This window comes from Stomoxys calcitrans, chromosome 2, assembly GCF_963082655.1.
Source record: "Stomoxys calcitrans chromosome 2, idStoCalc2.1, whole genome shotgun sequence".
Classification (NCBI taxonomy): domain Eukaryota; kingdom Metazoa; phylum Arthropoda; class Insecta; order Diptera; family Muscidae; genus Stomoxys; species Stomoxys calcitrans.
Genome location: NC_081553.1, coordinates 10,183,323 through 10,471,680, shown reverse-complemented (window position 1 = coordinate 10,471,680; position 288,358 = coordinate 10,183,323). Strand labels below are relative to the sequence as shown.

The 288,358-nt window shown below is 38.3% G+C and overlaps 9 protein-coding genes across 14 annotated transcripts in view; 4 read left to right on the top strand and 5 right to left on the bottom strand.

Annotated features, from left to right (window-relative positions):
- Window positions 1-74,891: 74,891 nt before the first annotated feature.
- LOC106084222 (uncharacterized) lies at window positions 74,892-146,184 on the bottom strand. The gene is made up of 23 exons (XM_059363790.1): window positions 146,038-146,184; window positions 141,448-141,812; window positions 137,304-137,451; window positions 136,983-137,244; window positions 136,698-136,868; window positions 136,509-136,606; window positions 136,156-136,445; window positions 135,941-136,087; window positions 132,479-132,973; window positions 132,019-132,300; window positions 131,590-131,945; window positions 127,805-127,981; window positions 124,074-124,492; window positions 116,512-116,882; window positions 81,278-81,425; window positions 80,774-81,215; window positions 80,607-80,704; window positions 80,257-80,546; window positions 80,060-80,203; window positions 79,900-79,985; window positions 75,859-76,264; window positions 75,518-75,796; window positions 74,892-75,453 (listed from the first exon to the last, which is right to left on the bottom strand). The coding sequence occupies exons 1-23, from the start codon at window positions 146,167-146,169 to the stop codon at window positions 75,036-75,038; spliced, it is 6,024 nt and encodes a 2,007-aa protein (XP_059219773.1). The 5' UTR covers window positions 146,170-146,184; the 3' UTR covers window positions 74,892-75,035.
- Window positions 108,217-231,866, top strand: LOC106084195 (protein apnoia). 3 transcript variants are annotated; one of them, XM_013247752.2, is made up of 3 exons: window positions 108,217-108,621; window positions 230,951-231,183; window positions 231,249-231,866. In XM_013247752.2, the coding sequence occupies exons 2-3, from the start codon at window positions 231,066-231,068 to the stop codon at window positions 231,530-231,532; spliced, it is 402 nt and encodes a 133-aa protein (XP_013103206.1). In that variant the 5' UTR covers window positions 108,217-108,621; window positions 230,951-231,065; the 3' UTR covers window positions 231,533-231,866. The 3 variants fall into 3 exon arrangements, with proteins under 3 accessions (XP_013103206.1, XP_013103198.1, XP_013103190.1); XM_013247744.2 differs by having other exon boundaries at window positions 230,937-231,183; XM_013247736.2 differs by lacking the exon at window positions 108,217-108,621 and adding an exon at window positions 226,700-226,754 and having other exon boundaries at window positions 230,592-231,183.
- Window positions 151,135-152,124, bottom strand: LOC131995294 (aminopeptidase A-like; the record flags this gene model as incomplete). The annotated part of the gene is made up of 2 exons (XM_059363789.1): window positions 151,135-151,776; window positions 151,838-152,124. Coding segments are annotated over 2 exons (660 nt in total), but the record flags the coding sequence as incomplete, so codon positions are not given.
- LOC106083937 (glutamyl aminopeptidase) lies at window positions 152,158-186,351 on the bottom strand. The gene is made up of 21 exons (XM_059363788.1): window positions 186,284-186,351; window positions 185,981-186,216; window positions 182,407-182,777; window positions 182,187-182,334; window positions 181,860-182,124; window positions 178,389-178,657; window positions 177,890-178,326; window positions 177,738-177,823; window positions 177,542-177,669; window positions 173,014-173,291; window positions 172,664-172,942; window positions 169,031-169,413; window positions 160,518-160,792; window positions 158,946-159,316; window positions 157,701-157,848; window positions 157,374-157,635; window positions 157,084-157,254; window positions 156,831-156,928; window positions 156,476-156,765; window positions 156,270-156,416; window positions 152,158-152,671 (listed from the first exon to the last, which is right to left on the bottom strand). Exons 2-21 carry the CDS (start codon window positions 186,197-186,199, stop codon window positions 152,173-152,175), a joined length of 5,124 nt encoding a protein of 1,707 aa, XP_059219771.1. The 5' UTR covers window positions 186,200-186,216; window positions 186,284-186,351; the 3' UTR covers window positions 152,158-152,172.
- LOC106083930 (wnt inhibitor of Dorsal protein-like) lies at window positions 195,927-196,925 on the top strand. Its single transcript, XM_013247256.1, has one exon. It carries the CDS (start codon window positions 195,927-195,929, stop codon window positions 196,923-196,925), a length of 999 nt encoding a protein of 332 aa, XP_013102710.1.
- On the top strand, window positions 205,323-206,330 carry LOC106083920 (wnt inhibitor of Dorsal protein-like). The gene has a single exon (XM_013247245.2). It carries the CDS (start codon window positions 205,323-205,325, stop codon window positions 206,328-206,330), a length of 1,008 nt encoding a protein of 335 aa, XP_013102699.2.
- On the bottom strand, window positions 210,951-212,364 carry LOC106084189 (uncharacterized). The gene is made up of 2 exons (XM_013247724.2): window positions 211,352-212,364; window positions 210,951-211,273 (listed from the first exon to the last, which is right to left on the bottom strand). Exons 1-2 carry the CDS (start codon window positions 212,133-212,135, stop codon window positions 210,951-210,953), a joined length of 1,107 nt encoding a protein of 368 aa, XP_013103178.2. The 5' UTR covers window positions 212,136-212,364.
- Window positions 231,867-245,111: 13,245 nt separating the features above from the next.
- Window positions 245,112-246,243, top strand: LOC106084252 (uncharacterized). The gene is made up of 3 exons (XM_013247823.2): window positions 245,112-245,676; window positions 245,732-245,964; window positions 246,046-246,243. The coding sequence occupies exons 1-3, from the start codon at window positions 245,112-245,114 to the stop codon at window positions 246,241-246,243; spliced, it is 996 nt and encodes a 331-aa protein (XP_013103277.1).
- A 17,128-nt stretch (window positions 246,244-263,371) lies between these two features.
- The window catches only part of LOC106084229 (SLIT-ROBO Rho GTPase-activating protein 1), a 27,670-nt gene continuing 2,683 nt past the window's right edge, over window positions 263,372-288,358 (bottom strand). For 2 of the 4 annotated variants that reach the window (XM_013247797.2, XM_013247811.2), the window contains one exon: window positions 269,466-273,690. In XM_013247797.2, coding sequence (XP_013103251.2) covers window positions 270,340-273,369 — 3,030 coding nt within the window. In that variant the 5' untranslated portion in view covers window positions 273,370-273,690 and the 3' untranslated portion in view covers window positions 269,466-270,339. Of the gene's footprint in view, window positions 264,572-269,465; window positions 273,691-279,577; window positions 279,727-288,358 lie in introns of those variants that run through there. The other 2 variants (XR_001220773.2, XM_013247805.2) reach the window with 2 other exon arrangements.

The following is a 288,358-nucleotide window of genomic DNA, read 5'->3' as shown; positions in this document are numbered from 1 at the left end:
CATATTCACCCACACAGATGTTTGAAACGTATCTCCCGGAATGAGAAATTACGCTTGAATATGATAAACATAGGCTTTAGTCCATTAGAAGCATAAGCCTTAGTACATTGTGCTGAAGCTGAAATGGTTTCCAACTATTTGAGATCTGCTAAGGTCACGGCATCCAAAATACTAAAATAACTTGTTATACCCACTACCTCGGATGGGGCGCATACTTATCTAGTCATTCCGTGCGTAATACCTCGAAATATTGATGTGGCGTATGTATTCTTGACGGTCTTGACATTTTAAATCTATCTATTCATTTCCATCCCTCCGTCCATCACTTGGGTCACAAATGGGCCATATTGGTTCGATTTCGATATAGCCTCTATTTAAATTAGTCTTTCGACTTGACTTCTAAACCTATAGAAACTGCAATTTTTATTCGATTGAGCTGAATAGCTCGTAGTGTTCTGTTGCAATTTCTAACAATCATGCCGAATATGGGCAAATCGGTTTATAACCTGATATAATAGCTCCCATATAAACCGAATAAAACTATCTCCCGATTTGACATCGTGAGCCCCAATAAACCAAAATTGCTATCGGCTAAAATATTGCACGTGGTGCTTTTTATACCCTCCACCATAGGATGGGGGTATACTAATTTCGTCGTTCTGTTTGTAACTACTCGAAATATTCGTCTGAGACCCAATAAAGTATAGCCATGTCCGTCCGTCCGATCTAGCCATGTCCGTTCGTCTGTCTGTCGAAGCACGCTAACTTTCGAAGGAGTAAAGCTAGCCGTTTGAAATTTTGCACAAATACTTCTTATTAGTGTAGGTCGGTTGGGATTGTAAATGAACCATATCGGTCCATGTTTTGATATAGCTGCCATATAAACCGATCTTGTGTTTTGACTTCTTATGTCTCTAGAGGGCGCAATTCTTATCCGATTGGAATGAAATTTTGCACGACGTATTTCATTATGACCTTCAACAACTGTACAAAGTATGGTTCAAATCGGTCCATAACCTGATATAGCCGTCATATAAACCGATCTCGGGTCTTGACTTCTTGAGCCACTAGAGGGCACAATTTTTATCCGATTTGGCTGAAATTTTGCATTATGTGTTTTATTATGACTTCCAACAACTGTGCTGAGTATGGTTGAAATTGGTAAATAACCTGATATAGCTGCCATATAAACCGATCTGGGATCTTGACATCTTGAGCCTCCAGAGGGCGTAATTATTATCCGATTAGGCCGAAAATTAGTACAACAGCTATTCCCATGATTTTCAACATACGCGTCAAATATGGTCAGAATCGGTCCATAGCCTGATAAAGCTCATATAAAAACCGATCTCTCAATATTACTTCTTGAGACCCTAAAGGGCACAATTCTTACTCGAATTGGCTGAAATTTTACACAATGACTTCTATTATGGTCTCCAACATTCAGTTCAGACCGGACAAAAACTTGACATACCTCCAATATTATGGCAATTATTTTCTTTTATCCTTTATTTCCCTAAAAAGAGATATCGGGAAAAGAACTCGACAAAGTTCGGCCGAACTTAGCACGCTTTTACTTGTTTCTATTCCTATTTCTTGGGAAGTGCTGTAGAATAACAAGTTTAGACGCTTCCATGGAATACAAACTGGAAGGAGTTATGAATGAATTCCACTTTTTATACGCACCACCAAAGGATGGGGGAATATTCATTATGTCATTCTTGATCAGCGTAATAATCTTAGACGATCTAGCCATGGCCGTCCTTTTGTCTGTTGAAATCACGCTACAGTCTTTAAAAATAGAGATATTGAGCTGAAACTTTGCACAGATTCTTCTTTTTTCCATAAGCAGGTCAAGTCCTACGATGGGCTATATCGGACTATATCTTGATATAGCCCCCATATAGACCGATCCGCTGATTTAGGGTCTTGGGCCCATAAAAGCCACATTTATTATCCGGTTTTGCTAAAATTTGGGACAGTGAGTTGTATTAGGCCCTTCGGTATCTTTCCTCAATTTGGCTCAGATCGGTCCAGATTTGGATATACCTGCCATATAGACCGATCCGCCGATTTAGGGTCTTAGGACCATAAAAGCCACATTTATTATCCGATTTTGCTGAAATTTGCGTTAGGCCCTTCAATATCCTTCGTAAATTTGGTCAAGATCGGTTCAGATTTGGATATAGCTGCCATATAGACCAATCCTCCGATTTAGGGTATTAGGCCCATAAAAGCTTTAATTTGGACCTGATTGGATCAGATTTGGATATAGCTGTCATATAGACCGATCTCCCAAGGGGTGTCTCACTGCGGCACGCCGTTCGGACTCGGCTATAAAAAGGAGGTCCCTTATCGTTGAGCTTAAACTTGAATCGGACTGCACTCATTGATAGGTGGGAAGTTTGCCCCTATTCCTTAATGGAAATGTTAAATTACATTTTGTAAACCGATTTCAAAAGATTGGGGTTATTAAACCAACACAACAATAAAAAATCGTTTAATATTTACTGAAGAATTACACCATTTGGTGAGGTTTTGGAGTACTTCCAAATCCCCATAAACCTAACTTTTTCTACATATTTGAAATTCAATAGAAATTTTTTTACTTCTTTTCAAAATATGGTATCGAAAATTTAAAAATTACTCGTTAATATTTCATATGATAATAAATTGCATCGTTTTAATTATTTTGAATTTTTGTTTTTTTTTTGCGTAGAAGTCTCTTAAGTCCCATAAAATTTACACAATGGCATTCAAATGAATATAATTTTAAAATTAAGAGATTAATGGACATTTGTTTTAATGTCATCTCATTGCCGTTTTTCAACGTTTCGCCCTGCCAGCATTTTATTATGCATAGACAGACACATTTAGTGCTACAAGCTGAAATAAATTTGATGCATTCCTTGAAAATCCCAAAACGGAGGATAATGAATTGTGCAAATCTCTTTGGTCTGTAAGTAAATGACCTTGTCTATGCGACCCTCAATTTATCTTCCTACCGTTACACTCCAACCCCTCCTATACATAAAATTCTCTAAAAAAAATTCCTAGCCTGTGGTTGTTTTTAGCAATTATCTTAACAAAATACTATTCTAGGGATAGATAGATGTAAATACTTTGTATACTACAACACTCATGCATACACAGTTAATGTTAACGTTTAATGTTTATGGTAATTTAAATCCTACTGATGATGGTCCATTTTATTAACAACAACTCGACTCGACTCGACTAAACCTGGTCTGGGCCATTTGGTCAAACCATCATTTCAAATCGATTGTACACAAATGTAGATATAAATGTGAAAAGAAAAAATCGTTGCTTTTTTTCTTTTTGTTGAAGGTTCATATGATGAGCGTCTGTAAGATAGAAAATTGAGATTAAGAAAAATATTGTAAAAATAATTATACAAAACTTCTATAAATTTAAGGTATACAAAAACATCAACTACATATATATATATATGTATGTATATGTCAATAATATACAAAACGATTACATAATATATGCTTTTAAATTTTAATCTAAATTAGCATAGCAACTTGTTAAGGTTTTAAAATATTATCCCCCCTTCCCCCCACCTTTTGTTAAGTGAGCAGTTAGTTGTTTCTAATTTAATTTTCCATTCATAGCATTTAAGAAAAACCCAAAATTGGAATACAATTATTTTCTAATTTCCAACATATGCTGTTTAGCATTGTTTCTCATTGTTTTATTGTGGATTTATTTTAAGAATTATAATTTCCCCCAAAGAAAACAAACGAATGCAATAATGTGAAAATAATTGAAGGAAATTTCCTTTAAAAACAAATATATACATATTTAAAGAACAATTCAAAAATAAATTTGTTTTCATTTATCTATGCAAATTTGGTTGATTATTTTAAGCATATTTAAGAAAATTCAATTTGAGGTAAGTAATTAAATGTGTAAACAATATAAACTGGTAAAATGGAAAGACCAAAAAAAACTAGGCCAATGAATAATGTAAAAACTATTATACAGCTATGGAAATGAAATTTCATGAAATTTTTCCTAAAGATAATATTTCATACATAAACTAGTAAAAAATCGTTAAGTTCGGCCGGGCCGAACTTTGGATACCCACCACCTCGGGTATATATGTAAACCACCTTTCATCAAAAACCGGTGAAAAATGCATACCTTATGCCCCATAGCAGCTATATAGGCACATGATCCGATTTGGACCAAATACTAAAAAGTACAAGTCATTGTTTAATTGTGTATAACAAAATATTGGTCTTTTTAGTAGCCATATCTAAAAATAAACCGATCTTAACCATAAACGACACGGATGTCGAAAAGCCGAATATAAGTCTCTGTCCCAAATTTCGATGAAATCGGACATTAAATGCGCATTTTATGGCCCCAAAACCTTATAGCAGCTATATCCAAATCTGGACCGATTTGAGCCAAATTCAAGAAGAATGTCGACGGACCTAACACAACTCACTGTCCCAAATTTCGGCGACATAAATGCATCTTTTATGGGCCCAAAGCCTTAAATCGAGAGATCGGTCTATATGGCAGCTATATCCAAATCTGGACCTATCGGAGCCAAATTGAAGAAGAATATCGAAGGTCCCAACACAACTTACTGTCGCAAATTATAGCAAAATCGGATGATAAATGTGGCTTTTATGGGTCTAAGACCCTGAATCGGAGGATCGGTCCATATGGCAGCTATATCCAAATCTGGACCGATCGGAGTCAAATTGAAGTAGAATGTCGAAGGTCCCAACACAACTAACTGTCCCAAATTACAGAAAAATCGGATAATAAATGAGGTTTTTATGGGCCTAACACCCTAAATCGTAGGATCGGTCTATATGGCAGCTATATCCAAATCTGTACCGATCTGGGCCAAATTGACGAAGTATGTCGAAGGGCCTATCACAACCCACTGTCCAATACTTCAGCAAAATCGGTTAATAAATGTGGCTTTTACTCACTGTCCCACATTTTGGCAAAATCGGACAACAAATGCGCCTTTTATGGGCGCAAGACCCTAATTCGAGAGATCGGTCTATATGGTAGCTATATCCAAATCTGGACCGATCTAAGCCAAACTAAACTGGGATGTCGACTGATTTAACTCAACTCACTGTCCCAAATTTCAGCAAAATCAAATAATAAATGTGTCTTTTATGGGCATAGGACCCTAAATCGGTCTAGTTCTTGAACGGGACAAATCGGACCATATTTAGATATAGTGCTATTTTGACCGATTTTTCCATAAAGGGACTAATGCCCATAGAAACTTTAGTTTTCATCCGATTTTGCTGAAATTTGAAACAGTGAGAAGTTTAAGGTTTCCCGACAACTGACCCAAATATGGTTCAGATCGGACTATATTTAAATATAGGTACTTTATAGACCGATCTCCCGATAAAGGGTCTGAAGACCATAAAACCTTTATTTATTACCCGATTGCGCTGAAATTTGCAACAGTGTGTTATTTTATGCCTACCGATATCTGACCTAAATATGGATTAGATCGGTCTATATTTAGATATAGCTACCATATAGACCGATCTCCCGATAAAGGGTCTGAAGACCATAAAAGCTTTATTATGTTAACCGGTCTATCCTATTTCGCTGAAATTTGGAACAGTGAGTAGGTTAAGGCCTCGCAACATTCGACATAAATATGGTTTTGATCGGACTATATTTAGATATAGCTGCCATATAGACCGATCTACCGATAAGCGAACTGAAACCCATAAAAGCTTTATTTATTACCCGATTTAGATGCAATTTGAATCAGTCAGTTTTTCTGAGCCTCACGATATCCGACCTTAATATGGCTTAGATCGGTTTATAATCGAATATATCTGACAAAAAGACCAATACTTTGTTCTACAAAATTGAATAGTGTCATATATATTAGACCACTCAATGGTCACCACTTTTGGCGATCGCTAGGAGAAGATTTTATCATAGTTTCATTAAAATAAATTGCTATTTTTATAGTAAAACTTCAATTTTGAGGATAGGTGACATAACGGGCGGAGAAACTTGGTCCAAATGAATGGAAGAGCGGATTAAGATAAAATTTTGATACATTTTTTTAACGAAATTTGGATATTTAAAACAGGCAGACTGAAAAACGAACCAATATAGCATGATCATCGGCGACTAACCGAATTCCGAAACAACTGTATCCCCAAACTACGCTTGAAGGTATTTTATACCCTCCACCATAGGATGGGGGTATTCTAATTTCGTCATTCTATTTGTAATACCTCGAAATATGCGTCTGAGACCCCATTAAGTATTGTATATATATTCTTGATTGTCATGTCATTTTAAGTCGATCTAGCCATGTCCATGTCCGTAAATGGGCCATATCGCTCCTTGTTTTGATATAGCTGTCATATAAACCGATCTTGGGTATTGACTTCTTGAGCCTCTAGGGGGCTCAATTCTCATCCGATTTGGCAGACATTTTTTTCAGCGGCTTCCCTTATGACCTTCAACATACCAGTCTTATATGGTCTGAATCGATCAATAGCTTGATGCAGCTCCCATATAAATCGATCTCCCGATTTTGTTTCTTGAGCCCCTAAAAGGCGAAAGTCTTATCCGAATGAACTTGCATATTACACAATGACTTCTACAATACAATGCTCAGCATTCATGTATGGTCCGAATCGGACTATAACTTGATATAGCTCCAATTTTGGGGTAATAATCCTATAAAAAGTAGATTTTTCCCGATTTCGCTGAAACTGTGACCTGAATGAAATATGATCCACACCAGCCTCCATTTTCATGTTACTGTGGATATGGTAGTGGAGTTTTTATAAAAGAGAATGGTTAATTTATCGATGGTGGTGGGTATACAAAGGTCGGCACGGCCAAACTTAACACATTATTACTTGCTTTTTTTACCCTCCACCATAGGATGGGCTTTATACCAATTTCGTGACACATCAAAATATGCGTCTAAGACCCCATCAAGTTTATACTTTCTTGATCGTCATGACATTTTAAGTCGATCTAGCCATGTTCGTCCGTCAGTCGAAAGCACACTAACTTTAGAAGGAGTAAAGCTAGTCACTTGAAATTTTGCTCAAATACTTCTTATTGGTGTAGGTCAGTTGGGATTGTAAATGGGTCATATCGGTCCATGTTTTAATATAGCTACCATATAAATCGACCTTGGGTCTTGACTTCTAGAGAGCAGTTCTTATCCGATTTGGTTGAAATTTTGCATGAAGTGTTCTGGTATGACTCTCAATAACTGTACCACGTATAGTCTCAATCAGTTTATAATCTGATATAGCCACCATATAATCCGATCTCCCAATAAGACTTCTTGAGCCTCTAGAGGGCGCACTTCCTATCGCATTTGATTGAAATTTCGCATGGAGTGTTTCGTAATGACTTTCAATGACTGTGCTAAGTACGGTTCAAATCGGTCCATAACCTGACATAGCTGCCATATAAACCTACCTTGGGTCTTGACTTCTTGAGCTTCTACTCTTATCCGATGTGGCTGAAATTTTGCACGTGGTATTTTGGTATCACTTTCAATAACTGTGCCAAGTATAGTCTAAATCGGTTAATATCCTGATATAGCTGCCATATAAACCGACCTTGGGTCTTGACTTCTTGGGCTTCTAAAGGGAGCAATTCTTATCCAATATTGTTGAAATTTTGCATATGTCGTTTTGATATGACTTCCAACAAATGTTCCAAATATGGTCTAAATCTCTATATATAACCTGATATAGCTGCCATATAAACCGACCTCCCAGTTTGACTTTTTGAGCCTCTGGGGGGCGCAACTACAATATTACTCGATTTGCCTTAAATTTTGGAGGTGGTGTTTTTTTATTTGAAAAAGTCATTCAAAGAACTTGACAAATGCGATACATGGTGGTGACAAATGCGATCCAAGTTCGACACGGCCAAACTTAACACGTTTTTACTTGTTTTTTTTTTTCTTAATTAGTAGTTGATTTACAAAAAATGGTACATCAAATAACAATAACTCTTTGTTGTATTCTTTTCTATTCTTACTATCATCATTGGTCAGCAAATATTTATCTGTCGTTAAGTACAATATAATCTGACTACAAACCATTAATAAAGAATTATAATCTTTTTGGGGTGCCATTGTCCATTCTAGCCATAATTATAATGAGATGCCGTATCATCCTTGCTGTGCTTGACTGGGCGGGGATGGGATGGGCTCTACAAACATCTGGCGGTCATAATAACCATCTACTTAAATTTAATGACTTGAAACCACGTTAATGTTCTTGTGAGATTGTGGGCAAGTGTAATGATTGAAATAAGCCCTAATGCCACCATTTCAGTCATAGAGAAATTTAACAAAGGCTTAGAAGAATATGAGAATGTGAAAGCTTTGTCAGCTTTCAATCAGCAGACATAGTGACTTGTTATTGTTAAACCACAAGAGAGAAACCAAAGTTTTAAAAATAGAAATTAAATAAGGGTATCGCTTTCAAATACCACAAAGCACAAAGATTAACTTCATAATTTAAAAATTATAAACTTAGGCTAACAAACACATAAATGCATTAGGGTGGGTTTGTAGTACGAATAGCTGACACGAAGCATTACCAAGTTCACGCTATCAAATTAGTAACGACCATCGCAGCTACATGATATTTGTTTTACAAGTCACCTAAAGCATTGGCAAAGCATCTGAGTATATCCAAAACGAAAGATATTCTTGATAAAATTAATGTGTGATTGTGTTATATTTGGCTGGAAACCCGTAAGCGTCTAAAGTTGGCGAACTCAAACACCTTAAAGTGAACAAAATGTAGGTAGCGTTGCCAAATGCCATTATGGTGGACTACAACATCACCATAAATGATTATGTTTGCTTGACCAAAAGCACGTACGTGAATTTCAGCATATGAACGGTCATCCCAAGTAATTTTCCATCTGAAGTTATGGTATGGTATGGGCCGATGACCGCTCTTGAGTCATTCTCATCGAGCCTGGAGTCAAAGCAAATGCGGGTTATTATAAGGCAAACATGGACCTACCATCATGACACGACACTGTCACATAAAACATGTGTAAACCAAGAATGTCTAAAAATTATATTCCGCACATCATTTCGTACACATCGGGGCTATTTAACTCTCCAGAAACTAAGCCAATGGATTTTTTCTATTGGGTTGCCCAAATAGTAATTGCAGATTTTTCGGTCGGTCAAATAAAGTTGATGATGACCAAATCAAGGCATTAATCGAATTGGATCGTCATCTAACTGAGCGTGAGATAGGAGAGAAGTTAAATATACCAAAATCAACCGTTCATTATCACATAAAAAGTCTTGGACTGGTGAAAAAGCTTGATATTTGGATACCACATGTATTGAAAGAAATTCATTTAACAAACCGAATCAACGCTTGTGATATGCACCTTAAACGCAATGAATTCGATCCGTTTTTAAAACGAATCATAACTGGAGATGAAAAATGGATTGTTTACAACAACGTTAGTCGAAAACGATCATGGTCCAAGCATGGTGAACCAGCTCAAACCACTTCAAAGGCTGATATCCACCAAAAGAAGGTTATGCTGTCTGTTTGGTGGGATTGGAAGGGTGTGGTATATTTTGAGCTACTTCCAAGGAACCAAACGATAAATTCGGATGTTTACTGTGAGATACAGCCATCAAGGAGAAGCGACCAGAATTGGTCAATCATAAAGGTGTCATATTCCACCAGGACAACGCTAGACCGCACACATCTTTGGTCACTCGCCAAAAACTGAGTGAGCTTGGCTGGGAACTTTTGATGCATCCACCATATAGCCCTGACCATGCACCATCAGACTACCATTTATTTCGATCTTTGCAGAACTCCTTAAATGGTAAAACATTCGGCACTAGGGCACTGGAGACTATTCTAGATATCCGACTCATTGACATACAGATTAAGTGTGAGGCAACGATAGGAAACCTAGAAGGAAGGGTAGAGGTTTCCGTTCGGATACCTGAGATGAACCTTGAAGTCGATTACGAGGCACTGCTGCCATCAGCACAGTCTTGGATTGACGAAACCCTAGTATTTCCATCTGGAAGATCGTGTTACACGGATGGTTCAAGGCTAGATGACAGAGTGGGCCTGGGGGTTTTCTTTGAGAACCCAGGGACTGAGATTTGTTTTAGACTGCCTTACCGTATAACGGTCCAGCGAGCGGAGATCCGGCCGATCACGGAATGCGAGAAGTCGTGTAGAGCTAACGCAAGGACGTCGATTGTGAACATCTTTACTGACAGTAAAATTGCCATAAGGCCAAAAACAACCAGGACGGCAAGGTCACGAACAGTCTTGCAGTGTAAGAAGGAGATTAACACCTTCTCTGAGGATGGGAAAATCCCCATGGTTTTTGTGCCGGACCATAACGAAGTAAGGGGAAATGAAAGGGCAGATGATTTGGCGGTGAAAGCCAGAGGACTGCCGTCAATAAACTTGGTTATCCCGAAGCCTTTCGGGTCGACGCAGTCCGAGTTATGGGAGTGGGCGACGAATGCGCATGCAACATTGTGGATCAGCGACGAAACGGTCGGTAGGACAGCGAATATCCTATGGGGGGATCCAGATCGTGTGAAGACGAGGCTATTACTGAAAGGAAGCAAGAAGGAGGTCAGTAAAGCTTTTGGTATCATAACGGGACACATAGGACTTCGAGCTCACTTATGTAAAATCGGTGCGGAAAGTGACAGCATGTGTAGGGCATGCGGGGAAGATGATTAGACGTTGGAGCATTTCCTTTGCCATTGCCTGGCCTTAGCGTACAACAGATACCGGTACTTAGGTAGAGACACAATATCAGACATGAACCAACTTAGGGGAGTGGTATTGAAAACAATTAAGGATTTTGTAAGTAGCACGGAATTCCTAACTTAAAATTTCCTTTTTAGAGGTTACTTTATAGTTTTTAGAGCGCACATCAAGCCGATTACTGGCTTAGATGCCCATAGTGGCATGGGGCGGATTAATATATGAACCCTCTTTTCAGCCTAACCTAACCTATCATTGAGCTTAAACTATAATCCGACATATGAATGAGTTATAAGAGACGTATCCTTTTGTGGTGGTATATCCATGGAAAATTTTGTAGTAATAAAGTTGAATATGAATCTGGCGACAAACATTTGGCAAAGGCGTCTGGTGCCACCCTCCATCCTCAAATTGTAGACCCATCATGACAATATGCGACCAACATGAAAATGCAAATGTATTATTCCCAAAATTTTAACAAAAAACCCTTAGAGTTTCCCTGTAAAGCGCCAATAGACATTCACATGTTAAAATGCTGTTGGAGTTATTCCAAGTAAAAATAATGGGACATTCAAGCTAAAATTTCAAAAAAAAATGATTACGCTATAGAATTGTTTCCTTTTAATACATTTCAGTTAAAAGTCCTTTACTTTAATGAAGATTGATATCCTTAATTAAATTTTGGCAAATTAAAAACCAACCCTCTTCTCTTTGGCCTACACAATAATCCGGGGTTTTTTTTTGCAGAAATTCGCTGTGTCATTTTAACAGCAAACCTACCCAAGTGATAGACAAACAATTTGCCATAAATAATAGCTTTTTTGGTAGTTGCTCCTACATAGGAGTGTGTCAGCGTCTAAATGTGCCCATCTTAATGGCAAGGCAAATTGAAATTGTAAAATTAAAATTCCCTGCGTATGATGAATGATGGCTGTGTATTCAGACAGCAGTGCTTCTGAGAAATGCCAGTCTATTAACGGCAGCCATTAAGGCTGTTAAGGTGAATTTGGCATTCATGCTGCTTCACAGAGGAGCGTTTGCCGCAAAAGGAAATGCGAAAAGAGGACTCAAAAAAGGACATGTTTCGCATGAGTTATTTTACATTTAAATTAAAACGATTCTCTTTTTTTTTTGCTTTTTCGAGACATTGAAAAAATATGCAGTAAGTAAACAGAGTTTCGAAAAAATGAAATTGTGATTTTTACACAAAATGAATGCATATTTCAGGAAACGTTTATTTAAAGTTAATCCAGTTTATTCCTTTGTATGCCGTTTATCAATGAAATTTTCCCGTGCATCCTTTCAAAACGTTTTCAATTAAAGAGAAAAAAACTACATTTGCAAAGTGCTTTTTAAAGAGTTTAAGCCCCATTATGCAAAATTATAAGCGACAAGGTCAATTCGCCACTTAACGACCTGAAAAACATGCATTCACATTTCTCCGCATCCATTCAGACCAAGTGGCGCCATTGTGCCAGACCATGCAATAGATACCATAATAGCACTTGGCTTTCCAAAAACAAGAATAGCCACCAAGAGAAAACAGGTGTATTCAATTCAAGTCAAGCCATCATGACTAGCCATTTCCCAGGCTGAGGTATCAAATTTCATTACCATACTAAGCGATTAGCAGTAGCAGGAAGAAAGGACACACATAAAGTCAACCGACACAAACACAACGCTCAAGGCCATTGCAGATGCAGATATGGCATAAAAAACTTGGCACTTTCATTGTTGGTGTTGTTCGACGTTTCTCATGGTGGCACTTGATACTCCCTGTCTAGCTGAGCATAGAATACAAAAATTGCTCTAAGCATAACACTTTTAAAAGCACTTGCTGCACTTTGGAAACTTTTCGTGTGTAGTTCTACTACAAGCACAAGGAAACTCATGAGAAAAAACCGTTGTAAAAATTCGATTTGGTTACACCCAAAATGGGAGACCATGGAAAAAGTTGGAAGGAAGAGTAAAAGAAAATGTTAACAGATAGCAAATGTAGGAGAAGCAGTTAAAAAGTTTTCATAATTTAAATGACAAAATTTGATTTGGAATACAAAACCAAAACTGTAGCAATCTAAATCCACAATAATTATATGATTATGTATATTCCACCGTAAGTTGATGCTAACTCTCACATTCCCTTTAATCGAAAATGCAAATTTTGTCCATGACAATTCCACTAAGGAACAGAGGCAAACTTCTAACATATCAATGAGTGCAGTCCGATTCAAGTTTAAGCTCAATGATAAGGGGGCTCCTTTTTATAGCCGAGTCCGAACGGCGTGCAATAGTGCGACACCTTACAAATGTTGTCAGCAATAGGAGGGAAAAACCACCGCTGAAATTTTTTTCTGATGGGCTCGCCAGGATTCGAACCCAATCGTTCAGCGCCATAGGCGGACATGGTAACCTCTGTGTTACGGTGGCCTCCTTTCATCGAAATACTTGTCTGAAATCCTACGAAGTAGGAGCCACTCAGAAACCCAAAGCTGAGGAACTAGAAGTTTATTGCATCAGTTGGCAGAAGGATTCGTAAAGCTCCGGCTGAGATTTTTGGTGTAGAAGACATTGGGCGTAGAATAAAATGCCATGGACAATGAGATAACATCTTATCCGGCCAGGAGGCAAGAAAAGAGGAAGGATAAAAGATGGTGGAATAAGGATCTCAGGAAACTTAGGATTGCACTTGTAAGGTAATTTGCACAGTTCAGATAGAGTTTGAATTGAGTCACCCGGCGATACATGAGCTCGTTTGTTGGAGACAGACTTATTTGATAGTGGTCTTGAGAGTCACTGAGGAAGGGTATTGAAGTCTGTACTTGGTATCCCGTGAGAGCTTTCATTGGGCATTACACACCTTTGAGCCTTATTAGCAATATTTCTAGCCTTAACAATATTTGTAGCCTATACAGCCAACTTACTAAAAAAATTCGGATTTGTAAATCATCTTTAGGCAAAATCGATGTTTTTAGTATTTTTGGGTGAAAAATGTTGGGACAAAATTTATTTTTATCTGCAAAATTCAAAAGATTTTTTCTATTTTTTTTTTTTTCGATTCTATCCCACTGTGCGTTTGGAAGAACGGTGAACTGCCACTTAAGAGGCAAGCTAAGAGGAGATTACTTCTCCAGGTGTCAGCATGCATATATCAGGGGCAAGCAGGGTGACACTGCAATGCACATCAATTATCCACTAAAGCCAGTGTTAGGAAATGCGGGTGTGGAGAGCAACATTACTGTGAGTATGATTTTACATAGGGAGATTACGGTCAGTATTGGAACCATCTCGGCGGTGAATGGAATCAGTAGTATACCACAGATAGGAGGTTATTTCGTTATATTGTTGACTTTCGTGGTCGATGGTATTCTTGAGACTCTATAGGCCAGGGTCTGCTCTAATTCTGACTACTGGGAAGTTCTTCTGGATACTGCTCTCGGGGTTTAGCTTTCTTGGGATACTGAATGTATTCAAGGGTTTGATGTTACGACTTGGTGTTGTTCACGAGGAAGAGGAAGGTGCCTGAATTCAAACTACTTAGAATGCAATCTATAGCCTTGAAGCTGTCTAACTCGCCAACAATCTTAGAGTATATTTTGAATAAGAAGTTGAATTGGGGCTTGAATAGGGGATTTGGGGCAAGAAAGGCTTTTGTGGCTCTCTATTCGTTACAGAAGCTCTTTGGTAACAGATTGGGTTTACGACCTAGATTGAAGCAGTGCCTGCACTAGACTGTGGAACAACCAGTTCTAAACTATGATGACTCAGTATGCATAGCATGCGCGGGATTTGTATAGGTTGAATAGTGAGCCCTTTAAATTTATAAGAAGGGCTATGGGTACTCTTAAGGCCAACACCTTGGAGCTAAAGCTGGCGATTCAGCCGATTGACCTATACCACTTAATTTCCCATGAACATTCCATTAAGGAACAGGGGACACTTCTCTCAATGAGTGCAGTCCGATTAAAGTTAAAGCTCAATGATAAAGGACCTCATTTTTTTGCCGAGTCCGAACGGCGTGCCGCATAGCAACACCTCTTGGTAGAGACGTTTTAACATGGCAGCATACCTTACAAATTTAGCCAGCATTAGTAAGGGGATAACCACCGCTGAAAATTTTTCTTATGTTCACGCCGGGATTTGAACCTCTAACCTCTACGCCGAAGAATTGGCCCCAATTACGTCCTATAAGTGCATGTCAGTTAGTGTTAGCAATGGGCCAAATTGGAATGACGAAGTTAGATTAACCTTATAGCATCGTGGAGGATATAATAAACCAGTTTTGATGCGAAATACATGTTTTTCCTTTTCCCAGCTTTAAGGAAAAGTCTCTTTGCATCCTCACCATCACTCTTTTCGTCCGACGAAATGGTCTCACTCTATAAAGAAAAGTTTAATCGTTTTTTGTGGTACGTGCCTTTTAACAGTTTGCAAATGACCAAACATTCAACCTCTGACGTCATTGTAAATATGTGATAAAATATCTATGCGAACTGTCGGGCAAACAAATATGTTATTGAAATGTTATGACCGCTGGCGCGTATACGTGATGCCATTCAGTAATGTTACGTATACGTTAGGTAGCACAAATGGCATGCACTGTAAATTTCATTGGGTTCAATCATTTTTAGCGTAACAACAGGGAAATGTGAATAGAATGTGAATAGGGGTGAAGAAAATGTCACATCAGTTTATCAAATTTAACTAGAATACAAATCTAACTGAAATGACAGGCATTTACTTAAAACATTAAATATTTAAAACTGCACTAAATTGGCGTCAAATATACTTAAATTTAATTCCTTCCAGATACACATTTTAAATACTACTATCAATTCAACGCAATTTCCTAAAAGCAAAACTTTGAGACAGGGTATTTTAAATATTAAAAATAAATAGAACCGCTCACTAAAACTCAAATTTTTCTTATGTGACCGAATGGCGAGGATGAGTTAAAATACGTGCCCAGGCATTCAATTGTCATAATTCATATTTACTGCGTACATATCCAACGTTAGCCTTTTCATGTAACAACATGCAAAAAAAAGGGAGATATTCAATCATTGATGGATTCTCGACGTGCTCTTTAACATTTTTGCAAAGGTTCGAAATGAACTGAATGACGTCACAAAAATTGAAACATAAAATATTCACACAAAAATATATGAGGAAATTTAATATTAAATTGGTGAAAGTTCAAAAGTGCGTTTATACCAAAAGGGCAACATATTTTATACAAATTACTTTTTCATAAATAACATAATATAAAGAGGATAGCGAAGATATTTTATAGAAATGAATGGTTGGAATTCTGAAGATAAGAAGACTGCCATAAATCGATTTTTTTTAATTTCCTCTAGAGCCACCTGTTGGCCTAAACATATCCTTCGTTAACTTCCGCCAACGTTAACTAAATTGCTTATAAAGGTTGAACCTACTAAAACTGCAATAAGACCAATCACCAAGAATATCAGTTTTAATCCGATTAATATTCTTTTGAGTCATAAACAAGTAACAAGGCATTAAGTTCGGCCGGGCCGAACTTTGGATACGCACCGCCTCGGATACATATATAAAGCCCCTTTCTTCAAAATCCGGTGAAAATTGGATAACATAAGCACCCAAATTTGGAATGGGCATTGAGTGCTCTAATATAGATGACACTATTAAATTTTGTAGTACAAAATATAGCTCTTCTTGGCAGATATATCCAATTATAAACCGATCTGAACCATATTAAGGTTGGTTATCGGGAGGCTCAAAAAAACTCACTGTTTCAAATTCAATACCCTTATCGGCAGATCGGTCTATATGGCAGCTATATCTTAATATAGTCCGATCAGAACCATATGAAGGTCGGATATTGGGAGGTCTTAACCTTCTCACTGTTCCAAATTTCAGCGAAATGGGATAATAAATATAGCTTCTATTGCTTTCAGACCCTATATCGGCAGATCGGTCTATATGACAGCTATATCTAAATATAGTTCGATCAGAACCATGTTTAGATCAGATGACGGGAGGCTTAAAATATTCCACTGTTATAAATTTCAGCGAATTCGGATAATAAATAAAGCTTTTATGGCCTTCAGACCCTTTATCGGCTAATCGGTCTCTATGACATCTATAGTTAAATATAGTCCGATCTGTACCGTATTTAAGTCTTAACCATCCCACTGTTCCAATTTTCAGCGAAATCGGATAAAAAATAAAGCTTCTATGACCTTCAGACCCTTTATCGCGAGATAGGTCTATATGGCAGTTATATCTAAATATAGTCTGAACCATATTTAGGTCTGATGTTAGGAGGCATAAAATAACCCACTGTTTTAAATTTCAGCGAAATCGTATAAAAAATAAAGCTTTTATGGGCTTCAGACCCCTTATCGGGAGATCGGTCTATATGGCAGCTATATCTAAATATAGTCCGATCTGAACCATATTTGGGTTAGTTATCGGAAAGCCTTAAACTACTCACGTTTAAAATTTCAGTCAAAAATTCGCCCCCTAGAGGCTCAAGAAGTCAAACAAGGCAGTCTATTTATATGAGGACTATAACAGATTTTAAGCCTATTTGGATTATATTTGACACGGCTATTGGGATACATAACAAAACTTAACTTAAAAACTTCAGCCAAGTCGGATACGACTAGAGGCTCAAGAAGTCAAGATCCAAGATCTATTTATATGGCAACTATATCAGATTACGAACTGATTAAGACCATACATGTCCGATATCAAAACAGAACACCTTGTGCAACATCGAATAACAATTGCGCCCTCTAGAGACTAAAGAAGTTAAGATCCTCACTGTCCCAAATTTCAGCAAAATCGGATAATAAATGTGGCTTTTATGGACCTAAGACCCTAAATCGGAGGATCGGTCTATATGTCAGCTATATCCAAATCTGAACCGATCTGAGCCAAATTGACGAAGGATTTCAAAGGGCCTAACGCAACTCACTGTACCAAATTTCATCAAAATCGACTAATAAATGTGGCTTTTATTGGCTTAAGACCCTAAATCGGAGGATCGGTCTATATGGCAGCTATATCCAAATCTGGACCGATCTGAGCCAAATTGACGAAGGATGTCGAAGGGTCTAAGACAACTCACTGTTCCAAGTTTCGGCAAAATCGGATAATAAAGACCCTAAATCGGCGGATCGGTCTATATGGGGGCTATATCAAGATATAGTCCGATGTAGCCCATCTTCGAACTTAACCTGCTTATGGACAAAAAAAGAATCTGTGCAAAGTTTCAGCTTAATATCTCAATTTTGAAGACTGTAGCGTGATTTCAATAGACAGACGGACGGACATATTTAGATTTTTACGCTGATCAAAAATATATGTACTTTATAGGGTCGGAAATGGATATATCGATGTGTTGCAAACGGAATGACAAAATGAATATACCCCCATCCTTCGGTGGTGGGTATAAAAACTCCTTTTTATTACCGCCATTATGCGATGGGAAGCGTAGCACCCAATCAAGTCATTCCGTTTGTAAAACCTCGAAATATCGATTTGCATCGCAATTAAGTATATATATTTATGATCTTCTTGACATTCTATTTAAGTCAATCTAGCCATAAGGGACCGTCCGTCAGTCTGTAGAAATCACGATGGCTATCGAACGAATAAACGCAAACGGGCTATATCGGTTCAGAATTCAGAAAAAAGGAGGTCTCATATCATTGAGCTTAAACTTGAATCGAACTGCACTCATTGATATATTAGAAGTTAGCCCCTGTTCCTTAGTGGAATACTCATGGCCAAAATTTGCATTTTAGATTTTAGCAGAATCCATGGTGGTGGATTACTAAGATTCGGCCTGGCCGAACTTTGCACGTTTTTACTTGTTCATCATTAGGCAATTAAACATATGTGTCAAATCATCCAAAATCTATAATTCAAATTAAAATGTAAGCTGTTTAATGATGTGTAAATAAATGTAATAAAATAGATAAAATCGTATTAAATAAATAATTAAGTGTTAATGAAACTACATGTGGCTTGTGGTTTGTGGCTTATTCTCGCACTCACATTACTAACAAAAAATTTTAAATATTTTCGCCTAAAGCTTTCAGACATGATATCTACGAAACTTTAGTTAAGTAAAAACTAATGAGGTGATAAAAGTATTTTTTATACTTTGTTTGTGATGAATGATTAACAGCAAAAAGAAATAGGAATGGCAAGAATATGAAATGAATTTCAAAATAATGCATAATTCGGGGTTTCAACCTTTAAATACAACGGCGGTATTCTCAAACAAAAGAAGACAAACCTTCAAATATATTAACCGATGAAACACTTAATCGGCAGGCGATTCGGAATAACGTTTATTTTTATTCCCACCACCATAAGGTGGCGAATACTAATCTAGTCTCTCCGTTTGTAACACCTCAAAATATTCGCCTAAGACCCCATAAAGTATAATTATTCTTGACCGTATGGACGTTCTAAGCCGATCCTAGCCATAACAGTTCGTTCCTCTTTCGGTTCAGATCCGATCCCAGATTTGACTTCTTGAGCCCCTGAAAACCGCAATTTTTGTCCGATTTGGCAGAAATTTTGCATGCGGTGTTCTGTTGCGATTTCCAACAAAATTGCCAAATCGGTCCATTAACTTATATAGAACCCATACAAACCGATCTCCAGATTTGATACCTTAAACCCTTACAAGCTGCAATTTTTGTCCGATTTGGCTGAAATTTTGCATGTGGTGTTCAGTTATGACTTTCAATAACTGTGCCAAGTACAGTTTAAATCGGTCTATAAACTAATATAGCTCCTATATAAACCGATCTCCCGATTTGAATTCATGTGGAGTTCCGTTACGACTTCCAGCAACTGTGCCAAGTACGGTCCGAATCGGTCTATAACCTGATTAATCTCCCATGTAAGCCGATCTCCCGATTTGACTTCTTGAGCCTTTCCAAGCCGCAATTATTTTCCGGTTTGGCTGAAATTTTGCATGTAATGTTTTATAATGACTTCCAACAACCCTGCCTACCACGGTCCAAATCAGTCTATAACCTTATATAGCTCCCATGTAAACCGATCTCTCGATCATCGATTCCCAGAAGCTGAAATTTTTACTGGTTTGACAGAAGTATGATATATAGAATAAAGTTATGTGCTTCAACTAATTTTTTTTTGTATAAATTTTTGGCAGAATCCATGGGGGTGTGTTCCCAAGATTCGGCCCGGCCCAACTTAGCGCTCTTTTACTTGTTTATAATAAGTTTTCAGGAAAATTATGTCAGCTTAGCTGCAAACTATATCGAACAAAATTAACAAGTAACCAGTAAGGAAAGGCAAAACCCGATTTTTATGAACAGCCTTAAAAGGCCAAATCGGATGAAAGATATGTATGGGAGCTATATCTAAATCCGAACCGATTTTTATGAAATTTTGCATACATATTAGGACGTCAAATAGAACACCTCGCGCAAAATATTTAGTCCATATCGGATGAAAGATATGTATGGGAGCTATATCTAAATCTGATCCGATTTTTTTCAAAATCAATACCGTTCGTCCTTGGGCCAAAAAAAATTCAATAGCGTTTGTTCTTGGGCCAACGTGACAATCGGACAACAAATACGACCTGCACTGTGATTACAAGAATACATGGACTCACAGACGGACAGACGAATATGGCTAAATCGAATACTTCTCAATGGGTCTAGCTCTTCTCCTTCTTAGCGTTGCAAACAAATGCACAAATCTATAATACCGTGTACCACAGTGGTGGTGTAGGGTATAAAAAGTTTACCGGCATTTCATGTTTGGAATAAATTCATTTAAAAGTGTTTATATTTTCTATCACCGTGAAAATCTAAGATGATCTAGCCATGTCCGCCAGTCTGTCCGTCTGTCTGTTGAAATTACGCTACAGTCTTTAAAAATAGAGATATTAAGCTTAAACTTTGCACAGAATATCTTTTTATCCATAAGCTTAAGTTCAAAGATGGGCTATATCGGACTATATCTTGATATAGCCCCCATATACACCGATCCGCCGATTTGTGGTTTGGCCCCGTTCGGTCCAGATTAGGATATAACTGCCATATGGACCGATCCGCCGATTTAGGGTCTTAGGCCAATAGAAGCCACATTTATTACTCGATTTTGCTAAAATTTGGGACAGTGGGTTGTGTTAGGGCCTTCGACATCTTTCTTCAATTTGGCCCAGATAGGTCCAGATTTTGTTATAGCTGCCATATGGACCGATCTCTCGAGTTAAAGTCTTAAGCCCACAAAAGGCGCATTTATTATCCGATTTGGCCAAAATTTGGGACAATCAGTTGTGTTAGGCTTTTCGACATTTTTCTTCAACTTGGCAAAAATGGGTCCTGATTTGGATATAGCTCCCATATGGACCGATCTCTCGAGTTAAGGTCTTGGGCCCCCAAAAGGCGCATTTGGCCAAATCGGTCCAGATTTGGATATAGCTGTCATATAGACCGATCTCTCGATTTGATATTTTGGGCCCATAAAAGGCGCATTTATTGTCCGATCTCGCCGAAATTTGGGACATTAAGTTGTGTTAGGCCGTTCGACATCCTTCTTCAATTTAGTCTAGATCTTTCCAGATTTGAATATAGCTGCCATATAGACCGATCTCGCGATTTAAGGTTTTGGGGCTATTAAAAGCGCATTTATTGTCCGATTTAGCCGAAGTTTCGATATAACTGGTATGGGGCATAAGGTAAGCATTTTTACCGGATTTTGACGAAAGGTGGTTTACATATATACCTGAGGTAGTGGGTATCCAAAGTTCGGTCCAGTTGAACTTAACGCCTTTATGGCAAAGATCATTAAATTTCACAATTTTTTATTTGTTTCTCTTTCGAGACGAGTTCAATGATCGGAGATTTTCTATGCAAATGGAAAAGGAAAGCGAGAGATTTTCTTTAAAAAAAAATAGGGTGACGAGTCTCGAACCCTATAGCATCACTCCCTCCCCCCTAGCTACATCGCTGTCCCCATCCGATGGTGGTGGTCATAAAAATAGTACGAAACCACCAGAATTGAGACAGTGCCAGAAATTTGTTACATATTGCTGCAGTTTTAAGTGATATTGTACCTGAAGTGAAAACACATACATTTAGTGCGACATTTAAACAACTCATATCATGGATACCCAAGATTACGCCCGGCCCAACTTTTGCACTCTTTATATAATTTTGTTCTCTTTTTTATTAATCCCACCTTGCATCAGGAATATCACCTGCAATTTCTTTTGTTAGCAATATTAAATACATAGAAAGCTGTTACCTTTGCCAAAAATATTTTTTGTTCATTAGATTTGAAATCTGAACTGCGTTTGTGGAAGAATTCTGAACAATGATTTTTTCTTAGGAAAACTTTTAAATAGACTTTTTCCTTTTAAAAAATTATTTCAAATTGTTAAGTAATTTGTGTGAAACCATTCGCTGGCTTATACCCACGTATTTTTGTTTACAAAGCAGGCAGTTTTGTTAAAATTTTCTTGAAAATTTTCACTGAAGCCCAAAGATGTAGGCTTTTAAATTAAATGAAATTGTCATCTGGTTTTTACTAACACTGCAATATTATGCGCATTTCTAATTCGAAAATCCATACAATCAAGGTCGATGAACACAAATTATTTCTACTTTTTATACCCACCACAGTAGGATAGGGGGTATATTCATTTTGTCATTCCGTTTGCAACACACCGAAATATCAATTTCCGACTCTACGAGGTATATATATTTCGGATCGTCGTAAAATTCTAAGACGATTTAACGATGTCCGTGTGTCTGTCCGTCCGTATGTTGTAATCACTCTAGAACCTTCAAAAATTGAGATATTGAGCTGAAAGTTGGCACAGAAACGTGTTTTTGATGCACGCTGGTTAAGTTTTTGAATGGGCTAAATGGGACAATATTTGGATATAGCTGCTATATAGACCGATCTGCCGATAAAGGGTCTAATGCCCATAAAAACTTTATTTTTCATCCGATTTTGCTGAAATTTGAAATAGTGAGCAGTTTAAGGCTTTCCTACAACTGATTCAAATATGGTTCAGAACCGACTATATTTAGATATAACTACCGTATAGACCGATCTCCCGATAAAGGGTCTGAACACCATAAAAGCTTTATTTATAACCAGATATGGATTAGATCGGTCCATTTTTAGATATAGCTGCCATATAGACCGATCTCCCGATAAAGGCTTTATTAATAACCCGATTTCGCCGAAACTTGCAACAGTGGGTTATTTGAAGCCTCCCGACAACTGATCTAAATATGGGTTAGATCGGTCCATATTTAGATATAGCTGCCATATAGACCGATCTCCCGATAATGGGTCTGAAATCCATAAAAGCTTTATTTATTACCCGATGTCGCTGAAATTCAAAATAGTGGGTTATCTTAAGCCTCCCGACATCTGACCTAAATATGGTAAAGATCGGACCATATTTAGATATAGCGGTCATATAGACCGATCTCCTCATAAAGGGTCTGAAGCCCATAAAAGCTTTATTTTTTTACCGATTTCGCTGAAATTTGGAATAGTGTGCAGTTTTAAGCCTCCCAACATCCGATCCAAATATGGCACAGATTGGACTATATTTAGATATAGCTGCCGATAAAGGGTCTGAAGCCCATAAAAGCTTTATTTATTGCCCAATTTCGCTGAAATTCTAAACATTGGGTTATTTTAAGCTTCCCAACATCTGACTTAAGTATGGTTCAGATCGGACTACATTTAGATATAGCTGCCACATAGACCCATCTGGGGGTTTACATATATACCCGAGGTGGTGGGTATTCAAAGTTCGGCCCGGCCGAACTTAATGCCTTTTTATTTGTTTTCGACTCTAACCGTTATTTCAAAAATTATTGTACTGTCATTTTATGTACTGAAATTGTATAATACCCCTATCAAGTACAAAGCAATAGCATCAGCATCTCTCGTAAAATATACAAAACTAGCCGCATTAAAATCATTGGGCTTAATGTATTGTCCACAATTAAATCGTTGGTTGCAGTTCTTAAAAATTGGAATTAAGTTTTTCAACACCACAGTTGAACATTGTCATGGATGCAATAACCTTTCCACCACCTCTCACCCTTCTACTGTACACATTGTTCAGCTTTTCACTAACCTTTAAATCCCTTTAAAACAATTTCAATAGGATTTGTGCTATAAAAATACATCTTTGTGTAAAAAAATGTCTCCCAAAAACAAACATTCAATAGAAACTTAAATGAAAAAAAGGGGAAAACGAACTAAAAAAAGAAACTACTTGACCAGTCATGCTTTTGTGTCTGCAACATCCCATGGATGAGTCTGTCTACTCATTTTACAAATCCTTAAAATATAAATTCAGTTCCATTATCATTGGAGCGATCAACATGTTCCAGTGTGTATTGCAAGTTAATTTGTCCGCTAGAGCAGCAATAGCATCATCAGCAGCAGCAGTTTGTATCTACCATTTGGCATTTTATCCTTTCAATTAATCTGAACACAAAACAAATTTGCCCACCATTGGCCAATGGCAGTGTGCGTACGCCCGGTCCACTCCCTCCACAATGGCCCGCATTCGTCTGTGTGGCATGGTGGTGTCACACAAAGACTTTGCGGTTTTATCGTTGTCAGAACAAAGGTTTCTGTTTCTCTAGTTAGTGTCGTATGATAGAATTTAAAATAATTGGATTTACAATGGCAAACAAATGAACGAAAATTGAAATTGAAAGAAGAACAATAGGGAGATCTAATAAATTCAATAGTAACTCTGACTCAAATTACTCGACGAAATCAGTTAGGAGACTTAGCATTGGATGAAAATAAATCGCTCATGAAAGTATGTCAAAGTATTTATTGTTGTTCACCAGCAACACCCTTTGCCGCTGCCAGACTGTGCTTGTGGTCTTGCCCAAACCTTTTGTTACATGGCACATCGCACCAAATTCCTGGTGGTTGCTTTAATCTGGTGTTTAACCACAACCCAGACTTTTGCTGCTGCTATCCGTGCTATTACTGCTGCTGGTATGCGACCCTCAATTGTTGTCCTTAATTGTTATGTCCTTTTAATTATTTTATTCCAAATGTGGATATGTGGCTTTTAACATTCAGCACAAAAGTTTAAACATTTTAAAACTGTACACATAACCATAGGGGTGGTGCCAGTATAGTAGAGAGACCAAATATTATAGAGAGAGTTTTAAAAGAGACAAATTAAGACAGAAGTATAAAGTTAACTATATTTTGGTATAAAGACAGTAACAATATTTAGGAGAAGGGCACCGTAGCACATAGGTTAGCATGTCCGCCTATGACGCTGAACGTCTGTTTCGAATCCTGGCGAGACCATAATGAAATTTTCGACGATTAAGCCATCCATTATTCTGTTGGAATAAATTGGGCCAGAACTACGCTGCTTTGCCGATAAGGGTAAAATTCAATAAGGATGGTCTCCAAAAACGGCATGCACTCAGTAGCAGTGCACTACACGCCTTTAACCCATCCATTCATTAAATATCCATATCCATTAAAGGATTGACTGAAACGCCTTCTATGACAACTGCACAGTAAATACTGCTTAAACCACATATTCTTGAGTCTTCGCACAGGATGGATCTTTGTCTCCTGTTTCAGTTGATTCATAGTCCGTTAGACACGATTGTGCCAACTTTGAATTTTATTCCACTGCGTATGGCTCATCTGAAGAGTCAACTTCGGTGGTGCATTTTTAACCATTGAATCGCAAATTTTTATACCCACCACCCAAGGATGGGGGTATATTCATTTTGTCATTCCGTTTGCAACACATCGAAATATTATTGTCCGATGTCGCAGAAATTTGAGACAGTGAGTTGTGTTAGGCCCCGCGACATCCTTCGTTAATTGCCATATAGACCGATCCGCCGATTTAGGGCCTTAGGCCAATAAAAGCCACATTTATTATCCGATTTTGCTAAAATTTGGGACAGTGGGTTGTGTTAGGCCTTTCGACATCCTTCGTCAATTTGGCCCAGATCGGTCCAGATTTGGATATAGGTGCCACATAGACTGATCCTCCAATTTAGGTTCTTAGGCCCATAAAAGCCACATTTATTATCCGATTTTGTCGAAATTTGGGACAGTGCTTTCTGTGAGGCTCTTCGACATTTTTCTTCAATTTGGCCCTGATCGGTTCAGATTTGGGTATAGCTGCTATATAGACCGATTTCTCGATTTAAGGTTTTGGATCATTAAAAGTCGAAATTTGGGACAGTGAGTTAAGATAAGCCCCTTGACATACTTCAGCAATATCGCACAGATCGGTCTAGATTTGGATATAGCTGCCATATAGACCGATATCTCGGTTTTAGGTTTTGGGTCCATAAAAGGAGCATTTATTGTCCGATGTCGCTGAAATTTGAGACAGTCAGTTTAGTTAGGTTACACTTCTGCAATATCGCACAGATCGGTCTAGGTTTGAATATAGCTGCCATATAGACCGATCCGCCGATTTAGAGTCTTAGGCCCATAAAAGCCATATTTATTATCCGAGTTTGCCGAAATTTGGGACAGTGCTTTCTGTTAGGCTTTTCAACATTTTTATGCAACTTGGCCCAAATTGGTCCATATTTGGATATAGCTGCCATATAGACCGATATCTCGATTTAAAGGCTTGGTCCCATAAAAGACGCATTTATAATCCGATTTCACTGAAATTTGACTTAGTGACTTATGTTAAGCTTTTCGACATCCGTGTTGTATATGGTTCAAATCGGTTTATTTTTAGATATAGCTACTAAACAAAATCACTATTTTATTATGCACACTTGAACAATGACCTGTACTTATTAGTATTTGGCCCAAATCGGAGCATATTTCGATATAACAGCTATGGGACATAAGGTATGAAATTTTCACCGAATTTTGATGAAAGGTGGTTTACATATTGGGTTGCCCAAAAAGTAATTGCCGATTTTTTAAAAGAAAGTAAATGCATTATTAATAAAACTTAGAATGAACTTTAATCAAATATACTTTTTTACACTTTTTTCTAAAGCAAGCTAAAAGTAACAGCTGATAACTGACAGAAGAAAGAATGCAATTACAGAGTCACAAGCTGTGAAAAAATTTGTCAACGCCGACTATATGAAAAATCCTTTGGGCAACCTAATATATACCCGAGGTGGTGGGTATCCAAAGTTCGGCCCGGCCGAACTTAACGCCTTTTTACTTGTTTGGTTTTGAATAACAAATTTGGTTAAGTGTTCCAATATCCATAGAAAATATTGTTCCAATTTGTCTAATTGATGGGATCCCAGGATTCGGCCCGTCCGATCCTAGAACGCTTTCACTTGTCTAAACTAGTTGTATTCCTCCAATTTATGCCAACCAAAACTGCATTGGAATACTTATTTTTGTATCCACCACCATAGGTAGAGAGTAGATCTAGTCATTCCGTTTATAAAACCTCGAAATATTAATCTGCGACCCATAAGGATATATATAAATATAGTCCTGATCTTCTTGTAATTCTTGTTCATCCGTCCGTCAGTCTCGGTTTCGGTTTCTCGGCTCAGTTTTGATTGAGATCTTGAGCCGCAATTATTATCTAATTTGGCTTACATTTTGCCCGTAAAAGTCTGTTGAGACTTCCAACAACCATGCCAAGTTCGATCCAAAACGATTTATAACCTGATATAGCTCCTTTATAAACCGATCTTCCGTTTTGAGATCTTGAACCCCTAGAAGTCACTACTGTTGTCCGATTTGGCTGGAATTTTGCAACGAGTGCTCTAATGACTTCCAACATCCGCACTGCTTTGGTCGAAATTGGTCTATAACATATTACAGCACCTTTATGTACTGATCTCTAGATAAGTCTTCTACGGCCCTAAGAAGCTTCAATTTTTGGCTGAATTGGCAGAAATTTTGTACGTAAAGTACACATGTGATCTTCAACTAAGTTCATTGGTGTAGATTTTTAGTAGAAATTGTGGTGGTGGGTTCCCAAGATTCGGACCGGCCGCACTTAGCTCTTCTTCTAGGGTAGATCTATGATAGGGTATTTTTGTACCCATTCGGCGTTAATAGGTTAATTTGAGTACAAAGTAAATTTTCATTGAACATTTCTATACGTCTCTCGGCATTACTAATGAATTTCATAGAAATCGTTACAGATTTAGATATAGCATCCATATTAATATTTGTTTTCCCTGATTTTCACTCTAAAGCCTTTGCATGCACATTTATCAACCGATGTTTTCAAAATGTTGCACAAATATTTTCCCTACGACTACCCCAATTGACCTTTGAATATATCCCGCATATCTAAAAAGCTCTCACTATAAATTATCCTAATGCTGTACAAGTTTCCCATGGCTCTTAAAACCCTGACTGCATGCGGGTTTTCTATTAGAACGACTACATAGTGCATACAGAAAGCACTATGTAGTCCTTCTGAGTAAATGGACCTTATGTTACGACCATTCATAGTCGTAGTTTCAAAAATTTGTCTTTGTTAAGTTCAAATAATGTCATGGTGCTGGATTTTCCATACATGAGAATATCTTTGAAAGCATGTATTCTTCGTGTGTATGTGTGTGTGTGTGTACATTAGTATATCATTAAAAATTAGTCTTGGTTTCAGGGATACTGCTGTTGAAAATTTCCTACTGCGGCACATTGTCATTATTTCAACTTAATTAACTTTTTAACTTTTATTCTGGTTTTTGAATAGAATTTCTTATACTTGGCCATTACAAGGTCCTTTTGAACTTGTCACATTTGTAAAATGTTTATAGTTGGTTCATCTCATTAAGGATAGTGATTTCTTCTTTCCAAAAACACTTTGAAATAAGTATAAAACACTTTGAAATAATAAGTCAAGATTGGAATATTAAATTAAGAATCTCATTTTGAAGCCTTTGTCAACTATTTAAGAAAGTTTAAAAAATTCGGTAGAAAATGCACATTTCCGTTTCCTTAATAGCGTATACATGGATAATAGTTTTATTACATTTCTATTTTAAAATATATTTATATATATTTGACAGTGTTAAAATATTAAGCTAACCTACTCCGCTTGCCGTCGTAGCGCAAAAGTTAGCATGCCCGCCTATGACGCTGAACGCCTGGGTTCAAATCCGGGCGAGACCATCATAAACATTTCCCCTCCTAATGCTGGCGACATTTTGTGAGGTTCTATGCCTTGTAAAATCTCCTCCCCAAAGAGGCGGCACGCCTTTCGGACTCGGCTCTAAAAAGGAGGTCCCTTATCATTGAGCTTAAACTTGAATCGGACTGCACTCATTGATATGTGAGAAGTTCGCCCCTGTTCCTTCATGGGCAAATTTGCAAATACTCCTCTTGCCAGGATATTCAACATTTTATTTTTTACAGCATCTCTATTTACATTTAATTTTAAATGTACTCCACATTACTTCTCAAAGTAAATAAGCTTTAGCTCCTTAAATTGTTTGCTTTTGCCCAATTATACTCAACATTTTTATGGCTTTTCTCTAAGATGTTACAAGTAGTCTTTTAGTTTATTTGGCACAAGACCAAAAAATGACGTCCCAATAGCCAAGACGAAGGCGAGATTCATGACAGTCATGGTGAATGAGATGAATCTCAATGTTTTTGTATTAATGAAGATATCGTATGTTTTTATGAACGCATTGATGTCTTTTGCGGTAGATAAAACAAAAAATCTTGAAGACAGTGTGAAATTTATGACATGTCTCACCAAAGTCTATAGTTTTTCAACAGACGGCACACACACTTTAACAACAACACTTTAACAGTCATTGAAGTTGTCTGATGACTTTCATTCTTTCAATTCTCTTTTCATTAATTTCGAAACTTAATTCGCTTTAAAGTCAAGTAAAAATTTGTACAAAGTTCTTTCTTCTATCAGTTTCAGAGTGAAAGAGACTGGAAAAAAATATTTTCTTAGGATGTTTAAGGGAAAATATTGGGAAATGAAAATATTAGTCAAAGTCTAAGGTTACAACAACTAACATTTGCTTCAACTTTGGGTCAGTGTATTGATTGGAGTTCAGCAATTTATTCACTCTGGGTAGAAGCAATAATAGTCAGAACGTTCAAATAGATATGGAAATGTAAAAAGAAGTAAAAGCGTGCTAAGTTCGGCCGGGCCGAATCTTACATACCCTCCACCATAGATCGCATTTGACGAGTCATCTCTTCTTAGGCAAAAAAAAAGGATAAAAGAAAAGATTTGCTCTGCTTTTAGACCGATATTAAGATATGGTCCGGTTCGGACCACAATTAAATTATATGTTGGAGACCTGTATAAAATGGCAGCCAATTCGAATAAGCATTGCGCCCTTTGGGGGCTCAAGAAATAAAACAGAGAGATCGATTTATATGGGAGCTGTAACAGGCTATAGACCGATTCAGACCATAATAAACACGAATGTTGATGGTCGTGAGAGGATTCATCGTACAAAATTTCAGACAAATCGGATAATAACTGCGACCTCTAGAGGCTCAAGAAGTCAAGATCCCAGATCGGTTTATATGGCAGCTATATCAGGTTATAAACTGATTTGAACCTAATTTGGCACAGTTGTTGAGAGTCACAATAAATTACGTCATGCAAAATTTCATTCAAATCGAATAAGAATTGCGCTTTCTAGAGGCTCATGAAGTCTAGACCCAAGATGGGTTTATATGACAGCTATATCAGGTTATAGGCCGATTTATTCTATACTTGACACAGTTGTTGAATATCATAACAAAACACGTAGTGCAAGATTTCATTCCAATCGGATAAGAATTGCGCACGCTAGAGGCTCAAGAAGTCAAGACCCAAGATCGGTTTATATGGCAGCTATATCAGGTTATGGACCGATTTGAACCATGCGTGGCTCAGATATTGGATATCATAACAAAACTCGTCATGCAAAATTTCATTCCAATCGGATAAAAATTGCGCACTCTATAGGCTGAAGAAGTCAAGACCCAAGATCGGTTTATATGGCAGCTATATCAAAACATGGACCGATATGGCCCATTTACAATCCCAACTGAACTACACTAATAAGAAGTATTTGTGCAAAATTTCAAGCGGCTTGCTTTACTCCTTCGAAAATTAGCGTGCTTTCGACAGACAGACAGATGGACGGACGGACAATGGCTCAATGGCTACGTAAATAAGCAGTATTGTCGTTTTTGGAGTGAAGATCTGTCAGAAGCATTGCAAGAGCTACCAATGCATCCAGAAAAAGTTACAGTTTGGCGGGGTTTATGGGCTTGTAGCATCATTGGACAGTACTTCTTCAAAGATGATGTGAATCGTAACGTAAGATATCCAACTTTTTTTACACCAAGTGCAAGAGCTTAACTTGCATGTCATGGGGTTTCAACAAAACGGTGCCAAATGCCACACCGCACGCGTAACAATGGACTTATTGAGAGGCGAGTTAGGTGAACATTTTTTTATGTTCGAGACCGATCAATTGGCGCCTCGATCGTTCGATTTAACGCCTTTAGACTATTTTTTGTGGGGCTATGTTAAAGCTCATGTCTATATAGACAAGCCCGCTTCAATTGATGCATTGGAAGACAACATGAAGCATTTATACGTGAGATACCAGTCGAAATGTTAGAAAAAGCATGCCAAAATTTAACTAAGCAGATGGACCAGTGAGGGGCAGTCACGATCAACATTCTCATGAAATAATCTTCAAACATTATATTATACTAGCTGACCCGGGCCCGCTCCGCTGCGCCTTCTTTTACTTTATATGGAACAAAAGTTTCCTTAGAATATTTATTTTCGAAGATCTTTTAGTGAAATACCATGCTATCTTGACTAAGAGTTTAACAATGTAAGTGCCTTTATCTGAATCCCATATGATCTTTATTGATCTACAAATATGTCTGATTTAGGTGTGTTTTGGGGCTTGGGGTGGTCCCCCTAACACTTGGTCCACACAAAATTTCGCACCACCCATCTCCGAGATCTGGCGTTTCTGAAAATTAGGGTAAAAGGGAGGGTCCGCCCCCCCTTCAGATATCAAAAAATGTAGTACCCTATTTTCACCACGGGGTTATTATGCACCATCTGTGAAAATTTCAAGAAAATCGGTTCAGCCGTTTCTGAGTCTATAAGGAACACACAAACATACAAACAAACAAACAAAAATTATATAAGATGGTCCGTACTATCGATTCAAATAAATATGTTATGAATTTTTCTGAATTTGATGTGTTTTTTTTTTTTTTTTTTGGAAAAACTTTTTATAAGGCTTGAACTCCATCATTAATAACATTCCCTTGGTGGCTTGAAAACAATATAATAAGCTTTCAATAAAACAAATATCAAATAAGGACTTGAAAACACTTCATGTAAGCTGCCCTGTTTTTATTGCTCACTCCCTTTATAATCTGTCTGCCTATCACTCACTTTGCCCAAAATGTCCCGGTATGGCATAAAGACATCTTGATAATGACTTTATTCGCTGTCAAACACAAGCAAACATTTACAAACACATTTTTCTGTCATATAAAGACGAACACTATTAAGATTTATATAGACACTGTCATACATATACTAATCACGCACACACACACACATACTTTTACATTTACGTATATTAACATTTTATTTCAATGAAGCGGTCATTGTTACCCAACTTGTGGGCCACAGCTAATCAAAAAACAACAACAAAAAAGTGGATATATAAGAGTATACTCTAGCCTCATTCATTCTGCCATCATCAACTGACATCTAATTCATCCTTTTTCGCAGGAATCACGACATTCATCTGCGATCTCTGTGACTTGTTTGTTGTCTTAACTTGCAACACTTATGCCTTTGAATTAATGTGCTGTCTTCGCCCATAGTGCATGAGACAATCCACGGCATGAGACAATCCACGGAGAAAATGTGTTAGTTGCCGTGTCCGTATTTGGGACGATAGGTATCTTCAAACTAAAATAGAGGAGAATTCCATCTATTTTCACCTTGGCCTTGAGTCTATAGTCCTTAGTTTTTTCTAAGTTTACTTTATACAAAAATGACCCATACAATTGGTACCATGTCTGTAACATGGAATGCCAAGAATAATTGTAGTGTCTTTTGTTATTTTTCTTGCCGAGATTGTTTATTTTTGCTAAGATGACCGTGATTGCTGTTATCCTATCTATCCAACTTAAACAGCGTCAATTACAAGACATTGCTGAACTGTTGCCACCATTACAACCAAACCATCAAGGACAAATATGACTTGACTCGTAGTACAAGTTTGACTCTGGACTTGTCAGGGTTTGTTGTGTTAAGGCCAACAATGAATGCGAATGGTTATTAGGGCTCAATGAACCATGTGTCATGAAGGATACTGTGTTGCAGTTTCTTTTTAGGGTGCTGGGCTTTCATCCCACCCTACTTCCCTAATTGTTTTTAAGATGTTCATATATAGTAAAAAAGAAAACACTACGGGGGTTCGAGGTGCAGGACTTGGTTAGTTTTATGGCCACCAGGACTTAAGTGGTTTTTGTTTTATTGATGTTATGACTCCAATGGCTGAACTTTATGAAAAGTTGACATTTCCCTTATGGTGTGTTAGGGCGACATTAAGAAGCCTTGCACGCCCCGTATTTGTTGTGAACAATGCCAAAGTGACGAATAGCCCTTTCAGAATTTTCTATTTGTTTGATGTAGATGATGACAATGCAGCATGTCACAGCAATTCCTTTTGTGGGTCATTGTGCCCCTTGGGTAGACAAATCAAACAAAGTATTGTGGAACTGGCTTTTAATGATAAAATTGCGAAAAAGACAGTGTTGGTCATAAAACTTGTAAATGTTATTTCCATGCAAAAAAAGGATAAATACTAAATATCTAGAAAATCCTTGATTTTATGAAAATCATTTCTAACATTTAGAGCAAGTTTAAGAAACTTGTTTAAAAAACATTAAAAAGGAAAGAATTATGAAACTCTACGGCTGGCAATGTTCCAGCAATAAGGATTTTCGGTGATATACGAGTAAATTCATGGGGAATTCTAACATATTAGAACTTTAAGAGAGTGACCCTCGAAAATTTGCTCAAACGCTTATGGATCACAATATAAAATAATCCGACACGGGATAGCTATGAGCACCACACGGGCTGGAACATTGAGGTTCGATCTGTGTGGTGTTCATTGCTGTCGCGAGAAGCTTAGCTGTGAGCTACCGTTCGCGTCCACTGGTTGCGGATAGTGGAATGCTCCATAGAGCTACTCCTCAACGACAGTCGTGGACAATCAGCGGTTCGAGCGGAGAATCTCAGTGAAAGGCCGAGCGGCACCGGCTCTTGCACAAATACTGAGTGCCTATGATGCTCGATATGACCACCCATCCTGTTCTCGCGGCGATCGGTCCTTTGGACCGTAACGAGCCTGCTCGCCTACAGGAGCTTGACGAGGATCGCCACCTCCACATGAAAATGTGGCTACAACAACATCTACAACTAGGCGCAGCATACGTTTCTTACAACTTCTACAGGGTAACTGACACGAAATGTTACTAAATTCACACTGGAATATCTGTCAAACTTGCAATGACAACTACAGGTTATTTGTTTTATTGACAGCTCATTATGTAGTAAACAAGCCACCAAAAGCATTTTGCTTTCGCAAAATTGCCCATGAACATTCCATTCTGATCGTCGTAATTCTAACAGGATGTTGGACCAAGAGCCCCGATATTCAAACCGAATAAGGCCCATATCAAACCTTATTTACATATAGCTGCCATATAGACCGATATTCCAGTTTAGTCTCTTAAGCCCGTAACAAGCGCATTTATTATGCTTTTTCGTCTTAATTGTTTTAAGCCTCCCGTGATCCTGCCAGAACATCCCACATCCGACTCAAATATGGTCCATATAGGACTATATTTCGATATAGCTACCATATAGACCGATCTGCCGATTTACGGTCTTAAGCTCATAAATGCCACAATTATTACCCGATTTTTCCGGAATAGGAAACTTTGAGTTGTTTTACATTTCCCGGCATCCGAACCAAATATGGTTCAGAATGGACTATATTTAGATATAGCTGCCAAATAGACCGATTTTCCGATTAAGGTTCTTAAGTCCATAAAAGCCGCAATTATCACCCGATTTCGCTGAAATTTTAAATAGTGAGTTGCTCTAAGCCTCCCGTCATCCGACCACCACATGGTCCAGATCTGACAAATTTAGATATAGCAGCCATATATTGGGTTGCCTAAAAAGTAATTGCGGATTTTTTAAAAGAAAGTAAATGCATTTTTAATAAAACTTAGAATGAACTTTAATCAAATATATAATTGCCATTTTGTTCGATAACCTTTTGCCATCTTCCTGGCAAATTTAGTATTCCACGCTCATAGAACTTCTGGCCTTTATCTGCAAAAAACTGAACCAAGTGCGATTTTATAGCCTCATCATTGCCGAAAGTTATACTATTTAACGAGTTCTGCAAAGATCGAAATAAATGGTAGTCTGATGGTGCAAGGTCAGAGCTATATGGTGGATGCATCAAAAGTTCCCAGCCAAGCTCACTCAGTTTTTGGCGAGTGACCAAAGATGTGTGCGGTCTAGCGTTGTCCTGGTGGAATATGACACCTTTACGATTGATCAATTCTGGTCGCTTCTCCATGATGGCTGTATTCAATTTGTCCAATTGTTGACAGTAAACATCCGAATTAATCGTTTGGTTCCTTGGAAGCAGCTCAAAATATACCACACCCTTCCAATCCCACCAAACAGACAGCATAACCTGCTTTTGGTGGATATCAGCCTTTGAAGTGGTTTGAGCTGGTTCACCATGCTTGGACCATGATCGTTTTCGACTAACGTTGCACAGTGGGCCAAATGGCAAAAAAATTGGAAATAAGTCTACAACTTTTTATCTGTTGATTTTAGCCATACAAAATGTTCTAGACATTTGTAGAGGAGGACATAGGCTTTCAGAAAAGTGCTGTTGTTGGTCCATATCTTTAATACAGGGTGAGCTACAGGGTGTCAAAGTTGACCACTTTTGACTTCTCCAAGCTTCTGGGGGCCATAACTTTTGATCTACTCAACCGATTTACATGATTTAGGACTCTAGAGAAAGAGCTTGACAAGATCTAAAAAACTTATGCATAAAGTACCATGCCATCGTGTACTGTTAAGGAGTTATGAATTGTTTAATTTTAAAATATGAAAATTTGGCCTTGGTTTTTTTCAGTGTTTTTTAAATAACTCCGTCAATTTTAAAGCTATAAACTTCATACTTCACACAAATTATGCCAGCATATGTGTGCATAAAATACAAAAGGAATCACGTGAATATCTTTGGCGGTTTAAAAATGGCATCGTTTTCAATATGAAAAATATTTTTTTTGTCAAAAAATTGCAAAATTTTTCAAAAAAGATACTCCCATTTCCATTAAGTTTTCGCAAACTTTGGCCGTCAAAGCATTATCATTTCTTTCCATTTTCACAAAGTCGAGGTATTAAGAAAAGTTTTAAGTGCTAATTTGGCTAATTTCGATATCAAACAACACCGTTATCTTAAGACCAAAATGGCCAATTTTTTTACTAAACTTCAAAAGTTTCTCACTGGAAAAAAAGTTCCACGGGGATTTTTTCGCTTTTTTTGAACTTAAATGAAAGCTTAAAATGTTCCCAACATTTTAAGGTATGTCTCGCCATATCCTAGCCATAAATGAGATCGTAGCGATCAAAATACTGAAAAAAGTCAATTTTCAAGTAGTGCTATATTCATTGCTAAAAAACAAGTATTACGTCACATTTTATTGCAAAGATGTTAAATAAACTTTTATTTGGTAACACTTCTTCTACAAAACACAAAAAGAATCATGGAAATATCTCTATTCTATTCCATTTTATGGAACCGGCAATAAAAAAGTCAATTTTTCAAAAAAGTCGAATTTCCCAAATTTTGTTTTTGTTGTCCTAATTGCACATGACACACTATAGCCATATTTACGCAACATACCTTATCGTAAAGGAAATTTTCATACCTTTCCAACAATGTATAAAACATTTCTCTACTCGGATTCTATCTACTCTAAAATTCATTTACACTTCATTAAACTCTATATAAAAATGTCTATTTGTGAAATGGAACCTTATATGGGGCCTACACTAAAACATTGATAGATTTGCCCAGGGTTTACAATACAAATGTGTTAGAATAAAAAAAGGTCTCCTGCCAAAGTTTAAAAAAATTGGAATAAAAATATGTGTTTTAGAGCGAAAACACTTCGCATCGGCGTGCGTTTATATGTATATTAGCTACTCCCAAAATAAAAAAGCATTTTAGTTTTGTATTATTTGATTTTATTCTCTACCAAATAATCTAAGGTATCAAAATTTAAAAGCTCTTTAATTTGAATGGCATCGGGATCGTCCTTATCTATATCGTCACATATTTTTGGTAGCCATTTAGTTCTGATGCTGTATAGTACCGGATCAGACGATAACAATAAATATTGAAGTAAATCATAATTTTGGTTAAATTTGGTGCTCTTTCGGGTATTGAAAAGCCGGAACTGTTTAACATCTCTATTACGGGATTCCTGAGCTTCTTCTGTAAGTTCTCCTAATGGAAGTATGTTGTATTCCACAATTTCCTTGCCATGATGTAAGACTTTATGTACTGTCGGTGTTAAAGCTTTCCACGAATATAAATCAGATAAAATGTTTTTTGTGTCATTACTATAAGCTTCAAATTTGGTTGAATTTATCATCTTTTTGCTATTGATTACAGCCAAAATCACTTTGAATCGTCTTAGCAAGTGTTCATCAAGACCGGTTATTTTAGATGTCGATACGGGGTCCTCAAAAAACCGCCTTGCCGAGTTGCCATCATTTGTGCTTCCGTATCCGTAAAGAGGTTTATCTATTATAAGTCCCTTTTGTTTAAACTCCAACTGGATTCGATTCTTCTCTTCCTGCCTCATTTTGTGAAGATCTTGGTTGTTTCTAGCAGAGACATCGCGGTTTCCAGGGCTAGTCCGATATTTAAGGTCATACGATAAATGCAAACAATACTCCATGAATCGAATTCTACAGTGCAGGGGCGAAATACCGAAATTGAGCGCATTTTCGTTTACTAAATTTTCATCAGACTTGTCCTCGAATTGCCCATTCTTCTTGCCACAAATATTGCATCTCCAATTGGACATAACGCCAGTTAATGCGTTTGCCACCTTTCCATCGATCATAGTGAGTTGTAGTTGAAACGAAACTTTTATATTTCTTCCCAATTGGTTTATAACAATCATGGGTAATGCAGCAATTTCTTCCTTTATTTCGTTCACCAAAGATCGTGTTGTGTTCCGGTCTTCCTTTGTATACTCAAACCGAATTGGGCGACATAAATATTTTGACCCAGGTGTTCTATTTATCCATATATCTTGAAATGCATTTTCTTTCGATGATGAAGATTGGTCCTTGTACAATCTCATTCTCAATGGTACTAATGATGCCATGAAAATTGATGCGAAGTTGGTATCTATTTCTGTTTGTTGCTTATATTCGGAAAATCCAGATGATCCATCACAACCCCATTTGCTGATCAAAACCACTTCGGAATTATTACATGTGTTCAACTGTTCTTCAGTAAAATTAGAAATAATTCTAACAGCTGTATTTTCAACAAGATCAGCAAGTTTCACTCTTGCTTTTAATTCGTCCACGTATATATTTGATGGCACCATTTTCGTCCTGGTGTTGTACAATTTATGTTTTGAGGGTAAACAACCCCATCCTTTTTCACGAAGAGCCTTCCTCATTGTTGAGTATTTGTTTCTTGAGAGGCCTAGGTTCAAAATCAGGGCCAGTGCATCTTCCTCCGTGAATTCTGTAGTCGATTTTGGAGTTGGAATACTTTCTACCATTCTCTTTACCCTTTTCGGAGATGCTAATGGTAAAACATCGACAATTCGTCCAACATTTTTTGGTTGTGTTTTTAACAATGCTGTTTTGAACGTATCTTTTATTAAATTTGGCGGATGTGCCGCCAATAGTTCCTCTTGTTTTTTCTTTTTGGTTTTCTCCGTAACTTCGTCGTATGCTTTGCTAGGCCGGCCGGGAATCAGCGGTTTAATTTCAATAAGTAGATCCGATTTCAGCCACTTCTCATACATTTTGAAAAACTTGATTTTTGCGAATGAACATTCTGGCAACCTTCTCTCAAATGATTTGTAGAATTTTTCAAGTTTGTCTAAAGCGTCTTTATTTAGCCTTATTCCATATATGTGGTCCAAAGTGTAAACAAGTTCCTTAAATGACTCCGTGTATGATTTGGAATCATTTTTGATGTCCCATACAATTTTCGAAAGAGTGGAATACTTCAGTATGACTTCCATAACTTATAAATGTCCTTTACGCCTCTACAAAATATAATGAAGAAAATTTGGATTTTGTTCAAATATTTATGCAATATATTCACAATTAATGACCCATTTCAGGTATCAGACGCAATCGTAAAAAGGGGTCCAAAGTGCCTCTTTTTACTTACTCTTCTATAATTATTTACCTGGACTCGAATTTGGTTAAAAAAAATGACAATGAATTTTTTATGGGTAGGTTTTTTCACATTCATTGATACGGTGGATTTCCTGGGAATTCGACATAGCGAAACAGGTAACATTTGTCTGCATCAAATCTTAACACAAATATATATATATATGCAGGTATATTTCTAGGTTACTTTTTATTCAAAAATCATCAGCTTACATTAAAAATAGATGTAGGTACTATATAAACGCACGCCGATGCGAAGTGTTTTCGCTCTAAAACACATATTTTTATTCCAATTTTTTTAAACTTTGGCAGGAGACCTTTTTTTATTCTAACACATTTGTATTGTAAACCCTGGGCAAATCTATCAATGTTTTAGTGTAGGCCCCATATAAGGTTCCATTTCACAAATAGACATTTTTATATAGAGTTTAATGAAGTGTAAATGAATTTTAGAGTAGATAGAATCCGAGTAGAGAAATGTTTTATACATTGTTGGAAAGGTATGAAAATTTCCTTTACGATAAGGTATGTTGCGTAAATATGGCTATAGTGTGTCATGTGCAATTAGGACAACAAAAACAAAATTTGGGAAATTCGACTTTTTTGAAAAATTGACTTTTTTATTGCCGGTTCCATAAAATGGAATAGAATAGAGATATTTCCATGATTCTTTTTGTGTTTTGTAGAAGAAGTGTTACCAAATAAAAGTTTATTTAACATCTTTGCAATAAAATGTGACGTAATACTTGTTTTTTAGCAATGAATATAGCACTACTTGAAAATTGACTTTTTTCAGTATTTTGATCGCTACGATCTCATTTATGGCTAGGATATGGCGAGACATACCTTAAAATGTTGGGAACATTTTAAGCTTTCATTTAAGTTCAAAAAAGCGAAAAAATCCCCGTGGAACTTTTTTTCCAGTGAGAAACTTTTGAAGTTTAGTAAAAAAATTGGCCATTTTGGTCTTAAGATAACGGTGTTGTTTGATATCGAAATTAGCCAAATTAGCACTTAAAACTTTTCTTAATACCTCGACTTTGTGAAAATGGAAAGAAATGATAATGCTTTGACGGCCAAAGTTTGCGAAAACTTAAAGGAAATGGGAGTATCTTTTTTGAAAAATTTTGCAATTTTTTGACAAAAAAAATATTTTTCATATTGAAAACGATGCCATTTTTAAACCGCCAAAGATATTCACGTGATTCCTTTTGTATTTTATGCACACATATGCTGGCATAATTTGTGTGAAGTATGAAGTTTATAGCTTTAAAATTGACGGAGTTATTTAAAAAACACTGAAAAAAACCAAGGCCAAATTTTCATATTTTAAAATTAAACAATTCATAACTCCTTAACAGTACACGATGGCATGGTACTTTATGCATAAGTTTTTTAGATCTTGTCAAGCTCTTTCTCTAGAGTCCTAAATCATGTAAATCGGTTGAGTAGATCAAAAGTTATGGCCCCCAGAAGCTTGGAGAAGTCAAAAGTGGTCAACTTTGACACCCTGTAGCTCACCCTGTATTAAAGATATGGACCAACAACAGCACTTTTCTGAAAGCCTATGTCCTCCTCTACAAATGTCTAGAACATTTTGTATGGCTAAAATCAACAGATAAAAAGTTGTAGACTTATTTCCAATTTTTTTGCCATTTGGCCCACTGTGCGTTGCTGTAAACAATCCATTTTTCATCTCCAGTTATGATTCGTTTTAAAAACGGATCGAATTCATTGCGTTTAAGGTGCATATCACAAGCTTTGATTCGGTTTGTTAAATGAATTTCTTTCAATACATGTGGTACCCATATTAAAATTGACGCCAAACAAACAAATGTAAACAAAATTTCGCGCACTTTTTTTCTAAAGCAAGCTAATAGTAACAGCTGATAACTGACAGAAGAAAGAATGCAATTACAGAGACACAAGCCGTTGAAAAAATTTGTCAACGCCGACTATATTACTACTATATTACCGACAATTACTTTTTGGGCAACCCAATAGATTAATCTTTTAATTTAGGGTCTAAATCCCATAAACAGCGGATTTTTTGCCCGATTTCGATGAAACTGTGACTTGTACGTTATAAGAGTTCTCGGGATCTCAATCAAATACGATCCCGACCAGCCCTGATTTGCATATCATATGGTATGGATATGGTAGTGGAGTTGTTATTAAAGAGGATGATTAATTTATGCATGGTTAATTTATCCACTTCATATCAGCTACCCTGTAGTTATAAAAATAATTTTTTTTGAAACGATGCCTTTGTCCACTATCAGTCGTTGCTCCCGTTACTAGTGCCTATCCTAAAGAAACTTTCCGACTTCAATTCATTTCCATAATATTAATGCACCTGCTAACTGCTTCGCCCCTAGTTCTTGAATATCATTAAATCACTTATCGTCGTTCACATTAAAATCAATAAAATGAACACCTCACAAAATATATTGCTGCAATAAAATAACAGCAGCCATTAATGCCTGGCAATATCGTAGAGGAGAAAAAAACGAACGAACAAAACAAATACCAAAACCACTTTACACAAGACTAACCATCTACCAGAGACACACAAAAACCCCCAGTCCAGTGTGATTTAATTGACTTTAAGTGCCCATAAAAAGGACAAACATCTTTGGAGCCGAACGACACTATGTCTCCCCTGGTGATGGCAATAAAATGAACTGATATCATAATTAATGTGAAACTAATAAGGTAAGTGTGTGTGTGCATGTGCATGTGGATGTGTTGGCTTCATGATTGGCCATGATTGAGACCACGAGGTGAATGTTAGGGAAACCCATGACATGTGGAGGTGGTCAGTATTCAATTTTGCTGTCAGGTTTCACCTGTTTAGGCAAGGCATGTTTAGGGTTTCAAGCAAGGAAATTGAAACTAAAAAGGAAAGCAAAAGAGGAATTTTAGACAAGAAATGATATTTTTCATACCCACTACCGAAGGATGGGGTATATTCACTATGTCATTCCATTTGCAACACATCGAAATATTCATTTCCAACCCTATAAAGTATATATATTTTTGATCATAGTCAAAATCTAAGACGATCTAGCCATGTCGTCGTCCCTCTGTTTGTTGTAATCATGCGACACAATCTTAAAAATGAGGATCTTGAGCTGAAACTTTGCATAGGTTCTTTCTTTTTCCACAGGCAGGTTATATATCTTGATATAGCCCCCATATAGACCGATCTGCCAATCTAAGGTCTTGGTCCCACAAAAGCCTCATTTATTGTCCGATTTCACTGAAATTTGGAACGGTGAGTTGTGTTAGGCCTCTCGTTATACTTCTCCAATTCGCACCAGATCAGTGCGTTGGATTATTCCATTCTACATCTTTTTATACCCTCCAACATAGTATGGGGGTATACTAATTTAGTCATTCTGTTTGTAACTCCTCGAAATATGCGTCTAGGACCCCATAAAGTGTATATATTCTTGATCGTCGTGACATTTTAAGTCGAACTAGCCATGTCCGTCCGTCCGTCCGTCTGTCGAAAGCACGCTAACTTTTGAAGGAGTAGAGCTAGCCGCTTGAAATTTTGCACATATACTACTTATTAGTGTGGGTCGGTTGAGATTGTAAATGGGCCAAAATTGGTTCATGTTTTGATATAGCTGCCATATAAACCGATCTTGGGTCTTGACTTCTTAAGCCTCTAGAGGGCGCAATTCTCGTCGAATTTGACTTATATTTTCCTCATAGTGTTTTAATATCACTTCCAACAACTGTGTTAGATATGGTCCAAATCGGTTAATAACCTGATATAGCTGCCATATAAACCGATCTTGGGTCTTGACTTCTTGTACATAGTGTTCTGATATCACTTCCAACAACTGTGAGTAGTACGGTTCTAATCGCCTCATAACCTGATATAGCTGCCTTATAAACCAATCTTGGGTCTTGATTTCTTGAGCATCTAGAGGGCGCAATTCTCGTCCGATTTGACTTAAATTTTCCTCGTAGTGTTTTAATATCACTTCCAACAACTGTGTTAGGTATGGTCCAAATCGGTCCATAACCTGATATAGCTGCCATATAAACCGATCTTGGGTCTTGACTTCTTGAGCCTCTAAAGAGCGCAATTCTCATCCGATTTGGCACAAATTTTATGCAACGGCTCCTCCCTTGGCCTTCAATATACGTGTGCAATATGGTCAGAATCGATCTATAGCTTGATACAGCTCCCACATAAACCGATCTCCCGATTTTGCTTCTTCGTATTCATTATTCTTTGTTTGCCTAAAAACAGATAGTGCGCAAAGAACTCGACAGATGCGTCCATGGTGGAGGGTATATAAAATTCGGCCCGGGCGAACATAGCACGCTCTTACTTGTTTCAATTTGGGTCAGATCGGTCCAGATTAGGATATAGCTGTCATATAGTCCGATCTCTCGATTTATGGTCTTGGGGCCATAAAAGGCTCATTTATTGTCCGATTTCACTGAAAATTGGAACAGTGAGTAGTGTTAGGCCCCTCGATATACTTCTTCAAGACGGCCCAGATTTGGATAAAGCTGCCATATAGACCGTTTTCTCGATTTAAGGTATTGGCCCCACAAAAGATGTATTTATTATCCGATTTCGCTGAAATTTGACACAGTGACTTATGTTAGGCTTTTAACATCCGATTCGAACGTTAGCGAACTTTTGACAGATAGACGAACGGACGAACGTGGCTAGATCAACTTAAAATGTCACGTCAATCAAGAATATATAAACTTTATAGAGTTTTAGACGAACATTTCAAAGTGTTACAAACAGAATGACGAAATATTGTAGTATACCCTCATCGTATGGTGAAGGGTATAGTTACTGAGGGTGGCCTTTCGTATTATTTCGATCATTTTCTCGTACGTGCTTTCGGTTATTTTTTAATTGGGGAATGTTTGAAGTTAGGAAACACGTTTTTTGGAAATTCAGCAGTGGGCAAGCGCAGTTACTAATTTGCTCTTCGAGTCTAACTTGTTTGCTTTGATGTGAGATTGTGTACCTTTTAGATTTTTTTAAGGCTTCACTTTGAGCTCTAGCTTTGTCAATCTAGTCATGACATTCTCTCCAAAGTAACGGCCAGATGACATTGGCAAAACTGTTTACCAATCAGAAAGACTTCGTAGAGCATACCAGTTGTCGCAGCTCGAATAACTCTACTCAATTCCCCGTAATAACACAGAACTGGCAGACGACCGTTATTGTATTCCTCGCTCTAATTCAACTGGCTTAAGAATCAGAAAACAGATTCAAGTTAACTATAGAACACTTAAAGCACTGTAACTTTGGTGTAGGTACTGATAAGCTGTGGTCTACTGTCTCCAACCGCTGCAGAAGAAAAGATCTCAGCCACTTTAGGCGACTTAGCAGTGATTGTTTCGAAGAGATTTCAGGTTATTCAACCGTTAATTTGTTGATCATTCCGAGAGTAATACAACAAGAAGGTCACTCATTCGTCGCTAGGGTGCTCGCCGAGCCGATGAATATCCATTACAATTTTTTGTGGACAGAGTTACCAATGTCATTCACTGCGCCAAGTCGTTGAAGGCACAGGCCTCAATAGAACACTGATGCTAAGATCCTGGATGTATCCCTCGAGTCGCGTAGGTGATCTAGGCCCTCAACCTGTTTCTGAACACTCATAGTTCCCAACGTCTGGAAAATGGACAGAGTGATCTCGCTGCTGAAATCTTTTCTCCCGGCAGTAACTAAGACACTTGAGGCGCTACTCCTATCAAGACTAATTGAGGCGCTACTCTTATCAAGACTTATTGGTTAATTTTCATGAGCTGAGCCACGGCATGGACTTCGTAACGTGCACAAATGCAAATTGCAAATGCAAATTGCAAATTTGCCCATGAACATTGCAATAAGGAACAGGGTAAACTTTTCAAATATCAATGAGTGCTGCCCGATACAAGTTTAAGCTCAGTGATAAGAGGCCACCTTTTTATAAACGAATCCGAACGGCGTAGCTCAGGTCGACACCTCTTTGTGGAGAATACTTTACATGGCTGCCATATCAAATGGTGCAGTTCCTAACAAATGCCAGCATTAGGAGGAACCAACGCAGAATATTTTTCTGATGTTCTTGAACGCAGGCGTTCAGCATCTGCTGCGTTCAGCGGTCATGCTAACCTCTGCGCTATAGTGGAGTCCACCCTTACATAGCACAACGAATACTTTGAACGCATTCACTGCACATATTAGACGAAGTCTCAACCAGGTCAAGCAGTGAATCTTCACTTATCGAAGGCTTTCCATACATACAGCCATGGCATGTTTTTTATGGGCATTACAAACTTCTCGCATATCAATGAGTTCTTTCAGTTTCGACTTTAAGCTTGATAACAATGGACCTTCTTTTTTTAGCGTAGTGCGGACGGCGGTGCACAGGTTGACAACACTTTGTTGAGAAGTTTTACTACTAAATTTCCCATTACACTCCATTTAGGAACAGGGGATACTTCTCTCATACCAATGAGTGCAGTCCGATTAAAGTTTAAGCTCATTGATAAGGGGCTTTCACTTTTATGTCGAATCCGAACGGCGTGCGTATAGCAACACCATTTGGTAGAGGAATTTTAACATGGCAGGATACCTAACAAATGAAGCCATCATTAGTGAGGGAATAACTACCGCTGTTGTTGTCGCCGAATCCAGACGTTCGGCGTCATAGTCGATTTCTCGATCGATCGATTCTCTGCGCCACAATGGGAGAGATAACCTCAGCTTCACAAATTATAGCATTATAGGCGGACATGATAATCGCTGCTCGACGGCGACTTCCAACTCTTTAACCTCTTTACTTTAACAGCTTATGACAGAACATTTGTCCCATTAGCCAAACTTAGAATAGCCTTTCAAGCGCCTCGATTTTCTGTGCTCCTTTCGATGATTAAATGTTTATATATGACACAATGTCCTTCGTTGATGAAATAGTGGTTGAATAGGGTACAAAAAAACTGACTAAGGATTCGTTTTTCGGTTGTGTCATTGGTTTAATCCATTAAATCGACTGTTTGTAAAAGGGGTCTCATTCTCAACTTTCTAGATTTAAAGCCTAATAGATTTTGAGAATATTTTGTTCACTACTTCTCTCAAACCGCATCTTCTCAACCCTCTCATTTAACTTGACCTTTGTAAATGGTAAATTCTGCTCCATGCACATACTTATACACAGACATGTGAACATAATCGGAAAAACCCCCAAGCCATATTTCCAAAAGGTTCTTTCATCGATTTCAAGGACTACTCGGGCTCATTTTAAACACTCACACACACTCGTAGAAATTTTCTTAAAGCCTAGATATGCGTGGAGGAAAGTTTCTATGTTTTCATGTTTTTTATGGCATCTGAAACATACTTAAAAAGCAATGCCTTCTCACAACATGGGGCTGGAGAAAGTTTGTTGTGGCTGCCAGAGTGTGATAGGCGTTTACTCCTTTTTTTTGGTATTTCCCTCTGCCTTCAACAGCGAGCCAGAGGGAGAGAAAGTTTTGTTTTAATAAAGAAAGAATGTTGTTGTTGTTGTTGTTTATGGTTGCTGTGGTTTTTGTGTTGTTGAGAAGCACCCTTGAAGTATTATGTCCGGTATCCGGTTTTTTGTATGGCAAATCCGTGCATGTGTTTATGATGAGCTTTCTCATATGGTGTGTAAGTGCCAACAATGAGTTAAATTTTCGGGGTGTTCCCTTCCAAAGAGGGTTCTGCATAAACACTTGATCCCAACAATCATTTTTCATTTTATAAATTTTAGTTTAGACAAAATTTAAATTTCTTACAATATTTCCGGTCATCCATGGCAAATTATTTTTATTATGTTCTAAGAACATGTTTTGATAGGTTACACAGAAAAAAAAATAAAAAACGGGTTCAATCATGAAATTAATTGATCCAATTAAATTTTTAATTAAATCTGTTTTAATCACGAAAATGATAACATCAAGAACAGTTTTTAAAAAAGGTTATTGAAAAAAAAAATCAGTTAAAAAATTCCATACTCAATTTAAAAAAAATATATTGAAAATATTTGGAATATAAAGAACCATGATCCATTTGACGAATTTCTGCTGATGAAGATGGCTAAGTTGAATTTGAATAAGGGAAGCAAGATTTTACTTATTTTCTATTGCTCTTGTGAATCAAGTCACCTAAAAAGCCCTGTTCAATCTCAGATGTGTGTTTTGCAACCTACTCCATTTGGGTTGGTATGTAAAGCACCATTATTCATTTGACAAATTTCTGCAAATGAAAATTCTAGAGAATCAGAAATCGCGATACAGAAAGCCGGTCGAATTTTTTTAAGCAGCATCACACATATTGCCTTACTTTTGAAAATTGTTTGCTGTGCTATTCTTTGAATAGAAAGCATTGAACGAAATGGTCTATAGCCGGAAAATATCCTGCAATGGAATCTAAAACAAATAAAAAGGCGTTAAGTTCGGCCGGGCCGAACTTTGGATACCCACCACCTCGGGTATATATGTAAACCACCTTTCGTCAAAATCCGGTGAAAAATGCATACCTTATGCCCCATAGCAGCTTTAAAGCCATATTATCCGATTTAGACCAAATACCTATAAGCACAAGTCATTGTTCAATTGCGCCTTTCATGGGGCCAAGACTTTAAATCTAGATATCGGTCTATATGACAACTATATCCAAATCTGGACCGATTTGGGCAAGTTTCAGAAAAATGTCGAAGGGCCCAATACAACTCCCTGTCCCAAATGACATCGGACAACAAATACGCCTTTTATGGACCTAAAACCTTAGATCGAGATATCGGGCTATATGGCAGCTATATTCAAATCTGGACCGATCTGAACCATATTGAAGAAGGATGTCGAAGGGCCCAACACAACTCACTGTCCCAAATATCAGCAAAGTCGGATAATAAATGTGGCTTTTATGGGCCTAAGACCCTAAATTGGAAGATCGGTCTATATGGCAGCTATATCCAAATCTGGACCGATGATGGGTGCTACAATATAACTATTTTGAAAAAATTTTGCACACATATTTGGACGTCAAAGAAACACGTCACTCAATTTTTCAGATCGGACCAAAATTATGGCTTCTATGACCCTTAAAGGCCACTTCGCGTTTGTGCTCGGGCCAAAAAAGGGACTTTTGCTAAATTTTATGGCAATCGGACAACAAATGACCCATACCCAAGAATACAATGATAGACAGACGGACGGACGGACAGACTGTCATATCTAAATCGAATCAGGAAGTATTTCTAAGCCGATCGGTATACTTATCAATCGGTCTACCTTTTCTCCTTCTTAGCGTTGCAAACAAATGAAAAAATGCAAATTTTGCCCACGGTTCCACTAAGAAACCGATTCAAGTTTAAGCTCAATAATAAAGGGCTTCCTTTTTATAGCAGAGTACGAACGGCGTGCCACAGTGCGGCACCTATGTAGAGAGAAGTATAACATGGCATAGTAACTCACAAATGTTGCCAGCATTAGGAGGGTTAAACCACCGCGAAAATTTTTTTTAACCATTCTTCGACATCGGCGGAAATGCTTACCTCGGCACAATAGTGGCCAAATGCACAAAATTATAATACCCTATACTACAGTGGTGGTGTAGGGTATAAAATTTATTGAATCAATTAATTTTCTAATTGAAAACGATTTTATTTTCAATTAGATTTGTAATTGAAAATTTTTTAAATTTTTTTTTTGTTTAGGCTTGGTTGGGTTGGAAAGTAGATAAATTTTCAACGAATTTTAGCAATGAATTGAAGACTATATGGAAGGTTTGTAGAGACTTGACAGAATAACTGAAATTTTTTGGATTTTCAACATATATACCCATACTACCATGTAGCACACAAGACTCTCATGCCATTGAGTACTTGCAAACACAGGTTCGAATCCCTCGGCCGGTCAAAAGAAAATCATTTTATTTTTTTCTTTTAAAACTTATTTTAGAAAATTCGGCAAAAAAATACGTATTTTGTAATCAAAAAAAATTTTTAAATTTGGTTTTTTAATTTTTTTGAAATCAAATTTTAAAGAGACATTTATTACTGTGCCATAATTTTTGAGTTATTTCAATGTGAATACGGTGAAGTCGGTAGGCTAGAGGATGTGTGCGAGACTACCGAACATGAAATCGTGATTTCAAATCACACGTAGAGAGAGTAAAAGAAAAAAACGCCGAGAGCAAAAGAGCAGACGTACGAGACAAAAGCGCTAGAGGAACAACATAAAATACAAAACACCACCACACCAAAGTTTGTGCAGCAAAGCCACATATGGTGGCTGGTTGACTGAATGGTTTTTTGTTTGGTGCCTTTCAACAACAAATTTCTACTTTGGGTAGATAAAATTCTTAATAAAGTGTTGCAGGAAAGTTAACAAATTTCGTCGTTCGACAAAAGTTGATGTTTTACAAAATTATTGTTTTTCTTTTGTGTGTGAATGTGTTAACAGTGCAGAATAAAACCAAGAATGTGAGAGCCACTGCTTTAAATTTTATAAAAAAATTCTTTTCGATTATTTATTGCTCGAAACAAACCCTTAAACAAACCCTTTCTCCTAATTTTTGATAGAAAACATTGTAAACCACCCAATTGCATACCTTATGACCCATAGCAGTTATATCGAAAAATTATCACTGTGTCAAATTTCAGTTAAATCGAGTCGAGATATCGGCCTATATGGCAGCTATATGCAAATCTTGATGGATCAAGACCAAATTGCAGAAATAAGTGTAGGGGCTTAACTTAACTCTCTGTCCCAAATTTCGGCAACATCGGGCAATAAATGCGCCTTTTATGGGCCCAAAACATTAGATCGAGAGATCGGTCTATATGGCAGCTACATCCAAATCCGATCCGATCAGGGCCAAATTGAATAAGGAGGTTGAAGGGCCTAGGACAACTCACTGTACCAAATATCAGCAAAATCGGATAATAAATGTGGCGTTTATAGGCCTAAGACCCCTAATCGGAGGGTCGGTCTATATCGCAGCTATATTTCAATCTGGACCGATCTGAGCCGAATTGATGAAGGATGTCGAGGGGCCTAACACAACTCACTGTCCCAAATTTCAGCAAAATCGGATAATAAATGTGGATTTTATGGGCCTAAGAACCTTAATGGGAGCATCGGTCTATATGGCAGCTATAACCAAATCTGGACCGATCCGAGCCAAATTGACGAAGCATGTCGAAAGCCCTAACACAACTCACCGACCCAAATTTCCGAGACTTCGGACAATAAATGCGCCTTTTATGGCCCCAAAACCTTAAATCGATAGATCGGTTTGCATGGCAGCTATATCCAAATCTTGACCAATCTGGGTCAAATTGCAGAAATATGTCGAAGGGCGTAACACAACACACTGTCCCAATTTTTGGCAAAAACGGACAATAAATGCGCCTTTTTATGGGCCCAAAACTTCAAATCAAGAGATCGGTTTATATGGCAGCAATATCCAAATCTGGACCGATCTGGGCCAAATTCAAGAAGGACTTCGAAGGGCCTTACACAACTCACTGTCCCAAATTTCAACAAATTTGGATAATAAATGTGGCTTTTATGGTCCTAAGGCCCTAAATCGGTGGATCGGTCTATATGGCAGCTATATCCAAATCTGGACCGATCTGGGCCAAATTGAAGAAGGATGTAAAAGGGCGGATCGGTCTATATGGAGGCTATATCAAGATATAGTCCGATATAGCCCATCTTCGAACATAACCTGCTTATGAACAAAAAAAGAATCTGTGCAAAATTTCAGCGCAATATCTCCATTTTCAAAGACTGTAGCGTGATTTCAACAGACAGACGGACGGACATGTCTAGATGGTCTTAGATTTTTACGCTGATTACTATATATACTTTATAGGGTCGGAAATGGATATTTCGATGCGTTGTAAACGGAATGACAAAATGAATATACCCCCATCCTTCGGTGGTGGGTATAAAAACCCATCAAGTTCGACAGTGCCAAACTTGGATGCATAACCATGTTATCCAAATTTCTTTAAAATATGTGAACCCAAAAAATTGGCTTTCTGCGGGATCAAAGCTGTAAATAAGGAAATCGGTGTATATGTCAACTACACCCAAGAAATGATCCAATATCGACCATACTCGGCACGGTTATCAAGGGCTCATATACGACTCATTGTTTGCCCGTTGGGGCGAGGATACATTTTTCATGATGTGTTTGTTTTTCTTTCAAGTGAAGCTCGAAAATTGTTAAAAATAATCTATGCAGCGGAAAATAATGGCCGTACATTGGTAGGCAATACATACTATATCGACTGCGTAATGAATGAAATGATGTGACTGTTATTTAGCAAATTCCTAGTTATAAACACGTATATTGAACACTTAATTGTGTGCCTATAACTGTCACTATTATTGAAATGTGGCTACATGAAGTATACGTCCCATAGTACACAGACACACATTCAATTACTGATAAATCATACGCAACATGGTCAAAGTAGTTGAGAACATTCTTGGTATTATCATTTTTTTTTTTTACCCACTTGATCCATATCACATACCAATTGTGCGTGCGTGTGAAAACCTTTCTTCTGTTCGTATCACTTGTTGTTTTGTAATTTTGCATGTGGCATGTCCGACAACAGACTTCTTCACACTGGCCATAACAAATTAAGTTCTATCACGTTTATCCATATCCACAAACATTTGGTCAGAGGCTCAGAGAACTGTTTTCGCCCCAGATGTCTGAGTTGGAAGACGTGATGTCTCCACTCCCTAGATTATTGTAATAAGAGGGGAAACCCAAAAACATGTTTGAACAATAGGCTTGGGACAAAAGAACAGAAATAAATATCCACAATTAGGTTGTTCCACAAGGGACTTAGCCCATATGGTGTGTCGGCCTAATTTTTGGCAGATATTTTTGTTGTTTTGAAAAGTTTTGCCTTTGCTACGAAGGAGAAACAAGAAGTGGGTCAGTTGAAAAATATGTGAAATTAAGTAGGAATGAATTGTTATAAAGGCAATTTGAAATGAATTAGCTCGATTGCAACTCACAGCATTTTTGTTAACACCACCAAGACCTGAACACGAACGTAGTCACAGACTTTATGATAGAAATGTGGGTCGAACAATCCTTGTTGTCAGACAAGAATGTGTTACTCTTATGGTTATTTCCAACATTAGTCAATGTCCTTGAATCCTTAGCTTTGTTTTTTTTAAATATCCGTATCTACGAGCTATGCCACTAGGATGGGGTGCATGTGATGAGAGTGACCTAGGTGAGGTTGAGTAGGGCTGGCCGGAAAGATTAACGTATGACGAGTGTCATATGATCGCTGATAAGGTAGTGTTATAGTGGCCATCTGCGTTACACTTTTTTAAACATTTTAGTTCATTGTTCTAGCACATGATCAAGAGATTGAAAATGCACTCTAGCTTCTGTAATTTTATTAATCAGATTACTTTAGAAAGCTACGTAATATGCGAAAGCTTTTCACTTTTCTTTAGTTGAACATTCTTGTAGCCGATCTTAGAATAAATTTCCAAGCATCTCGGTCTTCTGCTCTCCTTCTCCAATCTCTGACACCCAGTTCTAAGATATTTTTCTCCACTTAGTCACTCAATCGGAGTTTTGGTCTTCCCCTTTGTGTGTTCTATTATGGCCGCCTCAAAAGACTTCTACTCTGCAGTTTCTTCATTCATTCTGATAACATGACGCAAACGGTGTACTTAGATGCGTCTAACTATGATATAATCTTCATACAGCTCATACTGCTCGTGGTTCATACGACACCTATATTATCCACCAACGCAGACTGGTCCATATATTCTACGAAGAATATTTCTGTCAAACTCTGCCTCATCTGCTTTCTCAAATACCCATGCTCTGGTGTACAGGACTTTGTGGGAGTTAATACCAATCACTTAGTCTAATCTACAGTTACTGCCAGACCCACATACGTTGATTCTCTTTCGATACTTTTAAAGGCTGCATGTCGTATGTAATCTTCTGTATGGAAGCCACCGTAGCGCAGAGTTTATCATATCGAGCACATCAGAATCAATATTTCAGCGGTGGTTATCCCCTCCTAATACTGGCGACATTTGAGACGTACTAAGCCATGTAAAAACTTCTCCCCAAAGAGGTGTCGCATTGCGGCACGCCGTTCGTACTCGGCTATAAAAAGGAGGTCTCTTATCAATCTCCCCAAAGAGGTGACGCACTGCGCCACGTCGTTCGGACTTGGCTATAAAAAGGAGGTCTCTTATCATTGGGCTTAAACTTGAATCGGACGGCACTCATTGATGTGTAGGAAATTTGCCCCTGTTCCACAATGGAATGTTCGTGGGCAAATTTTCAATTTGCAATGTAATCTTCTCCAACAAGGGATACAGCCCCCTGTCTGAATCCTCGTTTGCTATTGAATGGCTCGGAGAGGCTCTTTCCTATTATAACTGTGGAGCGTGTATCAGCAAGTGGACTGAGGAGACGTATCAGTTTTGCAGGAAGACCAAATTTAGACATGGCTTAGAACAAATTTGAACGTATAGGGCTGTTGTAGGTGACTTTGTAGACATTGAAAATATGATTGGTGTTGATTTGTCCTTTTCGGGTATTTTCCAGGATTTGGCGAAAATATCTGGTCTATGGTGGATTTTCCAGGTTTAAAGTCACACGGTAGGAGACTTATCCCTCTGTAGTTGACACATGCTTTTTTGTCGCATTTCTTGTGTAGGGGACATAAAATGCAGAGGTTCCAATCATCGGGTATGCGTTCCTCTAGCCAAATTGCGCAGACAAACTGATGCATGCGCCTAATCAGTGTGCCGCCTTCGGTTCAACCGGCAACCCATCGGCTCCGGCTGCCTTATTGTTTTTTTTAGCCGTGTAACTGCTACGCGGACTTCTTTCTGACTAGATGGTACACATTCTATAACATCATCATGGATTAGTTCACTGGTATACTCATGGTCACCATCACCGTATATCAGCAACTGGGAAAAGAGTTATTTCTATACTACACTACATGTATCCATTGCCACATTTTCTTCTTTGTCTCTGGAGGAGGTGGGACCTGTAGCAATGTCATCGGTTTGATGTGTAATTCTTAGGTAGCATTTTCGGACTTCATTCTGGCTTCCGAACATCTCGATTCGCTCACACTCATGTTTTTCCATTTCTTTCTTCTTTTTGCGAAGGAGACGTTTCTCATTCGTCCTTTTCTTCCGATACATCTCCTTCGCCTGGCGCGATGCTACTGACTGTAAAGTTGCACTGTATGCCGCAGTTTTCACCTTGGTAGCTTTTTAACACTGCTGATCGTACCATGGGTTTCTTGTGTGAGACTTTTGGTAACCAAGTTCGGATGTTACAGCTCTTTCCTTGGAGTGTCCTCACATGGTTTGCCATTGCTCTGCTTTGTTATCTCGATAGGGAGTGCTTTTGGTCATGCCGTTGCCAACTGTTGTGTTTGCATTTTTCCGGCGTACAGTTTCCGGGTAGTGTCGGTAGTACGTTTCTCGCCAAACCAAGACGAGTGCGAACCTTTGCTGCAAAAAGGTAATGATTCGAATCGATACATTTTACACGCTAGTTTGAATTCCATCCATCTATAACAACATGATCATGATCATGACAACCATGTGTGTGAAACCTTCGATGTTGGAATCTGGTGCTGCTTACTACAATTTTTTTTTTGAAGCTGATATTGTTGAATTTGCTGTGTATGCGGATTGCGGATAGCCTCCAATCCCATCCACCGGAGTAAACCTGGAGACAAGGTGTTTTAGCCTCCGACTAACCACAAATCCACAGCCAAATTCATGCCTCGTTTCATGATAGCTATTATGTGTTGTGGAGCCTTTCCCGAGCCATCACACTTTCAGTATGGCGGTAATATCTGACCAATACTTCTCAATACATCCACCTGTGCTAACCCTCTCTATAAAGAGTTTAGATATTCCAGCTGCAGATTCGCAGGTGATGGTTCTTAAAACGTTTGGTTCATAGTTTTCAAACTTCTTCGTTTTATTTAATAAATACTTCAAGTTTTTCCGGTGAAGGGCTACTTACAAGAAGCACCAACACGCCTTTTTATACCCACCATCGTAGGATAGGGGGTATACTCATTTAGTCATTTCGTTTGCAACACATCGAAATATCAATTTCCGACCCTATAAAGTATATAGACCGATCTCTCGATTTAAGGTATTGAGCCCACAAAAGGCGCATTTATTGTCCGATATTGCTGAAATTTGGGACACTGGCATTCAACATCCTTCTTCAATTTGGCCCAGATCGGTCCAGATTTTGAAATAGCTGCCATATAGACCGATCTCTCGACATTATTGGGCCCATGAAAGGCGCCTAAATAGTCCGATTTTGCAATAAAATTTTACAGTGAATTGCGTAAGGCCCTTCGACATCCTTCTTCAATTTGGCCCAGATCGGTTCAGATTTGAATATAGCTGCCATATAGACTGATCTCTCGATATAAGGTTTTGGGTCCATAAAGGCGCATTTATAAGTTGTGTTAGGCTCTTCGACATCATTCGTCAATTTGGCTCAGATCGGTTCAGATTTGGATATAGCTGCCATATAGACCGAACCTCCGAGTTTGGGTCTCAGGCCAATAAAAGCCACATTTATTATCCGATTTTGCTGAATTTTGGTACAATGAGTTATGTTAGGCCCTTCGACATTCTTCGTCAATTTGGCCCAGATCGGTCCAGATTTGGATATAGCTGCCATATAGACCGATCCTCCGATTTAGGGTCTTAGGTCCATAAAAGCCACATTTATTATCCGATTTTGCTGATATTTGGGACAGTGAGTTGTGTTAGGCCCTTCGACATCATTCGTCAATTTGGCCAAGATCGGTCGAGATTTGGATATAGCTGCCATATAGACCGATCTTCCGATTTAATGTTTTGGGTCCATAAAATTCGCATTTATTATCCGATGTTTGGGACAGAGAGTTAAGTTAAGCCCCTCCACATATTTCTGCAATTTGGTCTAGATCGATCAAGATTTGCATATAGCTGCCATATAGACCGATATCTTAAAGTCTTAGCCCCAAAACAGAAGAAATTATAATCCGATTTGACTGAAATTTGACACATTGACTTATGTTAGGCTTTTCGACATACATGTTGTATATGGTTCAGATCGGTTTATTTTTAGATATAGCTACTAAAAAGACCAATATTTTGTTATTCACAATTGAACAATGACTTGTACTTATTAGTATTTGGTCCTAATCGGATCATATTTCCATATAACTGCTATGGGACATAAGATATGCAATTTTCACCGGATTTTGATGAAAGCTGGTTAACTAAATACCCGAAGTGGTGGGTATTCAAAGTTCGGCCCGGCCGAACTTAACGCCTTTTTCCTAAATATATCCTTACTAAATTCAAGAGCTCATCGGTATTTATGTTATGAAGACAACATAGTTGTCCTCCTCCTGTAACACTTACAACTGTACTGATTTGGATACTCGCATGGCATATGAGTGTGTTCGCATACCTCTAAATCCTCTGAGTGAGGATGCTTTTGGGCTACTTTACATGTGTGAGATTCGATACGCTATTGTGAACAGATACCAAAAACATTACCAGCACTTTTCAAATTCCATACAAGTTGTTGGCAGAAAAAAAAAGAAAAGCAGAAATACTTATGGTTGCTGGTATTGTTGCCAATCTAGCTGTCAGATAATGATGTGTTAAAGATTTTTCTTTCGCACATGACAAAATTTCTTGATTATTTCACGTAGCACATGTGTGATGATGTATGTATGTGTGTGTGTGTGTGTATGTCCCAAACGGTTGCAAGGAATACCCTTCAGAATTCATACTTCACTTGGAGATTTACATTTGTTGCTTTAGCTGATGGCTTGTCATTGCTGTTCATCTTTCTGAAAACATTTCAATGAAGATCTTCATCATGGCTTTTGGATTTCAGTTTATCTACCATCTGCCACCTACGCTCTGTGGCTGTTGTTATTTCTGCTGCTGATAATGACACTCCCCACACATGGAATCTGAGCATGTGCAAGTGTGTGTATGCAATAAAATGTATTTCCATTTATTTCTAAGATTCACATTCATCTGGTCTTCTGGCAAGGGCATGCAGAATCACTTAGCCATTCATTTCCTTTTGTATGCCATAATGACATCCATTTATTGAAGATGGGTATTGTGGTATCATTTGCTGTTGATGGCCCTTCTGGCAATTGCTACTTTACAACTTTATCATAAATTTCCCGAGAAAAAGTGCTTAATGGTAATTTTCGAATGACCTCAACAGGTAATTGCTCTCAATATAATCGAAGGATTTCGTTAACTTAGGCTATACATTAATGATTAGAAGATAAGTAGGAAATCAAATTCATATTAAATCTAAGTATTAAATGGTATTAATGTCAAATTGATTAATGAAGAATGTCTGAATGACGTACTTGTCTAGGAGGACCATTTCCAATCACAATTTCAAGGGATTACTTTAAGCATAAATAACTATGTGTGGGCATTAAAATGTAAAATTTTTTATAATTCTGATAACCTACTTTGAGTGGAGTTGTGCTTTAACCCAAGGTATTCATTATGCCTTACGAAAGGCCGGAGATGTAGTAGTAAAATATCCAAAACAAGATTACAAAGAACCAAAGGAAAATGAATAATGCGTTCCTAAGATGAAACGTGTCTGAAAATGTTACATCCGTCTGTCTAAGACACTTTATCGTCCAAAAAATAGCAAAATTTTTTTTTTATATTTTGGAACACAAGCCCTTTACTTTTGTACCCACCACTCTTCCTCAGAACACTGTACACTTGTGAGGTGGACGATGATTCCTCCTTAGATGCTTCACTAGCTGCTGCTGTCAAAGTACTTTTTGAATTCCATCCTTCCCCGCTGGCGCACACCTTGAGCCCAGCTCAACCGGATAATCCAACCACAAAGTGCTTGTCGAGCCCCATTTCGATGCCTTTCCCTCATATCTCGATTGTGGCAGGGGGATTTTCAGTCGCCTGCAATCCGCCAGACCTTAGCGTTGTAGTCGATAGTTCTTCAGGCAAGTATTCAGCAACAACTACTGAGTCGTCTCCTGATTTCCCAACCCCACCGCTTCTTTAGACCTTCAGTTTCAAATTGTTGAATCCGTACGATACAACTCCTTCAGACTAGTTGACAGCCAGAGTTTAGTACGAATACTGCATGTCTCCGGTCGCCATCAGCCTCATTCAATTTACAAATATTTCCATTTACAACACATCGAAATACCCATTTTCCACTATATTAAATATAGTTATATATTCTGAGTCGTTTAGCCATGTTTATTCCATTCATATAGACCGATCTCTCGATTTAAGGTCTTGGGCCATAATAGGGCATTTACTGTCCGATTTTGCAGAAATTTGGCATAGCGAGTGGTGTAAGGCTCCTAAACATCCCTGTTCAATACGACCCAGATCGGTCCAAAAATTTGGATATAACCGCCATATTAACCGATTTCCCGATTTAAGGTTTTAGACTCAAAAAATGTGAATTTATTAACCGATTTTTCTGAAATTAGACACCACAATGAGCTGCGTTAGGGCCCTTGACATTCGTACCAAGTATGGTCAAGATCGGGTTATATTTGGACAAAGCCGCCATATACACCGATCTTTCTTTTTTTAACTATAAGCAAGTTAAGTTCGAAGATGGGCTACATCGGACTATATCTTGATATAGCCCCCATATAGACCGATCCGCCGATATAGGGTCTTAGGCCCATAAAAGCCACACTCCTTAACCGATTTTGCTGAAATTTGGGACAGTGAGTTGTTTTAGGCTCTTCGACATCCCTTTTCAATTTGGCCCAGATCGGTTCAGATTTGGATATAGCTGCCATATAGACAGATCCTCCGATTTAAGGTCTTAGGCTCATAAAAGCCACATTTATTATACGATTTTACTGAAATTTGGGACAGTGAGTTGTTTAAGGCTTTTCGATCCATCGATTTATGGTCTTAGACTCATAAAAGCCACATTTATTAACCGATTTTGCTGAAATTTGGGACAGATTGGATATATCTGCCATATAGACCGATATCTCGGTTTTAGGTTTTGTGGCCTAAAAAGCGCATTTATTGTCCGATGTCGCAAAAATTTGAGACAGTGAGTTTAGTTAGGCTCTTCGACGTTCTTGTTCAATTTGGCTTACCATAAAAGGATCATTTATTGCCCGATGTCGCCGAAATTTGGAACAATGAGTTAAGTTAAGCCCCTTGACATACTTCTGCAATATCGCACAGATCGGTCCGGATTTGAATATAGCTGCCATATATACCGATCTCTCGATTTAAGGTTTTGGGCCCATAAAAAACACATTTATTGTCCGATTTCGCCGAAATTTGGGACAGTGCTTTGTTAGGCTCTTCGATATTTTTCTGCAACTTGGCCTAGATGGTGGGTATCCAAATTTCGGCCCGGCCGAACTTAACGCCTTTTTACTTGTTCGGATATTAAACAAGCTGAAATTCAGTTTTCAGGCGCTAGATTGATCACGATCGCGTTCGAAAAATACGGATATGCTTTTGAAATTTTGCACAGATTCTTCTTATTGATCTAGGTCATTGGGGATTGCATATGGCTTACATCAGTTCAGCTTTGGATATAGCTCCTGTAAGCCGGGGCTCAAATGCTGTCCGATGTAAACACATGCCAAATTTCAGGCAGATCGGATAGCATTTGTACTGTAAGTACGAATACTTTACATAACCGTAAAATGTACGGTTCCAATCGGTCTATAATACCATATATAGATCCTGTATAATTCAATCTTCTGATTTTACAATTTGAGCCCCTGGAAGCCGCAGTTGTGCGATTTGGCTGAAATATTACACGTGGTGTTTTGTTACAATTTCCAACGACCGTGTGAAAAACGGTTCAAATCGGTATATAATCTGATGTAGATCCCATTTATACCAATCTCCCAATTTTAAATCTTGAGCTTCTGAAACTCGTAATTGTTGTCCGATTCGGCTGATATTTTGCACTTAGTGGTTTATTATGACATCAAACATCTATTGTAAGTATGGTTCAAATCGGTTCATAACATGATATAGCTCGTGGATTCTTTTCAGCATAATCCATGTTGGTAGGCTCTTAAGTTTCGGTCCCGCAGATCATATCCCATTGGTACTTCTTTTAATATAGAAGCTATGACGCAATAAGATAGAAACTATAAAATTCAATAAGACGGTTCCTTGCCACATAAACATGACATACCACACAATGACAAATGACAGTAGCACACAAACGTGGCCAGCATGAGGAGGGGATAACCACCGACAAAATATTTTTTTTTACATACCGTGAACATCCTAATCTCTTCACCACGGTGGCCACGACCTTAAGAATTTACCACGTATTTTTTTTTGCCTTTCTTCAGCCGTTTTGGAGATTTGAATTTGAATAAAATTTTTAGGAACACCTTTTCTTAGTAAAAGCCATCACATCATCCGTTGTGTTTTATTTTATAATTTAAACCAAAGAAATTAAATAATTTACCTGGGTAGCCTCATGTGTTACTTCACATTGAATTATTCCTTCCTATTGCTGGCCTTTGCCATTATAGGCTTTCCCTTACTGAATGCCTTATTATATTTTAAATATGCAAATATTTTCAATATACCATGGAAGAGGTATATACCATGCCAAATGAGATTTTCTTGGCAATTCTTTCATTACAAAGCAGGTGTCAGCTTGCTTTACTTCCTTTCAAGTTTGTGTTGTGTTATTATTTATTTGCAACATGTGTGGCACAGCACTTGCAGAAGAATTGCAGATTTCAAAGCATCCGTAGGTGGTAGCTGAAGAGAATTTGAACATTCCTCTATAGGCGTCATCAGGTGTGCATGTTTTGGATGTGTTCAATTGCTTTAACTCCGCATTGCTTTCTTTTTGGAATGCATTTTACAATATATTGTACCATACCACATATTTAAAGTTTATCAATTTTATAAATACTAAAAACAAGTAAAAAGGCGTTAAGTTCCCGGGCCGAACTTTGGATACCCACCACCTCGGGTATATGTGTAAACCACCTTACATCAAAATCGGGTGAAAATTGCATACCTTATGTCCCATAGCAGTTATATCGAAATATGTTCCGATTTGGACCAAATACTAAGTACAAGTCATAGTTCAATTGTGTATAACAAAATATTTGTCTTTTTAATACCTAAATCTAAAAATAAACCGACCTGAACCATATAGGACATGGATGTCGAAAAGCCTAACATAAATCACTGTCCAAAACTTCAGCAAAATCGGATAATAAATGTGGATTATATGGGCATTAGACCCTAAATCGATGGATCGGTCTATTTTGCAGCTATATGCAAATCTTGATCGATCTGGACCCAATTGCAAAAATATGTGGAGGGGTTTAACTTAACTCTCTGTCCCAAATTTCGGCGACATCGGACAATAAATGCGCTTATTATAGCCCCAAAACCTAAAACCTAGAGATCGGTCTATATGGCAGCTATATCCGAATCTGGACCGATCTGAGCCAAACTGAAGTGGGATGTCGACTGACTTAACACAACTCACTGTCCCAAATTTCAGCAAAATCGGACGCATGTGTCTTTTATGGGCACAAGACCCTAAATCGGCGGATCGGTCTATATGGGGGCTATATGAAGACATAGTCCGTATAGTCCATCTTCGAACTTATCCTACTTATGGACAAAAAAAGAATCTGTCCAAATGTTCAGCTCAATATCTCTATTTTTAAAGATTGTTGCGTGATTTCAACAGACAGACGGACGGACATGTCTAGATCGTCTTAGATTTTTACGCTGATCAAGAATATATATACTTTATAGGGTCGAAAATGGATATTTCGATGTGTTGCAAGCGGAATAACAAAATGAATATACCCCCATCCTTCGCTAGTGGGTATAAAAATGCGATCGCGGTGCTTCGAATTACGTCTATGACATCGTGACAGATGATGAATCGTGGATTTACGCGTATGAGCCCGAAAACAGCAGTCGACTGTATGGGTGTTTCAAGATGACCCAAATCCAAAAAAAGTTGCTTGCGCACCAATTACTTCCAAGCAAATGATCACTTGTTTATCCGGAAAAACTGGACATGTCGCAATGGTACCACTAGAACAGCCAATTATGAGTGGTACACAACCATTTTTTTGCCAGTTGTCTTCTAAGAAATCAGGAAAACCAAATGCCGAAGACGGATCACTCTTCACCACGACAATAATAGCTCTCACACATAGGCTCGACAACTGCATTTTTGAGCACTCAAAACATCGATTTGATGAGTCATCCGCCGTATAGTCCTGACTTGACACTGAATGACTTCTTTTTATTCCCGTACGTAAAAAATAAAATGAGAGGTCAACGGTTTTTGACACCTGAAGAAGCGGTTGATGCGTTCAGTATGCATGTTTTGGAGATACCTCAAGCAATTGGTTCAAACGCATGCAAAAGTGTATAGATCTTGATGGGAAATATTTTGAAAAACCATAAAGCGATTTTCGATGATTAATAAATTTTTGTTTTTGTTTTACAATCCCAAAATATAAAAGGCGACCCTCGTATACCAATTACTAATACTCCATTTTATTAATATCTATAGATAACAATGTTTCCCCATTTAGGCTTCCAATAAATTTTCCTCACTAACCATGACAAATGTGTACCATGTATCGATGACTGAAAAGCAATCAATCATAGATTAAATAAAAATATTTAAAATAAATTTCATTCGATACATGGCATATCAAATGACCCAATACCAGAGAGACTCACAATGACAAATTGTTAGTGAATTTTGGCAAAATTTGGCAAGAACTGCAGAAGAGCGGTGGGGTACCTAGTGTCATTTTCAAATATAAATATTTTGTTATTGAACTCCTTCATTTTACAAGTGTGAGCTCCGTAGATCCTTCTGTGCTGCCTCAACAGTTTCATGAAGGCCTGACGACAAGCCTCAATGTAAATAAGGAGGATAAAGTTACTTCTCTGCATATATTTGTCAAAAATGTAGTTGCATTAGGTTGTCGTATACAGACAAACAAACTCCGTTACAAAAGAACGTCTATACAATAGACTGTCACACGCTATAAAGGAGAAAATAGAGAAAGGCCTACCATCCTTTTGATTCCAATAAGCAAAATATGAAATATTATGGCGATTGGTTGAAAATAACCCCTGCCGACATGGCTACCGAAGTGAGTATTGTACTTTATAATGGATCCAAATGGGGATATTATGTCCTAGAATGAAATTTGATTTGTCCGTAATGTTGCTATAAAGTATATATATACTAGCCGAGTCAGGCCCGCTTCGCTGGGCCTTCATTTATAAAAGTAACAAGTAAAAAGGCGTTAAGCTCGGCCGAGCCGATCTTTGGATACCCACCACCTCGGGTATATATGTAAAACCACCTTTCATCAAAATTTGGTGAAAATTTCATGCTTTATGTCTAATATCAGTTATATCAGAATATGTTCCGATTTGGAGTAAATACTAATAAGTACAGTAGCTATATCTAAAAATAAACCGATCTGAACCATATACCATATACCATATGTCCCATATCAGTTATATCAAAATATGCTCCGATTTGGACCAAATACTAATAAGTACAGTAGCTTTATCTAAAAATAAACCGATCTGAACCATATACGACACGGATTTCGAAAAGCCTAACATTAGTCACTGTGTCAAATTTCAGTGAAATCGGATTTTAAATGCGCTTTTTATGGGGCAAAGACTTTAAATCGAGATATCGGTCTGCATGGAAGCTATATCCAAATCTGGACCGATTTGGGCCAAGTTGCATAAAAATGTCGAACAAAGCACTGTCCCAAATTTCGGCGAAATCGGGCAATAAATGCCTCTTTATGGGCCCAAAACCTTAAATCGAGAGATCGGTCTATACGGCAGCTATATTCACATCTGAACTGATCTGGGTCCAGAAGAAGAAGGACGTCGAAGAGCCTAACTAAACTCACTGTCTCAAATTTCAGCGACATCGGACAAAAAATGCGTTTTTTATGGCCCCAAAACCAAAAACCTAGATATCGGTCTATATGGCAGCTATATCTAAATCTGTACCGATCTGTGCGATATTGCACAAGTATGTCAAAGGGCTTAACTTAACTTACTGTCCCAAATTTCGGCGACATCGGACAATAAACGAGCATTTTATGGGCCCAAAACCTTAAATCAAGAAATCAATCTATATGGCAGCTATATCCAAATCTGAAAAGATCTGGGCCAAATTGAAGAAATATGTCGAAGGGCCTAATGCAACTCACTGTCCCAAATTTCAGAAAAATCGGATAATAAATGTGGCTTTTATGAGCCTAACACCATAAATCGGAGGATCGGTCTATATGGCAGCTATATCCAAATCTGGACCGATCTGGGCCAAATTGACGAAGGATGTCGATGGGCCTAACACAACTCACTGTCCCGAATTTAATTAAAATCGGATAATAAATGTGGCTTTTATGGACCTAAGACCCTAAATCGGAGGATCGGTCTACATGACAGTTATATCCAAATCTGGATTGATCTGAGCCAAATTGCCGAAGGATGTCAAAGGGCCTAACACAACTCACTGTCTCAAATTTAAGCAAAATCGGATAATAAATCGGCCGATCGGTCTATATTGGGGCTATATCAAGATATAGTCCGATATATAGCCCATCTTCGAACTTAAGCTGCTTATAGACAAAAAAAGAATCTGTGCTAAATTTCAGCTCAATATCTCTATTTTTAAAGACTGTAGCGTGATTTCAACAGACAGACGGATGGACATGTCTAGATCGTCTTAGATTTTTACGCTGCTCAAGAATATATATACTTTATAGGGTCGGAAATGGATATTTCGATGTGTTGCAAACGGAATGACAAAATGAATATACCCCCATCCTTTGGTGGTGGGTACAAAAAGGCATTAAGTTCGGCCGAGCCGAACTTTGGATACCCACCACCTCGGGTATATATGTAAACCCCATTTCCTCTCAATCCTGTGAAAATTGGATAACTTAAGCACCCAAATTCGGCACGGACATTAAGTGGTCTATTATATATATCACTATTCAATTTTGTAGAACAAAATATGGGTCTTTTTGGTAGATATATCCAAGTATAAACCGATCTTAACCATATTAAGGTCGGAAATCGTGAGGCTCAGAAAAACTCGCTGTTTAAAATTTCAGCGAAATCGGGTAATAAATAAAGCTTTTATGGGCTTCAGTCCCCTTATCGGCAGATCTGTGGCAGCTATATCTAAATATAGTCAGAACCATATTGAGATCAGATGTTGGGAGTTCTTAACCTACCCACTGTTTAAAATTTCAATCCAAATCGCATCGTATCTGTGTATCTGTGCCGAATCTTTGGAACCCACCACCATTTAGTTGAGGGGCATAATTTTATTCTACATACCAAACGTCTGCCAAACCTGCAAAAATTAAAGCTTCTAAAAACCAAACCAGTATAATCGAGAGAACTGTTTATATGGGAGCTATATCAAGTTATAGACTGATTTGGACCGTACATGGCACAGTTGTTGGAAGTCGTCACAGAACACCGCATGCAAAATTTAAGCCAAATCGGACAAAAATTGCGGCTAGTAAGGGCTCAAGAAGTAAAAGCGGGAGATCTGTTTATATGGGAGCTATATCAGGTTATCGACCGATTTGTACCGTACTTGACACAGTTGTTGGTAGCCATAAGAGAAGATCGGAAATTTGTGGCTTCCAGAGGCTCAAGAAGACAAATCGGGAGATCGGTTAATATGGGATCTATGTCAGGTCATAGACCGATTTAGACCATATTTGACACAGTCGTTGGAAGTCATAAAAGAACACTTCATTCTAAATTTCAGCCAAATCGGACGAAATTTGTGGCTTCCAGGAATTAAAGAAGTCAAATTGGGAGATCGGTTTATATGGGAGCTATATCAGGTTATAGACCGATTTTAACCTATTTGACACAGTTGTTGGTAGCCATAAGAGAAGATCGGAAATTTTTGAGTTTTAGGGGCTCAAGAAGACAAATCGGGAGATCGGTTTATATGGGATCTATGTCAGGTCATAGACCGATTTGGACCATATATGACACAGTTGTTGGAAGTCATAAAAGAACACTACATGCTAAATTTCAGCCAAATATGACGACATTTGTGGCTTTCAGGGGCTCATTTGACACAGTTGTTGGTAGCCATAAGAGAAGATCCGAAACTTGTGGCTTCTAGGGGCTCAAGAAGATAAGTCGGGAGATCGGTTTATATGGGAGCTATAAAAGGTTATAGATCGATATGGACCATATTAGACACAGTTGTTGTTCATAAAAGAACACTACATGCAAAATTTCAACCAAATCGGAATAAATTTGAGGCTTCCAGGGGCTCAAGTAGTCAAATCGGGGGATCGGTTTATATGGGAGCTATAACAGGTTATAGACCGATCTGAACCTTACTTGGTACAGTTGTTGAAAGTCATAACAAAACACTACATGCCCAATTTCAGGCAAATCCAACATAAATTAATCCTTCCAGGGGCTCAAAAAGTCAAATCGGGAGATCGGTTTATATAGGAGATATATCTAAATCTGAGCCGATATGGCCCATTCGCAATATCCAATGACCTACATCAATGTTAAATATCTGTGTAAAATTTCAAGCGGCTAGGTTTACGCGTTCAACCGCTATCGTGATTACGACAGAAGGACGGACATGGCTAGATCGAATCAGAATGTCGAGGAGATCCAAAATATATATACTTTATGGGGTCGCAGAGCAATATTTCGAGGTGTTACAAACGGAATGACTAGTTTAGTATACCCCCATCCTAAGGTGGTGGGTATAAAAATACCGCAAACAACCGCAATTAAAGTCCTATATTTTATTGTACACACCACCGAAGGATATATCCATATCCGAGCCTATAAAGTATATATATTCTTGATCAGCGTCAAAATGTAAATAAATCACGCTACAGTCTTTAAAAATAGAGATATTGAGCTGAAAAGATTATTTTTTGTCCATAAGCAGGTTAAGTACGAAGATGGGCAATATCGGACTGAATCTTGATATAGCCCCCATATAGACCGATCCGCCGATTTAGGGTCTGAGGTCCATAAAAGCCACATTTATTATTCGTTTTTGCTGAAATTTGGAACAGTGAGTTGTGTTAGACCCTTTGATATCCTTCTTCAATTTGGCCCATATAGACCGATCTCTTTAAGGTTTTGGGCGCATTTATTGTGCGATTTCGCCGAAATTTTGGACAGTGAGTTGTGTTAGGCTTTTCGACAACTTTCTGCAATTTGGTCCAGATCAGTCCAGATTCGGATATAGCTGCCATATAGACCGATTCGCCGATTTAGGGTCTTAGGCCGATAAAAGCCACATTTATTATCCGACTTTGCTGAAATTTGGGAAAGTGATTTAAGTTAAGCCCCTCGACATACTTCTGCAATATGGCACAGATCGGTCCAGATCTAGATATAGCTGCCATATGGACCGATCTCTCGATTTAAGGTTTTGGCCCCATTGAAGGCGCATTTATTTGCCGATGTCGCCGAAATTTGGGACTGTGGGTTAATTAAAGCCCCTCGACATACTTCTGCAATAAGGCACAGATCGGTCCAGATTTCGATATGGCTGTCATATAGACCGATCTATCGATTTAAGGTTTTTGGGCCATAAAAGGCGCATTTATTGTCCGATGTCACCGAAATTTGAGGCAGTGGGTTGATGTTCCTGGACATCTTTCTTCAATTTGGCTCGGATCGGTTCATATTTAGATATAGCTACCATATAGACCGATCTCTCGTTCTAAGGTTTTGGGGCCATAAAAGGCGCATTTTTTATCCGATGTCACTGAAATGTGACACAGTGACTTATGTTAGACATTTCGACATCCGTGTCGCACATGGTTCAGATCGGTTAATTTTTAGATATAGATACTAAAAACACCAATATTTTGTTATATACAATTGAACAATGATTTTTACTTATAAGTTTTTGGTCCAAATCGGAACATATTTCGATATAGCTGCTATGGGGCATAAGGTATGTATTTTTCAACGCATTTTGACGAAGGCTGCATACCCGAGATGGTGGGTAACCGAAGTTCGGCCCGGCCGAACTTAATGCCTTTAAGGCTTGTCAATGAAATTTAACATTGAACAAGATTTTGTTTTAAGAATTTTGGGTTGAACTAATGGAAGTGCATCCAAAAAACAGACAATGCCAAATAATTGCGATACAGTTTTTGGATAAGAAATAATATTGAACAATTGATTCCATGCATTGCATGCAAATAATATGAATATAAACTACAAAATAAAGGCTTTAGACCAAATTTTCCATATAAGTGTCGAGTAATTTGAGGGGTCCTTGCAAACTGTGTATACTCTCTGTACGTGTATATGCAGCATGAAGCAAATCAACCGCAACCCTGATTCTGTTTCGAATTTGCTTTGCTTCATTTTGTCAAAGTAGTTTTATTCAAATTGCAAATTGTGAGACACACCAACAGACCAGAAGAATCAAAATTCTGATATGTTAGTGCGAAGAAGAGAAATGATTGGTGTTGTGTTTAAGAGCATTGAGGCAAGTTGAAAGTAAACAATGTCAGTAAATTATTTCGTATTCCTTCCGAAAAAAAAACAACAAAAATGAAAATAAATAACAAAACATTATACTTGCTAATGGGAAACGGAAACACGACACACTCTCAGACTGTTATATTTATATAATTGGTTAGGTTTGAGGGATTTAGGGATACAAAATAAAAATTTTCCCCAGAGTGATGGAATTTTCCGGTTTCTGGCTTTGTGGTAGGGGGGAAGTTTGTTTACGTATTGACTTTCATTGCTATCGATGGAATGGCATATACCACACATGCAAAACTTTTTTTCATTTATGTAAATTTTCTTAATATTTGCTTTTGATTAAACTAATCCATTGTCCTGTATGTATATGGCTATAAGAGTAAACAAACAGGAAAACATGCACAGAATTGTGTTAAAAAAAAAAGCTCTGAGCCTTAATTGATGATTTTAATGTGGTCAAGATATTTATGTCCCTACTTCTTTGCATAAATAGAGAATAGGGACACACCACCATCACAAACATGCAGACCGTTCATGAAAACACTGGGATCAAATGAAAGGTTTTAAGGAGAGACTACTGTTATCACAATTTATTTGAGAACCAAAGTCTATGGCGACATCAATATGAAATTCAAATGTAAAGTGTTACGAAAAATGGCCAAGTGTTTGGAAGACCGCAGCAATCCACATAAAGGCCAGCCAAGCAATCTCAGCTCGAATGAAATACGAATTAAACGCTTGATGAGGATGTCCCCACCGTCCTCAGGTGTTTGTGAATATAAAGGAATTTGAAATCAAAATTCGATCAAAAATGCATACCTTGTGCCCCATAACAACTATATCGAAATATGTTCCGATTTGGACCAAATACTAATTAGTACCAGTCATTGTTCAATTGTGTATAACAAAATATTGGTCTTTTCAGTAGCTATATCTGAAAATAAACCGATCTGAACCAAATACGACACGGATGTCGAAAAGCCTAACATAAGTCACTGTGTCAAATTTCAGTGAAATCGTATTATAAATGTGCCTTTTATGGGGCCAAGACTTTAAATCGGTCTATATGGCAGCTATATCCAAATCTGGACCGATTTGGACCAAGTTGCAGAAAAATATCGAAGAGCCTAACACAACTCACTGTCCCAAAATTTCGGCGACATCGGATAATAAATGCGCTTTTTATGGGCCCAAACCCTTAAATCGAGAGATCGATCTATATGGCAGCTATATCCAAATCTGGACCCGTCTGGGCCAAATTAAAGAAAGATGACGAAGGCCCTAACACAACTCACTGTCCGAAATTTTGTCAAAATCGGACTATAAATACACTTTTATGAGCCCAAGACCTTAAATTGAGAGATCGGTCTATAGACAGATATATCAAGATCCGGACCGATTTGGGCCAAGTTTCAGAATATTGCCAAAGAGCCTAATACAACTCACTGTCCCACATTTCGGCGAAATCGGACAAGAAATAATCCTCTTAAGGCCCCAAAACCTTAAATCAAGATATCGGTCTATATGGCAGCTATGTCCAAATCTGGACCGGTCTGGGACAAATTAAAGAAGGATGACGAAGGCCCTAACACAACTCAGTGTCCCAAATTTTGTCAAAATCGGACTATAAATGCACCTTTCATGAGCCCAAAACCTTAAATCGAGAGATCGGTCTATATGACAGCTATATCCAGATGCGAACCGATTTGGCCCAAGTTGTAGAATAATGTCAAAGAGCCTAACACAACTCACTGTCCCAAATTTCGGCGAAATCGGACAATAAATAATCCTCTTAAGGCCCCAAAACCTTAAATCGAGAGATCGGTCAATATAGCAGCTCTATCCAAATCGGAACCGATCCGAGTCAAATTAAAGAAGAATGTCGAAGGGCTTAACACAACTCACTGTCCCAAATTTCGGCGACATCGGACAATAAATGCGCCTTTTATGGGCCCAAAACCTTAAAACGAGAGATCGGTCTATATGACAGCTATATCCAGATCCGGACCTATTTGAGCCAAGTTGCAGAAACATGTCAAAGAGCCTAACCCAACTCACTGTCCCAAATTTCGGCGAAATCGGACAATAAATAATCATCTTAAGGCCCCAAAACCTTAAATCGAGAGATCGGTCTATATGGAAGCTATATCAAAATCTTGACCGATCCGAGTCAAAGTGAAGAAGAATGTCAAAGGGCTTAACACAACTCACTGTCCCAAATTTCGGCGACATCGGACAATAAATGCGCCTTTTATGACCCCAACTTAAATCCAGAAATCGATATATATGAAAGCTATATCCAAATCTGGACCGGTCTGGGCCAAATTAAAAAAGGCTGACGAAGGCCCTAACACAACTCACTGTCCCAAATTTTGTCAAATTTTTTGTCAAATCAAAATTTCATAAAAATATACATATATATTTAGTATGGTTCGAATCGGTCCATAACCTGATATAGCTGGCATATAAATCGACCTTGACTTCTTGAGCCACTAGAGAGCGCAATTCTTATCCGATTTGGCTCAAATTTTGCATGACTTGTTTTGTCTTAGTTTCCAACAACTGTGCCGAATATGGTCTATAACCTGCTACAGCTGCCATATAAACCGATCTGAGATCTTGACTTCTTAAGCCTCTAGAGGTCGCAATTATTAACCGATGTGTCTGAAATTTTTGTACGACGGATCCTCTCATGGCCATCAACATACGTATTTCTTATGGTCTGAAACGGTCTATAGCCTGATTCAGCTCCCATATAAACCTATCTCTCTATTTTACTTCTTGAGCCCCCAAAGAGCGCAATTCTTATTCGAATTGGCTGAAATTTTACACAGGTCCCCAACATACAATATAATTTAATTATGGTCCGAATCGGATCATAACTTGATATCGCTCTAATAGCAGAGCAAATCTTTTCTTTTATACTTTTTATACCCTCCACCATAGGATGGGGGTATACTAATTTCGTCATTCTGTTTGTAACACCTCGAAATATACGCCTAAGACCCTATAAAGTATATATATTCCTGATCGTCATGTCATTTTAAGTCGATCTAGCCATGCCCGTCCGTCCGTCTGTCTGCCGAAAGCACGCTAACTCTCGAAGGTGTAAACATAGCCGCATGAAATTTTGCACAAATACTTTCTATTAGTGTAGGTCGGTTGAAATTGTAAATGGGCCAAATCGGTCCATGACATATAAACCGATCTTGGGTCTTGATTTCTTGAGCCTCTAGAGGGCCAATTCTCGTCTGATTTTACTGAAATTTTGCACGTGGTGTTTCATTATAACTTTCAACTACTGTGCTAAGTATGGTTCAAATCGGTTCATAATCTGACATAGCTGCCATTTAAACCGATCTTGGATCTTGACTTCTTGAGCCTCTAGAGGGCGCAATTCTCGTCCAATTTTACTGAAATGTTGCACGTGGTGTTTTATTATAACTTCCAACTACTGTACTAAGTATGGTTCAAATCGGTTCATAATCTGATATAGCTGCCATTTAAATCTTGGATCTTGACTTCTTGAGCCTCTAGAGGGCGCAATTCTCGTCCGATTTTACTGAAATGTTGCACGTGGTGTTTTATTATAACTTCCAACTGCTGTACTAAGTATGGTTCAAATCGGTTCAAATCGATTCATAATCTGATATAGCTGCCATTTAAACCGATCTTGGATCTTGATTTCTTGAGCCTCTAGAGGGCGCAATTCTCATCCGATTTTACTGAAATTTTGCACGTGGTGTTTTATTATAACTTCCAACTACTGTGCTAAGTATGGTTGCAATCGGTTCATAATCTGATATAGCTGCCATTTAAACCGATCTTGGATATTGACTTCTTGAGCCTCTATATTTTGATATAGCTGCCATATAAACCGATCTTGGATCTTGACTTCTAAAGCCAATAGAGCGCGCAATTCTCATTCGATATGACTGAAATTTTGAATGAGGTGTTTTGTTATGACTTCCAATAACTGTGCTAAGTATGGCGGAAATCGGTACATAACCTGATATAACTGCCATATAAACCGATCTGGGATCTTGACTTCTTAAGCCTCTAGAGGGCGCAATTCACATCCGATTTGGCAGAATTTTGTACAATGGCTTCTCTCTTAACCTTTAACGTACGTATCTGATATGGTCTGAATCGATCAATAACTTGATGCAGCTCCCATATAAACCTATCTCCCGATTTGCTTCTTGAGTTCCTACAAGGCGCAATTGAACTGAAATATTACACAATGACTTCTACAAATGTTCAGCTTTCACTTATGGCCTGAATCGGATTATAACTTCATATAGCTCCAATAGCATAACAGTTCTTATTCAATATTCTTTGTTTGCCTAAGAAGAGATACCGCGCATAGAACTCGACAAATGCGATCCATGGTGGAGGGTATATAAGATTCGGCCCGACCGAACTTCGCACGCTCTTACTTGTTTTTAGATATTATCTTTTTGGCAACACTGGCTTAAACAGCTCACGATGTTTTTCCACGTTTTGTTTCGCTGTCAAACATCTTCACTTTGGTCTACAATTTAATCATCGTCTTACAAACGAATGCAAATTATTGAATTTTATTATCAAAATGCGTGCTTTGTTATGAAAGTTCATCGCGAGTTTCTTCCATTTTACGACGAAGCTCATTTTTGACTCAATGGGTACGTAAATAAGCAGAATTGTAGATTTTGGAGTGAAGATCAGCCAGAAGCATTGCAAGAACTCATGCATTGGGAGCTAAAGCCATAAAAAGCCACTTCTTGGTGCGGTTTATGGGCTGGTGGCATCATAGGACCGTACTTCTTCAAAGATGATGCTAATTGTTATGTTCTTACGAGATGGTCGATCAATAGAAAGTCGATGTTTAAAACATAACAATCAATTTATTTATTTAAACAATACTTTAAATGATATTAATGAAAAATAAAAGGTAATTAAGCAAGTATGATGAAATTGTCTTTAAGAGATGTGTATTGGTTGACGGTTACAACTTGACTCAGCGTGTGTGCAGAAATACAAAAACTGTTGAGCCAGCTGCGCTGCCATGAAGTTGCCAGATTATTACAATAAAACAGAAGATTGTTAGGATTACCGTAACACTAATCGTAACGTAACTGTGATTGGTGAGCACTACTATGAGATGATATCCAACTTTTTTTTGCCCAAAATGCAAGAGCTTGGCATGTGGTTTCAACAAGACGATGCCACATGCAACACAGCACGCGTAACAATGAACTTCTTGAGAAGCAAGTTCGGGACAATTGGGCGCCTAGATCGTGCGATTTATTGCCTTTATACTAAGTTTTGCGGGGCTATGCTAAAACTCATGTCTATACAGACAAGTCCGCTTCAATTGGTGCATTGGAAGACAACATTGAAGCATTTATTCGTGAGATAATGGCTGAAATGTTGGAAAGAATATGCCAAAATTGGACTAAGCGGATGGACCATTTGAGGTGCAGTCACGGTCAACATTTGCATGTAATGATCTTCAAACATTATATAATATGGACCGTACTATCGATTCAATAAAGATTTCATGCATTTTTATGCATTTTGTGAGTTTTTGAAAAATTTTGAATTTATAGCTCCTCAAAAATCACCCTCTATAATGAAGTTTGACCCCAATTAAAAAAAAAATGCCTCTGTTTTTCTTTAATGTTCCATTACATATTGCTTTATTTTTCTACTTAACATGTTTTGAAATCGTATAATCCAATTTTTAATGCACTATTGGTAAACTTCACATTTATAAAATTCATTTAAATATTCTTTTGTATAAACTCTAGATGAAATTAAAACGCTACAATCATTAAAACTATTAAACGTTAGACAGCAAACATCAATAGCTTGTAGCTATGAATGACTGCCAAAGTTAAAAAAAAAAACAACTAGGACAAAAATAAGTGTCGGAAAGAGGAAAGGAGGAAAGATTTATATTACAAAAAGAAGGTGCGGAGTGGCTGACTTAACGATGTTTTCTAAAATACATTTACAAAATGTCATAACAATATCTTTGAATGCGGCTGGTTTAACTACTGGGTAAATTAGTTAATGCTGTTGGCGGCGGCGGTGGTGACTCGGTTTTCCGTGGAACTTTCCTTTTGTTCGGCCAACCATTTGCCAACAGCTGCCTGATTTTGTTCCAACCATTTCTTATTGTTTTTGACATTTTCCAAGGCTTCTTTGCGAGCGGCTGTGCCAGCGCCAGCTTCAGGATATTTGGCAAAGAAAGCTTCCATTTCCTCCAATTTAGTTTGTGAGCCAAAGCGAGAGGTAATCGAGGGGATCATGCGACCCAAATAGCGTTCGTTAATGCCAAAACGTTCAACCAGGCGAGGCCAGTTTTCACGCACATAGTCCCAGACCAAAGGTTGGCCCACACGATTTTGAGCAATGTATTGCAAGCAGGTGAAGTAGTCTTGTCCACGAACATTGTTTTCATACCAGGCCAAATTGATGTAACTAAAAAAGACAGAATGGAAACATTAATGAGAAAAAAAACCTTTACACTAAATGCGTAACAAACCGTTGCAAAATCCATGGTTCTTTGATGGCAGCCAAAGCTTCCATCAACTTCAATTTCTCTTGGGCATCGGTTTCGGCCAAAAATAGCTCCCACACTTGATTCCAGATCTCTTCATTGCCAACACTTTGCATGCCATAATAGTAGACAGTCGATCTAATATCTGGCTTGGGTCTTTCCGCAGGATTAGCCAACCAGGCGGTGAAACGCTGGCCAGCTTCCTCCAAAGCCTCAGGCTCGCCATAACCACAGGCAGCATTTAAAATTGTAACTCGCAAAAGACTAGTAAGAAAAGACAATTAGTAACAAAACCTTTATCTGATTTCTTGGGTTTTTCATCATACTTCTGTAAATGATCGGCATCAACATTCCAAGTAACCGTCTTATAGATATCCTTCAACAGCTGACGGGCAAAATCCACAAAATCACGATAATAATCGGTGAAATACAGCAAATTCTTAATGGCACCCAAACGCGAAGCAGCCACATTCCATGGTACGTAATCTTTTTCTGATTCCAAGTATTGAGTCAAATCAAGCGCTATGCTATAGTTCACTTGGTCGGCATCGGCCAAAGCAAAGACATCGTTAAGCAGATGAGCACGATCGGAACTGCTTAGGTCTCCACGAGTTGTTTTTAGAGCAGCAATCAGTGACTTCCACATATCCTCGGGGTAATTGACACGATAGTATCCCACTTGATTTTTGTTGAATTTAATCCAGTCGACAGCAGCTGGAGTGGTAACAGTTACTGAAAGAATACAAAAAGAAAAATTCAGAAAATTAGAAAATTGTCAAGAACTATGAGATATAGCAAGACCTAAGAGTGAGGAAGTCGAGGTGATTAGAAGTAGAATGAACATTTTACGAAAGAGTGAAACACCATGGCAGCCGGATGTACGCACCGGATTGAACCGATCCTCATCGGCAAGGTCTGCCGCCTTAGTGTACTAGGATTACGAGGAGGTGCAGCAGCTCGCCAGACATCTCCATTGCATCCCCTGATCTCCTGAGTGACGTATCCTGGCAAGCCGTCATCTCTTTGGGGTCAGACCACCTCCCCATAATTCTCACCATCGACCGACCACCCGTCTTCATAACCTGAGCGCCGGACGTTTATCAATCATAAGAAGGCCCAATCGGCTGGCTTCAGAGAGTATACCAATCGCCGCTTCAGGGAACTGCCACCCCCCTCTGATGTGCTAGTGGCCGAGAGGAAAATCCATGATTAACATGACATGATTAACGCAGCAGCCGCTCGTTTTTTACCAGCCTCACGAATTCCCCAAGTGCGGCCCAATATCCCGGCGCAAGCAGTGGTACTCGCAGAGGAGCATGATGGAATTCGTGGTATGGACCCCACTAAACCCAGAATCAGCGAGCTGAGTCTGGAAATAAACAGGGTAGTCAACGAAGATAAGCGGAATTTGTGGCTGGCACACTTGGAGCAATGTAACTTAGGCAAACTGTGGTCTACTGTTAAGTCACTCTCGAACCCCGGTAGACGGGATGACAGGACCTCAGTCACTTTTGTAGAAATAACCGTGACTGATCCGAAGAAATGCGCCAGGTTGTACAACCGTCAATATATTGTGCACCCCGAGAGAGACAGGGCAAGGAGGAGAGCCATTCGCCGTATTCGTGGTCTCCGAGCCGATGAACAGCCATCACAATTTACCGTGGGCGAAGTTACGAAAGTCATCCGTGGCGCCAAATCATCTAAGGCGTCGGGCCCCGACGGAATCTCTATATTGATGTTGAAGAATCTGAATTCACCTGGAGTTGAGAACCTTACCACTGTCCTCAACCTGTCTTTGAGCACTCTTATAGTTCCCGATGTCTGGAAAATAGGCAGAATGTTCCCGCTACTGAAGCCTGAAGAGACCCGAGTTTGGGGGAGTCGTACAGACCGATCTCCCTTCTCTCACCAGTGGCAAAGACGCTTGAGGCATTACTCCTCCCGAGCCTTGTAGGAGAATTTCCATTCGCCGAGCATCAACATGGATTTCGGAGACTGCACAGCACAACAACAGCTTTGCATGCCATCACCACACACATTTGCCGTGGCTTCAATCAACCCAGGCCATGTGATAGGACGGTCCTCGTGGCACTGGACCTATCGAAGGCATTCGACACGGTCAGCCATGCCAAACTATTTGAGGACATCGCCAACACATCGCTCCAGCCAGGCCTGAAACGCTGTGTCGCGAATTATCTGTGTGGTCTCCAGTCATTTGTGGAATTTAGGGATAGGAAGTCGAGTGAAACAGGGAGTTCCCCAAGGTGGGATGATATCTCCGGCACTGTTTAACCTCTCCATTTCACCCCTCTCCAGACGGCATAGAGATCGTATCATATGCGGACGATTGTACGGTCACGGCATCAGGTCCCCCCCACCCAATGTTGACATCTGCGATAGGTTGAACGTCTACCTCAACGAACTTGCCTCATATTTTGCTGCAAGAACTCTGAAGATATCTGCCACCAAATCTTCAGCCACATTGTTCACCACATATACGCGTGCGGTGAATGGTGATGTTCGATGGAGAAATGATTCTGACCATCAAGTGTCCCAAAATACTTGGCGTCACATTTGGCAGCTCATACACTTTCTCCCCACATGCCACAGCAATTTGCGATAAAGTCAAAAATAGAAACAAGGTCCTCAAGTCACTTGCTGGCAGCACTTGTGGTGCAGACAGAGAAACCTTGTTGACCACGTACAAAGCAATTGGCCGGTCTGTGGTAAGTTATGCAGTGCCAGTGTGGTCTCGTCAACTTTGTGACACGCAGTGGAATAATTTTCAGATCTGTCAGAATGCTGCCCTCCGAACTGCGACGGGCTATCTCCTCAGTTCTCATGTGGACCACCTCAATCAGGAGACAAAGATCCTACCAGTGCGAAGACATAACTACATGCTGTCTAAGCAATACCTTTTGGAATGTTATCGCAGAGAACATCCAAATTATCATCTTGTGGATAGATATCCACTGTCCAGAAGCCTAAAGGTAGATCTACATGATCTGGAGCGTGAGGTTCAGCGCCTCAAGATAGAACCTCTAGATCAAGCGGTATATCAAGCAGGTCTAGACAACATTCATGCAGATACGGTAGCAGATGCGGTAAATGGCACCGGGTGAATGTAGTCCTTGAAGAACGACCTCCTCCCATTGCACCTGAAATTGACTTCCCCCGGCAAACCAGAACCAGCTCTGGCTCAATTACAATGTACATCCCGATTGTAACCAGGGACCGCACGATACATGTCACCTGTTTAACTGCCCAGCCAGACCCACTCGACTCAGACCCAGATCCCTGTCGACACACCCCATCTTAGTCGCAGAGTTCCTCGGTCTTGACACTCAACAGAATCAAGCAGACGAAAGATATGAAATCTTATTGAGACTGCCAGACAAATGGGGGAATCTTCTGACCACCAATATCAGCATTTATGCGCCCATTATGGCTGCATTCTTTAAAGTGAGACATCAGTGGGTACGGATTACTGTAGAAGCTGTCGTGTTGAGGTTGAGGACGCAGATGAAACGGTAGAGCACTTGCCCGGTTCTACTTCTTAGGAGTCTTTTCAATTACATCGGCAGGACGGGATGATTCCAAGAGTTCCCAAAATAAGATTACCCGAACCTATAGGACATGGACAAACCAGTGGAGAGCAGCCAATGCTCATTTGGGAAATTTACATTCTTGCAGAAGTATCTGGACATGCGTGTACTTTTTCGGGACTCAAATCTATCGATTATCTTAAATCCATCAATCCCAAGGCCGCCGATGGAGTCCTTCATAGGCAAGGGATGCCGCCTCAGTACAATATACTGCTACAAAAACAACAACCCCGGCACGAGATAACTATGAGCATCACACAGGTTGGAACTTTCAACTCCATTCTGTGTGGTGTTCTTCTGAATCACGAGGAGCTTAGGTGGAAGCCACCGGGCGCATCCACAGGTTGCGATTAGTGCAGTAATGTGTTGTACACTGAGGCGGCAGCCCTTGCCAATGAAAGAAGGACTTCATCGGATTAATCCGGCACGTACAACCGGCTGCCATGGGATTGCTGACTTGTTCGTTGTTGTTACTGTGTGTTGTACACTGAGGCGGCAGCCCTTGCCGATGAAAGGACTTCTTCGGATCAATCCGGCACGTACAACCGGCTGACATGGGATTGCTGACTTGCTCGTTGTTGTAACAGAGTGTTATACACTGAGGCGGCAGCCTTTGGCGATGAAGAACTCGGCATGGTCAAATTTAAAAACAGACCATCTATAACACACGCCAGCAGATATGCCAGCGGAGACAAAACTCAAATTGTCTTAAAAAAGTCTTTGAAGACAATGTCGTGATAGACGTTCGGAGTCATTACTTACGTTCATTGTCATTATAGTTGAAAATAGCACCTTTAACTTCAGGATTAGAACTGGTGAAGTAAGTAATTGGAATAGACCAATGATAACTGCAATAAAATAACCAATTTTACAGTAAACTTTCATGCAAGCATCACAATAAGGACATTAATTGTTAACATACTTGAATGGGGAATCATTATAGGTTCCATCATAGTCTTCGGGATTGGCAAAGAATCTCTTTTGGGTTAAGGTATATGAATTGCCATTGCGTTTAACTTCTACCACAGGTAAGCCCATTTGCTCAGTCCATGTTTGCATGATTAACCTTAGAGTAAATGGTTTAAACATTTCCTAGGACATTTGTTAAAGCGAACATACTTAACATCAAACTCAAAGTCCTGGGCCTCCACTTCTGTAAGGAAATCATTTGTCTCGGCATTCGACATATAAAAGCGGTTCAAATAGTTGGTGGTGGCATTGCGGAACTTCTCAGGTCCAACCAAATCCTCCAACATGCGAATAATTGAGGCTCCTTTGGAGTAGGTTATGCTGTCAAACAACTCAGTGATTTGGCTGGGACTTTCGACGGTCTGTACTATGGGATGTGAAGCCAAGGTGGCATCTAATCTCATGACGCCATGCAAATCCGCAATAAGGAATTGAGAAAGCTATAAAATTACCAACAATTAATTTTTATACACGGGGTCAGTTTTATGTTAACTACTTACCATATCCCAATCTGGATGAATATGATGGACACCCTTATATTCTATGTAGCTAGCAAAGCCTTCGTTTAGCCATAAGTCATTCCACCACTTCATGGTAACTAAAAAACAAAAGGTAACATTTATTAAGATATTCTCCTCGTTTCAGATCTACAATAAATGTGTCTTACCTAAATTTCCAAACCACATGTGAGCCAATTCGTGGGCAATCACCGTGGCCACCCTTTGTTGATTTGAACTTGCACTTATGTCTTTATCATACAACAAGGCAGTCTCGCGATAGGTAACCAAACCCCAATGTTCCATGGCCCCGGAGACAAAGTCCGGAATAGCAGCCATATCCAATTTTGGTAGGGGATAGGAAATATTGAAGTAATCAATATAGAATTCTGTAATCCCCACACCCACATTCAGGGCATATTCAACCTTATCGACTTGGGCGGCAGTAGAGAATACACGCATTTGGAAATCAGGTGCCCCTTCAAGGACCCCACGTACTGTTTTCTCTTTGTAAGCAAAGTCCGAGACAATAAAACAAGCCAAATATGTGCTCATGGGTTCACTTTCGGCGAACTGAACTTCAGTAAGACCATTGCCAATATCTTGTTCACTCTGTTGAAATGAAAAAATTAGAGGTTATTATGTACCAGAAGAATTTTTCTACAGCTACCCACCTCAATATTCATATTGGAAAGTGCATGATAACCATCTCCAGTTGGCCTGACCAGAGTTATGGTGAACATAGACTTCATGGCGGGTTCATCGAAACAGGGGAAGGCTTGGCGGGCATAAGTGGGTTCGAATTTTGAAGTGGCTATCGATCTAAAGAAACCAAAAAACAAAAATTACATCATAATTAGAACAAATTTTAATTTTTTTTAGAGCTTGTGATTATTCTTAAACTAAAATGCATGCATGGCAAAAATAATTTATTTTTCTTCCTTTTTAATAAATACCTTTTTTCATTGCGTTCCTTATTAAAATAGGAACTCTGATATAGACCCACTATGCGATCTATGAGTGAGCCATTAAATGCCAATTGCAGGGAATAGTTGCCCACCTCTAAAGGTTCTGCAAACTCCGTTACCCAATACTCCAGCTGGGGATGTTCGAAGGTCACCGAAGGCGTTATCGAACGCAGCGGCTTCAATTCTTCATCCAATTGTTGAACTTCTTTGGTCTCTACACTGAGAAGTTTCGAGTGCAGTGGAATAAATGAAATGGGTTTCAACACCTCCAGTCTTATGGTTATATTTCCCGAAAATGTTTTATTCGTCAAATCCGGTTGCAGTCTCAATAGATATTTATGAGGTCGTAGCTCTTGCGGCAAGCGGAACGACAGTTGCTGCCATATCTTCGAGGTATTCATGACGCTGGGAGCCAATGTGGTCTTATTGAAGCGATAAATATTTGTCGGTGGTTTGGTTGGCTCAGCTACGGGACGAAAGCGTAGTATGGGTTTTGTGGACAGTGGTACACCGCCGTATGTGTTGGCAAACTCCTGTTGTTCGCCTGCTCGCAGTATTGTTTCGTTGAAGGGAAAATCTGTGTTTTCGATATAAATTAGGGCTTATATTCTCTTTAATGTTTCCTTTAGCGAGACATGATACAAAGGCATATCAAATATATTCGCACCCTCATAATTATCTTAATTTAGCTAGGGCTAAATATAAACTCCAACCCTGTGTTGGGCTTTAAGGCTTCATAATTCTGTGATTCTACCCCATTCTAATTCTGTGATTCTACCCCTAGCCTTTTTTCATACCAAATTTTTATGAGATTTTCTTTTGGGTCAATATCTGCTGTTGTGGTCTGGTGGACAGATTTGCAGAAATACAACTACAGTTTAGGCACAATGGACGACTGCCCCACTTGGGACGACAGCTTAACAGTTACCAATTGACTTACTCTGGAAAGACATTTGAATGACCACCATACCTATTCATAAAATCTTAGCCTTTAAAATAGTGTCCAGGGTCAATGGATGATTTTTTTTTTTTTAGATATACACAGCCATCATAAAACCGATGTCTTATTATTGGGTTGTAGAACGGTGTTGGGCTGTTGATAGAAAGATTTCGTAAGTTCCAAAAATTTACGCCGAAATTTACGCCATAGGAGGGATTAGAACAGTGTGCTCATTTGACCCTTACGTATACCAATTGAAAAGTTAAAAAAGAAGCAATTTTTGTCGAATATAACATGGGATTTTTCCCTTAGGAGCAAGTAAAATGGCTTCGAGGAGCAATGAAGAATGTGCTAATTGATCTAAGCGTATTGCTGAGTCTGCCGGATGAGCACTAACGTGGCATAACGTTAACCGCATTACAAATCCTGGCGAGAATATTCTATATGCGCACATTTTTCAAGCTGTGTTCTTTGCTCGTTATTGGCACAATCGAAATCCTAGTAAAAAACTGTCCACCCTCAACTCAACTCAGTTTTTAGCGACTGCAGTTGAAGCTACTCCATATGGAGCATTCCACTATCTGCAGACTATGGACTCGCCCGGTAGCTATCAGCTAAGCTTCTCGTGATAACAGAGAACGGACAATCCCACGGAGCCGATTGTATATACCGGATTGACCCGATGAATTCCTTCATCGGCAAGGGCTGCCGCCTCAGTGTACCCCACACTGCTACTACAACAACAACAACAAAGAACGCCACACAGATGGGAGCTCAATGTTCCCGACTGTGTGGTGCTCATAGTTATCCCGTGTTGCCTTACCTAGGCCCTTACTGGACCAATCCTTTAGCTTAGACCACTTACTATAGCGCTGGCAAGAAAACTATTATATCCACAGAATTATCTGCCCACAAAATGGCCTTCTTGTTTCTTCTAATTAAACAATTTACAATTGCAGCGGGCAGCGGGCAGCTGATATAACGCCGGCAAAAAACCCCGCTATGAGGGAACACGCATTGCAACAATGTTGCTGCAACATGTTGAGATATTACTCATGATACCGTTGCCAATTTAAGCCAATCATAACAGGTGGTACCTTGGTACGTTGCCAATTGTGTGTTTGAAATATTTTGTTAAAACCGTTAGATTTAAACATGGAACTGGATATTTTGATAGAATACGAAAAGCAATATTCTCAACAAGAATGTAAATATTTTATATTTTAGTAATTTTAAATTATGAACTAAGAATAAGGTATTAAATGTAATTTTAATTAAATTAAAATGTCTTAATAGGCAATGCAACTTGATTTATTGATTTAACTTGATTTTGCAAGTTCATTTATTGAGAAAATTAAGTTTTTAATCAAATTAAATTTAAGGAAAAGTATGGAATAAAGCAGTCATTAAAATATTTATAAAAGAAGAAACAGAATCTCGTTTTATCATCTGGCAATGGCTTTCTTTTAAAAGAGAAATAAACAAATCATAAGCAAAATGATTCTAACAAACAAAAAACTCAAAATCAAAATCCTTTTATTATTATAAGTATTAGTTAGAAAAAATTCTTTAAGCCCTTGTATCATTTCTCAAGCTAGCAATGTATACAACAAAAAAAAAAACAAAATAGTATAACCTTCACTGCCACAAAAGACAAACCAACCTGTTTTATGTCGTTCATTTACAATATTTCTACCCACATAGACGAGGGCGCCCAATAGAAATATACACAAGACCAACAGGAATATGCAAAATCCTGCTAGCGTCAATACTGCATTGCTGGGCTTACGATGTAGATAATGTGAATCCTTCATGCGATGATGATGTTCGTCCGTGGATAATGATGAACGCGGTCTTATTGGTATGGGAATTTTTGGTTGATGTTGTTGTTGTGGCGGGTACATTTTTTTTTCTCGTGATGTGTTAGTTGTATCAATTCGTTATATACGCAAAAGCTCTCGGCAATGTTGAAGAGTTTTAATATAAAAAATATATTGCATTTGTCGTTGACATTTGTAACAACATGTGTAGTCAATTGTTATTCATTCATTAAGACCTGTTTATGATGATCATAATTATAAGTTTATAGAAACATTCGTAAATGACTTTATTGCTATTAAGCCTTTTTATAACAAGACCATGGAGAAATTTGTAAAGCAAAGAAGAAGGTACAACCATTAATTTTCATATGCTATCAAAAAGTTTGTTGGAGTTCCAACTTTATGCATAACTAGCTGACCTCGGCCCTCTCCGCTGTGCCTTCTATTACTTTATATGGAACAAAATTTTCCTTGGAATATTTATTTTCGACAATTAAAAAGCTTTTAGTGAAATACCATGCTACGAAAATTGTATATCGCTTGACAAACAGCTTAACAATATAAGTGCCTTTATCTGAATCCCATATGATCTTTATTGGATGAGAGGTGTACTCCATTCTTAAAATACTTAATTTCAACCCGATATGCTCATGATGTCTGGTTTGCGGGTGTGTTCGGGTGTGAGGTGGTCCCCCAGACACTTGGTCCGGAAAAAATATCAGCATCGCGCTCTTCTCTCAAATACCATTTATTTAAACCCCATATTGCCATTGGTTTTGAGGGGAGTTTAAAGGATGAGGCGTCTCCCAAACACATGGTCCCAAAACTGGTTATCAAATTCGTTTTCTTATCTCAAATACCTTTCATTTAAGCCACATATTGGTATGGTCGAAAAATTTTTACCCTTTGGTGGATGTTTTGGGGAAGGGATGATTCTACTCCCATATACCTTTATTTGAGCCCCATATTGCGATGATCAGTAAAAAATTGCTGTTTGTGGGGTATTTTGGGAAAGGGGTAGACCCCCAGAAAATTGATCCCGAAATTGGGTATCAATTCTTGCTCTACCCCCCAATTCCTTTCATTTAAGCCCTACACTGACATGATCGGTAAATATGCCCGATTTAGGGAGTGGGGTGGTCCCCCAATCACTAAGCCCTGAAAATATATTAGCAACGTGCTCTATTCTCATATATTTGAACCCCATTTTGCCATTGGCCTCAAAATTGTATGTTAAATTCGTTTTCTAATCTCAAATACCATTCACTTGAAAAAGCCAGAAAATATGTCTGGTTTGGGGTATGGGCCCTAAAAACTATGAATATCCAGCTCCACTGCCTTGAAGACCCAAATTGTCTTGGTGAGCAAATACGTTCTACTTGGGGGTTGTGGTGGGACGTTCCCTGAATCCGAGGATATTCTGCTGGCTCTGCAGGAGCGTCTAATCACGCTTACGCCTCAATACTTACATACGCCTCTGTAGTTTGGTTAACTGTGATAGAGAAAAAGTGCAACTGAAGACTATTCTAGACATCGGGCTCATAGCCATACAGATTAAGTGTGAGGCAGCCACTGTCGCTATGCGACTTAAGCCGGTGGGTGAATAGGGGTAGGAGCAGGTTACATCATCGCGGTATAGTCGAGGCGACGATAGGATGTCGATTGGGAGGCATTGCTGCCAGCGGCACAGTCTTGGATTGATAATTGATCATTGATATAGCCATCTGAAAGTTCATGCTACTTGGATGGATCAAAGCTAGAGGACAAAGTGGGTCTAGGGGTCTACATTGAGAACCCAGGAACTGAGATCTGTTTTCGACAATTACACGGTCCTGCAGACGGTAATGCGAGCCATCACAGAATGAATGAGGTGGTGTTAATGTGAGGACGTCGGTGTTAACATCTTTACAGATAGTAAACTGGCCATCTGGACAATAAAAACCAGGACGTACAGTCTTGGAGTGTAAGAAGGAAATTAAATCCTTCTCTGAGGATGGCATGGTCCGCATTGTTATGGGTGGAGGGCAATAGTGTAGTTAAGGGGAATGAAAAATCACACGATTTGGCACTCAATGTCAAAGGACGCCGACAAAAAACCAGATTAACTCGAAGCGTTTCGGGTCAACGCAGTCCGAGTTAAGGGCAACCAACTATGGAACAGCTCAATGGCCGATAGGATCCGATACGCCGATTTAGGGTCTTAGGCTCATAAAAGGCACATTTATTATCCGATTTTGATGAAATTTGGAACAGTGAGTCGTGTTTGGCTCTTCGACATCCGTCGTCAATTTGGCTCAGATCGGTCCAGATTTGGATGTAGCTCTCATATAGACCGATCCTCCGATTTAGGGTCTTAGGCATATAAAAACCACATTTATTATCCGATTTTGCTGGAATTTGAGATAAAGCGTTGTGTTAGGCCCTTCAATATTCTTCTTCAATTTGGCCCAGATCGGTCCAGATTTGGATATAGCTGTCATATAGACCGAATCTCTCGATTGAAGGTTTTGCGCCAATAAAAGGCGCATTTATTTTCGATTTCGCCGAAATTTGGGACAGTGAGTTTAGTTAAGCCCCTTGACATATTTCAGAAATATCGCACAGATCGCTATAGATTTGAATATAGCTACCGTATAGATCGATCTCTCGATTTAAGGTTTTGAGCCCAAAAAAGGCGCATTTATTGTCCGATTTCGTCGAAATTTGGGAAAGTGCGTTGCGTTAGATTCTTCGACAACTTTTTTGAATTTAGCCTAGATCGGTACAGATTTGAATATAGCTACCATATAGACGGATCTCTCCATTTAAGGTTTTGAGTCCATAAAAGGCATATTTATTGTCCGATGTCGCCAAAATTTGGGACATTAAGTTATGTTAGGCCCTTCGACATCTTTCTACAATGTGGCACAGATAGGTCCAGATTTGGATATAGCTGCCATATAGACCGAACTTTAGATTTAATGTCTTGGCCCCATAAAAGCGCATTTATTGTCCGATTTTGCTGAAATTGGAGGCAGTGTGTTGTGTTAGGCCCTTCGACATTTTTCTGCAACTTGGCTCAGATCGGTTCAGATTTGGATATAGCTACCATATAGACCGATCTCTCGGTATAACGTTTTGGACCCATAAAAGGCGCATCTATTGTCCGATTTCGCCGAAATTTGGGAAAGTAAGTTGCGTTAGGTTCTTCGACAACTTTTTTGAATTTGGCCCAGATCATATAGACCGATCTCTCGATTTAAGGTTTTGAGCCCATAAAAGGCACAATTATTGTCCGATGTCGCCGAAATTCGGGACAGTAAGTTGTGTTAGACCATTTATTGTCCGATGTCGCCGAAATTTGGGACAGTAAATTGTGTTAGGCCCCTCGACATCTTTCTGCAATATGGTACAGATCGGTCCAGATTTCGATATAGCTGCCATATACACCGATCTTTCGATTAAAGGTCTTGGCCCCATAAAAGCCGCATTTATTGTCCGATTTTGCTGAAATTGGATGTAGTGCGTTGTGTTTGGCCCTTTAACATGTTTCTTCAATTTGGCTCAGATCGGTCCAGATTTAGATATTGCTGCCATATAGACCGATCTCTCGATATAAATTTTTGGGCCCATATATAAAGTTTTGGGTTCGATATAAAGTTTTGGGGGCATAAATTATGAATTTTTCACCGGATTATGACGAAAGGTGGTATACATATATACCTGAGGTGGTGGGTATCCAAAGGTCGGCCCGGCCGAAGTGAACGCCTTTTTTCTTTTTTAAAATGCGTTTTGGCAGTTGTTCGTGTGAAAAGTCAAAGTCAGTACTAGGCTTTAGGTATACGTCTATAGTGACATGAGACGGATTAATGTCCGCATCCTCTTTTCAGTAATTTCTAATATGCATATATGCAACGAGATGCCTCAGTATAAATAAGGAAATCTTAAAATTGACATGGATTAATGTCATTGGATCAGAAAGTTAACAGAAATTATCTTTGGCCATAAGTTGACTTTTAACTGGCAATAGGAAGACATCGAATAAAGAGGTATTACCATCTGTAAAATGTATTTCATTGTAGATACATATGTCATTTCAAATTATGGTTGCTATAACTTGTATTAAAAATTTTCTCACTGTCAACAACAAATCTGTAGCTCAATAAACATAAAAGAAAAACATCATCAACAACAAGAAAGTACAACAGAAACACACGCTTCCCATTTTCGAATATGAACTGAGTGTTGAGACGAATGTGCGCAGAAGCAGCGCAAGACGTAGGCAAATGCATCGCACATTGCGGTTAAGGTGATGTTGTGTTTGAAACTTGTTTGAATTATGACCAAGTTAAGCTGATTTGTAACACGTCTTTGCGATGACGATGTCATCTTGATTTGTTACCGGGCCCGTTCGACAACTTTGCTGTTGGCTGCTTGCTGCCGTTTGTCGAATTCACTTTCTATGGATAATGCGAACGAACTACTTCAGCGACACACAATCAGGCATGGCAGTGCATAATTGTAACAAATAACAAGTACGAGTTTTTTTTAGTAGTACATATGTATTTACATGTTGTAATCACACTTATCTATATACACAAATATACAAATTTGCTTGTACTTGTATTATGTTAACCACCACCACCACCACCACCCAACGACATTTGACTTCATTTTTAAGGCGGTTTAGGTGGTTTGTTTTTTTTCCCCATCATTGGGCATCGATGTAAACATGGAGGTGAAGTTGTTCAAGTCAATCAAGGTTGTTGCCTTCTGACGTAGTCTTTAACCCCTGTTTGGGAAATACGATGTGTATACACCTATCACAGCAATATTTCATAAATTAGCCAAAGTAGGATTGCTTAGCAATTACGCTGAAAAAATTTGATATTTTCTCTGAGGCACAAAACACGTTTGGCGAATTACAAATCATTGAAATTATTTGAGTTTTTTGTTGAGTTGAAATTGCTGAAATCCGTTTATTGACCTTTTATAAAATTTTTTGATATATTTATTTGTTTGTTTTCATAAATCTCAATGTGTAAAGTCTGCAAAGTTGTATGGAAGTTTTTCTTTATAAAGTCAGAACTTTTTTTCTTTATAATGAACTCCTATAGTTTTTAATAACCCCCTCCTTCGCAAGGACTGGGTATCAAAAGATCAAATTTACTATAGGTAAGGTTAGGTTGAAAAGAGGAAGCAGAAATTAAGCCGACCCATGTCACTATGGACATACACCTAAGTCAGTCAATCTCATGGCAGCCGGTTGTACGCACCGGATTGACCCGATGGAGTTCTTCATCGGCAAGGGCTGCGTGCTAAGTTCGACCGGGCCGAATCTTTGGAACCCACCACCATGGATTCTGCTGGAATATGGGAGCTATATCTAGTTATAGACCGAATTCGACCGTACTTGCCGAAGTTTTTGAGAGTCACAACTCTATATGCAAAATTTCAGCCAAATCGGATAAAAATCGCGGCTTGTAAGGGCTCAAGAAGTCAAATCGGCAGATCGGTTTATATGGGAGCTATATCATGTTCTTGACCGATTTGAACCGTACTTGGCACAGTTGTTGGGAATCATAGCAGAGCACCATGTACAAAATTTCAACCAAAAAAGGATGAAAATTGCGGCTTCCAGGGGCTCAAGAAGTCAAATCGGTAGATCGGTTTATATGGGAGCTATATCATGTTCTTGACCGATTTGAACCGTACTTGGCACAGTTGTTGGGAATCATAGCAGAGCACCATGTACAAAATTTCAACCAAAAAAGGATGAAAATTGCGGCTTCCAGGGGCTCAAGAAGTCAAACAGGCAGATCGGTTTATGTGGGATCCATATCAGGTTATACACCGATTTCGACCGTACTTGGCTCTGTTGTTGGGAGTCGTAACAGAATAATCTGTGAAAATTTTCGGCCAAACCGGATGAAAATTGTGGCTTCCAGGGGTTCCAGAAGTCAAATCGGGAGATCGGTTTATGTGGGATCCATATCGGGTTATACACAGATTTAAGCCGTACTTGACACAGTTGTTGGAAGTCTAAATAGAACACTATGTGCAAAATTTCAGCCAAATCGGACAAAAAATCTGTGCAAAATTTCAAGCTGTTAGCTCTACGCGTTCGACCGCTATCGTGATTTCGACAAACGGACGGACGGACATGGCTAGTTCGAATCAAAATTTCGAGACGATTAAGAATATATATACTTTAGGGGTCCTTGATTAATATTTCGAGGTGTTTCAAACGGAATGACCAGATTAGAAGACGCAAATGTAAGCATGTTCGCCTATGACGCTGAACGCCTGGGTTCGAATCCTGGCTAGATCTTCAGAAAAAAATTTTCAGCGGTGGTTTTCCCCTCCTAATGCTGGCAACATTTGTGAGGTACTATGCCATGTAAAACTTCTCTCCAAAGAGGTGTCGCACTGCGGCACGCCATTCAGGCTCCGCTATAAAAAGGAGGCCCTTATCATTGACCTTAAAACTTGAATCGGACTGCACTCATTGATATGTGTGACGTTTGCCCCTGTTCCTTAGTGGAATGTTCATGGAAAAATTTGCAATTTGTAGTGAGACCATGTGCAAAATTTCAAAGCCCTAGGTTGTCCAGGCACCTTTTGGCAGGCCCCTTAAATTGGTCACCTCGGTATTCCGAAAATTTGTTGGCACTACCAAACCTTCGTTTGTGGTCCGATTTCCAAAATACACTTTTTCATATTCTTTGACTTCCAAACTGTACAACTTTTAACTGAATAATCAGATGTACACACTTTTTGCGGCAAAGTCATTGTAAATTTAGTCACAAGGCAGGTCTCGGTCAAAATTCCAAAAGAAAAAAGTAAGGAAAGGCAAAATTCGCACAAAGCCGACTAAATAATACCCTTCACCTGCCCTAAAAGTGGAAATTGGGAGTTATATCATATTCTGAACCTAATTTTGAAGTTCACTTCGGTGGAGGTTTTCTGATGGGTTGCAAATTTTCCAGCAAATGTGTTCAAAATTGAAATGAATACGGCTTTATTTGTTATATGCAAATATTCATATGGAAGGTTAAAAGAAATTTGAAACGATTTTGCTAAAAATTACAAACATGTGTAGTGGCATAAGAAATTTACATAAACCACCCGGCACGGGATAGCTGTGAGCACCACACAGGCTGGAACTTTGAGGTCCGATCAGCGCGATGTTCATGGCTATCACGAGAAGCTTAGATGTGAGCTACCTGGCGCGTCCACAGATTGCGAATAGTGGAATGCTCCATATGGAGTAGCTGCAATCAGCAGTATCGAGCGGAGAGTCTCAGTGAGAGGCCGAGTGGCACCACCCGGCAAGCTTTTATTCGTGAGATACCGGCCGAAATGTTAGAAAGAGTATGCCAAAATTGGACTAAGGGTCAACATTTGCATGAAATAATGTTTAAACATTAAATTATATGGACCGTACTATCGATTCAAATTCAAAGATTTCATGAATTTTTCAGAATTTTAGATTTGTGCCAGTCGTCGAGAAAAGCGTTGCTCAACATTTTGGGAAGATTGGTAAACAACATGCCTCGACGGAGGTCACCGTAGCGCAGAGGGTCAACATGTCCACCTCTGAAAGCCTGTCCCGCTGAAAGCCTGGCGAGAACTTCAGAAAAAAATGTATGGGGGGTATACTAATTTCGCCATTCTGTTTGTAACATCTCGAAATATGCGTCTAAGACCCCGTCTGTCCGTCGAAAGCACGCTAACTTTCGAAAGAGTAAAGCTAGACACTTAAAATTTTGCACAAATACTTTTTGTTAGTGTAGGTCAGTTGCGATTGTAAATGGGCCAAATCGGTCTATAACCTGATATAGCTGCCATATAAACCGATCTGGGGTCTTGACTTCTTGAGCATCTAGAGGGCGCAATACTCGTCCGATTTTATTGAAATTTGGCACGTGGTGTTTTGTTTTCATTTCCAACAACTGCACTAAGTATGGTTAAAATCGGTCTGAAACCTGATATGGCTGCCATATAAATCGATCTTGAGTCTTGACTTCTTTAGCTTTTAGAGGGCGCAATTCTCATCCGATTTGACTGAAATTTGGACGTGGTGTTTTATTTTGACTTCCAACAACTGTGTCAAGTATGGTGCAAATCGGTGCATAACCTGATATAGCTGCCATATAAACGGATCTGGGATCTTGAATTCTTGAGCCTCTAGAGCGCGCATTTCTCATGCGATTTGATGGAGGTTTTATACAACGGTTTCTCCCATGACCTTCAACATACGTGCCCAATATGGTCTGCATCCATCTATAGCTTGATTCAGATCCCATATAAACTGATTTCACGATTTTGCTTCTTGAACCCCTACAAGGCACAATTCTTATCCAAATAGACTGAAATATAACACAATAACTTCTACAATGTTCATCATTCAATTGCTTGCCTTAAAAGAAATACCGCGCATAGAACTCGACAAATGCGATCCATGGTGGAGGCTATTTTATTCTATGACAAACATGTATGAGGAACCTATATCTAAAACAGAATCGGTTTTTTTCCATAATCAAAGAAATTTTAATAAAAATTCTCCTAAGATAAGTTGGTGATAAAATTGTTTTTTTTTTTTAATTTTTCAAAAAAAAAAAAAATTTCATCTTCTGAATCGACAGAAATTTGATGAAAAAAATGTTTAAGACAAAATAGCGAAAAAAAAAACTTTCCAAAGAAAAAATTTCTTGGTAGACAACATCTTGATGGAATTTTCGTTTGACTTGAAAATTCCATCAAGATTCATCAAGAAATTATATGAATATCAGTGTAAATAAAATTATAGTGCTTTCAATTTCTCTTTATATTTGCAACAATAATTAATGGACAATTTTATTCTATGACAAATTGTTGGAAATTAACACCATGATTGAAAGCTTTTTTCTATATTAAAAACCTAATTATTATTAAACATTGTCTTTGCAGTAATATTTATTACATAGTAATAAACAAATGCATTAAGGCATAAAAATATGGCAATTGTTTTGTTTGCATTTTTTTGAACATATAAAAACAAAGCCCAGTTGTTCCTCATGGCGTATGAACAATGGCGAATTATAAGTACGTTCCGTGTGAATCGGATGCGCTCGATCGCTCTGACTACAATAACACCAACAATAGCAAAAATCTCTCATGAGAATACAAAGCAAAAACATAGCCTCTGCAAAAGCTATAACAATAATAAAAAAACACCTCTCAATTAATGTGTCAAGTCTTTGGCTCAATTTCGTATAAGAGCCTCTCTCCACCCCCACATGACATATTGAGCCCAACCCCTCTCTGCTAATAGTCAATATATGTGGTCCGTTGACAGTGTAGACATGCTCTTCTAAAAAGATAATTTACTATACACTCACACCTGCATCTAGATGTCAGCCGATGCTCAAATCTTCTATGCGCAACAATGACAGTCAAATCTCAGTGTAAAAAAAAAATCAGACCGCAAGAACAACAAACAATACAAAGTTTGCAAAGTGCCAGATCCGATTGAAATCGATGCAACAAGAGTGAGTGAGTGAATGAAGGCATTCATGTCAACATGTATGGTCATTAAAGTTGCACTTTAACGTTTTCCCATATGAATAAACAATACAAACACAAGGCACAGACATACATACATACGCACGTAAGTACATATGAGTGTGCTACATCAATCGTGCAGCAGACAATGATTGGTATCGCTACGTCACTATGGTACGATACGTAATACGAAATGTAGGTATTACACTATCGCCAGGCAGGCGTTTTGAAAAATGATACATGTCTAAGTAATATATGCAGATCTTACAAAGTTCGAAGAAACATGTGCTAGAGGGGAAACGATTAAAAATTTAAAGCTGCGAAGTTGTGGGAATTTATCTTTAGTTCAATTTGTAGTTGAGTAAAAGTGACTGTTATTGTAATCAATATTTGGTGTAACTGTACTGTACAAAATGCAAGTAGATCTGACAGAGTAAAAAAAGGTCCGATAGTCGCCAATCAACACCATATTTCTCTTCCGAACTTGTTCCAGAAGATCCAGGTCCAGAAATTGACAATTGCAATTTAATTTTGACTATATCCTCTCGTGTGAGTCATTATTTTTGTTGCATTTAAGTCATCTGACCATTTCTGTTCGAGAATATGTTTTTTTATACCCACCACGTGGGTATATAGATTTTGTCATTCCGTTTGCAACACATCGAAATACCCATCCGACCCTATAAAGTATATATATCCTTGATCAGCGTAAAAATCTAAGACGATCTAGACATGTCCGTCCGTCTGTCTGTTGAAATCACGGCACAGTCTCTAAAAATAGAGATATTAAGCTGAAACTTTGCACAGACTCTCTTTTATACCCACCACCGAAGGATGGGGGTATATTCATTTTGTCATTCCGCTTGCAACACATCGAAATATCAATTTCCGACACTAAAGAGTATATATATTCTTGATCAGCGTAAATATCTAAGACGATCTAGACATGTCCGTCCGTCTGTCTGTTGAAATCACGCTACAGTCTTTGAAAATAGAAATATTGAGCTGAAACTTTGCACAGACTCTTTTTTGGCTATAAGCAGGTTAAGTTCGAAGATGGGCTATATCGGACTATATCTTGATATAGCCCCCATATAGACCGATCCGCCGATTTAGGGTCTTAGGCCCATGAAAGCCACATTTATTATCCGATTTTGCTGAAATTTGGGCAGTGAGTTGTGTTAAGCCACTCGACATCTTCTTCCATTTGGCCCAGATCGAACCAGATTTGGATATAGCTGCCATATAGAACGATCTCTCGATTCAAGGTTTTGGACCCATAAAAGGCGCATTTATTGTCCGATGTGGCCAAAATTTGGGACAGTGAGTTGTGTTAGAACCTTCGACACCCTTCTTTAATTTGGCTTAGATCGGTCCATATTTGGATATAGCTGCCATATAGACTGATCTCACGATTTAAGGTCTTATATTTGGATATAGCTGCCATATAGACTGATCTCACGATTTAAGGTCTTACGCCCATAAAAGGCGCATTCATCATATAGAACGATCTCTCGATATTAGGTTTTGGGCCCATAAAAGGCGCATTTATTATCCGATGACACCGAAATTTGGTACAGTGAGTTGTGTTAGGCCCTTCGACATACTTCTGCAATTTGGCTCAGATCGGTTCAGATTTAGATATAGCTTCCATATAGACCGATTTCTCGATTTAAGGTTTTAAGCTCATAAAATGCGCATTTATTGTCCAATGTGGCCGAAATTTGGGACAGTAAATTAAATTTAGCCCCTCGACGTATTTCTGCAATTTGGCCCAGATCGATCAAGATTTGCATATAGCTGCTATATAGACCGATCTCTCGATTTAAGGTTTTGGGCATATAAAAGACGCATTTATTGTCCGATGTCGCCGAAATTTGGTACAGTAAGTTGCGTTGGACCCTTCGACATTTTTCTTCAATTTGGCCCAGATCGGTCTAGATTTGGATATAGCTGCCATATAGACCGATCTCTCGATTTAAGGTTTTGGGACCATAAAAGGCGCATTTATTGTACGATTTCACCGAAATTTGGGACAGTGAGTTATATTAGGCTCTTCGACATTTTTGTGAAACGTGCCCCAAATCGGTTCAGATTTGGATATAGCTGCCATATAGACCGATATCTCGATTTAAAATCTTGGCCCCAAAACAGAAGCATTTATAATCCGATTTGACTGAAATTTGACACATTGACTTATGTTAGGCTTTTCGACGTCCGTGTCGTATATGGTTCAGATAGGTTTATTTTTGGATATAGCTACTGAAAAGACCCATATTTTGTCATACAAAATTTAGCAATTTACTTGTACTTATTAGACCTCTCAATATCCGTATCGAATTTGGTCCAAATCGGACCATATTTCGATAAAACTGCTATGGGGGCATAAACAATGCATTTTTCGCCGGATTATGACAAAAGGTGGTTTACATATATACGCGAGGAGGTGGGTATCCAAAGCTCGGCCCCGCCGAATATAACGACTTTTTTAATATTTTTTTTTTTTGCCAATTTTTCTTTCCAAATTTGTACTTATTTCTACAATGTCCGACGGTTTCGATATGGCTTGACATCATTGATTTTTGCAGCAGGGGTTGCGTCACATCATGTCACTTACTCAGCGGTGGAACACAGCAAGTCCATCGCAGGCAATCAGCCAGGGAGCTCTTCGTTTGTGAATGCATTTGCCCCAATGTGGCGCATGTGTGCGTTGTTTGGTGGTCAGTACGAGTGTCTATTGCCCTGTTGGAGCTTGGATCAGCATCACTCATTATCACAGCATCCATACGGAGGGTATCGTCACACTCAATTATGGAAATTGTTGAAGCCATCAAACAATAAACACCAAAACACAATAAAAAATATTCACAAAAACGCCTCTACTAATACGGTGTTCTTTTTTTCTTTTTGTTATTGCGAGATGAGTAATAATATGAAAAAAATGCATTGCATTATACAGCAATAAAGTTTATTGTTATGTCAGCTCGATTATATGGTACACTACTCGCCCATCACCCATGCCGCAGAATCTAAGGTGATTGTATTATAATTTCGTATATAGAGTTTTTTTTCATGGCATGTCAAAGCTAGCGCTGTTCCCATTGTTTGTAAGGTGAATGATTTTTAAATTGGGTCTTAGATACAATAGAGACAAATTACGGTTGAATGGATCAAAAGCAAATATTGTTGAAGGAAATTCTTCACAAATTTCTGATCAGTCACACAATGGCTTTGAATTTTGGGGTTTGCGGAGCTAAGCGAACTATTTATAACTTAATTTTATTGCTTTCTATAGCGTGCTTTAGATATTTGCATATCATTTTTAAAGGCTCTTTTCATTCAAGGCATATGTAGTGCAAATTCATAGAAGACAATGAATGTATGTCAACTATCAACTTAACGCGCCACAACTACGTAAACCACAAATTAAACTTAAGAACTGGACCTAGTTTATGTTTTTTCTTTGCATTTGTCTTGCCGCCATCCGCATTTAAAGATTATTTTAATTATCTTCAATCTACCATAGTAACTTGCCAATGATCCCTATACCAGTCTGTCCGGTTTAGTGTCAGTCTTCAACAGATGTTTTCACGAGTTCAAACATCTTTCGTTGACTGTTGAAAGTGAACTTCAACGGTGTCGGAGCATGTGGTCAGTGATCTTTATTTAAAGGCGATTAGTTTTTATGAACTGTGCTGGAAAATGAGGTTTAACATAATTTCCATTGGGATAGTATTTATTTACACGGAAAGAAAGCATTCCTTAAATCGTCTGTTATGTACGGTTTTTGGTTTTTTATGAAAGATTTTTTTTCAATGGTTTTATTGCACCAACAACCAAATTTTCAACTAAATCCAAATGAATTTTTTGGTTAACGCAATGTTAGAGTCAAGATTCACTAAAAAAGTTTAGGTCCCATAGTAATATTCAAAACAAGTAAAAAGGCGTTAAGTTCGGCAGGGCCGAACTTTGGATACCCACCACCTCGGGTGCATATGTAAACCACCTTCCGTCAAATCCGGCGAAAAATATAAAATGTATGCCCCCATAGCAGCTATATCGATATATGTTCCGATTTGGACCAAATATTAATAAGTACAAGTCATTGTTCAATTGTGTATAACAAAATATTGGTCTTTCTGGTAGCTATATCCAAAAATAATAAACCGATCTGAACCATATACGACACGGATGTCAAAAAGCCTAACATCAGTCACTGTATAAATTTTCAGTGAAATCGGATCATAAATGCGCCTTCTATGAGGCCAAGACTTTAAATCGAGATATTGGTCTATATGGCAGCTATATCCAAATCTGGACCGATTTGAGCCAAGTTGCAGAAAAATGTCGAAGAGCCTAACACAACTCACTGTCCCAAATTTCGGCGAAATCGGACAATAAATGAGCCTTTTATGGCACCAAAACCTTAAATCAAGAGATCGGTCTATATGACAGCTGTATTCAAATCTAGACCAAATTGAAGAAGGGCCTAACACAACTCACTGTCCCAAATTTCGGCGTCATCGGACAATAAATGCGCCTTTAATGGGCCCAAAATCTTAATTCGAGAGATCGTTTTATATGACAGCTATACCCAAATCTGGACCGATCTTTGCCATATTGCAGAAGTATGTCGAGGGGCTTAATTTAACTCATTGTCCCAAATTTCGGCGACACCGGACAATAAATGCGCCATTTATGGGCCCAAAACTTTAAATCGAGAGATCACTCCTTATGGGAGCTGTATCCAAATCTGCACCGATCTGGGGCAAATTGAAGAAAGATGTCGAAGGGCCTAAATCGGGGGTTATATCAAGATATAGTCCGATATAGCCCATCTTCGAACAGAGGTAAGCATGTCCGCCTATGACGCTGAATGCCTGGATTCGAATCCTGGCGAGACCATCAGAAAAAATTGTCAGCGGTGGTTTTCCCCTTGTAATGCTGGCAACATTTGTGAGGTACTATGCCATGGAAAACTTCCCACCAATGAGGTGTCGCACTGTGGCACGCCGTTCGGACTCGGCTATAAAAAATGAGGCCTCTTATCATTGAGCTTAAACTTGAATCAGACTGCACTCATTGATATGTGAGACGTTTGCCCCTGTTCCTTAGTGGAATTTTGCATTTCACATCTTGGGAGATACCTTTCGACAGTAAACACCAGTGTATTTGAATATGCTTTCTATTAAATCAGGCCTAATCCAATGATATTGACCAGCACTAAACATAAAGAAATTCGTAGGTATACTAAACAAGTAAGAGCGTGCTAAGTTCGCGGCCCAATCTTATATACGCTCCACCATGGATCGCATTTCTAGAGTTCTTTGCGCGGAATCTCTCTTTCGGCAAACAAAGAATAATGTATGAAAACTGTTATGCTATTGGGGCTATATCAAGTTATAGGCCAATTTGGACCATAAATTAGTTGAATGCTGAACATTGTGTAATATATCAGTCCTTTCGGATAAGAATTACTCCTTGTAGGGGCTCAAGAAGCAAAATCGGGAGATCGGTTTATCAAGCTATAGATCGATTCAAACCATATTGGGCATGATACTGAAGGTCGTGGGAGAAGCCACTGTGCAAAATTTCTGCCAAATCGGATGAGAATTGCGCCCTCTAGAGGCTCAAGAAGTCAAGATCCCAAATCGGTTTATATGCAGGTATACCAAGATATGGACCGATTTAAATCATATTTAGCAGAGTTGTTGGAAGTGATACTAAAACACCACGTGCAAAATCACAGCCAAATCGGATAAGAATTGCGCCCTCCAAAAGCTCAAGAAGTCGAGACCCAAAATCGGTTTATATGGCAGCTATATCATGTTATGAACCACACCAAGCATAGTTGTTGGAAGTGTTATCAAATTACCACGTGCAAAATTTCAGTCAAATTGAACGAGAGTTGCGCCCTCTAGAGGCTGAAGAAGTCAAGACCCAAGATAGGTTTATATGGTAGCTAATACAAAACATGGACCGATTTGGCCCATTTACAATTCAAACCGATCTACACTCACAAAAAATTTTTGTGCTAAATTTCAAGCGGTTAGCTTTACTCCTTCGAAAGTTTGCGTGCTTTCGACAGACAGACGGACGGACATGGCTAAATCGAAAATGTCATGACGATCAACAATATAAATACTTTATGTGGTATTAGACGCATATTTCGAGGTGTTACAAACAGAATGACAAAATTACTATACTCCCATCCTATGGTGGAGGGTATAAAAATATAATTTTACATCTATGCCGATGAAATTTCCCCCAGAAAATCCCCAATTTTTACTTTTCCCCATTAAAATCGCCGTACCCCAAATAAGAAAAAATTTTCCCCTGATTTTGGGAAATTTCCCCTAATATGACAACACTGCATAGAGCTCGAACTGTTTTAGTTTTTTCCAAGTGTTACCTTTCAAGTAAAGGTCAGATTCGACAAAGATCTTTTGACATTTATGAGTGGAATTAATTAACTCGACTCATAGCGCAGACAATTAATATTATATTTTATAAAATGCGGTAATTGTTCTTAATTGAGTATAAGAATAGTGATAAAGAGCTTTAAGTTATGATTGAAAGGTAAGATTAAAGATAAGATTGAGTAATTGTGACAATTATTTCCTCAACTACGTAGTGTTTTGCCTACATCAACTATCCCAAAGGGGTTTGATAGACTTAATGGAAAGGAGGGATTATTTCCTATAAGTTTTTGACATATACAGACATACATGGCGCAGACATACACATGTAGAAATATTTTTATTTGTGGTGGCACCTGTATCAGTATCAAACTAACCGATATCCATTCTTCTGATCAGCCAATAATTATTTACATTTTGTGTATAATCAGTCGGTTGGGTTATTGTTTCCTATACCTTTTTTGTAAACACAAACAACTAAGCCACTTCTATCTATAGATCTCATTATCTTCACCGTTAATACAAAAGTCGAATACTTGGAAGTTGCCAAAAATTAATTCTCCCAACGGTTTTTACCAATTCGAATAGCACTCATGAGCCCATACATAAATCACCCGCTGCAGTTTTTTGTACCTTCCACCATAGGATGGGGGTATACTAATTTCGTCATTCCTCTTGTAACACCTCGAAATATTCGTCTGAGATCCCATGAAGTACATATATTCTTTTTCGTCATGACATGTTAAGTCAATCTAGCCGGGTCCGTGCATCTGTCCGTCCGTCTGTCTGTCCAAAGCACGCTAACTTTCGAAGGAGTAATTCTAAGAGCTTGAAATTTTGTAAAAATACTTATTAATGTAGGTCGGTTTGGATTGTAAATGGGACAAATCGGTCCATCTTTTGATATAGCTGTCATAAACCAAACTTGGATCTTGACTTCTTAAACTTCTAGAGAGCGCAATTCTTATGCGATGATAAAGCTGTCATATAAACCGATCTACCGATTTAACTTCTTGAGCTTCTAGAGGACGCAATTCTTATCCGATTTGGCTGAAATTTTGCACATATCGTTCCGGTATGACTTCCAAAAACTGTGGCAAGTATGGTTTAAATCAGTCCATATCTTGATATAGCTGCCATAAAAACCGTTCTCCCAATTAGACTTCTTGAGCCTATAGAGGGCGCACTTGTTGCCCTATTTGGTTGAAACTTTGCATTTGTCGTTGTGGTATGACTTCCAACAACTGTGCTAAGGATGATCTAAATCTGGCTATGGCCTAATATAGCCGGCATGTAAACCGATCTCCCGAATAAACTTCTTGAGCTTCTAGAGGGTGCAATTATTATCCGATTTGACTGAAATTTTACACATGTCATATTAACCTATCCCCGATTCGATTTCTTGAGCCTCTAGAGGGCGCAACTTTTATCCGATTTGGCTGTAATTTTGAACATATCGTTTTGGTATGACTTCCAACAAATGTGCCAAGTATGGTCTAAGTCGGTTCATAACCTGATATAGCTGGCATATAAATTATCCGATTGGAATGAAATTCTGCACGACGTGTTTTATTATGATATCCAACAACTCTGCCAAGTAGGGTTCAAATCGGTCAATAACCTGATACAGCTGCCATATAAACCGATCTTGGGTCTTAATTTCTTGAGCCTCTAGAGAACGCAATTCTTATCCGATTGAAATGAAATTTTGCACGACGTGTTTTGTTATGACTTCCAACAACTGTACTAAGTTAGGTACAAATCGGTCAATAACCTGAAACAGCTACCATATAAACCGATTTTGAATCTTGACTTCTTGAGCCACTAGAGGCGCAATTTTTATCCGAGTGGGCTGAAATTTTGCACGATGTATTTTGTTATGGTATGCAACAACTGTATCAAGTATGGTTTAAATCGGTCCATAATCTGATATAGCTGTCATATAAACCGATCTGGGGCATGACTTCTTGAGCATCCAGAGGACGCAATTCCTATCCGATTTGGCTGAAATTTTGCATGACGTATTTTATTATGACTTCCCAATAATTGGCGCAAATCAGTACATAACCTGATATAGCTGCCATACAAACCGATCTGTGATCTTGACTTCTTGAGCCTCTAGAGGGCGCAAATCTCATTCGATTTTGCAGAATTTTGTACAACGGCTTCTCTCATGACTTTCAACATACGTGTCTAATATGATCTGAATTGATCAATAGCTTGATACAACTTCCATATAAACCGAGCTCCCGATTTTGCTTTCTGAGCCCCTACAAGACGCAATTCTTATCCGAATGAAATGAAATATTAAACAATAACTTGTACAATGTTCAGTATTCATTTATGGTCCGAATCGGACAATAACTTGATATACAATAGCTCCAATAGCACAACAGTTCTCATTCAATATTTTTTGTTTGCCTAAGAAGAGATACTGCGCATAGAACTCGGCAAATGCGATCCATTGTGGAGGGTATATAAGATTCGGCCCAGCCGAATTTAGCACACTTTTACTTGTTTTAAATCTACATTAAGTTTTGTGAATACCAGTGTAAGTTTCCAATAAACTAACAAGTTTAGATATTTTCAAGCATAACCGCTTTTTTGCATTTGATTAAATAAAAAAAATGCTTATCGCAGCATAAAACAAATAACTGCAAATTTTAATTCCACAATGAAATGTTCAAAGACAAGACCTCCAGATAAAAAAAAAAGTAAACGTCTGCAATCTAGCCATAGCCAAAGCCAATAGCAACCTGTCTCACCACTTGTCAACAAAAACATACAACGCCCTGACATGGTAACATACGAATGTAAAACAAAAACAATTTCTTTGGTGATAATTTCAATGGGGGCGTATAAATAAAATATTTAAAAACAATGCAAACATTCATAACGAATTAACGGCAATTGCAAGGGTACATTCAAAGTTATTGCACCAAATAATATTGAAGACTCCCCATGAATTCTAACTAGAGCGAGAATTAATACCACCAGCCAAATACCATTGAATTTTGCCACCTTGTGTGTTGGTTATAACCAAAAAGCCCACGAAAATACACCATTTTTAAAGCCAGCTATCGTAAATCCCCACATGACGCATTCGGTAACTCACAGTTGGCTGGCATAAAAGCGGAGATAAACGATTGCATAGTCAAGTCAATCACTGACACTGAGTGCCTTTGAATTGAAGTGAAATAAACGAAACCGCGATTAAAACATTCATGTTGCGCATGCGCACGTGCAGAGAATATGCAAATTGCAAACATCCTCGTCAAAAACATCAGTGGCAGCTCACCTACTATCACACTTATGCCCTTATTGGCAATTATCGCTATATGCCTACATTCACTCTTCATCGGTCATAATTCAAAATCTTTTGGGTGCAGTAAAAATATTAAAATCCAATAAACCAAGAGACAACCAAAACTATCAAGTGTGTGAGTAATTGTGAGTCACTCAAAACATTTGGTAAGAAAGAGACCTCGCCTCTAAGCTTTTAATTTGTGGCAATGCCACTTTTTCATTAGTTTAAGTAAGCTTAGCTTTATAAGCAATCCAAAAGTGAAAATAAGTAATAGAAGACAACTGCAATATGTAAATATGTACTACGAAAAAACAATTTTGAAACTTTCTTTGACATATTTTTTAAAATATTCAAAAAATCACCTACTAGTGACCTAAAAAGATATTAAATCCTGTTAGACTAGGTAATTTTGCTTATGGCTTTGCTCAGTAGGTGAGGAATAAGTATACTCAACCAAATTTGTTATTCAAAACAGCAGTTTTTGTCTGCTGAAAATGGGAAAGCCGGCATTACTGCTGTTTCTGCAAGCAGAGCTGCTGTATTAGCAAACATTTCGGTCAGCTAAATAAGCAAACAAAATCTGCTATTTTAAGTACAAAAATCTGCTGAAAAAAAGGTATGCTATTTTTTATGCTTGTCTGTTACTTGTTTTGATTACTTTAAGCATTATTTTAAAATTTTTGTTGGAAGAGTTGATTTTAATTTGTGGAATATTACTGTAAAGAAGCTAACAGATTCCTTGTACATATGACATCGCATCCATTGGTATACATTTCGAAATGTGACTGGGCTCGCTCGCATTTTTGGTTCTTGCTTTACTAGTGTCTGGCATGGCCTTTTATTTCTAAATTTAAAGAAACAAGTAAAAATTCGGCCGGACCGAATCTTATATACCCTCCACCATGGATCAAATTTGTCGAGTTCTTTTCTCTGTTGTGCTATTTCAGACTATAGACCGAAGCTGTTTCAGGCTATAGACCTATTCAAACCATATTTGACACGTATGTTAAAGGTCATGGGAGAAACCGTTGTACAATATTTCAATCCGATAATAATAACACCTTCTTGAGGCTCAAGAAGTCAAGACCCCTGATCGGTTTATATGATAGCTATATCAGGCTATGGACCGATTTGAACCATACTTAGTACAGTTGTTGGAAGTCATAACAAAACACGAAATGCCAAATTTCAGCCAAATCGGATTAGAATTGCGCCCTCTAGAGGCTTAAGAAGAAAAATAGGGAGATCGGTTTATATGGGAGCTGTATCAGGCTTTAGACCGACTTGGACCGCATTTGACACGTATGTTGGATGTTATTGGAGAAACCGTTGTTAAAAATGTCAGCCAAATTGGATAATAATTACACCTTCTAGAGGCTCAAGAAATTCAAGACCCCTGATCGGTTTATATGACAGCTATATCACGTTATGAACCGATTTAAACCATACTTAGCACAGTTGTTGGAATTCATAACGAAATACGTCGTGCTAAATTTTATTCCAATCGGATAAGAATTGCGCACTCCTTATATAGCATCTATATCAAAACATGGACCGATTTGGCCCATTTACAATCCCAACCGACCTATATTAAAAAGAAGTATTTGTGCAAAATTTCAAGCCGCTAGCTTTACTCCTTCGAAAGTTAGCGTACTTTCGACAGACAGACGGGCGGACGAATGGACATGGCATGACATCGACTTGTGGCATTTCGATTTATGGGGTCTTAGACGAATATTTCGAGAAGTTACAAACAGAATGACGAAATAAGTATACCCCCATCCTATGGTGGAGAGTATAAAAAGATTATGGAAAGTATACATTCAGTGGTGATTATGAACACCCACTGAGACACTACATTTGTATTTTTTTTCCTTCTAACATCCCCTTCATAATTAAGCAGCAGTCATTTTCAGCAAACAACAAAATTTTCAGTAGTAAGCCTGCTGTTCTGAAATTGCAGAACTACCGCTGCAATAGCATAACTACTACTGTAATAGTAGCAAAATTAACTAACAACCACAGACAGTGTTTGCTATTTTCAACACTTTTTTATGAGTGTAGGTTTTTCAAATAAAATCAAGTAAGGCAAGGCAAAAGTCGGGCGAAGCCTACAATATCCACCTATAAGTGGCAATTGGGCAATACCACTATATGAACTCTATATCTGAACCGACTTTGGCAGAGGTTTTCATATTGTTGATAAATAACTCCATGTCATCTGTTTAACATTGATGCAACTATGTCTCTATAAGTGAACAAGTAAAAGTGTGCTAAGTTTGGCCGGGCCGAATCTTGGGAACCAACCACCATGGATTCTAGTAAAATATGTTACCTACATCTGGTTATAGACCGATTTCGACTGTAATTGACACAGTTGTTAAAATCCATAACACACCACTATATGCAAAATTTCAGCCATATTGGATAAAACCCGCGGCTTGTAAGGGCTCAAATAGCTAAATCGGGGGATCGGTTTATATGGGAGCAATATCAGGTAATGGACCAATTCGGACCTTAATTAGCACAGTTGTTGAAAGTCATAAATAAACACCACATGCAAAATTGACAAAAATTGCGGCTTCCAAGGGCTCAGGAAGTCCATTTGCAACCCCCAACGATCTAAATCAATATTAAGTAACTATGCAAAATTTCAAGCGGTTTGACGGCTATCGTGATTTCAACAAACGGACGGACATGGCTAGATCGTCTCAGAATGTCGAGACGATGTACTTTATGGATTCTTAGACGAATATTTCTAGGTGTTACAAACGGAATAAAATCAAAAATCTAAATCTGAACAGATTTTGAAAAAATCGGTACATATTGTGGCAGTGGTAGAAAAAATAGTGCAAAATTTGGAGAAATTATCAGATCAACCCCAAGTGTTCATAAACCAATAACGATTTTTGTGAATTAAACGTCCCCTTCACATTCCGACAACATCTAGTTCAAGTTTTTTAAAAGAGTGCAAACTTTGTTGTGCGCTTCTGGGTATAAAAAATTTTAAGGAAAATTTTGGCTAAAGCAAATTTGGCAAAATTTGCACAAAATGTATATAACGAAAGAAAAAAATCCATTACATGGTGAAAACAATGATAAAATCATTGGTTTTCATTCATATATGCTTACAATGTCACCCTGCAACACAAAACAAACCAAAATGTTGGGTTTGTATATGGCTATGCATTTCTTACGAAAACGAAAATTTCCCAAAGCTGGATATACACCTCCTCCGAAATTTTCGGTTGCAGCCAAGACATATTCATTTACAGGTAGTGGCAGTTGCTCAACAAAATATTGAGTGCACTATCTGTCAAAATCAGTGATTAGTGCAACTCTGATTTTGTGTATGTTACTAGTTCGCGCCATTTTTCGTTGTTTGTGTGTTATGGTTCTTAACTACAATAAACACACACAATCAAAACTCGTTGACAGATAGTGCACTTCGCGAGAAACAAAATTTACTCAGCTGTTTGCGGTACACTACCTGGTAATTATGTCATTGTTGCAGCCAAGACATTTATGTCGCCACTGAAAAATAATTGTGTATAATTCAAGATGGCGACATACATTGATTTACAATTTTGGCCGAATTTTAATAATTTTTAGCTAATAAAGTACATATGTGCTGTAATTGATTTTTTTTTTTGCAAATAACTTTATTTAATGTTGCATGGAGCTATTAAAATATAAATTTTCGTTCGTGATTGCAAAAAAAAGATCACCAGTGCCTGTTACGCAAAGAAAATTTCATTTGAGCTGCGTAACAGCAAACGAAATTTTCGATAACGGTATCGGTAACGAAAATTTCGCCAGAGGTGCATACTGCGCTTAAGAGCTAGTGCAAGTCTAGAAGACAAAATTTAAACTTTCCAAAAAAGACATATTTTTTAATGGCCAGTGTGCAGCTCTTGTTGTTTTTTCGTGAACGTTTTTCTTCCTTCATTTAATGAAAATTTATGATTAAGTCATTTGTTCCATAACTATATGCATCTATTTGGACATAACAACGTCTAAATGTATAGCTACTTTATAAATGTATAGTTATGTTATCGGCAAAAAAGTGTGACAGTTTTGGCCAATCGATTGTATGCTTGATTGTCACCATGTGCTAGCATCGAAAATTTCGCTAAAGCTGCGTACCGGAGTTAAAATATAAACTGTAATTAAAGTTTAGTAAAGGCCTGTACGCAGCTGTAGCAAAATTTCCGTTAGATACTCTCGTTTGACAAATCTGCCACATGTTTTTTGCTGACAAACTAAAATTTTTTAAATCGAAGCGTTGTTAAGTACGAATTAATCAAATGCACAGTGAAAAATATGATCATCAAATGATTGGGTTTGATTCATTTCTGTGGAAAAAAATCTCACTCTGTAAGACAAAGCAAACCCAAAATATCGGTTAGGGCATGTCAAGGCATTTCTTATGGAAACAAAAATTCCGTAAGAGCTGCGTACCGACCTTTACAACAAAATAGAACAGCAACTAACTCTCTGATATAGGAGTTTACCTTTACCTTATTCGCTAATGGGACGATTTCAATATCTCTATGCTTATTTCTATATCTTACTGAAGTGTGCCCTATTCAAAAGTTGGGCTTTTTTGTGAAAAAAAAAATCATGTCTTAAATTTAAAATGTCATCACAAATGAAAAGATTAAAAAAATTAACAAAAAACAAATAAAGAAAGAATACTCCACAATCGACGGAATGACATTCAACAAAAGAGAGAAACACACTAAACGAAAACAATTTTTCGACAAAACGAAATGAAGAAGCATCAGCCTCACAATGGGGCCCGCTTAGAAAAAATTCATGAATTGCAACAAAAGAAGAGGCCACACAAAACAGAAGAAGGCAACAAGAATAATGGCACGAAAACCGGTAATACTAATAAATACAAAGCCAATTACCTGGACAGCTTTACAATGCCCGATGATGATAATGACGGTGGCGGTGTTGATAATGAAGACTTCTTTCTCTACTATGAAGTTCAGTGAACAATGCTTTGGAAAGAAAGTAAGGCAATCGAGTGGGTAAGTAAATAACCTGTCTTTAAGCGAAATGATGATATGACAAAGGGGCGGGAGAAAAAAGAAAAACATTTGCTGCTCCATGCCATTTCATACACTCTATTGGGAAAGTCATGTAAGAATGCGTTTTCATTTGTCCACAATGGCTTAGCAGCATTTCACAGTAGGATAGAAATTGCAGCACTAACAATGCAACCTGAATCCCCAACAATCCAGAAAAAATGTGCCACAGCCAAATACGGTCTAACGCATTGGCTTTAGAAAATAGACCGCGCGCCAGTGAGTATTTAATGCGGTTTTAATCATGCCAATACAAAGCCGATTCCAAGTCAGGTGATGAAGAAGGAGAAAATAGAGTAAAAAAAAGTGACAACCAAAAACATAGGTGATGGTGTTTAAAATTGCCATTACTGCTGTCCTATGTATTAGGAGGAAGATGAAATACAGAGGAGACTAATATTTAGAAAAATTGTGCCAAAGTTTGTTAAAATATTCCCATGACCAATTGAGGTTGAGTAACTTTATATTTCCACCCAATTTTTTTCCTCTTAAAAGAATTTCCTTGAACTTTTTTTTTTTGAAAACCAGCTTAAATCAGCTTAAAGGATGGGGCTATAGTAATTTCGTAATTCCGTAATTCGAAGGAGTAAAGCTAAGCGCTTAAAATTTTGAACTAATACTTCTTTTTAGTGCAGGCCGAATGAAAATTGATATTGTAAATGGGCCAAATCGGTCCATGTTTTGGTATAGTTAACATATAAACCGATCTCGGATCTTGACTTCTTGAGCTTCTAGAGGGCGTAATTCTTATCCAATTTGCACGTAGCGTTTTGTTATGACTTCCAACAACTGTGCTTAGTATGGTTCAAATCGGTTTATAACCTGATGTAGCTAAAATTTAAACCGATCTCGGGTTTTCACTTCTTGGCCCAGGAGGGGCCATGCTTGCTGAAATTACATATACTTGAAGTCATTCAAGGAACTTGTCACATGCAATCTATGGAGAAGAACAGAAACGTAGCCAGAGGACTGTTGTTTCACTGTCAAAAATTTTCAGTTTGGTCTATAATTTAACCATAAATTATCTTACAAACGAACAACGCTTACAAATTACTCAATTTTGTTACCAAAATGCGTGCTCTGTTAAGAAAATTCATCGCACGCTTCTTCCATTTTACGGCGAAGCTCATTTTTGGCTTAATAGGTACGTAAATAAGCAGAATTGTCGATTAGCCAAAAGCATTGCAAGAGCTACCAAAGCATCCAGAAAAGTCACAGTTTAGTGTGGTTTATGGACTGGTGGCATCATTGGCCCGTACTTCTTCGGTGAGATGATATCCAACTTTTTTTGTCCAAAATGCACCGGTCACCGGTCAATTGACCGCCTAAATCGTGCGATTTAACGCTTTTAGACTACTTTTTGTGGGGCTATGTTAAAACTCATGTCTATACAAGATATATTGATCTAGAGGTAGAGGCAGTTGCCCAAAAACAAATTATTGCGTGCACTATCTGTCAAAATCAGCGATTAGTGCAACTCTGATTTTGTCTATGTAACTAGTTCGCGCCATTGCTTGTTGTTTGTGTGTGTATGGTTCTTATCTATAATACACGCACATAACCAAAACTCGTTGGCAGATAATTCACTTCGCGATAAAAAAATTTACTCAGATGCTTACGGTACACTACCTGTTAATTATGCCATGTGTCTATATAGACAAGTCAGCTTCAATAGAAGCATTGGCAGGCTTAATCATGCCTGTCTATCCCTTCTGTGCCTTTTGTCGGAGTGTCGTTTTTTCACGAAATATTCCACTCATAATTAAATCCTGGTTTATATATCCATGATATTTTGTATGTCAACAGCCACACATTAACACTTACCCCTAATAAATATATATAAAACATATTATTGACATTCTTTCTCAAATGCTCTTGGTAATTAAACTTTCATTGGTGTGCTATTGGACAACACTGAAATGGATGGACGGATGGCTGAGTGGTATGCGAGTTATGGTTGAATGAATAAATAAATAATTTAACAACCTTTCATACCTGTTACAATCAAGAACAATGAGTAATAACAACACAAACTGAAGTGGTAGAAAACTCCAAAGCCAACAAATCTGCAAACAACAATAATCATGACAAAACGACCAACACACCGCCCGCACGATCGATCACCATTGTAAACAAAACAATACGGTTTGGTGTGAAAAGGTTTTATTGAAGTGTTAATAAACACTGATGGACAAACATATGTATCTTCGTTATCAACGCAAATCGAGACAAGTGAATGAGAATTTTTCATGCTTGCTCGGTAGCAATTATTTTGATTTATTCAAAACCTGTTCACCACAATTTAGGCCAAAATGTTTCGATGATGTTGTTTATGATGTTTGCGGTCTTTCGCCCAAGTGATGTTATTATAGGCATTGTTGTATTGTGGCGACCGCAGCAGTGGTTGCAGCAGCAACGCTGCTTCAATGCTTGCTGCAACCAGCAAGAACAGGAACAATTGGCAAAAATAGCATAAAAGTCGAATTTTAGGTGTGCTAATGTGCGATTTCAAGACAAATTACTCCAAGAGTGTAGGTTGCACATTGTTAAAACTCTGAAACCTTTTAAGGAGTGGTCAACGTGCTTGGATTTTCTCAAAGAAGACTTGTTAGGAATGTTACTCATAATAACCTTCTCCGCATAATGCATCAAAACAAAAATTCTTTTAAGACTGTTTTGATGCATCTCTCTTCTCAAGAACAACCATAATCATAAAATTAATGAACCAAGGTAAGATAGGTGGGATGCTTAAACGATGCTGATGTTGTGGGCGTTGTTTAGCCCAAGTATTCACCGGTTAACTAGAGATGGGAACTTCTCTGCATTAAAAATACCGTTGGAACTGTGTGTACATAAACTGCCTAGACAACTAGCTTTTTCCTTTTGTCGCTTGATTCGTTCGCCAATTCACTAAAAAAACAGCTTTTGTCCCTTTATAAAATAAGCTGTTTTCAATGAATTAGTGACTAAAAGAAAGAACATTTTAGAGGTCTTTAGAAGTCACATATAATTAATAAAGAGATGTGTCTTGCGACACTTTAAAAACGCGCTAGGTACAAAGATAAGAAATAAACGAAGAAAATTGAGGGCAGAGAGAATTTCACCGGTTAACTAGAGTACTATGAATGAACAATGGAAGTGGTTTAGTCTGTAGTTGAAGTATACCAACTTCAACTGCTAAAGCCAATCATTGGAAGGCGATGGGAAAATGGAAAGAGGAAAATACCAGGTTATACCATCGCGGTATAACCGAAGTCTTAATCTTCGAATGTTAGAGCTTATACTTTCTAATATGACAACTCCCCTCCCACCTAAAAAATAAATACTGGATGCGTCCCTGTGGAAGACGTTTTAGTCCGGATACCTGAGAAAACACTTGAGGTCAAGAGCCAAGTGTCTTCCAGCAGTACAGTCTTGGATTGGTGGAACTTTCGTATTGCCTAGAAGACTAGAGAATAAAAAGGTTTGGGCTGTTGAAGTCACAGATATTTAATAAAGAGATGTGTCATGCAACACTTTAAAAATGAGCTAGGTACAAAGTAAGAAATAAACGAAGAAAATCAAGAGAAGAGAGAATTTCACCTGTTACCTAGTGTACTGTGAATGAATAAACATTTCTGGGTGGTGGTCTTAAACATTTCTAGTGGTCACAGATAATTAAGATATTTATATAAGAAATAAACGAAGAAAATTAAGAGAAGATAGAATGAATAACAATTAAATAAGAATTTTTGTGGAAAATAATGTAATTTTTAAAATTATGTGGGAGGGGGCGGTTTTGAACATTTCTGGGTGGTGCTTACACCATCCCTTTCTATAGTTATGGTCCTGTCTTAAATTTCAACATCCAAAGAATGGTCGAACTGTAAAGTATATATATTCACTAATAAGAATGGTATATCAAGTGGATTTAGAGATGCCTGTCCATTCGCCTCTTTGTCGAAAGCGTGTTAACTTTAGCCGTAAAGCTACGCACTTGAAATTTTGCACGAATACCTCTACCAAATTTGAAACAGCTCCCAAAAAAAAAATAATAACCCTAGCAGACTTCTTTAACGCCATGAGGACGCTATTATTGGGTTGCCCAAAAAGTAATTGCGGATTTTTCATATAGAAAAAAGTGTAAAAAAGTATATTTGATTAAAGTTCATTCTAAGTTTTATTAAAAATGCATTTACTTTCTTTTAAAAAATCCGCAATTACTTTTTGGGCAACCCAATATAATCCGATTTGGTTGAAATTTTAGACATGGTGCTTTGCTATGACTTTCAACATCAAGGAAGCGATCAACCACGAGAAGCATGCCCTAAATCGGTTTATAACAGGATATGTAGACTATGTGTAATCGCCTGATTGGCCGTCGACAATTTGTTCAAAGACTTCGATCCGTGGAGGAAGAAATATAAGAATCGACCAGGCCGAATTTCACGAGCTCTTTCTTTTTATGTTAATAAAAACCGAATTTTGACTTTGGTTATGCTTTTTTTAGAATCCCGACTAATCCCGATTCATAAGAAGTTTCCCGACATCCTGGTCTGCGGACCAGGCAAGCCTAACCAGGACGGTAAGTTCGTGAACAGTCTTGGAATGAAAGAACGAGGTTAACTAACGCCTTCTCTGGGGATGACACAATCCCTAGGGTTTGGGTGCTTGGCTATAGCGGAGTAGGAGGGAATGCAAGGGCAGTCTATTTGGCTTAAAAGTCGAAAATCCTCAAGACAAGAAGACATATTTTTAGACCTCATGCAGACCTGTTTAACGGATTTTCAAGTACTAGTCAGCAAAATATTTTTTGAAAATGTAATGGCAGCTTGGACTTCCTAGGGTCAGTTCTAACCATTCAAATAATTATCTCTACTCGTTCGCAAACAGCGGTTTGTCCGAATTTTTTCAATTCTATCCAACAGTTCTTTGCAGCATTTCCTATGTCGTTGCCCGAAGTTACTTTTAGTACAAAACAAGCCGATCACTGGCTTCAGTGGCATGGGGCGGATTAATATACGCACCCTCAACATAACCTAAGTTTATCCTGCTCACATATAACCAAAATATGTATTTATAAATTTACTGTGTCCCGATTAATTTTCTTTGTTTTCTAATTCTTCTCAATTTTGATTAAATAATTTCAAAAGATTGAACAAATTCCATCTGCAATCAACCATGCCTTAACTTAACATAGTAGGGCATTAAAAGAAGTCATTGGAAAAAACAAAAACAGAGACAATTTCTTCTTTTTTCCATCAAGAGATTTTGCTATTTTGTTTTTATTTGATGGTATTTAAAATGAATGTCGGCAAAGTTTTTTGTTAGGGTTTCTTTTGAAGATTTTTTTGAATGGAACTTCCGATTGATTTCACTTTTCATAGCACAAAAGAGCAACAATCGCACATTTTAGTTTAGAAAAAAATGAACTCTCTTTGCTTGTTGTACCACCATAAAATCGTTGATGATTTCCTAGCACTGAGACGAGTCATAGTGGTTTTGGGGGGCTTGAGTGAAGTATGATGGATGGCAGCGGTTACTTGACCTCTAATTAATAATGTTTTGGTTTTGCCTTTCTTTGCTTCGTTTTTAACATCTGTTTTTCTCCATGGCTGTGTAGCTTAACTTTCATTTTTGTAATGTGCGATTTTTTTCTCATCAAACCTTTGGGCTAAATAAACTATGCCTTCCTACTTCGGCTTGATGACCACAAATAATCACTGTGAAATTTGTAATTTTTACAATTTTTTTTTTTAAATTTGCAATACTCGTTAATAAAATTTTCACATTCAAAGCTAAGACTATTATTTAGGGTTTTACAATTTTTTTTTATAATTTGCCGAGTGCCTGTGAACCCGTTAGTTTTTTTTATTAATTAAAAAAGCACTTTTGCAGTTTAGATAATATTTTTAGTCAACAACAACGCAACGTCTTTTGCTTTGCGATCGGTTTCAGTTTTATTCGCGTCGTCAATTCTCGTCCAACGTTCACTCTCAACTGATTTTTAGTTTTGGCTTCAATTTAACTGTGAAGACTTGCCGTAAACTCAACAACGACAACAAAAACAGCAACGACATAAACCGCCCAATTCGGTTTGTGCCAATACAACAACAAATGTGGGCTATTGTAGGGGAAAGTGGGTTTGGGGGTGGGGGGACTATGTCGCACGAAGGCTTTCTTTGCCGATACATACTTGCTGCGCCCGTCATTCAGCCACTCAGTCTGTGTGTGCAGTAAATTTGTGCGTTTGTCCAGAGCTGAGCTTTGTTTTGATGTATTGGTTGGGTGATGGTTTGAATGCTTGAATGTTTATTTTATTTTTTTTTCTCATTTTCATTCCTTGTTGTTGTATTGGCTTTGCCATTTTTGCATATCATTGAGACCGGCTTTTTGATTCGATTTAAGAGTAAACAAGAGATGCATTTTTAAAGAGAAGCCACATTTCAAAACAAAATCAAATGTGGTGCATAGGAGTACTGTTTTGACACTAGACTACAATGAGAAAAATTTCCAAAACTTTCTTGGCAAACATTTTCAACATAAATAAAGTGTGAGTTATTTTTTTAACTAAAGTCAAAGATGTACGAAGTTCAAAAGGTTCGATTAGTGATTATATTGATTGCTTCCTACACAAAAAAAGAATGAAAATCGGTTTTAACCCCAAAATTAAATTCATACAGTTAATTTTTCAATTGAAACTGCGTTAACCACAAATAATCTTATATCGATCACAGATTTTGAAAAATGTGATTAAAAATTTTAAATAAAAAATTCGGCAGAGCCCGGCTGGGTTTCGAACCTGGGCACACGGAGCAACAGCGAGAGCTGTTGCCGCTGTCTTGCGTTTGAAGCAATCAATACAACTTCCAACAGATGCACAAAATCATATGTTCTACGGAAGAAGTGTAATTGCCACAGAAAAAAAACACTGTCATTACGCAAAAATACATCCATTGGGCAAAGTACAGCTAAGTATAGGGTTGTCGAGCGTGGCTAGTGTGGTAATTGTATCATAGAGGTGTTTTCGCAATTAATACGATTCAAATACAACATACGAATGCACGGCCCTTGAAGCCATCACACCTAATATGGTTGAAAAGTCTTCTAACTAAAGACGAAACGCGACCCTTAGTGGTCGGTGTGTGTTGCTATCTTTGGCTTTCCTTTTCCATTTGCAATCTCTAATCATTGAGCTCGTTTCAAAAGAGAAACAAACGGAAATTTTAAAAAACTTATTATTAATTAAAACAAGTAAGAGCGTACTATGTTCGACCGGGCCGAACCTTATATACCCTCCACCATGGCTCGCGTGCCAAATCGTATGAGAATTTCGCCCTCTAGAGGCTCAAGAAGTCAAGACCCAAGATCGGTTTATATGGCAGCTATATCAAAACATGAACCGATTTGGCCTATTTACAATCCCAACCGACCTACACTAATAAAAAGTATTTGTGCAAAATTTCAAGCAAGCTAGCTTTACTCCTTCGAAAGTTAGCGTGCATTCGACAGACAGACGGACGGACGGACGTGGCTAGATCGACTTAAAATGACATGACGATCAAGAATATATGTACTTTATGGGGTCTCAGACACATATTTCGAAGTGTTACAAACAGAATGACGAAATTAGTATACCCCCATCCTATGGTGGAGGATATAATTACGATTATTCTTTAATCAGACCTCATTACCTGAAAACCCCCTTAAATTTTTTTTTGGAAAAATTTAAAATTAATTTTAAAATATGTATAGTTCTGAAAAGGTTTAAACATTAATACATTTTTTTTTGCCATACATACACCGTTTTGAAATATTTTGATTGTATTTGCTTAATTTTAGTTTTTCACTTACTTTGATTCACCATTAGCTCCCAAATATGAACTGGAATATATGCCAACTAAACCATCCAATTGGCATTCGTATGAGATGGAAACTACATATGGTGTTGCCGTATACAGAAGTTCGTCCAGTTCAATGAAGAGCATTTCACGTTCTGGGGCCAAATAGAAGTTCTTGATGCGAATGCGCATGCGTCCCATCATATTGTGAATACTGATGGAATCAATTTTCAAATGTTTGGCATGCATGACTATCAAGTTGGTTGGCACATCGACTTCGATTTGTACGGAAACTGTACCCTCGCAGGTGTTCTTCTTCAAATCAGGATGAATATAGAGTCTATATTTTATAGGGCGTATTTCTCTTGGTAGGCGATGAATAACCTGAATAATTAAAATAAAATATTAAAATTACATTTGGTAATAGTTTACTGTTTAGACTAATAACTGAGGTAACAACCATGGCTGCAGAGTCTAGCAATTTTGAATCGACTCCGACTCCAGGCAGATTACTTGACTCCAATTCAGACTCCGGAGTCGACTCCAGGCACTTGAAAATGCTATATTACCAGTACGCTATCAATGGTGGCAATAGTATCTCAAACGATCTCAGTGAATTTGGAAGTATGGAGAAAAAATTGGTCACCGATACGTAATAAAATGATTTCATTTGAAAGGTCTCAGTCCAACCAATATAAAAACCGAACAAATTCTAGTTTGGGTTTTCGTTCCAAATCATATAAAAAGAGAACATATGTACGTCAAGTCTCAAATCGATGATATCACCGCACATTCTATAGGAATGAGTCAAACGGCACCCACCGCTTATTCAGTGGTCTAAGAAATCACAAGGAACAACGTAGCTGTTTTTAATTTTGTAACCGACAGCACCAAGAACAACATATATGTACTTATTAAAAAGCTAATAAGAGCGTGCTAAGTTCGGACGTGTCGAATCTTTTATACCCTCCACCATGGATCGCATCTGTAGAGTTCCTTGCGCGGTATCCCTTTTTAGACAAACAAAGAATAAGGGATAAGTGAATTGAATGTTGAAGACCATAGTAGAAGTCATTGGGTAATATTTCAGTCCATACGGATAAGAATTGCGCCTTGTAGGGGCTCAAGAAGCATAATCGAAAGATTGGATTAAATGGGAGCTGCATCAGGCTATATATCGATTAAGACCATATTGGACATGTATGTTACAGATCGTGAGAAAAGCCATTGTACAAAATTTCAGCAAAATGCCAATAATGCCGCTCAAGAAGTCAAGATCCCATTTCGGTTTCTCAGGCAGCTATATCTGGTTATGTACGGATTTGAACCATACTTAGCACAGTTTTTTGTAGTCATTACACAACACTTCATACAAAATTTTAGCCATATCGGATAAGAAATGCGCCCTCTAGTGGCTCAAGAAGTCAAGATCCAAGATCGGTTTATATGACAGCTAAACCAGATTATGAACCGATTTCAATCATACTTAGCACAGGTGTTGCAAGTGATACCAAAACACTACGTGCAAAATTTCAGTTAAATCGGATAAGAATTGCGCACTCTAGATGATCAAGAAATCAAGATCCAAGATGGGTATATATGAAAGCTATATCAGCTTAAGAAACGATTTGAACCATACTTAGCGCAGTTCTTGTAAATGGTACCAAAACCTCACGTGCACATTTTCAGCCAAATCTGATCTGAAGAATTGCGCCCTCTAGAAGTTCAAGTAGTCAAGATCCAAGATCGGTTTTTATGACAGCTATATATGGACTGATTTAGACCATACTTGACACAATTGTTGGCACAAAACGATATGTTTTGGTATGACATAGGCCAAATCGGATAAGAATTGCGCCCTCTAGAAAATCTAGAAGTCAAGACCTGGCATATTTCGAGGTGTTCCAACAGAATGTAACACCTCGAAATATGCGTCTGAGACCCCATAAAGTACATATATTCTTGATCGTCATGACATTTTAAGTCGATCTAGCCATGTCCGTCCGTCCGTCTGTCTGTCGAAAGCACGCTAACTTTCGAAGGAGTAAAGCTCGCCACTTGAAAATTTTCACAAATGCTTTTTATTAGTGTAGGTCGGTTGGGATTGTAAATGGGCCAAATCGGTCCATGTTTTGATATAGCTGCCATATAAACCGATCTTGGGTCTTGACTTCTTGAACCGCTAAAAGGGCACAATTCTTATCCGATTTGGCTGAAATTTTGCATGAGGTGTTTTATTACAACTTCCAACAACTGTTCTGAGTATGGTTGCAATCCGATCTGTAGTCTTGACTTCTCGAGGCTCTAGAGAACGCAATTCTTATCCGATTTGGCTGAAATATTCCATGACGTGTTTTGTTATGACTTCCAACAACTGTATTAAGAATGGTTCAAATCAGTCCATAACCTGATATAGCTGCCATATAAACCGATCTGGGGTCTTGACTTCTTGAGCCTCTAGAGGACGCAATTATTATCCGATTTGGCTGAAATTTTGCATGAGATGTTTTGTTATGACTTTCAACAACTGTGCTAAGAACAGTTCAAATCGGTCCATAACCTGATATAGCTGCCATATAAACCGATCTGGGGTCTTGACTTCTTGAGCCACTAGAGATACCGTGGCAAGAGCTCGACAAATGCGATCCATGGTGGAGGGTATATAAGATTCGGCCTGGCCGAACTTGGCACGCTTTTACTTGTTTGTGGTAATATGAGTGAATTGAACGCTAACATCCGGAAGGGCTTTTTCTTGATTGAATTTCTTGACCTTGACTTCTGTTTTATCCGATTTCAATGAACTTCATGTTTATCCATATGAATACTTTATACCTTTTGCCCTTTAGACATTGCCGCGACAAAATCCAAGGAGTTGGGTATACAAAATGTTAAACCTGTCAGACGATTTTTACTTTTTTTTCAAATGAATTTAATGGGTTATATAATCAAATACCGCTTCATATGAAACACAAAATATAGCTACCATTTGATATCGTTATGACTCCTTATGATGTTATAAACTTTATTTTAACGATAAATAAAAATTTGTTTTTAATTATTGGAGACTAAGGTCGTATAGCTAAGGTTGGTGAAGTTGGGCTGGAAAAGAGCATTTACTGATGGCTGTGTAGTATAACACAAAAGCTATGTTCCCTCTGTGGCTGGAGTTGTCGCTGTCATGTTCTGGATGTACAGCTCAAAAATCTCCAATTTCACATATGCCTCCTTAAGATCATAGACATTATCCGAATTTTCGACTGCCAACACTACCACAACCACTAATAAGATGGTAGAAAGTAGGCCAAAGAATATGGCCATAGTGCGAGCGTTGCATTTTTCTAAACAAATGAAGGAATAAAGGTGAGCAGGGTCTTTTACTAGCAAGACATTGTTACCACTGAATATTCTTACCCTTAAGTGTGCTGATCCAGTTAAACATTTTGGCCTTTGTTCCTATTTGGCCTTAGTTCCACGTTTTCTTGCCAATTTCCAACTAAAACTAAATTCAAATGTTTGATTGCTGTGGCCACAATTTGATATGGTGGTCAATGTGGTATTTCTTTCGGTTTATTATCACCAACTAATTGCCGGCCAATAAAACTTGACGAATGTTTTCGATATCATAACTGATATCCCGAGATAATTATTTTGGCCACAAATATCGCAATCGTTCGATATTTATTTCTCTTAGTGTGTGATAAGCAAAAGTTGCAAAGTTGGAAAGGGTAAAAGTGGGAGGAGGCACAATACCTAAACCTTCAATTGCCCGTTTGAGGTCGATATTAAACGATATTTTATGTTATTTATTTAGAAATCTTAAATGCCTTGTTTTACTGCATCGTTTATAAGTTGTAGTCACAATTCTAATTTTGATAACATCACAATTGCTTAAATAAACAGTTCGTTTAGATTTGTCTTCAAAGTTCAGATTGTTTGGTGCAATCAGTTATTAATTGGATATTTTTATGGGCAATCTGAATGTTGTTTTAATGGGGAATTTTTGTTACGAACGATATCGGAATCCAATCAATAATTATGCTACTAAAAATAACGAAATCTGTTAATAATTTTTTAGATATCGTCTCGTTGACTACTTTTGTGGAAGTTGAGAATAAATCTTACAACATTTGAATGACATCATTTTCACGATTTGAAAAAGTATTTTTGCAGCATGGTTTATACATAGGTTATAAAGGTCAATCCGTTTTAAGACACGATGTATGGTGTTGGTACACGCACATTGTCCTGTAGAGAAAGCAATGGTTAACTGGCAGGTTAGGTAGCTTATACTAATGCCATATTTGAAAAACACCAAAGTTTCCGTTGGGAATCGAACCCCTGCTGTTAACAGACTACCGAGGCGCTTATGGTAATTTGGCAGGCCATACAAAGAAAGTGCTTTAGAAGAGAATATATTTCGAAACTTTTCATATGGGATTGCAGCAGTGAAAAGGATACATCCTAAAACAGTTTTTAACGACGGTATTGGGTAAATACTGACCAGGCAGAAAGAGGAAAGAATGTCTTTAACCGCCTAAGGAATACGACTGCAGGGAGCGATGGGTTACCAAAATATCCTTTAAAGACCGGAGGCAATCAGAATCTAGAAAAAGCCACACTCGATTATTGGTACCTAAAATCACTATGGCCACTAAAAACGTGGTTGCGTTATATTTTGCTGAAAATCACAATTTAGTGTTGACGGACTCAAATTGTTATAATGGTATAGGTAGCCGATGACTTCTCTCCAATCGTTTTCATCTAGCCTGGCGACTTATGGCGAAATTTTATGATAGCTGATTTGGGGCCGTGGCCGAGCAAATATTTCGGTCGTAAACAGGAATTTAGAACGAACCGGAGCGGGGACCGGAGCTGAAGCAGAGCGGCGCGGTTTTCGTCGGAATGGGACCGAAATTATCATAATTCGAGGCGGAACCGTTTCAAATCTCAATGCCGCTCCGGCTGCTCGGCTTCCGTTTACGCTCCCGCGTAGCTCCGCCGGATCGCTCCGAATAGCTGTAACAACAAAACTCGTCACCGTCACGAAAAGAGGCACCTAAACCTTCATTTTGTCCACATATTGGCTGTACAATTTGCCAGCAGCCAATCCGATGAACTCTTCTATTTGAGACATTTTAGAGAGCAAGGTAAGGTCTAAACAAGTAAAAAGGCATTAAGTTCGGCCGGGCCGATACCCACCACCTCGGGTATATATGTAAACCCCCTTTTGTCACAATCCAGTGAAAATTTGATAACTTATGCACCCAAATTCGATTTTGTAGAACAAACTATTGGTCTTTTTGGTAGATATATCCAATTATAAACTGATCTGAACCATATTAAGGTCTGATATCGTGAGGCTCAGAAAAACTCACTGTTTCAAATTTCAGCGAAATCAGGTAATAAATAAATCTTTTATGGGCTTCAGTCCCCTTATCGGTCTATATGGGAGCTATATCTAAATATTGCCCGATCAAAACCATATGTAGGTCGGATGTTGGGAGGTCTAAACCTACTCGCTTTTCCAAATTTCAGGGAAATCGGGTAATAAATAAAGCTTTTATTGGCTTCAGACCCCTTATCGGGAGATTGGTCTATATGGCAGCTATATCTAAATATTGTCAGATCTAAACCATATTTGGGTCGGAAATTGGGAGGCTTAAAACTGCGCACTATTCCAAATTACAGCGAAATCGGATAAAAAATAAGGCTTTTATGGCTTTCAGACCCTTTATCGGCAGATCGGTCTATATGGCAGCTATATCTAAATATAGCCCGATCTGAACCATATTTAGATCAGATATCGGGAGGCTTCAAATAACCCACTGTTAAATTTCAGCGAAATCGGATAAAAATAATGCTTTTATGGCCTTCAGATCCTTTATCGGGAGATCTGTCTATATGGCAGCTATATCTAAATATAGTCCGATCTGAACAATATTTTGGTCAGATGTTGGGGGGCTTAAAATAACCCATTGTTTTAAATTTCAGCGAAATCGGGTAATAAATAAAGCTTTTATGGACTTCAGACCTTTTATCAGGAGATCGGTCTATATGATGGCTATATCTAAATATGGACAGACCTAATCCATATTTGGGTCGGACGTCGAAAGGCTTAATATAACCTACGTTGTAAATTTCAGCGAAATCGGGTAATAAATAAAGCTTTTCTGGTCTTCAGACCCTTTATCGGGAGATCGGTCTATATGGTAGCTGTATCTATATATCTACTCCGATCTCAACGATATTTGGGTCAGTTGTCGGGAAGCCTTAAACTACTCACTGTTTCATATTTCAACATGAAATATAAAGTTTTTATGGACATTAGATCCTTTATCGAAAAATCGGTCTATATAGCAGCTATATCCAAATATGGTCCGATTTGGCCCATTCAAAAAATTAACCAGCGTGCATCAACAAAACGTATCTGTGCCAAATTTCAGCTCAATATCTCAATTTTGAAGGCTCTAGAGTGATTACAACAGACAGACGGACAAACACACGGACATCGTTAAATCGTCTTAGTATTCATATACTTTGTAGGGTCGGAAATTGATATTTCGATGTGTTGCAAACGGAATGACAAAATGACTATCCTACGGTGGTGGGTAAAAAAATTAGTGAATCAATGAATTTTTTAATATAAAATGGAAATAATATATTGTAATTTGAAAAAAGTTCAGATTCAATAAAAAAATTATTGAATCAATTATTAAATTGAAAATTGGTTAAATTTCAATCACTGTCGTAATTGGAAAAGTCCGGACAAGTTTGTTTTCATTAGAATGTTTAATTGGAAAAAATTTTGTGATTTTTTTTTCTTTATGCCACACAAATCCTGGGCCATTTTTGACTTTCGTTATGGCACATAATTTTACCTGGGAGTTGGTAAACTCCGGCAGTCTCAGAAACTCGCCGATATCGAGTGTATTTTTTTCAGCATGACAGAGATGTAATTAAGTAATATTGTTCGAAATCTCTCTCTGTCTCTATCAAAAATTCTCGCCCAATAAGGAAATAAAAATTTTGCCCATGATCATTCCACTAAGGAACATGGGCAAACTTCTCACATATCAATGAGTGCAGTTCGATTCAGGTTTAAGCTCAATGATAAGGGGACTCCTTTTTATAGCCGAGTCCGAACGGCGTGCCGTAGTGGACACCTCTTTTGAGAGACGTTTTACATGGCTTAGTACCTCACAAATGTTGCCAGCATTAGGAGGGGAAAACCACCGCTGAATTTTGTTTCTGATGGTCCCGCCAGGATTCGAATCCTGCTAACTTCTACGCTACGGTGGTGAAATTTAACAACGTGAATTTTTAAATCGATCATGATTCATTAAAAATGTCACATGTATAAAAGTGGCATAACATCACGTATGCGGTATTTCGGCCGCTGTATTTTATCAGCACAAAATTTGACACCTTGGAAAATGGATGAATGTTTGTCGTCTTGTGTTAGTTAACCAAAAAATTTCGCTAAAGCCTTGTAATTGTCCTTTTATCCTTGGTTTGGTTGATCGTTCGTTCACTTTTTTCAACTAATCATTACAAACATAATTAATTACCACTAACCTCTTCGGGATTTGGAAGACCGGGTGGAAGTGTTGGGAATGTTGGATCACTTCCAGGTACTGTAGGCCATGGCGGAAGTGTGGCAGTGGGTGAAGATGATGCGGTAGATCCAGTAGATGAACTTCCACCCGGAGTAGTTTCACCATCGGGAGTAGTGGATTCACCTCCTGGTGTACTATCGGAAGGGCCTGGACTTGTAGGTGATGAGGTTGGTGTTGATGGTGAGGGTGAGGGTGTTGGAGTAGATGCAGTGCTTGTAGATGTGGATGTTGGTATAGTGGAGATTGTATCCAATTTATCTAAGGCATCTTGTAACTCATCTTCCAAATCAGCTTTCTCTACAGCCAAAACAATAGTGGAGATGCAAAATGCGGTGGTGGCCAAGGCAAAGAAAATTGCCAAATTTTTGGCCGTTAACACTAAAGCCGGGAGAAAAATATAAATTTTAAGAAATGCTCATCACTTTCCTTATATACAAAAAAAAAAAAACCTATCCTCTTAACTTACATAGCATGGTTGAAATAGGGTCTTAATATGTTGAAAGTTAATCCTTGACATCCGCGGCAGCATTCAATGTTTTACTCTTGTTGGTGTTGCCTATCGAATGGAAAACCGTTGACTGACACTATCCAACAATCTCACTTAGCACCTGAACTTGATTTCCTCATCGTGACACACACTATTACCCAGTCCGCTCCAATCATTTATGGCGGGGATATTATCGCAGATTTTATCGTGTTGGACTGGGGACTATTACTTTATTGTCTCATATTTATGACATTTTAGATGACTTTCCAATGAACATTGCCAAAGAAGCATGATTGCTGTTAACTCTTCGTGCATCGTAAAACAGCCGAGAGCTTATTTCTGACCCATGACGCCAATGAAGACATCGCAAAAGTGTATATATTGGCTCGTATTGTAGGCCAATTGCAATAGTTCTTTGGGCCGGCTATGCAATGTTCACAAAAGATATTCTTTCCTATAAATTTGAATTTATAACTTTGCCCACTTTATATTGTTAAATGCATAGATATAATGACCTTGACACCACAACTGTTCCTAAATAATATTTAAACCCTGCAGGTAAACAGTGGCGTTTATACGATATATTGTCTGCAAATCTTCTTATATATAAGAAGTAAAAAAGCATTAAGTTCGGCCGGGCCGAACATTGAACACCCACCACCTCGGGTACATTTGAAAACCCCCTTTCGTCACAATCCGGCGAAAATTGGATAACTTAGGGACATTGAGGGCTCTAACAAATATAAGTCACTGTTGAATTTTGCATTTCAAATTTCATCAGAATCAGGTAATAAATAAAGCTTTTATAGCTTCAGATCCTTAATCGGCTATCGGTCTATATGACAGCTATATCTAAATACAGTCCGATCAAAACCATATTTGGGACGGATGTCTGTTTAAAATTTCAGCGAAATCGGATAATAAATAAAGCTTTTATGGGCTTCAGACCCTTTATCGGGAGATCAGTCTATATGGCAGCATATCTAAATATAGTCCGAACTCAACCATATTAAGCTCGGATATCGGGAGGCTTAAAACAACTCACTGTTTCAAATTTCAGCGAAATCGGTTAATAAATAATGCTTTTATGGGCTTCAGACCCTTTATCGGCAGATCGGTCTATATGGCACCTATATCTAAATATAGTCCGATCTAAACCATATTTGGGTTCTATATTGGGTGGCTCAAAACAACTCACTGTTTCAAATTTCAGCGAAATCGGTTAATAAATAATGCTTTTATGGGCTTCAGACCCTTTATCGGCAGATCGGTCTATATGGTGGCAGCTATATCTAAATTTATTCCGATCTAAACCATATTTGGGTCAGATATAGGAGGCCTTAAACTACTCACTGCTTAAAATTTTAGCGAAATCGGATAAAAAATAAAGCACTTATGGGCATTAGACCCTTTATCGTCAGATCGGTCTATATAGCAGCTATATCCGATTTCGCCCGTTCAAGAACTTAACCAGCGTGCATCAAAAAGACGTATCTGTACCAAATTTCAGCTCAATATCTCAATTTTTCAAGGCTGTAGAATGATTACTACAGACGGACGGACAGATGGATAGACGGGCAGACACACGGACATCCTTTAATCGTCTTAGAGTTTTACGACGATCCGAAATGTATAAACTTTGTAGGGTCGGAAATTGACATATTTCGATGTGTTTCAAACGAAATGACTAAATGAATATACTCCCAATCCTACGGTGGTGCGTAAAAAAATCATTTTGTGTTTGTTTGTTTTTTCGGTTTGTTACGGCTGTACTGATTTCCTTGAAATTTTCCCAGATTGTGTAGGTTTATTTGGAAGGAAACATAGGCTATATAACTTTTTGATATCGGAAGGGAGGTGGACCTTTGCCTTACCCAAAAATAAAAGTGTACCGATGGGGACAATATGGGACTCAAATGAAAGGTATTGAGGAGTAGAGTACGAACTTCATATAAAAAATTGGGTCCAATCAACCCCCTAAAATAGGTTTATTGGACCATCATGGCATATTGGAACTCAAATGAAAGGTATTTGGGCGTAGATTGCGGAAATGGACAGAAAGGAGGAACACGTTTTATAGTTTGTTGATATCGAAAGGAGATGCACCCTCCCCCGTTACCCCAAAAACACCACCCAAAATCAAAAGTGGACCGATAATAACAATATGAGTATTAAATGAAAGGTAAGGAGGAATTGAGTACGAATTTCAAATAAAATCTTGGGTCCAACCAACCCCATCCCAAAACCCCCTAAAATAGGTTTATTGGACGATCATGACAATATGGGACTCAAATGAAAGGTATCTGGGAGTAGATTGCGGAAATGGGCTGGATGGAAAACATGTTTTATAGTTTGTTGATATCGGAAAGGGGTGGACCCTCCCCCTTATGCCGAAAACAAAACCCAAAATCAAAAGTGGACCGATAATGACAATATGGGTATCAAATGAAAGGTATTGAAGAGTAGAATAAGAATTTGGTATTAAAAATTGGGTTCAATTACCCATGAAGTCGACCTTACCCCAAAACTCCTCCAAGCAGACAAACTGAACATTCATATCAATATGGGGCTCAAGTGATAGGTATTCGGGAGCAGATTACGAATCTGGCATACAAAATCAGATTGAAGCCCCAAATGGACATATTGACCAATTATTACTATATAGGACTCGGTTTGTTCCGTAGACTCAAAATTGGCTGAACCGATTTTCTTAACATTTTCCCAGATTGTGTAGGTTGGAAACATAGGCTATATGATTTTTTGATATCATACCCCAACAACTCCACCCAAGATAAACATTTGGCGGATAGGCACAATATGGGTATCAAATGATAGGTATTAGAGACTAGAAACAAATGTCGTATTCAAATTTTGGGTCCAAATAACCAGCGAGCGGCGCTAATACAAACTGTAATTGAAGGTGGAACACGAAGCTTATATTTACTTTAAGGGCCAAGGATTTTTGCTTATCCTAGTCTTCCCATTATTTAGAGAGTCTGTAATGCTTTCTTCGTTGGCCTCCAGTTCACGGCCTGATGTCTCAAAATGAGGACCCTTCCTTATCTAAGTCTTCCCAATATTAAAAAATACAGCCTTGCCCTCGTATGTCGCCATGCCTTTTATCCTTACCAGCTTGTCAATAATACTTGATCAATGCCCACCACAAGGAATATTTCTTCTTCCTTCTCCTCCCTGTAAAATACCTCCCATTTCACAGCGATCAAACTTTGGTTTTTTTGCCTTAGAATCCAACATGCGTTCCGTCTCGAATATGCTGTCCCATCCCTTGATGAAGGCGTCTTTGTGAGCTGGAGGATGTCCATTTTTCTCACCAGGTCGAGCTTTGCGCCGTCCCGGAGAGTGTGGATACTGCCGACAAGCTTTTTGACGGTATCAACACATTCTGCTTACGCAAAGCGCAATGTAAAGATGTCCCCTCCATACTAGCAGCTTATCATTGGTATGGTTGGACCTTCTTCAGAGTTCCACACATGTTCGTAAATACACTCGTTAACCAGATCCCCCGCTTGGGGCCGATGATCTTGTTGAATACTACCGGATTCACTTCCGATATCGATAACTGCAGAAGTCAGCTCATCTTTGTTGTGCTTCCTTATCACTCTGACGAAAGAGGATAGCTCCTTACCCTACCCTTACCGTGGGCGCTTCATACGTTCCTGTTGCGACTTTGTCTCCCTCCGCAGCACACTGTCTGTGCTCTCTTGGAGAGATCTAATTACTTTTCCAACTTCCAAGAAGTGCTTGGAATGTCATAGTTATCAGTCGTGTAAAATTCTCTACTAAATAAGAGTTGTCGCTCTGCGGCAAGCCATTCAAACTTGGCAATGAAAAGAAGGTCCCTTATCACTGAGCTTAAAATTGTATGGGACACCACTCATTGATATAAGAGAAGTATCGCCCTGTTCTTTAATGAAATGTTCATGGCAAATTTACGTTAATTCATTTATTTGTTCGTTGCAATTGTCCAAGGACCAATCCTGTCAAAAATTAAAAGAGGAACAAATTTTTGTTTAATCGAGGTGACCAACTTTTACAGCTCTCTGGCTTCGGGGAAATTTAACACATTATCTGGTTACCGCTTTAGCTATAACCATTCGAAAATTCGTACCAACATTTTTATTCAAAATTAGCATAATTTTCCACTCCATTTCCATCACGCTGTGCGATGTCTACTTTAAAATTCTTGTAGCCATGATTTTCGGCCATTTTTTTTAAATAAAACATAAACCAATAAATCATTGGTTCGGTGGAACATGAAGAACCAGCGAATGCAACCGATCTCAGATATGTAGCGTTTTAATCAATTATGTCCAAAAAAATTTAAGCATACTTTTAGGTGTTACCATTGTAAACTATCAAAATTGCTAAACACAGGGTGTGTAATGATGAATATTACTCGTGTATAATGTGTCAGAGTTTTCAGCATTAGCTGAATATTCTGTTCAGCTTTTCAAGCGGGATGCTGTCACACTCCATATAAAAAAAACCTCGGTGAAACGTTGTCTAAAAATAGGCGGAAAAGTAGTACTCTGTTTATAGTGAGGAAAATGGCAAAAAGAAATTTTAGTGGTAACGCTTGAAACCATTGTCGGCTTCATTTCTACTTGTTTAATGGTTCGTTTTTTTTTTGTTTCAATTTTGGTTTTTTCTTTCTGTTATTTTATTTATTTGCGAAAAAAATATAAAACCATAAATTTGTACTTATGGTATTTTCCTATGAAAATTAAAACTAATGATTAATGTCAAATATCGCTCGCGAAACAATAAAACATTTCAGCGACAATGCCGAAAGCAGAATAGAATACGAAGCCTTTGGCGGATAATTTTGTGATAGCCTTCAGGACAACAAATTGATTTAACATTTTGTACGGTTATTTCAGGTTTGGGGTGTACACTAATTTAAGGGTAATATAATAATTATACATTCCATTTGTAAAACCTCAGAATATGGATCCGTGGCCCTAAAGCACCCGTTTCTCGAAACAAACGAATAAAGCTACCCTTTTAAGATTTAAAATAGAGACATTTTATTGATGAAGATCCGCGTGGATTGATATGGACGTCTCGATCCTATGGGCTAAATATATAGTTTAACTTCCTTGTATACCAGAGTTCCATGACAAGCTATACATCAAAATATCGCTAACGCTCTCAAAAAGCACCTTAATATATGTAAGCTACAGAAGTTTGAGGATGAGATGCCACACGGCATCACTTAAACGTGAGTTTACTGACGAAGTATTCAACAAAATGTCAGTTAGGGTCTGGAAAAAGCAGAAGCCTGCAGGTAAATGTGTGGCATCATACAGTTGAACCTCGATGATCCGGTATAACAAGCAAACTTTACCATTATATTTTAATAAGCAAACAAAATGAAAATAAGTCGAAGATGGGAATTCGCTCGTTCTCATTTTTTTGTGCAAAATGTGACTCTATTTGTGGGTATTAAAACCTAAAAGCCTTGGAACATGGGGAAGAACAAAAAGTGGACTTAGAGCGCACTGAGAAGGCTCGCCGATGTTTGGCACTATGTAGACGGGCCGTAGTCTCGAAATGGGGCCTGAATCCGAGGCTAGTCCACCGAGGATGGTCCACTGTATAGGTCCAAATCGGGCGATACACATATATGGGAGCTATATCTAAATCTTAACTGATTTTTATGAAAATATGCAGATATGTTAAGATCAGTAACAAAACAACCCGTTCCAAATTTTGTGCAGACCAGTACGGCCACTTAAGTGCAAATCGGCGATACATATATATGGGAGCTATATCTAAATCTGAACCGATTTTTTTGAAATTTAGCAGATATGTTGCTTTATCTAAATCTGAACGCATTTTTAACAAAATCAAAAGCGTTCGTCCTTGGGCCAAAAATGTGATATGTGCAAATTTTCGTGATGATTGTACAACAAGTACGGCGCAGGTCGTTTGATTAAAGAATACATGGACTCACAGACGGACGGGCATGGACATAAATCTAATTAGAAAGTGATTCTGAGTCGATCGGTATATTTATCGATGGATCTAGATCTTCTCTTTCTTACCACAGTGGTGGTGTAGGGTATACATATATGTAAAAACTCTAAATCATATTTCTCTGTTATCCGGCAAAATCGATTATCCCGAGCATGCCGGATAACGAGGTCCGACTGTATATAGTTAGTACTTTAAGATGGAAATAAGAAGAACATTTATGACTTCCACTACCAGCACACAAAAAAAAATTCACATAGGTTCACTTAAAGATATAGCCCCCATACAAACCTTTTCTCTGGCAACACTTTGGGAGCGCCTTGAAGCCTGTAGGGAGCTGCATGGACCTCAGATTCTTAGATTTAGGTTTTAATACCATATTCGTATTCCACTGGCACAAATAATTCAGATTGGAGTTTTTCAGAAAGAAGACGGCCCCAACACACTTAGTCCACGTTTGTATGTCAGATTCGTATTAAGCTCTCAAATAATTTCAAATATAAATTTCTGGAGCTGCATATACACTAGAAAGGCGGCTCCCAGATTCTTGGACACAAATTTCTATGTCATATCGTTAATCTACTCCAGTGATGGGCACACTCACTCCTTTGCTCTACCCTTAAGTACTTATAATTTGAATTCCATATATCGAGATTGCTCTACATATTCCCTAAGAAATTTTGAGGATAGGTCATTCCCCAACTACATTTTGTTTTCACTTGTTTTTGAATCATTCCCGAGATATCTAATTTTTAAAAATTGGAAAACCGAATACCCCTCTTCGATAATATGGAATAAAGGAAGTATGACTAAAATAAGCGCTGGGGATTTCTTTTATTTGTACAAAATGTTGTACCGCAAGCAGAGAGTTTTAGTTTGTTTAATAGCTTTTGAATTTGCTATACCATTAAGGTATCACATAAACATTTACATGTCTGTTAATTGATTAAATTATATATTTTAACTGCAATCATAGCTATTTACATATTACTTTGCAACCACATTGCAACATCCCCCAAATTATTTTTAAGCCAATTGATATTGTTTTTCACACTTTCCAAAGCCTGTTTGCGGGAAGTAGTACCAGCTCCGGCTTCGGGATATTTGTCAAAGAACGCATTCACCTCCTCCAACATTGAGGCAGTAGTGAAGGTTTTCGTAATCGCACGAACCATGTTGCCGAAGTAACGATTACTCAAACCAAAACGATCCACTAAAGCCACCCAGTTTTCACGAACATATTCCCATACCAGAGAATGACCAGCAGGATTGGCGGCTATGTACTGAATGCAGGTGAAGTAGTCTTGGCTACGGACAAAGTTTTCATTTGCGGCCAAACCAATGAATCTTGAAAAGAAAAAAAAAATACTTTATTTTTAAAAATCCTATCCTTTTTCCTTAGAATAGTTGTAGGGCATACCTTTTCAATATCCAAGGCTCCTTGATGCCTGATAATCCATACATCAGTTTGAGTTTCTCACTTGCATCAACTTCAGTGAGGAAGATCTCCCAGAGTTGGTCCCATTGTTTCTCCTGGCCTACTCTCTGCATGCCATAATAGTATATAACTTCACGTAAATCTGGATCAGGTTTGTTGGTGGTGGGATTTTCCAAGAAGGCATTGAAACGACTGGCGGCTTGGTTCAAACAATCTGGTAAGCCCAATGAACAAGCAGCTGTTATGACACTAACACGCAAGCGACTGCAAAAGACCATAAATATAGTTTTTATATTTATTCTTAGTATCGATTCATACTAGGCAACTTTCGTAAACACAATTTTAAATTTGTAAGTGCAAGAGACCCCGCATTCTCTTTTGGCATAGCCTCCGCTATCTTCTACAAATTTAGAACTTAGTAAAGTTGCCTCTGCTTACTTACTTCTTAAGATGATCATTTTCATCCACATTCCAGGTAACCTCTTGGTAAACTTTGCTGATCAACTTGCGGGCATAATTCAAATAATCCATGTAGATATCCGTCTTCACGAGGTTTACTTGAAGAGCTTGAAGTTTTGTGGCTGCCACATACCAGGGTACAAAGTCCGTTTCCTTTTCTAAATATTTGGTCATATCCAAAGCAATTCCATAGGCCACCTGGTTAGCGTCGGCTAATGCAAACACATCATTTAATAAGTGAGCACGATCAGCGATATCGAATTTTGTTGGAGTAGCTACTAAATCTCCAATAATTTCCTGCCAAATTTCGTCTTCATAATTGACACGATAATAACCCACTTGATGAGTATTGATCTTCAACCATTTACTGGTAATGGGCACGGCTACAGTCACAGCCTGCTGCTCTGGAAGGAACCATGCACGTCTTACAGTGTCATCTTGGTCATTAAAATAGGTGAGTGGAATAAACCATTTGTAGCTAGAGAGAGAGAGAGAGAGAGAGAAAGAAAAACAAATAAGTAAGACTTATTTAAGCTGAAAGATCTCTGAGATTGATTGCTCGACTTAGGCGTATTTTTGTTCGCTACCTTCTAGTTACAGTCTTGGAGTCTAAGCAGAGTAATAGGGAATGAAAGAGCCCACGATTTGACCGTGAAGGTCAGAGGACTAACGTCAGTAAACTTGGCTAATCCGAAGGTTTTCGGGGCAAAGGAGCCAGATCTTACGGCGGCCAACGCGCATTGTGGAACAGTCAAACTGTCACTAAGATGATGAAAATCTTATGGGGTGTTACAGATTGTTAGAAGACGCGGCTATTGCCGAAAAGAAGTACGAATGAGATCAGTATAGCTTTCAGTATCATGACGGGACACATAGGATTACGAAGCATGTGCAGTGCTTTTAGGGAGGATGATTAGATGTTGAAGCATTTCGTATGTCATCGCCCGGCTTACGCCTCTAACAGACACCTGCACTAAGGAGGGGGCATAAAACCTTGAACAGACTTAGGAGCGTGGGATGGAGCACAATTGGGGATTGTTTGAGAAGCACAGAATTCCTGATTCTAATTTTTTCGAAGTAACTTTTTAGTATTTTGATCACCAGGTGACTCAGGTGATGTCCGTAGTGTCATGAGGCCACACCCTCTAACCCAAATGCTCACATCTTTAGCTTTTGGGTAAATATTTCAATCATGACAATATGGAACTCAAATAAGAGATATTTGGGAGTAGAGTACGAATCTGACATTGACAGGTAGTCCCATAACCAGGAAAGGTAGTCGACTTTTTTTACACAAAAAAATTCGACTTATACATTAGTCGAAAGTCTTCACCAAAGGAATAATTTCCTTAAAAAATTTAAAAATTATGCATTTTTAAGTTAAGTTAGTCATCTTTGGGGAGAATCTTTTTAGTTTATATGACAATTGAAACATGTGATTTAACTGAAAAGTATTTTGAAATAGAGTAGAAATATGACATCAACATTAATGAGGATCGTCCAACCGCCATAACTCCATTGAGCCAATACATAGAAAAATCGATTCGAAGTCTAATTAAAATGTGCTACTTCCAACTAACTTTGAAGTAGCGTCACCAGAGTACTCCGCATCAATGACGAACAATTCAATCAAGACAATTGCAAAACAATAACCAAAATATTAAAAACCAATAGTTTTCCACCCAAATTAATTAATAAACTTCTCGACGAAATAAAACGCAAACTAAACAGCACTTATGGCAACCCTACGGCGAATGGAGACACCAAACGATATTGTAGCATCAAATACATCCCTGGATTAACAGATAACAAAAGCTTTGATGAACAAAACAAACTAGATAAAATATGCATACAGAGCGAATCAAACAAACAACAAAATATTCTCCAACGTCAAAACTCCACTCGACAAACAACAACAAAGCAATGTCGTTTACGAAATAGAATGTAAGGGAACTAACGCACAAAGCTGTGACTTGGTATATGCAGGAACAACAAAACAAACGCTGCAAACAAGAATGGGAAAACACAGAGTTGATATTGAAAAAGGAACATAGAAACAGCTTTGGCGCAACATATTTTGAAAAGTGGACATAGGGCAGACTTGGAAAATGTCAAAATACTAGATAAAGAAAACAAAGAGAGAAAGAGACACCCTTTAGAAAGCTTGAGAATAAAACTAAAAATAGATAGGGCGATGAACTTGAAAGAGGACACAAACAATATTAGTATATGTTACCGTGTTGCAATATAAAGATCTATGATATTAAAATTTAAATTTTCTCTAATATAATTAATAATAATAATTAAAGACAAAATTCATGTGAATCATATCCTAATTTATTATAAATTAACTACATTTTCATGAAAATTTCAAATTAATGCTATGTTTTAATTAAATAGACGTATCTATCCCTTGAAGATGTCAACAAAAATTGACGAAACGTTGGGACAAATGAAATAAAAAGGAATTTTTATTTACTGAACTGTTGTCTAAAGAACTTAAGATAAAATTGGGAGGAGGGGAAGGCCACCGTAGCGCAGAGGATAGCAAGTCCACCTATGACGCTGAACACCTGGCTTCGAATCCTGGCGAGACCATCAGAAAAATGTTCAGCGGTGGTTTTCCCCTCCTAATGCTGTCAACATTTGTGAGGTACTATGCCATTTAAAACTTCTCTCCAAATAGGTGTCGCACTGCGGTACGCCGTTCGGACTCGGCTATAAAAAGGTGGCCCCTTATCATTGAGCTTAAACTTGCACTCATTGATATATGAGAAGTTTGCCCCTGTTCCTAAGTGACAGGTTCATGGGCAAAATTTTGCATTTGCAATTGGACTAAGAAAATCTGAATACATTAATGAGGATCGCCCCACCGCCATTGAGACAATACATAGAACAATCGATTCAAAGTGTAATTTAAATATGTATGTTAGTTTGAAGTACTGTCAAAAGGGCTGCCCAAGCCACTAACTAACGTGGTCATGTAGTTATTTTTCGATTTGACTAAAATTTTGTTGCAACTTTAACAACCATACAAAATTGGTTCGTAAATCAATATAGCCTCTATATAAGCCGATAAGACCTCTGAATCCCCTTCAAATTACAAATTTTCATACGATCAATCGATTAGGGAACAGCAGGGATACTGGAGCCCTACGTGACGCAAAGTTTAAAAACTAGAATTGGACAGCAATCAGTTATATGAGAAAAGTATCCCCGCTGTTCATAAATCTCAGCCCTTATTAATTCCAGCGGCCGTATTCACAAAATTTAATGCAACTTTAAAGTATATTTCTTTGACATTTCTGTTAATGCATTGAGTTTTATGGTTGACCGGTGTGAAAATATAACAACATTAATAGTAGTGGATATCCAAGGTTTGGAGCAGTAGAACTATGCGTTTGTTTAATTGCCACATGTTTTCGTTGTTAAATCTTCTACTTACTTAAATTCCGAATCATCAAAGATCTTATCATAATCCTCAGCGTTGGAGAAGAAACGTTGCTGGGTTACTTCAAAAGTTGTGGCTGATATTCGTTTGACATTGACTACTGGGAAACCCATTTGCTCGGTCCAAGTACGCATCATAAGTCTAAAATTACAGAGGCATAAAAACATGACTTATAATCTCCAAATTCTTTTTCCTTTATCTTGCCATACTTGACATCAAAACTTGTATCAGTATTTGCCACTTCAGTTAAGAAATCGTCTGTGACTGCATTTTTATATTGAAATTTGTTGAGATAATTTGTTACGGCTTCTTCGAATTTCTCTACTCCTACGACATCCTCTAACATGCGTATTACAGAGGCACCCTTTTCATAGCTAATAGTATCGAAGATTTCACTGATTTGTTCAGGTGTTTCAACAGTTTGAATGATGGGATGTGAAGCTGGGGTCGAATCAAAATTCATCACTGAGTGTAGGGCAGTTACCAAAAATTGATCCAGCTAAAAATATGGAGTTGTATGTTAGAGGCTAGGCTAATGTTCAAATTCAAAAATTTTACTTACCAAGCCCCAATCATTGTAAATGGCATGAATTCCTTTGTATTGCATAAAACGTGCAAAACCTTCATTTAGCCACAAATCATTCCACCAATTCATGGTAACTAAAATTTTAGAAACATTAAGATCGATTGTTATATTGAATGCTCTTACAAGATGGCCTTAATAAAATTTTCTTTATATGCTTGGACTTACCCAAATTTCCAAACCACATATGAGCCAATTCGTGGGCAATAACGGCGGCAATTCGTTGTTTATTCCACGTCGAACTATAGCTAGGATCGTACAGCAAAGCAGTTTCACGGTATGTAACTAACCCCCAGTTCTCCATAGCATTTGAAGAAAAATCAGGAATAGCAGCCATATCTGTAGAGAAGAAAAAGAAAAACCTTTAGGTTCAAAAAACTTCTATGAACATTTAATACATAAAACAATCATTTATCAAATATAAACACAAAGATTGATTATAGTTTTATATACCTAATTTTGGCAGAGGATATGCCACTTTGTAATTTTTGATGAAATATTCTGTGACTGCGGCCGCAGTGTCTGCTGCAAATTCTGTCTTGTCCAATTGATGAGCGGTTGCATATATCCGAATTTCAAAATCATCTCCATATTCAGCGCTAACTGCTCTAGAGGTGCTGGCGAAATCCGAAATAATAAAACAAGCCAAATATGTGCTCATTGGAACAGTTTGGTGAAAATTGACCTCTTTGTAATCGCCCAAGTCAACGGTACTCTGAAATGAAATGAAATAAAACTTAGTACAAACACAAAATATTGTTTAAACCATTTTACCTCTATATCCATATTGGATAAGGCATGGTAATTATCACCAGCAGGTGTTACCAAAGTTATATTAAATGTAGCCTTCATGTTTGGCTCATCGAAACAAGGAAAGGCCTGTCGAGCATAGGTGGGTTCGAATTGAGAGGTTGCGATATTTCTGGGGAAAAAGATTTGAAAAATATTCAGATATTCATTAGACAATGTTTTCATTTGAACTATGCATGTTTGGCAAGGATGTCAAGAGCACTTTTACAACTCACTGTTCCGAAATGGGAGCAAAAATATGGTGATTATGTAAAGAAATAGCAAATTCGCCTTTGGATTAAATAATGATAAGTGCCATGGTAAAATTTCAAAAACTTCGTTGAAGACTGAAGCTTGATTACCACAGACTTACCAACAGAGATCGTAGGTTAGATTGTTTTAGAGTTCTACGACGATCAAAAGAAACATACACCATCCTGCAATGGTGGTTATAAAAATTGAAAATCATTTGCCATGAAGGTATATATAGAAGATGTCATCTTAGTACTATCATTACAAGGCAGCAGTTATCACTTTTTTGAGACCACATACTTGTAATAAGCTTTGAGCCACACACAGAAAGAAAATTCAGCAAAAACTTTCAATTAAAAATTTAATTGAAAATAAAAATTTGTTTAATTAAAAAATTAATTGTTTCAATAATTATTCAATTGAATATGAAATTGTTTTCAATAAAAAATGTGAAATTACATCCTTTGCGAACATATGTACAAGTGAATCTAAATATTTAAATTAAAATTATTTATTTACAACAGGTAAGGGTAGCTGCAAAACCCATACAAAAATAAATGGCATTACATTTTTCATAATCAAAGATTCATTAAACACATTAAAATCAGATCAACTTAAACAAAGCACGCCCATAGGACTATGAAGAAGTCGATTAAATATACCCTGAACCCACAGTAATGGATTCAGATCGAGTATGTTTGTATTCCGAAGACGATTAAGATATAATCTGTCACGGGTTCTGCATACATTCGTTTGCGCACAGTCATCGCACATGAACCCACAGAAACGAATTAGATTGCAATCAGTAACGTCATCGAATCCGCAGTAACGAGTTCCATTTCTAACTCGCTGATGTCACAAATTGCTGGAGTCAACAGAAACGACTAGGCATCAGTACATTTATGAAATAGGAACAACGCGTATGAAGAAACATAAGGAGTGTAGCAGGATACAGCAGTACTCCTACTCAGTAAAAATTGAAACGACTGGCAACGATTAAGATTAATTGAAGATGTTGCTAAAGTGAAGTTGGAATTCCGAAGATTAGGTGCTTTCGGCATATAAGCCACAGGAACAAACCTTATGTTAGACTCGATTTTAAAGTTTTGTAGAATAGTACCAACATTTTTTTTTAAAGATTATTAAATGGATTGTTTACTTTAAATTATCATTAAATTTTTTTTAACAATATTTAACAGAATCTTTTATACCCTGCACCATGGATCGCATTTGTCGAGTTCTATGCGCGGTATCTCTTTTTAGGCAAACAAAGAATAATTAATATATCAAGTTATAGTCTGATTCGGACCATAAATGAATTGAAAGCGGAAAATTGTAGAAGTCATTGTGTAATATTTTAGTTCGTTCGGATAAGAATTGCGCCTTGTAGGGGTCAAGAAGCAACATCGGGAGATCGGTTTATTGGGAGCTGTGTCAAGCTATAGATCGATTCAGACCATATTAGAAACGTATGTTGAAGGACATGTGAGAAGCCGTTGTACAAAATTTCTATCAAATCAGATGAGAATTGCGCCCTCTAGAGGCTAAAGAAGTCAAGATCCCAGATCGGTTTATATGACAGCTATATCAGGTTATATACCAATTTGCGCCATTCTAAGCACAGTTTTTGGAAGTCATAACTGAACACCTATGCAAAATTTCAGAAAAGTCAGATGAGAATTGTGCCCTCCAGCAGCTTAAGAAGTCAAGATCCAAGACCGGTTTATATGGCAGCTATACCAGGTTATGAACCGATTTGAATCATACTTAGCACACTTGTTGATGTTGATAGTGATACCAAAACACCACGTGCAAAATTGCAGCCAAATCGGATACGAATTGGGCCCTCTAAAAGCTGAAGAAGTCAAGACCCCAGATCGGTTAATATGGCAGCTAATCAGGTTATGCACCGATTTAAACTATACCTAGCACAGTTGTTGGAAGTGATACTGAAACACCAGGTGCTAAATTTCAGTAAAATTGGACGAGAATTGCACCCTCTAGAGGCTCAAGAAGTCAAGACCCAAGATCGGTTTATATGGCAGCTATATCAAAACATGGACCGATTTACAATCCCAACCGACCTACAAAATTTTTGTGCAAAATTTGCTCCTTCGAAATCTAGCGTGCTTTCGACAGACAGACGGACGGACACGGCTAGATCGACTTAAAACGACATGTCGATCAAGAGTATATATACTTTATGGGGTCCTAGACGCATATTTCGAGGTGTTACAAACAGAATGACGAAATTAGTATACCTCCATCCTATGATGGAGGGTATAAAAAGGGCCGTGAAGGGCCATTTAAGGTAATTATGTTTACTAAGAATTGAGAGTTGATTTTCTTATTGTAAACTTTTGCATGAAAACACTACCTAGCATGATACGCTTATGTTCAAGTGGTGGCAATCTATTTGCTTTATCACCCTAGTCTTTTAAGAGCAAAAATCAGGATTTGTTTCTGAACTAATTCGATGTTGTCTATATAGCAGCGGTAACTAGAAGACCATCCAGCGGAGTCATATTTAAGTGCTGACCTGAACAGAGATGTATATAGATGTTTAGACAAGTAATGAAACCTAATGTAGACTTTGATGTACACACACAAGACTAAAAATGAGAGCGGCAGATACTATCAATTATATCCCCTAAGTCGTTTAATTGAAATATGCAGCGCTTTATTTTGAATTCAAATCGGGGATATTCTGATAAGAAGTAAAGATAGAGCCACATGCTCCAAGCATGTTCCAAAAAAACTAACATCAATAGGTCGTCTTTGTTTCACGCGGTGAACATACTTCTTCGCTAATACTTCAAGATGAGAAATGATTCATTCATTCATTAAGATCTCAAAAATCTTGAATGGAAGAATAATATTAAATGACACTATGTTTAGAAAAAATTTTTTCTGATGGTCTCACCAGGATTCGAACCTAGGCTTTCAGCGTCATAGGCGGACATGCTAACTTCTGCGCTATGGTGGCAGATGAGTAACGTAATTAACGTAAGCAGATGAAACTTGGCACAGTTATTAGTTATTATTATATAATATATATATATATATTATATGCATATTTTGCCCATGAACATTCCACTAAGGAACAGGGGCAAACTTCTCACATATCAATGAGTGCAGTCCAATTCAAGTTTAAGCTCAATGATAAGGGGCCTCCTATTTATAGCCGAGTCCGAACGGCTTGCCGCAGTGCGACACCTCTTTGGAGATAAGTTTTACATGGCATAGTACCTCACAAATGTTGCCAGCATTAGGAGGGGAAAATCACCGCTGAAAATTTTGTTGTGATGGTCTCGCCAGGATTCGAACCCTGGCGTTCAGCGTCATAGGCGGACGTGCAAACCTCTGCGCTACGGTGTATTATATAATACATAGTTTTGGAATATATCCTTTATGCACCGAACTTCGGGTCTTACTTCCCTAGACCAAAAAATGCTCATTTTCTATCCGATTTCCCTCAAATTTAAAACAAAGACTTGTTTTGTGCCACTCCGCGCCCATGCCATATATGGACAAAATCGGATAGCTTTTCAATATAGCTGCCATATAGAAGGATCTCCCGATTAATGGCCTATAAAAGATCTATTTTTTATGATAAATTTTGGATCAGTGAGTTATATTTAACCTCTCAAAGCCTGTAGCGAATATGATCTATATCGGACCATATTTGGACGTAGAATGTTTTTTTGGATTCGTGATTTAATATTGTAGGCCAATACAGGGCAATGATCTGTATTTGAAAACTAAAGAAGGAAAAACGCTTTTCACACTCTTTTCTATAAATGGAACTTAACCCTCATTGACTTGCTGTTGTTGTTTTTTAATTCCCAACATTTAGTTTCACCTTATTCGAACTCACCTCTTTTCCCCATTGGGATTGGTATATGAGCTCCCATACAAGCCAACAATCTTACCCAGCATGTCGCCTTCGAAAATAAAGCCCATACGAAAACGAGCGCCGGGCGCCAACTTTTCAGTCATGTTGATAACAAGAAAATCCAGCGCCAAATCATAATAATAATGAGACACTTTTGCCTGCGTTCCTCCAGCCACAAAGACACTGCTGACCGACAATCGATTTGAATGCAACACAATTTGATCAGTTTCTTCTAAAATGTCGATTGTGATTACTTCTTGGCCAGAGAATTTTCCGGCATTGATATCGGGATGCAAATACAGCTCATAGTGGCTGGGTTTTGCAGTACCGGGCAAGCGATAGTTTATCTAAAATAAAAAAAAAGAGCAATGTCATTTATTGTGAAACCATGTTATTAGAAATTTTTATATTTGCCATGAACTATGAGGACTCATAAATGTTCCATAAAGTACGAAAATACGAAATCATATATCGTTGATCTCATATAAAAATGCCAAGTTTATGGAAGTTGGATATTGTTTGTGATAAGTGTTAGGTTGAATTGGCCTATATCTTATCAGCAACTATAACACAAATGTGATTATTTATGGTAGCTCAATGGCAGGTTTTTAATGATATTTACACATTTCGATATTAATTGCTGGCTTATAAAAGTGTAAAAATTGTCTATGGCCCCGTTTGGCTATTAAATTTGTAAAAGCTTTTTTTTTTGGCATATAAAATGTACCTTTGACCTCAAATCTTTTGATTACACAGGAGGCAAACGACGAATGCAACAAATGAAGTTGACTAAGTAGAGTTTCAATAAAAAGTCGAAAAAGACCACTATGTCTTGATTTGAGTGTCTTAATCGTTAATTTCCCCATCACCTATATGTCAAACAAAAATGAGCAGTAAAAATTAGGAGATCGATTTGTATTACTGCTTCTATACTTCGTTGAAATCATTGTACACAAGTTTAGCCAACTCGGATGAAACAGCGCCCTCTATAGGCGCAATGTATCTTACAGGATATATTCAGTGTCGGATCTTTTATTTTGGTTCAATATTGCAAAACATTGAACTTTACCGGTAGTATCGATGGGTTTTCCTATCAATCGATATTCAGACAAAAAAAAAATATTGATAGTATTGCTATTGACATACTATCTGCGATATCTCTAACAATAGATCTATGTCGAATACCTCGCGAATGTGAAAACCTTATTCGTCAATGAAAATAAGAACAAGTAAAAGCGTGCTATGTTCGGCCGGGCCGAATCTTATATACCTTTCACCATGGTTCGCATTTATCGAGTTCTTTTTCCGGCATCTCTGCTTAGGCAAAAAAAGGATAAAATAAATGATTTGCTCTGCTATTAGAGTGATATCAAGTTATGGTCCCATTCGGACAATAATAAAATTATATTGGGTTGCCCAAAAAGTAATTGCGGATTTTTCATTAGTCGGCGTTGACAAATTTTTTCACAGCTTGTAACTCTGTAATTGCATTTTTTCTTCTGTCAGTTATCAGCTGCTACTTTTAGCTTCCTTTAGAAAAAAGTGCAAAAAAAGTATATTTGATTAAAGTTCATTCTAAGTTTTATTAAAAATGCATTTACTTTCTTTTAAAAAATCCGCAATTACTTTTTGGGCAACCCAATATATTGGAGACCTGTGTGAAATTCCAGCCGATTCGAATAAGAATTGCGCCCTTTGGGGTCTCAAGAAGTAAAATAGAGAGATCGATTTATATTGGAGCTGTATCAGGCTATAGGCCGATTCCGACCATAATAAACACGTATGTTGATGGTCATGTAAGGATCCGTCGTACAAACTGTTAGACAAATCGGATTACAATTGCGACCTCTAGAGGCGCAAACCAATCTGGGATCGGTTTATATGGCAGCTATATCAAGTTATAGACTAATTTGAAACATAAAGGGTGATTTTTTTGAGGTTAGGATTTTCATGCATTAGTATTTGACAGATCACGTGGGATTTCAGACATGGTGTCAAAGAGAAAGATGCTCAGTATGCTTTGAAATTTCATCATGAATAGACTTACTAACGAGCAACGCTTGCAAATCATTGAATTTTATTACCAAAATCAGTGTTCGGTTCGAAATGTGTTCAAATTTTGACAAATTTTGTTCAGCGATGAGGCTCATTTCTGGTTGAATGGCTACGTAAATAAGCAAAATTGCCGCATTTGGAGTGAAGAGCAACCAGAAGCCGTTCAAGAACTGCCCATGCATCCCGAAAAATGCACTGTTTGGTGTGGTTTGTACGCTGGTGGAATCATTGGACCGTATTTTTTCAAAGATGCTGTTGGACGCAACGTTACGGTGAATGAACACATTTCGAACCGAACACTGATTTTGGTAATAAAATTCAATGATTTGCAAGCGTTGCTCGTTAGTAAGTCTATTCATGATGAAATCTCAAAGCATACTGAGCATCTTTCTCTTTGACACCATGTCTGAAATCCCACGTGATCTGTCAAATACTAATGCATGAAAATCCTAACCTCAAAAAAATCACCCTTTATTTGACACACTTGTTGAAAGTCATGACAAAACACGTCATGCTAAATTTCAGCCAAATCGGTTAAGAATTTCGCGCTCTAGTGGCTCAAGTTGTCAGGATTCAAGATTGGTTTATATGACAGCTATACCAGGTTATGAACCGATTTGAACCATACTTCGCACAGTTGTGGGAAATCATAACAAAACACGTTATGCTAAATTTCTGGCAAATCGGATGGGAATTGCGCCCTCTAGAAGCTGAAGAAGTCAATAACCCTGATCGGTTTATATGACAGCTATGTCAGATTATTTACCGATTTAACCCATACTTAGCACAGCTGTTGGAAATCATAAAATCAGATAAGAATTGCGCCCTCTAGTGGCTCAAGAAGTCAAGATCCAAGATAGATTATCAAAACATGGACCGATATGGCCCATTTACAATCCCAACCGAACTACACAAATAATAAGTATTTGTACAAAATATTAAGCGGCTAGCTAAATTGCAAATTTTGCCCATGAACATTCCACTAAGGAACAGGGGCAAACTTCTCACATATCAATGAGTGCAGTCCGATTCAAGTTTAAGCTCAATGATAAGGGACCTCCTTTTTATAGCCGAGTCCGAACGGCGTGCCGCAGTGCGACACCTCTTCGGAGAGAAGTTCTACATAGCATATTACCTCACAAATGTTGCCAGCATTAGGAGGGGAAAGCCACCGCTAAAAATGTTTTCTGATGGTCTCGCCAGGATTCGAACGCAGGCGTTCAGCGTCATAGACGGACATGCTAACCTCTGCGCTACGGTGGCCTCCAAGCGGCTAGCTCTATTCGAAAGTCGAAAGTGCTTTCGACAGACAGACGGACGGACATGGCTAGATCGACGTGAAATGTCATAACGATCAAGAATATATATACTTTATGGGGTCCAGGACGAATATTTCGAGTAGTTACAAACAGAATGACGAAATTAGTATACCCTATCCTAAAGTGGAGGGTATAAAAAAGAACTGATTACCGAATTAAGGGTCCAAATGGAATTTGTCTTGATTAAGGAATCAACAAAAAGAGTGAGTTTTGGTGTATTCAGAGACTTTTAGTAGAATTTTATAGGGGATTTTTTTAAATATAATTTGACTAGCCACAAACACATTTTAAACAAATTTTTAAACCTTTCTTAAAAAAAGGGATTTATAAGACCTCTTTTGTGAGTCGCTTGAGGGTTAAAATGTTTCACAAAAATATTGCTCGTCTTGTCAGTATTATTGCCAATACACTGAGTAATCGTAAGCCGAAATATTGGAAAACTGTCCAGAAGCGGGAACTTCCCCTCTCGTTTGGTTATTTTTCCATGTAATCTTTCAAGACGACATACATTGGGGCCAAAACCAAAAGTGTTAGGATTAATTAGAAAAATTGATGATGCCGAACATAGTAGTAGTTTGAAGAAACGAATCTTGATAAAACTGTTTTAAAGATTGCGCGGCTCACTAGTTGATTTTTTAACATACCAAAATGTATTCGTCTTCTAGAGGTAACAATCGAAATGTACATATAATGTTTTTTGCATTCGTTTCAAGAATTTTATGCTAAAATTAGTTTAATAATGGCTTAAAATAACATTACACTAAGGAACCGGGGCAAATTGTTTAATTAATTTTGCAATTTTGTTTGAAGGCTCCATAACAAATTGAGATTTTATTTGTAATTTCCTTCTTAATTAAGAATTTTTTAACTCAGCATCCACGAAAAAAAAACAAAATTTTCTGTCTGTTATGCTTTCTAGTACACAATCTATAATAAGGTATAGTAGGTTTATCAATCAAAGCTTCCCCCGAATTGAACCTGAGTTTTCCTAGTTTTGCCACAATGTGCACCGATACACCTGCCTTCCCGTTTTGCCTCTTCTTTCATACTCGCAATACATGCTGTTGTAACTGTTATTTTTTATTCTGTTCCACAGTGTTATTTTTAAAACTTTTCCTCCTACGAAACCTCCCCAAATCTTTAACTTAATTTGGTTTTTTTGTACTTTTAATGTCGTACCAAACTCATAATGACTCACCTCATTATCATCTGACACTGATTTCGATTTCACATTTAAACCGTCCTGTGAAATGGCCTCCGCGTTCGAAAGTGCAAATGCCAAAATTGCAAAACACAAAATAAATTTCACAATTTTCAAATCTCCAACCATCTTCCAAATCCTTTTCTATCTATAATGGAAGTTTTTAATATATATCGGGTCTGATCAACAGACCAAAACCTACTGATTCGATTGCTGAAATTTGTTCAACATTTCTCATCATCATCAAATCGCAAGCATTCGAAAAAAATTATGAGCGTATTTTATGATTTCTATTGTGATATGATATCGAACGATTTTATTGATAATTTCGGTTCCCATGTTCAAGTGTTTAAAATAAATCGCCAAAAATGGTGACACCTGAGATTAGTTTATTGAAGGTACTTGTGGTGCAATTAAATCGTTTTATGAACAGTTTTTGATTCCTGAAGAGAACAGTGGTGTTGGTACTCACTAGGATGGTTTTAAAAAAACGATGCCGATCATTTTTTTTTGGGACTAGGGGGTGTTTCATTTCGCTAGATTTTAAGATTGTCAAAGTTTGAGCTCAACTTTAAAATGTTAACCAGTGACACTGGGGCCTCAAAGTTTTTAAAAGTTCGATTTTTGGAAGTTTGGTGACTTGGGCGATCCATATCTCTGGAAGGGCTAAAGCTATTAACCTGTTTCATAAATGAAATTAAAGGCGAAACTGTTTTAATAGTTTACTTGTCACAAAAATACGTAGGTAGTAATAAATTCAATATGATGAAACCAATGGCCCTAAAAATATGACTAGATACCCCTGATGTGAAAAAACCCATTTGTATACCCTCCACCATAGGATTGTGGTATTGAAATCTCATCATTCAGTTTGTAACACATCGAAATATTGATCTAGTACCCAACAAAGTATATATTCTTGATTGTTGATCGTCGATTAGCCATGTCCGTTCGTCTCTCTGTCTATCGAAAACATGCCAACTTTCGAAGGAATAAAGCTGGGCACTTGAAATTTTGCCAAAAGCTTCCTATTATTGTAAGTCGGTTGAAATTGTTAATGGGCCATATCGGTCTATGTTTTGATACAGCTGCCATATTAAATAATCTCGCATCATGACTTCTTGAGCCTCAACTATGGTCTCCAACATCCAAAACATGAATGGTCTGAATCAGTCCATAATTTGTAGAGTAATGGGTAAATACCCAAAAGATATTTACCCAATTATACCCAAAAGCTAATATTGCAGATATCTTGGCTATAAAACATTTTCCAAAAAATGTTTGATGATTTTGTATTCTTGGTATATAAACCTGACCTTCTGGTCTCATAAAATCGTATATATATATATATATATAGCCGCTATATAGACCGATTTCCAGACTTAAAGTCTTGAGGCAATAAATTGGTAATTTTTCATCCGATTTCGATGAAATTTGGCAAAGTGAGTTCTGGTAGACTCCTACCCATTTCTGTGAAGTGTGGTTTAGATCAGACTATATTTTGATATAGTTGCCCTATAGACCGACCGCCCGATCTCCCGATATAGGGTATTGAGGCCATAAAATATCCATTTATGATGAAATTTGGCACAATGTGTTCTGGTAGACCCCTACCCAATCCTGTCAAATGTGGTCCAGATCGGACAAAGTGAGTTCTGGTAGACTCCTTCCCATTTCTGTGAAGTGTGGTTTAGTTCGGACTATATTTGGATATAGTTGCCCTATAGACCGACCGCCCGATCTCCCGATATAGGGTATTGAGGCCATAAAATATCCATTTATTACCCGAATTCGATGAAATTTGGCACAGTGTGTTCTGGTAGACCCCTACCCAATCCTGACAAATGTGGTCCAAATCGGATCATATTTGGATATAGCTGCCATATAGACCGATCTCCCGATATAGTGTAATGAGCCTATAATTGGAGCATTTTTCACCATATTTCGATGAAATTCGGCACAGCGAGTTCTGGTTAGTTAAAGCTGCCATATAGACCGATTTCCAGATATGAAGTATTAAGTTCATAAAAGGAGCATTTTTCATCCGATTTTGATGAAATTGGAAACAATGAGCTTTGGTACCCCTCTAAACCTTTTTGTTGAACATCATCCAGATCGGACCATATTTGGATATAGCTGTCATATAGACCGATCTCCCGATTATCATCGATTTTTCACCAGATTTGGACGAAACATAATTCAGAATTACCATGTCGATTTTACAATTGCAATTCTTGAGCTTATAAAATATTTCCTGTGTGGATATGGTTGATTAATTTATAAAATATGCCATTAGTTTCTTTGTTATTTAACTTTAACGGCAGATCCTGGGGTGTGGATATACTAGCCCAACCGGGCCCGCTCCGCTGCGCCTTCTATAACTCTCTAATATATTTTTAGGATGGGAACACTTTGCCCTGAATGCGGATATCGAATTCGAGCCTATGACGCTGAACGCGTTCGAATCCTGGCGAGAACATCGGACAAAGCGGTGTTTATCCCCTCTTAATGTTGACGATATTTTCAAGGTACAACGCAGTGCGCCACCCGAAAGATTCGGATTCGGTTATAAAAAAGGTCCCTTATCATTGAGTTTAGACTTGAATCAGAAAGCACTCATTGATGTGTAACAATTTGCCACTTCTCGGAGCCTGGTGGTAATGTTCTTCCTTAGGGTAATGTTCTCATTTGGGGAGGGATGGCACCTCAGACAATTCGTGCTACACTTCCAAATCCCTTTAATTTGAGCCCCATATTGCTGGGTACTTGGACCCAAATTTTAATACCACATTCGTTTTCTGGTCTCCATCACTCTTCATTTGATACCCTTATTGGTATCGGTCCACTTTAGGATATGGGTGGCGTTTTTGGTGTAAGGGGGAGGGTTCGCCTCCACCCGGTATCTAAAAATTATACAACCTATGTTTCCTTCCAGACAAACGTGCACAATCTATGGACATTTTTAAGAAAATTAGTGCAGCCAAGTATCATATAGTTATAATGGGTCTATTGGCTTTTTTGAGGGGCGCGTCTGTTTGGGGGAGTTTCGGGATTGGCGTGGCCCGATGGGTACTTAGACTTAATTTTTATACCATATTCGTATTCTACTCTCCAATACCTTTTATTTGATACCTATGTTGTCCCGATAGGTCCACTTTTGCTTTTGGATTGTGTTTTTGGCATAAGGGTCCCTCGCCCGAAAAATTATACAGCCTATATTTCCTTCCAGACCAACCTGCACAATATGCGAAAATTTTGAGAAAATCGGTTCTGCCGTTTTTCAGTCTATACGGAACAAACAAACCGAGTTCCATATATCCGTGATTGGCTAATGTGCCGCGCTATACATGAATTTGTATGCCAGATTCGTAATCTACTCCCGCATACTTTTCATTTAATACCCATATTGTCCTTATCGGTCCACTTTAGATTTTGGGTGGTGTTTATGGGGTATCGGTGGAGGGTCCGCCCTCTTCCGTTATCAATAAATTATAAAGCCTATTCATACTTCCTGACCATATTCGTATTCTACTCCCGAATACCTTTAATTTGTCATGGTCCTCAAATAAACATATATTAAGGGGTTTTGGGGCTGGGGCGCACCCCCAGGTACTTGGACCCAACTTTTATTATGAAATGCATACTCTACTCTTAAATACCTTTCATTTATATCCCATATTGTCCCGATAGGTCCACTTTTATTTTCTGGTAGTACTTTAAGGGTAAGGGGGAGGGTCCGCCCTCCTCCCGATATCAAATAATTATATAGCCTATGTTTCGTTCCAGACCAACCTACACAATCTGTGAAAATTTGAAGGTAATCGGTCCAGCCGTTTTTGAGTCTATACGGAACAAACAAACAAACCGACAAACAAACAAGTAAAGCGTGCTAAGTTCGGCCGGGCCGATTCTTATATACCCTCTACCATTGATCGCATTTGTCGAGTTCTATGCGCGGTATCTCTTTTAAGGCAAACAAAGAATATTGAATAAGAACTGTTATGCTATTGGAGCTACATCAAGTAATAGTCCGATTCGGGCCAAAAATGAATGCTAAACATTGTAGAAGTCAATGTGTTATATTTCAGTTCATTCGCATAAGAATTGCGCCATGTAGGGCCTCAAGAAGCACAATCGGGAGATAGGTTTATATGGGAGCTGTATAAAGCTATTGTTCGATTATAGACTATATTAGACACGTATGTTGAAGGTCATGAGAGAAGCCGTTGTACAAAATTTCAGCCAAATCGGATGAGAATAGCGCCCTCTAGAGGTTCAAGAAGTCAAGATCCCAAGATCGGTTTATATGCCAGCTATATCAGGTTCTATACCGATTTACGCCATACTTAGCACAGTTTTGGAAGTCATAACAAAACACCTGATGCAAAATTTCAGTCAAATCGGACGAGAATTGCGCCCTCTAGAGACTCAAGAAGTCAAGACCCAAGATTGGTTTATATGGCAGCTATATAAAAACATGGACCGATGTAAACCATACTTAGCGTAGTTGTTGGAAAAAACTACGTGCAAAATTTCAATAAAATCGGACAAGAATTGCGCCCTCTAAAGTCTCAAGAAGTCAAAACCCAAGATCGGTTTATATGGCAGCTATACCAAAACATGGACCGATTTGGCCCATTTACAATTCTAACCGACCTACACTTATAAAAAGTATTTGTGCAAAATTTTAAGCGGCTAGCTTTACTCCTTCGAAAGTTTGCGTGCTTCGACGGACGGATGGACGGACGGATCGACTAAAGGTGACATGACGATCAAGAATATATATACTTTTTGGGGGCGTTATGCGTTCAATATTTCGTTGTGTTACAAACAGAATGACGAAATTTGTTTACCCCCATCCTATGGCGGAGGGTATAAAAACACAAATTTAATTTTATATATAAGATTTATGCCTGATTTGGTAGAAATTTGGTAAGTAGAGATTTTCTTGGTGGTGGGTTCCCAAGATTCGGGCCGGCCGAACTTAGCACGTTTTTCACTTGTTAACTTTGAAACATTTGAACGTATTTTATTATATGAATGTTATTATCCTTTATGGAGAACATGACATGATCCACTGGTACTAATCTATAAGAATAATAATACTATTCTCATTGTGCTAGGCTTACAACGTATCAAATAAATGAAATGACATGAAAAATTTAGCTATTCTTATGACATTTTCTCTAAGGCACAATTTCTATAAGACGGGTTTTAAAATCAATATACCCGTCATCCAACGGTGTAAGAAATACAAACAACATAAAATACAAACCATACAATGACTTTAAAATTATTGTAGCTTTGTTACAATATTCACAATACGCTGTTGAAATATCTCTTTATTTAATTTTATTGGCTCACTACACATCATTATGTTGGTGCAACCAACTGGTGACCTCATCCAAATTAGTCTTCAGCCAGTTGATGTTATATTTAACAGTCTCCAAAGCCTGTTTGCGCGAGGCAGTGCCCGCACCGGCTTCAGGATATTTACCAAAGAATTCAGTCATTTCTTCGTACTTGGTTTCGGTGGTGAAGCGTTCCGTGATTGCTGGTATCATGCGACCCATATAGCGATCGTTCAAACCAAAGCGTCCCACCAAATTGGGCCATTCTTCACGAACAAATTCCCAAACGATGGGTTCGCCCACAGGATTGGCAGCAATGTATTGAATGCAATTGAAGTAATCCTGACTACGAACATATTCTTCGTTGGCAGCCAAATCAATGTATCTGAAAAGGAAATTTATGACAAATGGACTTGGCAAGTTGCACATTGCAAGGGTTTTTATACCTCTTTAGCAGCCAAGGAACTCGTACGGCTGATAGACCATACATCAGTTTGGTCTTCTCACTGGCATCCTGTTCGGCCACAAACAGATCCCACATTTGTTCCCATTGTTGTTGTTTACCCACAGTTTGCATGCCATAGAAGTAGACAATTTCACGAAGATCAGGCTCTGGTATATTTTCAATGGGATCAGCCAAAAAGGCAGTGAAACGACTGGAAGCTTGCACCAAACAATCGGGCAGACCAACAGAACAAGCGGCTGTAAGGACACTGACTCGCAAGCGACTAAAAGAAAACTTGGCTTTGTAAAAAATAATATTCCAAAGTATTTTTTCTGCTTACTTTTTCAAGTGATTATTTTCATCCACATTCCAGGTAACCTGCTCATAAACTTTAGCCATTAGCCCACGGGCATAATGCAAGTATTTCATATAGGACTCTGTTTGCATGAGATTTCCTTGAAGTGCCTGTAGCTTGGTGGCTGCCACATACCAAGGAACAAAGTCGGTTTCCTTTTCCAAATATGTGGTCATATCCAAAGCAACGCCATAGGGGACTTGACTGCCATCTGCCAATGCAAATACATCATTCAGCAAATGGGCACGATCGGCGACATCGAACTTTTCAGGATTGGCCACTAAATCGCTAGTGATTTCATGCCACATGGTCTCTTCGTAGTTGATGCGATAATAGCCCACTTGATGGCTATTGAATTTTAACCATTTAGTTTGAATTGGCACGGATACGGTGACAGCAGACTCGTCATAATTGAACCAAGCACGACGTACAGTTGCATCATGATCGTAGAAATAGGTAAGGGGAATAGTCCATTTGTAGCTAGAAAACAAAAGAAGGAAATTAGTTGCACCATGGAGGCATAGGCTAAGAGCTTAAATCTTATACAGAAAATTCCATTTGTGTTTGTTTGTTTGTCGGTTTGTTCCGTATAAACTCAAAAAGGGCTGAACCGGTAAACTTGAAATTTTCACAAATTGTGTCGGTTGGCCTGGAAGGAAACATGGGCTATATAATACAAAATAAAAGTGGGTCGATCGGGACAATAAGGGGTTCCAATGAAAGGTACTCAAGAGTAGAGTACGAATTTCATAATAAAAGATGAGTCCAGGTTTTTTTTGACGATCATGACAATATGGGACTCAAATGAAAGGTATTCGGGAGTAGATTACGAATATGGTCAGGAAGTAGGAATAGACTTTACAATTTTGATAACGGAAGGGGACGGACCCTCCACCTTTATCCCAAAAACACCACCCAAAATCAAAAGTGGACCGATAAGGACAATCTGGCATACAAATTTATTTTGAAGTATTGGGGGTCACCCCACCTCCACAAACGACATAAATAAGCACATTAGCCAATCACGGATATATGGGACTCGGTTTGTTTGTTCCGTATAGACTGAAAAACGGCAGAACCGATTTTCTCGAAATTTTCGCATATTGTGCAGGTTGATCTGGAAGGAAACATAGGCTATATCATTTTTCGGTATCGGAAGGGCGAGGGACTCTCCCCCTTATGGCAAAAACACAATCCAAAATCAAAAGTGGACCAATAAAATTTGAGTCTAAATACGAATCGGGCCACCCCAACCCCGAAACTCCCCCAAACAGACGTATTAAAACGTATTAGACATTCATTTCAATATGGGGCTCAAATGAAAGGTATTTGGAAGTAGATTTCGAATCTGGCATACAACAACGCCATTAGACCCATTAGACTTATTATGACTATATATATGATACTTGGCTGCGCCGATTTTCTTAAAATATTCATAGATTGTGTACGTTTGTCTGGAAGGAAACATAGACCATATAATTACCCCTTACCCCAAAAACGCCATCCATATCCGAATGTGGTCCGATGGGCACAATAAGGGTATCAAATTAATTAAAAGTATTGTAGACCAGAAAACGAATTTGGAATTAAAATTTGGGTCCAAGTACTCAGCGGACCCCCCCGCCTCCCAACCCCAAAACTCCCCTAAACAGATATATTCGAAATTCATGTCAATATGGGACTCAAACGAAATGTATTCGACAGTAGATTACAAATATGGCATAAAACATTAGGTTCAAGTAATGGGAGGTCGCCCTCCCCCAAATACCCCCAAATGGGCATATTAGCCGACCATGGCTATATGACACTCAAATGAAAGGTATTAGGGAGTAGATTACGAATATAACATTGAAATTTGCCTTCAAGTCTCGGTGGCGCTTTTCCTCCTAAAGATACGTCAAATGGGTTATTTGACACATTATGACAATATGGGATTCAAATGAAAGGTATTTGAGAGTATAAAACGAATTTTATATCCAATTTTGGAGCAAAGTGTTTTGGGGTACGCCCTAAAGATGGTTATGCTGTCTGTTTGGTGGGATTGGAAGGGTGTGGTATATTTTGAGCTGCTTCCAAGGAACCAAACGATTAATTCGGATGTTTACTGTCAACAATTGGAAAAATTGAATACAGCCATCAAGGAGAAGCGACCAGAATTGGTCAATCGTAGAGGTGTCATATTCCACCAGGACAACGCTAGACCGCACACATCTTTGGTCACTCACCAAAAACTGAGTGAGCTTGGCTGGGAACTTTTGATGCATCCACCATATAGCCCTGACCTTGCACCATCAGACAACCATTTATTTCGATCTTTGCGGAACTCCTTAAATGGTAAAACTTTCGGCAATGATGAGGCTATAAAATCGCACTTGGTGCAGTTTTTTGCAGATAAAGGCCAGAAGTTCTATGAGCGTGGAATACTAAATTTGCCAGGAAGATGGCAAAATGTTATCGAACAAAATGGCAATTATATATTCGATTAAAGTTCATTCTAAGTTTTTATTAAAAACGCATTTACTTGCTCTTAAAAAATCCGCAATTATTTTTTGGGCAACCCAATATATACCTAATGGGGTCTTAGACGAATATTTCGAGGAGTTACAAATAGAATGACGAAATTAGTATGCCCCCATCCAATGGTGCAGGGTATAAAAAGACTTGAAGGTGAGGTAGGGTCTGACGTCGGAAACTTCAGGCATGCCTCTAGGGCAGGTCGGAGGAGACGGCGGTACGCGATGGCGGCTTTCCTGAATATTGAGAGGCCATTTAATAACGAAGAGATGGGCCGACTGCCACCGCCCTGAAGCGCACGGGGGTCCAACTGAGTTTCTCCCAGTGTGACTGAACGCTATGTGACAGGGTTTTCTTGGAAAACTTCGGAGATAATATAGACAGAAGGCATCAAGGGTGGGGTGTTCTCGGGATTCACTTTCCCGGTAGGGAGGAGAACACCGTAGCGCAGAGGTAAGCATGTCCGCCTATGACGCTGAATGCCTGGGTTCAAATCCTGGCGAAATTATCAGAAAAAAATGTTCAGCGGTAGTTTTTCCCCTCCTAATGCTGGCAACATTTGTGAGGTACTATGCCATGTAAAACATCTCTCCAAAGTGGTGTCGCACTGCGGCGCGCCGTTCGGACTCGGCTATATAAAGGAGGCCCCTTATCATTGAGCTTAAACTTCAATCGAAATGCACTCATTGATAAGTGAGAAGTTTGCCCCTGTTCCTTAGTGGAATGTTCATGGGCAAAATTTGCAAATTTGGTAGGAAGGAATGGGAAGCGAATCCTGTGTTTCAGGAGAATGATACCTCGGTCTCTATAGAAAGCTCCAAGATGGAGACAGAGAATGAATGGGGGCCATATTTCGACACATAAAATATCGGTACGTTGGTGAGACTGCCGGACGAGGGTACGTTCTTTCGGGCAGAGCCATAACGATGGCCGCAAAGGAAATTCTGGGAAAGGATTTACAGTTTTTGAAATCAATACATATATATGGCGGCCCTCAAGGCAGTGGGAATGTGTGAAATCTCTGATTAGTCTCCAGTTTCACGACATAGTGCTAACATGGATTAGCACATGCGATGACACCGTATTGGCGCTTACCCCCTACATTCTTCTATAAAATAGATGAAAAGCAAATTTTATCAGCTGACATGAAAACGGAACGTAAAATTTTGTTTTAACTGAATTCCACTTTGTGGTTACGGTCGACAGACGTTCGGTAATCATTTGCATGTGTTTTCATAAGTCAAAACAAAACAGCTGACACGTTTTCCTACATTTACGTTAAGTTTACGAGATCATAATCAGGCCTTAAATTCATTTTACTTTCCGGTTATGGTTGACAGACGTTCGGTAATCGTTTGCATGTGTTTTTATAAGACTAAACAACACTGCTGACACGCTCCTCTACATTAACGGTACATTTACGAGATGTATATTTGATAGTTCTATAAAGAAGATCTGTCAAATAAGTTTTGTGAATACCGGTGTTAGTTAATTTAATTTTTCTTATTTTATCGTTAATTACATTTTCAATTGGAATTGACGATTGTCAAAATGTGTTACTTACTTAAATTCGGAATCATCAAAGACTTTGTCATAGTCCTCAATATTCGAAAAGAAACGCTTCTGTGTCAGTTCGAATGTTGTTGCTGAAGTGCGTTTAACATCAATCACTGGCAAGCCCATTTGTTCGGTCCAAGTACGCATCATAAGCCTAAAGACAGAAAATATAAATACCCACATTGAGAAGTTATAGAAACATTTTCAGCTCACTTGACATCGAAACCTGGCTCAGTGTTGGCCACCTCTGTTAGAAAATCATCCGTTACAGCATTTTGATATTTGAATTTGTTCAAATAGTTTGTGACAGCCAATTCAAATTTTTCAACTCCCACAATATCCTCCAGCATACGAATGACGGAGGCACCCTTTTCATAGCTGATGGTATCGAAGATTTCTGTAATTTGATCGGGATTCTCTACAGTTTGTACAATGGGATGTGAGGCAACAGAGGAGTCGTATTTCATGACACCATGCAATGCATGGATCAAAAATTGGTCGGGCTGTAACAATTTTTTTTTATAAAAACTGCAGAATTTATAGTTTTTGTTATTCTAAACTTGCTTACCAATCCCCAATCAGTATAAATTTCATTGATACCCTTATATTCCATGAAACGAGCAAAGCCTTCATTTAGCCACAAATCATTCCACCAGTTCATGGTAACTGAAAAATTATGAAAAATACACGAAATTATGGCCAAAGCCGCTTATTAAATAAATAAAATGGGAAATCTCTGTGATATATTGAATGCCAACGAAGTAACTGACATTGAGACAGATTATATATCTTTAAACATATGCACTTTGTTCGAAACTTACCCAAATTTCCAAACCACATGTGCGCCAGCTCATGAGCAATTACAGCAGCTATGCGTTGTTTATTCCAAGTGGAACTGAAGCTGCGATCATATAACAGAGCTGTCTCCCGATAAGTAACTAAACCCCAATGTTCCATGGCATTGGAAGCGAAATCAGGAATAGCGGCCATATCTGTCAAATGAGATAGAAACTAATGTTAAAAGTAATTCATAACATTTAAGGTGAAGTGCTTTAAAGATCTGGCTTCCTCTACTGCTTTTTGTAGGTTGTTCAATGCAAATTCTACTTACCCAGTTTCGGCAATGGATATTCTACTTTATAATTTCTGATATAAAACTCTGTAACTGCTGCTGCCGTATCAGCAGCAAATTCTGTCTTAGCCAATTGATGTGCAGTAGCGAAAATTTGAATTTCGAAATCATCTCCATACTCAGCATGGACGGGTCTCTTGCTACTGGCAAAATCAGAAATAAGGAAGCAGACCAAATAGGTGCTCATATCAACACTTTCGGCAAAATGCACTTCAGTACGTTCATCCAAAGGTGTGGTGCTCTACAAATATAGACAAAATGCATTAACATTTGTATACGATCTTTTTTTTTAAAGGTTTCCCTTACCTCTTGATTCATATTAGATAGAGCGTGGTAATTATCACCTGTGGGTATGACCAAGGTGACACGGAACTTTGCCTTCATATTTGGCTCATCAAAGCAAGGGAAGGCCTGACGAGCATAGGTGGGTTCAAATTTCGAAGTGGCAATTGTTCTGCAAATAAAAAAACAATACTTCGCTGTATTATACTGGGAAACACAAAACATAATTGCAAGGAAAGGCAAAAGTCGGGCGGAGCCGACTATATAATACCCTAAACCAACCCTACAATTATAAATTCGGGCAATATAAAAGAGCTATATCTAAATTTGAACCGACTTTTAAACGGATCGTTTGAAAATTGTTGTTACAACGGCCATATAAGTGCAAATCCGGCGATAAATATGTATGGGTGCTACATCCAAATTTGAACCGATTTTGATGAAATCTCGCAGATATGTTGAGATTAATGCTATATCCAAAACTGAATTGATTTTAGTGAAATCTTGCAGATATGTTAAGATCAGTAGCAAAACAATCCGTGACAAACTTCCAAATTTCAGCAAAATCGGATAATAAGTGTGGCTTTTATGGGCCTAAGACCCTTAATCGGTGGATCGGTCTATATGGCAGCTATATCCAAATCTGAACCGATCTGGGCCAAATTGAAGAAGAATGTCGACTGGTCTAACCCAACTCGACTCGCTGTCCCAAATTTCATCAAAATCGGATAATAAATGTGGCTTTTATGGGCCTAAGACCTTTAATCGCCGGATCGGTCTACATGGGGGCTATATGAAGATATAGTCCGATATAGTCCATCTTCGGACTTAACCTGCTTATGGACAAAAAAAAAAAAGAATCTGTGCAAAGTTTCAGCTCAATATTTCTGTTATCATTAAAGACTGTAGCGTGATTTCTATAGACAGACGGATTTCTATAGACAGATTAGATTTTTACGCTGATCAAGAATATATATACTTTATAGGGTCGGAAATGGATTCGATGAGTTGCCAAAGGAATGACAAAATGAATATACCCCCATTCTTCGGTGGTGAGTATAATTAGGGAACTAAAGAATCTTTCACTGCCCTATACAATGCCCTGCAAATATTTCGCTCCTGTTCCTTAATGCAATTTTCATGGGCAAATTTGCATTTGCATACAATGCCCCACTTGTGCAGACCAAAACGTTTAGAAGCCACGCTCTTCGCTACCATCTCTTCCAACGGGGTCACCACCTAAGTAGATTACAGCTATTTCAGGCTCACCTCTTTTGATTTTCAGGTGTGTTATAGGTACTGCTATACAATCCAACAATTTTTCCAAACATCACTCCTTCGAACTCAATGCCCAAGGTTATGGCCGCTCCAACAATTAACTTTTCCTTCATATCGATAACCAAAAATTCACGCACTGTATCCAAAGTGTATTGCACCACCTCCAAACTAAGGGCATTTTGGCTTTGCACATAGACTCGTTTAATATCCAATTTATGCGAATGCAAAATGATTTGTTGGCTCTCCTCAACAACGTCAATGGTAATGACAACTTTACCACCAAAGTTTCCAGTTTGTAGATTGGGATCCAAATACAAATCATACAGCGTAGGTTTTAAGGCACTGGGTAAGCGATAGTTGATCTATGGAATAGAATAACACAAAGTGATAAGATAAGTGAAATGGGGAAAAACAAAAAAACAAAAAAAAAGGTGGAAAAATCAAGTCATAGTTATGGGTCTAAAATCACTCTCAGTGATTTGGCGTTTTACTTATTAAAGTACATAATACTATATAAAGGATGTGTTAATACAATGTTTGTCCTTGTTATTAGTGTTCTCTAAATGGGCCTCTCAATAACCAAGTTTGTGTCAACTAGTGCGAAACATCGGAAACATACAAGTGATCAGGATCAGGAAACCTTGGCACCACTTGTATTGGCTGTGAAAAGTAGTTCAACTTTTGGATGGGCCATCATTGTGCTAATCATCTTTAACATACAAATGATCACTTCCGGTGACCTTACTAAATGAAAACCTTGTCACCATTTGTGTTGGCAGAGAAAAAATGCTCAACTGCATTTTGGGGAAGATGGCCCACTCTGTATGTATTGTACTTCTCTGTATATCATATCTTTGTATAGGATTAATCACCTTTTTTGTCATAAAACTTTTTATACCCTCCACCATAGGATGGGGGTATACTAATTTCGTCATTCTGTTTGTAACACCTCGAAATATGCGTCTGAGACCCCATAAAGTATATATATTCTTGATCGTCATGTCATTTTAAGTCAATCTAGCCCTGTCCGTCCGTCCGTCTGTCTGTCTGTCGAAAGCACGCTAACTTTCGAAGGAGTAAAGCTAGCCGCTTGAAATTTTGCACAAATACTTTTCATTAGTGTTGGTATAAATGGACCAAATCGGTCCATGTTTTCATATAGCTGCCATATAAACCGATCTTGGGACTTGACTTCTTGAGTCTCTAAAGGGCGCAATTCTCGTCCAATTTAACTACAATTTTGCACGTAGTGTTTTGGTATCACTGTGTTAAGTATGAATCAAATGGGTTCATAATCTGGTGTAGCTGCCATATAAACCGATCTTGGATCTTGACTTCTTGAGCCTCCCAATTTTGCTTCGTGAGCCCCTACAAGACGCAATTCTTATCCGAATGAACTGAAATATTACACAATGACTTCTACAATATTCAGCATTCAATTATGGATAACAGTTCTTATTCAATATTCTTTGTTTGCCTAAAAAAATATACCGCGCATAGAACTCGACAAATGCGATCCATGGTGGAGGGACGCTCTTACTTGTTGTTTTCTCACTTGCTTACCTCCTCATCAGCCAGGGAACGACGACTACGCGGTTTTATCTCTCCCTCCAATAGCGATTCCATATAATCCAATTTTTCTTTGGCATCGCTGATGTCAGCATTTAAGCGAGTATGTTGAAAAGCCAAAACGACTGTAGACACTGTAAATGCCAGGACAGCCCAGCACATAATTAATCGTATAATTTTATTATTTCCCAACATTTTGTTATCCTTTTGTATAGTCTCATATGAAGCGACTGTAACCACTACCGGTCTGTCCAACAGACCTTTTAAAACTGAAGCATTGTCGAAGAAATTATTATCGCACCTATTTAAAAAATCCTATCGGTACTAATCAATTGATTAGCAGCTGTCCCCGTGCAGTCGATGAAATCACACAGTTAACGCAATGACTTGCTTGTGATTATTTATGATGAAGTTATACACTTAGAAAAAATCTATAAAAATTATTTTATAATAGATGCCGTTGTTAACCATAGACACAAAGTATTTTCTTACTTGGGATGCTTTAAAGACAGGATGTCACAAAAGACTTAATCAACAGAAGAACGCCAAATAATCCCAAGCAGATGGTCTGAAGGTCATTTTGCTACTTGATAACAATGCTTTGGGATATGCCAGAAATTAAGGACCTAGGGAAGACAAATCAAATTAACAAAGACACCACAAATTCTTGTTACTGTTTTGAAAACTTGTATGCCTAATAGAATAGATATTAGTCATTGAAGTCATGAACTACCTATTGGGTTGCCCAAAAAGTAATTGCGGATTTTTTAAAAGAAAGTGAATGCATTTTTAATAAAACTTAGAATGAACTTTAATCAAATATACTTTTTTTACACTTTTTTTCTAAAGCAAGCTAAAAGTAACAGCTGATATCTGACAGAAGAAAGAATGCAATTACAGAGTCACAAGCTGTGAAAAAATTTGTCAACGCCGACTATATGGAAAATCCGCAATTACTTTTTGGGTAACCCAATATATCTTATTTTAGTTCAAACAACAATTTTTAAATTTGTATGCCGCCACACTCAAAAAAAGGAAACAAACCTTAGCTTAATGGTACTTCACATTAATTATTTTACAATATCGCAATTACTGAACCATATGTTTTTTGTCTTTCAATTGGGAAAAAACGACCTTAAATCTCTTAAAAAAGGTTTGTCAGCTTGTTAATCTTATCGGATATGCAATTGGGCCAATCGGAAACCCCAAAAATCCCTCTATCAGTTGTTGCCAATACTCAAAAGTTAACCAACAAATGAATGTCTAATAGTGTCATATAAATGTTGAACTTTTGCCATGATGTCGTAGTGATTGTGATTAATAATGAAATGTAAAAAATTGATTGTGACAAAAATACGATTGAGTATCTTATCGAAATTACACTTATAAATATAATGTATATAAAAATCTACATTGAAACAAGTAAAAAGGCGTTAAGTTCGTCCGGGCCGAACTTTGGATACCCACCACTTCGGGTATGTAAGTAAACAACCTCTCGACAAAATCCGGGGAAAAATGCATACCTTGTGCCTCCTAGCAGCTTTATCAAAATATGTTCCGATTTGGACCATTATTCAATGGTGTATAGCAAAATATTGATCACTTTAGTAGCTATAGCAAAAAATAAACCGATCTGAAACATATACGACACGGATGTCGAAAAGTCTAACATAAGCCACTGCGTCAAATGTCATCGAAATCGGATTATAAATGCGCCTTTTATGGCCCCAAAACCTTAAATAGGCAGATGGGTTTATATGGCAACTATATCCAAATCTGGACCGATTTGGGCCAAGTTGCAGAAAAATTTCGAATAGCCTAACACAACTCACTGTCCCAAATTTCGGCGACATCAGACAATAAATCGCCATTTATGGCCCCAAAACCTTAAATCGAGATATCGGTCTATATGGCAGCTATATCCAAATCTGGACCGATTTGAGCCACATTGAAGAAGGATGGCGAAGTTTATAATACAACTCACTGTCCCAAATTTCGGCGACATCGGACAATAAATGCACTATTTTTGGGCACAAAACCTTAAATCGAGAGATCGGTCAATATGGCAACTTTATCCAAATCTGAACCGATTTGGGCCAAGTTGTCGAAGGTCCTAACACAACTCACTGCCCCGAATTTCAGGAAAATCGGATTATAAATGTGGCTTTAATGGGCCTAAGATCCTAAATCGGCAGATCGGTCTATATGACAGCTATATCCAAATCTGGACCGATCTGGGTAAAATTGAAGAAGAATGTCGAGGGCCCTAACACAACTCACTGTCCCAAATTTCAGCAAAATCAGACAATAAATACGCCTTTTAAGGGCCCAAAGCCTTAAATTGAGAGATCGGTCTATATGGCAGCTATATTTAAATCTGGACCGATCTGGGCCAAATTGTCGAAGGATGTCGAAGGTCCTAACACAACTCACTGCCCCTAATTTCAGCAAAATCGGATTATAAATATGGCTTTTATGGGCCTAAGACCCTAAATCGGCAGATCGGTCTATAAAACAGCTATATCCAATTCTGTACCGATCTAGCTCAAAATGAAGAAGGATGTCGATTGGCCTAACACAACTCACTGTCCCAAATTTCAGCAAAAGCGGATGATAAATGTGACTTTTATGGACCTGAGACCGTAAATCGGCTGATCTGTCTACATGGGGGCTATATCAAGATATAGTCCGATATAGCCCATCTTCGAACTTAACCTGCTTATGGACAAAAAAGAAGCGGCGCAAAGTTTCAGCTCAATATATCTACTTTTAAAGACTGTAGCGTGATTTTAACAGATAGACGGACGGCCATGGCTAGATCGTCTTAGATTTTTACGCTGATCAAGAATATATATAATTTATAGGGTCGGAAATGGATATTTCGATGTGTTGCAAACGGAATGACAAAATGAATATACCCCCATCCTTCGGTGGTGGGTATAAACATTGATGGGCAATATTCTGTTACTATACGCCCAGAATAAAAGTTTTCTGTTATCAACAAACACTGTCTGCTGATAAAGGGAGATTTTTTAGCTATTATCTTTTTGGCAACACTGGTTTAAACAGCTCACGCAGGTTTCGTGGTTTGTTTCACTATCAAACATCCTTAGTTTGATCTATAATTTAACCATGAATCGTCTTACAAACGAACAACGCTTGCAAGTTATTGAATTTTATTATCAAAATGCGTGCTCTGTTAAAAAAGTTCATCGCGCGCTTCTTCCATTTTACGACGATGCTCACTGGATCCGTAAATGAGCAGAAAATAATAGCTATATTATTGGAGCTATGTCAAGTTATGGTCCCGTCTGAACTGAATGTTGGAGACAATAGTAGAAGTCATTGTGTAAAATTTCAGCCAATTCGGTTAAGAATTGTGCCCTTTGGGGTCTCAGGAAGTAATATAGAGAGATTGGTTTATATGGTAGCTATATCAGGCTATGGACTGATTTGGACCATATTTGACCCGTATGTCGAAGGTCATGGGAGAAGCCGTTGTACTACATTTCGGCCAAATCGGATAATAACCACAGATCGGTTTAAATGGCAGCTATATCAGGTTATGGACCGATTTGAAACATATTTGGCACAGTCATTGGAAGTTATAATAAAAAACCTCGTGCAAAATTTCAGCCGAATCGGATAAGAATTGTGCCCTCTAGTGGCTCAAGAAGACAAGACCCGCGATCGGTTTATATGGCAGCTATACCAGATCATGAACCGATTTGAATCATACTTTGCACAGTGATACCAAAACACTATGTACAAAATTTCAGTTAAATCGGACGAGAATTGCGCCCTCTAGAGGCTCAAGAAGTCAAGACCCAAGATCGGTTTATATGACAGTTATTGGAAGTCATCACAAAACACCTCTTGCAAAATTTCAGCCAAGTCGGAAGAAAATTGCGGGCTCTATTGGCTCAATAAGTCAAGATCCAAGATCGGTTTATCTGACAGCTATATCAGATTATGAACCGATTTGAATCATACTTAACACAGTGATACCAACGGACGGATGGACGGACAGAAATTGTGCGATGTTTGTTCAAAAAGTATCGCAAATTTTTTTATTGCTTAAGTAAGTGTTTATCATGAACATCTGTGTTACCCCATTCAAATCAAGCAAATCCCAGCTATAATGTATGTATGTCAGCGCGTTTTATCCAATCCACAGCAGTCAAAAGAAAACATTTTAAATGGCCAACCTTGGCAGCATATATAGGAGATAGGGCTACCAACAAAACGCAACAAAACAATGGAAGACACCTAATAGACCACGAAAATTCAAAATTCCATATACTTTATCAGCAAATTTCGTAATGAACGGAAAAAGTTTTCATTCAAACACTGGCATAGGTTTCTCTTGATTTTCCATTTTGGCAGCTATAATATTTGTGTTTTCCTAATAATAAAGGGTGATTTTTTTGAGGTTAGGATTTTCATGCATTAGTATTTGACAGATCACGTGGGATTTCAGACATGGTGTCAAAGAGAAAGATGCTCAGTATGCTTTGACATTTCATCATGAATAGACTTACTAACGAGCAACGCTTGCAAATCATTGAATTTTATTACCAAAATCGGTGTTCGGTTCGAAATGTGTTCAAATTTTGACAAATTTTGTTCAGCGATGAGGCTCATTTCTGGTTGAATGGCTACGTAAATAAGCAAAATTGCCGCATTTGGAGTGAAGAGCAACCAGAAGCCGTTCAAGAACTGCCCATGCATCCCGAAAAATGCACTGTTTGGTGTGGTTTGTACGCTGGTGGAATCATTGGACCGTATTTTTTCAAAGATGCTGTTGGACGCAACGTTACGGTGAATGAACACATTTCGAACCGAACACTGATTTTGGTAATAAAATTCAATGATTTGCAAGCGTTGCTCGTTAGTAAGTCTATTCATGATGAAATGTCAAAGCATACTGAGCATCTTTCTCTTTGACACCATGTCTGAAATCCCACGTGATCTGTCAAATACTAATGCATGAAAATCCTAACCTCAAAAAAATCACCCTTTACAAGCAGCCAATATTGTCAGGCCATTTTATCATAACACAATGACATACCATAGGCTTTGATTAACAATGTCCAAAACCGACATTCAAATCATAAAGACACTTAAAGTAAGTAGGAAACAAGTAAGAGCGTGCTAAGTTCGGCCGGGCCGAATCTTATATACCCTCCACCATGGATCGCATTTGTCGAGTTCTATGCGCGGTATATATACTTTTAGGCAAACAAAGAATATTGTATAAGAACTGTTATGCTATTGGCGCTATATCAATTTATAGTCCGATTCGGATCATAAATGAATGCTGAATATTGTAGAAGTCATTGTGTAATATTTCAGTTCATTCGGATAAGAATTGCGCCTTGTAGGGGCTCAAGAAGCAAAATCGGGAGATAGGTTTATATGGGAGCTGCATCAAGCTATTGACCGATTCAGACCATATTAGACACGTGTGTAGAAGGCCATGAAAGAAGCCATCGTACAAAATGTCTTCCAAATCGGATGAGAATTGGGCCCTCTAGAGGCTCAAGAAGTCAAGATCCCAGATCGGTTTATATGGCAGCTATATCAGGTTCAATACCGATTTGCGCCATACTTAGTATAGTTGTTGGAAGTCATAACAGAACACCTCATGAAGAATTTCGGCAAAATCGGATAAGAATTGCGCCCTCTATTGGCTCAAGAAGTCAAGATCCAAGAGTTTATATGACAGTTATACCAGATTATTAACCGATTTGAATATAACTTAACACATTTGTTGGAAGTGATAAAAAAAAGCACTATGTGCAAAATTTCATTCAAATCGAACGAGAATTGCGCCCTCTAGAGGCTCAAGAAGTCAAGACCCAAGATCGGTTTATATGGCAGCCATATCAAAACATGGACCGATTTGGCCCATTTACAAATTGTGCAAAATTTCAAGCGGCTAGATTTCCTTCGAATGTTAGCATGCTTTCGACAGACGGACGGACTGACAGACGGACGGACTGACGAACGGACTGACGGACGGACTAACGGACGGACGTACATGGTTAGATAGAGTTGAAATGACATGACGATCAAGAATATATATATAATTTATGGGGTCTCAGACACATATTTCGAGGTGATACAGAATGACGAAATTAGTAGAACCCCATCCTATGGTGGAGGGTATAAAAAACGTACAAAAGCAAAAAATAAGAAGACAAAATGTGTGGACAGAGTGGGCCTGGCGGTCTACATTGAACCATCAGGGCAAAAACAACGCCTTCTCTGAGGATGGCACGGTCCGCATCGATTGGGTGAAGGGCCATAGCGGAGTATGGAGTTTAAAGAAAAAGCAGACGAATTGGTAGTGAAGGCTAGAGGACTGCTGTCAAAAAATTTGTTGAACGCGACGCCTTTCGTATCGACGGAGTCCGAGAACAGCGAAACGGTCGGTAAGACGATATCGTCAGTATAGCTTTCGATATCGTGCCAGAATACATAGGACTATGAGCTCACTTATGCCAAATCGGAGCGGCAAGTGATGACACGTGTAGGGCAAGTGGGGAAGATGATGAGGCATTGGAGCACATCGGTACTTAGGTGGTGACACAATATCAAACATGAACCAACTTAGAGGTGTGATATGGAAAACAATTTTGTAATTAGCACCGAACTCCTGACATAGATTTTCTTTTTCGAAGTTACATTTCAGTATTTAGAGCACACAACAAGCCGATTACTGGCTTAGGTGTATGTCCATAGTGGCGTGGGGCAGATTGATATCCGCACCCTCTTTTCCACCTAGCGCAATGTAACCTTAAACAAGTAAAAGCCTTTCAAATTTATCCGGACCGTAACTTGGTAACCCACCACCATGGATTCTGCTAAAAATTTATACAAACTAAATTTAGTTGTATGGCATAATTTTATTCTATATACCAAACTTCTGTCAAACCATCAAAATTAAAGCTTCTAGGAAACGAACAAGGATAACCAAGCGACCGGTTTATATGGGGGCTATACCAGGTTATTGACCGATTTGAACCGTGCTTGGCACTGTTGTTGGAAGTCATAACAACTGTGCCAAATTGTCGCTGAATCGTACAAAAATTGCGGCTTGTAAGGGCTCAAGACGTCAAATCGGGATTCCGGTTTATATGAGACCTATACCAGGTTATAGACCGAACGTATAAAAATTGCGGCTTGTAAGGGCTCAAGACGTCAAATCGGGAGACCGGTTTATATGGGAGCTATGTCAGGATAAAGACCGATTTGGACCATACATGGCACAGATGTTGGAAGTCATAACAGAGCACTATGTGCAAACTTGTAGCCAAATCGGACAAAAATTGTGGCTTCCAGGGGCTCAAGAAGTCAAATCAGGAGATCGGTTTATATGGGAGCTATATCAGGTTATAGATCGAATAGAACCGTACTTAGCACAGTTGTTGGAAGTCATAAGAGAACACTATGTGCAGAATTTAAGCCAAATCGGATGAAAATTGTGGCCCAAGAAGTCAAATCGAGCGGATGCTTTACTCCTTCAAAAGTTTGCGTGCTTTCGACAGACAGACGGACGGACGGACAGACGGATGGACAAGGCTAGATCGACTTATAATGTCATGACGATCAAGAATATATATACATTGTGTGGTCTTAGACGAATATTTCAAGGAGTCAGAAACAGAATGACGAAATAAGTGGTGGAGGGTATAAAAATGTATCCTTATTATTCCTACCACCATAGGATAGGGGGTATATTCATTTAGTCATTTTGTTTGTAATACATCGAAATATCCATTTCTGACCCTACAAAGTATACATAGTTCAGATCGTTGTTAAATTATAAGACAATTTAACGATGACCGTGTGTCTGTCCGTCCAATTCACCAATTGTAATCACGCTACAGTCATTTAAAATTAAGATATTGAGTTGAAATTTTGCACAGATTTGTGTTTCCTCTATACGCAGGTTAAGTTCTTGAATGGATCACATCGGACTATATTTGGAAGAAAACGTATTCTCTTCTTCTTGAAAGAAAACTTATTCTCCTGTATATGGCACATACTGCCTTGCCTTCTTCTTGTGTATGGAACATTGTGTGTGTATTATACAATACATCAGGGACCAATAGTTCAGGCCTTTAAAGGCTCATACTCAACTCCCAAAGTATACCCTGTTACTTAGTGGAATTTTCATGGGAAATTTAGTTCATAATTTAGTACTCAAAAGCCTTACATTTAAGTTCCATATTGTACCAATTGGTCTATAGGCCCATTTTGAAGAGGTTTTTCGTTAATGTCGTCCTCCGACTTTTTTTGGGTTACAAACAAAAATTATCTTAATCGGGATCTTAGGTTAAAGATATGTGTAAAGGCCATGACACTAAAATTATTTTACAGTGTAAATTAAAAAAAAAAATAGTAATAATTTTAAAATTAGTTATCGATGTTTTATTTGACTATATTCACTTTTATTTCTACTATATAGATTTAAATTTATTCATAAAAAATCATTTAGTTGACTTCTTTCAATAGAGTGTTTCTGTGCGACAGCCAGTAACGTACCACAGCCAAATTATTCTCCAACCAGGCGATGTTATTCTTCACATTCTCCAAGGCACGGACTCGAGCAGCTGTACCAGCACCTGCTTCAGGATATTTTTCAAAGAAATAGACCATTTCTTCATATTTAGTTTCGGTGTCAAAGCGACCAGTGATGGTAGGAATCATGCTACCCAAATAGCGTTCATTCAAACCGAAACGTTCGACCAAATCCTCCCAGTGTTCGCGAACATATTCCCAGACCAGAGATTCGCCCACTGGATTGGCGGCAATGTATTGCAGACATGTGAAATAATCCTGACCACGTACGTTGTCGGGATTCCAGGCCAATTGGATGTATCTACAAATAATATATATATGTCATTGTAAATTAAATAAAATTAAGTAAATTTAAGTTAAACCTTAATTTTAACAATAAAGAAAAACCAAACAAAAAAAAATAATTTTGTTACAATACATTCCAATCAAATTTTTCCACGAGCATTCCATTAAGGAACAGGGACAAACTTCTCATATATCAATGAGTGCTGTACAATTCAAGTTTAAGTTCAATGATAAGTAACCGAGCACAAACGGCGTGCCGCTGCACAGGGGGATAGAAACAAAAAGAAAACAAATAAAAGCGTGCTAAGTTCGGCCGGGCCGAATTTTATATACCCTCCACCATGGATCGCATTTGTAGAGTTCGTTTCCCGGCATCTCTTCTTAGGCAAAAAAAGATTAAAAGAAAAGATTTGCTCTGCTATTAGAGCGATATCAAGATATGGTTCGGTTCGGACCACAATTAAATTATATGTTGGAGACCTATGTAAAATGTTGGGGGCTCAAGAAGTAAAATAGAGAGATCGATATATACGGGAGCTGCATCAGGCTATAGACCGATTCAGACCATAATAAACACGTATGTTGATGTTCATGTGAGGATCCGTCGTACAAAATTTCAGGCAAATCGGATAATAATTGCGACCTCTAGAGGCTGAAGAAGTCAAGATCTCAGATCGGTTTATGTGGCAGCTATATCAGGTTATGAACCGATTTGAACCTCATTTGGCACAGTTGTTGAAAGTCATAATAAAATACGTTTTGCAAATTTCATCCAAATCGGAAAGGAAATGCTTCCTGTAGAGGCTCAAGAAGTCAAGACCCCAGATCGATTTATATTGCAGCTTTATCAAGTTATAGACCGATTTGAACTATTCTTAGCACAGTTGTTGAAAGTCGTAACAAAACACCTCATGCAAAATTTCAGCCAAATCGGATAGGAAATGCTCCCTGTAGAGGCTCAAGAAGACAAGACCCCAGATCGGTTTATATTGCAGCTTTATCAAGTTATGGACCGATTTGAAATATTCTTAACACAGTTGTTGAAAGTCATAATAAAACACCTCATGCAAAATTTCAGCCAAATCGGATGAGAAATGCGACCTCTATTGGCTCAAGAAGTCAAGACCCCAGATCGGTTTATATGGCAGCTATAGCAAAACGTGGACCGACATAGCCCATTTACAATCCCAACCGACCTGCACTAATAAGAAGTATTTGTGCAAAATTTCAAGCGGCTAGCTTTACTCTTTCGAAAATTAGCGTGCTTTCGACAGACAGACGGACGGACAGACGGACGGACAGACAGACGGACAGACGGACGAACGGACGGACAGACAGATGGACGGACGAACATGGCTAGTTCGACTTAAAATATCATGACGATCAAGAATATATATACTTTATGGGGTCTTAGACGTATATTTCCGGGAGTTACAAACAGAATGACGAAATTAGTATACCCCCATCCTATGGTGGAGGGCATAACTAGTAAAAAATCTAGCGTTTGAGAACGGGTAGACATCGCTTTGAAGAATCAAATGGTTAGAGCTGGGCGTCCCTAGGGTCCATAAGTTTGTCAACTTGGCATTTCGAAGAGTTGTTCTGGTTGCCAAGTTGTCTTTTGTGATCCTAATTCCAAATTTCAGGCAAATCGAATAAAAATTGTGCCCTCTAGAGGCTCAATAAGACTAATTGTGAGATCGGTTTATATGGCAGGTATATCAGGTTATGAATCTATTTGAACCATACTTAGCACAATTGTGATGATAATTACGCCCTCTAGAGTCTCAAGAAATCAAGACCCAAGGTCCGTTTATATGGAAGCTATATCAAAACATATACCTATTTGACCTATTTCCAATCCCAACCGACCTACACTCATAAGAAGTATTATGCAAAATTCCAACCGGCTAGCTTTACTTCTTCAAAAGTTTGCGTGCTTTCGACAGACGGACGGATATGGCTAGATCCACTTAAAATGTCATAACCTTTCAAGATTAAGAATATATATACAGGTGTTAGAAATGGAATGACAAAATTAGTATACCCCCTCTCGACATCCGCCCCAAAATTTGGTTTAGATCGGACTATATTTAGATATAGCTGCCATATAGTCCGATTTCCCGATTAAGGGTCTGAAGCGATTTCGCTGAAATTTGAAACAGTCTGTTATTTTAAGCATCCCAACATCCGACCTAAATATGGTTCTAATCAGACTATATTCAGATATAGCTGCTATATAGACCGATCTACCAATTAGAGGATTGAAGCCCATAAAAGCTTTATTTATTACCTAATTTCGCTGAATTTTGAAACAGTGAGTTGTTCCCTCCCAATATCCGACCTTAATATGGTTCATATCGGTTTATATTTGGATATAGCTGCCAAAAAGACCAAAATTTTGTTCTACAAAATTGAATAGTGACTTATAAATATTACAGCACTCAATGTCCGTGCCGAATTTGGGTGCTTAAGTTATCCAATATTCACTGGATTGTGACAACAGGGGGTTTACATTTAAACCCGAGGTGGTGGGTATCCAATGACTTTTTATACCCTGCACCACCACCAAGTATACCGATCGACTCAGAATCACTTTCTGATTCGATTTATCCATGTCCGTCTTTCCGTCTGTGTGTCCATGTATCTTGTAATCAAAGTGCAGGTCTTATTTGTTGTCCGATTGTCACGAAATTTTGTACATGTCACTTTTTTGGCCCAAGGACAAACGCTATTGATTTTGAGTGATTTCAAGGCTTTATAATCCACAATTTTCGCCCGATTTTACATGAGACGTTTAAATTGACGTTCCAATACGTGAGCAAAATTTTATTAAAATCAGTCCTATTTTAGATATAGCTCCAATGTGGATATTTCATGCGATATGAACTTTTGCAAATTACAAACTGCAAATTTTGTCCATGAACATTCCTCTAAGGAACAGGGGCAAACTTCTCACATATCAATGGGTGTAGTTCGATTCAAGTTTAAGCTCAATGATAAGGGGCCTCCCGTTTATAGCCGAGTCCGAACGGCGTGCCGCAGTGCGACACCTCTTTGGAGAGAAGTGGCATAGTACCTCACAAATGTTGCCAGCAATAGGAGGGCAAAACCACCGCTGACTTTTTTTTTCTGATGTTCGCGCCAGAAATCGAACCCAGGCATTCAGCGTCATGGGCGGACATGCTGACATCTGCGATACGGTGGCCTCCATTTAAATCGTCCATTTTAATTTGCAATTAAAATTATTTTCCTAATCGACTTACCGGCTTAAAATCCATGGCACCTGAACAGCAGACAAGCCATACATTAGCTTGGCTTTTTCACTAGCATCTTCCTCATTCACAAATAGATCCCACATTTTATTCCACTTCTCTTCATCACCAGAATCGAACATGCCATAATAATAAATGGTCTCACGCACATCGGGATGAGGACGTTCATTGGGATTTTCCAGCCATTTGTTGAATTCTTGTGAAGCTTGACTCAAACAGGTGGGCAAACCCAAAGAACAAGCGGCACTCAAAATAGTGACACGTAGACGACTAGAATATAAAAAATTATATTTTAATTAAACTTAACATTTTTCGAAGTAAGTTTAAAGAAATTTTAGTACTTTTGCAAATGATCAGTGCCCACTTCCCAACCAACAGTTTCATAGATGGGCGCTATCAAGTCCCGAGAATAGCTGTTATAGTCTACAAAGGCATCGGTAAACATTAGGGAACGTTTCAGAGAAGTCAATTTGGATGCAGCCACACTCCAGGGCACATATTGATCTTCTTTGCTGAGATATTGGGTCATATCCAAAGCCAAATCATATTCTAGTTGGGTGGCATCAGCCAAGGAGAAGGCATCGTTCAGCAGACAGGCGCGATCGCCAACGGAAAATACCTAAAATTAATAAGAAGAGCAATGCGATATGTTTAAACCAATTGTTATGCATAACATTTTTGATAACTCCCACCAAAAATAATAACAGTGTCTACTAGAAATTGTTATACGTTTCTATGGTAAGTTGCTGTCATAGTTGTTTCAAAAACTGTATTTGATGTAACTTCGAACTGGTTTTATACCCACCACATAGGATGGGGGAATGACTGCATTAGTCATTCCTTTTGTAACACCTCGAAATATTTATCTGTGATTCCAAAAAGCTTACACATTCTTGATCATTTAATCTGAGCTAGCCATGTCCGTCTGTTCATCCGTCTGTAGAAGTCCTGATAGCTTTCGAACGAAAAAAGATATCTGCTTAAAATTTTGCACAGATACTTAATGTATGTTGGCCTTTAGAGATTACAAATGGGCCATATCGGTTCATATTAGGATAGAGCAACAATATAAAATGGTTCTTTGACTTGACTTCGTGGTACCTAGACGAGGCAATTATTATGCGATTTGTCCGAAATTTTGTAGGTTCTGTTACGACTTCCAAAAACGGTGCCAAGTATGATCCAAGCCGGTCTATAATCTGACATAGCTCTCATACAAACCGCACAGTGTTTCGTTATGACTTTCAACATCCATAGAAAGTATTGACCAAATCGGTCAATAACCCGATATAGCTTATAATATTATATATAAAAATCAATTTGTGTTTGTTTGTCCGTTTGTGTGTTTTTTATAGATTCAGAAACGGCTGAACCGATTTTCTTGAAAATTTCACAAAAAGGGCAATATTGATCCCGTGGTGAAAATAGGGTACTACATTTTTTGATATCGGACCCTTCCCCTTACCCTAATATTCAGAAACGCCAGATCTCGGAGATGGGTGGTGAGAAATTTCAAGCGAAATTTTGAGTTCTCTCATATAGTACCCTAAAAATAAAAATTTGGTATCCAAATTTCGAATGGGATACGTAGGGGGCCGCCCCACTCTAAAATTTACCAAACATTTATTTAGACCAATCACGACAATATGGGACTCAAATGAAAGGTATTTAGTATAAGAAACCGTATCTGCTTTCCAATTGTCGGACCAAGTGCTAAGGGGACCACCCCAACCCCCAAAACACCCCTAAATCGGACATATTTACCGACCATGGCAATATGGGACTCAAATGAAAGGTATTTGAGAGTAGAATACGAATCTAATATCCAAATGTGGGACCACGTGTCTGGGGGTCCATCCCTTCCCAAAAACACCTCCCAAACAGTACTTATTTACTGACCATGGGAATATGGGGCTTAAATAAAGGTATTTGAGTGTAGAATACGAATCTGATATCCAAATATGGGTACAAGTGTTTGGGGGCCACCTTTCCAAAAAAGTATCCACCAAAGGGGACAAATTACGAACATAGCAATATGGGGCTCAAATGAAAGGCCTTTGGGAGTAAAACACGAATCTGATATCAATATTCGGGAAGTGTCTATGGGACCACCCCACCCCCATAACAACACCCAAATAGGAAGTATTTGTTGACTATTGCAATATTAAGCTAAAATAAGAAGGTTTTTAGAGTAGAACACGAAGCCGATATATATTTTCAAGGCCTACTCACTCCTAAGTCGGTCATTTTTACCGACCATGTCAATGTGGGGGGTAGGGCAAGAATTGATACCAAAATCACGAGAGCAGTCGAACGCGTAAAGCTAGTCGTTTGAACAGATACTTCTTATTGGTGTAGGTCATTGGAGATTGCAAATGGGCCATATCGGCTCAGATTTGGGTATAGCCCCGATATAAACCGATCTCCCAATTTGATTTTTTGAACCCCTAGAATCCTCAATTTTCATCCGATTCGGCTAAAAATTGAAACAAAGACTTGTATTATAATTTTCAACATCCATGCGAAGTACGGTCCGAATCGTTCGGTAAACAGATATAAACCCCATATAAACCGATCCCCGGATTAGACTTCTTGAGCCCTTAGAAGCCTCAATTTTCATTCGATTTGGCTAAAATTTGGAACAAAGACTTGCCAAGTGTGATCCGAATCGGTCTATAAACAGATATAACCCCCTATAAACCGATCCCCCAACTTGACTTCTTAAGCCCTTAAAAGCCTCAATTTTCCTCCGATTCAGCTAAAATTTGAAACAAAGACTTAAGTTATCATTTCCAATGTCAATGCTTAGTATGATCCCAATCGTTCTATAAACAGATATAGCTCCCATATAACCGATCCCCGGATTAGACTTCTTGAGCCTTTAAAAGCCTCAACTTTCATCCGATTTGGCTAAAATTTGGAAAAAAAGACTTGTGTTATGACTTCCAACACTATTGCCAAGTGTGATCCGAATCGGTCTAGAAACAGATATAGCTCCCATATAAATCGATCCCCGGATTTGACTTCTTGAGCCCTCAGAAACCTCAATTTTCATCCGATTTGGCTGAAATTCGGATTAAAAACCTATCTTATGATTTAAAAAATGAGTACCAAGTTTTATCCGAATCGGTCAATATGGTGATAAAGATCCCCATAGGTACCGATATCCCTTTATGACTTCTTGAGACCAAAATAATTAAAATACAAACTCAATTAAAAAGGGTAAATTTTTAGAGGAATCCATGGTGGTGGGTATCTAAAATTCGTCACTGGTATACAAATTTTGAGAGCTTTAGCTCACTCCGTTAAGGAAGTACCATCTAATACGTTTGAGTACCTATATATACGAATAAAAAATATCTTCTAGTTGCCGAATATATTCTTTCAAGGCACCAATTACACCAAAATTAGAATGTTTTCTTCCACATGTCGTATTTTTGTCAAGACTGCGATAATGTTTGTCAAATTGCTAAAGCAGTCCCCGTTCGCTTAAGGCAAAGATATTACGCTATTTCGTACTATTTTGCCCGTTTTGGTACCAAAAAACGTACAAATTTTGAAAGAATCACTTAGTCATCCATTATTTAGTTCTTTAGTTGTACCTACATGTCAAATTCCGGACCTCTAGTTCTATCTATAAAAAAAGTGCCAATTAGTACCAATTTTGGTACCTAAATGTTCGAATTGTGAAAAAAATTATTTTCTCGTCCATCATATATTTCTAAGTTTTACCTACATGCCAAATTTCAGACCTCTAGCCCATCTGCACAGAAAGTGCCATATGATGAGAATATTGGTACCAAAATGTACAAATTGTACAAAAAAGATCAAATTCACCCATCATATTTTTCCTAGTTGTACCTCCATGCCAAATTTCAGACCTTTAGCTCCTTCTGTAAAGAAAGTATAACATTATACCAATTTTGGTATAATTTAGTCACCCATCACATATTTCCTAGTTGTATCTACATACCAAATTTCTGACATCTAGCTCCATCTGTGAAGAAAGTAACAAAAGGTACCAATTGCGGCACTAAACGTACGTTTTCTCTCGTTACCAGTACTATTTATCCATTTTTTCTTTTCACCCTCATCCTTTTGCACTAGACGTCTTTTAAGTCAAATTTCAACCTCTATCCATCCAGTTCACCCATTTCGTAACTTTTTGGTACTGTTTTAAGTACCTAAATGTACAAATTTCCAAAAACTCTTATAGTCATCCAATTAAGGTTGCCATAGTGCACCTAAATTCCAGAATTAAGAGCTCTAATTCAATTTACAAAGAAAGTACCAAATAGTACCAATTTCGGTACTAAACGTACTATTTCTCCTTACTTTTACGAAACGCTATTTAATTTACTTTTTAGTACCAAAATGTACGAATATCAGCAAATCCATCCTTATCCCGTGCATATGGCCCAAGACCAACATTCATGCAAAATTTGATGATTCTAGATTTAGCCGTTTTGCGCAGATTAGTCAGTCGGTCAGTCAGCAATCGGACAGCCACGTAACTCTTTTATATATATAGATATTCAGTTTCTATCGCCATATAATATGTGAAATGTGCTGGTAAATGAAAAACACCGATCGATGCGAACTAGTTCATTTCAGATCACCAGTTGCCCGGTCAATTGCACCTCTTTTTCATTAACTATACTCGGATGGATGTGTTCAGTAAAGGTGCTTTTAGTTAAGATTTGTATTTGCAATCTCTTTAACAATCAAATTATATCACACAACTCTGAATTTGATAGTAGCTTCCATATAAGTAAATTAGCCTTACTCACTTATCTCTCTGTACTTTTAAACAAATCTTCAACTTTCACTAATCTGCCCAAGAAGTTTACCATGTCAACATTTACTTACATTTGGAGTTTCAATTAGTTTGTCAGCCAAATTTTTCCACATATTAATGGGATAGTGAACACGATAATAGCCAATTTGATCAAAGTTAAATTTAATCCAGTCCACAGCATTTGGCAACGTAATGGTGACTGCAAATTAAAACAAAGCGCAAAGATAAGAATTTACGATGAAAACGAAAACATCAAACAAAACCTACTGTCACTCTGGTCATAGTAAAACCATTCAAGTTTGACAACATCACTGGCACTGGTCTTATAGGTAATTGGTATGGACCATTTGTAGCTGTGCAATTATGGGGAATAATAAAAAAATAAAGAGTTTATGACTTCAACCAACTAACCAACTTACTCGAAAGGTGAATCATCATAGGTGCCATCATAATCCTTGGGATTGGAGAAGAACCGTTTCTGTGTCAATTTGTATTCGGTGGCAGACAACTGTTGTACAACTACCACTGGCAAGCCCATTTGTTCTGTCCAAGTGCGCATAATGGCCTTGACATCAAAGCCCAGATTCAGCTTTTCGATTTCTGTGAGAAAGTCATCGGTGACGGCATTCTTGTATTTGAATTCATTCAGATAGTTGGTGACAGCATGTTCGAAATTATCATCACCCAAGAAATCATCCAACATTCGAATAATCGATGAGCCTTTGGAGTAGGTAATGGTATCGAAAATTTCCGTAATTTGATCGGGATTGGCAACAGTTTGAATAATGGGATGAGAACCCAAAGTGGCATCCAAGGCCAATACACCATGCAAGGTGTTGGTGATGAATTGATCTCTCTATTGAATATACAGTTAAAATATTTCGTTTTTTTTTTTTTGTTTGAATTCTATCTTCTTACCATTTTCCATTCTGGATAAATAGCCTCAACACCTTTGTTTTCAATGTAACTGGCGAAGCCTTCATTTAGCCACAAATCATTCCACCACATCATGGTTACCAAATTGCCGAACCACATGTGAGCAAATTCATGGGCAATGACACTGGCAATGCGTTGCTTATTGGCTGTGGAACTAACAGCTTCATCATAGAGCAGCGAGGTCTCACGATATGTAACCAAACCCCAATGTTCCATGGCACCCGAGACAAAGTCAGGAATGGCAGCCATATCTGAAATTTTTTTATATTAAAAAGTAAAAAAAAATGGCTATTAAATCAACAATGAAAATCATATAAATAGAAAGGGCCATCTGCGAAGTGGCTACAAGTAAATGCGACACAAAATAGAAGTCAAACCTCTAAGGCCCAGATAGGTGGAAATTTAGAACTTCTAGGACCTGAATATATGTTTAGTGCACCTGACATGCTGAAATCAGTTGCGCCCCATATGGCCGCCATATTTATAGCGTGCCTAAGATTGGCTTGTGCGCCAAAGGAATGCCAGGAGAGTATATCTTGCTGCTAAAGCATGTTATGTGACGCCTACTAAATTATGGAGACTGCCTTACACGATTTTGAATTTACTTTTTATACCCACCACCGATGGATGGATTTTGCCCTTCCGTTTGTTACACATCGAAATATTCATTTCCGACCCTATAAAGTATATATATTCTTGATCAGCATAAAAATCTAAGACGATATAGCCATGTCCGTCCGTCTGTCTGTTGAAATCACGCTACAATCTTTTAAAAAAGAAATATTGAGCTGAAACTTTGCACAGATATCTTCATATAGCCCCCATATAGACCGATCCGCCGATTTAGGATTTTAGGCCCACAAAAACCACATCTTGTGTACGATTTTGCTGAAATTTGGGACAGTGAGTTGGGTTAGACAAGTCGACATCGTTCTTCAATTTGGCTCAGATCGGTTCAGATTTGGATATAGCTGCCATATAGACCGAACCACCGATTTAGGGTCTTACGCCAATAAAAGCCACATTTATTATCCGATTTTGCTGAAATTTGGGACAGTGAGTTGTGTTAAGCCCTTCAAAATATTTCAACAATTTGGAATGGATAGATAAAGATCTGCATATAGCTGCCATATAGACCGATCTCCCGATTTAAGGTTTTGGGCCCATAAAAGGCGCATTTAATATCCGATGTCGCCGAAATTTGGGACGGTGAGTCGAGTTAAGCCCTTCGACATACTTCTGCAATTTGGCTTAGATCGATCAAGATTTGCATATAGCTGTCATATAGACCGATCTCTCGATTTAAGGTTTTGGGCCCATAAAAGGCGCATTTATTGTCCGATTTCGCCGAAATTTTGAACAGTGAGCTAAGCTCACCTCCTCGACATATTTCTGCAATATGGCACAGATCGGTCCAGATTTGGATATAGCTGCCATATAGACCGATCTCTCGATTTAAGGTTTTGGACCAATAAAATGCGCATTTATTGTCCGATGTCGCTAAAATTCGGGACAGTGAGTTAAGTTAAGCCCCTCGACATTTTGCTGCAATTTGGCACAGATCGGTCCAGATTTGTATATAACTGCCATACAGACCGATTTCTCGATTTAAGGTTTTGGACCCATAAAATGCGAATTTATAATCCGATGTCGCCGAAATTTAGGACAGTGAGTTAAGTTAAGCCCCCCGACATATTTCTGCAATATGGCACAGATCGGTCCAGATTTGGATATAGCTGCTATATAGACCGATCTCTCGATTTAAGTTATTGGACTCATAAATGGCGCATTTATTGTCTGATGTCGCCGAAATTTGGGACGGTGAGTTAAGTTAAGCCCTTAGACATCTTTCTTCAATTTGGCCTATATCGATCAAGATTTGCATGTAGCTGCCATATAGACAGATCTCTCGATTTAAGGTTTTGGTTCCATAAAAGGCGCATTTTTTTTGTCCGATTTTCACCAGATTGTGACGAAATGGGGTTTACATGTATACCCGAGGTGGTGGGTATCCAAAGTTAAGCCCGACCGAACTTAATGCCTTTTTACTTTTTTACTATTCTTTTTTTTTAGAATTCCCGTCGAGAAAGGCTTCGAGTTTTTCGATTTACGAAGACTTTCGATTTTCATTATAATTAATGATATGGGTTGTTGGAAAAATGTAAAACGACTTCGCCTTAAAGAGTGCCCGAATCCGATTGCAAATTTTGCCCATGAACATTCCACTCAGGAACAGGGGCAAACTTCTCACATATTAATGAGTGCTGTCTGATTCAAGTTTAAGCTCATTGATAAGTGGCCTCCTTTTTATAACCGATTCCGAACGGCGTGCCGCTGTGCGAAACCTCTTTGGAGAGAAGTTTTACATGGCATAATACCTCACAAATGTTGCCAGCATTAGGAAGGAAAAACCACCGCTGACATTTTTTACTGATGGTCTCGCCAGGATAGGAACCCATCGTGGCCTCCGTAATCCGCTACGGTGGCCTCCATAATCCAAGTATTCGGATAAAAATTATGCAGTTTGGAATTCAAAACATTTTTAATAAAATGAGTTTTTTTAATTTTTTACTTAAAAAAAGTATTGGGTTGTCTAAAATATAATTGCGGATTTTTTAAAAGAAAGTAAATGCATTTTTAATAAAACTTAGAATGAACTTTAAGCAAATATACTTTTTTACACTTTTTTTATAAAGCAAGCTAAAAGTAACAGCTAATAACTGATAGAAGAAAGAATGCAATTACAGAGTCACAAGCTGTGAAAAAATTTGTCAACGCCCACTATATGAAAAATCCGCAATTACTTTTTGGGCAAGCCAATATTTTCATTACTTTGTCTCTTTTAAAAAAACTTGTCTTAATTAATTTTTTTGTTAAGAGGTAAAATTTAAGCAACATACAAATGTCGACTTAAACCTGTGTTATATGTACTATGAAATAAGCAATTTTTTATAAAATATTTTTTGCACCAAGCAATATTTGTAGTCTCGACAGCAAATTTACTAGAAAGTGCCGGAAGGGAAATAAAAGAGCGAACAACCAGTAAGGGCCAATGTTAAAGTTGGAATACATTAAATTCTTCGCTATACTTATTTATAGGTACCTATATTCCCTCTAGAGTGTACAGTATAAATAATACTGCAGTCCATGAAGGTCAAAACCCTTTTTAATAAACCCGATATTTACAATCGTCAGAATGATGCTCAAAAGATTTACATAAAAATGACAACTAATCTATGAATATGGAGGCCACCGTGGCGCAGAGGTTAGCATGTCCACCAGTAACGCCGAACGCCTAGGTTCAAATATCGGCGAGAATATCAGAAATATTTTCAGCGGTGGTTATCCCCTTACTACAGCTGGCTACATGAATGGCACGAATGTTCATGGGAATTTTAGTTATGAATCTATGAACAAAAGAAAGTATTTCACAAAACTTTATTTTAAACTCACCCAATTTCGGCAATGGATATGGAATTTGGAAATAGTCGATGTAATACTCAATAACTCCTTTGCCCACATTCAGAGCAAAATCTACCTTATCCAATTGCTCGGGTGTGGCAAAGACACGCATATCGAATTCTTCACCAATGCCCTTTGTGTCGATTTTAACATCTTTGCTCTTGAAATCGGAAACAATGAAACAAGCCAAATAAGTGCTCATGGGGACACTTTTGTTGAAATGCACCTCGGTATAGGCACCTTGGAATTGTTCTTGCTGTAAAACAAACACAAATTTAATGTTTCAAAAGCGTCTTCAAAAATAATGCCCAAACTTACCGCAATATCCATGTTCGATAAAGCATGATAATCTCCCTCATTAGGATAAACCAAAGTGATCTCAAACACAGCCTTCAAAGCGGGCTCATCGAAACAAGGGAAAGCCTGACGGGCATAGGTGGGTTCAAACTTCGAGGTAGCTATCCGTCTAAAATTTTAGGAAAAGAACAAACCCTTTAATATGAAACAAAAAAAGGTTGTAGAAGTTTGAAGCACTTACTTTTTAGAATTATCCGGCTTTGTGTATGACGATGAGTATAGACCAACAATCTTATCTGCCATACTGCCTTCGAACAATATGCCCAATTGGAATTTTCTTGGCGCCACAATATCCTCTGCCATGTGTATCACTAAAAATTCACGAACTCCATCTAATTCGTAACCCGTGACGAAATTAGTTGAGCTTCCCACATTGGTGACATAGACATTCTTAATGGTCATGTTTAATGAATGGAGTATAATTTCGTCAGTAGTCTCCACACAGTCAATATCGATTATAACTTGACCAGAAAACATGCCAGTTGCAATGTCTGGATGCAGGTACAGGTTATAGTAGGTTGGCACTAAATTACCGGGCAAACGATAATTTATCTGTGAAAAACAGATAAGAAGAAATCATTTGAATAAAATGCTAGAGTAAATTGTATAGTGTGCAGTTGCCTAGAGACGAAGCCTATTGCAATTGGAAAAAATCGGTTCAGACCTGGATATAGCTCCCATATATATATTCGACCGATTTTCATTAATATTGGGTTGCCTAAAAAGTAATTGCGGATTTTTTAAAAGAAAGTAAATGCGTTTTTAATAAAACTTAGAATGAACTTTAATCAAATATATAATTGCCATTTTGTTCGATAACCTTTTGCCATCTTCCTGGCAAATTTAGTATTCCACGCTCATAGAACTTCTGGCCTTTATCTGCAAAAAACTGAACCAAGTGCGATTTTATAGCCTCATCATTGCCGAAAGTTTTACCATTTAAGGAGTTCTGCGAAGCTCGAAATAAATGGTAGTCTGATGGTGCAAGGTCAGGGCTGTATGGTGGATGCATCAAAAGTTCCCAGCCAAGCTCACTCAGTTTTTGGCGAGTGACCAAAGATGTGTGCGGTCTAGCGTTGTCCTGGTGGAATATGACACCTTTACGATTGACCAATTCTGGTCGCTTCTCCTTGATAGCTGTATTCAATTTGTCCAATTGTTGACAGTAAACATCCGAATTAATCGTTTGGTTCCTTGGAAGCAGCTCAAAATATACCACACCCTTCCAATCCCACCAAACAGACAGCATAACCTTCTTTTGGTGGATATCAGCCTTTGAAGTGGTTTGAGATGGTTCACCATGCTTGGACCATGATCGTTTTCGACTAACGTTGTTGTAAACAATCCATTTTTCATCTCCAGTTATGATTCGTTTTAAAAACGGATCGAATTCATTGCGTTTAAGGTGCATATCACAAGCGTTGATTCGGTTTGTTAAATGAATTTCTTTCAATACATGTGGTACCCATATTAAAATTGACGCCAAACAAACAAATGTAAACATAATTTCGCGCACTTTTTTTCTAAGCAAGCTAAAAGTAACAGCTGATAACTGACAGAAGAAAGAATGCAATTACAGAGTCACAAGCCGTTAAAAAAATTTGTCAACGCCGACTATATTACTACTATATTACCGACAATTACTTTTTGGGCAACCCAATGGATCTCCATGCACTGGAGATCTGGTCCAGTACCAATATCGAAGACTAACGGTTACACACGTAACGTTCAGAATCCGGTGAAAATTGGATAACTTATGCACCCAAATTCGGCCTCGGACTATAAGACAGATATATCTAGATACATTCCGATCTGAACCATATTTGGGTCCTATGAGGGGAGGCGTTAAATTACTCCCTGTTTCAAATTTCAGCGAAATCGGTTAAAAAATAAAGCTTTTATGCGCTTCAGACACTTTATCGGCAGATCGGTATGTATGGCAGCTTTATATATAAATATAGTCCAATATTAAGGTCATATGTCGGGAGGTTTGAAACACCTCACTGTTTCAAATTTCATCTCAATCGGGTAATAAATGAAGCTTTTATGGGCTATATATGGCAGTTATACATTAATATAGTCCGATCTGAACCATATTCGTCGGGAGGCCCAAAACTACCCACTGTTTACAATTTCAGCGAAATCGGACAAAAAATAAAGCTTTTATGGGCATTAAACCCTTTATCGGCAAATCGATCTATATAGCAGCTATATTCAAATATGGTCCGATTTGGCCCGTTCAAGAATTTAACCAGCGTACATCAAAGAGACGTATCTGTGCCAAATTTCAGCTCAATATCTCAATTTTTGAAGGCTGAAGAGGGATTACCGCAGACGGACGGGCAGACACACGGACATCGCTCAATTGTCTTAGAAATTTACGACGATCCGAAATATATATATATATTGTAGGGTCGGAAATTGATATTTCGATGTGTTGCAAACGGAATGACTAAATGAATATACCCCCTATCCTACGGAGGTGGGTATATAAACGCTCTTGCCTAGCAATATCTAACATTCTGGATTAAGATATTCTTTGAATATTGTCATTATTAAGAAAATTTCATTGATTTTTTGCCTTTAGCAAATTAAGCCGTCTTTTTATTTTTATATAGGTAACTTTAACTAACTAGTTTAAAAATCGGGATAAGAAAACATTCACGTTGCCGCTTTTGGTTGAAAAAACATGCCCGTTTTTCAAAGAATCCTTAAAAAACTTTTCCTTGACGTCACATACTTGTCGCACATATTGGGGCCCATAAATTATTTGCCATAAAAACAATTTAACCATCGCACTATTGAAATCGTAAACAATACTTCTTTCAATAGTTACGCAGATGTTCTTCAAAGTTAATTGATTTTTACCGATAACGAAGCCAGTCATAATCATAAGCGATAATAAAGTTGTAGCAAACCATTTATGCACTAATTTTGTCGATTTGTTACTGAAAGTCCAATGGTGACAAATCAGTTGTTATCACTAAGCAACCGCATAAGCAATAAATTGCTAATATTTCTTTTGTGGGGATATTCCAAAAACCGAATTGAGTTGAATCCATTAAAGCAATAAATTATAATGAGAACTGCCTGAGTCTGAAATCTATCTGGCAAGAATATCAAAAATATTCCCTTGTAGTTATCCTTAAATGTGTTATTCTGTAACTAGCTGCTCGGTTAGAACTACTCAAACTGATTGACCAACGGCTAAATGGGAGGTATCATTTGATATATACATATATTCCTTAAGGGTGATCCATGTAGAACTATTTTAACAGTAGAAACAAAAAGGGGCGTTTAGTTCCGTCGTAGCGCACAGATTAGCACGTCTGGGTTCCAATCCTGGCGAGAACATCAGAAAAAATTGTCAACGGTGGTTATCCCCTCCTTATACTGGCGACATTTGTGAGGCACTATGACATGTAAAAACTTCTCCCCAAAGAGGTGTTGCACAGCGGTACGCCGTTCGGTCTCGGCTATAAATGGGAGGCCCCTTATCATTGACCTTAAACTTCAATCGGACAGTACTCATTGATATGTGAGAAGTTTCTCCTGTTCCTTAGTGGAATGTTCATGCGCACATTTGCATTTCATTTAGTTTCACTTGTCCACCTAGCACGCTGAATACCCGGAATCAAATTTTGGCAAAACCATTTTGTCAAAATCATTTTTTCTCCCAAATATTTCTCCCTGCGTTTCTTAACAGGTTGCTCAAGGGGGCAATTATTTGTAGTTTGCTTTAAAAAATAGCCTACCTGTTCTGAAGGATCTTCCGTTGTTGGCGGTGAGGCGGTCGTTGTTGTGGTCGTTGTCGTAGTCTTTAGAGCCTCTTCCAGTTTATCTAATTTGTCCCTAGTTTCCTCCAATTCGGATTTTAAATTTGATTTTTGTACAGCCAAGACAATTGTGGATACGGTAAAGGCCGTTAGGGCCATACCCAGAATAATAGTCACGAATTTCCCAGCTACTAGCATTTTGTGTGTGTGATTGGCTACAATGAAATAAAGGGGGGAACCTCTCAGAAACTTGATTATCTTAAAATGTCCTTTTACACTTACCGTTCCACTATAGAAGATTCCTACCGTCTTGTACGGCCTGCCAAACACAACTGATGCCTAGGAAATATTTGTCAACTTTTGTGCTGCAATCAATACATGGGGCGTATGGCAGTAGTGAGTTTATCATAATTGAGTTTGATTCTAATAAAAATTATCATCATTGAAGATTACTAATCTTATCGGCTGCGGCCACAATACCAAGACCACCACCAACCACGACGCTACTAACACGCTTTATGTGTAGACGCTCTCGTAAAAATTAGCAACATGGGATTATTTTTTAGGCTGGCTTTTGTGCCAATATCAACCAGATAAGCGAAATAAATTACAATTGCTAATCAAATGTCAGGTAGTTTGGCATTTCGGTAACACTTGCAATGGCCCATAAACGTGGCTGAATGGCGTTATGGATTAATTTTAAAATACGTTTAAACATATTCACATACTTCGTTTTGTTTGTTTTAATTTAAGTAAATTAGAGCATAAAAATGCTCAAAATGCCCCTCTACAATATCCCAAATTTTGTTATAAATTGCCACATTATTTGAAAATGTGTATTTTGTGAAGCATTTGCGCTCAGTTTGAACATAAATTTTCCAAGTGCTTTAGACTTTTCCCATTTGCATAAATCATCAATTTCCCTTTCTGGTTATTTTTCCCTAAACATACCCATAAGCAACGAAATTTTCTCTCAAAATTCTAAAATCCCAAAAACTGCACAGCAGAACTCCCTCCTGACATACCCTTCATATGACTGCAATGTTTTGAATTTTCAATAAGATTTTTGCCAATACTTATCCTTATCCCTATATACCCAATATTGAACCTTATTCTACCTGCTTAAGAGTGGATGGAAAATGCGGCACGAAAATCTTTGGTAAAAACCAGGTAAAAATTCCTAAGGGTGATTGACCGAAAATGCAAAAAGTTAAACTTCTTTTCCGGTTTTACTCCTTCGCGCCCTAATTAAGGATTAGGTATTTTCCTTGATGATGTTAATACCCAACACCAAGATTTTCCATGGTCTTGAGCAAAAACTTCCCCAATTAATGTAAAATTCCAATATGATTTACTTCATAGACGGGAAAATGAAAAATTGTGAAGCAAATATAAATGGAAACGAAACATATAATCGACAGGAATTTGGGTTTTTCAAATGGAACATTGGCTATTCGAAAGATTTTTTAGGGTATACAAGCATTTTAAGTTAGCATTTAGCAATCTGGAAAAAGGGAGTTATACCGATATCTTAACTATATGCAAATGAAAAATTGACCATGAACATTCTATTAAGGAACAGGAGCAAACTTCTATATCACAGGAGAAAGTTAGATCTTCAAAATTCCGTAAACATGTTTATAATGGGCCTAGAACTAAATCCACCACATTTGGTTCATATCGGTTCAGATAAAGATATAACTCCCATATATATCATTCATGCAATATGAACTTTTAAAGTTGTAGGAGCCACAATTTTGGTCCGATCTTTACAACTCTTTAAATTTGACATGAGATGTTTTATTTGACGTCCCAATATGTGGGCAAAATTTTATCAAAATCGATTCAGATTTAGATATAGCTGCAATATATACCTTTCATCCGCTTTGGCCTTTTAGGGCTCCTAAGTATATCTATATATATTGGACGTAACAGAAGCAGCATGAATCAAAAACTAGGTATTGTGTCCGTGTTCCGACGACACTTTCGAAGTAATCTCCTACTTTTGTCGCTCACTTCCCTCTCTGTAACTAACATATGGGTGACCTCTTGGCCTAACTATATTGCTATCTATTAGTTTAATAACGGTCTCAGTAGATAACCACACTCTTTCGTTTTTTTGGGAAACGACTTTTTTTCCTGCCATTTTTAAGCCACTTTTCTTTAAGGTTTGCCCACAAATTATTAAATAGATTTTTTATACCCACCACCGAAGAATGGGCGTATATTTATTTTGTCATTCCGTTTGCAACCCACCGAAATATCCATTTCCGACCCTATAAAGTATAAATATTCTTCATCAGCTTAAAAATCTAGAACGATCTAGACATGTCCGTCCGTCTGTCTGTTGAAATCACGCTACAGTCTTTAAAAATAGAGATATTGAGCTGAAACTTTGCACAGATTCTTTTTTTCTATATCTTCATATAGCCCCCATGAAGACCGATCCGCCGATTTAGAGTCTTAGGCTCATAAACACCACATTTTGTATCCGATTTTGCTGGAAATTGGGACAGTGAGTTGTGTTAGGCCCTTCTATACTTTCCTTAACCCTGATCGGTTCGCCCATAAAAGCCGAATTTTATGTCCGATGTCGCCTAAATTTGGGACAGTGAGATAAGTTTAGCCCCTTGACATACTTCTTTAATATGGCACAGATCGGTCCAGATTTGGATATAGCTGCCATATATGGTTTGAGGTTTTAGGCCCATAAAAGTGCTGAAATTTGAGACAGTGAGTTGAGTTAAGCTCTTCGACATCCTTCTTCAATTTGGCCTAGATCGGTCCAGATTGGAATATTGACCACTCTCGATTCAAGGTTTTGGGCCCATAAAAGTCACTTTTATTGTCTGATTTCGCCGAAGTTTGGCACAGTGCGTTGTGTTAGGCTCTCCGACATTTTTTCGCAATTGGCCCAGATCGGTCTAGATTTGCATATAGCTGCCATGTAGACCGATATCTCGATTTAAACTCTTGGCCCCATAAAAGACGATTTCACTGAAATTTGACACAGTGACTCATGTTAGGCTTTTCGACATCCGTGCCGTATATGGTTCAGATCGGTTTATTTTTAGCTAAGCTACTGTACTTATTAGTATTTGGTCCAAATCGGAACTTATTTCGATATAACTGCTATGGGACATAAGGTATGGTTTACATATATACCCAAGGTGGTGGGTATCCAAAGTTCGGCCCGTCCGAACTTAACGCCTTTTTACTTGTTATACCCTCCACCATAAAGTAAACATATTCCTGAACGTCATGTCATTTTAAGTCGATCAAGTCATGTCCGTCCGTCTGTCCGTCCGTCCGTCTGTCTCTCGAAAACACGCTAACTTTCGAAGGCGTAAAGCTAGGCGCTTGAAATTTTGCACAAATACTTTTTATTAGTGTAGGGTGGTTGAGATTCTAAATGGGCCAAATCGGACCATGTTTTGATATAGCTGCCATATAAACCCATATTGGGTCTTGACTTCTTGAGCCTCTAGAGATCGCAATTCTCGTCCGGTTTGACTGAAATTTTGCACGAAGTGTTTTGGTATCACTTCCAATAATTGTGTTAAGTATGATTTAAATCGGTTCATAATCTGGTGTAGATGTCATATAAACCGAACTTGGGTCTTGACTTCTTGAGCCTCTAGAGGGCGCAATTCTCGTCCGATTTAACTGGAATTTTACACGTAGTGTTTTGTTATCACTGTGTTAAGTATGATTTCAATCGGTTCATAATCTGGTATAGCTGTCATATAAACCGATCTTGGATCTTGACTTCTTGAGCCAATAGAGCGCACAATTCTCATCCGATTTGGCTGAAATTTTGCATGAGGTGTTTTGTTATGACTTCCAATAACTGTGCCAGGTATGGCGCAAATCGGTACCTAACCTGATATAGCTGCCAAATAACCTGATATAGCTGCCGATCTGGGATCTTAACTTCTTGAGCCTCTAGATGGCGCAATTCTCTTCCGATTTGGCTGAAATTTGGTGAATCGATCAATAGCTTGATACAGCTCCCATATAAACCGATCTCCCGATGTTGCTTCTTAAGCCCCTACAAGGCTCAATTCTTATCCGAATGAACTGAAATACTACACAATGACTTCTATAATGTTCAGCATTCATTTATGGTCCGAATCGGTCTATAACTTGAAAAAGCTCCAATAGCACAACAATTCTTATTCAATATTATTTGTTTGCCTAAAAAGAGATACCGCGCATAGAACTCGACAAATGCGATCCATGGTGGAGGGTATATAAGATTCGGACCGGCCGAACTTAGTACGATCTTACTTGTTAGTCTTGTCATTTGAATGTCGCCGTTACTTATATTAAATTTCGTGGAAATCCAGTTGATGACATTAATGGATTTTGGATTAATCTTCAACCAAAACATAAAAATATCTTAATTTTTAAGTTGTACGCCATCTGAAATCAAATTTTTATGAAAGGCGCGGATGGGCAATGGTAATTTTTGTTCATAGTATGGAAGGACAGACTAACCTCTGCGCTACGGTGGCCTCCAATTTGACCAAGATACATGGCGTATCAGAAATCGAGATCCACCATGCTAGTCTAAGTGCTTTGAATAAGTTTTATAAGTTCTTTGATATGCTATTCTTTGAGCAGAAAGCATTGAATATGATCGCGAGCTAGACGTTGTTCGAAAAATCCCAGAAAGATTTTAAAGATCAAAATAAAAGAGCACAAACCAAACGAACCAGCCCGTCGCTGTGCTATAGGTCAACTCGGCTCAAAATGTTTGCAAAATCTCAACTTCTTTAGGAGAAAATCGGGCAACCTTTAGCTCATTTTAAATATCAGAATCCATATGACCAACTATTGCTTTGCTTCAATATAATCGCCAAAAATGTTGGGCCCAGTACAATGGCTTGTTTCAGCGCTTCCATACAAGCATATGTTTTAGTCTTTACCTTGCTTTCTACAATCGCTCAAATAGAAAAGTCCATAGGATTGGCATGTAGCAATTTGAACAGGAGAATGAAATAATGTGCTGAATATTATTTTTTGTCATTCTTGGTTTACACGTTCCAAAGCAGCTTCAGAATGTTTTCCTGATAACAAGTCGCATTTGCATTGTCGCCAGGTCGATGAAAACGATCGGCGATCACAGCTGCTCATACCATCCGTAGAGATGAAAAATTGCTTCGAGCGGCCATTCGTAGGCTCAAATTCTTGTACTTGCGCTAGGTTAAGTAGACACGATGATTTTGGAGTTTACAAATTTCTGTTGGGAAATTTGTCTAGTCAGAAAACAAAATGTTCAGAAATTTACCACGTTCACGCAAGCGCAGCAACTCCTTTGCTCCCTCGAGCCAAACTTTTTTTGTTAATTTCGTTGAATTCGAGCCTTTGCTAACCGAACCATTTCATGTATTGTCGCATTTTTTTGTTGGGCCATCTTCATTGCGTTTGGGAGCGCTCTATATCGTTATCACGATTTATGGTGCAATACACAAGCATTTTGTTCACTTTGAAGAGTCTGAGTTCGCCAACAAAAGCCGGTTGGGATTTTCCTGCCAAATATAACGCAATCACACTATTACGCTTGATATACGTCACGAATAACTTTCTGTTTAAATAAACACAGAAGCAAATGCTTTTTATCATTCATTCAGTTTGCAACACATCGAAATATCCATTTCCGGCCCTATAAAGTATATATATTCTTGATCAGCGTAAAAATCTAAGAAGACCTAGCAATGTCCGTCCGTCTGTCTGTTGAAATCACTCTGCAGTCTTTAAAAATAGATATATTGAGCTGAAACTTTGCACAGATTCTTTTTTTTTTTTGTCCATAAACAGGTTAAATTTGAAGATGGGCTATATCGGACTATATCTTCATATAGCCCCCATATAGACCGATCCGCCGATTTAGGATTTTAGGCCCATAAAAGCCACATTTATTATCCGATTTTGCTGAAATTTGGAACAGTGAGTTGTGTTTGTCCCTTTGGCATCCTTCCTCAATTTGGCCTAGATCGGCTCAGATTTGGGTATAGTTGCCGTATAGACCAATCCGCCGATTTGGGGTCTTAGGCCAATAAAAGCCACATTTATTATCCGATTTTTCTGAAATTTGGGACATTGAGTTGTGATAGACCAGTCAATATCCTCCTTCAATTTGGCCCAGATCGGTGCAGATTTGAATACAGCTGCCATATAGACCGATCGCTCGATTTAAGGTTTTGGCCCCATAAAAGGCACATTTATAATCCGATTTCGCGGAAATTGACACAGTATGTTAGGCTTTTCGACATCCGTGTCGTATATGGTTCAGATCGTTCTATATTTGGATATGGCTACCAAAAAGACCAACATTTTACAAAATTGAACAATGACTTGTACTTATTAGACCACTCAATATCCGTGTCGAATTTGTTCCGATTCGGACCATATTTCTATAAAACTTCGGCCCGGTCGAACTTAACGCCTTTTTACTTGTTGAAGTATCAGGTAGCCGTCATTTCTAGTTTTACAGATAAAGCGGCGTAAATTTAGGCTACGACGCATTTATTTGACAGATTTTGTTTGTCCAAAAACAAATGAAATAGCGTTAACCATTAGATCAAAAAAGGTATTTATTTTCCCTACTATCGATAGCATGAAAAATTTGTGTTTCCCTTTTTGATCATACAATTTTTTAGTGAAAATTAGGTCCTCGAGGGGCTTAAGAAGAATCGGTTAACAAACGACCATTTTATTGCAATATTACTGCAAATCGGACGAACATATATATGGGAACTATATCTTAATCTGACCCGATTTCGAGCAAACTTTATGGATATTGTGGGAGTCGTCGGGGAAATCGTTGTACGAAGTTTTGGGAAGATTGGTTAAACAAGTTAAAGTTAAACGCTTGCAGTGGCTCTAGGAGTGAAAATCAGGCGATATATATATATATGAGAACTATTTCTAAATCTGAACCGATTTCCAAGAAATTTAATGTCTAGAGTCATAAGAAAATCCTTCCTGCCGAATTTCGAGAGAATCGGTTAACAAATGACCATTTTATTGCAGTATTACTGAAAATCGGACGAACATATATATGGGAGCTATATCCAAATCTGAACCGATTTTTTCCAATTTCTATAGGCTTCGTTTCTTGGCCGAATAACATGCCTGTACCAGAAAGACAGACGGACATAGCTAAATCAAATCGGAAAGTGATTCTGAGTCGATTGGTATACTTATCTTCCTTCTGGGTGTTACAAACAAATGTACTAAGTTATAATACCCTATAGGTGTAAGGTATAAATATTACCTAAATGGGGGATCTGGGCTTTGAAGTTTTAGAACTCGAGGGGTTGTATTTTAAAGTACATATAGCATCCGTTTAAGTTGACATATCTTGTTCAAATTTCACTTAAAACGTATATGCAATATGTCCTCTTGAAAGAAAATATTTGTTAAGCATGTTTTTTCAGTTAAAACTAATCAATAAAAACACTTTTTTTTTTTCAAAAATACAGAAAATACACTTTTTCATATTTTTTTACTTCCAAACTGCATAACTACAATTACCATATTTTTGCACATCTAAAAATAGTTTATGTATAGAACATTTTTGGTATAATGTTGTATGATTACCTATAAACGAATAAAGGATTTGTAAATAAAGAAGAAGTTATATTAGATCCATTCGACGTCCGTGTTGAGTATGATCCTTTTACTTACTTACTTTAATTGGCTATGACAGATTAATTGTCCCACTAGCCAAACGTAGAATAGCGTTCCAAGCGCCTCGATCTTGTGCGCTCTGTCCAACTCACTTAGTCCAACTAGCATCTGTTTGCCAGTATTATTCTTCGCTTTATTTCAAAACTGGTGTCATTCGTTTCGGTTACAGCGGTGCCGAGGTAGACAAAGTTACTGACTGTCTCAAAGTTGTGGTTCCCAACTTTCTCCATTTTCTTTATCTGCTCGGTTGTGCAAGGCTTTTTGGGAGTTGAAACCATCCACTTCGTCTTATCTCCATTTACTGCCATACCCATTTTCACTGACTCTCTTTCTATTCTTTCAAAGGCTGCAGTTACCACTTTCGGTGACCGACCTATGATATCGATGTCGTCGGCATAGGCGATCAGCATGTGTTCTCTTGTGATTAGTGTGCCATATCTATTCACATATGCATCTCGTATAATCCTCACCTCGTTTGGTATTAAATGGGAGGAGGAACGCGTATCAGCAAGTGTCATCCTGCAGAGTCTTATAAATTTTGCAGGGATACCAAACTCAGACATGGCTTGAAATACCTTTGAACGTAAAGGAGTATCGAAGGCGGCTTTGTAGTCAACAAAGATGTGGTAGGTGTTGATTTGTCCTTCTCGGGTCTTTTCCTGGTTTTGGCGCAGTGTGAATATCTGGAGCAGGGTTTATTTACCGCATTGATAGGGCCCAATTATCTCATTGACATTAGGTTTTAATCTTTCACACAGTACGCTTGAGAGTATCTTGTATGTGATGGGAAGGAGAATTATTCCTGTGTAGTTGTCACATTCCTTTTTGTGTACGGGACATTGTATGCTGAGGATCCAATCTTCGGATATGCGTTCTTCTAGCCAGATTGCGCAGATAAGCTGATGCATACGCCTTATCAGCATGTCGCCTCCGGTCTTAAATAGTTCAGCGGGCAACCCGTCGCCTCCTGCTGCCTTGTTGTTTTTTAGTCGGGACACTGCTACTTGGATTTTATTCTGTCTAAGAGGTAAACCTTTGATGCCATCATCATCAAGGCTAGGTGTAGCGGAATGAAGGTAAGCGGGTCAAGATCTTCTTCAAGAGTGCACAATGGCCTTAAAATTATAGTTGTGCGTTATTCAAGTAAGAATCGCAAAATGTAAGTACTAAATCATGGTTGATACATTTCGACTTGCTAGTTTAGACAATCATTTTGATCGGACTAAAATTGTATAAAGCTGTTCATAAAATATTCCCTGTTCATGAAGTATTCCCTAAAAATTTGCCGAATTTCGGTTCAACTGTTTTTAAACAGCTAATGGCTACAACATTCAAGAAATATCTGAAACAAAGTTTTTACCAATTTTGTGGATGAATACCCCAGTATTTACCCATTCTACCTGGTAATTACCATTTGGGTATTTACCCTTCACACATCTCTTCCCATTTGAAAAAAAGAAAAAACCATAACATTATGACAAATTTCTAGCATATAGACTGATCTGGTGGAACGCAATCAACATTTTGATTGACAGAAGGAGTTGTGTGGATCCAAAAAGATTTTCCTAACTAATTCATCATTCCCCAGCACTATTCTCCAACACCAGGGTGACCAGCTGTCGCCAAAATATTTTAAAAATCGAAGGAATTTTTTTTGCTTAGCAAATATTAACGAAATTCCATCAACAAAAACCCCATCCACGCTCATATTGGGAAATTAATTTATTTAATCCGTTACCCAGACTAACTTTCAACTGATCACCAATTACTACAATCGAAGCACGAAAATCGGCAACAAATAATTGTAAACACATGGTGATCGATGTCTACCTGGAATGTGGTGGCGCCACTGAATGACAACTCTTAAGGAATAACCATTTATCAATGAATTCCAAGGGATTTATTCAGTATTTCCAGGGGTACAATTTTCCCGTTAGTGGGAAATTCTTCCAAATCTACCTGGCCTTTATAAATCTGGCCTAGTAATTTTATTGGTCGTGTGCGATAATATTGGGATTCTCGACGAAAACAAAATTTCCGGTGTTCATTTCAAGACTTCCCCACATGGGAAAATATTCTACGTGAAATTGGAACAAATAGGAATCAGCAACCAGCATTCGCTACCTGGGCAATATAAATAGATAGGGACTCTTATTGGCAGCCATCATTCGACTTTCACAACCCTCAGCGTTAAGATCAATTGAAGCAACAAGACATTTTAAGGAAAATGTATCACAAAATCATCACTGCCATCGTCATGGTCGCCCTAGCTTGGAGCACTGAGGCCCGTGTTTCTTTGCTGGACAAATTCAATTACATTGCCGGTCAGAGTCAATATGCCAACCAAATCTATGCACAACTGCAGTTACCCTTCTCCCTGGATACAGTAATGGCTTCAAGTATGGAAATTGCCATGGAGAATTGTCAATCAGCTTTCAAATGGGATCGTTGGAATTGTCCCTCATCGGATTTCATACTCAGACGCACTTCGAAATCACCTCTAATGGATCGGGAAGATGCCTATGTCAATGCCATTTCAACTGCAGCTTTGTTATACACCATCACCAAGAACTGTTCCAGTGGCATTATAGCAGGATGTGGTTCTTGCTCCGATAGTGCCTATACCACCCAGTGTTCGGACAATCCCCAAGCGGCAGAAAAACTTTTCAAAAAGCATTTAAAATCCGACTTTTCAAATGAATTCTATGGCAAGCTATTTCAGCAGAATTACAAAGCCATTACCAACCTACTGCAGAAATCTCTTACCAAAAAATGTGTTTGTGCTGTAATGGGTCCCGGTGGAGTCTGCGCCAATGAAATTTGCCTGGATACTCTTAAACCTTTTGAGGAAATCGCCAAGGACATTCGACAGATGTACGACGAAGGCCTGGAGCTAAGCAATACCCCCGAAAATTCCCGTATTATGTGGGAGAATATTCCTCTAGACGTTTTGGTCTATATGAACGATTCTCCAAACTATTGTGAGCCCGATGCTGTACCTCTCTGGAATGGCATGCGTGGTCGCCAATGTTCAATGGCTAACAATGGTGAGGCGCTTTCGGAAGAGGACAGTCTAAGGTGCCGTCACCTTTGCAGCGAATGCGGCTACAGTGTGGAAACTCAAAGTGTAATGACCGAAACTCGTTGCAATTGCAAATTCACCTGGGGCTTCCAAGTCCAATGCGAAATGTGTGTAACAGTCCAAAAGCTCCACTATTGTTATTAATGATAATGGATGTTTCAATAACCACTGAATTACACTCGCAGGACGAGGCTTTCGATAATTTCCATAACGATGTTATATATATAAAACAAATATTTATTTACATAATTTATAAATAATTTATATAAACTTAAGAAAAATATATTTCAAAATATTTAATTTTTACAATTTAAATATTTCTATACTAAAACTCCATGTATTTTTTATTGAAGTCCAAATATACAAATTTGCCCATTAACGAACAGTAGAAAACCTCTCGCTTATCACTCAAGCTGTCCGAGTCCACGTTTAAGCTCAATGATAATGTCCAATTATGAACTTTAAAAAAACTTGCGGGCTAGGAAAAAAAATTTTGGAAAACTTCTGAAATTAATTAAAACACTCTTAAATGTCATGAAACTAAGCCTGAAAATTTTAAACACGGAAAGGGGTGGCAACTTGTCAAATGTTCCCAAGATTTCCACTACAAATCCTGTTATTTCCCGTCGAGAGCAAATCCAGGTAGCCCTAAACTACATGTATTTTGGAAAGGAATCACCTGGGTGAACTCTTGTCCCAAATTTCGGCGAAATCGGACAATAAATGCGCCTTTTACGGGTCCGAAAACTTAACTAGAGAGATCGGTCTATATGACAGCTATATCCAAATCTGGACCGATCTGTGCCATATTGCAGAAGTATGTTGAGGGGCTTAACATAACTCACTGTCCTAAGTTTTGGCAAAATCGGACAATAAATGCGCCTCTTATGGGCCCAAAACCTTAAATCGAGAGATCGGTCTATATGACAGCTATATCCAAATCTGGACCGATCTGGACCAAATTAAATTAAATAAGGATGTCGAAGGGCATAGCACAACTCACAGTCCTAAATCTCAGCAAAATCGGATAATAATTAGGCCTACGACCCTAAATCGGCAGATCGGTCAATATGGTAGCTATGTCCAAATCTAAACCGATCTGAGCCAAATTAAAGAAATATGTCGAAGGGTTTAACTCAACTCACTGACCCAAATTTCAGCAAAATCGGACAATAAATGTGCTATTTATGGGCGCAAGACCTTAAATCGAGAGATCGGTCTATATGGCAGCTATGTCCAAATCTAAACCGATCTGGGCCAAATTAAAGAGAGATGGCGAAGGGTTTTACTCAACTCACTGTCCCAAGTTTTGGCAAAATCGGACAATAAATGCGCCTTTTAGAGGCCCAAAACCTTAAATCGAGAGATCGATCTATATGGTAGCTATATCCAAATCTGGACCGATCTGAGCCAAAATGAAGTATAATGTTGAAGGGCTTAACACAACTCACTGTCCCAAATTTCGGCGAAATCGGATAATAGATGCGCCTTTTATGGGCCAAAGACCTTAACTCGAGAGATCGGTCTATATGGCAGCTATATCCAAACCTAGACCGATCTGCGCCAGAAGGATATCGAGGGGATTAACTTATCCCACTATCCCCAATTTCAAATTCTTAAATCGAGAGTTCGGTCTATATGGCAGCTATATCTAAATCTGGACCGATCTAGGTTAATTAGAAGAAGGAAGTCGAAGAGCCTAACACAACTGACTGTCCAAATTTTGGCAAAATCGGACCATAAATGCGCATTTTATGGGTCCAATACCTTAAATGGAGAGATCGGTCTATATGGTAGCTATATCCAAATCTGAACCGATCTGGGCCAAATTGAAAAAAAGATGTCGAGTGGTCTAACACAACTCACTGTCCCAAATTTGAACAAAATCGGATAATAAATGTGGCTTTAATGGGCCTAAGACCCTAAATCGACTGATCGATGTATATGGGGGCTATATGAAGGTATAGTCCTATATAGCCCATCTTGGAACTTAACCTGTTTATGGACAAAAAAAAGAATCTGTGCAAAGTTTCAGCTCAATATCTCTATTTTTAAAGACTGTAGCGTGATTTCAACAGACAGACGGACGGACATGGCTAGATCGTCTTAGATTTTTACGCTGTTCAAGAATATATATGGTTTATATGGTCGGGAACGGATATTTCGATGTGTTGCCAACGCAATGACAAAATGAATATACCGACATCCTTCGGTGGTGGGTATAAAAATGTTTCCCAACCTATGTAAAGTGAATTTTTTTAAAGGAAGTTTTTTCAGTCATTATCTCCCAAGTCTACTGTATTTAACAAAATCCTTGGCCAAAATTCAATGCTCTCTAGTTTTAGATAGCCTTTGTGCTATTCAACATTAATTAATTAATTTCATATAAGTATACGTTTATAACTTGCGTAAAAAAACAAAATGTTGCCGCAGTGTTTAAATCTTCTCTTATGATTCTTATTGTATCGCTCTTGGGCGTAGGAAAATTTTGCCAATAAGAGAGTTTGAATTCAGGTAGAAGATATTAATTTCTTCCAATTTGATGCTAAGTGTTTTCCCACACGGGGAAGTTTTCCTAAAAAGCCGGAAATTTCGTTTTGCTTTTGTATGCCGAAAGTCCAATTTCACGAGCGCATAACTCTGCAGACTTAAAGAGACGCCCAGGTAATGATGACTGAATTTTCCCATGGACATGGAGTTACCAAAGTGGATATCATTAATAAAATGGATATTCCATGTGAGTATTCGCATTGAATTATTTGTATTTTCGATTTTTGGCAACATAAAAATTTTTGTCAAATCACGAACAATTTTCGTCCGACTTAGAGATTACACTTTTCAAGTTGTACAACTCATTTTGTGAAATCAAAAGTAAGCATTTGGCCAAACTGGCTGCTTGTCCCATTTGCAATCCCAACCGACCTACGAATAATTATTTTGGCAATCCAAATTCGTAGGATGAGTTTGGTTTTTAGATTAATACATGTATGTTAAAAGGTTTTCCAATAATAGGTGTTATTTGGAATGAAAAACTACGCCATAATGGGAAAAACTTGCCTTCACAGTTCGCAAAACTAAAGCCTTTTTGGGTCGTGTGTGTGGCTACGCCAACAAGCAAAATTGTCGCATCTGATTTTAAATTTCGATCGGTGATTGATTCTTATTTTGCTATACAGATAACTGTCATATTATTTTTGAAAAAAAAAAAATTTAAATCTTAACATTAGTATTAACATAAAAAAGTTTAACATTTAGAGATATTCCCATTTCTAAGGCTAGTTTGCGACTACATCAAGTTATAGTCCGATTCATACCATAAATGAATGCAGAACATTGTAGAAGTCATTGTGTAATGTTTCAATTCATTCGGAAAAAAATTGCGCCTTGTAGGGGCTCAAGAAGCAAAATCGAGAGATCGATTTATATGGGAGCTGTATCAAGCTATTGATTGATTCAGTCCATATTGATCACATATGTTGAAGGTTATGAGAGAAGCCGTTGTACAGAATTTCTGCCAAATCGGATGAGAATTGCGCCCTCTACAGGCTTAAGATGTCAAGATCCCAGTTCGGTTTATATGGCATTGGCATACAGATTAAGTGTGAGGCAGCCACTACGGCTATGAGACTTAAGGCGATGGGAGAATGGATTGAGGATGGGAGCAGCTCGCGGTATAATCGAGGCGACGATAGGAAACCTGGAAGGAAGGGGAGAGGTTTCCGATCGGATACCTGAGATGAACCTTGAAATCTAATGCGAAGCACTGCTGCCATCGGCATGGTCTTGGATTGACGGAACCTTAGTATTGCCATCTGGAAGATCATGTTACACGGATGGATCAAAGCTAGAGGACAGAGTGGGCCTGGGGTGTACATTGAAAACCCAGGGACTGACATCTGTTTTAGGCTGCCTGATCATAATACGGTCCTGTAGGCGGAGATCCGGCCGATCACGGAATGCGTGAATTGGTGTGGTGCTAATGCGAGGACGTCGAGTGTGAACATCTTTACCGACAGTAAAATTCCCATAAGGGCAATAACAACCAGGACGATAAGGTCACGAACAGTCTACCAGTGTAAGAAGGAGATTAACGCCTTCTCTTAGGATGGGAAAATCCACATCGTTTGGGTGCCGGGCCATAACGGAGTAAGGAAAAATTAAAGGGCAGACAATTTGGCGATGCAGGCCAGAAGTCTACCTTCAATAAACTTGGTTAAACCGAAGCCTTTCGGGTCGACGCAGTCCGAGTTAAGGGAGTAGACCACGAATGCGCATGCAACATTGTGGAACAGTGAAACGGCCGGTAGGATGGCGAAAATCCTATGGGGGGATCCAGATCGTGAGGAGACGAGGCTATTACTGAAAGGAAGCAAGAAGGAGGTCAGTATAGCTATCATAACGAGACACATAGGACTAGGAGCTCACTTATGTAAAATCGGTGCGGATAGCATGTGTAGGGCATGCGGGGATGATGATAAGACGTTGGAGCATTTCCTTCATCATTGCCCGGCTATCGCGTCCGACAGACACTGGTACTTAGGTGGAGACACAATATCAAACATGAACCAACTTAGGGGAGTGGCATTGAAAACAATTAAGGATTTTGTAAGTAGCAAGGAATTCCTAACTTAAAATATTCTTTTTAGAGGTTACTTTATAGTTTTTAGAGCGCACAACAAGCCGATTACTGGCTTAGGTGTATGTCCATAGAGACATGGGGCGGATTAATATCTGCACCCTCTTTTCAACCTAACGTAACCTATATCAGGTTATGTACCGATTTGCGCCATACTTAGCACAGACATTGGAAGTCATAACAAAACAACTCATGCAAAATTTCAGCCAAATCGGATGAGAATTGTGCGCTATATTGGCTCAAGAAGTCCAAGATCGGTTTATATGGCAGCTATATCAAAACGTGGACCAGTTTGGCCCATTTATAATCCCAACCGACCTACACTAATAAAAAGTAAACAAGTAAAAGCGTGCTAAGTTCGGCCGGGCCGAATCTTATATACCCTCCACCATGGATCGCATTTGTCGAGTTCTTTTCCCGGCATCTCTTCTTAGGCAAAAAAGGATATAAGAAAAGAGTTGCTCTGCTATTAAAACGATATCAAGATATGGTCCGGTTCGGACCACAATTAAATTATATGTTGGAGACCTGTGTAAAATTTCAGCCAATTCGTATGAGAATTGCGTCCATTGGGGCTCACGAAGTAAAATAGAGAGAACGATTTATATGGGATCTGTATCGGGCTATAGAACGATTCAGACCATTATAAACACGTTTGTTGATGGTCATGAGAGGATCAGTCGTACAAAATTTCAGGCATATCGGATAATAATTGCGACCTCTAGGGGTCAAGAAGTCAAGATCCCAGATCGGTTTATATGGCAGCTATATCAGGCTATGAACCGATTTGAACCTTATTTGACCCAGTTGTTGAAAGTAAAAATAAAATACGTCATGCAAAATTTCAGCCAAATCGGATAGGAATTGCGCCCTCTAGAAGCTCAAGAAATCAAATCCCCAGATCTGTTTATATGACAGCTATATCAGTTTATGAACCGATTTGAACCATACTTGGCACAGTTGTTGGATATCATAACGAAATACTTCGTGCAAAAATTCATTCAAATCGGATAAGAATTGTGCCCTCTAGAGGGTCAAGAAGTCAAGACCCAAGATCGGTTTATATGGTAGCTACATCAGGTTATGGACCGATTTGAACCATACTTGGCACAGTTGTTGGGTATCATAACAAAACACGTCGTGCGAAATTCCATTCCAATCGGATAAGAATTGCGCACTCTAGAGGCTCAAGAAGTCAAGACCCAAGATCGGTTTATATGGTAGCTATATCAGGTTATGGACCGATTTGAACCATACTTGGCACTGTTGTTGGATATAATAAGAAAATACGTCGTGCAAAATTTCATTCCAATCGGATAAGAATTGCGCACTCTAGAGGCTCAAGAAGTCAAGACCCAAGATCGGTTTATATGGCAGCTATATCAGGTTATGGACCGATTTGAACCATACTTGGCACTGTTGTTGGATATCATAACAAAACACGTTGTGCAAAATTTCATTCCAATCGGATAAGAATTGCGCACGCTAGAGGCTCAAGAAGTCAAGACCCAAGATCGGTTTATATGGCAGCTATATCAGGTTATGGACCGATTTGAACCATACTTAGCACAGTTGTTGGATATCAAAGCAAAACACGTCATGCATAATTTCATTCCAATCGGATAAGAATTGCGTACTCTAGAGGCTCAAGAAGTCAAGACCCAAGATCGGTTTATATGGCAGCTATATCAAAACATGGACCGATATGGCCCATTTACAATACCAACCGACCTACACTAATAAGAAGTATTTGTGCAAAATTTCAAGCATCTAGCTTTACTCCTTCGGAAGTTAGCGTGCTTTCGACAGACAGACGGACGGACGGACGGACGGACAGACGGACGGACATGGCTAGATCGACATAAAATGTCACGACGTTCAAGAATATATATACTTTATGGGGTCTCAGACGAATATTTCGAGTAGTTACAAACAGAATGACGAAATTAGTATACCCCCCATCTTATGGTGGAGGGTATAAAAATTGCAAATTTTGCCCATGAACATTCCACTAAGGAACGGGGGCAAACTTCTCACAAATCAGTGAGAGCAGTCGGATTCAAGTTTAAGCTCAATGATAAGGGGTCTCCTTTTTATAGCCGAGTCCGAACGGTGTGCCGCAGTGCGACACCTCTTTGAAGAGAAGTTTAACATGGCATAGTACCTCACAAATGTTACCAGCATTAGGTGGGGAAAACCACCGCTGAAAATTTTTTCTAATGCTCTCGCCAGGATTCGAACCCAGGCGTTCAGTGTCATAGGCGGACATGCTAACCTCTGGGCTCCGTAGCATTTGTGCGAAATTTCAAGCGGCTAGCTTAACTCCTTCGAAATATAGCGTGCTTTCGACATACGGACGGACATGGCTAGATCGACTTAAAATGACATGTCGATCAAGAATATATACTTTATGGGGTCTCAGACTCATATTTCGGGGTGTTACAAACAGAAAGACGAATTAGTATACCCCCATCCTATGGTGGAGGATATGATTTCATTATGATCGTTCATTTCAAAAAATGGAATTTTTCTCTGAATACCGAAATAAAACCTCTTATTGGAAAGCCCTATAATACTAAACTTAATAAATACTACAAGAGGCTTAAGATTCCTATGATGAAGATTTTCTAATCAATTTTTGTACAATAATTAAAATGCTTGAAGCATTTACTATAAATAGTGCAAAAATGTGAAGAGGATTGTTTCATACCTATGGGAAAATGCTTTTGCCCGTAGAAAAGAGATAAGCCTCAATTTCATTTGTCTGTGGGTTGTTACCGTATTTAATGCGACAATGTATTATATGGTGCACGTAATTTGTTATAGTAACGATTTTGATCTTAGCAATTTCTGGTGAGTCCTGCAGTGCAATACTTTGTCATACAGGGTGGCTGATGAAAGCCGCTACCAAAAAAAAATGTAATAACTTTTTTTCTATTTAATAATAATAATTTAATAATTAATTTAATTAATTAATTAATTAATTTAATTAATAATAATTTAATAATTAATTTAATAATTTAATTTAACATGAATAAAAGAAAAATGTATTCCATACACCGAAAAAAAAATGTAGCAATATTCATCATTGTAGCAATATTCATCAGCCACCCTGTATGTCTGGCTGCTCACACATATGCTGAGTATTTGAATTTCTATAAGACTTATCTTTGCCATATGGGAATCATGTTTTCAATTTTCAATAAGATTTTTAACAACTTCAGTTTCTTTTTCCTCCCCGCATGAATGCCTGGTTTTACCCTTGGTGGAAAAATGTTGTAAAAACCAGGTAAAATTTGCAACCAGAATCTGGCAGTGATAACTGATCGCTGATAAACATACATATTTTCCGGTCTGACAATTTCCCGCCTTATTTTAGTTGTGTTCTTCCTTATTAAATCTAAAAACAGGCAATTTCCATTAGTGTTTACCAAATTAAGATGATTAACTAACATTAGAACGCTGACATACCTAGATAATCTATTAACATTAGTAAATTCGTAAGGACATTCTATAGGAATCCTTATAAAATTATCCGATACCTGAAGTTGACTGGCTGGCGCCTCTGAACCACATTGCCATGCCGAGCAGGCAATTTTATCAATGAATATCAAGGGCCGTGGGAATGTGAGGACATATTTTACCTAAAGCTCTCATTGTGAGTGGCTTTATGAGTTTACTATGCGGTTAACTCAGGAGCGTGAGATGGGATTTACGCAGCACGAAACCCAACACAAAATTTCCGGTTTTAATATCATGACTTCCCCATATGGGAAATGAAACTTTACCAAATTAGAACACAGAACAATGTCGCTACCTGTGCCGTATAAATACCCTGGGACTGTTATTGGCAGACATCATTCAACTTTTACACATTCACAACACAACAACGAACAAAGAGTACAATGTATCACAGAATTTTTATTATTATCCCAATCTTCGTCATCGCCACCCTATCCTACAGCATTGAAGCTCGTGGAACTTTGCTGGACAAATTGAATTATATAGCCGGCCAGAGTCAATATGCCAACAAAATCTATGGACAACTTCAGATGCCTTTCTCCCTGGAAACGGCGATGGCTGCAAGTATGAAAATCGCCCTGGAGAGCTGCCAAATGGCATTCAAATGGGATCGTTGGAATTGCCCCACATCAGACTTTATACGCAGACGCACTACAAAAGCTGTTCTAATGGATCGCGAGGATGCATATGTGACTGCCATTTCTACTGCAGCTGTTTTGTACACCATCACCAAAGACTGTACCAGTGGCATAATAGCAGGATGTGGTTCATCATCGGATAAATCCTTTGCGTCGCAGTGCTCCGACAATCCCCAGGAGGCAGAAAAACTTTTCCGTAGTCATGCACACATTGACTTCTCTGATGATTTTTATGGAAAACTATCGGGACATAACTACAGAGCCATTACCAATCTAATGGAGAAATCTCTTAACAAGCAATGTGCTTGCGCCATCATGGGACCAAGGGGCAACTGTGGCAAGGAAATATGCCTGCATACCCTCAAACCTTTTGAGGAAATTGCCAAGGATATTCGACAAATGTACGATGAAGGTTTGGAGTTAAGCAATACACCAGAAAACTCCCGCGTCATGTGGGACAATATTCCGCTAGACGTTTTAGTCTACATGAATGATTCGCCCAACTATTGTGAACCGGATGCAGTGCCTTTTTGGAATGGCATGCGTGGACGCCAATGTTCAGTGGGACCCACTGGTGAGCCCCTGTCCGAAGAGGAACGCTTGAAATGTCGCCAACTTTGCACTGAATGCGGCTACAGTGTACGATCCCAAAATATTCTAACCGAAAGTCGTTGCAATTGCAAATTGACATGGGGCTTCCAAGTTCAATGCGAAATGTGTGTGGCCGTCCAACAGCAACATTTTTGCTACTAAGCGAAGCTGGAAATTGTACACGAATTCACTCGCTGGACGAGATCTCTAGGTTCAGCCAGAAAAATTAGTTTTTAATTATTATTTTTTGTACAATTTTCAATTATTAATTTATGCATAATATTTTTGGTATAAAATTATTTATTTAATTTATGAAAATATACAATAAATCAATCTACATCTTTTTTTCCAACTAAAACTTATTTTCCTGTTTCTTAATTTAATAATCAGTACAAGTCACTCTAACATATCTACGGACAGGCAAGTTTTTAAAAAGTATACGCTCGGTTATCCCTCAAAGTATGTAATTCTATCTCCCACCTTGCATCTTGAAAAAAACACTTATTGAGAGGCAACCCATCCCCGAAGCACTACGGAGCCACCATAATCACGGTATAACTATTTTGGCATAGTGTAGTGTTGCGCTCTTTTTATACCCACCACCATAGGATGAGAGTATACTAATCCAGTCATTTCGTTTCAAACACCTCGAAATATGTAACTGCCACCTAATATTCTACATCGTCTTGCCGTGTTCATCCATCTGTGCAAATTACGACAGCGGCCGAACGAATAATGAATCCGCTTGAAATTTTGCACAGATACTTCTCATTGATGTAGGTCATTGGGGTTTGCAAATGGGCCATATCGGTTCAGACGAATTAACGATGTCCGTGTGTCTGTCCGTCTATCCGCTCTGCAGCCTTCAAAAATTGAGATATTAAGCAGAAATACGTTTTATAGTGCACGCTGGTTAAGTTCTTGAACGGGCCAAATCGGACCATATTTGAATATAGCTGCTATATAGACTGATCTGATGATATAGGGTCTAATGCCCATAAATGCTTTATTTTTTTATTCGATTTCGCTGAAATTTGAAGCAATGAGTAGTTTTAGGCCTCCCTACATCTGACCTTAATATGGATTAAATCGGACTATATTTAGATATAGATGCCATACAGACCGATCTCCAAATAAAGGGTCTGAAGCCCATAAAAGCTTTATTTTTTATCCGATTTCGCTGAAATTTAAAACAATGAGTAGTTTTAGGCCTCCCAACATCTGACCTTACTATGAATTAAATCGGCCTATATTTGGATATAGCTGTGATATAGACCGATCTCTAAATAAAGGGTCTGACGCCCATAAAAGCTTTATTTTTTATCCGATTTCGATGAAATTTGAAGCAACGAGTAGTTTTAGGCCTCCCGACATCTGACCTTAATATGGATTAAATCGAACTATATTTAGATATAGATGCCACATAGACCGATCTCCAAATAAAGGGTCTGAAGCCCATTAAAGCTTTATTTATTACCTGATTTCGCTGAAATTTGAAACAATGAGTAGCTTTACGCCTTCCAACATCCGCCTCAAATGTGGTTCTGATCGGACTACATTTAGATACAGTTGCTGGGTTTGAAGCCCATAAAAGCTTTATTTTTATGCGATTTTGTTGAAATTTGAAATACAAAATTTAACAATGACTTATATTTAGTAGACCACTCAATGTCCGTTCCGAATTTGGGAGTATAAGTTGTCCAATTTTCACCGGATTGCGATGAAAGGGGGTTTACATATATACCCGAGGTGGTGGGTATGCAAAGTCCGGACCGGTCAAACTTAATGCCCTTTTACTTGTTTTTTTTTTATGACATCCAATAACAGTGCCAAGTACGATCCACGTAGGTTTATAACCTGATATAGTTCCCATATAAACCTACCTACCTACCTTTGGGATATTCGGTAGTGCTCTGTTAAAGCTCCCAACATTTACACCAAGTATGGTTCCAACATAAACCCGATTAGTCCTTTACGCCCCCTAGAAATTTAAATTTTTGGCTGATTTGGCAGGTCCTACAAAAACACTAAGATGTTAAAGTCCAGTACCAACATTTTCAAAAACTTTCTATTAAGCGTCAAAAACTTGTCTCCAAATGTTTAAGTCAGACTCATACCCTAGTGAAAGTATCCTGTCATTTGTCCATTTGAGCCCCAAATTATGCCGATCTATCTATCTATCCTTTTGACCCGGCAACCGCCCCATCATTTTCGGCAAAGGGGTGGCTTCTGTTGTATTCCATATAAAGAGGCTAGTGCAACTTATTGTTCCAAATTTCATTAAAATCGGATAACAAATGCGACTTTTTTGGGCTTAAGACCCCAAATGGGAGATGGGTTTATTTAGTAGCTATATCGAAATATGGTCCGATTTGAACTCAACCTACGTATGGAAAAAACTACTGATCTGTGGTAAATCTCAGCTCAATATCTCAATATTTGAAGGATGGATGGGCTTATATAAGCCACAGATCGTAATTTCTTTCAAATCAAATGAAAACTGGCAAAAGATTGTAGAGTGATTATAAGAGAAGGAAAGAAGGAATAGACAGTCAAGAATATGTATCATTTCCAGTTTGTATTAAACCTTTTCGAAATTAAGTGAAGCATTCCTTATCTTTCATCTTTGTCCAGATCAAATGATACATTTTCCAAATTTAAATTAAGTTTTCCACATTTTGAATAAAAGTTTTTCCCAAATTGAATCAACCTATGTTTAATATTAAATATTTTTTTATTTTATTAGTTGGTGTTGAATAGCACAGTCATGGCTGTAAACAGTTAAAAGTCAATTTATTCTTATTAGAGGTAATACAAAAATGCATTAAGTAATTTACATTAATACCTTTAAACAATCCTTGGCGATTTGCATCCTGTGGGACTTTTAACACTATATCCATCACGTAATTAGAGCAGTGTCATTGATTTAACTGCTAAAGAGATCGTCCTACTACAATAATGATATTATGTTCAATTAAAATTTGCCCATGAACATTCCATTAAGGAACAGGGGCAAACTTCTCACATATCAATGAGTGCAGTCCAATTCACGTTAAGCTCATTCTTCGGAACATCCTGCACTAAAATCCTCATCACTCATCTCCTTTAATTTAAATGATGTTTCTCTGATTAAACTTAAGAAGATACTAAACGACCTTTTCCATGGAATGATCGAAATCGTACATATAAGGAAGCTTCAAAGCAAAACAAAAGTTGGGATTTTGTTTTTAGGTTAACACTCAATTCCGATCAAAAAAAATATTTTCTAGCAAATTTTAAGTCCGGTTATTAGAGTACAGTACTCATTTTTCACCAATTGCAATGTAAAGTAACCTATTCAGAATATATTGTAATATAACGAATTTGGTTTCATTCAATTTGGAAAAAAATTGATTTCAATTGGAAAAAGTTTCGTATATCTATAATGAAAAATGTTTTATTTTACTTGAAAAAGGCATCACTTGGATTGGAAATGTTGTCATTTAAAATGGGAAAGGTTTCATTTAGTGTGAAAAATATTTCACCTTATTTGTAAGCTGAAATAGTTTATACACATATACTAGCTGAACCGGGCCTCCTCCGCTGCGCCTTCTTTTACTTTATATGGAACAAAATTATCCTTTGAATATTTATTTTTGACAATAAAAGAGCTTTTAATGAAATACCATGCTGCGAAAATAGTATGTGTATATCGCTCGAGCAACAGTATAACAATACATATGCCTTATCTGAATCTCAATTGATCTATATTGATGTATGAATTCGCTCAGAGGGTTTAAGGTCATTTAAGTTTGGATTTTAGATGTACCCCATTCTTAAAAGAATTCTATATGGATACTGGGAAGGACCTATGGTCTGGAAAGTGGTAACGAATTTCGTCCTCTACTCCCAAATACCTTTCATTTGAGCCCTATATTACCATGGTTGGAAATTTTTCTCCAATTATGTTTAATTTAAGAGTGTTTCCTGGAGTGAGGAGGTCCCCCAGACACTTAGTCCTGTAAAAACTATCAGCATTGTGCTCTACTCTCAAATACCTTTTATTTAAAACCCATATTGCAATCGGTTTAAGGGGAGTTTACAGGGTGAACCGTCCCCCAAACACATGGCCCCAAAATTGGTTATCAAATTCGTTTTGTAATATCAAATACCTTTAATTTGAGGCACATATTGGCATGGTCGAAAAATGATGCCCTAAATACATTGTCCTACATTTGGATATCAAATTCGTATTCTACTCCCAAATACCTTTATTTGTGTTGGGGGGGTGGTCCCCCTAATACTTGGTCCGACAATTGGATATCAGATAAGTTTTCTAATCTTAATTACCTTTCATTTGAGTCCCATATTGTCGTTATTGGTCTAAGTATGTGGTTGGTAGGTTTTAGGGTGGGGCGGCCCCCCTAAGTACCCTATCCGAAATTTGGATACCAAATTTTGTTTTTAGGTTACTATAAGAGAGCTCACAAAATTTGGCTTAAATCGAAAAACCCATTTCCGTGATCTGGCGTTTCTGACAATTAGGGGGGACCGCCCTCCTTCAGATATCAAAAAATGTAGTACCCTATTTTCACCACGAGATCATAGTGCATCATCCGTGAAAATTTTGAGATGCTACTAAGGGAATGACAAGGTATTTCCCGAATTCTATGATGGAAAGTCATCCTATTCTTTGGACGATGTCTAATGCTTTTTCCTGCAATCAAAACAATCTATAAAACAGTTTTTTATTAATTTTATTAAAACATTTTGTATTATCATCATATTTCAGTAAGCTAATGATCAATTAACCCAAGCCGCTGGTTTGCCCTCCACCCGATAACCATTATATGCCAAATTTGAAGCCGCTGCCGCAATTTCCGATCTACGACTGGGCTCACCAGCCCAATATGAGGGAGCCACCTCATACGTCTGCATGGGTTTGTTGCTATTCCTAAAGGCCGAGATAATCAGCAAGAATATGGCCAATTTGCCTACCAACATCGACTTCATCAGCAGCAATTTCAACTTGGTTACCAGAAATGGAACAATTGCCGACTGTATGAGGAAAGGCAAAATGAACAGAGGCAAGATGCGGGTAACCATTTCGTACTTCTTGCCACGACCTATAGAACGACGACACGAAATATAGAAAAAGAAAAATTTACAAAATTACGAACAATTGGGCACTTAGGGCAAATTACCTTCCTCACTGGTGTCACTTAGCCAGCGACCTGTTACCAGCTCTTTTAGACTTTCACCATCCAAATTGACTTTTACTATGCTATTATCCAAATCCAATGACATATTGAGGGCAGGTCCCAGATTGTACTGCTCCCTGGGGTGGGAACCTTTTTCTGAAGCAGAATTATTAGGTTTTCGCTTCCGTTTGCTAGGCAGCTCGGTGGCAGCATCTCTCTCAATTGTAGGGATAGAAGTGATGGTGAATGCTTCGGAGTCTTCATGAGCATGGTCGGGATAATCTGTTACCACTGCTTCATCGGCTTCTTGCACATCATTCGCCAGTGTAGGCAAGGGCTGCTCACCCTCATATTGTTCGTCCTCCTCCTCTGGCAGCTCATCTCCTTCTTCACGTATTGATTCATTTTCCTTTAGTTTTTGTTGTTTATTTTTCATAGTTTCTCTCAGGCTCTGTTTGTACTCTGTCAAGGTTTTATTGCCCAAATAGGTGCTCTTATAGTTCTTATAAATACCCAAAAAAATGCTTCGCAAAGGTTTCGATTTCCTGTCCTCCTTGGAGTCCACATCCAAGCTGCGTCCTTTGGCTCGTCTCTCATTGTCATCTAGTTTTGTTTCTTTATCACTTAAGGCTAGCCCCAACTGATGCTCCTTGTTGTGTGCCGTCTGTCTTTGTACTGACTGTGGCTGCGACTGTATGACACTTCCATCCTTCTCACTGAGACTGGGATTAGTACATCCGACAATTAGAACACAAATCACAATGAAACCACTCACGAAACTATTCATCTTAATATCATAATTTAATGAAAGAACACTTTGGTCTAGAAATGGAAGGCGCGTGCGCGAACTCTTTCTCTTTGAGGCTTGATGTCAATGCCAAATGAAGGCCAGGAATAAAATCTAAGCGTTAGACGAAACTACGTACACTCGAGACTCGTTAGCTATGGAAAACAATTTCCTCGTGATGTGCAATCACTTCAATGTCGTTGGGGAAAATGCGTTCGTATTCATGTTTGCCATGGATTTTTATTAACTTGGCTGCAATGTAAACCTCGCCCTCCCGCTCCGCTATCACCATACAGTCTAAACTCAACTGTCCACACAGATTTTCCAAGCAGCCAGGCAGCCAACCATCGTCTGGGCCTGGCTGCATATTATCTGGTTTATTTTCTTCTTTCCCCCAATTGCTGTTTCAGCGTAAGACGCGTTCTTGAATTTCCACCAAAGTGGCTTTGAAACTGCATCTAAGTGGATATCTTAGTAAGGCAATGGCAAAAAAGAAAAGCAGACAAAAAGAAATCTTACAACTGGTAACTTTTACATGGAAAAAAATTAATTCTGTCAATTTCCAGTAGGGTGTTTAGGTTAATCATCAGTTGGAACCAATTTTTCAAATTCCTCATGCTAGGATTTCTTAAAATCCAGTTTAGAAAATAAAAATACCAAAACTTTTAAGTTAAAACAAACTGAATTTTATGCACCCTCCGTCAAAAAAAAATTGCATAAAAGCAAAATAAATTCGTTATATAGGTAATTAGGTAGTCAAACCCCAAGATCGGTCTATATGGGAGCTACTATATGAGATGTTTGAAGTCATAATAGAACTCGAAATGCCAAATTTCCCCTAAATTGCATAGGAATTGTCCTCTTCAAGCGGCCAAGTAGTCAAATCCGACGATTTGGGCATCACTTAGCATAGACTTTCAATTTTCGAAATAGCCGTATCAGATTTAAGAGCGATTTCAGAATTGGAAGTATTTTCAGAACTCAATGTGCAAAATATTTGCAAAATCGGAATAGAATTGTCAAATCAAAAGATATGTTGTATGCATGCTATTAAAATGCCCTTCCAAACTACATCAATAGTACTGTGTAAAACTTTCAGTGCTAACTTTTTTAGGACCCTTTTTATTGAACCTCTACCGAAGGTGAAGGGTCCCCATATTTTACGATGTATTTGAGATACCATATATGGGTGGACCTATTTACCAAAAACATAACTGAAATACTTACATTTGGGATCAATGCACTGGGGAACGCCCACTCCAAAAATCCCACAAACGGACATTTAGACCGTTCGGTTCAATATGAGACTTAAATGAAAGGTATTTGGAAGTAGAGTACGAATGGGATATAAAAACAAGTAAAAAGGCGTTAAGTTCGGCCGGGCCGAACTTTGGATACCCACTACCTCGGGTATATATGTAAACCACCTTTCATCAAAATCCGGTAAAAATTGCATACCTTAGGTCCCATAGCAGTTATATCGAAATATGATCCGATTTGGACCAAATACCAATAAGTACAAGTCATTGTTCAATTGTGTATAACAAAATATTGGTCTTTTTAGTAGCTATATCTAAAAACAAAACCGATCTGACCATATACAACATGGATGTCGAAATGCCTAACATAAGTCAATGTGTCAAATTTTAGTTAAATCGGATTATAAATGCCCCTTTTTTGGGCCAAGACTTTAAATCGAGGTATCGGTCTATATGGCAGCTATATGCAAATCTTGATCGATCTAGACCAAATTGCAGAAATATGTGGAGGGGCTTAACTTAACTCTCGGTCCCAAATTTCGGCGACATTGGACAATAAATGCGCCTTTTATGGGCCCAAAACAATTAATCGAGAAATCGGTCAATATGGCAGCTATATCCAAATCTGAACCGATCTGAGTGAAATTGAAGAAGGATGTCGAAGGGTCTAACACAACTCACTGTCCCATATTGCTGCGACATCGGACAATAAATGCGCTTTTTATAGCCCCAAAACGTAAAACCGGGAGATCGGTGTATATGGCAGCTATGTCCAGATCTGGACCGATCTGTGCCATATTGCAGAAGTATGTCGAGGGGCTTTACATAACTCACTGTCCAAAATTTCGGCGACATCGGACAATAAATGCGCCAAATTGACGAAGAATATCGAAGGGCCTAACACAACTCACTGTCCCAAATTTCAGCAAATTCGGATGGCTTTTATTGGCCTAAGACCCTAAATCGGTGGATCGGTCTATATGGGGGCTATATCAAGATATGGTCCGACACTACTAGCAGATTCGTCCTTGCATCGATTCACAGATATGCGCTTTCTCATTTCCTTCTATACCCTTATGCTCTGGTACCCAGCACAGAAACAAGAAATGGCTGTCTTATAGCCGCTGTAGACTATCTCTTCACCGATCCAACACCTTGGATCTTGAATCCATACCAGTGATAGCCTTCAGTGCCGTCTGACTGTTGCTGAATATACATATATTCCTTCGGCCCACATCCATCACCTAAACGGTCTCAGCTGCCCTTGCCGTTGCATAGACCTCAGCTTGGAAAATGCTGCACTATTACTCACGCGGAGAGAGACATCAATACCGAGCTCGAGGCAGTGTGCACCACATCCAGTGCCGTTCTCTATCTTTGATCTATCCGTAAATAAATTAATGTCTGGGAACCTAATCCTTGCTTTCTGTCTCTCTTCTAAAGAAGGCACCTAAACCGACCTTCCAACATGTCACTATCTAATGGACGAGTATGTCTCGACGGCAGCCCACTAAGTAGGCCTAGCTGCAGGAGTCTAAAAAATGTCCCCTCCGCCTGTTCCTTAATGTATAGATCTACGGGCTTGATTCCCAGTAATACAATGACATGTTGGCAGTGGTGCAAATGCAAATTTTGCCCATGAACATTCCACTAAGGAACAGGGGCAAACTTCTCACATATCAATGAGTGCAGTCCGATTCAATTTTTAAGCTCGATGATAAGGGGCCTCCTTTTTATAGCCGAGTCCGAACGGCGTGCCGCAGTGCGACACCTCTTTGGAGAGAAGTTTTATATGGCACACTACCTCACAAATGTTGCCAGCATTGGGAGGGGAAAACCACCGTTGAAAATTTTTTCTGATGGTCTCGCCAGTATTCGAACCCAGGCGTCCAGCGTCATAGGCGGACATGCTAACCTCTGCGCTTCAATGTCCACTCGGTTATCCCTATCAATATCCCTCGCATGGATTGCAAGCTCTGTCACTGGCCACCAGACGTGGCAACCATACGTCATCACCAGTCGTACCACCGTCGATTGAAACCAATGCATCAATCTTGGTTTCAACCCCCATCTACTACCCATGAGCCCCTGACAGAAGTAAAGTGCTGCGAACGGCAGCTTGTTTCTAATATGCAAATCCATTCTGGCCAGTATAATGAAAAAGGAAGAAAGACTTGGGTATGAAGACCACCTTGACCCTCCTCCAAGACTGGAGGATGGTCAAGACATGCCCTAAGACATGTCTAAAGAAACAAACATGCCCTTAAGAAACAAACATACCAGTCTGATAGAGATTTAAAAGCCTCCTGCAACATCTTAGGGTAAATGCCATCGAGCACCGGAGACTTGTAAGACCTAAAGTTATATAGTGCCCAGTTAACGCTCTCCCGAGTCATTAGCTCGTTCGTATGCGTGATGGAACCTTCTCAACAAATGAAGGAACGTATCGTGTGGAGAATCCATCCATTCTCCATCTGACCTCTTTTAGACCTTCCTTATATTTTCTTGTATACTTTTAACTTGTCCTTGTAGACATTCCATAACTCTCTTCTTCCACTTCACTGTAGATGCACTCAAAGCCCGTCTGTCATCAAGTAAAAAGACGTTAAGTGAAAAATGCATACCTTATGTCCCATAGCAGCTATTTCATATTTCATATAGTCGGCGTTGACAAATTTTTTCACAGCTTGTGACTCTGTAATTGCATTCTTTCTTCTGTCAGTTATCAGCTGTTACTTTTAGCTTGCTTTAGAAAAAAAGTGTAAAAAAAGTATATTTGATTAAAGTTCATTCTAAGTTTTATTAAAAATGCATTTACTTTCTTTTGAAAAATCCGCAATTACTTTTTGGGCAACCCAATAGATTTAGACCAAATACTTATAAGTACAAGTCATTGTTCAATAGCGCCTTTTATGGGGCCAAGACTTTAAATCGAGATATCGGTCTATATGACAGCTATATCCAAATCTGGACCGATTTGGGCAAGTTTCAGAAAAATGTCGAAGGGCCCAACACAACTCACTGTCACAAATTTCGGCGACATCGGACAACAAATGCGTCTTTTATGGGCCCAAAACCTTAAATCGAGAGATGGGTCTATATGGCAGCTATATTCAAATCTGGACCGATCTGGACCATATTGAAGAAGGATGTCGAAGGGCCTAACACAACTCCCTGTCCTAAATTTCGGAGAGATTGGGCAATAAATGCGCCTTTTATGGGCCCAAAACATTAAATCGAGAGATAGGTCTATATGGCAGCTATATACAAATCTGGACCGATATGGGCCAAATTGAAGAAGGATGTCCAAGGGTCTAACACAACTCATTGTCCAAAATTTCAGCAAAATCGGATAATAAATGCGGCTTTTATGGGCATTAGACCCTAAATCGGTGGATCCGTCTATATGGCAGCTATATCCAAATCTGGACCGATCAGGGCCAAATTAACGCAGGATGTCGAAGGGCCTAACACAACTCACTGTCCCAAATTTTGCAAAATCAGATAATAAATTCGCCTTTTATGGATGCAAAACCTTAAATCGAGAGATCGGTCTATATGGCAGCTATATCCAAATCTGGACCGATCTGAGCCAAACTGAACTGGGATGTCGACTTACCACAACTCACAATCCCAAATTTCAGAAAATCGCATAATAAATGTGTCTTTTATGGGTCTAAGACCCTAAATCGGCGTATCGGTCTATATTGGGGCTATATGAAGATATAGTCCGATATAGCCCAACTTCGAACCTAACCTGCTTATAGACAAAAAAAGAATCTGTGCTAAATTTCAGCACAATATCTCTTTTTTTAAAGACTGTAGCGTGATTTCAACAGACAGAAGGATAGACGGACGGACATGGCTAGATCGTCTTAGATTTTTACGCTGATCAAGAATGCATATACTTTATAGGGTCGGAAATGGATATTTTGATGTGTTGCAGTCAGAATGACAAAATGAATATACCCCAATCCTTCGGTGATGGGTATAACAATATATTTATGATCCGAGAAGCTACCCTCCCTCGACACCAACCAATCAATGAGGGTGTACTCCTGAATATTGCCCAAGGCTGCCATATAAGCCGATCTCCCGATTTGACATCTCGAGCCCCTCGGAGCCGCCAATGTTGTCCGATTTGGCTGAAATTTTGCAGTGAGTGTTTTCTTATGACTTCCAACTTTTGTGGTAAGTAATATACAAATTAGTCTATAGCCAGATATAGCTCCCATCATCGCTTTGGCCATTTAAGTTCCATATAATATCGCCCGTGCCCTACTGCGCCTTCTTTGAAATACTGGCCCCAAAATGTTAGACTCTAGTTTGATATTCCTTTCATTTGAGTACCATATTGCCATTATCGGTCTACTAATGGAAGTGCCGAGGCACCCTGTTTACTTCGTTACAAAATTTGATATCGTTCTCTGCTCACAAATACTTTTAATAGCAGTCCCAAATTTACCTTATTATCAACATGTCATGTAAATATAAAAAATACGTATTCGTTCTTAAATACCTGTTATATGAGTCCTAATATGCGATTTCGGGACCGCTTATCTCTCAAACCGAAAAACTATAATGTTCTTAAATTATAGATAAACCGATCTGCGTGATCTTGAGATTTTGAGAATTGCGAGGAAGTTCCGTCTTATGCGTTACGTATGCTTCGCCAAAGATTGTCGAACTTATAAGGCGACCACCGTAGCGCAGAGGTAGCATGTCCCCCTATGACGCTGTTGCCTGGCTCCGAATCCTGGCGAGAACATCAGAAAAATTTTCGGCGGTTGTTACCCCCTCCTAATGTGGACGACATTGTGAGATGCTTTGCCATGTAAAAAAACTTCTCCGCAAAGATGTGTCGCAATGCGGCATGCCGTCCTCAAAAGAAGATCCCTTATCATTGAGCTCAAATTTGATTCGGAAGGCACTCGAAGTTTGGGCCTGTTCCTTAATGTAGTGTTTTTCGGCAAGTTTGCAATAGGAAGTAAAGGGCCATCAAAATATAATTGAAATTTCGTTTCATTGAAAAATTTGGTCAAAAGTTGGTTTTTAGTATAAAATTTTAACAAAGTTTGTGAAATTTAATTTTTAATTTAAAAATTAGAAAACAGAAAAATTTCATAAAATCTTCAATAATTTTTTCTCTCAGTGTATGAACATTTGTCTTCTTCTAACCTTGTGCAATTGGCATCGGTGTCGAACAGGAGTTAAATGCGGACTTAAATAAATGGCTTATTTGTGTAAGAGTTTTGTTCCAGTTTAGCCAACAAAACTTGCTCTGCTATCCACCATGATTTTTTGAGTCCGCACCAAAACTATTTTAGCGGTTGTGGCCAAAGAAGAAGAAAATCAGGTGATAAACAACCTCCCAAATGCTGCAAAGAACAACCATCAAACACTGACTCCTTTCATTTAACTGTGACTGGGAGGCCACAAAGTTTCGCTGTTCTTGTGACACTATGTTAAAAAACAAGTTGCCTCAAGGATGATATTATTGATGGACTTGTAATGATTCTCAAACACCTCTTAGAACAGGTAACCTCTATCAACTGATCAATTGACTGAAAACGATTGATTCAATTTTATTGTATGCTGGTAAAGCCTGCCATCACTCGCTCAGGGTGTTTGGCTTCTCACTTAAAATCCCAAATATTTGGGTTAATTTAAATCATTGATTCGAGGTCATATTCAAGAATTCGTTTTCCAAATCAACCGATTCACTTTCGCCCCGATAAGACAGGATTAAAATGTCCATATTCAATGCAGCGAGTGAGTGTGAAGTACGTGTTAACCAAATGCCACACACATAGATCGATAAGCATTTTTAAAAAGCAAATAATTTCAAGCATTGAAGAAATTAAAAATTTAAGTAGCTATGTTTGGAAATTTATGGAGAGAAATCGGGACTAAAAACGGTATAAAGAAAATTATTGCTCCCAAAAGTTCAATTGTAGTTTAATAATTTTTATACCCACCACCATAGGATAGGGGTATACTAATTTAGTCATTCCGTTTACAACACCTCGAAATATTGATCTACGACCCCACAGAGTATATATGTTCTTGATCGTCTGGACATTCGATCTATCCATGTCCGCCCATCCAAAGAGCAGAAACTAAATAGGATCAAGCAACAAACATTTTTTTCTACCCACCACCATTGGACAGGGGGTATATTCATTTAGTCATTCCGGTTGCAACACATCGAAATATCAATATATATATATTTCGGATCGTCGTAAAATTTTAAGACGATTTAACGATGTCCGTGTCTGCCCGTCTTTCCGTCCATCTGTTGTAATCACTCTACAGCCATTAAAAATTGAGATATTGAGCTGAAATTTGGCACAGATACGTCTTTTTGATGGAGGCCACTGTAGCGCAGAGGTTTGCATGCCCGCCTATGACGCTGAACGCCTGGGTTCGAATCCTGGCGGGACCATCAGAAAAAATTTTCAGCGGTGGTTTTCCTCTCATAATGCTGGCAACATTTGTGAGATACTATGCATGTAAAACTTCCTTCCAAAGAGATGTACGCCGTTCGGACTCGGCTATAAAAAGGAGGCCCCTTATCATTGAGCTTAAACTTGAATCGGACTGTACCCATTGATATGTGAGAAGTTTGCCCCTCTTTCTTAGTGGAATGTTCATGAGCAAAATTTGCATTTGCATTTACGCCTTTTTGATGCACGCTAGTTAAGTTCTTGAACGGGCAAAATCGGACTATATTTGGATATTGCTGCTATATAGACCGATCTGCCGATAAAGGATCGAATGCCCATAAATGCTTTATTTTTATCCGATTTCGCTGACATTTGAAACAGTAAGTAGCTTTAGGGCTCCCGACATCTGACCCAAATATGGATCAGATCGGAATATATTTAGATATAGCTGCCATATAGACCGATCTCCCTATATAGGGTCTGAAACCCATAAAAGCTTTATTATACCCACCACCGAAAGATGGGGGTATATTAATTTTGTCATTCCGTTTGCAACGCATCGAAATATCCATTTCCGACCCTACATATACATATTCTTGATCAGCGTAAAAATCTAAGACCATCTAGACATGTCCGTCCGTCTGTACGTCTGTCTGTTGAAATCACGCTACAGTCTTTAAAAATAGAGATATTGAGCTGAAACTTTACACAGATTCTTTTTTGTCCATAAGCAGGTTAAGTTCGAAGATGGGCTATATCGGACTATATCTTGATATAGCCTAGATATAGATCGGCCCAGATTTAAATTTAACTGCCATATAGACCGATCAGTCGATTTTGGGTCTTAGGCCCATAAAATCCATATTTATTATCCGATTTTACTGAAATATCAGACAGTGAATTGTGTTAGGTCCCTTGACATCCTTCGTCAATTTGGTCCAGATCGGTCTAGATTTGGATATAGCTGCCATATAGACCGATCCTCCGATTTAGGGTCTTAGGCCCATAACAGCCACATTAATTATCCGATTTTGCTGAAATTTGAGACAGTGAGTAATGTTAGGCTCCTCGACATCCTTCGTTAATTTGGCACAGATCGGCCCAGATTTGAATATAGCTGACATATAGACCGATCCTCCGATTTAAGGTTTTTTGCCCAAAAAAGGCGAATTTATTATTCTATTTTGCTGAAATTTGGGACAATGAGTTATGTTTGGCCCTTCGATATCCTTCGCCGCTTTGGCTCAGATCGGTCCAGATTTGGATGTAGCTGTTACATAGACCGATCCTCCGATTTAGGGTCATAGGCCCATAAAAGGCGCAATTATTGTCCGATGTCGCCGAAATTTGGGACATTGAGTTAGGTTAAACCCCTTGACATAGTTCTGCATTATGGCATAGATCGGCCAAGATTTGGATATAGCTGCCATATAGACCGGTCTCTCGGTTTTAGGTTTTGGGGCCAGAAAAAGTCCATTTATTGTCCGATGTCGCCGCAATTTGAGACGGTGAGTTGTGTTGGGCCCTTTGACATCCTTCTTCAATTTCACTTAGATCGATCAAGATTTGGATATAGCTGCCATATAGACGGATATCTCTTGGCCCCAAAAAAGACGCAATTATAATCCGATTTAACTGAAATTTGACACATTGACTTATGTTAGGCTTTTCGACATCCATGTTGTATATGGTTCAAATCGGTTTATTTTTTCATATTACTACCAAAAAGACCAATATTTTGTTATACATAATTGAATAATGGCTTGTACTTATTAGTATTTGGTCCAAATCGGATCATATTTCGATATAACTGCTATGGGACATAAGGTATGCAATTTTCACTGGATTTTGATGAAAAGTGTTTTACATATATTCCCGAGGTGGTGGGTATCCAAGAATTTTAGGTGGTGGGTATACAAGAATTTTAGAGGTCATAAAAGAAACCGATTTGCAAAAGTATAACCAAATCAGTTGAGAATCGCGCCCTCTAGAGGCTCAAGATGTCAATTTAAAAGATATAGTTCGATATAGACGCCGATCAAGAATATATGTATATAATTGAAATTGAATATTGCTTGATGTTGTAATTGTTAGGGCAAAAATAATATGTATATCTTTTGCCATATGAAGCTGTGAAAAATAGTCAATTGTTAAGGTTATTACAATTTGCCCGAAATATTGTATTCGCCAAAAATTCTTCCATGACTTTATGGCTAATGAACTATTTTTTTGCATCTATTCTTAAGAAGCATGCTCCATCCTTTTCTTTTTATTGTCTTCAAATATGTAGTAAAAGGGTTTTTTATTGTTATTATTACACGACCATCGTCAAATCTAACAGGAACTTTTCTAATTGATAGAATCCACAAGAGATTGGTCATTGAACAAATTTATTATTGATTGTAGTTGTCACAAATCACAGTTTTATTAAATTGTTGAAAGCACCAGGTTTAGAATATAAGTTCCAAATTATATCAACCCATAGTTATAAAATCCGGACTTTGTCAATGTTAAATACTTCTGGATGCAAAGTAGTAAACAGGATCAACAACAGATGCATCTCAGATTCTTTACAAGAAATTTAACCCCATGAAACTAAATTATGCTCTGTCACCTATTGCAATGTCACTAACTAGTAGTGCGCCAACCTTACCCAATGCAAATGGACGTGGTCTTGCCCTCAACATCTACCTTTTATATGAATGCCTATTACCAAAATCGAAGACATGCTGCTACGCATGTCACCACCTATAAATCGATTGCAAAGTTCTGTAATACAAAAAAGTGAAAGTGAAATTGGTAGCCATGCCTGTCCATTGACTAGCGCGTGGGCCCTTTTTCAATGAATGGAATTCAATTTTATCGGGTGGAGTGCTATCGATCAGCAAATTTCCATTTTTGCTGCCTTTATGAAATTATGATTTTAATGGACTTTTAATTAAATAGGCTTACTAAGTTATGGAAACACACTACGGAAAAAGAAATATGTGAGTGAGGAAAAAACGTTTATTCAATGACATGAAAAATGGTTTGCACAATGGGAAGGGTGTGTAAAACAATGTTCGTTGTAACGAATGAATCCATTCGCTTGATATTTGGCACATGGACTTCTTATTGATGTAGGTTGTTGGCGATGGGCCATATTAGGTCATGTTTGGATTTATTGCCCATATGCATCGATCGCCCTACTTGACTTTTTCAATATCTACAAGCCCCAATTTGTATTCCATTTAACCAAATTTTTATTCTATTTAACTTAATTTAGTTTGTGAATTTCCCTTATTTCTTCCAACATTAACGCCAGATATGGTACACAAAAAGATATGGCCCCCACACTGAAAAAAATTTTTTTTTCTAATTTTAAAGATTGAAGGCAAAAATAAGGAAACTCGATTTAAGGAAACATTTCCTTTAGTGCAAGATATTTTTCTTGATATTAAGAATTTTTATTTTAAATGGTAAGTTAATAGGCACTATGAAGTTCAAAATATCATTGAAAGTTAGCAAATTGATTTTGAAACAAGACAACAGTGTACCTTAGTTAAAGAAGCAAAACAGCCTTAGAAATAGGAGCATGTTTAAATGTTCAGTTTTTATACCCTCCACCATAGGATGGGGGTATACTAATTTCGTCATTCCGTTTGTAACACCTCGAAATATGCGTCTGCGACTCCATATAGTATATATATTCTTGATCGTCATGTCATTTAAAGTTGATCTAGCCAGGTCCGTCCGTCTGTCTGTCGAAAGCATTCTAACTTTCGAAAGAGTAAAGCTAGCCGCTTGAAATTTTGCTCAAATACTTCTTATTAGTGTAGGTCGGTTGGGATTGTAAATGGGCCAAATCGTTTCATGTTTTGATATAGCTGCCATATAAACCGATCTTGGGTCTTAACTTCTTAAGCCTCGAGAGAACGCCCAAATGCCCAAAGTTTGGTTCAAATCGGTCCATGTTTTGATATAGCTACCATATAAAGGGTGATTTTTTTGAGGTTAGGATTTTCATGCATTAGTATTTGACAGATCACGTGGGATTTCAGACATGGTGTCAAAGAGAAAGATGCTCAGTATGCTTTGACATTTCATCATGAATAGACTTACTAACGAGCAACGCTTGCAAATCATTGAATTTTATTACCAAAATCAGTGTTCGGTTCGAAATGTGTTCATTCACCGTAACGTTGCGTCCAACAGCATCTTTGAAAAAATACGGTCCAATGATTCCACCAGCGTACAAACCACACCAAACAGTGCATTTTTCGGGATGCATGGGCAGTTCTTGAACGGCTTCTGGTTGCTCTTCACTCCAAATGCGGCAATTTTGCTTATTTACGTAGCCATTCGACCAGAAATGAGCCTCATCGCTGAACAAAATTTGTCAAAATTTGAACACATTTCGAACCGAACACTGATTTTGGTAATAAAATTCAATGATTTGCAAGCGTTGCTCGTTAGTAAGTCTATTCATGATGAAATGTCAAAGCATACTGAGCATCTTTTTCTTTGACACCATGTCTGAAATCCCACGTGATCTATCAAATACTAATGCATGAAAATCCTAACCTCAAAAAAATCACCCTTTAAAACGATCTTGGGTCTTTAGGCCTCTAGAGGGCATAATTCTCGTCCGATTTGACTAAAATTTTGCACGTGGTGTTTTGGTATCACTTTCAACAACTGTGTTAAGTATGATTCAAATCGGTTCTTATTCTGGTATAGCTGTCATATAAACCGATCTTGGATCTTGACTTCTTGAGCCAATAGAGCGCGTAATTCTCATCATGATTTGGCTGAAATTTTGCATGAGGTGTTTCGTTATGACTTCCAATAACTGTGCTAAGTATGGCGCTAATCGGTACATAACCTGATATAGCTGGTATATAAATCGATCTGGGATATTGACTTCTTGAACTTCTAGAGGGCGTAATTCACATCCGATTTGGCAGAAATTTTGTACAACGACTTCTCTCATGATCTTCAATATGCGTGTCCATAATGGTCTGAATCGATCAATAGCTTGATACAGCTCCCATGTAAACCAATCTCCCGATTTTGCTTCTTGACACCCTACAAGGCGCAATTCTTATCCGAATGAACAGACGATTTGGCGGTGAAGGCCAGAAGACTGCCGTCAATAAACTTGGTTGAACCGAAGCCTTTCGGATCGACGCAGTCCGACGAATGCGCATACAACATTGTGGAACAGGTCGGTAGGACGGCGAAAATCCTATGGGGGAAGGAAGTCAATATAGCTATTGGTATCATAACGGGACACATAGGACTACGAGCTCACTTATGTAAAGGGTGATTTTTTTGAGGTTAGGATTTTCATGCATTAGTATTTGACAGATCACGTGGGATTTCAGACACGGTGTCAAAGAGAAAGATGCTCAGTATGCTTTGACATTTCATCATGAATAGACTTACTAACGAGCAACGCTTGCAAATCATTGAATTTTATTACCAAAATCAGTGTTCGGTTCGAAATGTGTTCATTCACCGTAACGTTGCGTCCAACAGCATCTTTGAAAAAATACGGTCCAATGATTCCACCAGCGTACAAACCACACCAAACAGTGCATTTTTCGGGATGCATGGGCAGTTCTTGAACGGCTTCTGGTTGCTCTTCACTCCAAATGCGGCAATTTTGCTTATTTACGTAGCCATTCAACCAGAAATGAGCCTCATCGCTGAACAAAATTTGTCAAAATTTCAAACCGAACACTGATTTTGGTAATAAAATTCAATGATTTGCAAGCGTTGCTCATTAGTAAGTCTTTTCATGATGAAATGTCAAAGCATACTGAGCATCTTTCTCTTTGACACCATGTCTGAAATCCCACGTGATCTGTCAAATACTAATGCATGAAAATCCTAACCTCAAAAAAATCACCCTTTATTATGTAGCGCATGCGGGGAAGACGATGAGACGTTGGAGCATTTCCTTCATCATTGCCCGCTTTCGCGTCGAACGAATACCGGCACTTAGGTGAAGACACAATACCAGACATAAACCAACTTAGGGGAGTGGTATTGAAAACAATTAAGGATTTTGTAAGTAGCACATAATTCCTTACTTAAAATTTTCTTTTTAGAGGTTACTTTATAGTTTTTAGAGCGCACAGCAAGCCGATTACTGGCGTAGGTGTAGGTCCAAAGTGGCATTGGGCGGACTAATATCTGCACCCTCTTTTCAACCTTTCCCACCACATGTTAACCAGAAATGCCCATACTTCGATACAGCTCCTATGTAGGCCGATCCTCTAGTCTATAGTCTCATTCGCTAATTTTACTTCTTCACAATAATCGACAAGGGACAATTTTTTTTTATATTCGTAGGTTTATTAAAATCCATGGTAATGAATACCCAATAGCTACCCCCGTCCGAACATAGTGCGTTGCTACTAATTATCATATCCCACTGTGCATCAGCAACAGAGACAAAAATAAATTAAATGAAAGTGAGTAAAACAACGACCGCAATTTCCAAAACAAACAAACAAAACGTGGCTCAGCTAAAGTCGCCACCATCAATCGATGTTGGACGGATGGACCTTAAGCCATAAGGAGGCATGCAATGACGTCAGTAGTCGTCATACAACCGACTAACTGACATAGAGCAAAGCATTGCATAGTTCATCAGTCTAATGGCGGGGCGGACGGACAATGGTGTACCATAAAAATTTGGGAAGGAATACATGCACGTACAAAAATGATAAATTAAACTAGTGTCGATCGATTGTGCTGGAAATTTAACGTGAGCTTACGGCAAAGAGAAATTATAATTGCAAAATGTGATAATGTTAATTATTATGTTTAAATTTCTGTGACGAGTTCTGACAGTTGTCAGTTAGCAAACGAAAATTATTACATATGAACGCCAATAAATTCCTCTTGTTATCAATGGAAGATGGGTAGATCGACTTAGAGTCTTATTTGAAAATGTTTAATCTGAATCTTCGTTCACGTCAAGATCAGGAAATTTCCTGATCGCTTCCTCTGTGCCGTTTTTTCCACCCCCATCTTAAGAGGTGGTATACTAATCTAGTCACTCCATTTGTAACACATCAAAACATTGATCTTCGACCCCAGGAAGTAAAGTGTGATTTTTTTGAGGTTAGGATTTTCATGCATTAGTATTTGACAGATCACGTGGGATTTCAGACATGGTGTCAAAGAGAAAGATGCTCAGTATGCTTTGACATTTCATCATGAATAGACTTACTAACGAGCAACGCTTGCAAATCATTTTCAGTGAATGGGCCCTAGAAAAGTTGGCAGAAAATCCGCTTTTTTTATCGACAAATTTTGTTCAGCGATGAGGCTCATTTCTGGTTGAATGGCTACGTAAATAAGCAAAATTGCCGCATTTGGAGTGAAGAGCAACCAGAAGCCGTTCAAGAACTGCCCATGCATCCCGAAAAATGCACTGTTTGGTGTGGTTTGTACGCTGGTGGAATCATTGGACCGTATTTTTTCAAAGATGCTATTGGACGCAACGTTACGGTGAATGAACACATTTCGAACCGAACACTGATTTTGGTAATAAAATTCAATGATTTGCAAGCGTTGCTCGTTAGTAAGTCTATTCATGATGAAATGTCAAAGCATACTGAGCATCTTTCTCTTTGACACCATGTCTGAAATCCCACGTGATCTGTCAAATACTAATGCATGAAAATCCTAACCTCAAAAAAATCACCCTTTATATATATTCTTGATCATCTTGCTCGATCAAGATCGTTCTCCCTCTGTGGAAATCACGATAGCGGTCGAAAAAATAAGGATATCCGCTTGATGTTGTGCTTTATATTGACGTAGGTTCATGGGGATTGCAATTAGCCCAAATCGTATCATATTTGGATATAGCTCCTATAGAAAATTGTGGGAAGGACACCAGGTTGTAGTTGGTGTATCAGCATCATGCTGTACTCTCAAATACCATTTATTTAAACCCCATATTGCCATTGGTTTAAGGGGAGTTTACAGGATGAGGCGTCCCCCAAACACATTGCCCCAAAATTGGTTATCAAATTCGTTTTCTAATCCCAAATACTTTTCATTTGAGCCACATATTGGCATGGTCGAAAAAATTTTTCCATTTGGGGGATGGTTTGGAGAAGGGGTGATGCCATAAATACATGGTCCTACATTTGGATATCGAATTCCTATTTTACTCCCAAACACTTTTATTTGATCCCTATTGCAATGGTCAGTAAAACATTGCTGTTTGCTGTGGGGTATTTTGGGAAAGGGGTACCCCAGAAAGAGTGGACCCCCAGAAACTTGTTCCCCCATTTGGATGTCAGATTCATTTTTTACTCGCAAATACCTTCCATTTGAGTGCCATATTGCCATGGTCGGTAAATATGTTCGATTTAGGGGTGCTTTGGAGGTTGGGGTGTTTCTACAAACACAATTGGATATCAGATACGTTTTCTGATCTTAAATATCTTTAATTTGAGTCCCAATTTGTCGTTATTGGTCTATATATATATTTGGTAAGTTTTGGGGGTGGGGCGGCCCCCTAGGTACCCCATCCGAAATTTGGATACAAAATTTTTGTTTTTAGGTGATTATAAGAGAGCACTCAAAATTTCGCTTAAATCGCACCACCCATTTCCGAGATCTAGCGTTTCTGAAAATTAGGGTAAGGGAGGGTCAACTTTGACTGTTGAAACCGAGCGTCATTCGATGTAGCCACACTTGAAGTAGTGTTTCTGGTCGTCAAGGTTAAAAAACTTCTAACTTTTTTAAGTTGATTTTTTTACATTTGTTTGCATTTTTCAACGCAACGCTCATTCTGTTTAGGCCTTAAGGTGGACGTTTTATACGATTATCACGCAAAAGTGGCGTGGTATCCATTCCTTTTATTCCCTCCACCTTAGGATGGGGGTGTACTAATCTAGTCATTCAGTGTGTAATACACCGAAATGTTGTTCTGACACCCAGCAAAGTATGGGGTGAAATTTTGTGTGAGGTGTTTTGCTATGACATCCAATAACTGTGCTAAGTATGCTCTAAATGGGTTCATAACCTGATATACCTCCCTTATAAACCCATCTCCTGATTATATGTGTTGATCCTGTAGAGGCCACAATTCTTATCCGATTTGGCTGAAATTTTGTACAACGACTTATCCAATGACTATTAACATACTTGCCGATGCCGATCCATAACCAGATATAGTTCCCGCATAAACAGATCAATTCTTTTCCGATTTAGCTGAAATTTTGTACAATGACGGCTGATATGGTCCAACATCCAAATCAAATTTGGTCCATAACCTGACACAGCTCCCATAGCATAGCAATTCCTATCCATTATCTCTTATTAAGAGATTCCACTCAAAGTTTCCGTGGCAAATACGATCCATAGTGAACAGTATATACGATTTGGCCCGGCCGAACTTAGCACTATCTTACTTGTTCAATTCTACAGATGTCCACTCGGCTATAAGAAAGAGGCCCCTTATCATTCAGCTTAAAACTTGAATCGGACTGCACTCATTCATATGTGAGAAGTTTGCCACTGTTCATTAGTGGAATGTTCATGGACAAAATTTGCAATTTTGCATTTGGAAAATATTGAACTTCCTATGGCGCTAAAGAATTATATGCTCGCTACGAGTTCGATAATTTCATAACAGCTACGAAATTGTTTTTACAGACTATTCGTTCACTTTGAACTTCCCACCGATAAAATATGAACTAACGAAAATTGATACTGAAAGGTAAAATGATTAAAAAGGTAAAGGTTAAATGGTTTGACAGTAGTTTGGTATGTAAAATAAAATTATGCCCTTCAACAAAATTTATTTTGTATACATTTTTTACAGAATCCATGGTGGTGGGTTCCCAAGATTCGGCCCGGCCGAATTTATCACGCTTTGACTTTTTAAAATATGTTTACTTCCGAATTCCAAATTTCGTTGAGTAATTCATTCAGTAATAAGTCTCAGAAGATGTATCGTTAACGATAATATGCTTTTACCCATGTTTAGTATAGTGCTTGCCTATTCCAAAGAAATTAGTTTAAGTTAAATTACTAACACCACTTGAGTTTTAAGCTGTTTCATTTATATTCTTGAAAAGTTAGTTTGATCTGTACAAAGTAAATTTTCTAATGAACTAACGTGAATTATGTAATCAACCCATATTTAAGACAAGCATTTTTCTGAGTGAGGGTTTCAAATTAAATAAAAGGCTAAAATTAAAGAGTATGAATCTGAAATCTAAATTCAGGCCAAGCACGAATCTGATATTAAAATTTGGGGTCAAATCACCAAGGGATGATCAGACCTATGACAATTTTTAAGAGCAAACTCTGCAAATTTGTTAGCCTTCATTTTCACGCATTACCTTTAGTTCGACTTCAAATTGTTATTCCCATGCTACGGTTTGTAAGATGATGATGACCAATCTTATGTCTTGGTAACCAATCATCAGATACAGATACCTTAACTTTGAATATCAAATTTTTCTGTTTAGACTTTGTCTTTGATGTCTGTCCCTTTGACGATACCGATTTATGTAATTTTCCATTTTAAAAACTTTGCATTTTTTTCTCATACTAGTCCATAAATGACATTCAAAAGGGGCAAATTCCGCAATTCGCCCTCATCAGCTGCATTCTTTTTGAACTTGGCCATGTTTAACAAAGTGGTTGGAATCTAATGCATGGCAGACAAAGTTTAGGCCAGACTACCATAGGTGGTAATGCAACAAAGAAAATTTCATTTGCCTTTTTAGGAAGCTCTTCACTTAACCAACCATAACTGTTCGCACTAAGTTCAAGTGACTAAACCTAAAATCAAATGCCATGTGTCTTCAAAATTTGGTAAATTGTAAAAAAGCAGTGTTCAATGGCAAAGAAACATTATAAACATTTCCATAAAGTTGTCTAGTGTCATGTACGCATGCCAGCCACTGGCTATAAACGGCCAGTGGCTGGCTTAAGGTGGCAAGAATGGGCTAAGGGGAAGCAAAGCGGAAAAAGCCTTGTTTTGTTACCCCATTTCTCCGTTGTTGTGTGGGCGTTCGCTAAGCCATTAACAATAAAAACCAACGACATTGTCAAAATATCATTCACTTCAGTGTCATCCATTCAGCCACCAGTCAAGCCAGCTCGACCGCCGTTCGATTTTGTGGATTAACCTACGTGACTCGTGTTCCTAAGGATTACCAACGACCAAAGCTACTCCCCATATTGATTTGAACAGAAAAATGGCAGCTCAACAACAAGTCTTCTACTCCTTATTGATCGTGTGTTTCCTGTTAAATGCTGTCTTGTGTGAAACCACCAGTGATAATGGAGGTGAAATTATCGACTCAGATGTTGCTGGTAAGTTTTGAAAGAGCAAGGAGAAACATTTCATTTACTATACCCTTGACCCTTTTCGCACACAGAGGGTCGTACCTTTGGCCATCATTTCCTGAAGCGTATGAGCTTTGCTGTGGTTCCCGGTGCTTTTGTGGTCGGTGTCATTACCACCTTGTTGGCTGCCTTAACCGTGGTCTCCATGAAGGGTTTGGGTGTTGGTGTCATTCTATTGGTTTTGGCTATTGGTCAAATGTTGTCCCGGGCCATTCCCACCGTTCAAGCGGCAGCCTATCATGCTCCCGCCCCAGTGCCCGTAGTGTACTCCCACAGTCACACCCAACAACCTGTATGGCTAGAAAAGGAATGGTAAATCCCTTAAATTTCCCAAATTTATTCCCAGCCTCCCAATCCCAACATTTTGGATACCTCGTTTATTCACCAAGCGTAGACTCCTTGAAATCACGTCCACTGGCCTAAGGGGCGGGATTTAGATGGTGTCCTCGCCCATGTAAATGTTCATGCTACCAAAAACTAATTTTAAGTTTTAGTTTATTTATTTAGTTATTTATATTTACTATTATTTATTTATTTATTTTCTATTTATTGCGATGGTCGTTGGAGAAGAGTAGGGGGAAAAGAAAGAAATCCCAAAAAATAACTCACGAAATTTATGTAAACAAAATCTAAACAGAGAAATGTAATAAAAAAAATTCGATGAAAACATTCAAGTAACCAATTTCACTTTTCAAATAAATCACTGCCCCCTCCCAGCCGTATGTTGGCGGCATCATTTAAATTCAGAACATTGTTCCAAAAACGCTTAATCGTGTGCACCGCCCATCGGTTGGTGTTGACCATATGAGCAAGCGCATACGTGACGTGAGTAATTTCAACAATCGTCGGTCGCCAAAGACATGGTGGTGCATGGTATGTATATTTTCCCTTCATCGTAGATGGTTACAACTAATTGTTCCATTGATGGAGAAGGAACGAAAACTCAAAAATAAATCGCAAAATATAAATTGCCAAATCTTTTTGATTTAGGAATCCTTTATAGAAAATTCAACTGGAAACGAAAACGAATCATGAAGTGATGGAAATATGTTCCACCAAATATTTAGGTCCTTGGACACATAACGGCCTTGCTAAATTGGAAGGTTAATTCCTATAATGCATACATATGAGGCAAAAAAATAAAATTTTTTTGATTTGCCCATGAACACTCCACTTAGGAACAGGGACAAACTTCTCACATATATATAAGAGTGCAGTCCGATTAAGTTTTAAGCTCAATGATATGGGGCCTCCTTTTTATAACCGAGTCCGAACGGCGTGCCGCAGTGCGACACCTCTTTGGAAAGAAGTTTTACATGGCATAGAACCTCACAAATGTTGCCAGTATTAGGAGCAGACAACCACCGCTGAAATCCCTCATATGAGGGATTCTCCCAAAAAAAAACCCACTTGATAAAAAAAAACTTTTCATATTTATACCCTACACCACCACTGTGGTATAGAGTTTTATAGATTTGTGCATTTCTTTGCAACGCTAAGAAGGAGAAGAGCTAGACCAATCGATAAGTATACGGATCGGCTTAGAATCATTTCCTGATTCGATTTAGCTATGTCCGTCTGTCTGTCTGTCCATGTATTCTTGTAATCAAGGTGCAGGTCGCATGTGTTGTCCGATTTTCACAAAATATTGCATGAGTCTCTTTTTGGTCCAAGGACGAACGCTATTGATTTTGAAAAAAATCGGTCTAGATTTAGATATATCTTCCACATATATCCTTCATCCGATGTGCCCCTTTTAAAGCTGTAGGAGACACAATTTTGGTCCGATCTTTACCAAATTTAGCATGAGATGTTTCGTGTGACGTCCTAATACAAGTGCAAAATTTCAATAAAATCGGTTCGGAACAAATGTAGGGTGGAAACAACCCCTCCCCCCCCCCCTAAAAAAAAACTTAAATTCTGGCTACGTCCCTGGCTCCCATATATATGTATCGCCCGATTTGGATTAATACGGCAATAATTCGGTCATTTCTCAACCGATTCTTTCGAAATTTTCCAACCGATTCTTTCGAAATTTTTTTTCACGAATTTCATAGAAATCGGCCCAGCTTTAGATATAGCATCTATTGGGAGTTAAATATTATGGGAGCTATATCTAAGTCTGAACCAATTTCTATAAAACTCACAAGTAATGTCAGGAATAAAGAATAAGACAATCTATCGTGCAAAATTTCGAGATAATCGGTTATATATGGGAGCTATATAAAAATCTGAACCGAATTCTATTAAATCCACCACTTATGTCGGAAGTCATAAAATCCCCAGTGCTAAATTTCGTGAGAATCGGTAGACAAATGAAGGTGTTTTACAATCGGACGAACATTAAGAGAGTTGGGGTGACCAGATTAATAAATTTGTGACTCTTACAAATATGGCTGTCCCAAAATTTCCTCTGTAGGGTAGAAAGATGACATTTTGAGGTACAATTGAAAAACATCGAAAGGGACATAAAAGGTTAAAAAAATTAAATTTTTTTTTATGGAAAAAAAAAAATTTTTTTTGTTTAAAATTAAGAAAATTCTGTTTCTGTTTTTACATGTACTAAAACATATTTAGTTAGCAAAAAAAATATAAGCACTTTGTTAATGGTTTTTTTTTGAGAATGCCTCGTATATATATGCAGCAGTTTGTCTAAGGGCTCTATTATTAGCTTTTTTGTCTTCATTACTTACGTTTCAACGTCCGTATTCACTTAATGTAGATTTGAAATAGGTTTATTGGACAATTCTATAAAGGAATTATGACACACGTTTTGCCCAAAATTTATTCGGTATTGAAATAATTCAAACATCCTAAACCTAAATCAAATCTACATAACGTTTTGTGAATACCGGTGTAATGAATAGCAAAAGCATTATTACGATATGAATAGAAAGTATTTTCCCAGTTTCTTCATACTTTTCAATAATCAATATTTTCCTCTATTTATGGCACTCTATCTTAATTTGTATGTCGTCTTCATTTTAATCGATTTCAGGTGGTTACCGGATTTTTCTTCTCAAACCGTCACCTTCACTGTTCTACATTTGGTTTTTGATTTTAATCTCTCCACCAACAGTGTCTGGTTAATTGAGTCTATGATGCCTTTATGCTAGCGTATACAAGATGATCGCGTATAGTGTTACAATAAATTATTGTGACATTTTAAACAAGTCTTTAGAAGAATAAAATACACTACCTCATAAGATGGTAATGGTGAACTATTGAAGCATAAAAACCTATGTGGATTTTTATTTTATGTCAAAAGATCGATAGGTGCAACTATTGGGTTACCCAAAAAGTAATTGTCGGTAATATAGTAGTAATATAGTCGGCGTTGACAAATTTTTTCAACGGCTTGTGACTCTGTAATTGCGTTCTTTCTTCTGTCAGTTATCAGCTGTTACTTTTAGCTTGCGTTAGAAAAAAAGTGCGCGAAATTTTGTTTACATTTGTTTGTTTGGCGTCAATTTTAATATGGGTACCACATGTATTGAAAGAAATTTATTTAACAAACCGAATCAACGCTTGTGATATGCACCTTAAACGCAATAAATTCGATCCGTTTTTAAAACGAATCATAACTGGAGATGAAAAATTAATTGTTAACAACAACGTTAGTCGAAAACGATCATGGTCCAAGCATGGTGAAACCACTTCAAAGGCTGATATCCACCAAAAGAAGGTTATGCTGTCTGTTTGGTGGGATTGGAAGAGTGTGGTATATTTTAAGCTGCTTCCAAGGAACCAAACGATTAATTCGGATGTTTACTGTCAACAATTGGACAAATTGAATACAGCCATCAAGGAGAAGCGACCAGAATTGGTCAATCGTAAAGGTGTCATATTCCACCAGGACAACGCTAGACCGCACACATCTTTGGTCACTCGCCAAAAACTGAGTGAGCTTGGCTGGGAGCTTTTGATGCATCCACCATATAGTCCTGACCTTGCACCATCAGACTACCATTTATTTCGATCTTTGCAGAAATAAATGGTAGTGCATCCCAAAATCAACTAGAAAAAAATAAACAATTTTCCAGTTTTATTTTAAGTATTAAATATTGTGTTTCCCTTACCTTTCTTTTCCATACCCTAAACTTTATGTGTTGTAGTTGGGGTATTAGCATCCTTCAAGTTAGCACAATGTGTTAGTACGTAGTTTCTCCATTGAATAGTGAAGTTACCACCAAGTCGACCAGGAACCAAATTGACCATTTCAATGTACATACTTACCCATAAGCATTGACACACTGATAGTGACCATGAAGTTTATGCACTCAACATCTCTGAAGAAGGCGAAAGCAGCCACTTATCTCAATTATTGCAGTTATTAGCTTCTCCAAATACTAGCAAGAGAAAAGGAGAAATGTCTGGTGACATTAAATAAAAGTGCATTTATATCGTAAATTATATCTCATTACACTGTAATTGCATTACAGTACACTGTTGCCTATTAAGTAGTCAAAAAAAATGTCAACACTTTCCTTTTCAACATCGTCCTGTTTATCTACATTTCTCAAATAGATAAAAAAAGAGTTTAGACTAAACAAAAAAAACGCAAACGCTTCTCCCTTGATTTTTCGGCATATCGGATGAAAAATTTATCTGGGAGCTAAATCAAAATTTTAACCGATTTTCGTGAAATTTTGCACACGTATTGGACGTTACATAAACTAACTTTTGTAAAGATCGGACAAAAATTGTGGCTTCTACAACATTAAAAGACCTTATCAGATGAAAGATATATATGAAAGCTATATTAATTTCTGGTCCAATTTGAAATTTTGCACACATATGAGGACGATAAATAAAACACCTCATGCAAAATTTTGTAAAGATCGGACCAAAATTGTGGCTCCTACAGCTTTAAAAGTCCATATCGGATGAAAGATATATATGGGAGCTATATCAAAATTTGAACCGATTTTAATGAAATTTTGCGCACATATGAGGAAATTTGCGCACATATGTAAAGATCGGACCAAAATTGTGGCTCCTACAGCTTTAAAAATCCATATCGGATGAAAGATATGTATGGGAGCTATATCAAAATTTGAACCGATTTTAATGAAATTTTGCGCACATATGAGGACGTCAAATAAAACACCTCATGCAAAATTTTGTAAAGATCGGACCAAAATTGTGGCTTCTACAGCCTTAAAACCCCATATCGGATGAAAGATATATATGGGGCCTATGTAAAAATTTTAACCGATTTTATTGAAATTTTGCACACATTTGAGGACATCAAATAAAACACCTCACGCACCTCACAATTTTGTAACGATTGGACCAAAATTGTGGCTTAAAAGTCCATATCGGATACAGCCTTAAAACTCCATATCGGATGAATGATATATATGGGATCTATGTCTAGATCTGAACCATTTTCTTCAAAATCAATAGCATTTGCCTTGGGCCAAAAAATGACATGTGCAAAATTTTGTGACAATCGGACAATAAATGCGACCGGTACCTTGATCACAAGAATACATGGACTGACGGACGGCCAAAGCTTCAGGAAGTGATTCTAAGGCGATCAGTATGCTTATCGATGGGTCTAGCTCTTCTCCTAAGGGTGACCCAGTATTATGTCTGTATCAAAAACGCAGGGTTTCTATGGCAACGTTCAAGATTTCAACTGCTTTTGAAATTATGCCATTGCACTCCTTTAGGACCATACAAGGCTCCTAGCCTTCTAGTGTGTATCTGAGAGATTTATTGTGTTGTTGAGGGCTTGCATGAAATTTGCCTATGTACCTTTATCAAGGAGGTTAAGTGGTTTTTATACCGAAGGTTAGGAAATTGCAACACAGTGCGGTCAAGGATTTTAGTGCAATTGGTCTCTCTTCCTTCTTTATTAAAATCGCGTCTACATAGTGACTCTGAATTATAAGAACTTAGCGTTGACGGCATTTTAGGTATTAAAGGGGCCTTCAACATTGGGGAAACGTTTGCTATAGAGAAAGCGTTAAGGGACACCGGCGATAAAATGCTATTTTTAGATAATAAGCATGATTTCGCATAGAAAAGTCATGGTCAATATTGTTCAAAAAGCGGCAAGGGTTAAGCTACTATGAGACACCTCAGGGTAGTATCATTTCATCGCTGCATTGGTTCTTATGGTTGATGTAATTCCGAAGAGATCGTAAGCGAATGTTCAGAATCATTCTAAGAGCTGCGAAGTCTGAGTACTAAGTCGAAGTCGGAATGCGGATCTGAGTCGAGATACGCATGCTCAACTCCAACTTCCACTCCGCCCCCGTCATTCTCCCCCTGGTCATTCTCGTCAATGGTCAATTTCTTGCCTCTATATCGAAGTTCCTTACTTGTGCCCTCAGGTGCACGGATCCTACAACCTACCTGTACAAGGTTGTGGTAAAACCGGTTATGACGTATGGTTGTCATGCTTGGCGAACAGTTATGACGAATCTAGGGACACATGTAAGGGATGTAAACAGGGCACTGGATGGATGGAGAAAAAATACGACATCAGGATAATACAACAGTTTCAGAGAACATGTTGGCATGGAATAGGTTCGGAGAACATGTTGGCTTGGCATATTCTAGATATCCGACCCATTGACATACAGATAAGGTGTGAGACAGCCACTGAGGCTATGAGACTTAAGGCAATGGAAGAATGGATAGAGGATAGGAGTAGGCCATACCATCGAGGCGACGATAGGAACCTTATATATAAGAAGAGCTTTCCGATCGGATACCTGAGATGACACTTGAGGTCGAGGGCGAGACACTGCTGCCAGAGGCACAGTTTTGGGTTCACGGAACTATAATATTGCCATCTGAGAAATCGTGTTATACAGATGGATCAAAGCTAGAGGACAAAGTTGGTGCTGGGGGACTACATTGAACACCCAAGCATTGAGACCTATTTTCGACTGTCTGACCATAAAACGATCCTGCAGACAGAGATCCGGGCGATCAAGGAATGCGTGAGGTGGTGTGGTGTTCACAAGACGACTTCGAGTGTGAAACTCTTTACAGACAGTAAACTGGCCACCAGGGCAAGGTGGCCGCTCTGGGTGCCGGACCATAGCGGAGTAAGGGGGAATGAAAAAACCGACGATTTGGCCATAGGACTGCTGTCAATAAACTTGGTTTCACCGAAGCCTTTCGGGTCGACGCAGTCCGAGGTGTAGTCGACGATCACCCATATAGATCCGGGAGGTCCGGATCGTAAGAAGTCAACGCTATTACTGAAAGGAAGTAAGAAAGAGGTCAGTAAAGCTTTCGGTATCATAACGGGGCACATAGGACTACGAGCTCACTTATGCAAAATTGGTGCGGCAAATGATAGCATATGTTGTTGGCCAACTACTCCTTCCTATAAATTAATTTATCTTGGTTAATAGGGTTGCCGTGAGGTTAATGATTGGTTGCTTTATAAAGCGACGTAGATAGCAGATCGAACTACATGCAGATGAACTTTCAGTTAGGAACAAACATTTGCGGACCGATGACTACTTTTTGAGTTACCGACTTTGGCGGAATGACTGATAGATCGGATTTGGTTTACAGACATTAATATATTTAAATATGGATTTAAAGGTTGGTGCTATGCTCGCTTTTTGCGAAATTTTTTCGCTGTTACGGACTTTTTCGCACTTAATATTAATGCCTCTTTACGAATGCAAGGTGGTTGCAACATTTTCCAGGCGAAGGTATTTGCGATATCAAGGCTGTATAGATTGTGTAATCCAGTGGTACAGATTGAAAGCCCTGACACGGGAGTATGGGATATCATATCTTGGGTTCCTGGACATAAGGATATTGAGAAAGACACAAGTAAATAGTAACAATTTACCAATCATGTTCGCGGCGCCAAATCTTCCAACATACTGGAAATCTGCGCACTCTTAATTGATATGCAAAGTCAACCCCGCATAGAGTCAAACAGGAAGGTTTTTGCTGTTGTTGCTGCAGCAGTATGTCATGTTTTAATCCTTAATTCGTTGGCTATGTACTGCTATATAAACAGATGCAGGAATTCTGCGACTAGGATTGGCTGGGAAAATGAACAGTTGACGTGTGTCGTGTCGCCCCAAGATACACGAGGGACACACATGCAGGACCATGTGACTTGAAGACCTTGTTCCTACTTTGAACTCTGTCGCAAATACCAGAAGCATATGATCCAGTCTTCATGTGTTTTACAATACCTAAGGATATCTTAGGATCATTAAATATGGTACCATCTGCCATTAATTGGACGGCTATTTTCCAAGCAGTCACAATTTTATTTCAGAAGAAGGAAACCTTGCACCGCAACTTAGCGACGTTTTCACTCTACTACGATCTGGCGGATAAAGGATTGCGATGAAGGATACTAGTATTACTATAAAACTCAATTAGCCACAATTTCTGAGTATAAGGTAATAAAATTTCCATGGAGGATACTAGGATTGCGATAGAGGATACTTGTATTACTATAAAACTCAATTAGCTTTACAATTTCTGAGTTTAAGGTAATAAAATTTCCACAAGATACTGAAATGAGAAAAATTCCCACAACACAATTGGCCTTAACAATGAAATAATAATAAAAGCAATTATAGAACTAGAATAAAAATCTCAATAAAAAATATTGCGATAGTATATTTATTAACTTCTTATAACACTAATGCAACCGAAACAAAATGAATAAACAACACACTCTAAAATTCATGGGAAAATCCGATTTATGATCGACAGCAACAATGGAGGGCAATTAAATCACGGGCAATAAAATATAGCACAGCTTGCCTCACATGGACGCGTGTGTGGATAAATGGTGAACTTGAAAAAGTGACCGCCAAACAGATGAAACATGTGAACACCACCAAGATAAACTCTAAAGTCACTCGCTCTCTCACACCAGTATGGACAATCTTTTTTCGGCTTGTTTAGAGGCCGAAAACTGGAACTGGGTCAGCAACGCACAACATAGTTTTTGCACCAAGTTTTCCTGTTGTTGTTGGAAACTGCTGCCGCAAACTGACTGCAATCTTGGATTCCCAATAGCAACTGAAGTCTGTTGCAGAGTCCATGAAGAGATGGTTTTCCGTGTGCCACCAGCTGCATTTCATTCAACATCATAGAGAAGATGATAAGCAAGGAAAACCTGTTGAAGAAAACTCCAATGCAATGGCATTGGCTTAGCTTTAAACAATAAAAAGGCAATACCCATATGAATGAACATTAATTACTGTTCCTGCTATTACACAGATGATACAGACACCGAAGCGTACCCTTCTCCACGATGGAAATTTGGTATTTTAGGAAATTAAAAAAAAAAAAAACTCTTTAATGTTACATCAACGCTCAAATCGGTTAATAAGAAACGTGGAGGAATAATTTTTTTTCAAATTGGGCTGAAATGTATGACCCCAATACCTACACAAAAATAAGTCATACATAGGGCCACATAGACATATAGCCCACATATAGCTACTTGCTTTATTTTCTTATTAACTTTCGAACTATAATTTAGAATTTTAAAAGACCTTTATCATCGGTCCATCACTGAATTATTTTTATTATGATATTCTACGCACGCTCACGAGATTTACTCACGCACGACTCACCAGAAAATTACCCTCCCCCTTACCCAAATTTTCAAAAACGCCAAATCTCGGAGATGGATGGTGCGATTTAAGCGAAATTATGTATGATGTCTTATAGTAACCTAAAAACAAATTTCGGATGGGGTACCTAGGGGGCCGCCCCCAACCCCCAAAACTTACCAAATATATATAAAAACCAATCACGACAATATGGAACTCAAATTAAAGGTATTTAAGATTAGAAACATTTTTTGACAATCAATTGTCGGACTAAGTGTTTGGGGGACAACCCAACCCACAAAGCACCCATAAATCGGACATATATGCTGACCATGGCAATATGGGACTCAAATGAAAGGTATTTGCGAATAGATTACGAATCTGATATCCAAATGTGGGTCCAAGATTCTGGGAGTCCTCCCCTTCCCCAAAACACAATCCAAATAGGACTTATTTACTGACCATGGCAATATGGGGCTCAAATTAAGGGTATTTGAGTGTAGAATACGAATCCAAATGTGGAACCAAGTGTTTGGGGGGCGCCCCTCTCCCAAAATAACCCCCAATCAGGACAAAATTTCGACCATTCCAATATGGGTCTCAAAAGAATGGTCTTTGGGCGTAAAGCACGAATCTGATATCAATAATCAGGAAAAAGTAATTATGGGGCCACCCCACCCCCCTTAACACAACCAAAATTAGACGTATTTGCTAACAATTGCAACATGGGGCTCAATTAAAAGGTATTTTAGAATAGAACACGAATTTGATAGATATTTTCAGAGCCAAGTCACTGATTGCCGCCCATCCCCCAAAACACCCACAAACCGATATATGATATCAACATTCGGGACCAACTATCTAGGGGACGTCCCACCCCCATAACATCCCCCTAAATAGGACGGGACCATGGCATATTTGCAGACTTTTGCAGTAAGCGATTTAAATGAAAGGCATTTGAGATTATAAAACGAATTTAATATCCAATTTTGAAGCCAATATGGGGTTCAAATAAGTGTTATTTGAGAGCAGAGCACGATCCTGAATTATTTTCAGGGCTAAGTGTTTGGGGGACTACCCCACTCCCCAAAACACACCTAAATCAGACAAATTCACCGACCAGGTCAGTGTGGTGCTAAAATGAAAGGTATTGAGAAGTAGAGCATGAAATTGATACCCACTTTCGGGACCAATTTTTAAGGGTCTACCGCTTTCCCAATACAAACAGCAATTATTTACTGACCATTGCAATATGGGGCGTAAATAAACGAATTCGCGGTTCCTTCCCCAAAACACTTCACAAAGAGTCCAGACCATGGAAAATGTGGCTCAAATGAAAGGTATTTAAGACTAGAAAACGAATTTGATAACCTACTTTGGGGCCAAGTGTTGGGTGGAAGCCTCATCCCTTGGGGTTTAATAAATGGTATGGTATATTAGAGTAGGGCTAAGTGTTTGGGAGAACACCTTACCTCCGAAAAAACCGCAAAATCAGACATACGTATTTACCGATCATCGCAATATGGCACTCAAATGAAAGGCATTTGGAAGTAGAGCACGAAATTCATACTCACTTTCTGGATAAAATACGAGAGTGAAAGAAGGCGCAGCGGAGCGGGCCCTGTCCAGCTACTTAATGTATAAAATGTGTTTGATCTTTTGATTTTTGTGCATCTGATTTGAGAGGATGCAAAAAATTTTGTCTTTCGTGTTATTTTTAAAATTTATTAAAACTTAATTTGTCTTTTATTATTATTTTTTTTTTTTTTAATTTTGGAAAATGTTACAGTCATGTTGCATTCGTAAGAGGCGTTTATATCAAGTTCAAAAAAATTGTTAATAGCGAAAAATGTCGCAAAAAGCGAACATAATAACAGCCTTTAAACCCATTGGTTAATTAATGAATATCTGTAAGCCAAATCCGACCTATCAGTCATTACGCAAAAGTCGGTGACTCAATATTTAGTCCACTTGTCGGCTATGTTTGTTCCTACCTGAAAGTTTATCTGCATGACGTTTGATCTGCTATGTATTATTCGAGTACGTCTCTCCCAAACAGGCCGAGCTGGCGTGGTCTAAATAGTTTCTTCTCTGCCGATTGCCTTATAAGGCAATCAATTATGAACCTCACAACAACGCTATAACCCCAGCTTAGATCCCTAACATGTGTCCCTAGATTCGTCATAACTGGTCGCCAAGCATGACAGCCGTACATAATAACTGGCTTTACCATTCCCGAGTACAACCAGTGTTTTGCTTAGGTCGTAGACCCCACCTGCTTCCTACGAGCTTTCGACATGAATAAAAAGCCGCCTTCATTACTCTCAGCCTTTGTTGCACTCGACCTTTTATTCAAATTCTACTACCTTTACTTCTAAAATTTGGTCAATTTCGATAACTCCAAGGTTAGAACCAGACGCTTGGGTAATATGACCCCTAGAATCCTACTCCTTTGCGTAAACAGGACCTCTGACATTTACGCAGCATTAATCCTAAGATAGCACTCCGAAACCCAAGACGCACCAGTAAGAAACTCCGGTATAGAGGCAATAAATTTAACTTCGCGGAAATGACCTGGTCCGAGTCGAGGTTGGAGTTTAACTTGCTTGTCTCGAATCAGATCCGCACTCCGACGCCGACTAAATACTCAGACTTCGCAGCGACAAGTTCGTCAACATAAGCACAACCTGACCTTTCGCTTACAATCTCTTTGGAGTTACATCAACCAAAAGAACACCATTGCTCATTTTTTTAAGCAACTATATATGTTTTAGTACATGAAAGAATAAAATAAAGGGTATGCATTTAGGTCCGTGTAATGCAGGGTTGCCACAACAAAATATTTTTCTTCCAATCTGAGGCACTGGAGAGCCCAATTTTAACTCGGCTTTCCTGAAATTTTGCAGTTGGTATTTTTCTATGACTTCTAAAAGCCATGACAAGTATGGTCCATATCGGTCAATAACTTGATGTAGCTCTTATGTATTGGGTTGCCCAAAAAGTAATTGCGGATTTTTCATATAGTCGGCATTGACAAATTTTTTCACAGCTTGTGACTCTGTAATTGCATTCTTTCTTCTGTCAGTTATCAGCTGTTACTTTTAGCTTACTTTAGAAAAAAAGTGTAAAAAAAGTATATTTGATTAAAGTTCATTCTAAGTTTTATTAAAAATGCATTTACTTTCTTTTAAAAAATCCGCAATTACTTCTTGGGCAAACCAATATATTCCGTTTGTAACACTTAGAAATATTCGTCTAAGACCCCATAAAGTATACATATTCTTGATCGTCTCGACGTTCTGACTCGATCTAGCCGTCTGTCGAAATCACGATAGCGGTCGAACGCGTAAAGCTAACCACTTAAAATTTTGCACAGATACTTAATATCGATGTAGGTTTGCAAATGGGTCATATGGGTTCAGATTTAGATATAGCTCGCATTTAAATCGATATCGCGATTTGACTTCTTGATCCCTTACAAGCCGTAATTTTTGTCCGATTTGGCTGAAATTTTGCATCTGGTGATCCGTTATGATTTCCAACAACTGTGCTAAGTGCGGTCCGAATCGCTGATCTCGATGAGTTGGTGAACGAATCAAATGACAAAACATCAGTGGTTTTGTCAGTTAATTTGCATACAAAGTCATGTCAAAATGTTATTGTCTTTTGCATTAATAGGGCTTAAATGACCACGATAATGTATTTGGGGGGAGAAGAGATGCATCTCACATTTCGGTGTCAAACAACGATTCTGCTCTCAATCAACTTTTATGTCAATGTCATATTGCTATGATCCGTTTTTTGCCCCTTTTGGGGAATTTTGGAACTAGTGGAGCCCCTGACATTTATGATTATTTTTATTTCATGGAAGATTATCAATATTAAATATTTCCAGAAATTTGTAACATGAATTCCTCTTGCACTTGTTAATCAACTAAGTCTGCCAACCTTTGATTGTAGCGCCATTGTAGTATTGAACCCAATGCGCAGAAGATAGAAAAGAACACAAGAAAGTCACTGCCATACAAACTAGACCTGGAGGCCTTGCAGTAGCAAGAAAAGAAAGTTATTACAAACGAAATCAGAGGAGAGAAAAATTGTTGCATCTTAGACGTCTTAGTTTAGTAACGGCCTAGACGTCAGTTTAGTAGCTACACGCGCACAAAACACTTCCTCCATTTGCCATCATTCGAATAAGGACTTTCGATTGGTTGTCCAAAGAAAACTGTTTACCAGCTCCATAGGAATACTGACTAGCCAACCTACCTACCTACCAACCTACCAACGATCGTCGTTGTCGTTGTTGTTATTGTTATTTTTGTCATCATGCCAGGAACGTGTGTGGTGCTTGTTTTTCTCATATCATGCCTTCTTATCGTGCCCTCAAACCAATTTCTATTCGAAGAAAACACACAGCCAGAACCACAACCCTCCACGCCAAATGAAAGTGATCCAGCAAATGAAAGCGGAAGTTATAACAGCAGCGCCACCAACGGCCATTCCCGAAAGACGTTAAATTCAAATTCGCCCATGAGTGTTGCTCAATTTCGAACTTCTGTGCCAATGCGCATCTACGAATGCCTTAGAGATTACAGTACCATGCGTTGTACGAAATTATTTGTTTTGCAAAAATTGGAGCGCAAAAATTGGGTCAACACAGGAAATTTAACCAAAGATTTCCTCAATCAATTCTTTGGCGAGGAAGAGCGTATGGGAAGCCTGGTAACGGAGCGCTTGCGCAAATTATCAGATAAGGATATAAATAAGAAGCTGGTAGTGAGCTTGCAACGATTTTTCAAAGATCGCGATATTCGTTTGCAATTCTTACCCGGGTTGATGGTGAAAATCATACCCAATAAGGAAAACAAATTGAAATTTTCCCTAAAAAAGAGTAAGTCTTGGTTATGGCAAAATCTTCACCATTTCTAGTGTTTATGTATTCACAGAGAGCAAATATCAGCATCACAATGAAGCGCGAAGTCAAGATTCATCCATGCTTACGAGTATTCACAAAGACAAAGGTTTGCTTGACAATAGCGGGGAGAGCCATGTGATCAACAGTTTGGAGGACGATGACATCGATGGCAAGTCCAAGATCAAGGGATCTAAACATAAGAAAATAAAAAAGGATAAAATCTCGTACAAATCGACCATATTACAAATGGCTGTTCCGGTGATGGTAAAAATTTGACATGCAGTATCCTTGTTTCGAGAAATAATTGCTGAAATTTTAATTTTGTTTTCTTTTGTCCTTCTGCAGATGATGCCGGCCATTCTAATGGGCACATTCCTGCCCTTTATTTTACCTGTCCTGAAAATGGCCACTCTCACCACAATGATTATGAATAACACAGCTTTTATGGCAGCCCTAATTTATGCAGCTCGCACTCATGTCAATGCCCAGCAGGAGCAACCCATCAACTATAGCTATGGAGGGCATCCAATTGGTTATCATTAATATTGCTGAATGAATCTTATATTTGAATTGAGAGAAAATAAAATTTAAAAATAACTACAAATTTTGATTTTTTAAAATTTTTTTTTAATACAAAATGTCTTAACTTGAGGAAAGTTTTACTACATATTATTATTAATTCTATTAACTTTAGTTCAGGGTTTTGGATCTAAAAGTGCCATGAATATAGCAAGGAGGCTTTATCATGCATTTTTAGAGATGGGTTTCTACCGGGTAAATACCCAACGCTTAGGTATTTATTGGGTAAATAGCCAATAAATACCTTTTTGGGTATTTGGTGGTTTTGTATTCTTTGTATATAAACCTGACCTTCTGATCCCAAAAAGTCACAAAAATGTTTAGAGGGGTACCGGAACTCGCTGTGACAAATTTCATCAAAATAGGATGAAAAATGCTCCTTTTATAGGCTCATTAGAAAATATGGGGAGATCGTTATATATATGGCAGCTATATCCAAGTATGGTCCGATCTGTACCACATTTGACAGGAATAGGAAGGGGTATACCAGAACACACTGTGCCAAATTTCATCGAATTCAGGTAATAAATGGATCTTTTATGGCCTCAATGCTCTACATCGGGAGATCGGGTGGTCGGTCTATAGGGCAGATATATCCAAATGTAGTCCGATCTGAACCGCACTTCACAGAAATGAATAGGGGTCTACCAGAACTCACTGTGCCAAATTTCATCGAAATCGGATGAAAAATGATTATTGCCTCAAGAATTTAAGTCTGGAGATCGGCCTATACAGCGGCTATATATAACAAAAATCCGATTTTATGAGATCAAAAGGTCAGGTTTATATACAAAGAATACGAAATCATCAAACATTTTTTGAAAAAAAAATTTTATATCCAAGATATCTGCAAAATTATTAATACCCAGCTTTTGGGTATAAATGGGTATTTACCCAATTTACCGGGTAAATATCTTTTGGGTATTTACCCATCGCCCATCTCTAAATATTTTGTTTAGAAAGGACGCTACACGGTATCTTAAATTTTTCGACATTTTGGGAATGGATGAAGCAATTTAAATAAATTGTCTTTGAACGCTTAGCCACGAGATTCATGACTGGGGCTATGGTTATTACTGCGACAAGGTCCCTAGAGGTTATAATGGAAATCCAGCCGATCGAATTGTTTGTAAGGCAGTCAGCAGAGAGGACATACCCATATACTGGACGGCACATTGAAAGACCTGAAGATGGACTTACAAGTAGGAACAGAAATAGTAGACTGCCGACTATAGATTAGGATACCGACTCTGACTGAATGACTAAAGGATCGAATAAGGTTTACCGATGTTAGTATATTTACAGATCTAATATACTTACAGATCTAAGATAAAGAACTGGAACGATGGTGGCATATATTGCGGTGAACTTGACATCAACACCTCTTTGCGAATGCGTGATGATTGCAGCATTTTCCAGGCAGAGGTCTTTACGATAACTATGGCTGCAGAGATTGACCTATCCAGAAGTATAGATCGATCTTACATAGTCAAGCAGCATTGAAGGCCTTTGTTGACACGAGTATAAGATCTAAGGTTTTGGGTCGCTGTCGAGAAGTCTTAAATTGCCTTCAGAGGAATCATAATCGGCTTTATGCAGGATTCCCGGACATAACAATATTATACGAAATGAGAAGGCAGACATACTGTAAGCCTTGCTCTTGTGTCAATATTAGATGTATACCCTACACTATCGAACATTTTCTATGGTATTAAGGAGCGTTATAAGGATTCATGGTTAAATCGCTGGAATTCAACAGCCGGATGTGAACAAACAAAGCGTCTGTGGGATGAACGCTCGAAATCAAACAAAAATGATCTGTTATCAATGGAAAAGGCACGTCTGAGTATGGTTATCGGAATTATAAAAGGACAAGAGTTAAGTAAACATATGTCTCGTATTGGCATTAGAAATGATGACATCTGTGAGTGGTGTCAAGAGATCGACGCCTCGGACAATAGCTTTTACTTTCTTTGCCAATGCCCTGCTTTATGTCAAAGTGGGAATAGGATACTGGGCTCTTTCTTCTTTCATGTACTAGAAGATTGATCGTAATTCCGTGCAGGATCAAGGCGTTTGCTTTTTCATCTGGGTGGCTCCAGAATGTATGTTAAAGGACGGTCTGCATTTTGAAGTGAATTCGTGGAAAGAGAGAAGAGAAGGAATCGCAATGAGCCTTTGGCTGGCCAACGTGGATGTCTAGAGACTAAGGTCTTGGTATCATCCTAACCTATCCTAACCTAACCTTGAACGTTATTATAAGACAAAAACAAGGATCTCTTATGCGAATTTGGGGACAAGTATCTGGGAGACAGAGCCACGCCCAAAAAAAAAAAAAGAATATATAGATCTATGAGGAAAATGTGGAGTCTCAAATCAATGTTATTTGCGAGTGAAGTTTTAATCTGATATAGAAATATTTGGTTCATGCATTCAAGTGGCATATTTATACCCTACACCATAGGGTAGGGTATTATAGGGTATGTTAACTTAGAGCATTTGTTTCTAACACCCAGAAGAAAGAGAGATAGACCCATTGATAAGTATACCGATCGACTCAGAATCACTTTCTGATTCGATTTAGCTTTGTCCGTCTGTCCATGTTTATATATGTACAAAATAAAGGTCAATGTTCATCCGATCGTCTTTAAATCTGGCACATACATTTTTTTTGCGCAGAGACAAAGCTTATTGAAATTGGGAAAAATCGGTGCAGATTCGGATATAGCTTCCATAATATGTTCGTCCGATTTGGACTAATTTTACAATAATCAATCAATCTTGCCAAAATTTTGTACAACGCTTTCCTCGACATCTGCCACAATATCTAAGAAGTTTTCTCAAAATTGGTTCAGATTTAGATATAGTTCCCAAATATATGTTCGAACGATTTTGAGAAATATTGCAATAAAGTGCTCGTTTGTTAACCGAATTTCTCGAAATTTGGCAGAATCGGTTCAGATTTAGATGTAGCTCTGATATATATTTCGCCCGATTTTCACTTCTAGATCCGCTGAAAGTGCATTTATTTAACAATCTGGCCAAAATTTTGCACAACGCTTTCCTCGGCGACTACCACAGTATCTAAGAAGTTTAGTCGAAATCGCTTCAGATTTAGATATAGCTCTTATATATATGTTCGTCAGATTTTGGGTAATTTGCACTGATATCATTTGTCAACCGTAGTTATTACGGTATAAACATATTTGCTCGAAATTTGTGACGGATGGTTTGATAACCCATCTGATAACATCCTCCTAGGTCCATCAAAATTGGTTCAAAATATATATATAGCTCCCATTTTATACTTATAGGGTAGGTGTAGAGTATTATACAGTCGGCACCGCCCCACTTTTGCCTTTCCTTACTGGTTTTTACTAGTTTTTTTCTATTCTATCCCACAGTGCGTTGTAATTTGCGACCACCTCACGCAAAATTTTAGCCAAATTAGATAAGAATCACGCCTTCTAAAAGCTTAAGAAGTCAAGACCCAAGACCGTTACAAACAGAATGACGAAATTAGTATACCCCCATCCTATGGTGGAGGGTATAAAAACTAAAGACATTTAAGAAAGCTCAGATTTGATATTTAGTCTTGGCATGAAACAAACCATTCCGAGAGGATTTGTAAACGGTTTGTAATTTGTTACGGTTCTTTGGAAATTTCTCTTCAGAGAGGTTTGCCATTTCATGATGGAAAGATACACTAGTCAAAATTATTGAAATTTACCACCGAAATTCGTAGTTGGTGGCCTCAACGTTAAAACGCTGCGATGAGGTTCATTTTTGGCTGAATAGCTACGTCAAAAACAAAATATGTGTTGATGGTCAAACAGCAATCCACACGTACATCATTGCATGGAACGGAGGCGTCATTGGGCCGTACTTCTTCCGTAATGATCAAGACTGGCACGTTACTGAGAATCGAATCGCTGACATCCGCCTGTCTGTTGAAATCACGCTACAGTCTTTAAAAATAGAGAGCAAAAACTTTGAACAGATTCTTTTTTGGTCCATAAGCAGGTTATGTTTGAAGATGGGCTATATCGGATTATATCTTCATATAGCCCCCATATAGACCGATCCTCCGATTTAGGGTCTTAGACCCATAAAAGCGACATTTATTATCCGATTTTGCTGAAATTTGGAAAAGAGAGTTGTGTTAGGCCAATCGACAGCCTTCCTTAATTTGGCCCAGATCGGTTCAGATTTGAATATAACTGACATATAGACCGATATCTCGATTTAAGGTTTTGGAACCATAAAAGGCGCACTTATTGTCTGATTTCGCCGAAATTTGAGACAATGAGTTGTGTTAGGCCCTTTGACAGCCCTCTTTAATTTGGCCCAGATCGGTTTAGATTTGGGTATAGGTGCCATATAGACCGATTTCTCGATTTAAAGTCTTGGCCCCATAAAAATCACATTTATAATCCGATTTCGCTGAAACGTGACAATGTTATTTATATTTGGATTATCGACATTCGTGTCGTATACATATGGTTCAGATCGGTCTATATTTGGTTATGATAATAATTTTCCAAAAAATAATAATTGGACACTCATCTATGGAGCAAGATAAGAATCAATCAGCGATCAAAATGGATGGACATGTCGGTTAGTAAATAGCAAATTAAATCTAAAGATATCTTCTTTATTTTAAAATTTTGGTTCTTTGGCCCCCAAAAATTATTCATCGTTGTAATAACAAAACTCGATTTATAGGTCTTTAATGCAAACACCCGGTTCTGTTAACGGACCACTGGGTAGCTGTCACGATATGTGACCAATTCAAACAACCACATTTTTGTATGTGAAATTATTTTTTATTAATTTAATTTTTATTTAATTTTATACAATTTATTGATTCAACAACTAAGCCACACAAGGCGTAATGCAGTAACAAAATTCACAATATTAATGCATACTACTCCATAATGTATTAAATTACAGAATCCATTTACTTTTGCTCGATATGGCTACCTCTTACCTTGGCTATTTTTCTGAGTTGCTCAAAACACCAGTTGCAAGCTGACATATTCCTTAGTCCTTACCTTGCTCTCTAAAATTCCCCAAATAGAAAAGTTCATCGGACTTTGACGCCACGCTCGATGAAAACGCCCATAGTATCATTTGCGATGGAAAATTTATTCGGGTGGCCGTTCATAGACTCAAATTCTCGTACGTGCGCACGGTTAAGTAAACACATTCGTTTTGCGAGTTTACGCTGTTCGGAAATTCACAACGTTCCTGCAATCGCAGCAACTCCTTTGCTCTTTCGAGCCTTTGTTCTATCGAGCTTTGATGTAAATCGTGTGCCTTTAGGAACTTGTAAGGCTTTACCTTGAGCTCGTTTTTCAATATATGTTGCCTCTCCGGGATATTTTCAGATCTTTAACCATTTGTTTGCCACTGCGGCGCATTGAAGTCGAGCCTGCACTCACCGATCATCCATTTCAGGTGTTGTTGCAGTGTACGATAACGATTTATGATGCAATGCGCTAACATTTTGTTCACTTTGAGGCGATTAAGTTCGCCAACAAGAGCAGATAGCGATTTTCCAGCCAAATATTACACTGTATGATTGCGCTTCAAATCCAACAAGAATGACTTTCTTTTAAAATAAACTCCGAAGCAAATATTTTCGATGACTTGTAAACATTAAGGGATGTATTCAGATTTTCTTGGTCCAATTAGATTTTATTAAATTTTATCTTAAGCTTTTAGACCAAAGTTCCGTAAATAAGAATTCCTTTTTATTTCATTTGTCCCAACGTTTCGTCAATTTTTGTTGACACCTTCAGGGGATACGTAATAAATTAGGATATATTCACGTGAGTTATTTCGTCAAAAGCACATTCATTAACAACACGACAATAATTATATTAGAGACAACATAAATTTTAATATCACAGATCTTTATATTGCAACACGGTAACTTATAGTAATAAAACAAATATCATGTAGCTGTCAGTTTTAAAGATATGCTAGTTTGGACTTGGCTACCGAAGTTTCAATCCATTCATTCATTAGTTTCCATCCATTATTCATTCAGCTTACCAGAGTCAATTCTAGACTAAATGCATATACCTGAATTTAAAGCTCTTCAAATACATTCAGGTTTCCTATTGTCACCTCGATTACCCCGAGATGGATTGACCTGTTCTTGTTGGTGTTGTAGTCACATTTGGAGAGAGGATCGCCATCTCTCTGTTATAGGCGGCTAGGCTGTTATAGGCGGGTAGTCTCGTTCCGACTGATCGCCGCTGGAGCATGATGCCCATTAGTTTTTTTAAGGCTCCAATAACTCACCATGTCGTATCGAGCATCATTGCCACTCAGTATTTAAGCAAGACCCGGTGACACCCGGCCTCTAACTGAAACTCTCCGCTCGAGAGTAGCTGCAGTTGCAGCTACTCCGTATGCAAGGCGGATTTAATAAGGTGGTCTCACCTTATTAAATCTGGCCAGCTGTTAACAGCCGGCCAGATTTGACAGTACTAAGATGTCATATTTTTGTTTGCTCCGTATGGAGCATTCCACTATCCGCAGCCTGTGAACGCGCCAGGTAGCTGCCAGCTAAGCTTCTGGTGATAGCGAAGAACACCACACAGATTGTAGCTCAAAGTTTCAGCCTGTGTGATCCTCATAGATATCCCGTGCCTGCTCCTGTCTTCTATTCTTCCTCTCACCCAATGCTTTAAGTCTCTAACCTTAGTGGTCTCATACTTAGCCTATATGTTAGAAGTCATTGTGGTCTCATACTTAGCCTATATGTTACAAGTCAGAACTTGTCTCCAGTGCTATAGTAGGAATGATTCTCAACGTCTCGCCACATACAAAACGTTCTCTGGACCTGTGTATTGTTCTTATCTGGCACTATTTCTCCATAGCCGTCGACCATACTACCAAAACGTAAGATAGCAGTTTTGATAAATTGAATAAAATCTTGCTTACCAGAGGTGGGCAAATTCCGATGCTCCTCAAACTACTAAGGGCCCAAAATCTAACGCACCTGTGTTAAAATCCAGTACATTTTTATACCCACTACCGAAGAATTTTGTAATTCCGTTTGCAACCCATCGAAATATCCATTTCCGACCCTATGAAGTATATATATTCTTGATCAGCGTAAAAACCTAAGACGATCTAGTCTTTAAAAATAGACATATTGAGCTGAAACTTTGTACAGCTTATTTTTTTGTCCATAAGCAGGTTAAGTTCGAAGATGGGCTTTATCGGACTATATCTTGATATAGCCCCCACATAAACCGATCAGACGATTAAGGGTCTTAGGCCCATAAAAGTTTCATTTTTTATTCGATTTTGCTGAAATTTGGGACATCTTTCTTCAATTTGGCCCAGATTGGTCCAGATTTGGATATAGCTGCCATATAGATAGATCCTTAGATTTAGGGTCTTAGGCCTATAAAAGGCACATTTATTATCCGATTTTGGGACAGTGAGTTGTGTTAGGTCCTTCGACATCTTTCATCAATTTGGCCCAGATCGGTTCAAATTTGGATATTGCTGCCATATAGACCGATCTCTCGATTTAAGTTCTTGCGCCCATAAAAGGCGCATTTATTGTCCGATTTTGCCAAAATTTGGGACAGTGAGTTGCGTTAGGGCCCTTGACATCATTGTGCAATTTGGCCCAGATCGGTTCAGATATGGATATAGCTGCCATATAGACCGATCTCTCGGTTTAAGGTTTTGGCCCCATAAAAAGTGCATTTATTGTCCGATGTCGTCATAATTGGATACCACCTTAGCGCAGAGGATAGCATGTCCGTCTATGACGCTTAACGCCTGGGTTCGAACCCTGGCGAGACCATCAGAAAAAAAATTTCAGCGATGGTTTTCCCCTCCCAATGCTGGCAACATTTGTAAGGTACTACGCCGTTTCGTTCGCACTCGGCTATAAAAAGGAGGCCCTTATCAATGACCTTTAACTTGAATGGGACTGCACTCATTGATATGTGAGAAGTTAGCCGCTGGTTGTTAGTGGAATGTTCATGGACAAAATTTGCATTATTTTTGTCGTCGTAATTTGGGTCAGTGAGTAAGGTTAAGCCCCTCGTAATATATCTGCAATATTGGACAGATCGGTCCAGATTTGGATATAGCTGCCATATAGACCGATCTCTCGATTTAGGATCTTGCGCCCATAATAGGCGCATTTATTGTCCGATGTCGCCCAAATTTGGGACAGTGAGTTGTGTTAGGCCCCTCGACATCCGTCTTCAATTTGGCCCAGATCGGTTCAGATTTGGATATAGCTGCCATATAGACCGATCTCTTGATTTAAGGTTTTGGGCCCACAAAAGGCGCATTTATTGTCCGATGTCGCTGACATTTGGAACAGTCTGTTGTGTTAAGCCCTCCGACATCTTTCTTCAATTTGGCTCAGATCGGTCCAGATTTGGATATTGCTACCATATAGAATGATCTCTCGGTTTAAGGCTTTCAGCCCATAAAAGGCGCATTTATTGTCCGATGTCGCCCAAATTTGAGACAGTGAGTTAAGTTAAGCCCCTAGATGTACTTCTGCAATATCGCACAGATCGGTTTAGATTTGGATATAGCTGCCATATAGACCGATCTCTTGACTAAAGGTTTTGGGCCCATAAAAGGCGCATTTATTGTCCAATGTCGCCGAAATTTGGGACAGTGAGTTGTGTTAGGCCCCTCGACATCCTTCTTCAATTTAGCCCAGATCGGTTTTGATTTGAATATAGCTGCCATATAGACCGATCGCTTTTTTTTGGCCCATAAAAGGCGTATTTATTGTTCGATGTCGCCGAAATTTGGGACAATGGACGACTTACTTCTGCAATATGGCACAGATCGGTCCAGATTTGAATATAGCTGCCATATAGACCGATCTCTCGATTTAGGGTTTTGAGTCCATAAAAGGCGCATTTATTGTCCGATTTCGCCGAAATTTGGGACAGTGAGTTGGGTTAAACTCTTCGCCATTTTTCTGCAACTTGGCCTAAAATCGGTCCAGATTTGCATATAGCTGCCATATAGACCGTTAACTCGATTTAAAGTCTTGGCCCCATAAAAGGCGCATTTATAATCTGATTTCATTGAAATTTGACACAGTGACTTATGTTAGGCTTTTCGACATCCGTGTCGTATATGTTTCAGATCGGTTTATTTTTAGATATAGCTACTGAAAAGACCAATATTTTGTTATGCACAATTGAACAATGTCTTGTACTTATGAGTATTTGCTCCAGATCGAAACATATTTCGGATTTTGACGAAAGGTGGTTTCCATATATACCCAAGGTGGAGGGTATCCAAAGTTCGGCCCGGCTTAAAGCGTATTTTACTTGTTTGGTGCTATTTAATTTCACTTTCTATTGAGAACCGCTTTGTTTCACTTTATTTGGTCGTAAGCCTTATTAGTTTTGTATATATGTCAGAGCATCAGAAAAATATATTAAAAGAAATCTTTATACAAAAACTAATGGTAATGGGTTATTGGTAATATTGTGTTAAAGACTAAGCTACCGCAGGTTATGTACATTGTCCATATACAGTTGTCTAAACGCTACGTTTGCATGCTTTGTTTTGTAAATTAAAACTCAAAGGGTTGAGATTTTTTTTATAACTTTTCGAAAGTATATTTAATAAGTATTCCATTTTTTTTTTATATTTAAAAATATATTTATATATATATGTATATATTTATATTTGTATATGTATATAGTATGAATGTTGTATATCTGCATGGATGTAGTTGTGGGCATATGGCTTATGATTTTTTGCATGTGTGTGAGTTATGATTGATTTCTGATTTGATTTAAATCAGTTTTTACATCAATTTCAATTTTTTCTCATTTTTGAATTTCTTTTTGCAATAAATTTGGCATTATTTTGGTATTTTTTGACTTTTAAATAGTAAATTTTTCAAATTACAAAATTTGAAACACAAAACAATACATATGAAGAAAAACCATTAAAACTTGTAATTGAGAGAAATTAAAAACACAAAAATTATTTTCCTTGGAATTATTGGAATAAGTAACGCACACACAACAAAGATGATTCTTTTTTTTTTGTTTCAAATAACAACAAATCATGTTTTTACACTTCTGTATTTAATCTGAAATCTGTATTGATTTTATTTAATGTGGTTATTAATTACAATAACGATTTTAATGACATCAAGTGTGAATTAATGACCTTAATGATGGTGACAATAATCACACAACAGAAGATGAAAAGCATTTAAATGACTTAATTTTTATGAAGGTGACAAAAACGATGATAAAGATTATGATAAGGAGGAGGGGGCGTCTAAATTTTTTTTTTCGAATTTATATTGTCCAAGTAGTTTTTATTATTCCAAATATAAATATAAAAGAATTGTTTTTGAAAGAAAATGTCATCATTGTAATAAAAAAAAAATAAAAACAAAAAAACAAATTTATAAGCCAAACAAAAAACACACACTGGAAACTGCTAATCCAAGTTGAGAAAAATATATGCACATATACATATATCTATATTGGTATTTCCATATACAATATATATGTAGGAGGAGTATGCTTGTATTTCGTTTCTCACAACATAAAAATTAAAATATCATTTCTCACTCTTTGAGTTAAAATTATGAATAAAAAATATTTAAATAAAATCTAGTCATGTATACGAGTATGTGTATTCATTCATGTATATGGGTGTATATATGTAAGTATATCTATATATGTATGTAGAGTATGTTTTGATCATTCTTCATTCTATTCTATATAAATTAGCAATATCATTTATTTTTTCTTTATGTTTTGTTTTTTTTTAATCATTTGGGGCATCAAATTGTAGTTTTCGAGTAGGAGAAGACCTAGGGCTCTCTCTTTACTAACTAACAACTAAACAAAGTTGACAAAAAGTAATTTACAATTATATCATTCATTATTATGCTATTGTGGTGATATTTTTTTGAGAAATATTATTAACAATTCCTAATAATAAAATTATTAAGGGGGAAATTTGTTTTAGAAATATATATGAAATATAATATAATGAATTTTGTGGCTGATGAAAAGAATGATGGTGATGGGGTTTTAAATGTAAATGTGACAAATCCTGATGACAATTGTTAAAATGTTTTTTTTTTTTGTTTTTTTATAATACCTTAATATGTGTATATATATTTATATTAGTTTCAATTGATAAAACAAATCTTTATAATAATTATGACTAATTTCTTGTTTCTTTTTTCTTTCAGTATTATTAAAAATATGAAGTATTTATGTTCCTTGATTGATTATATATATGAGGACAATGCTGTTTTTTTTTTTAATTTTTTAATTTCTATCTCATAGGCATAAGAACATCTTCTCTATGTAATTGTTTTTGTATATGACAACATAAAAAATTAACAATAACTAACTTAAGTTTAAAAAAATATATATAAAAAAAATTAAATAAATTGTATCAAAAAATTAAAAATTGTATAAAAAATAAAAAGTACATCTAAATATATATATAATAGTGATATAATAATGTATATGTAGGTATGGCCATTTTTAATTCATTGTCAGTGATTAATTAATATAAAATAAATCCAAAACCAATAAATTCACTAAAAGCTAGTTGTTAGTCACTCTTTGGAACTAGTTCAACAACATAATTTATGTTTTTTTTAAATGGTTATCTAAGTAAAGTTGTGCAATTAAACTGCCGATTGCAATGAGAGTCTTAAGATAAGTTGTTTAAGAGAAACAAAGAAAATGAAAACAAGTAAGAGCGTGCTAAGTTCGGCCGGTCCGAATCTTATATACCCTCCACCATGGATCGCATTTGTCGAGTTCTATGCGCGGTATCTCTTTTCAGGCAAACAAAGAATATTGAATAAGAACTGTTATGCTATTGGAGCTATATCAAGTTATAGTCCGATTTGGACCATAAATGAATGCTCAACATTGTAGAAGTCATTGTGTAATATTTCAGTTCATTCGGAAAACAATTGTGCCTTGTAATGGATCAAGAAGCAAAGTCGGGTGATAGGTTTATATGGAAGCTGTATCAAGCTATTGATCGATTCAGACCATATTGGACACGTATGTTGAAAGTCATGAGAGAAGCCGTTGTACAAAATTTCTGCCAAATCGGATGAGAATTGCGCCCTCTAGAGGCTCAAGAAGTCAAGATACCAGATCGGTTTATATGGCAGCTATATCAGATTATGTACCGATTTGAATAATACTTAACACAGTTGTTGGAAGTGATACCAAAACACTACATGCAAAATTTCAGCAAAATCGGATAAGAATTGCGCCCTCTAGTGACTCAAGAAGTCAAGATCCATGATCGGTTTATATGACAGCTATACCAGATTTTGAACCGATTTGAATCATACTTAGCACAGTAGTTGGAAGTGATACCAAAACACTACGTGCAAAATTTCAGTCAAGAAGTCATGACCTAAGCGTTGTACGAAGTTTTGGGAAGTTTGGTCAATAAATGCGCTTGCAGCGGCTTTAGAAGTGAAAATCGACGATATATAAATATGTGAGCTACATTTAAATCTGAACCGATTTCCATGAAATTCGTCAGTAATAGAAAAGAAGTTATAAGAAAAACCTTCCTGCCAAATTTCGAGAAAATAGGTTCACAATTGACCATTTTATTGCATTATTACTGCAAATCGGACGAATATATATATGGGAGCTTTATCCAAATCTGAACCGATTTCTATGAAATTCACCGGTAATACCGGGATTCATAAGAAAAACCTTTCTGCGAAATTTCGAGAGAATCTGTTAACAAATGACCATTTCATTGCAGTACTATTGCAAATCAGACGAACATATATATGAAGCTATATCCAAATCTGAACCGATTTTTACCAATTTCAATAGGCCTCGTCTCTAGACCGAAAAATATGCCCATACCAAATTTGAAGACTGTGGGACGACTTTCTCTATAAAGTCAAGTCAATGAGTTCTAGCTCCATGGCAAGAGGCCAACTGTCCAAATATCGTATGGTCGAGCAATCGTTTCTGCATAAAAGAAGAACAAGAAGAATGTTGAGTAGTTGACCACCTCTAAAAAAGAATTTCTCGCCAGAATTGGAGCTAAAGCATTAACTGGCACTCGCGGACATGATATTCTGTACGAAACTTATCGGAGTTAATCATACCATTCTGCCTAATCTAAATTTTTGCCTGTATGATTCATTCATTGTTCAGTATCCAAGAGTTTGCAATTAATTGGGGTGTTTTATTACTCATTAAGCGGATTTTCACGCTTATTTCATATAGAGAAAAAACCTTACTAAACGGCTTGGATTATTATTATCGCCGTTTATTAATGACATAAGATGTGTTTTATTTGCCCATTAAGTGGATTTTATCGCTTAGTTTGTATAGAGAAAAAGTGCGGCTTGGCTACCCGGCTTATTAACACTCCGTTTATTAAAACATATGGTGTCATCATTCAATCGGAATGAAAACCACTCCTAGGATAGGGGATATATTCATTTTTTTTCTCTTTCTCTCATTTACACACGTTCATGTGTATTAGCATTTGGTTGGAAAATCACAGCCTGCTATTATTGACGACCTCAAAGTTAACAAAATGTTTGTGTATCGCAACATAAATCGTTATTATGATACTTCTAGCTTTGCCATGGTGATGCACCAAAAAAGCTACATCTGAAATGGTTCAGCGAGTGAAAATCGAATTTAAAGAAATCCACACCGTAGTGGCAATCAAATGGACCGACAATATCCTGTGAAATAATGCCCCATGAACATTCCATTAAGGAACAGGGGCAAACTTCTCACATATCAATGAGTGTTTTCCTTTTCAAGTTTAAGCTAAACTTAATATATCGCCGAGCCCGTACGGCGTGCCGCAGTGCGACACCTCTTAGGGAGAAGTTTTTACATGGGTTCTATGCATGGCACAGTACCTCACAAATGTCGCCAGCATTTTGAGGGGATAACCACAGCTGAAAATTTTCGGCAGGATTCCAAACTCTGTGCTACAGTGGCCTCCAGAAAGAAAGAATTCAACATACATTTATCGAAAAACGAGCTCAAGATTAGACTCGAAAGAGCAAAGGAGTTGCTGCGCTTGGCCGAAACTGGTGAATTTCTGCATATCATGTTCTTTGACGAGAGCATGATGTGCGATAATAATTGTGTTTTCTTAGCCGAGAACACGTACGACAATTTGAGCCTACAACTGCCACACGAACCAATTTGCTCTCGTGATTACATGGGCAGCTGTGACAGCCGACAGCCGCTCTCCAAACGTTTTCATCGAGACTAACATCAATTTAAATGCGACTTAATATCGTCAAAGCATTTTGAAAACTGCTTTGTAGCCGTGGACACGCCAATCATTTCGATCGTAGACCATGGACGTACCAGAGAGCAGCAGCAAGCCCCCTTAAAAATATTGTAAATGCACATGGTAGACATGCTGCGAATGGCAAGCTCAAACCTTATTCTAGCAATCGTTGTTGACGATTACGGCTCTCAATGACCAAAACGTAAAATTCTCCTTTTAATTCGTTGAGCTATTGAAAGGGTTTTTACTTATGAGCATAAAATGATTGCTGGCCGTTTTTTACATTTTGACCAATACTCACGAGGGCTCACATTGGCCGTAACTGAATAGAAGACACACACACAGCTACCGTTCAAATTTATGAGAGCTGAAATTAATTTGCGTGCTTTGTAATGACTTGGGTAAAGAAAAAAAATGGAAGTAAGTCTGTCACTTTTGAACAGACGAAGACAGACAGTACGTACGTCACTGATAAAAGCAATTCTCATCCAAAAATCAAAAAAGCAAGTTCAAAAAAATATCGAATTATATCCATGCTGCTCAACCAAACTTGATGTCTAATTCCTCTGCTTGCTTTGGCTTCATGTGGTGACATTCATTTAAACGTTCACGCATCTCACACTTTATTGTATTTGTGTGTGTTTCTAGCTAACTTTGTTTTTTTTTTATGTGGCATGCGATACAGACAATTGCTTTGGCCAAAGTGGCTATTGAGTGCCGAATTTTGGCTCCCATTCAGTTCTCTCGGACATATTATCAAGACTCTGCACCATCACATAAACCAAGTGTTAACCCAGAATGCCTAAAATTTCATGTTCCACAATTAATTTCGTCCACACAGTGGCCGCTGGACTTTTCTATTTGAGCCATTTTAACATATGTTGGTATGGATGCGTTGAAGGCAGCTTAAATTCGTGCAGCTTTCAATTCGTTTTTGACCGACTCACAGCAAAAGTCAAAGCAAATGGTGGTCATATCGAGCAGATTATTTCCTCACATTTTCAAAATTTAAAGCGTTGAAATATTTTTATACCCACCATCAAAAGATAGGGATATATTCATTTTATCAGTTGATTTGCAACGCATCGAAATATCCATTTTCGAACCAATGAAGATTATATATTCTTGATCAGCGTAAAAATCTAAGACGATCTAGCCATGTCCGTCCGTCTGTCCGTTGAAATCACGCTACACGTCTTTAAAAATAGAGATATTGAGCTGAAACTCTGCACAGATTCTTTTTTTGTTCATAATCAGGTTCAGTTCGAAGATGGGCTATATCGTACTATATCTTGATATAGCCCCCATATAGACCGATCCGCCTATTTAGGGTCTTAGGCCCATGAAAGCCACATTTATTATCCGGTTTTGCTAAAATTTGGGACAGTAAGTTGTGTGGGGCCCTTCGACATCCTTCTTCACTTTGGCTCAGATAGGTCCAGATTTGGATATAGCTGCCATATAGACCGATCCGCCAATTTAGGATCTTAGGCCCATGAAAGCCGCATTTATTAGCCGATTTTGCCAAAATTTGGGACAGTGAGTTGTGTTAGGCCCTTTGACAGCCCTCTTCAATTTGGCCCAGATCGGTCCAGAAATTTTACACAGTGACTTATGTTAGGCTTTTCGACATCCGTGTCGTATATGGTTCAGATCCGTCTATATTTGGATATAGCTACCAAAAAACCAATATTTTGTTCTTCAAAATTGAACAATGACTTGTACTTATTAGACCACTCAATATCCGAATGTCGTGTCGAATTTGATCCAAATCGGATATGGGCTGTTTGACCATGGGAATGAATGTCACTAGGATGAAAGGGGATTTCCTAACGAATCAAAAACTAACTGCAGCCTGCTGTACAATATCGCTTCATGTGTCAATTCCCTAATCTAGTTAGCTTCGGACCCTCCCCCTTACCCCAAAAGTACTACCGAAAAATAAAAGTGGACCGATCGGGACAATATGGGATTCAAATTAAAGGTATTCAAGAGTAGAGTACGAATTTCATCCAAGTACCTGGGGGCCGCCCCAGCCCCAAAACCCCTTAAAATAGGTTTGTTTGACGTTCATGACAATATGGGTATCAAGTAGAATATGGATATCATGTCGAAGTATAGCGGGTCACCCCACCCCCACAAAAACGCCCTAAATGGGCACATTAACCAACATGGTTTTTCAATATCGGAAGGGGGGCGGACCCTCCCCCTTATGCCAAAAACTCACCCAAAATCAAAGGTGGACCGATCGGGGCAATACCTTTCATCAAATGAAAGGTATTGAAGAGTAGAATACGAATATGGTATCAAAATTTGAGTCTAAGTACCCATCGGGCCGCCCGAACGCCAAAACTCCCCCAAACAGACATATTGGCCGTTCTTGCATACAAAATCAGATCGAAGTATAAGGGGTCACGACACCCCTCAAAAAAGCCACTAGACCCATTATGACTATATGATACTTGGCTGAACCGATTTTCTTAAAATTTTCATAGATTGTGTACGTTTGTCTGGAAGGAAACATAGGTTATATAATTTTTAGATATCGGGTCGAGGCGGACCCTCCCCCTTACCCCAAAAACGCCACCCATATCCGAAAGTGGTCCGATGGGCACAATAAGGGTATCGAATCAAAGGTATTGGAGACCAGCAAACGAATAGGTATTAAAATTTGGCTCCAAGTACTCAGAGCGCCCCAACCCCAAAACTCCCCCAAACAGATATATCCGATGTTCATGTCAATATGGGAATGCCATATTTCGTTTGGGAAATATGGCATAAAACATTAGGTCCAAGTAATGGGAGGTCTCCCACCCCCAAATACCTCCAAATGGGCATGTTAGCCGACCATGGCTATATGGGACTCAAATGAAAGGTATTAAGGAGTAGATTACGAGTATGACATTAAAATTTGCGTTCAAGTCTAGGTGGCGCTTTTTCTCCTAAAGATACGTCAAATGGGTTATTTGACCCATTATGACAATATGGGACTCAAATAAAATATATTCAAGAGTAGAAAACGAATTTGATATCCAATTTTGAAGCCAAGTGTTTTTTTGGGAAACGCCCTAAAGCACCCCCTATGCTGAACTTCATTTCCGTTGGGAATAAAAAAACTGATTTGATATCTATTTTCAGTGCCGGTGGCCGCCCCAGCCTCAAAACACCCTCCAAACGGTTCATATTTACCGGCCATGGCAATATGGGGCTCAAATTAAAGGGATTTAGAAGTGCAGCACGAATTTGATATCCATATTTGAGTCGAAATGTCTGAGGTGCCATCCCTCCCCTAATGAGAACATTACCTTAAGGAAGAACATTACCACCAGGAACCGAGAAGGGGCAAATTCTCAAACATCAATGAGTGCTTTCCGATTCAAGTTTAAACTTAATGATGAGGGACCGCCGAGTCCGAACGGCGTGCCGCAGTGCGACACCTCTTTTGAGAAGATGTTTTTAAATGACCATGCATGGCATTGTAGCTCGCAAATGTCGCCAACATTAAGAGGGGAAAAACACTGCTTTGTCCGATGTTTTCGCCAGGATTCAAACGCGTTCAGCGTCATAGGCTACAATGGCACAAATTAAAAAGATTTTAGAGATTTAAAGAAGGCGCATCAGAGCGGGCCCGGTTCGGCTAGTGGGTCTATATTTCCCAGGCTTGCTTGGGGCGCAATAACATTTTGGGCATTAAACAAAATAGATTCAAATATGATTTTTTTAATATTATTCTTCAAATGCTTACAATTATGAATTTACAAAATAAAATTTACAAATCAACAAATATTGTTTCAAATAGAATGTTACATAAAATAAACATCTCTATCATATTTGTTTGTTTAATTTGGAGGCTTTTTACAAATACTATATGTCAGGTTTATTTAATATGACATTCTGCGAAGTTAAAGTTTTAACATTTGACTCTTTGACTCTTTCGATCAATTGCACAACTTTACTCTGTACGCGTACTGTTCTAGTGGTAAAATAAGATGACAATTTAAAATATCTTTCGCTTAATAGTTTCACTTTACTTTTTTTAATAAATTTTGATTCTGTTAGGGGACTATGATGATGATCTTTATTAGTATTTGTATTATTATATATGTATATATTTCGCATGTATGTATGTAGGTATGTATATTTGCTTTAGTAGTTGATGTTGTGATATTTAGTAGAAAAATATTTCATTTTTTTTTATTATTATTACTTAGTAAAATGTATTGTAGTGAATTTCTTAATGTTTTGATTAATTTCCATTTCATTCAAAAAATATTGTATTTCGTTTATATCTCTTTTAGCTGAGTGTGTGTGTGTTCTTTTGTGTGTAAAAAAATGTATCTGTATCCATAAGCATATTGGCTGGGGGGAAGAGGGGGGGTAGATTGAATAGCTCTATATTTTATAAATGTTTATTTATATGTGTAAATATGAATCATGATTGTATGTAAGCATCAAGTATAAATGTGTATGGATCGACGAATCGAAGATGTCTGGGATTTTGATTCCATCATGGTTTTTGTCTTGTTTATTTTTTTTTTTTTTTAATTTTTCTTTTTGTTTTAGTTATGAAGGCGATGATTGTTAACATACTATCTATTGGATGATGACCCTTATGATGATTTTTGAGCATTTGTTGTTGTTTTTTTGTTTCAATTTCTTTGATTATACATGGAGAAATATCTCACAATTGGGTGGTTAGTGGGGAGAACTTGGTTTAATATATATATATAACATGCGACACATATTAATAAATTTGTTTTCATTTGTTTTGTTTTTGCTTTTATGTATAATTGATCAGGCTTGCTGCGAGATCACAAAGAAGTTCACTTAAAAAATATGGAAGTATTTAAGTTAAAAAATTGCAAGGTTTTCTTTTTCTCAATAACACTTTTTATCTGGAACTTTTTACAGCAAATGGGTATGTAGGATTGTTTTTTTGTATATACTCTTTTTTTCTCTCTTCTATCTTTATGAGTAGGTTTTAAAAATCAACCTATGCCATCTAAATGTGACATTTATTCCCCTAACTCTACCAAATAGTGATTGAAAGTCCTAAAAGGAAGACTTGTATATTACTTCAAAAGATATTTGTAGCGGTTTAGTTTTTTTTTTTTTTTTTTTTTTTTTAAATGGGAAGAAATTGTAAAAAAGTTTTCATGTCAATTATCGAAAATCTAAATAAAAGATCTGTTTGTTTATAAAATTCTAAGCGTTTCCGAAAAGAAGCAAAAAAACTCATTAATTTATGTTTTTATTCATCTCTCTCTCACTTTTTGATAAAAGCCAAAAATACAAATTTTGCCCAAGAACGTATTACTAAGGAACACGAGCAAACTTCTCACATATGAATGAGTGCAGTTCGATTCAAGTTTAAGCTTAATGATAAGGGGCCTCCCTTTTATTGCCGAGTCCGAACGGCTCGCCGCAGTGCGACACCTCTTTGGAGAGAAATTTTACATGGCATAGTACCTCACAAATGTTGCCAGCATTAGGAGGAGAAAACCAGCACTGAACATTTTTTCTGATGGTCTCGCCAGGATTCGAACCCAGGCCAACAGCGTCATAAGCGGACATGTAAACCTCTGCGCTACGGTGGCCTCCGTTGATAAAAGCCAGCTAGCCTTTATTGCTGACTAAGAAACCTTAAAAACCTCTTATTACAACGTTAAGGGATATCTATGAGCACAACATAGCTTGGAAATTTAAGTTCCGATCCGATCTATGCGGTGTTCATTGCAATGTTCAGAAGCTCCACTAAGAGCTACCGGGAGCGTCCACAGGTTGTGGATAGTGGAATTCTATGTTGGTATATGGGGTAACTGCAATTGCAGTCGCAGATAATCAGTGGTGAAGAGTCTCTCACAGAGAGTGTCAATGAGAAGTCGGTCGGCACCGATTCTTGCCTTCTGAAGGTGTAAAAAAAGTAGAGCTATGGGAAAAAATCTTCCGCATCAATGAGGGAAAAAATCTTCCGCATCCCTGAAAAGGGCAAAAAGAGGAAAATGGGGAGTAGCAAATGCAGTTGCGGACAATCAGCAATATCAAGTGGAGAGTGTCAGTGAGAAGTCGGTCGGCAATGGTTCTTGCCATCTTAAGGTGTAAAAAATGAGATCAATGAGTCTATGTCCCTGAAGTGGGCAAAAAGAGGAAAATGGGGTTTCAAGCAAGAGAAGGAGGGAGCCCTTAAAACAAGTACGTGTTTTTATCGAACCACAACACCAGGTACGAGTACATAGAGGTACTATTTCAACAATGGCCCTCCTGAAACATGTATGAACTTGGTAAACACTACCCCTGGCAGTAATCTGTTAGTTCTTCTGACTGTCTGTCTATGACAATGCTAGTTATTGGCGTCTTTAATATAACCAATGGCCATGGCGTTCCCGTGGTGATCGGTCCCATGGACCTGAATAAACCTGTTCACCTTGAAGCTTGATGATATGATATCAGGCTTGTTACGTAAGAGATTTAGATCAAAAAGTATATGATATAATCGGGCCATACAGTGTAACTTTCGATCGGCCGGTTGCTAAATCTTGGAAAAAGAACCCAGAAAAACGTATCACTTCTACCAATTCAACGTGCACCTAAAAATTCTTTTAACATTGCAATTTGCAAATTTGCCCATGAATATTCCATTAAGAGGGGGCAAACTTCTCACATATCACTGAGAGCTGACTGATTTAAGTATCAGCTTAATGACAAAAGACCTCCTTTTTAAAGCCGAGTCTGCACGGCGTGCCGCAGTGCGATACCTCTGTGGAGAAATTTTTACTCTTTCGACATTATCTGATTTTTATAGCAAACCTTAAATGAATCTCAAAAAATTAATTGTAAGTCTGAGCCACATTTAAGACAAGCCAACAGCGTATTCTTTCTTCTGCAATATCCTGCTATATAACATATTAGGCATATTCTGTAAGAGACTGCTAGCAGAAACATGAACACTTGCACAAGCGGATATGACATCGATTGAGATTTTCTAGAGGAAAATCCTTTATAAAATACATATAGGAATCAATCTGCTGAGCTTTACATCGTCATTAGAATACGTAAGCCATGTAGCTCGTGTTGCGAAAGTAACGCCAATCGGAAAGGTATTTGAAGCGACCATCTTTGACGCTTTACGCATACGAAAACTGACTGAATTTGGAAATCCAATGGCCGGTGGTACGTACCGGATTGACCCGATGGAGTAATTCATCGGCAAGGATGCCGCCTCAACAACTAGATTTGGATATTTTACAGAACAAATTAGGGAGAGCAGGCCACAATGTTACAACCACAACAACCGAAACTTCAAAAGAAAGACCAAATAAAGAAGCGTGGATCAAAACTAGGTGTAAACCAAAGCGCACTACGCCGAAGAGCACTATACCGAAACACTTGAATAAATTTACTTTCGCTTTGTAAGACTATATTTCGAATGTAATAACTTCCCATAATCTTTGGCGTCACCTTTTGACAGCCTTTAATGTACTTCGGTAAGCTAAGAAGTAGGATCAAATCCTGTTCCACCTATAACTGATATAACTAAGCTAACAATGTATCTTGGCATGTTCTATCTCCCACCTACCTTATAATTACCATAACAGAATTACACGAGTCATCTAACAAATCATTGTCCTGTTTGATGGCCAGACAGATAAATAAAGATCTTCATAATCTAGAGCATCAAATCCAATGATAAACCAGTAAGCACATCAGGCAAGTGTTACCAATAAGTCATTGGAAATTTTTTCCCGAAGATGTTGTGGCATCTTTTATTCTGATGACATTTCTATGTATTTTAAACTGGTATTTGTATTTAAATTTAAACTTGTATCGTATTGAGATAATTATCCTATCTGTACTTTATAGGGATGTTCTTGGAAAAAGCTTAATCCTCAAGGTAGGGACATCTTTGGATTATCCAAGCCATTTCTTGTTGTTTAAAAGTTTCGAGTTTGGAGGACGCACTCCTTGATATTGGAATGGAGAAGCACTCTTTGATATTAGAAAGGATTATTTTCCTCCATTAAATATTACTACTTTGGATGATCTTTGATCAATGATTTGTGTGACAAGTGAAAAATTGTAAAGCAGTCGAACAAATGGAATCAGTCTATGCTTTTCAGTACAATAGCCGTGCCTCCATTCCTATGACATTCATTGCAAATTGCAAATTTTGCCCATGAACATTCCACTAAGGAACAGGGGCTAACTTCTCACATATCAATGAGTGCAGACCGATTCAAGTTAAAGCTCAATGATAAGGGGCCTCCTTATTATAGCCTAGTCCGAACGGCGTGCCGCAGTGCGACAACTCTTTGGAGAGAAGATTTACATGGCATAGTACCTCACAAATGTTGCCGCTGACAATTTTCAGCGTCATAGGCGGACATGCTAACCTCTGCGCTACGGTGGCCTCCAATTCATTATTCAACCTAATTCTTGCCATCCATACTATTTGCAATTTACAGCTTGAAATCAATTTTTTTTTAGAAATACTAGACTGCAAGCATTCTTCGTTATACCTGAAGCCCATGAAACTTAAGTTTAATTCACACATTCCGAAAATTATGTATACCCTAATATTCCCTTATAGTAAGGCTTCTCCATGCCTGTTAACCAAAATAAAATATTATCATCGTAAATGTTAATATTTTAGATGCAAAACTTTTAAAAGTCCACAGCTTTTAAACTGACCACATAATGGGTTCTTTACTATCGTTATATCTTTTTTTTTTATTTTGAGTATATTACAATTTCTTTTTATAAAAAGGCATTTAATAAAATTTATTGAAAACTTGTTTGTTGTTAATATGCTTTAAAATGCATTATTTCTACAAAAATCTTTCTTAAATAAAAAACTCGCCTAGAATTCGTTAATTATGGGAAATTTCCATTTCTATCCATTTTAGTTTTAGTCTCACCCAAAACTCTCCAGACCTTTTTTTTTTGGGTTGGCAAGATATCTAAAATTTTTACTTTTTCAGCATTTGGCAGTCTGCTCAAATAGCTTTTGGTATTGGAGACACAATTCACAATCATCAAAGTTTTTTTAAGTGCTCTATCTACAGTTTGGGGTGTTGAGTTGAGTGTTCCGTCCATTCGGAAATCATTACGATCGGGAAAAATTCGAAATTTCACAGAACAAAGAACAGCTGCCGCGAAAGGAGTTGGTAAAGTCAAACTTCCTTTCGTCTTTCTACCTACCCAGAGAGCAATTCTAATACTAATAACACAGCATCACAAAAACAACATTCATCCCTTTATGCATGCAAAAAAAACTATTAAGAAAATTTGAGATCCTTTGCTTTGCTTTGCTGGGTTAAACCTTATTCCTGGAATTTGAAGAGTTTTGAGCTTAAACTTTCCTTCGACTCTATCGTCTTTATTTGTTTCTTTGTGAGTGAGTGGTTAGTGTGCAAGTGTGTGTGTGTGTGTGTGTGTGTGTGCCTATGTGTTTTGTGCGCTTCGTTTGCTCTGTGTGCCTTTTGTTTCTTCTTCACTAGCCTCAAATCTAGCTCTCTAACTATGAGTTGAGTTGATCTCACTTTTGATTATTTTGTGTGTTTTGCATTTTAATTGCATTGTTGTGAGGACAAGGACGAATGTGAGTTGGAAGAGGAATAAGAGGAAAAGGTGTTTCTATTTTCGAGCTGTCTCTTACTTCCTTTTGGTGGTTTGTGCCGAGTCTCTCTTGTTCACCTTCGCCTTCAGCTTCATCTTCATCTTCTTCGTCCTGTTTGGCTCATCTTATACGGTCGTCTCGAATTTTTCCACCTGCTCATCGTAGGCGTTTTGAAATTCTATGGCATTCTCAAAGGAGTGCGGCTCATCGTGATACTGTTTGCTGTTGTTCTTTATGAATTTCAATAATGATGAATTATTTACGGGTATAGGCGTTGCCGCCGATGTGGGTGCACTAGTGGGAATGGGAGGGGGTGTAGTAGATGCAGTAGTAGAAATAGTAGTAGCAGAACTAGCGGAATTATTATTAGTTGTGGCATTAGGATGGGGGGCTATTGCAAAGTGCTTAAATAAATGACCTTCACTTGTGACAGCGTAAGCGTTACCATCTGTACATGAGTCGCCAGAAGCGTTAGCATTGGATGATGATGTTGATGATGCACAACCCAGACCACCACCGGTGCAAGCGACACTACCACCACCACCAAGTGATCCATTTCCACCACTGCCGGTACTAGTTTTTCGTTGATGGGGTATGGCATAAATAGCACCGTTATTACCTAAACCGACCACCGAATTATTACAGGCCGTATTGTTTGTGGCATTGTTAAAATAAACATCATTGACAACATACTTTGCGATCTCTTTATTGTCTACTAACATTGAAGTGGATGAAGAGCATGAATTCTCTAAGTACAAATGTTCCATAGATTGGGAATTTTGTGCGGGTAGACGTGCTTCATCTTTGAGCTTTAACGATATGTATTTGTCGGGCACAAGGCCTTCTTTGCCATTCACCGAGCCCTGCCACCAATCGTTGGAGACTTGCTTTCGCAGAATAATACAATCACCTTTTGTCAGCGAGAGCTCGCGACTGGAACGAGCATTGAAGTCGAACTGGGCCATGGCCTCCAAGACCTCCGATTCGTCTTCGGAAGGGTAGGCATCCGATTCGGGATCTTCGGTCAGCACCTCGGAGGGCGAATCGCCCACATCCATGTCCAGGGTGTGGGGCGAGATATATTTCTCGTACTCATAGCCACCCAATTCCTTGGGGAACAGGTCTTCATGATATATGATCATGTTCTTGATCAATTCGTTTACCTGATTTTGGTACTGCACTTGATCTTTGTCTTCGGGCGCGGGCATGAGAGTGGGTCCGAAACATATGGCCAGATTGTAGGCATCCATCATATTCTCGTCGGCATATTCCGACAGGTGATTAAGGAAGGAGAATAGATAGCGTATGACTATAACCACGGAGTTGGGAAGATTTTGCAAGAATTGCCTAATACCCTTGACCATGTCGGCCTTGGTTTGCATTTCCGCTATGGAAATGAAACTCTCAAAGTAGAACTTGGGGAAGAGGGGTACTCTGAGCTCGCGTAAATACAGCTTCAGTACACCAGCCACCGAATTGATGTCCGATGCATCTGTGGTATCAGCCAAGGGATCTTCGCCCCTCTCGAAGGCTTCACGGAAATTTGTAATCTCAACTTGTGATCCGGATACCCGGAAGATGCCCTGATGATGTAGACCATACAGGTTTATGACACGTATACAACTTCGCAGTATTAAGGGAATATCTTCGCCGGTACTTTCCAAATATTCCTCCAAGGAACCGCCAAACAGTTTGGGTCGGCCTGATTGGTTTTTGCGACCTATTCTTTTGCGCTTGCTGTTGATCGGGTGCTCGAGGATCTCTCGAGTGAAAGACGCATTATTGTCGGTTATGAGCATTTCTCTTAAATACTTGGCTTTAGCATCTAGGCGCGCTATGCGCGATGTACCACGAATATATTCTCGGATTTTGTTTATGTAAAAGTCTTCGACTTCTTCTTTTTCAGCCTTCAGTTTGGGATTAAAAGCCATCGAGGCACCGCCCTTTTGTAAAAGGCTTTTATTATGCTCCACAAAAGCGGGGCTTACATCACAGTCCTTGCTGTTGAAATGTTCCAGCAGTTTCACTTCGGCCATTTCCAAAGTCTTCCAAATCTCCTCGGATTCGGTGCGCAAAGAGTTCAACCTTTGGCCAATCAACTGTAAGCGGTGTTCCATGTCCACATACAACTCCTTCTGAACACTCTGCTCCAGCAGATCGTTGCTGAACTGGCCCTGAAACTCGAACCGCTTGGGCACCATAAACGCCGCATGATACTGTTCCATAAATTTCTGTTTATCTTGTTGGCTATCTATCAACTGAATAACGTGCGCTAAATTATCAGCCTGGCTTAGAATAGCCCTGGCTCGTCCTTGGTCTGCGGTCACATGCATAACAAGACACCGCGATATCATGGAACTAAAACCTAAGTCCATACAATCAATCAGATCGCTCAGATCGTCAATAAAATATTTATGGATTGTGGTATTTGACGACTCCAAGCACAGTTGGTATTCGTTTTTAGCTTTTAACGCCTTCATGCGAGCGTCCGAATACTTGCTGCGGCGTTTCATTATCTCCTTTTCCATCATGCGGAATTTTTTGCTGGTACGCAATTTATCCTTCTGTACGCTCTGTTCCATCTTTTGCTGCTGGGCCTCGGCGGTCGTCAGTTTGACCTCGGCCGCCTTCCATTCGGCTTCGTATTTCTGATAGGTCTTCATGGTGGCATAGAGCTCTTCAAGCACCCTTAAAATCTCTTCGTGTATGTCATAGCCAATGGATCGGCATTTTTTGTATATTCTTTGGACATCTTCGATGGTCGTCTGTAGTGAGGAGACAATATTCACCGAATACAATTCCGAGAGTGTGGCATGATCTTTGCTCAACGACTGTGTTTGCTCCAGCAAATGTGACCAGGAGCCAAATGCCGAGAATATGTGCCATTGTTCGCGTTTCTGTTTTTGTTCCTTATGCCTCGCCTGAAGACTTCGCACCAATTTGTCCAGATTCTTACTGTACTCCAATTCCAGTTCACCCCTTCGCCGAAATAAGTCCTGAAGCTCTTGTATGAGGGATACCTGGGACTCGACTCGATTATCTAAACATCGTAAGTGTTCGTTCAATTGCTGTCGTATGTTGTTGAATAGAAACACCTTGCGGGTGGATCCAACTCGTTTCATGGGACTTTTTAATTCTTGTTCGTTTTCGTCCATCTTTGTTGTGTGCAGTGACGATGATCGTCGAGACTCTTTTGTTTGTTGTGTTAGCGCGTTGTTGTTATTGTTGTTGCTTTTGTAGTTAAGTTAGTTACTCCTGATGGTGAGCAGCTGCTGGTGCTGCTGCTGCTGATGGCTGCTTCTGGTTGACTTGTGCTATTGATTAAGTCTGCGTTTTAATACTTTTTGTTGTTTGTTTTTATTTTTATTTTCTGTTTCTTTTTCTGCTGCTGACTGGCAGTTGGTTGTTATTTTTGTTGCTGTCGTGTGGTCGGTCGTTGTTGTTGCCGGCTTGCTCGTTGATGTTGGAATTAAACTCTGAAATTGAACATAAAGAAGAAAAGTAGATAAATTTAGTATGACTCTTAGCTTTGCATGGATGGATATATTCATAAGATATGGTCGACAATATTTTGCCTTTGAGGTACATGTACGAATGAAGGGTGTCTGGCAACAGTGTTGCCATAAGCAAATAAATTTTCCCAGCTTAATTTATGAAGCAATAAAGCGAAATATTGCATTTTACATGTCCATCTTATGATAGACATTAGAAAGGAAGGCTAGCCACTCGAACTTTAAATAACAGGATGTAGGTGTGTTGGAATTGAAAAGGGTCCAACAAACCGGTCCATATTAATATAGGTTCCATAGACCATTCCGAATTGACTTTTTGAACGACTTGGGTATTTTCTACTTAGACTTGTTTTCGAGGAACGTGTCTGAGTTTAGTTTATAGAGACTGCTTGAAGATATCAGAATCGGAATTAGGACAGAGTAAATAGGAAACTTTTTTTTTGTTGAAAATGTTCAATCTCAAATCATTGTTTTTTTTTCAGACATTATTCATGGGTGGTGTTCTGTTCCATCAGCCTACTTAAATAGAAAATTAAATGAAACGGCAATACTGTCTGGCAAAACTCTGGGAGTGTTGTTGTCATATCCCTGTGTCTGTCTTTGGCTGTCGTGTTCTTAGTTGATTTGTATGCCATGACTGGATGTACGTTGCACTGAAATGCATTCCGGGACTTCGTGTCAGAGGCAGAAAGGAATATGGGGGTGGAAGAAATGTTGTGGTTATAGTTGTGCTGTAGGTTTTTGTTTTGTTTTGTACGTATTAATGTAATTTATTGAAATTTATCTATTAAGTAGTAGGCTTAACACTTAGAACGAGAGAAATAACGCGCACTCTGCAAATGGTGAATGCACAGATTGATGCAAGGGTGTAATGGGTGGATGGAAATCGAATTAGTGCCATGATGATGAGTGTGAAAGTCTATATTTCTTTATTTTGAGAGACATTTAAGCGTATTTTCATATTTTGTTTCTTAGAAACAAAGAGATAAGCATCATTCAAAAGCTTATAAATTTAGTTTCTATTCCAAAGTGGGTTTCCAATTCGGATCGAGAAAATTCCTTTCGTTCGGAAGGTAGTGGTTTTCGAGAGACGGGCGAACAAATAGCGATCGATTTGGGTAAGGTAAGGTTGAAAAGAGAATGCGGATATTAATCCGCCCATACCACTATGGACATACATGACAAGGCGAGTTATTCGCGCCTTTAAATAACCAATGGCCACCATGTGAGGTGGTATTTCTAGGTTCTCAATGTAGACCCCCACTCCCACTCTGTGGATCTAGCTTTGATCCATCTGTATAGCATGAACCCCAAAATGGCAATTCCAGAGTTTCGTCAATTCAAGACTATGCCTTGCACTTGACCTAAAGTGCCATCTCAGATATTCCTGGTTTCCTATCGTTTCCGGTTCCAGGGCATACCATATCGGTATAATCCGCTATGGTATGCCCTGCCCATTTACTCTACCCATTCTCCCATTACCTTAAGTCTCATAGCCGCAGTGGCTGCCACACACTTAATCTGTATGTCAATGGATCGGATATCAAGAATAGTCTCCAGTGCTCCCGTGGGCATGGTCCTCATCGCCTCGCCTATGTCAAGTCAACATGTTCTCTGAACTGGATGCATTATCCTTATGTTACACTTTTTCTCCACTGCAGTCCACCAAACTATTGAGGCGTTAATACTTTACTTACTTTACTTTTATTGGCTATGACAGAACATTTGACCCATTAGCTGAAAGTAGAAAAGCGTTCCAAGTGCCTCAATCTTTTGCGCTTATTCTAAAACCTCTGACACAAAGTTTCGAGGGATCTCCCACTAATTGATCTTTCCATCGGGCTTTTGATCGTCCCGGTTTGCGTGTACCATCGTGATAGCCTTCAAAAGACTTCTCGCTGAAAATTCTTCATTCGTTCTGACAACATGACCTAGCCAATGCACCGTTGTGTTTTGATTCGCGGTTCATATGACGCCGGTACTCTTTATCAATTCAAACCGATCCATAAATTTTACGATGAATCTTCCTCTCAAATACTCTAAGCACTGCCACGTCTGCTTTCACAAGTATCCATGCCTCGGAACCATATTACAACACGGGTAGTATCAGTGTCTTGTATAGTGTTATCTTCGTTTGTCAAAAGGTGGCTTTGTTTCTAAACTGCCTACTTAATCTGTTTGGCAGTATTATTCTCCGCTTTATTTCAATGCTGGTGTCGTTCGTTTCGGTTACGGCGGTGCCGGGGTAGATAAAGTTACTGACTACCTCAAAGTTGTGGTTTCCAACTTGCTCTATTTTCTTCATCTGATCGGTTGAACAAGGCGTTTTGAGAGTTGATACCATACATTTCGTCTTATCTCCATTTACTGCCAGACCCATTTTTACTGACGCTCTTTCGATTCTTTCAAAGGCAGCAATTACTACTTCCGGTGACCGACCTATGATATCGATGTCGTCGGTATAGGCGAGTAGTGAGCCATATCTATTCATAACTGCATCTCGTAGAATCTTGTCTCCTTGCCTTAAATGGTTCTAAAAGATTCTTTCCTATTTTTACTGAGGAACGCGTATCAGCAAGTTCCAACCTACAGGGTTTTATTAATTTTGCAGGGATACCAAAATCAGACATGGCTTGAAATACCTTTGAACGTTTAGAATATCGAAAGCGGATTTGTAGTCAACAAAGAGATGGTAGGTTTTGATTTGTCCTTCTCGGGTCTTTTCTAGCATTTGGCGCAGTGTGAATATCTGGTCCAGGGTGGATTTATCAAGCCTAAAGCCGCATTGATAGGGCCCAATTTTCTCATTGACTTTAGGTTTTAATCTTTCACATAGTACGCTCTAGAGTATCTAGTATGCGATGGAGAGGAGACTTATTCCTCTGTAGTTGGAACATTCCGTCTTGTCTCCTTTCTTGTGTGCGGGACATAGTATGCTGAGGTTCCAATGTTATGTATGTGTTATTCTAGCCAGATCGCGCTGGCAAGCTGATGCCGCCTCCTGTCTTAAATAGTTCAGCGGGTAACCCGTCGGCTCCTGCTGCCATGTGGTTCTTCAGTCGAATCATTCTGACTTCTGTACATCTCAATTCGCTCACACTCATGTTTTTCCATTTCCCTTTTCTTTTTGAGGAATAGACGTTTCTCCTCTATCCTTTTCTTCCGATACCTCTGGTGTTGCTACTGATTGCAGGTCGTTCCATGGGTTCTTTGGGGGAGGCTTTCTGAACCCAAGTACGGATTTCGCGGCATTTTCCATGAAATGGGCAATGGATTGCCACAGCGCCGTTAAATCATAGGGAGCAGAAATGCTTTCATCAAGTAGTTCGGTCAGTCGAGTGGTGTATGCCGTTGCCATCTGTTGTGTTTGCAGCTTCTCAATGTCCAGCTTCTGTGCAGTGTCCGGCCGTACGTTTCTCGCCACACTACGACGGGTGCGAAATTTTGCTGATCTGAATCGATGTTCGCCCCTCGGATTGATCGTACATCTAACCCGTTGGTTGAATGCCTTTCATCTATCACAACATGATCTATTTGTCTTCTCGTGTTTTGATCGGGTGATAGTTGTTGTTGTTGTAGCAGTGTGTTGTACACCGAGGCGGCAGCCCTTGCCGAAGAAGGATTCCATCGGGTCAATCCGGTACGTACAACCGGCTGCCATGGGATTGGGTGACAGTCATGTGGCCGTGTGAATCCTTCGATGTTGGAATCTGCTGCTGCTAACCGGCACGGGATAACAATGAGTATCACACAGGAACTTTGAGCTCCGATCTGTGTGGTGTTCATTGTTAACACGAGAAGCTTAGATGCAAGCTACCGGGCGCGTCCACAGGTTGCGGATAGTGAAATGCTCCATAAGAAGTAGCTGCATTTGCAGTCGCAGACAATCTGAGGCGTCGAGCGGAGAGTCTCAGTGAAAGGCCGGGCGGCACCAGGTTTTGCATAAATACTGAACGCCTATGATGCTCGATATGATAAGGCGAAATATTGACACCTTCAAATAACCCATGGTCATTATGTTCCCGCGGCGAACGGTCTTTTGGACCGGAAGGAGCTTGCTCACCTATAGGACCTAGACGAGGATCACCAGCTCCACATATAGACATTTTGCTACAACAACATTCATGTTTTTGCCGCGACGATGTCTATTAGCCTCAATCCATTATAGGAAGTTTCTTCGTGTAGACTTGTACTTCTCCAATACATACGGCAGTGCGTACACTGAACCCTATCTGTAAAGAGTGCAGACATTCCAGGTGCAGATACGCCTATCATGGTCCGTCCTTAAGATATTTGCGAGTGCCGTCAACTGGGGGGTCCGTTTTTATACCCTCCACCATAGGGTGGGGGGTATACTAATTTCGTCATTCTGTTTGTAACTACTCGAAATATTCGTCCGAGACCCCATTAAGTATATATATTCTTGATCGTCGCGACATTTTATGTCGATCTAGCCATGTCCGTCCGTGTGTCTGTCTGTCGAAAGCACGCTAACTTCCGAAGGAGTAAAGCTAGCCGCTTAAAATTTTGCACAAATACTTTTTATTAGAGTAGGTCAGTTGGTATTGTAAATGGGCCATATCGGTCCATGTTTTTATATAGCTGCCATATAAACCGGTCTTGGGTCTTGACTTCTTGAGCCTCTAGAGTGCGCAATTCTTATCCGATTGGAATGAAATTTTGCACGACGTGTTTTGTTATGATATCCAACAACTGTGCCAAGTATTGTGCAAATCGGTTAGTAACCTGATATAGCTGTCATATAAACAGATCTGGGGACTTGAGTTCTTGAGCTTCTAGAGGGCGCAATTCCTATCCGACTTGGCTGAAATTTTGCATGACGTATTTTATTCTTACTTTCAACAACTGTGTCAAATAAGGTTCACATCGGTTCATAACCTGATATAGCTGCCATATAAACCGATCTGGGATTTTGACTTCTTGAGCCTCTAGAGATCGCAATTATTATCCGATTTGGCTGAAATTTTGTACGACGGATCCTCTCATGACCATCAACATACGTATTTATTATGATCTGAATCGGTCTATAACACGATACAGCTCCCATATAAATCGGTCTCTCTTTTTTACTTCTTGAACCCCCAAAGGCCGCAATTCTAATTGGAATTGGCTGACATTTTACACAGGTCTCCAACATATAATTTAATTGTGGTCCAAACCGGACCATATCTTGATATCGCTCTAATAGCAGAGCAAATTTTTTCTTATGTCCTTTTTTGCCTAAGAAGAGATGCCGGGAAAAGAACTCGACAAATGCAATCCATGGTGGAGGAAAGATAAGATTCGACCCGGCCGAACTTAGCACGCTTTCACTTGTTTCTTTTATTGTAGTTTTTTCAAAGTAATTCCTTTAGGTTTTCTTTTTATCGTTCTATAGATGAACTCGTGGCACATTTTAGCTCACTACCTTTAACGGATGTTAACGCCTTCTGTTATGATAAGACGTCGACCAACTTCATAATCCCATGATAGTTTTAAAAAGTTAAAACAATCAGATATTGAGTCACGTATATACTCTGTAGATCTTACAAAAAGATAGTAATCTAGGATATAAAATAAATTATTAGGTATATTCGTATTCGCCTTGATATGGTGAGTGAACCACCATCATCTTGGAAAATCGGATTGACAGATATTGAGTCATGGTAATCTCATAATTAGAACTTTAATTTAAACAGTCCAATGTCAAATCCGAATTCTTTTGCATGAAATGTATAAAGACTTATAAAGATAAGCAAACTAAAGTCAATCCAATTTAGAGACTTACAAACCAAATATGATTTTTTTCTTACAAACCACCAAGCCGCCAGTACGCCAATAGCAAACTCACTTGTCTCACAAAATATATACAACACCAAATATGGCCTACGGAATAAGATGTCGCTAAAACTGGAATATCTACATGGGACAGATATACGATTTTCTTTTAAAAGTTTAAGAATGAACTAAATGATGACCAATGAATGTTTTATCTTCAATAGCCGTTGTAATTGTTTTCGCAATAACGTATGTACATCTTCTCTCGATTAGTTCCAAGAGCAACTAGACTATGAATTAAATAAATGTGGTTTTCATCTCTGTTTAAAAATATCTTAAGAAGATAACCGATATGATGAAGCAGAGTGAAAACAAAGAAATGACATGAAACCCCCGAGAGAACAGACCAAAGCAACTTTTGCTGCTTGAAAATGTCCAAATTAAGGGATTTACAAGTACCAGCTTTGAATTCTCTTGTGGTGACATTGAATTTTTACATCTGTAATATGTCTGTAAATTTTTATAGTAAACTATAAATACGGAGTGGATAACCGCCAGTTAATCATCATAAGGAAATAAAATTATTTATATGTAACGTCTAATATATAGAAGCAATGTAGAATAAAACACAAGTCATTATGCTACCGAGGAAACAATAAAGACCATCTTTTTATAGATTGACCATGGATGCAACGGAACTTCTTAAAAATAACAACCCTTGGAAATTCAATATTGTTCAAAGGCAGTTTCTACGACAATTTTATGTTGTTGTTGTTGTAGCTGAGGCGGCAATCCTTGCCAATGAAGAAATCCATCGGGTCAATCCGGTACGTACAACCGGCTGCCATGGGATTGACGACAATTTTATGGTTTGTAGTTGTAAAACAACAGAATTGAGTTAAAAATTACAGAAGACAGGCTGTAAAGTGGTAAAGAGCGACCTTCTCAATAAAGAAGATAATTTATTTCATAATGCTTCGTGTATTTCTCTTTCGATGGCCGTACCTTGGTAGGTCGTATTTATATAGAATATACCATGAAAATGGTTCTACGATGTGAGTACAACACTTGCCAAGTTCGACATCTTTCACCTAGTTGTCCTTTCCACCGCATGCGTTTTTCGTTGTATTGATAGATTTCTTGTCCACACAACTACAATTTCTTCCATGCTATGCACATGTTACTCGTGCATGTTTTGGAAGTTGTATTTACGGTTTCGAACGGTAGGCAACGGCAATAGCTCTCGCTATTGCTTTGAGTGTAAAGTTTCGAATCCCGGCCGGACTCTTCCTAATTTTGATTTTCAAGTTGTTTTTTTTTTGCGTGTTAGGGGAACAATAAACCTTAATTTCTACGATATTATAATTTGTTCACATTTTGTGATTGCAATACTAACAAAACTTAATTCCAAAAACTTAATAAGTATAAAAACTTCATTCTCAATATATTCTGTAGTTTGACGATGAATTTAACTTATAATGGTGCCTATATCAAATACTAGCTGGACAGAGCCCGATCCGCTGCGCCTTCTTTTACTTTATATGGAACAAAACTACTTTGCAAATTTAGTTTTCGACAATTAAAAAGCTTTTAATAAAATAATTGCCCAAAAAGTAATTGCGGATTTTTTAAAAGAAAGTAAATGCATTTTTAATAAAGCTTAGAATGAACCTTAATCAAATATACTTTTTTTACTTTTTTTCTAAAGCAAGCTAAAAGTAACAGCTGATAACTGACAGAAGAAAGAATGCAATTACAGAGTCACAAGCTGTGAAAAAATTTGTCAACGCCGACTATATGAAAAATCCGCAATTACTTTTTGGGCAACCCAATATATCGCTTGACTTGTACCACGAATTCGGTCGAAGGGTTTAGGGTTGTTTAAGTTCGGATGTTAAATGTACTCCAATCTTAAAATACACCATTTGAGTCCGATATGCCCATGGGGATTTTGGCTGTGAAAGGCCCTTTGGGTGGTGATTGGTGGGTTTAGGGGTGGTGGGGACTCCCGAAAATTGGTATGAATTTCGTGCTTTATTCCCAAATACCTCTTATTTGAGCCCCATATTGCCATGATCGGTAAATCATGGCCTTGAAAGAAATATAAACATAGTGCTCTTCTTTCAAATTTGTTTAAACCCAATATTGCCATTGGTTTAAGGGAAGTTCAAACACTTGGCCCCAAAATTGGTTATCAAATACGTTTTCTAATCTCAAATACTTTTCGTTTGAGACACATATTGCCATGGTCGGTAAATTTGTACTCACTCTTTGGGGACGTTTTGTGGAAGGGGCGGTGCCCCCTATATACATGATCCCACATTTGGATATCACATTCGTATTCTACTCCCAAATACCATTATTTGAGTCCAATGTTTCGATAATCAGTAAATAATTGCTGTTTGTGGGGTGTTTTGCGGAAGGGGTAAGACCCCCAGCAAATTGGTCCCCAAAAGTGGGTATCAATTTCGTGCTCTACTCCCCAAAAACATTCATTTGACATGGTTAGTAAATATGTACGTTTAAGGGGTGTTTGGGGGAGCAGGTGGTATCCCAAAAACTTAGTCATGAAAATCTATCAATATCGCGCTCTACTACAAAATATTGTTTATTTGATCCGCATATTGCCATTGGCCTTAAAATTGGGTATCAAATTTGTTTTCTTATTGCAAAAGTCAGCAAATATGTGGGGTTTGAGGTATGGGCCCTAAAAACTATCAATATCGGATTCCACTCTCTTAAGGCCCAAATTGTCATGGTGAGCAAATACGTCCTATATGGGGGGGTTGTTATTGGGGATGGGGCGGCCACTCAGTGACTTGGCCCTGCAAATATATATCAGATTCGTGTTCCACTCTAAAATACCTCTTACTCCCCATATTGCAATGGTCAGCAAATACGTCCTTTTTGGGTTGTGTTATGGCGGTGAGAGGTGACGCCATAGACACTTTTCCCGAATATTGATATCAGATTCGTGCTTTACTCCCAAAGATCTTTCATTTGAGCCCCATGTTGGTATGGTCGTAAATTTGTCCTCTTTGGGGGGTGATTGTAGAGACGGGCTCCGACTTGGTAGCTCCCTTTCTGAAAACAACAATCTTAGATTTGGTCAGGTTTAAACTTGGAGCAATATGTGCATAGAACATCAATCATCGACTGAAGTTTCGTCGGTGATTCCGAAAGCAGAACAATATCGTCTGCATACATAAGCACCCTAATCTCGACCCCCCCAATGCGTACACCAGCGAGTAGAACCTCATGTAAATCATTTGAATACAAAGCGAACAGTTTTGGGCTCAGTAAACAGCCTTGACGGACTTCCTGAGTAACCTTAAAAGGTGTAGATAGGCTTGAACCATCCCATACTTGATTTGTGGTGTCACAGTAAATCAGATGCAGTATACTAATAATCTTTGTAGAAAGACCCAATGTGGCCAATTTATAAAACAGGGAGTTTCGAGGTACCCTATCAAAAGCAGCTGAAAAGTCAACAAAGAATGCGAACGTCTTTCTACTTCTCTTCCAAATCAAGTAAACTATGCTTGTAAGATTAAAGACGAGAAGGACGTGAACGAATGTAACTATAAAAAATTAAATCCCCAAACTATTAAAAATACTCTGTACAGGGCTGGTAGTGAACCACTTCGAAAATTGGCACTTTCAAAAGCAACATAAAGAACTGTTTTGAGCTTCTTACTTATCTAAACATTATCTCACTTATTCAGTAACAATTTGGAACCGAGTGTGGAAAAAAACGTGCCCTGCGGAGGCCATCGTAGCGCAGAGGCTAGAATGTTCGCCTATGACGCTGAACGCCTGGGTTCGAATTCTGGCAGGAACATCAGAAAAATGTTCAGGACTGGTTATCCCCTCCTCAGGGCGCCCCGGTAGTCGAGTTGGTAGCGTGTTTGGATTATCAGTGCAGGGGTCGTGGGTTCGATTACCGCCAGAAGCCTAGGTCTGTTGCTACTGTGGTATCACAATGGACATAAAATTGTCTAAGTGAGTTTGTAAAGGATTGCAACTCTTACCAAACCTAATCTATACCCCCCTAATGCTGATGGCATTTGTGAGGTACTTTGCCATGTAAAAACTTCTCCCCAAAGAGATGTCACTCTGCGGCACAACGTTCGTACTTGGCTATAAAAAGTAGGTCCCTTGTCATTGAGCTTAAAATTGAATCGGACAACACTCATTGATTTGTGAGAAGTTTGCTCCAGTTTTCTAATATAAACGTGGTGGTTCCTTATTGTCTGCCGTCAAGAAATACTTAGCCAGCACATACAAAGTTGGTGCTGTAAAATTGGCCTAATTCATCAAGACGTACTTGAGGAGCGCTGTTGCCAGTGCAAAATTGATCCAAACTTAGGGTAGGCGTGGCTCCGGTTCATTCAAATTGTCTCCATCCGCTTCGAAGGAAACTAAAGCAAAGAGTGCCGAAAAGAAGAACGAGGCCATAGCTGGTGATAAGACTAAGAAAGCCGCTGGTGAAAAAAAGCCGCCACAAAAAAGCCTTTGCTGCTAAGAAGACCACCGAGAAGAAAACGACCGAAAAGGTCAACGCTAAGACTGCCAAAAAGATACGAAAACTTTTTTGATAAGACTTTCCGAAAATTTTTTGGTTTTTCGCTATATTTATACCTGCTCATCAACTAACCGTTGTTGAATCTGGTATTATATATATTGATCTATATAATCCATTGAAGTTTAGTGCCAACAAATTAGATATCTATATATGTGTTAATGGTGGGAATATAGCCATTTTATTTGCTAGACATATGTGTACGTAAATTTATTTGTGACAGCGATTTACAGGGTAACTGGGGCCGAAAGGCATTACCTCAGAATGCTAATATAAGAGACTGGTCATTGCAACGTCATATATCCAAAGCTGCGCGGGCATACGAGTCATTGCAGGGAAGAATAGAATTAATTTTATGTCTTAAACGCATCAAATCATGGTTGGTGTGGTGTACCTCCTGTGGCTTTCATTTTTCCATTTCCCGATCACTAAGCTCATCTCGAAAGAGAAGTTAGCACATCATTAGAAAAGTGATTTTCGCCCCAGCGGGCGAACAAAATTATTTTTATTATTTTTTTTAGTTTCAGTCTTAGTTTAAAATTAAATGCTTTTGTAATTCCAAATTAAAAATTAAAAATAAAAATCACGAGTATTAGGGAATAGCTTTCTACATTGCGCTACAATTTAGATTACTGTAAAATGCCAAGATTATGGAAATCACGTAAGAGACGGTATAGTCAGTACATACTGAACGGCATTTACTTGATTTTGTTCCTGTGCAAAAAATGTAATCTTTATTATCAAAACAAAACGATAATCTCTGTTACTTTTATAGCACCTAACTCAAATGGCTTTTATAGAATTCAAATAAATGGCCTTGTCAATGACATCACTATGGACAAAAATAGTTGAAAACTTAATCACATGTTGTTTGATAACTTTTAATTGATGTTATGTTGTTATATTTGAATTGATTATTTGAAAACTTTTGGCACGATTTTTTTTTATCTAAACACTCAATAGATAACCATCCACATCCCGATGAGGAAACTGAAAAGAAGGAATTTTATCAGGTTACAGTCAGTGGAAGGAGGCAACCGTAGCGCAGTAGTTAGCATGTCCGCCTACGACGCTGAGCACTTGGGATCGAATACTGGCGAGAACATCATGAAACTGTTCAGCGGTGGTTATCTCCTCCTAATGCTGGCGACATTTGGGAGGTGCTGTACCTTTTGTTATGGCAGCCATGTAAAAACTTCTCCACAAAGTGGTGTCGCTGCGGCACGCCGTTGGGACTCGGCTATAAAAAGGAGGTCCCTTATCATTGAGCTTAAACTTGAATCGGACAGCACTCATTGATATGTGTTCCAAATTTGCATTTTTTTGCAGTTAGTGGAAAGGAATGCAACTTGACTGGGACAGCTAGTAGGATTGAAAATCAAAGAGAAGATTCCCAATTTTCTAAAATGGCATGTCTAAAAAAATACATATCTGTAAAAGAATTGGCTGGTAAATCCCACGTTAGCTGGGTGTACGTACCGGATTGATCCGATGGAGCCCTTCATCGGAAAGAGCTTCCACCTCAGTGTGCAACACACTGTAGTCAAGTTTGCTCAGTGGAAGTCTCTTATGTGGACCACCTCTATCCAACAAAGTTCTCTCATAAGCGAAGACACTATTATATGTTGGCCAAACAATATCTGCTCAGTTTTTATTGAATTATGGCTTTTCTATCAATATAAAATAATAATCTAGGTTTTCCAGGCCAGGCCGAACTTGGATACCCACCACCTCGGCTATATTTCTTCCAAATTAAAAAAGGTGCAAAAAGTTTAGGCGGGAGGTAGGTCTAGCTTTATAATATCATGATCCTGGGACGGGATAACCATAGTAGAAGCCATTTTGTAAAATTTCCGCCAAATCGAATAAGAATTGCGTCCTTTAGGGGCTCAAGAAGTAAAATAGGGAGATCAGTTTTTATGGAAGCTGTATTAGGCTAGAGACCGAACCGAACCCTATTTGGCACAGTAGTTGGAAGTCATATTAAAGCTCGTCGTGCAAATTTTCAGCTAAATCGGAAAAGAATTGCACCCCTTAGTGGCTCAAGAAACAAGATGACAGCTATATCAGGTTATGAACCGATTCAAACCATACTTAGCACAGTAGTTGGAAGTCTAAACGAAACACGTCATGCTAAATTTAAGCTCAAGAAGTCAAAACCCCAGATCGGTTTAGGAGACCCGTTTTTATGGGAGCTGTGTTAGGCTATGGACCGATTCAGTCCATATTTGACACGTATGTTGATGGTCATGGGAGAAGCCTTGTACAAAATTTCAGCCAAATCGATAATTGCGCACTCTAGAGGCTTAATAAGTCAAGATCCAAGATCGGTTTATGTGGCAGCTATATCAGGTAATGGACCGAATTGAACCATATTTGGCACAGTTGTTGGAAGTCATAACCGAACGCCCACTAGTGGCTCAAGAAGTCAAGATCCAAAATCGGTTTATAGGGCAGCTATATCAAAACATGGGTCAATATGGAGTTAAGATAAACTTAAATGTCACGACGATCAAGAATACATAGACTTGAGAGTTTCTAAGACGAATATTTCGAGTAGTTACAAACAGAATGACGAAAATAGTATACCCCCATCCTATGGTGGAGGGTATAAAAATGGCTGAAAAACTTGGATTCATATATAAAACATCAACTATTGAGTCTTCAAAATACATTTAACGGTGATTTAATCTGACTAAAATGTGTTCCACTATTCGTAAACGCTTAAAGTTCGCTAAAGGACATACCGATTTGCCGATTAAAAACGGGGGCCGAATTACCGCATACGTAAACGAGCAAATTTGTTCCAAATTTCTTCTATTGTGAATTATTTTTCTCTTTATTGAAAGCGAATTTTTGAAATTTAAGTGCGCAAATGTATAGATCGATCAATATTTATAAAAACTTTGGCTTACAAATTTTTATACAAGTGGTGTAACATCCATTAAATACATGTTGTTGTTGGATTTGTTGGCCATTTCCGAGTGGGGTAGAATCAAGAGAGTAGACTTTAGCGCACAGAAGACGCAGTGCTGTTTCTTGTTTCACAAGCGATTTACTGGCCCATTTTAATCGTCGATATCTATCGACGGTATAGATATTGAACAGTCAGATACTCTTGATGTTCTAGGCATGAAGATACAAAGTGATGTCCGCTGGTCAAAACACGTATTCGAAGTGTCGAAAGAAGCATTTAAGAGTTTTGGCTTTCTTAAACGGTGCAAGAAATATTTGACCTCTTCTGATCTTCTCAATATCTATATTACCTATATTAGGCTAAGGATGGAATATAATTCTCATATATGGGCAGGAGCTCCAAAATCATCCTTGGGGCTACTTGATCGGGTTCAACGGAGAGCGATGGTGTTGATTGGGGACAGTAGGGTATCCAACTCTATTGCTTCCCTTGAACATCGTCGGAATGTGGGTAGCGTTGTATTGCTCTATCGTTATTTTCATGGCATGTGTTCTAGGGATATTCGTCTTCTTATTCCTAACGTTAGGATGTTCACCAGGATTACAAGACTTGCCAGGAACTCACACCCGTTTGTAATTGATTGGCCAGTCGACCGAACCATACATTACCGAACCATGCATTACCGCCTGAACCATTCGTATGTGGAATCGACTTCCGGCTAATGTCTTTCCCACCGACATTGACGTTCAGGAATTTAAGACGAATATCAATAAACACTACTCCCTCTTTCCCCCCTCCAACCCTTCACTTTCCTAATTACCAACGCAATGCACTGCATATATAGGGGACATCCCCCGCGTGTTGGTTACGTGAAAAAAAAAATATATACAGTTAAAACTTTTAAAAATGTAACCCTTTGGAAGCTATAACAACAATTACCTACACCAAAAAGTCAGTTTAAGTAGATATGTAGGTATAAAAATAAAAGGTTTATGAAAAGGCACGCTACAAAAGTAGACCGATAGGAACAGCAAACGACGCCGTAGTCTTTGCCACTCTCTTGACATTTCTCTTTAGTAAAGTTTGCCATTTCATGAAGGAAAGATATACGAGCAAACAACGAGTCGAAATCAACGTTAGAAGCGCTATGTCCAAGGCTCATTTCCGGCATAATGGCTTCATCAAAAAAAAAAAAATATGCGTCAATGGTCGGACAGCAATCCACACGTACGCCATGAGTCATCATTGCATCCCGAAAAAAGTACGGTTTATTATTCGGCGGCGTCATTGGGCCGTACTTTTCCAGTGATGATCAAGACCGGCACGTTACTACGAATGGGAATCGCTACCGTTCA

Excerpts from the sequence above, each read along its gene's own strand:
- LOC106083920 (XM_013247245.2), top strand. The coding sequence starts at position 205,323 with ATGTATCACAGAATTTTTATTATTATCCCAATCTTCGTCATCGCCACC.
- LOC106084252 (XM_013247823.2), top strand. The coding sequence starts at position 245,112 with ATGCCAGGAACGTGTGTGGTGCTTGTTTTTCTCATATCATGCCTTCTT. Across the intron at positions 245,677-245,731 it reads GAAATTTTCCCTAAAAAAGA|AGAGCAAATATCAGCATCAC; the intron begins GTAAGTCTTGGT and ends ATGTATTCACAG. Across the intron at positions 245,965-246,045 it reads AAATGGCTGTTCCGGTGATG|ATGATGCCGGCCATTCTAAT; the intron begins GTAAAAATTTGA and ends GTCCTTCTGCAG.
- LOC106083937 (XM_059363788.1), bottom strand. The coding sequence starts at position 186,199 with ATGCTAGTAGCTGGGAAATTCGTGACTATTATTCTGGGTATGGCCCTA. Across the intron at positions 182,335-182,406 it reads AAGCCGGATAATTCTAAAAA|ACGGATAGCTACCTCGAAGT; the intron begins GTAAGTGCTTCA and ends CTAAAATTTTAG. Across the intron at positions 169,414-172,663 it reads GTGCCATGGATTTTAAGCCG|ATACATCCAATTGGCCTGGA; the intron begins GTAAGTCGATTA and ends TATTATTTGTAG.
- LOC106083930 (XM_013247256.1), top strand. The coding sequence starts at position 195,927 with ATGTATCACAAAATCATCACTGCCATCGTCATGGTCGCCCTAGCTTGG.
- LOC106084189 (XM_013247724.2), bottom strand. The coding sequence starts at position 212,135 with ATGAATAGTTTCGTGAGTGGTTTCATTGTGATTTGTGTTCTAATTGTC. Across the intron at positions 211,274-211,351 it reads AAGTGACACCAGTGAGGAAG|GTCGTGGCAAGAAGTACGAA; the intron begins GTAATTTGCCCT and ends GTCGTTCTATAG.
- LOC106084195 (XM_013247752.2), top strand. The coding sequence starts at position 231,066 with ATGGCAGCTCAACAACAAGTCTTCTACTCCTTATTGATCGTGTGTTTC. Across the intron at positions 231,184-231,248 it reads TATCGACTCAGATGTTGCTG|AGGGTCGTACCTTTGGCCAT; the intron begins GTAAGTTTTGAA and ends TTTCGCACACAG.
- LOC106084222 (XM_059363790.1), bottom strand. The coding sequence starts at position 146,169 with ATGGTTGGAGATTTGAAAATTGTGAAATTTATTTTGTGTTTTGCAATT. Across the intron at positions 136,607-136,697 it reads TATGTGGTTTGGAAATTTGG|TTACCATGAATTGGTGGAAT; the intron begins GTAAGTCCAAGC and ends CTAAAATTTTAG. Across the intron at positions 132,301-132,478 it reads GAAAATGATCATCTTAAGAA|TCGCTTGCGTGTTAGTGTCA; the intron begins GTAAGTAAGCAG and ends GGTCTTTTGCAG.